This window comes from Girardinichthys multiradiatus, chromosome 15, assembly GCF_021462225.1.
Source record: "Girardinichthys multiradiatus isolate DD_20200921_A chromosome 15, DD_fGirMul_XY1, whole genome shotgun sequence".
Classification (NCBI taxonomy): domain Eukaryota; kingdom Metazoa; phylum Chordata; class Actinopteri; order Cyprinodontiformes; family Goodeidae; genus Girardinichthys; species Girardinichthys multiradiatus.
In genome coordinates this window covers 10352301-10640658 of record NC_061808.1, presented here as the reverse complement: position 1 = coordinate 10640658, position 288358 = coordinate 10352301, and the positions used below count along the sequence as shown (strand labels likewise).

The window sequence follows — 288358 nt, the reverse complement described above, 5'->3', positions numbered from 1 at the left end:
GAAAAAGCCAGAAGGTGCTTTCTCATTTCGCCACACCTCATTATGTTCAGGGAAACAAAGACAGTGATGCATAGGGAGTGTTAGCTTCTGTTCATCACGGGGCTATAAAAGAAATGTACTCAACAAAGGCTGTTGCTTTGACAGCGCTGACATGAGAAGGACACTGCTTTGTGTTTTATCTTCTTTCCTCCGTGGAAAATCCTCTCTGTGAGACAAAATACTGATTATGCAAGTCATTTATCTACCTTGTGATTACATAAAATAATGCATGACTGAAGTGTTTCTAACAGTAATATTCACAGTTATGCGTCTGTTAGTAAATGTTAAAGGACTAATCAGCATTTTTTTTTTGAGCCTCTCATTCTGCCATGTTTCACAAAGATTTCCCTTTAAATTTTTCTGAGTTGCCCCTGAAGCATTCAGCCTTCCATGCAAAATTCAAAATTATTCCGGTTTTTAAAATAATTCCGAAGAAACAATTTCAACAGCTCAACACAGCTAATATTGCAAGGCTATTTTTAATTCAACAGAAATGACAATTTTTTAAGAGCTACTCTCCTAAAATTATTCAGCCCCTGCATGACAAACTTTTTTAGCTCTTAGTAGAACACCCTTGTTATGAACCTCTGCAAACCTGATTCAGTACCAGACACCAGCTTGTGGCAGCGTTCCTGAGGAATCTTAGCTCACTCCTTGTGGCCTGCATTTCATTAATATTCTTGGTTTTGTGTGTTGCAACAGCCTTTTTCAAATGCTATCAGACATTTTCAAAAGAATTTAAGTAAGGTTACTAAAATGGTCATTCTAATCGTCTTCTGAAACCATCCCTCGGTGGATCTTAAGATATGCTTGAGATCATTGTCCTGTATGAATGTCCAAACTTGAGCTTCCTCAAAGACATTTTCTCCTTAGATTTCCTGATACTTGAATCTGTCTGGCCCTCCACACACAACAGATGTCAGGCACCAGAGGAAGCAAAGCACCTCCAATGTAGGCATGGTTTTTGTTTTTAGCATATGCTCCATTCTTCTTCCACCAGACATAGCGCTGATCCATAAGGTGTTTATTCATCGCCTCTCAGGACAGAATCCTATAACTTCTTTGGCTTATTTCCATAGCTGTGAACAGAATGGATCTGACTTTTCTGGTCCGTTTGGGTCAGTTGTTGTGTATGTCTTGGAGTTCAGGCATGAAGTCCTTTAATGTTTAGTATGTGTGGCTGCTGCACATCTGCTTCCTGAGAAATCTGATGGGAGCCATCGATAGATTCCTCTTTCTGCCATGTCTTGGTGGTGAAATCCCTGTTCTGTAACTTCAGTCTTGTAACCTGTGCCTTTAACTGTATCTCTAGGAATATTTTGGGCCTATGCTACTTTTTATGTCATTTAAATCGTTTGTACAAACCAGTGATTTCTTATCTGAACTTTTAAGACAATTATCTTGGCTAATACATATTTCTAGTGTAAAATGAAACAGTCACAGTCAACAGTTCATGTACTTAAGGTGTATCATCTCAGGTTTTGAGGCTGCAGCAATCATTGAAAGAAAGATTTAGTGTTAAATTTGGATAAAATCTTTTTGATATTAGCTTTATTTACCCGTTTCAACAGTTCCTATGTGACTCGTTTATGCAAACACCTGAATAGTTTCAGATTTTCCCAATAAACCTAATTTGCAGCTGGGGTTGAATAGTTTTAAGTCTAACTGTAGATTTTTCTTGTTAATCATAATCAGGCTATGACTGAATCTTATGAGAGCTAAAAATCCTTCCTCTTTTTCTTCCCAACCCACAAAAAAATTGTACTGTGCAGAGCTTGTAGTGTTACTTATTAGTGCTACAGTCATGCACAACAAAAAATAGAATAATTTCTGATATAGTTCACAGAGTTTTTAAAGTTTTGAAACCTCCTTTTCAGTAGACCACAATGTCCGTACTTTCAGTACTTGGAGTAAAACAACTTACACTGTCACAGTATTTAATAACTGTACACATTTTGATTCATTCTTTAAATTAATCTAATTCTGGTCTGTTGCTGAGTGTCAACAATGATGTTTAATAGATGCCCAAATAGTGTATATGCAACTGCACCCAAGATGCTTGTAAACTCTGGAAACAGGAAGGCAGGGTTTGGGAAGAGTTTGAGTGTTATGGATTTTTGGGAGGATAAAGCCATAAAATGCATATTTATATGGCACAGCATGCAGAAAGATGGTCTCTGGTCAGAGTAAGAATTTCGTCACTCACCGCAAATATGAATTCATGATTTTTAATTTACACACACCGGCGACTTTATTAGGACAATTTCTTGCTAGCACAAACATTGTATCAGCCAATCACATGGCAGCAACTTTATGCATTTTAACCAGCTGAAGAAAACTTGACATTAAAACCAAGCAACAGAATGGGCAAGAATAGGGACTTAAGTGACACTGAATCTTGAGCTGGTCTGAGTATTTCATAAACAGATAATCTACTAAGATGTTTCTTCTGCCACCATCATTCAGGTTTACAGGTTGTTGATCTCAGAATAAGATGTTTAGACTGGTTTGAGATGATTAAAGGGCAACAGTAGCTCAAATACAACTTGTTGCAACAAAATATGAGGAATAAAATATTCCACATATTGAACCTTGAAGCTGAGTGATGCCACAGCTGGTGCCAATCTTGTCAGATACGATTATTCAGATGGTAGGGTCAGAATATGCCTGAACAACATAAAAGCATGTGCAGTATGCATCCTGCCTCGGCGCAATGATGTGGGGGATAGTTTCTTGATACACCTTGGGTCCCTTAGTAGTAGCACTAACTACATATTGTTTAAACAGCCCAACCGAGTACTGTTACTGCATTTCCATCCCTTTATGGCACCAGTGTCCTCATTTTTTGATGCATAACTACCAGCAGGAAAGTCACAAAGTTGATGTTTTTTTTAACATGACAATGAGTTCCTTGCTCTCCAATGTGGGTGCATGTTTGTGTGTTTGTGTGTGTTATCATTGATGTTATTGACTGTCAAAAAATAGAAAACACATTTAAAATGTGTTGTAAAATGTGTGTGTTTGAGCATGATTTCATGTAAGCTGATCAAACAAGGAAGCACAGAATATGGTGTGCTTTGGTGCAGAGGATAGGCAGCAGAGCCATTTGCTGGGCATCGCAAGGAGCAGACCTGCAGGAAATAACTACACCACTGCTTTTTCTTTTCAATGTTTTTCACTTGTAAGTAAGTGACTGCTGTGTTTTTGACCTGCTCAATAACAACACCTCTGACCAGACCTGGAGCATTGTTTGTGTTGCCAGCTAACACCCTTGTAGGTAACAAAGCAGGGTTCTGCTACATGAGCTGCTTGTCTTGGATCTGGGGTGCAACTGTGAGCTCTGACTGGAAGCGATAGTGGAACTGGTGGGAACTGTTGCTGCTGCACCTTTTCCTACCACAATTTTTCCTTCCACTCAACTTTCTGTGAATATGCTTGTTTACAGCAATCTGTGAACAACCAGCTTCTTTACCAGTACCTTTTGTATCATACCCTCCGTGTGGAGCGTGTCAGTGACTGTCTTTTGGACATTTGACAAGTCGGCAGTCTTCCTCAAGATTGTGTAGATATTTCATTCTATGTGTAATTAATCTATATATTATATGAATTTCACTTTCTGAAATGAGTGACAGAAAATATTGAATTTTTGGGAGATGTACCTGTATATGTTTGCAAGAGATGTAACAGGTAGAACCGCCTCTCATGTGCTGGTTGATCTCCTGACATATAACGAAAGATACTACTTCACAGAAGCCCTCCAGACAAGAAAAAGGCATTTTTGTTTCATTGTATATATTTTAATATATATGAAATAACAAATACCTTGCATCTTATTTGTTAAACAGAATGTTATTTTTTCATTTAGTACAGGAAACAGTTGTTTACACATTAGAAATCACATTAAGGGATACATCCATGCTCCATGCTTCCATTTCTGCACACTCAGTACTGGGAGGGATTTAGGCATGTTTTTTACAAACTAGCACACAAATGGTTTAATATCAAATTAGAGTCCAAGTAAACTTGCAATGGCATTGCTCAAAGTGATCAAACACTGACTTTTGCAAACCAAAAAAATCTGAAAATAAGTTGGTTTAAACAATAATGAGAAAACTCTTGCAAACTCTTAATTATTAAAAGTCCACATTTTGTGTCAGTTTCAAATGTGATTCCCGTGAAATAATTAGATGCAACATCTTACCTGAGTCAGACTTGAGATAAACCAAATATGTTACTTGTGTAGCAGTTCCATCACATAGAGTAATAACAAATACTATATGGTAAAATATGGTTGTAAAAGAAGTTTTATAGGCATGTCAAATACACCTCAACCTTTCTCTTTATTAGTTCATTTTTAAGTCTAATTTACAGAAACTGATTTTTAACCTGCATATGTAAGGTTATTGTTTGTAATAAATGATCATTTCTGGAATGACTTTAGCCAGGTTTTTACTGAATTCTACACATTATCTGAAATGGACCTTATAAATTGTTTTGCTACATAATTTGTGTACAAATTAACAAAAGTTGAGATGTATTAGTGCAAAACTTATGATGTGAACAGGAGTCTGGGGATTAGTGTTAAATCAAGACATGATGTTAGATCATATTGTCACAGAGCTTGCAGGTCATATTGTGAATGTTCAAGGTGAAAGGAATCAGATATTAGAAAAACATTAGTTTGTATGCAACACTAAGAGTCTCAGCAAAACAAAAATTTACATGCAAGTTTTACAGTATTTCAGTTGTTTATGCAAATGACCTCTAAACGTTTTGTTCAATGCTGGAGCTTTCAAATGATCCCATACATTTTTATCTTGTTGTCTATGAATAACGAAAAAATATGTTTGCCCTTCATTAGCTGTGCATAAATACTGCTTCAGGTTGAGCAGCCTATTGACTTGTAAAAAAGAAAAACGAAATTTTCCAGAGCAGAGAAAAAGGATGGAGGAACCTGGAAGGTGTTCAGCAGTAATACTCATTAAACAAAAGTTAAAACAACAATGGCCCTAAGGGCTTTAATACTTTGTTTCTCGCATTTCTTTTACAGCTCACTGAATCTAAAGACATATTTACAAATGTCATGCATGAAAAAAGTTTCATTTTTAAACTGAGCAAATAATCTAAGAGGTTTTTGGGGTTGAAAGGAATCTGCCAAAGGTTTCTATGTAGGTGTAAAAGGTTTCTATGTTCTTCGTGCAAGTACTGTATTTTAACTATTTTCACACTGTGTAATGTATTTTTTAGTCTTCAATACATTATTAATCCAATATAAACAGCCTTAACTACCTTTTATTTAACACATGTTGGTAGACCTTTGGCCATGTTGGTTAAACTGTGCACAATATATGGCAATGCATGGAGCGACACATTAGAGTTCAATGAAGTAGCTTATATACAAGAATACCATAAATATCTATAACTTAATATTGTATGTACAGAGCAAGAAAACAGCTTTTTGAACAGATTGAACAGATTTGAACTACACTGACCACAATGCAAAAAAAGCCTAAAATCTGGAAAAGAACTTAAGTTTGAACTAGAAAATAACTCCTATCCCCCCTTTCCTGAACGGTTCCCCAACACGATTTCCACCAACGAAGAGAGATTCCAAAGCGTGAGCTCTGGTTCAACTCGGGCACCCCAGAATACTTGGTTCTTCTGTACGAACCGTAACGTCACCTGTGGGTGGGTTGAAGCTGCAGACAATAGAAGCAGCAAGTACGGTGGCGAAGACAGAGAACCTACCGTATAAACATTATTTATGTTTGCAAAAACACACTAAACACACATTGTATAACTACTCATTTCTGTTACACTTGTGGTTGCTGAACATATGCAAATAAAACATTGTACATACCACTGTTCTTGCACGGAGACACCGTCTGCTTTTCTGTATTAACTGTAGGTTATGGATGCTCTCTTTTTGCCTTAAAAGAAACACTGCATGCATTTCAGCAAGCTCCACTGTGTCGCTGCCAAGCTTCTGTGTAATGGCCACTGTTGATGACTCATACTTGGTTCACAAAACTGGTGGAAATGGGCGTTGGTGCTTAACAAAGCACAGAAGTTTGAAGGCACGCGAACAGAACCGGTTCAAGAACGAGAGCTGTTTTGGTGGAAAAACGCTAATAGAGTCCAGATCTCTGCCAAGGCAATAGGGTTATTGTTGCACCATGGTCTGGCAATGATAAAGAATTAAAAGAATCCTGGATTCAGATGGTGTTCCACACTCCCTCCAAAATATGTCCCTTGTCGTAATACACAACTTGTTTGAAAATTTCCTACAAATCCGTTCAGAACTTTTTGAGATATTTACAAACCAACAGCGACAAAAACATAACCTTCTTGTCAGACATGCTGGACAGGTTGCTAGTCAGAGACAGGACAAACCCGGGACTAGTGGACTAGGGGACACTATAATCTGGACCAAAGATTTATCCCATACATCCCCCCACTAACTCTGGCTCCACTGATATTAACTCAAAATAAACAAACTTGAGAGGCTATGGATATTGTGATGTATCTCCTCTCTGTTTCAGCTCAAACGTTTCTCTAATTAACTTTCTTGCTCAGCTTTGATCTGAAGATAAGGCTTTACTTGTGTCAGTTAAGCGTGCCAATAACTCAAAGCAAAAGGCAATTCGGGCATATTCTTATGACTCCTCCTACCAATTACTTTAATAGAAAACCCTCTTAATGTAGTAGCTGAATGCAGCATATACAGTTGTAGGCACTTGTTTGATTTCTATGAGGTCTGCCACCCCCTCAGCTTCCAACTACACTAATGACATGAACTGTGTGTCATAGGTATTTGACGCCCCAGGACACGTCACTTAGAGGAGGAAAACTCTAAGCTTAATTTAGGTGCAAGTGTGTTACTACAGAGGCTGGTTATAAAATCTGACACTTTTTTAGAGGCTGGGAAAAACTGATTGACAAGCAAATTAAAATTTACAACACTGTAAAATTCCTCTGTAGTTTATCAAACACAAAAACAAGCCCTTTTCATATTGTTGTGTACAGGAAACCAAAGTTACCTGAAAAGCAAGACTACCATAACCAATGGTTGTTATGCACTGAAAACCAATTGCAAATTCCATACATAAAAAAGAGATTTCAGTGCTTTAAACCAGCCCATTTACCTGCAAGGCTGAAGAGAAAATAATAATAATAATGCTACAAATTGCATTCTAGCTGTTATTTATAATTATGCATTTTTGAAATCTAAGAGCTGAAAATTGAGCGAGTACTTTAGTGTGAGCGGGTGTTTGCAATTGATATAATGGAACCGGAGGTAAAGCTTCGAAATGAGATCTTTCGACGAAGAGAAAAGGCTTTGTAGAATGACAGTTGTGCTGGCTTTTTTCACATCATAGCAGGAAAACACAAACCCCGGCTGGTCTGATTTACGGCATCATGTGTAAGGATTTAAGAGGCTGAATTTCCCTGACAATATCAGCCACATCAAAGCGTGCCCTGTGACTGGTAGTAAACAGACTCTCACTTGTTCAGCATCAATGGTGGTTTAATAGTAAATGACTTCAGATATATCCTCCAGAGGAATGGGCGCATATTACATACCCAGTCTGGATGTTGTTTCCCTAGGAGTAAAATATGAAAAGATGCTATGTTGAGCTTTAACGTAGAAGTAAAGTTTATCAAGATTTATATTGGAGATATAACAGCAGATGCACCTGCTGGCAACACAAACAGTTTACATTAGGTTGTTCAAGTTTGCAAATGAGACTCCAAATTTGCTATGATTTACATACACAGGCCCAACACAGTATTTTCATAAATGAAAAAAGGAAACAGCATACTAAGAGATGGAGGCATTAGTAAGGAGTTGCAAACAAGCAAACCTGTTGGAAATCTGGAGCCTTTAAGTCACAATTGATTGCCATCTTATAGCTAAAAAAACAAACAAATAATTGTCTAGAGATGGTTAACTATAAACACAGATTGACAACACTTCTTTGTTATGCAAAGGAGTCTAACCTTTCTACCTATTAACTGAAAATAATGCAGTTTAACAGTTATTTTGTCGAGTACTTCTTTTGGCATTTTTAGTGAACTTTAATTGTGAGTCCGTTCTTCCACAACCTCTCTCCTTCTGTTAGCTTTGTTCAATATTTGTCCTAAATCAGCCATCACAACCATGACAACATGTGTTTTTTTTTTCCTCCAGTGTTTACCTGTTGAACGTTTCATAGTTTGTCACATTACAACATCAAACATCAGTGTATCGTATTAGAATGTCCTATATACCGTCAAAGTACTCCAGTGGAAGAAAAGGATACATGGCTCTTCAGAATAAAAATACAAATCTGAAAACTGTGGCATGTTTTTTTATACTCGAACCTTCTGGGGCAACACGTTGCAGAATCTCCTTTTTGTGGCAACAACAGCTCCAAGGATTATAGGGTGTGCCTTTACCAGCTATGCACATCTAGAGACCACAACGTTTGCCCATTCTTCTTTGCAAAATGGTTTATGTTCAGTCAGATTTGTTGGAGTGTGTTTGTGAACAGTATTTTCCAAATCTTACCACAGATTCTCAGTTTGATTTAGGTTTGGACTTTGACTGGGCCATACCAACAAAATGCTTTGATCTAAACCATTCTATTGTAGTCCTGGCTGTATGTTTAGGATTGCTGTCCTGCTGAAAGTTGAAACTCCACCCAAGTCTAATTTCATTTGCAGCCTCTAATTGGGTTTCCTCCAGTATTTCTCTGTATTTAGCTCCATTTGTCTTCCAATCAACCATCAACCACAGCATTAAGCTGCAACCACCATATTTATCAATTGGGAAGGCATGTTCAGAGTTACGTACAGTGTTAGTTTTTGTTTTTGTTAGGCAGTCTACATTCTCTACTCTTTCATAAAGGCTACATTTGTGGAGTGTACAACGGATATTTGTCCTGTCAACAGATTCTCCCACCTGAGCTGTGGATCTCTGAAGCTCCTCCAGAATTACCAGAGGCCACTTGGCTGCTTCTGTGATTAATGCTGTCCTTGTTCAGCCTGTCACTTGGATAAAGGGCCATTTCTTGCTAGCAGTCTTGTTAGCAATTAGGCCAGGTCTATTTTTGGACGATAGATTGAACAGTGCTCTATTTGTAGATCATATAAAATCTAAATGAAACACACTGAAGTTTGTGGTTGTAATTTAAAAAAGTATAAGAAGGTTTAACGATTATGAATATTTCAGCAAGACACTGTAAACCAGATCATTGGGGTAGGAAGTCAATCACTTCTGTTTAAGAATATGTAATTAGAAGGATGTTTTTCCAAGACCAAACTAATAACAATGTAAAGAAACATCCTGAATTGAAAGCTAGAAATTAACAGTTTCTTTGATGGTCAAAACTGATTGTCATCAACTTACAAAACATCAATTGCTCATTCTGTTTCGTTACATGATGGGTTCTGATCAGCACCTCATTTCTTCTCTTCATGCATTGGCTTTTTAATGTCTTTTCTTGGATGTTAAACTTTTCATTTCACATAAAACATCACACTGTGAGCATATTACTGAACTAATTAATACATTTTCTCTGGAGGTGGTCTTCAATAAAGTTATAAACTCCACAGTAATTGGTTTTTATAGTCTGCTATTCACGTAGTGCAACAAGCAACAGTGGAAATGTTTTAACCATGGTTGCACAGGGCTGAGCTGTAATTACTGTTTTCTGGTGACACCTGTCAGCTCCACTGCAAGTGCCTAACAAAAAGTAAATAAATGAAGCTTCATCTGTGCCTCATTACATGAGAGCAATTCATTTTCAGCACTGCTACTCATCCATTAAAGCACAGCATGAGTATAATCAGCTAATAGAATGAAAAACGTAATTATCAAGTTTTCACACTTTCACCACTTAATGTTTCTAAAATCCCTTCAAATGAGGCCACATCTCTCACTGCAGATGAGGAGGTAACATGAATAAACCTTTCAAATACAGCTCAGAAAATTGAGAAGCTGAGGTTTTTGACAATTAATGCTAAATCAAAAACCAAAAATTGCAAGTATTTATATTTTCATCCACTGAAGAAATAATCACCTGCAGTGTTCTGAATATTAAGAATATATTTTAGTTGATCTTCAGATACATTTTAGATACACAAACAGGTTCACATAGAGAAACTGATGCATGAAGTGATCCAAAAAGATAGGGAGGAAAAATTATTGGGAGGTTCAGGAAGGAGGAAGCTACGTGCAACTTATAAAGTTAGTAAAATATATTATTGCTGAAGATTGTCAGTTCAGAAAGACAGACATGTCTTGGTAGGTTTGCAGTTGTATAATACGTTTTCCTTTTATTTCCTTATAGGTACTTGCTTAACGAGTTGGCTGCACGGTGGCAGCAAGAGAGCAACAGGTTTGAGTCCCGGGTTTGTCTTGTCTCTGACTAGCAACCTGTGTACCCAGTTTCCTGCCCAATGAACACTGAAAACTAACATACATCTGAGGCTTTCACAGATTAGCTGGATTTGTGATGTGATTAAAATAAACACAGGTGGGCTCTATTTACTAATTTGAAGAGATCTGAAGGCAATTGGTGGATTTTGTTCAAATTAAACAGGAATTAATCCATGTGCATCCTAACACTAACAGATTTTTATGTCTAAAAAAAAACGAAAGCTGTATATCCTTTTTCATCCTTCTTGCAACCATTCAAATTTATTTTTTTCAATTCAGTTTTATTTATATAGCGCCAATTCACAACACATGTTGTCTCAAGGCACTTCACAACAGTCAGCTACATACATTCCAATTAATCCTAACCATTGAACAGTGCAGTCAGAGTTAGTTATTTATTCAAATGGGATAAAAAGTTTTTCTATCTAAGGAAACCCAGCAGATTGCATCGAGTCAGAGACTTGCAGCATTCCCTCCTCCTGGATGAGCATGTGGAGACAGTGGACAGTCACTGGCGTTGACTTTGCAGCAATCCCTCATACTGGACATGCATGTAGCGAGAGTGGAGAGGAAAAACTCCCTTTTAACAGGAAGAAACCTCCAGCAGAACCAGGCTCAGTGTGAGCGGCCATCTGCCACGACCGACTGGGGGTTTGAGAGAACAGAGCAGAGACACAAAGAGAACAAAGAAGCACTGATCCAGGAGTACTTTCTATGGGAAGGAAAAGTAAATGTTAGTGGATGTAGCTCCTTTAGTCGTTTCACCTAGAAAGAAAGAACAAATAAACTCTGAGCCAGTTTTCAAGGTTAGAGTCTGAAAGAGAGCACATATAATTAGTTACAGTAAAGGTCAATCGCCATATCTAGGAAAGAGAAAGGGTTAAACACTAAAAGACAGGACCATGTGGATCATCTGTAGACTAATGATGACTAATGATTTATCTTCAAAGTTATAGAAACCACACTTTCTCAGCCAAGACAACACCATAACAATAATTATTTAAACTCCATTCAAGGGAGACAAAGGTCCTTAATCATCAGCAAGCTCCTACATTAGACTCATACTTTGTAACATTAGTGTTCACAAACATTTGCTTTTCTGCATGGTTGTCTTCTAGTAGGTATGTGTTTTTTAAAAACACACAAGTACCTCAACATTTACTGGAAAGCTTATATTTTTATTTTCTGATGTTAAAAAAGTTCAGATAAAAGAAAATCTTAACTGTTTGTACATTAGACCACAGTTCGTCCTGACAAATAAGCCCCGTCAACTGTGTCAACCCTCCTCCTCCTACTCTGACTCGGTGAAGAATAGTTTCTACATTATGACAGCTTGTGCATATTTTGCTGTCGAAGACGCTAATAGCACAGCAGGGAGATGCCAGTTTTGTCGTCACTCCTCCACCTTGTCCATCAGTCATATCTTCAGCATTCCTCCCACACTAGCCTCTACCCCATCCCGCCTGTGTTGCTTGAATTAAACGGCATGTTTGACAACAACCCCCGCCCTTTCAAATGTCGGTTGTTTACTTTAAAGAATGAACATGAAAAAAAAAAAACAGTATAATCAACAATTTATAGTCAAAATAATGTAGAAAGATGAACGCTTGTTTTGTAATTCTGGGTTTTATTATATTTTTATCTTTTTTAATATTTGTTTTATAACTGGATGAATTCATGTTGTTCCACAGAGTAAAGCTTTGTATAAAAATAACATTATCCTTTACATTGCTGTTTTCATATAAAAACACATTGTTTAAGAAGTTTTTTAAGATGTACAGCTCTGGTGAGCGATATAAATAAACTCATCACAGACATGTATGTGAATTAGAGGGTGACACGGGAGTGGATTTTCTCTCCTGTCCCATCCCGCTACCACAGAAAAATGTCTTGTCCCATCCCAATCCCAGGCCAGCATAAAGAAAAAAATCCTGTCCCATCCCACCCCTGGTAAATTGACTCCCACTCCCATCCCGCTCCCATTCAGAACGACTCCCACTCCTGTGACTCTCCCATTTTTGTTTTCTTCATTTAGTCTTTTGGCAATTTCTTTCTTTGAAGGACCAGTTAGGTCCCTGTTTTTAGCTGTAGTAAAGGCCAGTTAAAGTAAAAAGAATAATAATGAAGAAATAATAAAATATCAAACAAGGAAACAGACCATGCCTATCTTAGTTGAATAAACAAAATGTACATAGTTGTATTTTACTTATTTATTAAGTGACTGTTTCCTTTGAACAATGACATTACTTTTATGTTTCAAGTTGCTGAAACGAAAGAAAAATGCACCTAGCAAGAGAACTGTACTTGTTGAACAAAAGGCCAAAAAGGCATTACCTTCACAATTTAGAAACTGTACCTCAATGGTTCACAGCCCTGGTCCTCAGGGACTCCTTCCCTGCAAGTTTTAGATGTGTGTCTGCTCCAGAACACCTGATTCAAATTCTGACATGACCTCCTATACAGGCATCAAGAATGGAGGGTCAGACTGGACAAAATAAATACAATAAAATCATCATTAAATAAATAAATGTTGTGAATGTCACATAAGTGAAGTAAATGTAACATGAAAGAAATGTAACATTAAATGTGCCATTAAATTAAAGGTACCATTTATTTATTTAATACATCATTAGAAACAATAAATGTACCATTATATCATTAAATGGACTATTATGCAATTAAATGCAATTCAACTCTCCTGAAGTTCAGTAATATTTGCGACTTTCCTGTCAGATCTATGAGTTTAATAGATAAGTCCTTACTTCTGACTTTACGTTACAAACCCAATTTTACCACGTCCAGTTCTCCACCTGCGTTTGTTCCCTCCATCCTGAACGCTTTTAATAAGGTCTTTGATTCAGTCTCTTTTTAAAGGTGGGTTGATGGTACAACTTTGAATTTTGAAAACCCCACTTATAATGTGATAATTGCTACTTAGGAAGCAAGTCCTTGGCTATATGGTTTTTGTAGGGACTGCATGCTCCGCTCCCGTCTTTCCACCTAGCAAATGTCCACTCCCTGGTGAACAAAATGGACGAGCTTAGCCCACCCTGTGCTTCACTGAAGCTGGCGTCAGTGAACACATCCTGGACAGTGCATTTCTGATGCTGGGCTTCCAGCTGTTTCGAGAGGACTGTAGCGTGACTGTCTCAGGGAAAAAGAGAGGTGGTGGAATCTGCTTTTATATAAATGAAAGTTGGTCTACTGATTACAGTATTACAGAAGACATGTAGCCCTAATCTGGGGTAATCTTTTATCAACTGTAAACCCTTTTATTCACTCAGGGAGTTCTCTTTTGTCTACATCCCACCACAATCATGCACATCAGAAGCTGAAAACAGCTCACTGAGCTGATGACAGATGTGGAGAAAAAACACCCATACTCTCATATTTATTTTGGGAGAGTTTAACAGCTCAAACTACCAAAATACAAACTGCATGCAAGTGTCCCACCAAGATACAACCACACTGGACCACTGCTACACAGTCTTCAATTCTATTCAAAAATACTTTATTCATCCCAAAAGGAAATTAAAAGCTATGTAGCTCGTTTTATACAGGTTTCTTCAAAGAACTGTTGTAGATGCACTGTTGTAGACACACAACTCTTCTGTCTCACAAACTGTGGTCTGTTTGTCAGATAGTCTTTGATCCATGAGATTGTTGAGGCCTCCACCTTCTTCTGGAGTTTCGTCTGGAGTTTCTGACAAAGCAAATCAGGTTGGATTGTATTAAATGCACTGGAGAAATCGAAGAACATGATCCTCATGGTGCTGCTGTCTTTGTCCTTATGACATTGGGTTTGTTGAAGCAGGTGTATGATGGCATCTTCAGTTCCAACTCCACAGCGATAAGCAAACTGAAGGGGGTCCTGATAGTTTATTGTTTGCTTACTCAGGTGGAGGAACAGGAGTCACTCTTAGACCTTCATGATGTGGGATATCTGGGCAACAGGTCTACAGTCTTTGAGGACTGATGGGTGAGTTTGGTATCAGAACAAGGCAGGAGGTCTTCCACAGGAGAGAAGGATGCTGAGCTTGTTTCTGAAGTGAACCTACTGAAGAATATGTTTAGTTCATTGGCTCTGTCCAGACATCCATTGGTCTGATCATCCTTCTGCTTGAAGCCTGTGATCTTTTTCATCCCTTACAGTAAAAAGTAGCATGTGGCACAGTTCTTTGTGCAGCTTTAGGACTCTCTGATCACTGTCTGCTTCATCCCATTCCAGCTTACAGACAGAAACTGAAAACCTCTAAACCTGTGGGTAGGACTGTTAGGAATTGTGCTGATGAGTCAAAGCAGAAGTTACAGACATGATTTGAATGCACAGATTGTGGTGTTTTTGAAGGATATCACAGGCCCCCTGCTGGACCCCCAACAATTCACTTACTGGGCAAATGTCAACAGATTATGCATTCAAGTTGCGACTACACTTCGTCTTGCTCCTTCTCAACCACCCAGGAATGTACACTACATTATTTAATTATAATCATTCCACCCTTAAAAAATACAGCTCAAATGCATACCTAAAAACTTCCAATTTATATGATTTTCTTTCCAATAGTGAGTATAATTAAACTTTTGACTAGAAGTGGATGGTTGTTTTTAATTCCCATTGTTTCTGCTTACATTACTCTTGAAAATACTAAAACTGTTATATTAGAGGTTCATGATCATGACACCAGAGGGTGTTTTATGTGCATATTTTGCTGTCCTATTGTGGTACAAATGTTGCAACCCTACAGGGACTCAACACATATTTCAACTAGTTTGGGGAGACTGAGAATGTTAATTTCTTCTTGCAGTGATCAGTAGTTGTTCTGGTTGAATAGATTTTAATTATTTAACGTTGTAATGTTTACTTGTGACCAATGTCTGTTTTTTCTATTGTTTATCTTACTCTTTTCCCTTAATCTCTTGTGTTTTTTTCTAAATGCGCTTCTACTATGTCAAACCGTTGATCCATGACTTATTTTACGTGCGGCTGAAGATCTGACGTTTTTTCTTTAATCATTCAAGTTCCAAAAACCAATTTGCTCTTGCGCTCTTCTCTTTCTTAGTTATAGTTGCATCTGAAGCATTCGAGTTTCCCCCTTAATTAAAGTGTATTTCGGTCTCATCTTCACTGTCGTTTCGGAGGAGCAGAATAAGATTTTATTTCTCTTTTTAATGTGGAAATGCACATAGTGTAGCTGCAAAACGAATATTAATGACATCTATAAAAGTGGCGCTTTGTGATGCTGAAGTTTAGATTCTGAAATCAATGAATCAATGAATCAAATCTTAATGGCAGCACTACAAAATCAAAGGCTGTTTGAGTGAGCAGTGATTTGTAAGTTTTAAAACATAAAGAGATCATGTCTGTTAATAAGCAGTAGACTAGAAACTTGGAAGATCTCAAAAACTATTTGTGTTTTGAAGTCAGAACATCTGAAAACGACCTACAACAACCAATTGAAATTTAAAAGAACAGGTAATATCTTTAATTTTTTGACGTGTCATATACAGTGACTTGCAACCTTTTCACAATTGGTTATGTCACACCCACACATTTCTGTGCAGTTTGTTGGGATTTTTTGTGACATATCAACACAAACTATTATATAACAGGGCAGTCCTGCTGGGGTCCAACATGCACCGGCAACAGGTCCGACTTAGTGCTGGCAATGTGGACCAAATGCGGACCAAACTCCTGCTCCACCTGTACAGACCGATTCCATACTCTTGGAGCACCCCCCACAGGGCACCACGATGGACACAGTCGAATGCCTTCTCCAAGTCCACAAAACACATGTGGACCGGTTGGGAAAACTTCCATGAACCCTCGGGTACCCTGTAGAGGGTATAGAGCTGGTCCAGTGTTCCAAAAACCACACTGCTCCTCCTGAAGCCGAGGTTCGACTATCAGCCAGACTCTCCTCTCCAATACCCTGGCGTAGGCCTTACCAGGGAGGCTGAGGAGTGTGATCCCCCTGTTGTTGGAACACACTCTCCGGTCACCCTTCTTATGAAGGGGACCACCACCCCAGTCTGCCAGTCCAGGCACTGTCCCCAACCGCCATGCAATATTGAAGAGATTGAAGAGGCGTTTCCACCATGACAGCCCAACATCCAGAGACTTGAGGTACTCAGGGTGGATCTCATCCCCCCCCCCGAAGCCCTACCACCGCTGAGCTTTTTAACCACCTCGGTGACTTCCGCCTGGGTGATGAAAGAGTCTAACCCCGAGTCCCCAACCTCTGTTTCCACCAGGGAATGCGTGATGGGAGGATTGAGAAGATCCTCGAAGTACTCCTTCCACCGCCTGATAATGTCACCAGTCGAGGTCAGCAGTCTCCCAACCCCACTATGAACAGTGTTGGCGAAGGACTGCTTCCCCCTCCTGAGGTGCCGGACGGTTTGCCAGAATCGCTTTGAGGCCAAATGACAGTCCTTCTCCATGGCCTCACCAAACTCCTCCCAGGCCCGGATTTTTGCCTCTGCCACAGCCCGGGCCGTGGCACGCTTGGCCTCACGGTACCCGTCAGCTGCCTCAGGAGTCCCACAAGCCAACCACAGCTGATAGGACTCCTTCTTCAGCTTGACAGCGTCACTTACTGCTGGTGTCCACCACCAGGTTCGGGGATTGCTGCCGCGACAGGCACCATAGACCTTACAGCCGCAGCTACGGGCAGCAGCATCGGCAATAGATGTGGAGAACACCGTCCACTCGGACTCTATGTCTCCAACATCCCACGGAATCTGGTCAAAGCTCTCCCAGAGGTGGGAGTTGAATATGTCCCTGGCCGAGGGCTCTACCAGACGTTCCCTGCAGACCCTCACTATGCACTTGGGCCTGCCAAGTCTGTCCGGCTTTCTCCTCCTCCAGCGGATCCAACTCACCACCAGGTGGTGATCAGTGGACAGCTCAGCCCCTCTCTTCACCCGAGTGTCCAAAACATGCGGCCGAAGGTCTGATGATACGACAACAAAGTTGACCATCGACCTCCTGCCTAGGGTGTCCTGGTGCCAAGTGCACTGATGGACACCCTTACGCTTGAACATGGTGTTCATTATAGATCTGATGTCAACAAGCCAAAACAAAAAAAACAATGTGTAGGTAAGTGATATTACATAAATAAAATTGTCTTCTAGCTTTAAAAACACAATAAAACACAGGCTTAGGTGTATAAAATTTCTTTGGTTTAAAGTTTTTCAAAAACATTTAGATTATTGCTTTGTGATAGACTTCATGTTTAGATCAAATTTATCTGGGAAATGAAAAAAAGAAAATGAGAGCTACCATCAGAGGCATTACAAATATACACTACTATCAAAAGTTTTAAAATGCCTTCCTCATTAAATGGTTTCTTTATGTTAATGACTATTTACACTGTATGTAGATTATCATTGAAAGAATCAAAACAGTGAACACATATGCAATTATGTAGCAAACAAAAATTGTAAAGGAACTTTAATTATGTTTTGTATTTTAGAATCCTTAAAGTAGCCGCCCTTTGCTGTGGTGAAATATTAACTTTTGACCATCTCCTAATGAACCTCTGGGAAGTTCATTCAAGACTTTTTTGGAAAACCATTACAGGTGATCACCACATGAGGCTCATGAAGAATGTCTTTTCATTCCCAGTTTTTTTGCCTTTGGTGAGAATCCACAATATAAATAGTCATGAAAATAAAGAGACCCATTAAGTAAGAAAGTGTATCTAACATTTTTGACCAGTAGCGTACGTTTAAGTGCTAACTGCCTTGAGAAAGAATGTCTACTCCATACTGCATCCCCACTGCATGAGGAGGTCACCACCGTGTTTCACAGTGGTGTGTTCAAGGTTTTTCACATGTAGGATGGAAATTTAAATTTTGGACCCATCTGACCAGAACCCATTCTTCCACATATTTACAATGTCCCTGGCATAGTTTAAGGCAAATGCTGAACTTTGTATGGTTTTCTTTTAACAATAGCTTTCTTCATGCCAGTCTTCTGTAAATGCCACATTTGTAAACTGCAAGACTAAGAGTTGGCCTAGCCAAAGATTCTCCAAACTGAGCTGGAGATCTGTGCACCTCCTGAAGAGTTACAATAGACCTCTACTGTTTCTCTGATTAATGTTCTGCTTGCCTGGCCTATTGGCTCAGATGGAGGGACATTTTTTGGTAAGTTTTCCAGTGGCATGACAAGTGCTCATGAGATGGTCAAAGCTTGAGAACCTGTCTGCAGTATTCCTTGGCCTTCATGTTTATTCACTAATGTTCTCCAACAAACCTTTGAGGCCTTCACATAACTGCTATACTTACACTGAGATTCAATTACACATTTGCAGACATCGTTTATGAATCAGATAAATTCTGAATGCAAATGGTTGCACTTAATTTTATTTCGGGCTATCGGAGTAAAGTGCTTATAAAGTGCTTATAAAAATCTAAACTTTCATGAGCAGTGGAGTTGCTGATGGTGGTCAGAGGGCTCTGTGGCACCGATTGTAATTTACCACTGTCAGTGTGTGAATGTGTGTATGAATGGGCGAATGACTGATTGTAGTGTAAAGCGCTTTGGGGTCTCTGGGGACTTGATAAAGCACAATACAAGTGCAGCTCATTTACACAGTGGAGATAAAATGTTATATTTGTATGTAATATTTATCCTTCATTTGCGAAAGACATTTTTGTAGTTGTGTTAGTATATTTCATACATTATTTTAGTATTTTATGTAGCTATTGTTGTTTATGGATTTATTTGAACAATGGATCATATATTTTTAGCCTCACCATTTTAAATTATCTGTATCTGTACTTGTGTCATATATTGATTTAAATCCCTGAGACCCTTTTCAAGTATTATGATAAACTATTTCAGGAAATTTACTAATGTCAATCTCCCTGCCTAATTGGTTAGTTAATACTTGGTCAGTATTGTCCAGAAAAATCCTTATTTTACAGGATTAAAATATTACAACCAGACCTTGTTGATGAAAATTATCATCAATATTTTGGATATTTGGATATATTGGATAAATTTGGATATATTTTTGGAAGTTATACAAGTTTACACATTACAGCATTTAACAAACATAAATCTCACTTGGATCAAAGATTCTCTCCTGAGAAAATTATGCAAATCATTTATGAATAAAAGAAAAAAAAAAAAAGAAAATAGAAGAGATTAGGTGCGAAATGTCATTAATGTCATGATAAATGTCAGAAGTTATAATCATCAGTTGATGAAATGCAGAGGAGTAATCATAGCAGTAAAAATGTGGCAATGTCTGTCTGTCTGTCTGTCTGTCTGTCTGTCTGTCTGTCTATATGTGAAAGTGTGAAAAAGTGTGTATTATCTCAGTATTTTGACTCTTAGGGGACAAATGTTAGGCAGTATTGTGAATTATTTTCTGTCCTCGGTGCTCACTCTTCAGCTTGGATCAGCTCTTAGGACTAGGTCTGTCTAGCGAGGCCTGCTGTTCATCCTCATGATGTAGCACCATCAACATCTCATTCAAAGAGATTCAGTTTCCATGACTCCCAAGCTCATCCTCGGCTCTGATGGCTGATGTTACCCAGTTTGAACTCACTTTTCCTCCTGTTGTTTGTCTCATGGCGTCCCCAAGGAGCTGTAATGCATGGTTTGCGTGTGGTTCAGTAACACTATCGGATCACGGTGTGCCAGTCTGGAGAATACACCCACCTCAGCTTTGTTGAGCTGAAGAGGAGTCAGACTCCGGCACCCATTGAATGAGATCCCTCCCTCCCTGGGACTGTTTGGCATTATTATTATTATTGACCATCTCTTTTGTTGCTGCGCTGTCTGCTGTGAAGTTGTTCCCTAAAGAAAACGATGATTATGTTCTGTTGCTTTGTCTGTATTTAACCTTGGCTGTGTCATGTGACCAGCCATTTCAATCGTCACTGGTTGTCATGCCAACAGAGCATCTAAGGGAGTCCGTGCTCAACAGAAAGATGGGATGTTTGCACTTCACAGACAGGCAGGTGAGGTCACAATGTAAGCTTTGTAATAAATTACTACAGATGTATTCAGTTTTTTCCAATGTTTCAATATAATTTTAAATCATATCACTTTTCTGAAATCTAAACTGACATTAGATGCCTACTCTTTAGTCCTTATTATCTCATTGAAAGTTAGTCATTTTGTTTTTGTTATTCCATATTGTGGCTGTAAAGAGTACACACACATTTTTTAATGTGAAAAACATATACTTTGAGAAACCATTTAAAAACTTTTTACAAATACAATGTGACATTTTTCCTGTGAAATTCAAGTAAATAACATAAAAATGTATTACAGGAAAAATTATGAAAAATAAAAAGTTGCAGTAACCTGCTTGCAATAATGCGATACTTGTAAACTAATACTTTTTAAAGCACCTTTTGGTTTATTTTCAGCACTCAGTCTTCTCGAGTTTACACCTTCCATAAATTATAGTAAATCTGAAGAACCTGAAATAAAGTTCAGCTATTGCATCTTTTAGCTAAATCCACAGTTTGCAGTGAGGTTACAAAGGATCAAAAGCATCTTTTTGTATAAAAGGTATCAGTGAGGAGGAAAGGAAGAAAAAAATCCACAATATTTCATTTACACTTTGGCACAGCAAGGGGTGTCATCAATGATTGTGGAAATATGGGACAGCGTGGATGTTAGAAAAAATTAAAACAAGACTGAAACTGGTCATGGAGGCTGTCAATATCTCTGAAGAAGCTGTGAGACAGAAGCGTTTTCTTCCAAAGAAATGGAAGTGAAAGAAGAAATGGTCTGATAAAACCAAACATGAACTTTTAGACCATAACTCTGGATGGTGTGTTTGACACAGAAACAACACTGCACATAAATAATTCCAAAACCAGAAAATCTATGGGGTCACCTGTGGACAAGATATGTCCTCATCATCTGATAGATTTGAATACGTTTTGCTAAATATTGTCAGGTCAAGATGTGGGATGCTGATAGAACCATATTAAAGAAGGCTGAAAGCTGAAATGTTGTTTCATCAATGGTTGGTTTTAAAGGTGTAGTTTTCTAACCATGATGTTTTGTAAGAGGATACAAGATAGCAAATAATGCAGGAAAAATATATAATTATTACAAAGCAGAAATAATTTGTACAGTCTAGTAATTAAAAATATATTTTATTTAAATTAAAGTTTTTTTCAATCTCAAAATGTTGCTTTTTTGAAGTTGTGTAGTGAGGCCAAAAGCAAGGGAAAAGTCAAAGTACATTTGTATACATATCAATTTTATTTTACCATCAAATATTGGTTTTGATTTTGGATAAGTAATGGGTATTGTGTCATGGCTTGTGAGTTTACAACCTAGTGATTACACTGAGAGGTGTTAGAATTAAATCTAAATATGATCAGATCGTATCCTAACACAGTTTTGTTGTTGTTTTTTGCTGTGCTACTGGCTAAACATCTCTACTTTGTTCTACTTGTGGTTCATTCCGATGCATCTTAGCAAACAAATTGTAAGTCAAGCTGTGATATCCTTTAAAGAGAATAAAGGCTTTTTACTGCCAACCAGTCAAAACCCTCCATATTATATGACTCCTTTTGTAATTGCATGGGGATGAAGTCTGTTATTTAAAATGGTAATTTAAGCTCCTAGATTCTATGCTTTTATGTATTTTGCAGTTTGTCGGAGCATTGCAATGTTTGACTTTGTCGAGAAGTTGCAAGGATGTCCACTCCTGCAGAGATTGGAAGCTGTCTTCATTTCTACTTGTCAATGTACGTTTTTTTACCATAGGATAATGGACTTCAAATACTTTGCAGTTGGCCATATAATCTTTCCCAGATTGATGCAACAATTGCTTTTTTGAGGTTATTGTTGATGTTTTTTCATCTTGTGTTAATTCCACATCTGTATGTTGTAGACCAGCAATCTGCCAAACATTTGCTTTGGTCACACATATGATGATCAATTAAATAAGTACTTTAATTACCAGGCCCTTGTTGTTACTTTGCTTCCTAAATTCCACTGAAGCAGTGTTGGTGCAATAATTATTCCCTTTTACTGTATGTACCCTGGTTTACTGGTTGATTAATTGATTTTTCCCATGTCCATTGATGAAATAAGTACAATTGATGGTTAACATACACATATGGTTGAGTTAAACAATAAATTTTTTTATTCGCCCTAAAAGAATATCCAGTCTACCCGTGTGTCTTTTTTGGGCTTCAGGTTTCCTCCCAGCTAGTCTTACCCTTGGCCACTCTTCCAGGCAGGTGTCACCCTGCAGCCATCCAGCTGAACACAAAGACTGTGTGGCCATCCATCAGTCTGCCTGTATTTGTCAAACTCTCTGCAGGATCAGAACACAAAAGCACTGTTTTTCACTCTCATTTGGAGGTGACATTTGGTTTTGCTCTGGAAACACCACTCAGGGGTTTCAATTTAAACAGAGTAAAATGGAAATCCAAATTGCTCTGGGCAACTCGGAGCATAACGATCTAGTTAAAGAAAGAATACAAATATAAGATGCAGAAACTGAAACGCCATACTGTGCTGCCAATACTCTACAGTCTCAAAAAAAGATTGTGCAATTGTTAGAAATTATTGATCGATCATGTTGTAATATATCACTCTCACTGTTTGCTTTTTGTCCATTTTTACACAATTTAACAGAAACCGCCCATTATCATGTTTGAGGCAACACTCTCTCACAATTTGAGTAAAAGGTATGGCTGAATAGAATTTTGATCAACATCTTCAAAACCAGCAACTGGCTTATTTCAGTGACTGTGTCATCGTAAAAAAAATCCATATTGGTTAATTTCTTTAAGGCATTTCCTGACTTCCGAAGATCAACACTCATTTGCCTCACTTGAGGTACAGTTGGTAGCACTGTTGCCATGCAACAAGAAGGTCCTCGGTTCGACCCCTGGCCGGGGATCTTTCTGCTTGGAGTTTGCATGTTCTCCCTGTGCATACGTGGGTTCTCCCCAGGTACTCTGGCTTCCTCCCATAGTCCAATAACATGGCTGTTGGGTTAATTTATCTCTCTAAATTGTCCTTAGGTGTGAATGGGTGTGCGCATTGTTGTTTGTCCTGTGTGTTTCCGTGTTGCCCTGCGATGGACTGGGGACCTGTCCAGGGTGTACTCTGCCTCTTGTCCGTAGACTGCTGAAGTCACCAGCTCCCCTGTGACCCAGTATGGAAGCAGCGGGTATCAAAAATGGATGGATGTTGTCAATAACATCTATTTTTGAGGAATTATTAGGAGTGCAAATGTGTTTCATCTGGGGCACAAAAACAAGTTTGATTGTGGTACTGCAGTAAAAGCTTACTTCATTTCAGGTCTTTATACATCTTTATCAGGGTTGCCCAAAAATATGTGGGGCTTTAAATGGAAATTATTTTCAGTTTTCATTTATTCATTTGTTTATTTGATATAATTTTAATTTAAGATTATAGTATAAAGTTAAAATAGAAATTGTCAGCCTGTCTGTGTGACATAAACCATATACAGCAGTCTTGTAATGCTTTATTCTTGTTCAACAGAAAACAATATCCCTCCAAATCCCCAGAAAAAGCTCCCTCTACCTTCTCTGCAGGACCTGCCATCCCACAGGCAACATGTGATTTTGATTTTATCGTCTGCATCTGTGTGATCTGGATGGTTTTCTTCAGGGTTATTTCTTAAAAGGTTCCACTATGTATGTTGTATTAGCACACAACACTTTTCATCCTTGACTCACGCAGGTTTGTGCATTAATAACTAAGAGATCAGGCTTCTGAAAACATCATGGCTTACACTGACTTACACATATTACACGATTTCTTTTCATACAGTGCTTTGCAAAAGTGTTTATAGTGTTTGAATATTATTGAATTTTGACATGTTATTGCCCAGAATGTGAATGCATTTTATTAGAACTTTACAGGAGAGACCAAGGCATGGGAATGCTTTTTTAAACATTGACGTTTGTGGTTGTGAGGTGACAACAATTTTAAGGCCCATGTATGCAAAACACAAAAGTGGTCCAGATTTGACAAAACATAATTAAATATACTTCTTTGAAAGATATGCTGGGCTAAAGAAGCAACTTGAAACCAGACATTTTACATTTTTCTGTGAAGCCAGGTAGTTATTGTTGTCCAGTATCATGCACTTAGAAAGATTTATGAACTACAAATGGATTGACCTTGGTAAAAATGATTAAAAATAACCTATGAAAGTCAAAACATTTATGACCTAATGGTGCTGCAGGTTCCTTTTATTAATTTTCATTAATTTTATTTAGGAATTACTTTAAATCCAAGAGGAGATTAAGTTACCACTCTGTAAATCCCAGGAACTTTCTAAAAAATAAGAATAACTAAAAAGAGGTTGAAAAGGTGTGTTTTCCATGTATTTTCAAGGATCTTCAGTGACAGAGATAACATCATGTACCAACTCCTACTCGAGTCAATTTGAAGAAGTCAGAAGACTGATTATGTTCCATTGGTTCATCTTGTGCAGAGTGTGTTGAGGACTGTTACGTGCAGCAGCTCGTTACGTGCAGCAACCTTCTTTCACTTTCAGCTCCCCATCACAGAGACAGTCTAATTTTAACCAGTTTGTTCACTTTCACTGATGAACTGCTTTTGATGCTGCTGCCACAACACACAGCACACAAAACAGTGTGTCACTGTTAGTTAAGCCAGAAGTAAAATCGTTCTTGTAAACAACCGCAGTGTTGTATTTAAGTCCAGTCGTTAGTAGTGAACTCTGTGGTATATTTTGTCTTGCATCACCTCCATCTTTTTTCCCAGAATAAAAAAACTCTGTCCATCTTTTTCTTGGCCTTTCTAAAATCCACACCAGCTCTTTTGACTTGTTCAGAATAAAGATGAGATGATTGTCCCCACATCATGTCACAGAGGTGGATCACTAGTATTTCTGTGGATGACAGGACATACAGACTGAGGAGGAACAGTAAGGTTCCCCGAGGAGTCTTCCTCTGCATTTGACCACTGGTGGAGACTCACAAGCCTTTAGACTCTCAAACTATGGTCTGTCTGTAAGATAGTCAATTATTTAGCCGGCTCGGGAGGCCTCCTGGAGAATCTTATGGAGATTTTCTTACATAATTGTGCAAAATGCAGCCTGAATTGTCCTAAATGTACCGAAGAAATAAAAAAAAGTGGTCCTCAGAATAATGTCTGTTTTGTCGAGACAAGATTAGCCTCTCTGAAGAAAACAGAAAAGCTAAAAATTTGCAAAGAAGACCCCTGAAGTCTTTAATGTTCCATATTAATTTTAGCGTCACTGTTGTAAATGATTAAATTTAAACTTCCACATACTAGGAAGTCTCCACTTCATGTGGAGTATTAACTCATACAAAACTTCAGGTCAAAGATTAGCCTTAACATCCAAACCTTCACACACTGAAACTATTCCAGTCTGTCAACTGCTAGTGATATTTTACACTGTGCATGAATACATTTTAAAATACTTTATAAATCTAAAGGGAAACATTGTGTTTAAGCACAAACCTTTCCTATATTTTGCTCACGTCAGCTTTTTTGGAACTTACTGTAGGGAAGAAAGTTAGGAATATTTGTTTAATAGCGACTTGAATTAAATATCTGTACAATAAAGCATAGAATACCTACGATTTATATAATTTTACATGTGTTTACAAGATTTATATCTTTTTACATGCATTCATTTTCCAAAGCTTTATCCTTTTAACTATCACATGGGGGCTGGTGGAACAGATTTCAGTATCAACTGTCAAGTTGCAGAATACTGAATAGTCTGTATTCTGCAGTCACACCACCTTGTTCCCTAAAGTCTAGACAGAAACAATAAACAAATCTGTTTGTAATGTTTGTTTTGAGCAAGGACAAGTGCATGTGCAGAGACTGAGTGCATTCCTTTGTCTTTTAAAACCTCTGTCTGCTATTTTGTAAAACCTGCATATAAGGACCTCGCTGTCACACTAACAAGGCCCCTGTGTAACCACATATCAACATGCTTTATGAAAACACATCAAATGAAATTATAGAAGTAGATAAATGAGCTTTATACATTTTATTGTGTTTGTCTCTGTTGCTCTGTTTCCAATACAAACAAAGGACATTGAAGCATGTAATTTATGTGAAAAATTATTTTTGTTTTCTTTAATTAATATATTTATGTTTTGGTTGATTTCGCCTTACGAATTCTACTTGATTCAACCTCTAGTGAAATTACATGATGTAAATGCAGAGCTACTGTAGGTATGCTGGGCTTTCTTTGTATTTCTTATTTTCAGCCAAGTGTGAAGCGTGTTCACCCACATGAGTTGCTCTGACTTATGATTCATAAAATGTGTATGAGGCTGCTTGAAAAAGTCTGTATCTTCAGTCCACACGCAGCAGAGCTCTGTGGTGTTTGTCCAAGTGAGACACCCCGACTTTAATGCATTTTATAAGTTTTGGCAGTGGTATGGAGATAAACAAATGCTGATTTGCCCTTTTTCTTACTTGCAGTACATTTGATCTCACTTCTACAATTTTGCTTTTTTTTCCACTTAGCTTCATGAAAAACTAAATATTAGATGGTACTTTTTTTTGTCATGTGTTGCATATTAGAATAAATGCGGCAAGTTCAGGTCTTGCTTTGTTGGTGCTGTTATTGATTCCAGTTTCTACACGTGGATAAGCTATTTTTTACCAAAGAAAGATTTTGAGACAGTAACAATGCAATGACCCTGTTGTTTTTCTGTGTCTCGTTAAAAATTGTTTAGCATTTTGCCTTCACTGTTATAGTAATATGGTCATTTCCTTTGAATCATATTAACTTAATTCTGCAAAATTAAATCAAACAACGAAATATTCAGGGTATGTGTTTTCAATAACTATATCGTTTGAAATTACGGAGGTTTCAAAGGATGGAAGCATCCATCTATTAATATTTAATCAGAACATGACCTTGTCATTATTTAGAATAGATCCAATTCATCACACATCTTTAATCAACTCCAAAATGCAGTTGACAGTTCTCTGTTGTTGTATAAACAGACAGGTTCCCCATGTTCATGGTAACACTGGAGTAAACTAATCTTTGTCACGTTGCAGCTGCAGCTGGCTTTATCTATTTATGGATGCTTCGCAGACAGCTGCATATTTGTCTTTATAGTTTTCTCAGCATTTTACAAAGATTTATGAGCACGCACGCCACAGGATGAAAAATGAGCTCTGAAGTTAGTTTAAAAAACGCTTACTGGCAAAAATTATCATCATCCTTGTGGCATTTTTTCAGAGCCGTTTCACTCATGCATAGGTGATGTGGTTACTTTAATCACTGATTTATCCTGTAAAGTGAAAGAATAAGCAACTAAAGGTGAGCAGTGATTTCGAGATTAAGAGGGAAACAAGACTTAAATCAACATAGAAACTCAATAAGCATTTTGTTTTTTCACTATTAATGGGCTTTTCATATTGATGAGGTTGATATTATTGAGGAATAAGGGACATTCTGTCTTATTTTCTTTAAACTTCCTGCTTGGAAAATATTCAGTTTGTAATATATTGCAGAAAATACAACGCAGCCGTCACAAATGAATTAAATTCTGGTGGAAAGAAAATTCACCCCTAATCCTACCCTAACCATATTCCAGTAGCAATATTTACAATTTAGAAACAAATTCAACTTTTATGTTAAGTACTTTTGATCAGTAGAGTAAAAATAATCCCATTTTACGAAATAATTGTTTTTACCAGAAGTCCAGCCCCACTCTTAACGGCACCCCTAACTATTCTAATAAAATGACTTTAACTTTATAACATTTGTTTAAATTGATCACAGTGTATAAATTAGTAACTGTTGACTTTATTTTTCCCTGGTCTATTAATATGATATGACACAGAGACACTGCTTATTTAGCCATTTTTCAAAATAGGAAAGACAACAGAAATTGATTGACATTGTTAGTTACCAAATGTTTTTTGTGTTAAAGTTTTATTCTTTTCCATCTCTTTCCAGTGGTGTTCCTCAGGGCTTCTATCCTTGGGCCTCTCCTTTTTTCTCTCCCCCTATTCCACGAGGGTCTATTCATAAAAATATTTTGTCTTTCCACTGCTGTGCAGGTGCCTGCCAGGTTTACCTGCCTCAAACACCAGATAATTCATGCTCCTTCTGCTGTTTTTAAAGTGCCTAGGTGACTTAAAGGCATTGATGCCACATAATTTTTTAGGCAGGCCTAATAGTTTCACACACACCCCTCTTCCCAACCTTTGTTATCTAATCTGTTTCTCAGAAAAGCTTCTTTCAGTTAAAACCAAATAGCAAACGTTCTGCGGAGGCAAGGTGAGAATAATACATGCCTTTATCACAACTCATCCTGACTACTGCAATGCACTTCATGCTGGGGTCAGTCAGGTCACCCTTTCATGTCTCCAGCCTGTTCTAAAGGCTGCTGCTCATCTTCTCACTGGAACACACAGAAATGACCAACCTCACCAGTTCTGTCATCAAACCTTTTTTTGGCTTGTAAATTCCTAAATGGTCTTCCTCTCCCGTATCTGTCTGACTTGCCTTTTCTTCCTTCATGGGCCCTTAGAGCAGCTAACCATCTGCTTTTGGCTGTCCCCAAGCCTAGGTTTGAAACACTGGCTCATGGAGGTTTTGCTCTGCTGCTTTTCTGATTTCCTGTGACAGCTAGCTGTGCTACACTGCTAACACTACCTTGTGTGTAAGCAACAGAAGGGATGGGAGATTCATATTAAGCTGGGTGCTTTTGTATTTTTGCCCTCCTCTATAGCAGTGCTACATCATGTACAGTACATTTACTGCTTAAGTTAAGTTGCTCAATCTACAAGACACTACAAGGGATGACAAGGGTCTAAACCGTTGGCACTTCATATGCTAATGCTAGTATGCTTGAACTTTAGACTCTAAACTACTAAGATGTTGCAATGAAAAAAGAAAAGATAATTATGACAGGAAGTCAATGAAACCTCTCATTTTACATGTTCTTTTCATTATAGTAATAACTGCTTGATTCAGGGAATTTTAATTAAAACACCTAGGGTCAGAGGGGGGTGTTAATTGAAATTGTTTCCTCAGGCTGCCTGTGGTGTACATTTAAAGAATAAGTTGCGGAGGTGTTTCTGTGGCCAAGCAGTATGTGATAGTGGGTAGTAAAGAACTGTCCAATGTTCCCCTTAACTCAGACAACAGTCACCTTTTCATCTGGCAGACAGTCCTCAAGATGTTCAATGATGTGCCATCCTTTCTGCTGGAGACTAAGGGTGGTGGATGCAGACTGAAGAAATTGATTCGCAAGGCCAGTAACAAGGGGGTGGAACTGAACTCTCTGATGGACGTGTCAAAAGAGAGGATGTTGTCCAAGTTAATGACAACTCTGGACAGCACTACACACCCACATGCTGGACAATCACAGTCGTTCAATAATAGACTCACTCCACCATGATGTAAGAGTAAATGGCAAAAAACTATACTAAAAACTATTAGTATTTGTATACTACACTATTCTTTGTATAGTTTCTGTATAAATGTTATAGCTTAGCTTTTTAAAGATGCCACTTCCTATACGCATTTTAAAATTCGGATTGAAAAAAAGGACTGGACATGAAAAACCGCGTCAAATAAAGTAAACATGACATCTCTGCTGTGTGTTTTGTGTTTTATGTAACCCTAAACAAAACACATACAAATGTTGTTTTAAACGGGACTTTGTTATTTAATAAATGTGGAGTAAACTAAAATGGACTTCAAAACTAAAATAATAAAAATAGATCCACAGGTCTGCATCCATTTAACTTGAATTAACATCTGAATCAGAAAAGTTTTCCCAAATCGTTAAAATGCATAGTAAATTAAGTGAATAAAAACTGTTGAAAAAAAATTGGAAAAGTAATAAAAAAATATCAAAAAATTTTAAAGATTTCTTTAAAGATTCATTCATCTTCAATACCGCTTATTCCATAGTGGGACACACGGGGGAGCTGGTGCCTATCTCCAGGTCGAGAGGCAGGGTACACTCTGGACAGGTTGCCAATCCATCGGAGGACTTCTTTAAAGATGTCTTTCAGTGTATGTAATATCAATATGTATCAGTAACTAGGTGTCCAGAAAAGTAAAAATCTAATATTTGAAACATTCGTGTTACAGTGTCTTTGCACATTCACTGACACCCATGCCAAGGGTGTGCAAAAAGCCTGAAAATAACGTCATCTTTTATTACAGCTGAATAATTTCATGCTGAAAATCTTAGAACGTACATAAAAGTACATTAATTGAACTGATGTAATGGCTATTTGTCCTTAGCCTTTAACAAAACAAATCAAATGGCCATTCCGGCACCATCAGAAGTTAAGCTTTTCGCGGGTCAAATAAAATAATCATTGTCTATACTAAAGGATGCGTTTCAGTTGATTTATTCACCATTGTTGGCAAACATACAGACAGCCATGACCATCTGCAGCCTCTCCTCACCCTGGTAGAAAAAAAAAAAAACGTTTGACCCATGGTGCCCTCTCAGAACCATCCCACCTGACCTCATTTCAGTCAGTCAGTCATTTTCTACCGCTTATTCCATAGTGGGTTGCGGGGGAGCTGGTGCCTATCTCCAGCAGTCTATGGGCGAGAGGCAGGGTACACCCTGGACAAGTTGCCAGTCCATCGCAGGGCAACACACATACAACCATGCACACACTCATTCATACACCTAAGGGCAATTTAGAGTTACCAATAAACCTAACAGGCATGTCTTTTGACTGTGGGAGGAAGCCAGAGTACCCAGTGAGAACCCACGCATGCATGGGGAGAACATGCAAACTCCATGCAGAAAGACCCCCGGTCGGGAATCGAACCCAGGACCTTCTTGCTGCAAGGCAACAGTGCTACCAACTGCACCACCGTGCAGCCCATCTGACCATCCCACCTGACCTATTTATGCAAATTCGCACCTGATGGCCCAAAAAAAAAAAAACATAAACCCCATTTAACATTAACCAAAAGATAATAACAATAATAAAAAAACTAAGAATTTTAACGCTAAAGAAAATTAAACAACAAATAGCCCCAAAAACTAGTGTTAAGATTTAATTGTTCTTAAGAAGGTTGATTTGGTGTTTGGTGAGTGATCTCTGTGATGATTTGGACATTGGGGTTGGATCACTGTCCTGCTGAAAGATCCAGTGATGGCCCATTTTCACTTTTCTGGTTAATTGCTTGAGATAATTATTCAAAATGACCAGTTCACCGGAGCATGTCAGATCCTCCACCATACTTAAGAGTGGATATTGGGGGCATTTTCACCAATGCATCCTTTGCTTCATGCCAGAATCATATTTATTGTTTGTTGCAGAAAACTCAGTCTAATCTTTCCAAAGCACACACTTCTAGTTAAGGTCCTAATAGAGTTTATGCACATGTTTATGTTGGTGAGCTTTGCTTGGCATGCTTCCTAAACAATCGATTGGCATGTAGAAAAGAGTCGAAGGGGGATTTTAAAGGGATTCTTCTTTAAAGGGACTGCACTGAATTTTGCCAGTGGTAATTTTGTTAAAAAAAATCATTTGTTAAATGGGATCTTTTTCACCTCACAAAATAACTACTTTCAAATTAAAAGGTGGATTTTTTCCATTATTATTTTTCTGTGGGAGAATATGCTATTGCAATTAAAGCAGAATTTATTTTAAGACTTTTAGTTTACTCACTGAATGACATTTCATAAAAATGTCTATTCAATTCAGTTTCAATTCAGTTTATTTATATAGCGCCAATTCACAACACATGTCGTCTCAAGGCACTTCACAAAGGGTCTGGAATGGTGTAGGGTTGTTGGGGAGGTAAGAATAAACTACTGAGTGTTAGAATGGGCTATGTGTAGGGGTACTAAGTAAAATAATAAACTGATAAGGTTTGTCTATCTAGAACCCACTGGTGGTCATTGTTATTCAAAAAACCACAAGGATTGAGGGTACCCGTCTCTGTCAGACTGATTATAACCATTGGAAAAGAGAAGGGGTCGCACAGGTAGCAGAAATGGAGGGTGTGTTTGCACCTCAACTATAACTGAGCCGGTTTAGGCTCTCCTTAACAAAGTGCATAAAACATTTTTTAACTTAAATTTTAGTTTTGCTTCATTCAAAAACAGGGATTTTTGCCGATAGACATTGCTGTAAGCCAGGGGTATTCAGTTGGCCAAACCATCATTGGTCAGCTGTAAGATTGTTTTAGTGTTGAATAGATATAAAAGCTACAGCTTTATTAAATTCTTGTTACTCAGTAATAAAATGGATTTCAGAGTTCATATTTTGTAGAAATGTTGTATGTAAATACTATAGAGTATTATCTATAAATATGTTTGAATATTGTTTCCTTACTTAAGTTTAGTTTGTTGAAATACAGATCTTTTTTTCCATCCATGCATATTAACATGCTAAAAGGGCATGATGTCCTGAATCTGGGGTGTCTGACATTTCACACTCAGCGGCAATCAGATAGTCAAATTACAGCTGTTCTGGAAATCACACAAGACATCCCTCCACTCTGTGTGGTTTACTCTCCTCAGAGCATTTTTTTTTTTACTCATCCAGGGATTCAACGTGAGTCACTGTGAAGGACAAAATGTTATGAACCACAACTGAAACGCAGATGGCTCCAAGCTTTGCTTCAGCCATCACTCACTGCTAACTCACGGGTTAGCATGCCAAGCAAGTCAGAGAAAACTGTCACAGTACACCAGTGAGTTTGGCAAACCAACCTGCTGCCTAATAGTCTAACTGCCCTATGTGCTGAACGTTACGAAGTCTGCTACTGCTGTCACAATAACAAGCTGATTTAAACCAAACTTTGGGCATTTTTGCGAGAATGTTCTGTTTTTTTTGTGGTTAGGTAAGTTAACACATTTGTCTTTGTTCCAGAGTGGATGTAAAGTGCCTTGCAAATGTATTTACACTCCTTGTTGCATTACAAAGCACAAACTGCAGTGTATTTTGTTGGAATTTTATATAATAGACCAAAACCAGGTGGACTGTAGCTGTGAAGTTAGAGAATAATTATACATGGTTTTCAACATTTTTTACAAATAGAAATCTGAGAAATATGGTGTATATTTGTATATTTCTACCTTTACTGTGATACCCCTAAACAATTTGATTTGGGAGTGTCACAAACACTTTCCAACCAAACTGGCTGAGCTTAAGCTATTTTGCAAAGAAGAATGAGCTAAAAGTTTACTCTCAAAGCTGGTAGAGACATACCTTAAAAAACTTGCAGCTGTAAATCACCACACTTTTCAGATGTTTCATTTTTTTCATTATTTTTCTTCCACTTGACAATCGCTCAAAGAAAATCCCAATTCAAAAAAATGACATTGTTGGATTATGATGTGGGAAAATGTAGAAAGGTTCAAAGTGTATTAATGTTTTTGCAAAGTACTGTACGTTATTTTTCATACACACTGTATTTCTATGCATTCATAAAAGCATTTGCTTGGCGCCATAGATGGGAGCAGTTTTTTTGACTGAATGCAAATGTACTAATCTTGCATTGACCTAAAGGCTGTCACACAAACAGATTTAAAAACTTCCTGATATTAATATTTAGCATAATGTACAGCTAGTCATGCATCCAAACAGTATACAACCAATGCCTTTCTCTGCTAATATAGAGCTAGACATTGTGTCGTATACGTCTCAGAAACCTAAAGAGTAAAGTTTTGCTGGTTCTGCAATATCCAGTAGGACAAAATTTTATAGGGACACTAATTCATAAACGAAATAGACATGATGGCGATCTAGATTTCTTTACTTGCTCTTATAAACATTGCATCAACTGTTAGTCGGTTTTAAAGGCTCAACTTCAATGCCAATAAAGTTAATTGCATGAAACCACTTAATGGCCCATCTGCAGACACTCCCAGAAATGTGGTAAACATAACGCAGAAGTCAACATATGGTACAAGCAGTGAACGATACTGCTGTGAGGCACTGCAGTATCCCAAACTGAGACTCTTCAGAATAAAAATGGCATCTGAGGGTGATGTTCTCCAGGGCTATTTATGGTCAATACATCAAGCTTTCATACTAGGGGAGAAACCTTGAGTTTCTTTCTTCTCACTGCATTAATGTTTCCTTGAACAAGGCCATTTATTGGCCACTTCTGTTGGAGGTGTCAGACTCATTCTGATGAATTCATAGGTTTGAATTGTTGAAAGCAGCTTTATCTGTGTCCAGAGTAAGTTGTGACAGTAGAAAACATGCTCGTTTATAAAAACAAGCAAATGATCTGATTAAAATCGTATCCTTTTAAAGTATATATGTATTAGAAATGAAATAATAAAGGTTTGTTTTCATCTGAGATAGGACTTTTTGTCCATTTCAGCCATGGTTGGCAACCATGGCTGAGGTTTTCGGTTAATTGCACCTGTAATGCTGACTGAATCATGACCTAATTCAATTTCCAAAGAGTCACTTTTGTATTCTGTCAACACTCTCTGGCTGTAAAATGTCAAGTTAATTCACCTGCTGTGTTTTATCTCCTCTAAAAAAGTTACTTAGCTCCTGTGTTCTTTGTCAACATCCTGTGAACTTGGCGAAGTTTGAAAACAACACAACTGAATACATGGAAATTACATCATTGATACTCACCAACTTTGATCTGTTTTTCTTAGGGCCCAGTCTTTCTTGTTCTTATGCATAACAGGATCTGACTCCAAATTGTTGGTCTGCATTGTAATTGAGTATGCTGATAAGTGGCTGTGTGTCCAGTTTCTCCAGAGAAGGGATACTGGTGTGAAAAGTTGACAAAGAATCTATGAATCATCACAGCTCTTCAGAGAGTAGAAATTACTGGCCTCCTAAGATTAGCTGCTTTTTTTTTTTATTATTATTATTATTTTTGTGCAGACACATGCTGTTTTTATTAAATTGTTGTTTTTGAATAAACTGCTCTTTTTTTCTGTATTGAAGGTCTTAGACATTCTTCTTCACCTTTAGTTGTGAAAAGAGATTTCATGAGTCAATGACTTTTCTGTCCCTCCTAAGAGCCTTCTGGATTCCTGTCACTTATAAACTGATGGACTGTGAGGTGCTTTGGTTTCAGTGTGGCAGCTTGAGACACCTCCTGATGTAAAGAGTCAAGACAGTGGTTAAAGTGTTAGATAGGTTAATCCCAGCTCTACTTTATTTGTTTATTTTGGTTGAATGTAGATGGTTTCCTTCGCTCCTTGCTCAATCAGTCTTTCCAGCTTCACACCTGTTTAGTACGATTGAGACATAGGTGTGTAGAACGAAAGCTGACCCTTGATCTGAGGTGGTGGCTCTTCATGATTTGTTAAAACTTGTCAACGTTTATGCAATGTACTGCATCTACAACCATATTTGAGGGTTTATCCAGATTTCCATCCTGACGCGACCAATGTCCAATTAAAATGTCTTTTTTTAATATATTTTCTCTTAGTCCTAATATGAACGTGCTTGGCCTCAGCAAACGCAGCAGCTCTACTCCAAGTACCCCCAAGGTAACGGAGTGCCTTGCCCTATCTCCAAGCCTAATTTCTGCCACCCTACATCAGCTATATGTCCGCCGCTTGTATGCAGCATCTCATTTTTTTGATCATGATCCACCACAACCTGTCAGTCTGACAGTCTCCACCCCTAATCAGTACTGCTGAAATATTTCAGATGGAAAGTGAAACATCTGCGTGGAGCATGAAAGGAAGTCTAGGTGTGCCTTGAAGCTTCTGGAGGAATAACACAACCTGGATATCTATTCTTCTTTCTTCGCCATATAAATTACCACTAAACGTTACTACCTTTGTGTGATTTTATACAAAGACTTCACCTTAAAAATACATTATGATGTTCTTCCTGTGCGCAATTCCTGATGTGTTTTTCCCGAGCTGTAGTGTTGAGAATTTAAATAAATTCCTTTCTATACGTGTTCGTTGTCGTATGGCTTCCTCCTTTGCGCCATGAAGCGATTGACAGCTTCATGGGCTGGGCAGACAAAGCTCTATATATGAAAACACGTGACAGGGCTCGGAGAAGCTACGCCTCATAAGAGTGAAGACACAAAGAAAAAGGTTGGAGAGACGCTGGAGGCAGCAGCAGGACCAATAGCTCCAACCTGTTTCCACAGAAAAGGAGCGCACCCCAAGAGCGACAACTTCGACTTCCACAAAAAACTTTTGCTTCACAACTAATTGAAAACAAATAGGAAAAAACTAAATAATTCTCTGTTTTTACCTAATGTATGCGCGTTGGCTGTTTTTCCTTTAATCTAATATTTTTGGTCGTTTCTGGCTCGGATTTACGCACGGCGATAGAGGTCGATTCTGCACACTTGAAAGAATTATGTAAGGTAAAGAACCTGCGTTTTGATTCATTTAAGTCTGTAAATCAGACTAACAGTGGCGGTTTAAACTCATTTCTTGTTGTATTAGCATTGATATATTAAATGTACATTTTTATAGAAACAGGTATTACCGCACCAGAATTAAAGTATGTCTCGATGAGAGTCTTCAAAAAAATGTTGAAATTACATTGAACTATGGCAATCATCCTGTTGTTCTAATTCATTTAGGCACTTCACTAGATGATACTTACTAGTTTGAGAAACACGTATATAAAAGGATATGTTTCCTTAGGTTGTTTTGGCTCCAAAAGACGTTTTATTGTTGTGTTTATGAGCGCTCCACCGACACAATATATTATCTGGTTTATGCATGATTAAAATCTCAATCAAATTAGCTGGAAATTAGATTTTAATTATTGATAAGTTGTTTGACTTTCTATGCCAAACGTGCATCAAAAGGCTTATAAGATGAAGGTTATTCCTTGTTAATGGAATCTTTCCGCATCAGAGGCAAAGATTGCACTTCTGCATGCACACCAAAGAAAAATATGAGAACAATGTTTTTTTCAGGGCTATTGAGGTTTTCTAAAAACATTTTTCTGTCATCAATCTGTAGGTTGTCCTGTCATCTCAGACTGCAGTATTATCTTCAGACACAGCCATGAAATCTGTGCTTGATGGGGTGGCGGACACCACCTTCCGGACTATTACATCTGGGTTGCAGTATCTGGGCTCCAATGATGCCAACTACAATGACCCCACCAGTGATTTGAACTTAAAGGGCAGCTTGTCCATGCAGAAGCCCCTATCTGCTTTCCGCAGTAACTCCTTCCCAAACAAGGTACCTACAGATGAAGAGCTTATCCTCAAGGGCATCCCCTTCTCCCCCACCAATGCCACAGACTTGTTTGGCAACAGGAGCACATTTAGAGATGAGACAAACAATATACAATGCGGCGAGAACTTTATGGACATGGAGTGTTTCATGATCCTGACTCCCAGCCAGCAGTTGGCTGTGGCTGTGATGTCTCTGACTCTGGGTACCTTCACGGTGCTGGAGAACCTGGTGGTGCTCTGCGTCATTCTGCAGTCCCGCACCCTCCGCTGCCGTCCATCCTACCATTTCATCGGCAGCCTCGCGATAGCTGACCTCCTGGGCAGCGTTATCTTTGTCTACAGCTTTTTGGACTTCCATGTTTTCCACAGGAAGGACAGCCCTAATGTGTTTCTCTTCAAGCTGGGTGGAGTCACTGCGTCGTTCACAGCATCAGTTGGGAGCCTCTTTCTCACTGCTATTGACCGCTACATCTCCATACACCGGCCTCTCGCCTACAGGCGCATTGTAACACGGACCAAGGCTGTCATAGCCTTTAGTATGATGTGGACACTCTCGATCATCATTGCAGTGCTACCTCTGCTTGGCTGGAACTGTAAACGTCTCAACTCAGTCTGCTCAGACATATTCCCCCTGATTGATGAAAACTACCTGATGTTCTGGATCTTCCTGACCAGTGTCTTGGTTATTTTCATCATCTATGCCTATATATACATCCTGTGGAAAGCACACCACCACGCCATGCGCATGATGAGCCGTGCTTCCCAGAAGAGTCTTGTTGTTTACTCAGCAGATGGAACAAAAGTGCAGACCACCCGCCCTGATCAGGCACGCATGGACATCCGTTTAGCCAAGACTCTGGTGCTCATTCTAGTGGTGCTGGTAATCTGCTGGGGCCCGTTGCTTGCCATCATGGTATATGACCTCTTCTGGAAGATGGACGATGACATCAAGACAGTATTTGCGTTCTGCAGCATGCTCTGTCTGCTCAACTCTACTGTCAACCCAATCATCTACGCCTTGAGGAGTAAGGACCTGCGGCGTGCCTTCCTTAGCTCCTGCAACATCTGCCAGAGCAGTGCCCAGCAACTGGACAATAGCCTCGAATCGGACTGCCAAAACAGAAATGCCAACATCTCTGCCAACAGGGCTGCAGAGAGTTGCGTGAAGACCACTGTGAAAATAGCCAAAGTAACAATGTCTGTGTCAACAGAAACGTCTGCAGAAGCTGTCTAATTAGCCAATCAGGGGGCGGGAAGTGTAAATGTCATCCTCCCTAAACAACCCTATTTCACATGAAAAGCAAAAGTTGAGCATTCAGAAAAGTCCTCTCTGGAAAGTTGTTGACTCTCATCCTCGCACAGACGTTTTAGTGGCTCCATAATTTTATGTTGGTGTATGAGTACATAGTGTGCCAAAGTGCCAAATGGCATTGCAAGATCATAGAAGGGATTGCAAATTGGAAAGGACTCGGAAAGACTTTCATAAGCATAGACTTCATGATATCCAGTCAACAAAGGCATATTATATTTTTGTACTGTGAATTCAGGTTTTGAAAAACTCTATCTTCATTTATGGGATAAGGGGCTACTGAAATTTCTAGGTAGAGATGTTTTACAGTGTCATGTAAAACTCGATCTGTGTCTTGAACCATACGTATAACAATTCATTCCGCCTTGATCTCCTGTAGGCTTCATGTTGCATAAAGGCATTTTTGAAACTAATAAAAAAAAATTACTTTAGTTAACTCGGATTGTTTTGTTGCAGAATTGTATAATTTCTGACATCACTCAGTGAATGACCAATGTGTGGAGAGATCTTGTTTAAGAAATGACAGGTCAGGGAGAGTAATTAAACCATAAAAAATCAACTCCGACTAATAAGTGTGAAATAGATCTTTGAAATTTCGTTTTATCAGTTGTAAAGTGATTTCTTTACTAGCTGCCTGCTCTTGCAGGGTAAAATGTCTTTATTCAGTTATGTACCTAACAACTGTACAGTGTTTAATTGCAAATGAAGTGTTCCAATTCAGCTATACAGCCCACTCCACTCAAACGCCAAGCTTTTTTTGTTTAAAGCCTGAAAGATAATAAAGTGGAAAAAAAAAAAAAAACAGTGTGCTGGTCACTACTGTTGGAAACTAAAAGGGTTTACGGACTATAGCTGCTTTTGCCAAATGTTTAATTTTTATTGGATTCTGCCTTGTATGTATGTGTAGTACCTTGTGACTTGGTGATCTGTTTCCAACCCCAAAGCCTTTCGATCATTGCAGTGATTTTTTTCTTATTGGTACTGTTGCAGAAAACTAAAGAAACCAATGCATGGGGTTGGTGAAGTGGTTTTGGCATAACTCTAAATAACATAGAACAATCTGATGTTAATTTTTCCTTCTCAAAACAAAGAAACAAAGGTCAGTAGCTTGTGACTTAAATGGAAGTGTGTGTGTGTGAGAACTGTGTGAAGATCAAAACTGACCTTAAATACAACATAGCAAAGATGTTATTTTTTTTTCTGATAGATGATGTAGAAGTTTTAATCTAGAAATCTCACAGCACAATTGTTCTGTAAAAATGTATCTCGTTGTGAAGTTTTCCAGACAGCTCTTTATCAGTATACTTATGCTGGCTCTTGTAGTTTTAAATATTAAAGATCAAAATGTCAACTTGTTAAGTGGCTTCTGTACACTGGTGGCATAAAGAGGAATTTATGACTTCAAAATCACAGTCGATCAAGTGTTTCTGGTATTGCTGTGTTAAAACCTTTGAATAAAGTCGCAGCTGGTGTCATGTTGCTTGTAGTTGTTTGATTTGGTTATTGACAGATGGATAAATGACTGATGACTGAGGGGGAACATTTTACACTCTATGCGGACAGAAGAACGCCAAAGCCCGAAGCTCTGTGCCGCCCAAAGTCATAAGTAACGTTTTACTGCCCCCTTGTGGATGATATGATATTGCATCTTTGCAATTACATTTTTTACTTCTAAACACCTAAAAAGAAACAGATTTTAGGCATCTTCATTGCACCATCTGCCATTTTCCTTTATTCTATGAGCTCATGGAGCCAGAAAAATTTAAACATCTGTTGAAGCAGATGTCACTCGAAATTTTAAATTGATTTAAATCTAAATAATGTAGGTTTCTCTATTTGACTATGGCAGCAAATATACAACAATTTTTCACAACTTCTAATTTCTTTTGACTTAGGCTATCAACCTTCAGTCTTTACTGAGTCCACATAGCAGCTAGTTTTTAAACAACATGAGATATCATATTGCACTGTAAGGAGCCAGAAAATAGTCAAAATTATTGGCTTTGGCGAAGAAAGCAGCAGGAAAGCACATTGCTGTTTTGTTTTAACTGTTAGGAAATTTTTGACTTTTTTTGCATATGAAGTCTAGAGACCTGCTCTCTTGAGAAATCTATTAAGCTAAAGGTTTCATTAAATTTTGACTATGGTCAATTATTTTTTTTAACCTGAACGTGTAAAAATGTTATTTGCTAAGAAATTTGTGAAACCATATTTCATTCCATTTCTTGAATATGAATATAGTGCACTAATAACATGATTCTGCTATTTTATACGTCGATTATGTACTGTACATAATATATAAAAAAAAAACTTTTAGGCTTTTAGAATTTACATGAATATCCCAATTAGAAAGCTGCTCCCCTTTGTAGGTAACCTTATTATTGTGAAAATCTAGGTATTAGTTGGAAATGTATGGTAGTTAGTTCATATACTAGTCAATTTATCAAAGCATGTTTATGCAACATACAGAGGTGGGTAGAGTAATCAAAAATTGTTCTCAAGTAAGTGTGGCATTACAAAAATAAATTTTTACTCAAAGTAAAAAGTAGTCATCCAAAACTTTACTCAAGTAAGAGCAAAAAAGTATTAGATAAAAAGGCTACTTAAGTACTGAGTACTTGAAAATGTCTTATGATTATTACTTTATTTAACCAGGAAAGACACAATGAGATTTAAAACCTCATTTACAAGGGTGGCCTGGACAAAAACAGCACTATATGACATTAGACAGATTAGATTCTAAAAATTACAAAACATCAGAAGTACTGTTTAATCTGATTTAATTTGTAAAAATTATGTAATCATACAGACCAAAGTACCGAAACCTAAAATTAGGTACTTACTAAATACAACATTTCCAAATAACAGTATCTATCTATCTATCTATCTATCTATCTATCTATCTATCTATCTATCTATCTATCTATCTATCTATCTATCTATCTATCTATCTATCTATCTATCTATCTATCTATCTATCTATCTATCTATCTATCTATCTATCTATCTATCTATCTATCTATCTATCTATCTATCTATCTATCTATCTAGGATATAGGATGTTACTTTAAATTAACCATTGTGAACTTATAGTAGACATTTTAAAGCATTCTTCTTTTGTTCTATTACAGTACTATTTCTTTGTTTCTGTATTTCCTTTTAATGTCTTAACTAAATGCATAGAAATATGTTTTTTTATTTAAGATGTGATTTTTTTCTGTAAAAAAATATGTAAGCTTTCAAAGACTAAAATTAATTTTTTTAATTTTCAAAAATTTCAAGTGAAACTGAAACTTTTCTGTTGATTTGTGGATATTTTAGGAAACAAAACAAATTTTAAAAAAGGACACATTCTTGGCCATTAGGGAAATGTAGTCCTCAAACAACACATAGAACTGAATGAAGGTAAGTTGAAAACTACAAATTCCAGGTCCAGACAAGTTTCTTGCGCATGCTCATTACTAACCAAACAAAGAATAATAAAAGGGAAGCTAGTACAGACCGTTGCAGTCGTTATTGCGTATGACTTATTTTTAAAATCTGGTATCATCCAGCTTTGTGTTTCATTTTTTCCTAGTTATTTTATCGAGATTACTTGGTTATGTAATCTGTTATTTATACTTTTTGGAATTTATCAGTGGAAGACAGCGATAAACACAAAGTGTGTGGCGTCCCCAGCCCTGTATCGCCGCTGCTCTTTTTATAGTTAGCATTAGCAGCAACGGGGCCCAGGCCAGCTACTTCCTGAAGACACAACACTTTAAAGGATTCTCTGTTTGCTCGTTTTAGATATATTTCGGTTCAAATGGCTTGTGGGGCTACTTTGAAACGTACTCTGGACTTTGACCCGTTAATGAGCCAGGCTTCCCCCAAAAGAAGGAGATGTGCCCCGGTCATGTCGCCGGTATCTTCCCCGCAGAAATATTTGCGTATGGAACCATCGCCTTTCGGAGAGGTGTCGTCCAGACTCACCACAGGTAGGAAAACTAGTAATATACAACTTTGCAGTGTTACTTACCTTAAACTTTAGGATGTTCACAGCGTCCCTGCTTGTTTACTGGTTTGTCATCTCCTTGTTAGCTTCCTATGATGTGTACATGGGGTATACCTCTCAAATATGAACCTTTTTATGGTCATTTTGAGTTATTGTAAACGTATATTTATACAATCTATGGCTTCCGATCTCCAATGTGCGTAAAATAGTGTCCTAGAAATACATGTAGTGTCAGTATGAAATTGATGTTGCTTAAGTACTGAACTACCCCAGAACTTTCTATTTGAACTACTCTGTAAAATCACCAGGCAGGATTAGGTCTGAAGCCTGACTCGCATTGTCTCTGTACAAATAAAGCTCTTTGGTTTAAAGATGTCTCTTCATTTATGAACCAAACTGTCTTTGTCCTTTAGAGCAAATTCTACACAACATAAAACAGGAGTACAAACGGCTGCAGAAACGTCGACACCTGGACAACGCCTTCCAGCAGACAGATGGCTGCTGTCCTCTGGATCTGCAGAACATTCAGGCTGGGTCTCCTTTACCAGGCATATACTATTCTAATTCTCTTTTGTAAAATTACACCCAGATTATTATGTTAGTAGTTATTTGTGTTGGGGGCTGATGTGAGAGAGCAGTTGCTGTAAAATTGGGTAAGCTTTTATTTTTAAGCACAAACAACATGATTATGGATTTGACATATTTAGCAAGTATCACGGCTAGAGCTCTGCTTGTTCCCAAGAGAATGTAGATCCTTACCTTGACTCAGATTTTCAAAAGATTGCAAACATTTCCATATTCAGCATCTTCCATGGCCGACTGAAAACTCAAAAGGATTAGCTGAGCAATTTTACTATACTGCATTTAGTCTTCATATTAACTGCTGAAAGTTGCTTTCTCTTGCAGCCTAAATAAACTGCAGACCCGTCATAGTTTCCTTTTTATTACCTCCTTCTCAAACTTCATTTTCAGTCACCTCACTGAACCTTAAAATCGTCACCTTTGAGTCTTTTTCTCTCGGTGACAGCTGAAGTCTTGCTGTTGGGATGATATTGTAGGTCTTTGCTATGGAGCATTCATTGATCGTAAAAAAAAAAAAAAAGATCAGATTTTTTACTTTACCGCTAGCCAGTCGCAGGTCAGGTCCTGTTAAGTTAAAAATCGTCCCATTGAACTTATGAGCTGATATCTCAGTGCTTCTCTATCAGAAAAGGTTTAGAGTGCAAGTTTGGGTGTAAACCTTATTGCTTGTTTGATGCACGTTAGTAGCTGATCATAAGAGCTGTTTTTAAGTTTGATCCTCAAACTATATATTTATGTTAAGGTTCCCTGTTGGTCATTTTTTTCCTGTGTTGATGTTTTCATTTGGCCCATCTAAAGTTAGATGTCTTTGACCATATAGGGCATTTTGAAATTTATGGAACTAATTAGAAATTCCCCATCATCGCCCCTTTGGCAAAGTAACACAGAAAGGAAAATTGAAAACATTTCACTTTCTTTCCATGTAGTTTTGTTGGCCCATTGGCTCCAGTAAAGCTTTAAAAAAAACCAGACAGACTTGATGGCAATATACTCTGGATTTTTTTTTATGTCCAGGTTTTAAAAAAGCTGTCTTGGGGCTTAATAATTAGACTTAGTTTGGATTGGAACAAAAACCAAACTTTCCTGTAAACTGTAAAGCGGTTCTTGCCTTATTTTAGTATTTTAAACACAACCCTGCTCAGTGTTTCAGAGGATGGTAGGGGTAAATAATGTGATTCTTTTTAAGTTGAAAAAGGCACTTTATTTAATGATCAACGTTCACTGTCCTAACAGGTACATCTTCAGGTGCCCTATCTCCCACCAGGAAGGAGCAGCCACTATTTTCCTTCAGACAGGTTGGGATGATCTGCGAGAGACTACTGAAGGAGAGAGAGGACAAAATCCGAGAGGAATATGATGAGATTCTGACAACTAAACTTGCAGGTGGAATATTTGTTTAAATCATTATTCTTGTTACAAACATATATTTACAAACCAGGCAAAGTGGTGAAACTGCTCTGTCTTTCACAGAGCAATATGATGCATTTGTCAAGTTCACACATGACCAACTGATGCGGAGGTTTGGAGAGCAGCCAGCGAGTTGTAAGTATCCATCAGCTCACTAAGTTTTATAGCCCCTTTTACTCTCTTCAGACCGACTCTACTGTAAAGAAGTAAAGTAATGTATAATCTTTAAGTCAGGGAAACATTTTTTTGGTCAAGTATAGCATTGAGCTCTCATTACAAGATTGATAAGAATTTGGTCATTTTAAAGTGCATTTCTTTATAATTCCATTATTTTAAACCTCTCCTCCTCCATCCTGCAGAGTGGGTACTGTTGTTAGTATCTTATCTTAGGCCGGTTTACATGACAACTTTTTTGTGATGAACGTGGCAACGTTTAGTTCCATTTCTACTTTTCGTTTACATGACAACGGCGCATGTTTTCTTAGAAAATTGCACAATTTGAGATCAGATTCGAGAGTGTAATGGTTTGAAAACATCCTTGTCTCTATTGTCGTATAGTCAGGGAAAAATGTAATCTTTCTTAAGGGATAGCACTGGCTCATGCGCAGTATGACTTCAATCAGTAGAAAATAATGCACACACACGCAACAAAACATCTGCAGATGAGTTTAAACCCACAAGATATCAACAGATATCAACCTACTTGTGCTGCTGACTCTTGAATCTAACAACGGTGCTTAAAAAAGTGCTTATTTCCCCCCGTTTTGTAAGCAGGAAGTGTCTGCGCATGTTGTGTTTCAAACAATTATCGCCTACTAATGGCGTGGCGGGGGAATTACACCACCTTCACGTCTTTTGCTGTGTGAACAGATTGTAATTAAAACGTTGTCGTGTAGACGTGTTAACAGAAAAAGGGGGGAAGGGGTTACAGTAAAATATGACGTACCTGACAATATAAGCAGAGAAAATCTGGAGAAAAGAAAATCCCCACCTGGGGGTTCAAAACGCTAAAACATCAACTTATTGTTGTGCGATGCCTTTCGTGTAAGGTGTCTAGGATAAAGATCAATATCAGATCTCTCTCAACTGGCTTTGCGTTTCCCTCAAATGTTTATGTAGCATCTGCATATGGGGCAGAGGCCTTCGTATTAGCTATCGGTTTATAGATGAAGTCGTAATTGTTTGACGCACCAATCAATTGGTCGGTGATCCGAAACAATTTCTTGGTGAACAGCTCTGGCCTGAGAGATGCAGGTGAAAATTTGAAGCTGCTACCTGTACAAATAAACCTGAAGCATGTATTTCTATTTTGTGCTTTGTTTGTGTTTTCCATTAAAACACTCATTGGTTTATATTTCAAAAGTTTAGGTTTTTTTTACATTAAGAAGTATTACTCAGAAATGTTATATTTTATTTTGAATATGTTTCTTACTATGTCTTTAAACAGTGCTATTTTCTGCTCTTTTTGTACTGAAAGGAAAGACAAAATGGATATTTTGGCCACTTACAAATGTCTGGGTGCAAATCTTAAATGGAACTTTGAGAAGTTAACAGGGAAATCTTAAGTTGGTATTTGCTAAGAAAGTTGTACCTCATTGTTCTAAGCGCTGCTGAGATAGTGTTTTTTTTTTATACATAGTGTCCTGGTGGGGTCAGACCATGCAGAGATCTATAATAATATAGTTTTTTTCTTACAGATGTCTCCTGAGTTCTGGATTCTGATTTTGGGATTTTCTCTTTGCTGCCATCTACTCCAGGGACTTGGTGGGGCTTTTCTCCTCGTTGTGCCATATTGCCTCTCTATGGACTTACTGCCTCACGCATCAGTTATTGGCATCAAAATTAGCTGTTGCTCGGATTTCTGAGTTTCCTGTTGCCAACATGTTCTGGAGACTCTACCAGTGGCCTCTTAACTGCCATGTTGTATTTGGCTTTCCTCTGATGCCTTCATAAAAGGCTCTCATCACACACTTGGCCTTTTTGATTTCACCTCTTAATTCTTTTTGTGTTATTTTAAAAGAATGTGAGTTGTGGAGCTTTTCTATGTCTACGTTTTTCTTTAAAAGGGATTGGAGATCGATTAGTAGAAGGAGGGAAGGCAGGACTGGACTTAGTTGACTTTCTTCAACATTGTATAGACTGTTCTGATTATTACTGCTTTTAGACTTGTACATTTGTATACACTGTATTTCATTTGTTTCTTTTGTTTTACATTTTTGGCTTGTCTTTGGTTCACTGTATCCCAATGTTATGACTTTGATTTGCTATAGATTCAAAGGGGCTTTGATTCAAATGATGTAAATTAATAAAATATCGGCACAAACATGTTCTTATTACTTTTTTTGGTCTTTTTCAATAAAAATACAGGGGTTGGACAATGAAACTGAAACACTAGTCATTTTAGTGTGGGAGGTTTCATGGCTAAATTGGACCAGCCTGGTAGCCAGTCTTCATTGATTGCACATTGCACCAGTAAGAGCAGAGTGTGAAGGTTCAATTAGCAGGGTAAGAGCACAGTTTTGCTCAAAATATTGAAATGCACACAACATTATGGGTGACATACCAGAGTTCGAAAGAGGACAAATTGTTGGTGCACGTCTTGCTGGCGCATCTGTGACCAAGACAGCAAGTCTTTGTGATGTATCAAGAGCCACGGTATCCAGGGTAATGTCAACATACCACCAAGAAGGACGAACCACATCCAACAGGATTAACTGTGGACGCAAGAGGAAGCTGTCTGAAAGGGATGTTCGGGTGCTAACACGGATTGTATCCAAAAAACATAAAACCACGGCTGCCCAAATCACGGCAGAATTAAATGTGCACCTCAACTCTCCTGTTTCCACCAGAACTGTCTGTCAGGAGCTCCACAGGGTCAATATACACGGCCTGGCTGCTGTAGCCAAACCTTTGGTCACTCATGCCAACGCCAAACGTTGGTTTCAATGGTGCAAGGAGCGCAAATCTTGGGCTGTGGACAATGTGAAACATGTATTGTTCTCTGATGAGTCCACCTTTACTGTTTTCCCCACATCCGGGAGAGTTACGGTGTGGAGAAGCCCCGAAGAAGCGTACCACCCAGACTGTTGCATGCCCAGAGTGAAGCATGGGGGTGGATCAGTGATGGTTTGGGCTGCCATATCATGGCATTCCCTTGGCCCAATACTTGTGCTAGATGGGCGTGTCACTGCCAAGGACTACCGAACCATTCTTGAGGACCATGTGCATCCAATGGTTCAAACATTGTATCCTGAAGGCGGTTGCGTGTATCAGGATGACAATGCACCAATACACACAGCAAGACTGGTGAAAGATTGGTTTGATGAACATGAAAGTGAAGTTGAACATCTCCCATGGCCTGCACAGTCACCAGATCTAAATATTATTGAGCCACTTTGGGTGTTTTGGAGGAGCGAGTCAGGAAACGTTTTCCTCCACCAGTATCACGTAGTGACCTGGCCACTATCCTGCAAGAAGAATGGCTTAAAATCCCTCTGACCACTGTGCAGGACTTGTATATGACATTCCCAAGACGAATTGACGCTGAATTGGCCGCAAAAGGAGGCCCTACACCATACTAATAAATTATTGTGGTCTAAAACCAGGTGTTTCAGTTTAATTGTCCAATCCCTGGAGCTTTAGTCTGTTGGAAGATTTCTCTTTAATGTTATGTTATTGTTTTAAATATAAACATAAATAAACACAAATATATTTTCCTTAAGATTATTACAAAAATGAACTCCTGTAGTTGCCTACATCTTAGATTTTGTTAATGAAGAATTAAAATTTTATCCACAAGCTAATAAAAGAAAACGAGGGGCCATTAACGGCCTCAACCAGTTTAAGCATGGCAGGAATCAGGTCAGGTGGCCGAGGAAGATGCATATTTAAAAAAATGTTTGTGCAATTTTCACTATCGCTTTGTGCAACACAAAGTATTTCATCAACCATGTCTTGCTTTTCATTTGATGGTAAAATAGGACCAAAATCATCCAGTGATTCACTTAAAAGCACGCAAGGGTGCAATCCTTTATTAAACTTGGCTTAATAAAGCAACAGAGACATGTCCTGCTATTGATGCTGAAAATGCACAAAAAAGATCTGTTAGAATTAACTTTTGTGGTTTAAACATTAGTCATTTACTGATTAATTACTGAACTGATCCTTGATATACACTGGTTAGTTTTTGTGCCTGTACTTTGTAAGTTTTAGCGTAATTTTATGTAATTTCTCGTGGTATTCATTTAGTCTTCTTAGAGCTGAGAAACGGAGCACATGCGTACTCAAGGCCTTCTCTCTACCATCAGTTGGTCTGTTGCAATTACATACACGCCTGCGAACAATACAGTTTTGTAGTACAGGGGTTTTCCCAAATCTTTCCATACCATGCTCCCCTAAACAGCATTAGCTTTCCCATTTTGAAAAACCCACAGAAATATCAACGGACGGCGGCCCCCATTTTGAAAACCACATTCCAGTGAGCTCATGTGTGCAGAGGCTGGACTGCCCACAGTATTAGCTTATGGCCAATTAGATTTCGGTGCGTGCATACGTGCAGGAGGTACGGCGCATGCGTGCCCCAGAAGATAAATATGTATTGTATTCCTAATTATGGGGCTCTTCTGCCTTTTCTGGGTATAGAGTACGGCGCTGTACAGCTTTATATGAGGTAAAAAAATAAATTAGGCTTTGGTTTCTGGTAACTTAAGACTGACTCCATCCAACTCGTTGCCTGGGCTGCAAAAAAAAAAAAACAAACAAAAAAAAAACACAACAACTGGTTAGTAGAAAAAAGTTAGCAAATTTAGTACATTGTATGCTGTTTCTTTTTCTTTTTTTTTTACAGGGCAATCCTGTGATACCCTATTTATGTTTCGGATCTACAATGATTTACAGATTCTTTTTCTGCAGAAATCAGACTATTTTGCTTGTTTGATAAAAAAAAAAGAAAAAGTTTTTGCAATTAAAATAATAACAAAATCAAAATGAAATGGGCTCCCGACGAGTACTTTCAACATGACATTTCTGGCCCCCATGGCAAAAAAGTTTGGACACCACTGCTTTAGACGATCGTGATAGCGGTAGGAGCGGAGCACTAAATCGAGCAAACCCTTTCCAACCACTGAACATGTGTTGCAGTGAAGCCTGTGATTGGACGAGCGGAGCGGAAGCAGTGTTAAACAGGAAGTGTAACATCTCTGCCAATGTGAACAGGTCGTGGAGACATTTAATCATATTTTAATGACTTTCAACGTTAAGGTTTGCTTGCAAGTTGGAACACATGGCTTGCTTTTTTAGAAGAAAAATCGCTGCAGAGGTAATCTTGACACCGAGTCACGTCTAATGCTAATAAGCGTTAAACCTTGTAAGATGGTCAGGTTGCAGCTTTGCTTATCTTTTGTTTCATTGTCCAGCTGGCAAAGACGCTGCAGCAGTCTGAGGATGCCCTTCTACCTGCTCTGACTGCTGTTCCAGTTTTCAAGAAGCAGTTAAGCGTGTTTGCTTTACTCGCATCCAGTCCGCAGATGCCTCCTGGGTTTGTCCTTTCACTGCTCAGTTAAAGTTCCAGGACTTTTGTGCTTTTCAGGCAGAGTGCTGATTTCAAGCTGTCTCTGGGAGCATTAAGAATCAACGGGATTCTGCCTTCCAGTGGGGATATTCAGCTGCAGACAGAAAACCTGGCTGCGCAGGTCAGATTTATAATACAATCAGAATGTGCATATTTTCCAATAACTGATGTAATACCAGGGGAAGTTATTACAAGTAAAAAACTTGATTGTCTTCTGTTTGGAATTGATGTAGTAGACCAACACAAAGTAGATCATAAAGTGTAAAGCAAAATAACTATTTTACCCTTTTACTCTGATACTCCTAGTCATACTGACCACTCAAAGTGCTTTATATTATAGCCGCATTCTCCCAGTTACATTCACAAACGTGCACCTATTCATACACCGATATGCAGATCATTAGGCAACTTGGGGTTAGGTGCACATTGGCATGTGACAGGAGAAAGCTGAAATCGAACCTACAACCCTCCTATTTCAAGACAGCTAACCACTGAGCCACAGTCGCCAGTGAACAAATAAATTGAAGAGGAGCTAACAGCCTACAAAAGTGATCTGATTACTAAATAAAGTCTAAGTTTTGACCATGTCACCAATCACTGTTCAATCCATCATCCATAGCTAGAGTATGGCACAACCTGCTAAGAGTTGTGCTTCTTAAATGTTGGCTCACCTAAGCAGAAAGCTTGGTAGAGTATTCATCAGAGAAGCAGCCAGGAGGTCCATGGTAACTCTGGAGGAGGAATGTGTTGAGAGTGCAACTAATAGTCGTGCACTCCACAAATCTGTGCTTCATGTAAAAGCTGGAAAATTAAGCCATTGTTGGAAAAAACCCATAGGACTTCCTGTTTGCAGTTTGCCAAAGGCTGTGTAAAGAGCAGAGAAAACAGCTGGAATAAGATGCTTTGATCAGAATAGACCATACTGGGAAAAGCAGTATGTGGCTTAAACTACACATTACGATGAGCAAACCATTCCCATAATTAAACATGGTGGTGGCAGCATCATGTTGTGGGAGGGAATTTTAATTGCAGGGACGTTTTATTGGACAATCCTGGAAGAAAACTTGTTAGAGGGTGTGAAAGACTTTAGACTGGGGCAGGTGGCTATCTCTCAGCACCAGAACAACACTAAACATACTGCCAAAGCTACTGTGTATATTCACTGGATAATCTGCGGAAAGACATGAGAACAGGTGTTCACTGAGGTTTTAAATCCAATCTGAGGTTGACCAATTTTACTTTTTATATTTTAAATGCACTGTATATGTTAAGATGAGATGAGTAAAAGAGTTAAAAACGACAGATGTAAATTCTTACCGATGGTCAAAATGCTAATGATCTCTCTGTGATGTGTGTAAACAAATTATATTAGTGACAAAGTTGAATAGTAGTGCACTCAAAGGCCCGATTTCAAGCATATTCATCTGTTTTTCAGCTAAAGCCAGACAGTGTGGTGGAAGACATTTCAGTTGGACCCGGGTTGATTAACTTTAAAGTAAACCGCAGCCTTCTTGCTGAGGTTTGTTTGCACACACCCGACTCCCAGAGAAACCAACAAAAAAAAGACTTGTCTGCTTCGGGTGTGGATGTTACTTTTCAAGCTTTTCTCTTTCAGAAGCTGTTGGAGCCCTTTGGGAAAGGCGAGGGTTTTAATTTTGGGTTAAATAGCGACCTTTTTGATACTTCAAAGAGAGGGACCACATTAGTGGAGTTCAGGTGGGGTTGGATTTATGGGTCTTAAAGGAAGTATTTAAATATATTTAAAAATGGATTTTAAAAGACAAACTTTGTGTTTTTTTTTGTTTTTGTTTTTTTTTAGCTCCCCAAATATTGCTAAAAAGTTTCATGCTGGGCACTTGCGCTCAACAATTATTGGTGAGTTTGAGAAAATAATCAAATTTGCTTACATTTCTGATTTAGGACAATGCTATGGATTTTTACACATTTTCTCAAGTTTCATTCACAAACTTTAATTGTAATTTTGTTTGATAGACCAATACAAGGTAGCACACAGTTGTGAAGTGGATGGAGATATGGCGTGGTTTTCAAAGTGATTCTACATGCAAAAATGTAAAAATGTGGCTATGAATTTTATTTATGGGTGTCATACTCGTACTATATGCAGAGAGCTGAACGTAAATGCACAGCACACATGTTCCTTCACTAGGTTTCGGTTAAAAAATACTGAAAAAGTGTTAAAAACTATGAATAATTAATAGTGGTTTCAAGTAGCTTTAACTGAACCTGATTTTTGCATGAATACCTTCTTCAGGTAACTTTATCGCTAACCTGAAACAATCCCTCGGTAACAATGTTATCCGAATGAACTACCTCGGAGACTGGGGCATGCAGTTTGGTGAGTATGTTGTGCAAAATATGTGTTCTCTGGTGGATTTTCTAATTGCCAAAATCATTTACCTGAATTTAATTTGATTTTCAGGTTTGTTGGGAGCTGGGTTTAACAGTTTTGGATCCATGGGAAAATTAAAGGAAAATCCCTTACAGCACTTGTTTGAGGTCATATTTTTTCTTTTTACTATATTAATTTTAGTTCTGAATGTGTGTACATTTAGATGTTTGTTTTGCAGTTTGAGCTTTGTGGGATAAAAGATGATTAAAAAGGCCTTTTCTTTTCTGGTACAATGGTTTTTAAGGTATCATTTCATGTTTTTGTACTTCAGGTTTATGTTCAAGCAAACAAAGAAGCAGAGCACAGTGAGGATATGAAACATGCAGCTAAAGACTTCTTTAGACAGCTGGAGCAACATGAGAGCCAGGCCATGTCATTATGGCAACAGTTCAGGGAGATCACAGTGAAGGAGTATCAGCACATATACAAGGTAAATTCTCTCTCTGAAACACAAACTCAACATGAAACATGAAAACATGCAGACGTATTTCAGATTTTTCTTTCTTAATCTCAACAGAGGTTAGGAATCCACTTTGATGTGTACAGCGGGGAGTCCTTTTACCAAGTCCAAACCCAGGAGGTGGTCCGGGAACTGCAGAGCCGATGCCTGCTGAAAATCTCTCCGTATGTTAAAGTCTTCACTTGTAACTGTTTCGATTAGTAAACACGTATTGACAAGGAGTGTAAACACTATTGTTAGGATGTCAATCCACCAACAATTGATCTGAGTGAAAAAAAAACGAGTAGTTTTAAATAAGATTTGTGTGAAGGTTCAACAATTGATTTGTGAATTAAAGTTCAGGCATTAAACTTAGTATTTAGTTGTCATTACCTGGAAATGACCATATTTGGATGAGAATGTAGGAGTGACAGTAAGCTTGTTCAAAGATAGTGGAAAATGCACAACTTTTAGCTGTATTTAAATATTTGTCAAAGGAACAACAGATGTTGAGAACCACACTGTTCAGAAGTGTCTCAGCTAAGAATTTAATAAAACTGGCTTGATGTTTTCTGTTTATTTCTTTTAAAATAAGTTTGTTGGATGCACAGAGGTGCTGAGGCCAGCCCCTGGTGGCTACTTATATTATTGCAAGACAATGTTTGCGTGGTTCACTTTTGACAACCAGTCAATATTTTGATTATAATATTTTAAGTTTATTAATTCAACGAAGGTCTTAAGTACAGGCTTAGATTTAAAAAACTGTCATTTTGAAATCCACTCCTCTGCAGAAGATGTTTTTTCATCTTAAACCTTAGGATTAAAAAAAATCTTTTTTAAATTAAGAAGAAAAACATGTCCTGAATATGTTTTTAATTTCATTTAAATAATCAGTGACCAATATTTAGCAATCATATCACATGGTCTTGTTTCTCTAGACTGTGTCCTGTCATGCTTTTATTGTTCTGATGCGTTCAGACAGCTAAAGAACAAGAAGTGATAATATTGCTTTCTGATCATACAGCTCTCCCGTCTTGTCTTTAAAGGATCAATATGGAGTCACAGTGATGCCTTACATGCTTTTGTTAGATGGTGTGATGATTTCTTCCTGAATCTTAATGTGTCAGGGACAAACAATCTTATCATATATTTTTGGCAGAAATGGGATCTATCAGAAGCAAGCACCATTTATGATAAAAGGGTTCGATTTTGGACTTCTGAATATTTGGGTACCTTGATTGACTCATAATTTCATGTAAATCCAGATATGATTGCCAAGCAGAGTTAACCAACTTGATGTTTTCAATCATCCATCAGTTGTCTATATCACCTTATCCATGCAGGACCATGGTGGGGGCTGGTGCCTATCTCCAGCAGTCATTAGGCATCCCTGGACAAGTCAACACTTCATCACAGGGCAACACGGAAACACACAGGGCAAACAGCTGCACATGGATGCTCTCATTCATAAGGGCATTTTAGTGAGACTAATGAACCTAAAACACATATTTCCCTGCCTGTAATCAGCAATGTTTTACAGAAAGGCTTTTAAATGTTTATTTGCTGGTTTAATAGGCTGTCAGCGATTAAACAGTTTAAATGGTATTGTGAACGTTTTTATGGAATACAACAGAGGGGCTTTGGCTTTCTTTAGAAGAGACAGGCGGCCGAAAAAGCAAACCTAATTACCAGCAAGCCTGACATCATGTCAGAGGAATTTATTAAATTCCCTTCAGGCCAGTGCTACACTGTGGCCAAGACGAGACCTAACTGTGATTTCCATGTTCAGCATCCCAATAGCCGAGGGAAAATGTTTCATTGCTTTGGCTATTGGGATGCTGAACATGGAACGTATACCCATCTACTGTAGTGTTGTTTTTGTTTTTTCTTCTTTGATTTGTTCTTTTTTTTATAGAACTTGTCTGTATATATGTGGACAGGAAGGGGACTGGCGTGGTTGATCTCTCCCCGAAGGAAGACATGAGCAACATCTGTACGTTAGTCCGCAGTGATGGGACGACCCTCTACATCACCAGGTCAGTGCGGGCCAGATTTAAAACAAGCACAGAATATTTACAACGGACTGTTTCTACAGGAACAGCGTTTAAATTGTTTAATTGATTGTTTAACATACACATAACTATTGGCAGTATCAGATTGAGGCGTTGAGATTTTCTCTCTCACAGAGACATCGCTGCAGCTATCAGCAGGAAGGAGAAATACTGCTTTGATGAGATGATTTATGTGGTAAGAGCTGAAAGAAATTTGTCTTATTTTCTTCATTTTACCCAAATATTTAAATTTATAGTTTTTATCTTTGTATCAATAACTGCAATCAATCTATGACAAAATCAATAGAAACACAATAAAATTTTACAGTTATTGAACAAATACTTCTTCTCGTACTCGTCGTCTTCCGCTTATCCGGGACCGGGTCGCGGGGGCAGCAGACTCAGCAGAGACGGCCAGACGTCCCTCTCCCCAGACACCTCCTCCAGCTCCTCTAGGTGGAGCCCAAGGCGTTCCCAGGCCAGCCGAGAGACATAGTCCCTCCAGCGTGTCCTGGGCCGTCGCCTGGGCCTCCCCCCGGTGGGACGTGCCTGGAACACCTCCAGAGGAAGGCGTCCAGGAGGCATCCGGTATAGATGCCCGAGCCACTTCAACTGGCTCCTCTCGATGTAGAGGAGCAGCGGCTCTACTCCGAGCCCCTCTCGGATGGCCGAGCTCCTCACCCTATCTCTAAGGGAGTGCCCGGCCACCCTACGGAGGAAGCTCATTTCAGCCGCTTGTATCCGGGATCTCGTTCTTTCGGTCATGACCCAAAGTTCATGGCCATAGGTGAGGGTAGGAACGTAGACCGACCGGTAAATTGAGAGCTTTGCTTTTCGGCTCAGCTCTCTCTTCACCACAACGGACTGGCACAGTGCCCCCATTACTGTGGCAGCCGCACCGATCCGTCTGTCGATCTCCCGCTCCATTTTTCCCTCACTCGTGAACAAGACCCCGAGATACGAAAACTCCTCCACTTGAGGCAGGAACTCCCCTCCAACCTGAAGAGGACAAGCCACCCTTTAAATACCCTTAAAATACTTTAATACTGAACACCACCGGGTTCTGGGACTGCCGCCGCGACAGGCACCGCAGACCTTACAGCCGCAGCTACGGGCAGCAGCATCGACAATAGATGCGGAGAACATGGTCCACTCGGACTCTATGTCTCCAACATCCCCCGGGATCTGGTCGAAGCTCTCCTGGAGGTGGGAGTTGAATACATCCCTGGCCGAGGGCTCCGCCAGGCGTTCCCAGCAGACCCTCACTATGCGCTTGGGCCTGCCAAGTCTGTCCGGCTTTCTCCTCCCCCAGCGGATCCAACTCACCACCAGGTGATGATCAGTGGACAGCTCAGCCCCTCTCTTCACCCGAGTGTCCAAAACATGCGGCCGAAGGTCTGATGATACGACAACAAAGTCGATCATTGACCTCCTGCCTAGGGTGTCCTGGTGCCAAGTGCACTGATGGACACCCTTATGCTTGAAGATGGTGTTCATTATGGACAATCCGTGACTAGCACAGAAGTCCAATAACGAAACACCACTCGGATTCAGATCGGGGAGGCCATTCCTCCCAATCACGCCTCTCCAGGTGTCACTGTCGTTTCTCACGTGGGCGTTGAAGTCCCCCAGCAGAATAATGGAGTCCCCGGGAGGAAGCCCCAGATGTTTTCTGAACAGCCCCGGACTTCTTCATAGAAGACATTTGGAAGTATTAAAAAGATGCAGCCACAAAATGGTATTGGACTTCACATTTTAATTTAAATCAACAAACAATCAGACAATCAGATTTTTTCAATGGTGTTCTATATAATCAGGTCCCGCTCCACCTAACCTGACAATGAATTAAAAGGAGAAGACAAAAAATAGTTATTTGCGCAGTTGCAGCACCACGAAACTCGCAACTACGCGCACAACCAGAGACGGACTCCATTCTGGAAAAGATCAGAACAGCAGTTTACTCCAGGTCGACCTGCCTCGTTCATTACCTGAAAAGTTACACTGAGTGCCACGAACAGGGCTCATTTCAGAGCAACCGCGGAGCCAACCGGAGAGAGGAAGCCTGGTGGGTGTGTGTGTTCAGGAACAGGTGGACGCCGAGCGGTATAACCCGGTAAAACCTGAATGCTGACTCAGAATGGGCTGTTTGTAAGTTACAGCTAATCACTGATTCACCCAACAAGACATGAGGTGGAGGTTCACTCTGATGAGCATCATCAGGGTCATGATGAGGGACTTTCACCTGAGCTACAGGTGAAGTTAAATGATCAGTGACAGAAAACAGCAGCAACCTTCTCTGTGAGCTTCTAGCCGGATTTGCATCATATTGTGAAAATATCTGGTCTTTTACTTCAGTCAATATAAAAGGATTTAATCCTAACATAGCTGAACACATTAAAAGATCCTTCAGATCAACACATTGATCTCATGGCAGCAGCCAGTCCTATAGTCCAGTTCTACTTGTAGACAGAAAAAAGTGTTGCTCAATAAACCAGGAAAATATCTCCTGGTGCCAGTAAGATGTAGTAGAAAGTTCAAAAGTAAGCCTCCCTCTTCTCTTTCATATCTTCTGTGCTGATTCTAAACATACAGCTCTGGGTTTAAAGATGCAGGTTAATTAAGAAATAAATCATAGCAATTAATCACAGGCGGACCTTTAATTAGTTAACTATGATGTTTTTTTTTCTGAATTACACATGTAATATTATGTAAACTAAACTAATTAAACAAGGATACAGTTTTACTGAAGGTGAGACATACATGAAATATGTATACAGTTATTAATAACTGTAATATTAGTACTGATAAGGTCCAGGATGAGGCTCTATGCTATATTTTAAACAACACAACTTAACACCCTTTTCTCTCAAAGTGTTTAATAGTAAGAACTCCACTAATGTCTCACATGCTCAGTGCAAAACAAAAGACTGTTATAAAATATTTCATTTATTATTTTTGGCAAATTTCTCCAGAAATGGAATGAAGGGCTGAAAAGATTCATAAAAGAAGGAACAATTTTAATAAAATGTTTTGAAAGCTCTTGGCATAATAAAATAAATGTGTTTTAGGATTTTACCATTTGACTAAGATTTAGGAAAATCCACTTTATTCCACTTTCCTTTTTTTGAAATGTAAGAAATTAAGACAGTGGAACCTCAGGAGTGGAACACTTTGATGAGAATGTCACGTTTAAAAAGGTAATTTATGTAGATAACAAAAGAAGCACATTTATCTGGCCCAAAGTAAACATCTCTGAGTTTAAGAAAAACTTTTGTCAGCAAAAATTCAGATTAAGTTCTTTTCTAAATACCTCAAAATGTGTCATTATTTGCTTCAGCAAAATGGTTTTTCATCAGGCCTAAACTCTTTTTCAGTTTCATTCAGCTTCTAACAAAAATAAAAAGTACATTTATTGCACCCCTTTTTTGTTTGATTCACAATAATTTACATTCAATCTCAAACCAGCCGAGACAGAGAACTGGTACAATATGTCAGAATCAGAATCAGCTTTATTGCCAAGTTCGTACATACAAACAAGAAATAATGTTTTTGCATTACAGAATATACAATGTATAATGTTTCAATGTACAATATATACATATATAAATAAAAAGGTGCATTTGCAACATCTGTATGCTGTTGTTTTGTACTCTATTGAATGTTCAACAGAGAAACAGCCTGGGGGAAGAAACTGTCTTTGTGGCGGCTGGTTTTAGTGAACAGTGCTCTGTAGCGGCGGCCTGAAGGTAAAACTCTATAAACAGTTTATGTGCAGGGTGTGTGGGGTCTGCAGAGATTTTAGCAGCTCTTTTCCTGACCCTAGACCTGTATAAGTCCTGGATGGAGGGAAGGTCGGCCCTGATTATTCTCTCTGCATTCCTGATTATTCGTTGTAGTCTGGACCTGTCCTGTTTTGTGGATGAGCCAAACCACACTGAGATGGATGAAGACAGGACAGATTGAATGATGGCAGTTGTTGAAGCACCCTCCCAAGGGGTGTTCTGCGTGTTCGTTTATTCACCTAAGCTGAAAGAATTCACAAGACATTATAATAAATCACACGGAGACAGCTGTATGTTATTCAAATACCTGGACCAGGGAAGCTCTCGCATGTGGTAACACAACACACACCGAGACAACTTCGAAGCTTCTCACTGGGGTCCTTGGTTTTATTAAAACACATGAAACTGGGCAACGCCCTGTTTTACAGTTTTTTCACACATATAGTTACATACATACTTTCCGGCTTACCATATTTAGAAAGTCATTATCCTGCTTACTTTTCCTGCACCTGCACTCTGCTTTTCTGATGATATGAGAAGGGAGTACCAAGCCGTTAATCTTGTCCCATCCTTTTCCCACCATTACAGTTCTACAGTCTTTCTCTACTTCACCACACTCAAGGCCAAGTTTGTGCAACAACACTTCTGCAGGCCACAATGTCTTATACTCACACACAGGTTATACATTTGATAACACACTGGTTATGAACATAATAATTAATGCACACACATAATATATCTCCACACAGTGTAGAAGATGACCAGCAGCTCCTGTGGAAGGTTGTACTTCTTGAGTTGCCTCAGGAAGTACAGTCTCTGCTGGGCCTTCTTTCGAACAGTGTCTATGTGTGAAGACCATCTCAGGTCCTCAGAGATGGTGGTTCCTAAGAACCTGAAGTGGTCCACGGCCGATACAGTGTTGTTGAGGATGGTGAGGGGGGTGTATGGGGGTGGTGTTCTCCAAAGGTCCACCACCATTTCCACAGTCTTGAGTGGGTTGATTTCAAGGTAGTTCTGACTGCACCAGTGTACCAGCCGATCCACCTGCTGTCTGTATGCAGACTCATCACCGTCCTGGATCAGTCCAATGACAGTGGTGTCGTCTGCAAACTTAAGGAGTTTCACGGACGAGTCCGATGAGGTGCAGTCATTTGTGTACAGAGAGAAGAGGAGTGGGGATAGAACACACCCCTGGGGGGCACCAGTACTTATTGATCTGGTTCGGGAGAAGATGCTCCCCAGTCTCACCTGCTGCTGTCGGTCCATCAGGAAGCTGTTGATCCACTGACAGGTGGAGGCTGGGACGTTGAGCTGGGTGAGCTTCTGGTGGAGGATGTCTGGTATGATAGTGTTGAAGGCCGAGCTGAAGTCTACAAACAGGATCCTGGTGTACGTCCCTGGATGGTCGAGGTGTTGCAGGATGAAGTGTAGACCTAAGTTAACAGCATCATCTGCCGACCTGTTTGCTCATTAAGCAAATTGCGAGGGGTCCAGCAGGGGGCCTGTGATGTCTTTCAGGCAGTCAGGTTTCTCAGACCAGTCCATACAACTGAAGTGTCACCAGTAGAAAGGTTGTTCTTCAGCTTCTCACTGTAGCTTCTCTTGGCTGCTTTGATCTCCTTTGTTAGTCTGTTCCTGGCCTGCCTGTACCGTGCCCAATCTCCACTGCTGTGAGCTTCTTCCTTATCCTATATTATTTTAACTTTAAATTACCTAGAAATTGTCTTATTGAAATCTAAATATTTTGGATTTGGGCTAAAGCCCCCAGTGTTTTGAGACCCTAAAAACGCCACTGGTGTTGTCTCAAACAAGTAACAGACCGACATGCATTTTTGAAATCAGAGTTTTGTCTGTAATATTTTTCTCCACCTCCTGAGGGCACTCAGCTAGTCTACAAAAATGTATCCACAAATAATTCAAAATTATCAATGTTAACTTTCTGTTGTTTCTATTTAGCGGTTTTAATCTGCTTAAAGTAAGGAAATTAAATGAAATATGCGGTGATCTTCTGTTTTTCTCTGAATAATTACTAGAACGATCCTTAATCTATGTGCTGCCAAGCAGAATGACTAAGAAGCCTATCAGAAAATATAATAAAATAAAAAATGAATGCGTCAGTTTTACTGCCTGTTTTTTTTTTTCTTTTACTTCTTCACAATAAATTTCAGAGATAGAGGGACTGTGTGATCTCACATCTTTAATGTCAGCAGACAACCATCGACATAGATTTCCCTAACATGCAACAATTGAATTGGATTGCATCGATCTCCTCCATGAATCAAGCTTATAGAAACTTTGTTTCCACTTATTTTGCGCTTCATACATCTCAGAAATGTTTCTAATACCTTGATCAATACAACAACCTGGTGTTCTACAAACACAACTGATTATTACATTTTTATAATAATCCCCAGAAGGTGGTCTTAAAACGGCATTTTGATGGGATGTTTGTTGTATTTTAAGGAGTTCTGACAAAAAAAACGGCGTCTTTTTCATGACTTTTTCTCCAGGTGCGTGGTAAAAGTGCAGATTTGTGGCACTTTTGCCTTGCCATACATATTTGCATTTGTTGTAGGATAAACCTGTGCTGTTTCATGACTTGTGCAATCTACAGAAGACTACTACTCAAGCAGTTCAAGGTGAATATTTTGTAGTCAATGGTCCAGAAAGTTATAAAAATGGCAGAAAAAAGTATGGACATCTGAAAATAAAATGTGTGTAGGAACCCAGAGCTTTGTGACCAGTATTTTAAAAAAAGTGTTATTTGTTCACTTTGAGGCTTGCAAAACCTGATTTTCATGTACAGGTCCTTCTCAAAATATTAGCATATTGTGATAAAGTTCAGTATTTTCCATAATGTCATGATAAACATTTAACATTCATATATTTTAGATTCATTGCACACTAACTGAAATATTTCAGGTCTTTTATTGTCTTAATACGGATGATTCTGGCATACAGCTCATGAAAACCCAAAATTCCTATCTCACAAAATTAGCATATCATTAAAAGGGTCTCTAAACGAGCTATGAACCTAATCATCTGAATCAAAGAGTTAACTTTAAACACCTGCAAAAGATTCCTGAGGCCTTTAAAACTCCCAGCCTGGTTCATCACTCAAAACCCCAATCATGGGTAAGACTGCCGACCTGACTGCTGTCCAGAAGGCCACTATTGACACCCTCAAGCAAGAGGGTAAGACACAGAAAGAAATTTCTAAACGAATAGGCTGTTCCCAGAGTGCTGTATCAAGGTACCTCAGTGGGAAGTCTGTGGGAAGGAAAAAGTGTGGCAGAAAACGCTGCACAACGAGAAGAGGTGACCGGACCCTGAGGAAGATTGTGGAGAAGGGCCGATTCCAGACCTTGGGGGACCTGCGGAAGCAGTGGACTGAGTCTGGAGTAGAAACATCCAGAGCCACCGTGCACAGGCGTGTGCAGGAAATGGGCTACAGGTGCCACATTCCCCAGGTCAAGCCACTTTTGAACCAGAAACAGCGGCAGAAGCGCCTGATCTGGGCTACAGAGAAGCAGCACTGGACTGTTGCTCAGTAGTCCAAAGTACTTTTTTTGGATGAAAGCAAATTCTGCATGTCATTCGGAAATCAAGGTGCCAGAGTCTGGAGGAAGACCGGGGAGAAGGAAATGCCAAAATGCCAGAAGTCCAGTGTCAAGTACCCACAGTCAGTGATGGTCTGGGGTGCCGTGTCAGCTGCTGGTGTTGGTCCACTGTGTTTTATCAAGGGCAGGGTCAATACAGCTAGCTATCAGGAGATTTTGGAGCACTTCATGCTTCCATCTGCTGAAAAGCTTTATGGAGATGAAGATTTCATTTTTCAGCACGACCTGGCACCTGCTCACAGTGCCAAAACCACTGGTAAATGGTTTACTGACCATGGTATCACTGTGCTCAATTGGCCTGCCAACTCTCCTGACCTGAACTCCATAGAGAATCTGTGGGATATTGTGAAGAGAACGTTGAGAGACTCAAGACCCAACACTCTGGATGAGCTAAAGGCCGCTATCGAAGCATCCTGGGCCTCCATAAGACCTCAGCAGTGCCACAGGCTGATTGCCTCCATGCCACGCCGCATTGAAGCAGTCATTTCTGCAAAAGGATTCCCAACCAAGTATTGAGTGCATAACTGTACATGATTATTTGAAGGTTGACGTTTTTTGTATTAAAAACACTTTTCTTTTATTGGTCGGATGAAATATGCTAATTTTGTGAGATAGGAATTTTGGGTTTTCATGAGCTGTATGCCAAAATCATCCGTATTAAGACAATAAAAGACCTGAAATATTTCAGTTAGTGTGCAATGAATCTAAAATATATTAATGTTAAATTTTCATCATGACATTATGGAAAATACTGAACTTTATCACAATATGCTAATATTTTGAGAAGGACCTGTATAGTCACAGTTTTGTGCAAAGAGATTAAGCTGCTGATTCAGAATTTCCACATGTAAAATGAACAATAAATTCACCTGGTTGATCTGTTTGTCATTTTCAGACAGACAAAAGTCAGGAGAACCACTTCAACCAGTTGTTCCAGATTCTCCTGACAATGGGACATTCTTGGGGTGAAAGGTAAGCTTGATGCCTAAAGATGTACAGAACATGTTCTGCCTTTGGCAAGGAGGTATAGAACAATGAAAACAAATCATTTAACTCCTGAATCTTCTGACTTTGTAAAATCACATTTGAAATGTGCTTATTTTTAGGCAGTTATCTTAATGTTTTAATAAGATTGGCACAAAACGATGTTTTTGCCTGTAAGAAAATCAGTGAGAAACACTTTATTCCTATAACCCATGACAACTTCTCTGTAGCCTTTATTTCTTTCTTGTTTACCACTTAACAGCTGTTTATAACTCAGTTTTCTGTCTATAAGTCACATTTCCTTCAGCTTACTTAACGTTCGCTCGCTAACCTCAAATTCTTGTTTTTGCCAAGTTGTTTTCCTATATCTTTGGTTACCAATCTTTTTTAGTTTTTAGTTTTATATTGTTTCTCTTCAAAGTGTTTCTCTGTTTGTCTACCTTTCCTCCAAATTTAACACAAATCTGGAAGACAGCTATAAGTATTTATTGAGCAACATGGGAAAACGATCATGACGCACTTTACAACCAGGAAAAAATGAATATAAACACGTGTATGAAGTCTCTCGTCTCGTCGTCTTCCGCTTATCCAGGACCGGGTCGCGGGGGCAGCAGACTCAGCAGAGACGCCCAGACGTCCCTCTCCCCAGACACCTCCTCCAGCTCCTCCAGGGGGAGCCCAAGGCGTTCCCAGGCCAGCCGAGAGACATAGTCCCTCCAGCGTGTCCTGGGCCGTCCCCTGGGCCTCCTCCCGGTGGGACGTGCCTGGAACACCTCTCGAGGAAGGCGTCCAGGAGGCATCCTGTATAGATGCCCGAACCACCTCAACTGGCTCCTCTCGATGTGGAGGAGCAGCGGCTCTACTCCGAGCCCCTCCCGGATGGCCGAGCTCCTCAACCTATGTCTAAGGGAGTGCCCGGCCACCCTACGGAGGAAGCTCATTTCAGCCGCTTGTATCTGGGATCTCGTTCTTTCGGTCATGACCCAAAGTTCATGGCCATAGGTGAGGGTAGGAACGTAGACCGACCAGTAAATTGAGAGCTTTGCTTTTCGGCTCAGCTCTCTTCACCACAATGGACCGGCACAGCGCCCCCATTACTGTGGCAGCCGCACCGATCCGTTTGTCGATCTCCCGCTCCATTCTTCCCACACTCGTGAACAAGACCCCGAGATACTTAAACTCCTCCACTTGAGGCAGGAACTCCCCTCCAACCTGAAGAGGACAAGCCACCCTTTTCCGGTCGAGTACCATGGCCTCGGACTTGGAGGAGCTGATCCTCATCCCAGCCGCTTCACACTCGGCTGCGAACCGCCACAGCGCATGCTGTAGGTCTTGGCTAGAGGGGGCCAGCAGGACCACGTCATCTGCAAAAAGAAGAGACGAAATCCACTGGTCCCCAAACCAGACCCCCTCCGGCCCTTGGCTGCGTCTAGAAATCCTGTCCATAAAAGTTATGAACAGGACCGGTGACAAAGGGCAGCCCTGCTGGAGTCCAACATGCACCGGGAACAGGTCCGACTTAGTGCCGGCAATGCGGACCAAACTCCTGCTCCGCTCATACAGGGACCGGATGGCCCCTAATAAAGGGCCCCCGATTCCTGGAGCACCCCCCACAGGGCATCACGAGGGACACAGTCGAATGCCTTCTCCAGGTCCACAAAACACACGTGAGCCGGTTGGGCAAACTCCCATGAACCCTCGAGCACCCTGTAGAGGGTATAGAGCTGGTCCAGTGTTCCACGGCCGGGACAAAAACCACACTGCTCCTCCTGAAGCTGGGGTTTGAGTATCGGCCGGACTCTCCTCTCCAATACCCTGGCGTAGGCCTTACCAGGGAGGCTGAGGAGTGTGATCCCCCTGTAGTTGGAACGCACCCTCCGGTCCCCCTTCTTATAAAGGGGGACCACCACCCCAGTCTGCCAGTCCAGAGGCACTGTCCCCGACCGCCACGCGATGTTGAAGAGGCGTGTCATGTAGGCGTGTGTATGAAGATTCATTTTTAATTTGTCCCTAATAGATGATACCGCACCCTCTGTGCTTTTGGCAGATCTTCAACAGGCTGTAATTTTTTACAGTCTCTCATATCTCCCATGATCCGATGTTGAGTTACTTTGTAATAGTTTTATAAATGTTAGTAATGTTCCGCTACATAATCACTGTTTGAACTGCAAACTCATTTATATAATTTAACTTGTGCAACTGTTTGTCGAAGGTGATATTAGTTTTATTTTAAGTTCTATGTTATGAAAATGTTACAATCCACTCTTACACAAAATAGTTCATATTCTTCAAATAATGTTTTCCTTTGATTTTGTTTTTATTCATAATGATATTCATTATCCTGTATATCAGAATTCAACAGCTTTGCATTTGTATTTAAATGATTTGTGATTACTGTTGTGTTGTCAGGTGTCGCCTTGTGTCCTTCGGCTTGGTGCAGGGCATGAAGACCAGGATGGGTGAGGTGGTGTTTCTGGAGGATGTGCTAGACGAAGCACAGGCCAGAATGCTCCACAACATGAACCAGTCCAACAGTAAAGCCAGGCACACTTTACATTTTTTAGCGTTTGAGATCATAGGCTGCTATGCAAAACTGCTACATGCATTTTCTTCTTCATGCATATTACACTTATTGATAAAGATTTGTGATCCTTTGCATGTCTTTATATAATCCTACTTGGTCTGTACGCTACTGCAGTACAGGATAATGATGGACTTGCAGAATGGAAACAAGGTCATACCTCTTCAGAACTAACTTATTTGAATTAGTAACACAAATTGCTTTAAACCTGTCCTTTACATGCCCTGAATGCATTGGAAAATGGTTAAATAATGATCAAAATAGAAAATATGAAATAAGTATTCATTTTCTCCACCACAAAGTAAAGTGAAGCAAATAGTCTCTCACAGCTTAAAAGAAATTAAACTCTTAATCTCAGTTTCTACCGATAAATATAATAAACTATTTACTTTCTTCATTGTTTATGAAGCACACATGATAGACTGACTTAGTGAATATTTGTTGGCCACGTTAATGTTGACACTATGTAGAAAACCCTAGGTCCAAACAGCTGTGGTTACTGCCGCAATAAAAAATAAAAATAAAAATGTGAATACTGTCACCAGTTTAATCCTGTTTATGCCCTTTTCAGATGGAAACCATACACAACTAGACTAAGAAACAGATCTAACATAGTATGAGGGAAATACTTTGAGACAGTAGTAACACCCAGGGTCAATCTTTCCACAGCAACTAAGGAATTGGAAGACCCGAAAGACACAGCTGAGAAAGTGGGAATCAGTGCACTAATAGTTCAGGTGAAGCATCACAACACATTTTTAGAAAATTCCACAAGTTGTTTTGTCTGTTGACAGGAAAATAACATTTTTCTGTTTTCTCAGGACTTTAAAGGTCACCTTCTGTCTGGTTATAAATTTGACTGGGATCGGATGCTACAGGCTCAGGGCGACACGGGCGTCTTCCTGCAATATACACACGCCAGACTCTGCAGGTAAGCATGAGCTGTTGCAAAGTTTTTTGATATTTCTAGGACTGTCCTTCACATATTATGGTCTACAGCTAATGAAGAAAAAAATCAGTTTCTCAGAAAATTGTATTATATAAGATCAATGACAAGAAAGTGTCTAGTACAGAAATGTTATGGCCTACACAATCATGGGGAAGACTCCATGATTGTCTGTTGTTCCTACCCTTCACTAGGAGAGTAAGCCACAAAAGATAATTGCTAAAGAAGCAGAGTGTATCAAATCATATCAATAAAACGTTTAATGGAAGGGAAAAAGTGCACTAGTGTCCCAGAATCTGGATGGAGTGTGGAGAGGCACAGAATTGAAGTTGCTTGATGTTTGGTAGAGTTTCCACATTCAGCGATGATTCAGGGACCCACACCATCTGCTGCTGTTGCTCCAATTTTAGATGCTTCCCTAGCCTGACAAGCTTTAAGATGCTGATTTCATTTTCCAGCAGGATTTGGGACCAGCCCACACTGCCAAAAGGACCAATACTTGGTTTTATGACCATGGCATCACTGTGCTTGGTTAAGCAGTGGGGTATCGAGAAGAGACAAAGATTAAATTAAACTCCGCAATAATGCAGATGAGCTCATGGTAACTTATTGAAGCAGCCTGGACTTCCTTAACACCTCAGCAGTGCCACAGGCTGATCAGCTCTATGTCCTGCTGAATTGATGCAGTTATGTATGAAAAAGGAGCCCCATACCAAAGTATTTAGTGCATATAATTTATAGTACATTAGCATACTTTTCAGCAGGGCATTTTTGGTTAAAAATCTTTTTTCTTGAATTGGTCTTATGCAATATTCAAATTTTCTGATAGAGTTTTATCTAGGAGCCACACAAGTTTCGCTTGTAGGCCTTAGGAAAACAGAACAGGATGTACAGAATATTGTTAGCCTCCAAGTCATATTTTGGCAAATATGACTTAGGCAATTATGCTATGAGGCTAAAGATATGTAGGTCACATGCAATCTGATGCTTTGCCAGTTTATTGAGGCGGAATGAAGGTGTGGAGGAAGCTACGTTCAACCCTACCTGCCTATGTGAGCAGACAGGTATCACCATTCTGCAGCACCTCCTACGGTAAGTAAACAACTTTCCTCTGTGTGCTGTCGGACCAAAAGCCTCGATCACAGTCAGCTAGTTAAATATTGTTTCTTTGTAGTTACGATGAAGTGTTGTATAAGTCAAACCAGGACCTGCAACCCAAACACCTTGTCAACTTTTTACTGAAGCTGTGGTAAGGAACAGGATGTTTGTTCTCAGGGGTTAGTTGGGCTGTTTGTATACATACCTAATACTTTTATATAATTCTGTACTTTACAGCCACTTCATTGCTTCAGCACACAGAGAGCTGCCAGTGAAAGGAAGCCCTCCGGAAGTTGCACAGGTTTAAATATAAGCACTTTTATTCTTTTTTTTTTTTTTTTATAACTGTGAATTCACAAGATCCATACTGTATAAAAAAAGACTGTAAAATATAAAATGTGTTTTTGCTCACTACACAGGCAAGGTTACGACTGTTCGGTGGAGCATGCTCGGTTCTGGCCAGCGGCATGAGAATACTGGGTATCACACCAGTTCAAAAGATGTGACCTTTAAAGTGCTTTGCCAGGGGTTGAGGTATCCCTTTTTATATACACTGTGAATACAAGGTCCTATATTTTACAAATAAAATTACCTTCCTTAAAGGAAGTGGAAGTTAAATGACACAAACTCCTTGTCTAAGATTTAATACGTTTTAAAATAACATTCAAAACACAATGCAACAAGTGATACAAAAGACACTTAAGAGGTTCAATAAAAATAATCAAAAATGCACTGTTCTTTTAAGTCTGTCCAATTTGGACTTTAGATATTAACTTTTCACAATTAACAACAGAATAGCCTTTAGTATGTGAAGTTGTTTTATTTATGTGCCTCTTATACAGATGTACTACTTAACTAAAGATGAATTTGTGATTTCCTCAGATTGACAAACTTTACAGTGAGGAAACTACAAAGACCCACCCACCCCTCTGATACTGTTGAATTAAATTCTTAAAGCACAAAGATTTCCTTGAAATCACTTTTACTGTCAATTCAAAGCTTAACCATCTATCCAGTGTGCATGAAGCAGATTTATATTTACTCATCTTTGTCTTGAACCAAACGAAGTGCAGACCCAGTTTAATGTAGGTGTGGAAAATGATTCTTTAATCAACTTATTAAGGTCCTGCAGCTCCACAGAAAACAGACCTGATCCTTATGACAGTCTTTTTGCTGTGAGTTTGTGACTCACACTGTGATTAGTTTCTGTCTAAATTCTGTGTGTGTCTCTTTATCTGGCCGGGTCACTTTGGATGTGTCCTGCTTTGGAAGTCCATACAGGTAAATGGAGACACACACCAGGATTGCTCCAGAAGCAAATGTGAAAGCTGCGAACAAAAAAAAAATATTAGTTACACAAATGTGATACAAATACAAAACTCTGCCCCAAATGCCCCTACATGGTGAGTGGGGTGGAATCTACAGAATGTCTAAATCAAGGACTCTAATAACATGTTTCTGGGAAAGAAACGTACTTATCTGCAGTCCAAACAGTAGGACAGATGCAACTGTTGAGAGAACAATGGCTGCTGCAGCAGAAAAGCCCTTCATGATGTTGTCTGTGTACTTCACCACTATGGATGTGTAAATACCGCCAACACTCGCTAGGACTGCAGAAGCACAAACAATGTCAGACAAATTTAACAGTTTAGAACTAAAACCATCCTTAGCTTTTTACAATACTTACAAACAACAAAGCACACCCATGGTGTATAACCATAGAAGAAGCCTTTCTCCAGGACCTTTTCTCCATCGTTGATGTAGACACCAATCAGGGTGACCAAAATGCCGGAGAGGTACATCTGAATGTTTCTGACCCACAGAGATGTATCTGAGCTTTTCAACACCTTCTCAAAGTACACGCCTCGATTAAAAAAAAGAAACAAAAATAAGTTAACCTGCGAGTAGAAGACTGAAACATCTAAAACAAAATGTATGTTAAAGTTAAAAAGACAGAAGTCTCTTATAAAGAATCTAGCTCTTAACTTTACCTGCAAATCCAGAGCAGAGAACAGCTACAGCAATGGCCATGAAGCCAATTAAAGGATTCTGCTCGATCTGCGGAGAAAATGAAAAATCAGGTTAACACACATTCACCAGAATGGGTAAAACATAACAAACAGCAACCGTACCTGAACTTTGGTGGCTTCTGCGGGCTTCCACTGGACGAGCGTTACGCCGCCACAGAGCATGAAAACAGAGAACCACTGTAGCCGGTTAAGAGAGCGGTTCAGCATGAAGACTGTGCATAAGGCAGTGCATGGGATCTTCAGCTGATAAGTCACCTGTACAGCAAAAAGCAAATAAGAAGCAATCTTGATTCCATCGTAACAAATGATTTTTGCACTTGGTTCAGTAAAAAATCTGTTTATCTGGTCTGAATGCTATCATTACCTCCTGTATCATATATTAAGTTTTACACCAGTGTTTCGGTTGTGTGAGGGAAAATGAATCACAATAATTCTGCTGTTTACAGCCTTTAATGGGAAAGAAGCAGCACAATAATGAACAATTAAGTAGATGTTTACTTTGGAAAGAGTCCCAACAGTCTTGATTCTGATACTCTAAGGTATAGGAGGCAACAGGTTCTTCTGTTTGTATCATTTCTCACAACCAAATCCATGTTCATATTCTAAAGTGTCTTCTCCTTTTAGCAATTTTTCCTAGAACGCAGATAAAAACAATTTGGCCAAATAGCTAAAAAGCAGGAATGATTTCAGTCATTTTTATTTTATGTATGTTTTGAACAAATTCATGAACATCAGAAAAGCAGAATTTACATCCTACCTGATAAACCGCTGCATCAAGGTTACTGAGTGCAATAAAGGCCATGTTGTTCTGAACTGCATACACCAACGAGGGCACACTCAGTTTCAGCAGTTCCTTTGGGCTCTGGAAGATGTGCTCCACTATTGTGTTCTTGAGCCGTACGAGGCTGCTTGTTTCTCTAGAGACATTAAAAGAAAAGGAAAATAATGAGATTAATGACAAAGGAAAGGCATAAGTCAAAGATGATTGTTATTTTGGTTCAGATATGTAGGAACACACATCCGGCAAACACTGCATAACATTCTTTGTACAAAAAGAACAAGAGCCAGTTGGGCAGCCCAGATTTTCTGCTGTCAGAAAAATATTCTAAAAGCTGAAGACTTTTTTTGGCTTCTGTTGACTGCACTGGCCTGCGTTAGTGTAGGCCTGGGAAGTACTGGTTTATATTTTTACCTCCAAAAGAATAACATGTATGAAAATCTACATCAAGTCCCCTTTAAACTGTCTAACATAAAATCCAGTGCAACCAATTGCCTTCAGAAGTCACCTAACGGGTAAATGGTCAGCTACTCTTCGAAGGTCTCCATGGTTACCTTTCCACCCAATCTTAGTGAGAATGAGCTACTGTACTTGGAAAAGAAGAAAGGGCAAAGAGTTCAGCTCTTAGATGTGCAAAGCTGGTAGAGACATACGCCAAAAGACTTGCAACTGTAATTAAAGCGAAAGGTGGTTCTACAAGGTGTTCACCTGGGAGGGGCTAACTTTAAATGCACGCCACACTTTTCGCACCACACATCATTGTCCTTACACCTAAGCACTCCTAAGATGAAAATTATTTGAGAGATATGAAAACTTTTACAGGGCACTGTAAGCACAATTTAAGGCCAATTATGGAGAATTTGGAAGCGTTGACCAATTATTTAAAAAGGTCTAAAAATGTAAGTAATTTTAAGACCCTAAGAAACAGCGCCAGCTATGAATTGAATGAACTGATTAGGGGTCCACCGATTGCAGTTTTCTGGCCGATCACAGATCTTTCCGATTTTGGCCGATACCAATTAATTTTTTTTATAACCAACATTGTCAGGAGTTATAAGGTCACTATACACCTTATACTTACACACACCAAGTTTCAATCTTATTTTATTCAAAAATATTGAACAACACCCGTAAAGCAATACATACTTGTTTTAACTGCACAAGGGGTAGTGCTCTCAAATATAAATGAAACGTTTAGAGCATTGTAGTTCCTTTAGTCTTTCATTTTTCACATTTTAAAAAGAAACAAAACTTGCACAATAGGTTAGACAAGTAGATAAGATCGATTTCATATGTTAGTACCGGCTGTTTACTAATCTCCCAAAATTAAGAAAATCGGGGCTGATAGATCGGTGCACCCCTAATTCTGACGAAGGGAAACATCTAAGGCATCCACAGAAGTCTCCCATAAACACCTGAAAAAGCCCCCTCCCCATATAGACTGCAGTCATACCACCAACTTTTTAAAGTCAAATGGTTATGCATTGATCAATCTTACAGAATGGGATAAATCTGATTAAATTTATTTGATTAAATTTATTCAAAATGTAGTTATTTATAGTTTGTAATATAGGCATTTTAAATACTAATACTTGGTTAAGAAGATGGATGGTGAGGCGCATAACTAGCCAATAGTAAAGCAGCTTCGGTTGCAAATATTTTTCACTTTATTCTAATTGTACTTTAGTTCCAACCACCATCTGGACAGTACAAGACAGAAAATCTATGGGTTTAGGTCCGGGAGGTTTGCAAGCCAATCAGACTCAGTGACACTATGGTCATTAAACCAGGTTTTGGTACTTTTGACAATGTGGGGGAATGTGCTGAAAAATAAAGTCTGAATTTTCAGAAAGCTTGTAAGAAGGAAGTGATCTAAAATTCCTGGTTGACATCTACATTGACCTTAAAATTGACAAAACACAGTAGACCAGCAACCCCAAATGACATGTGTCCGCAAGTCATCATTGATTTTGGAAACTTCACTCTGCAACTGGTTCATGCAGCTTGGATTATGTGACTTTCTCCAGCCTTGAGACCTTATGACACTTTTGCCTTCCACTAAACCTTCCATTAATATTGTTACTCTGAATAGCTAGCTTATTTAACAAATAACTTTTGTGACTTGCTCTCCTAGTGGAGGGTGAGTTCATGACATTCTAATTTATTCAGTCACCTAAAGAACTTTTCTGACACCTTGATTTTCAAATTAAATGCAAAAACTGTATTCATCAAAAAAAAAAAAAAAAAGAGGGCAATGGACCACTGAGTCACAGTCCAGTAATTTTTCCTCACCAGCCCTGGTAAGATGATTCTGTCATTGGTTCCACAACAGCTAAACACAAGGATTGAGACAGCTGTAGCCCATGTTCTGGATATATCTGTGTTTGGTGACTTCTGAACAACAGACTGCAGCTGCAGACCATGCCTTGGGAATTTCCTCTCATTTATTTAATGGGTTTTGTTTACAAATCATTTCAAAGCAAAGGTTATGCCTGTTGCTGGTCCTTTTTTGACCACAACGTTTTCTTCCACTTAACTTTCCATCAATATACTTGGATACAGCACTCTAAACAGCTTTTTTAGGTTTGGTGGAGGGTACGCAATTTTCCCCATGATTGTGTAGGCAATAACATAACATTTCGGTAATATTCTTAATTTTTTTTAAATTGGTCGTATGTCATTCAAATTTTCATAGAGACAAAATGTTGGGTTTTCATTAGCCTTCAGCCATAATCATCTAAATTACCAGAAATAAACCCTGTGTGTAGTGAATCTACATAACATGAGATACATTTTGTATTGAATTACGGAAATAAACTTTCCATGATAATTCAACTTCATTGAGACGCACTTGTAAACACAGTCAACGATAGAAGCAGTGTATCAAATGGGACAAACACCTACTTTGCCAGCATCCCGAGGCTCAGTATTAATTTAATGACCTCAGTGATGCACACCGCTGTGGTGGAGAAGTACAGGTCCCCCGATGAGATAGTCCGTGTGTACCTTAATACCACAGTGTACGTAGCTGCCACTAGCGTCATCACTGCCAGGCAGTACAGTTTGAAGACTGCACTCACGTTTTCTAGGGAGAAAAACGGTCAAAATGTAGTGATTTATAGTATGTAATGTGGGCATTTAAAATATTAATACTCGGTCAAGAAGACAGACGGTGAGGCAAACAATTAACTAGCCGTAAAGCAGCTTCAGTTATGAATATTTTTCACTTTATTGTAATTGTACGGCAGCTAGCATTAGCCTGCCGTGCTGGAGCTGAATAAATAGTGAGGGGAAAAAGGAGAATGACTCACCTACGGCCATTTTCGTTTAGTGTCGTGTCCCTTCGATAAGAAATTAAGTGAGTTACCCTCCTCCTGTTACATGCCATATATACCAGAAGATTTATTCAGAGATTAACAGATGAAAGCTGCCAAACCAGCAGCACAACGAAAACCCCTCCTACCAGTTTTCTCCTACATTTCCCAGAATGCAGCGCGATTGCAAATGTGCGTTTGCATTCTGAACCAGGCTATCCTGACGTACATGTACAGTATTTACTTCCTAGAGGCGTTTGTGTAGAACCACAAGGGGGCGCATACCTTCCCTTCTCTTTTTCTTTTCTGTTTTTTTAGAGAGCTGGATAAATTGTGGTGCGGTGCAAACGCACGAGTTCTCTGTCCTGTATGAGGAGCTTTAATAAAGAGACCGTGTGGAACCTCCTCGGTGTGTTGTGCCGAATTCTGAGAGACAGCAAGCTCAATTTGTGGCAGTGGCAGGCAGAACTGGCTGCCGCAGTCTGCCGGAGGGTGGCAGGGGATTCCGCGAAGCCGTAAAAGCTTGGCACGGCGGTTGCCGCTGTTTTTGTGGAAGCTAATGCTGATAATCGGAAAATGGGTTGTCATTGTTGTTATAGCTTGTTACCTTTAAATAATGATGTCGTTATTATTATTTAATAAACAGCTTTAGACCCATAACATAAGGTGATTGTATTTACTTGACATGGGAAATAAATAGCACTATGTGTATGTATGACGTGCTGAAAAGATGAAGATTTATTGAATCTGAATTGTCACTCACAGAAAATTATAAATAAATGCTTAAAAACACATTGGATGTCCCAGGCCATAAGGCTGCCACGGGGTGCCAAAGGATGCCACGGGGTGCCAGAGGATGCCAGGTGCTGCCACGGGGTGCCAGATGCTCGGGGTGCCAGAGGATGCCACAGGGTGCCAGAGGATACCACAGGGTCCCAGAGGATGCCACGGGGTGCCAGAGGATGCCACAGGGTCCCAGAGGATGCCACAGGGTGCCAGATCCTCGGGGTGCCAGAGGATGCCACGGGGTGCCAGAGGATGCCACGGGGTCCCAGAGGATGCCACGGGGTGCCAGATCCTCGGGGTGCCAGAGGATGCCACAGGGTGCCAGAGGATGCCACGGGGTGCCAGAGGATGCCAGGGGCTGCCAGAGGATGCCACAGGGTGCCAGGAGCAGCCAGATGGTGCCAGAGGGTGCCAGGGGCCACCAGAGGATACCACATGGTGCCAGTGGATGCCAGAATGTGCCAGAGGGTGCCAGGGGCCACCGGAGGATACCACAGTGTGCCAGGGGATGCCATGGGGTGCCAGAGGGTGCCACAGGGTGCCAGGAGCAGCCAGTGGGTGCCAGAGGATGCCACGAGGGTCACTGTTGTACATTTACTTTGGCTATACTCTTTAGTGTCCACAAAGACTAATTAGTCTGCCTCAAACCTAGCTAAATTGTTTAGATTTTGTACATCAATAATTTCTGAGCAGAATCTTTCATAGTCCTCCTTTTTTTCAAAAACAAAAGTTAAAAGTTCAGCTGGAGAGCTGTCATCGTATTCATCCTCCCAGTTCTTTATGGCCTCGAGGGTTTCAGTTTGTTCAGTGTTGTCCATGTCAAGTACTTTTGGAAGTGTTACTCTACCCTCAAATGTTGTTTTTGGCAACAATCAGTCTGGCTGTCAGTCAACATGTTGCTTCCCTGCGAAAAAAATACGGTTTGTTGAGGGTATTGAGTATGTAGATGCTGTTACCTGTTAATATTGTTAGAGTATTGCAAATTAGCCTGAATTTTATACTATCATATTTGCTTTACATAATCAAAGCTCTATCAATCCCATATTATTGGATGAAGTTCGAGGACCGTGTGATTACAAGAGAGTTGCACATTGGGCAATGGCATTGACTCCTGAATGCTTGTCTGCCTTCCTTACAGAAGCAGGCCACCACAAATTTCTCTTAAAAACAGATACAGAATTGTTAAAGCATTGCATACTCTACATGACAACAATAACATCCCATAAGAGACTTAAATAACATTCAATAAAATCATACCTTGATTGTTGTCAGAAAAATAAACTGCTTCTCTCAGGTGCTTTCTTAAAAGGTGACCACTGTTTCCAAGTTTTCAGTTTTTTTCACAGAAGATACACTGAGCAGCAGCACAGGCCAGAAAGGGATCAACATCAGAATAACTACTCACATGTAAATGTGAACTAAATATGTCAATATGACTAAATGAAAATGTAAATACACTAACATTTGGCCTTTAGTTTTTAAAAACTGTAGCTACATTTATGTTCACAGACCAGTTAGTTTTTATCAACTTCTTGGGGCATAAAATCCACACATCAAACCTCCGCTTTTACAGTGAAAGCAACAACATACGCAGTTTTCAGTTAAGCTATCTAACTTATTTGTAGTTGTTATTGGACAATAAATTATTGACATAGCCCTATATATACTGCTCAAAAAAATAAAGGGAACACTTAAACAACACAATATAACTCCAAGTAAATCAAACTTCTGTGAAATCAAACTGTCCACTTAGGAAGCAACACTGATGGACAATCAATTTCACAGCTGTTGTTCCAATGGAATAGACAACAGGGGGAAATATTTGGCGATTAGCAAGACACACTCAATAAAGGAGTGGTTCTGCAGGTGGGGACCACAGACCACTTCTCAGTACCTATGCTTTCTGGCTGATGTTTTGGTCACTTTTGAATGTTGGTGGTGGTTTCACACTCGTGGTAGCATGAGACGGACTCTACAACCCACACAAGTGGCTCAGGTAGTGCAGCTCATCCAGGATGGCACATCAATGCAAGCTGTGGCAAGAAGGTTTGCTGTGTCTGTCAGCGTAGTGTCCAGAGCCTGGAGGTGCTACCAGGAGACAGGCCAGTACACCAGGAGACGTGGAGGAGGCCGTAGGAGGGCAACAACCCAGCAGCAGGACTGCTACCTCCACCTTTGTGCAAGGAGGAACAGGAGGAGCACTGCCAGAGCCCTGCAAAATGACCTCCAGCAGACCACAAATGTGCATGTGTCTGCACAAACGGTTAGAAACCGACTCCATGAGGATGGTATGAGGGGCCGACGTCCACAATTGGGGGTTCTGCTCACAGCCCAACACCATGCAGGACGCTTGGCATTTGCCAGAGAACACTAGGATTGGCAAATTCACCACTGGCGCCCTGTGCTCTTCACAGATGAAAGCAGGTTCACACTGAGCACATGTGACAGATGTGACAGAGTCTGGAGACACCGTGGAGAACAATCTGCTGCCTGCAACATCCTTCAGCATGACCGGTTTGGCAGTGGGTCAGTAATGGTGTGGGGTGGCATTTCTTTGGAGGGCTGCATGTCCCTCCATGTGCTCGCCAGAGGTAGCCTGACTGCCATTGGGTTCCTCCTAATGCAGGACAATGCTAGACCTCATGTGGCTGGAGTGTGTCAGCAGTTCCTGCAAGATGAAGACATTGAAGCTATGGACTGGCCCGCCCGTTCCTCAGACCTGAATCTGATTGAGCACATCTGGGACATCATGTCTCGCTCCATCCACCAACGTCACGTTGCACCACAGACTGTCCAGGAGTTGGCGGATGCTTTAGTCCACGTCTGGGAGGAGATCCCTCAGGAGACCATCTGCCGTCTCATCAGGAGCATGCCCAGGCGTTGTAGGGAGGTCATACAGGCACTTGGAGGCCACACACAATACTGAGCCTCATTTTGACTTGTTTTAAGGACATTACATCAAAGTTGGATCAGCCTGTAGTGTGTTTTTCTACTTTAATTTTGTGCGACTCCAAATCCAGGCCTCCATTGGTTAATACATTTGATTTCCATTGATGATTTTTGTGTGATTTTGTTGTCAGCACATTCAACTTTGTACAGAACAAAGTATTCAATGAGAATATTTCATTCATTCAGATCTATAATGTGTTGAGTGTTCCCTTTATTTTTATATCCTACATTTAAGTGTTGTGGTTTTTCACTTGGATGTAAAACTAAGAAAAAGTTGTCAAATTGGTATTTAAATCAGATGGTTAGCCCTGCAATCTGCTAACCTTGTATCATCAAAGTAACATGGTAACATTTCCAGTATCCTTTATTCTAACTGAATGACCTCTTATGTGTTTAATCTCTGTGCTGTTAACCTGATCTGAAACAGTGCATCCAAGCTTGCACCATAATCATGTCTTATAAAATGAACTTGCTCAGAAAATAAATGTTTATAGTTGTGTGAATGATTTTAATGAGCTTATATTCATGTAATATTGCAATAGCAGGTTTGTATAGTTGTAGTTGGTTAAGTTTTGTATAGAAATCCATTTAATTTTTGTTTTTATTATAGATCAGTCTGCTCATTTTCTCAATTTATTGGCTGTTTCAGTTAAAATTTACAGTAAAAAAAAAAAACGTCAGGACTGATTTGTTGATGTTTCTGAAGTTCAGTTACGTTTGCCATTTGTTCTGACAAACAAAATTACCTTTTATTTATTTATTTGTAACTTCTAGAAAACGTTATTACTCTGCGCAAAATTACATATGGGCCCAAAGTAAAGATATGAACTTCCATATCTTCCCTTGGGAAATGATTCAAGTCGACTTGAAACTTACTTTGGACTTGGCAAAAACAATGACTTGCCCCACCTCTGGCAAGTGTGGAAATACATTTTGTATTAAAAATGTGTTTCTTCATCATCATGGATACCACTGACTGTTAGGTCTTAAATGTGTCAAAAATATCTTGACAAAATGAATTAATTTGTCAGTGTTTTATAGAATTAAATATAAAAATCTTATATGCAAACATGAGACACCGATTCAAATCAAGGTTAAAAGACTGTTTAAATTGTTTTTATTTTTTCTGGAATAAAATAGCATGCCATCAGATACCCTTTGAATAACTGGAATTAAGTTACATTATTGTCAAAAAAGGTTTAATAAATCAATAAAAAATAGGAAATGTAATCACTGAAACTGGATCTTGCCACTAAACATGCACCGAAATGCATTTAATTTAAAAACATTTTGGTTGCTGGAAACTCACAGATGCAAAGCATGTTATTTTTGTTTTACTCAAATGCATTTTATTGCAATAAGTTAAAATAATAAACTAACAACTGTTTCAAACTAACAACTGTTTCTCTAAACAGAATAAATAAACAAAGCATCACACTGAAAAGAGTTAGAAAATGTGTTTCAAAAGAAATTGTTACTCACCCTTTAAACAAGGGTAACTACAGCAAAAAGCATTGATGATCTTAACTGCTTCGATTGTTAAACTTAATGCTCTGTCTCTGTCTGAGCCTCATACTGTAAATTAAGAGAAAAACCTCCTCATCTGATAGCAGCGGCTTACCTCCTACCACACCAGAAGAACTGTGCAGCCTACTGGGCATGCAGTAAAACTGTAGGAAATTTGAAATGGGCAGAAAAGCAACATGGTTCATCCTTAATTCTGAATTTCCCACAAACACCCACCTCAGGATTTTAATCTGGTGCAGCTCTACTGACAAAATGATCACCGTCCATGCAAGGGGGTGTACTACTGCTGGCGGGAAAAGCTGCATGACTTTAAGCACAGCGATAGTGATGGTGAACTCAAGAAGTGTCAGATGGAACGTGCTCGAAGCCTTCGCTCTCCCTCACCAACGCCCTCTCCAGGATTATCCGGCCTTCCTTGTAGCGCTGACTCTCCTCGGTGGCAAACTCGTACATCCAGCCCAGCTTGCTGTTGCAGTTCTTGCAGCTGACGTCTCGCACCATGTGTCTTCCCGTCAGCATGACTCTGTCTTGCACCTCGCTGTGCTGCAGATTCACAACCTGTAGGGCAACATTTATGCTCGTCATTGGACTGTGAATGAGAAACTGCTTTACTCCATTTACCTGTATGGGAATTTCCAAAATACTTTATACAAGCTGTTGTTATTCTCTTGAGTTTCAACCTTTGACCCTGTGGAACATTGACTGTTTCTCTGGACACTAAAACATTGGGTGGGTCTATCTGGTACAGCTCTGGGGTCTCATTTTACTAATTATATGTGCTCTCTTTCAGACTCTAACCTTGAAAACTGGCTCAGAGTTTATCTGTTCTTTCTTTCTAGGTGAAACGACTAAAGGAACACCATCCATTAACATTTACTTTTCCTTCCCATTGAAAGTACTTCTGGATCAGTGCTTCTTTGTTCTTTTTGTGTCTCTGCTCTGTTCTCTCAAACCGTCGTGGCAGATGGCCGCTCACACTGAGCCTGGTTCCGCTGGAGGTTTCTTCCTATTAAAAGGGAGTTTTTCCTCTCCACTGTCGCTACATGCATGCTCAGTATGAGGGATTGCTTCAAAGTCAACGCCAGTGACTGTCCACTGTCTCTACATGCTCATCCAGGAGGAGGGAATTCTACAAGTCACTGACTTGATGCAACCTGCTGGGTTTCCTTAAAACTTTTTATCCAATTTGAATAAATAACTGAATCTGACTGCACTGTTCAATAGTTAGGATTAATTGGAATGTATGTACCTGACTTTTGTGAAGTGCCTTGAGACGACGTGTTGTGAATTGGCGCTATATAAATAAACCGAATTGAATTTATAAAACATTGCGCAGGACCTACACTCACCAGTCACCTTATTAGGTACACCTTGCTAGTACCGGGTTGGACCCCCTTTTGCCTTCAGAACCGCCTTAATCCTTCGTAGCATAGATTCAACAAGGTATTGGAAACATTCCTCAGAGAGTTTGGTCCATATTGACATGATAGCATCACACAGATGCTGCAGATTTGTCGGCTACACATCCATGATGCGAATCTCCCGTTCCACCACATCATAAAGGTGCTCTATTGGATTGAGATCTGGTGACTGTGGAGGAAATTTGAGTACAGTGAATTCATTATCATGTTCAAGAAACCAGTCTGAGATGATTCATGCTTTATGACATGGCGCATTATCCTGCTGGAAGTAACCATCAGAAGATGGGTACACTGTGGTCATAAAGGGATGGACATGGTCAGCAACAATACTCAGGTAGGCTGTGGCGTTGACATGATGCTCAATTGGTACTAAGGGGCCCAAAGTGTGCCAAGAAAATATCCCCTACACCATTACGCCACCACCACCAGCCTGAACCGTTGATATAAGGCAGGATGGATCCATGCTTTGATGTTGATGCCAAATTCTGACCCTACCATCTGAATGTTGCAAGAGAAATCGAGACTCATCAGACCAGGCAACGTTTTTCCAATCTTCTTTTGTCCAATTTTGGTGAGCCTGTGTGAATTGTAGCCTCAGTTTCCTGTTCTTAGCTGACAGGAGTGGCACTCGGTGTGGTCTTCTGCTGTAGCCCATCTACCTCAAGGTTTGACGTGTTTTTCGTTCAGAGATGCTCTTCTGCATGCCTTGGTTGTAAAGAGTGATTATTTGAGTTACTGTTGCCTTTCTATCAGCTCAAACCAGTCTGGCCATTCTCCTCTGACCTCATCGCACCGCATTAACAAGACATTTGCACCCACAGAACTGCCGCTAACTGGATATTTTCTCTTTTTCGGACCATTGTCTGTAAACCCTAGAGATGGTAGTGCGTGAAAATCCCAGTAGATCAGCAGTTTCTGAAATACTCAGCCGCCTGGCACCAACAACCATGCCACGTTCAAAGTCACTTAAATCTCCTTTCTTCCCCATTCTGATGCTTGGTTTGAACTGCAGCAGATCGTCTTGACCATGTCTACATGCCTAAATGCATTGAGTTGCTGCCATGTGATTGGCTGATTAGAAATTTGCATTAACGAGCAGCTGGTGTACCTAATAAAGTGGCCAATGAGTGTATACCAAAATTGACGTACGCCCAAAAGCTGAAAATGGCATATGGCCGGAAAAATACAGACCTATAAAACCATGCGCAAATTCCGCTTTACAAATCAACGTTTGCGTACAAGGTTCCGCCTCATGTTCTGCCCTCTACACGCCCAAATTCAAACATAAATGGTCGATGCAAAGCACCTCATGAATGTCAATGAGTATTTAAATGAGCCAGCTGATCAATGTTATTTCGTGGTTAAAGATGGCAACCACGGAGAAAAGAACAAAGAAAAGCAATTTCAACGAGGCAGAAATCGATGTGTTGGTGAGTGAGGTGGAGAGTCGTGATATGCCAGACCCATGGCTTCAGGCAGGGTGTTAATTAATTATTTATTATGTTAAACACATACCTGTTGGCTAATTTGCGCTGGAATGAACCGTAAATGAACAGGGATGGCCTGGTTCTGATAGGTCAGTCTCTCCAATACTGGACCCAGTTCAGCACATTGTTCTAAGACCAATCCTCTATAGAGTCTAAATTGGCATATTAGCCATTCATCATCATTGGCCAGCAAATGTTTGTCATTCCCTCCTAATTCTCTTCCAGCAGTCCCGATGCAGCCTACGCACGAGTGTCACAACGGTATTTAAATGTTTACAGCAATCAGTGTTATTTCCTCACACTTTGTCACAATTTCTTTTTTAATCTGTGGTACACATCACCCTGGTGATCATAGAGGAGAGGAATGTGATGTGGAGAAAACTTTAATCAAAAGTTGTGTCGACTTTAAGTTGGCTTATAGGGCTTTTAAAAAAAAACAAAACATCCTTATGTATAGTTATGGCTCACCAGCGCAAGCATAAATAACAGCAGTTTTGCATTGTTATGATAAAGTTTATCTATGAATAAAGTTTGATATGGAGTGCAATTGAATGCCTGAGAGGACTCATGATGTAGTGTGGCTTCAATTCCCCACCTCACCATCTGCATCGCCAGTTTCTTCTGTCTCCAAAACAAGCGTACCCATGGGTCAGAGTCTGCCTGTCAAGTTTTTTTTTGTTTTTTTTTTCACACAGCGTCACTCTTCAAACAACATTTGTGTGAAGAGTGACATACGGCAGTTTCAGGCCTCGTTTTGTGTGAACGTCATGTTTATAAATGAGACCCCTGGATTGGTTTGTTTCTCCATATTTCTGATGCAAAAATCATATACCACACGGTCAGAGGAGAGCCGGCTGCTGGGGCAGTGGACGAACATATCGCCGCATTTGTGCAATTAAGCAATATCTTGATTAACTGATCAGATATTTCAGGTTTACACAACTACATTCTCATCTAAAAACATTGTAAAAGTTCAGTTGTTTCACAGAATGCGCAATATATCCAATTTTATTCACAGCTTTTTTCTCTCCTCCGACCTTTGGCACTTTCGTTTAAACAATCTACTTCGACCTGCAATGAATCGTGGGATAGGGTGGGACACGGAGGATACACTGGACCCATCCTTCAAATCTGGGGAAAAGAAGGACGCATTTGTTGGAACCTTGGAGATTGGACAGCATTCGTCTTCTCATCCAGGACGTTATCAGCCTACAAATGCGTCCTTCAATGGATGCAATCCTGAATCTGGACACAGCAATAGTGAATGACATCCGTGAATCAGTAAATTTGTGTTTGATTCATCTCTGGCTTCAAGGACCCGGATGTGTGACACAAAAAACTGAATTTTGGAACTGAAATTGAATTTCAGACCTGAAAGTGAAAGTAATCAAACTGAATTTTCAATACAAGCAAGGCAATTTTCAAACAAAGAAATTCAGTTTTAAACCATTATATTCAGTTTCAGTTTAGTGAAATTCATTTTCAAACCAATGCATTTAATTTCAAATTACACAAATACAGATTCAGTCTGAGCAATTCAAATTCAGTTTCTGAGGGTACTAGTTTCTTCCCATAGTATACAGCCATCAAGACCCTAAGTTTGACTGTTTCAGGTTTCATATCGGTCCCTAAATCAAGGCTAAAAACTAAAGTTGACTGTTTGTAGGACCTACATTCTTGAACTATTTGCCCTTTCATCTACATTCTGTCGACTCACTAGGTTTAAATAAGTAGCTGAAATAGAATTTCTTTAGACTGGCGGGTAGTATGTTTTTGCCTGATTATATTTTCTCTTTTTAATACTTGTGTTCCGATTTGGTATAGGTTATCCTTGTGCCTTTTCTTATTTCCCCATTAGCATCTTGTAATGTATATGTTAAAAGGGCCTATATAAAAAAAAACACCTTCTTGCTTAAAGTAGTTTATCATTAGGTGAATTTTCAAATGTTCTTTGAGGTGAACTGCACATGCAAATTAAACACGCAAGTCAAAGCATACTTGTAATAGTAAATTTCCATTTCCACAGTACATCATGTAAGAACCATTATGTGTATAGGCACCTTATTAAAGAGAAAAGCTCTGCCAGTTGCTCCTGTGAACCGTGTGGAGATGAGTTCAGCACGGTTGGTCAGAATAGTGTCACAGTTGGCACAAGAGAAGAGGCGACTCCCACCGATGTGATCCAGAAAGATGCGGCCCATTTTCTCATCCGGTGGGGCAACAGCCGCTTGTAGCAGAAAAGTAAAACTCAAGTTTAGATGAAGCACAGCTCAAGAAAGAAAAACTTACCCATGTAAATGTTGTGGTTCTGGCAGCATAGCATCTGATTAACACCAGGGATGCTTTTCTAAATAGGATCATTGTGTGTAACATCTCACTATGATTTAGAAACTACAGTGTCTTTTGCTCCCAGTGCCAAAAGAATTGCAGTCTAATTTCTTTTTATGTTAATGAGATGGTTTTCTTTTAGTTTATCTACATTATATGATAATTTACAGAAATATTCACAAACTGGATTTCTGTAAAAAAAAAAAAATAGACAAAAACACAAACAACATAATCCACTCTCTACCTAACCTGACACTTTTTTTCCCTGAATCTACAGGTCCTTCTCAAAATATTAGCATATTGTGATAAAGTTCATTATTTTCCATAATGTCATGATGAAAATTTAACATTCATATATTTTAGATTCATTGCACACTAACTGAAATATTTCAGGTCTTTTATTGTCTTAATATGGATGATTTTGGCATACAGCTCATGAAAACCCAAAATTCCTATCTCACAAAATTAGCATATCATTAAAAGGGTCTCTAAACGAGCTATGAACCTAATCATCTGAATCAACGAGTTAACTCTAAACACCTGCAAAAGATTCCTGAGGCCTTTAAAACTCCCAGCCTGGTTCATCACTCAAAACCCCAATCATGGGTAAGACTGCCGACCTGACTGCTGTCCAGAAGGCCACTATTGACACCCTCAAGCAAGAGGGTAAGACACAGAAAGAAATTTCTGAACGAATAGGCTGTTCCCAGAGTGCTGTATCAAGGCACCTCAGTGGGAAGGAAAAAGTGTGGCAGAAAACGCTGCACAACGAGAAGAGGTGACCGGACCCTCAGGAAGATTGTGGAGAAGGGCCGATTCCAGACCTTGGGGGACCTGCGGAAGCAGTGGACTGAGTCTGGAGTAGAAACATCCAGAGCCACCGTGCACAGGCGTGTGCAGGAAATGGGCTACAGGTGCCGCATTCCCCAGGTCAAGCCACTTTTGAACCAGAAACAGCGGCAGAAGCGCCTGACCTGGGCTACATAGAAGCAGCACTGGACTGTTGCTCAGTGGTCCAAAGTACTTTTTTCGGATGAAAGCAAATTCTGCATGTCATTTGGAAATCAAGGTGCCAGAGTCTGGAGGAAGACTGGGGAGAAGGAAATGCCAAAATGCCAGAAGTCCAGTGTCAAGTACCCACAGTCAGTGATGGTCTGGGGTGCCGTGTCAGCTGCTGGTGTTGGTCCACTGTGTTTTATCAAGGGCAGGGTCAATGCAGCTAGCTATCAGGAGATTTTGGAGCACTTCATGCTTCCATCTGCTGAAAAGCTTTATGGAGATGAAGATTTCATTTTTCAGCACGACCTGGCACCTGCTCACAGTACCAAAACCACTGGTAAATGGTTTACTGACCATGGTATCACTGTGCTCAATTGGCCTGCCAACTCTCCTGACCTGAACCCCATAGAGAATCTGTGGGATATTGTGAAGAGAACGTTGAGAGACTCAAGACCCAACACTCTGGATGAGCTAAAGGCTGCTATCGAAGCATCCTGGGCCTCCATAAGACCTCAGCAGTGCCACAGGCTGATTGCCTCCATGCCACGCCGCATTGAAGCAGTCATTTCTGCAAAAGGATTCCCGACCAAGTATTGAGTGCATAACTGTACATGATTATTTGAAGGTTGACGTTTTTTGTATTAAAAACACTTTTCTTTTATTGGTCGGATGAAATATGCTAATTTTGTGAGATAGGAATTTTGGGTTTTCATGAGCTGTATGCCAAAATCATCCGTATTAAGACAATAAAATACCTGAAATATTTCAGTTAGTGTGCAATGAATCTAAAATATATGAATGTTAAATTTTCATCATGACATTATGGAAAATAATGAACTTTATCACAATATGCTAATATTTTGAGAAGGACCTGTATACTGATCACCTGAAGGCAACCTCAGGCCTGGTTTACTGAGTACTAGCTACATCACTGCAATGTTTCCTTTCGACGTCTACCAATCTGTAGTTAGTTTAACAAATGAAAGACATAATAATAAACACTAACATTAGCTTAGGCTTCATTATTTATCAGAAAACAGTGGAAAACAACGATATTGAACAGTTCACGCTTATATTTAGCGGCTAATGTTTACATCAAAATGCCAAACAGCCAATAAGTAACCTTAAAATATATCTTACCTCGAAACGTACAATGAAGACAATTTAAAAGTACTTTCAGGTCGAAATCTAAGTCACTTTTCGTCTTTATTATCTAGAAAACTATAATTCTTCGTCTCTCCTGCTTTGCTTTGTTTTCGTGAAAACATCCCAGGCAACGTCAAGCAAGTTAGCGATGATGACAGTCATAGTTTCCGCTTAAGACTTTCAAAATAAATGTAAAGAATCTCTATTTTGTGAAAATAATAACTTACTTTACATTTATATTGATGATAACGCTCGATTATGTGTCTGAAAGTTTAATCTGCTGTATTCCCTGTGTTTTTTAAATGGCCCTAGTAAAACCAGCTCTTTTATTAAAAAAAAATCTCGTGTGACGTAAAAGCAACCCAGTCTTCTCATTGGCCACAGAGAATTGCCACATGTTGCAAATTTTGTTGATTTGATTGTATTGTTTTGGTTGAAGGTAAAGTCATTCTGTTAAAGGAGCTAAGCATTTTGTTGTCCCGGGATTTTTGGTCCAGAAATTCTCAATCTAAATAAAATATAAATGCTATAGTTTTAACATTTCTTATAAAAAACAGATACATCAGATACCATATATGTTTTACACAACAAACAACACAAAGTCAGAGGGATGCAGGAAAATGTGCAGCAGCAGGAGCTGAACTGGCTACCAGCCATGTGGAGGAAGTACATCAAAATGTTCTATTTCACAGTCAAGACTTTAGAGATATATTTTATGCTTTTCACAAAGTTTAAGCTCCAATAGAAACAGTTATGTCAAAGGTTTGCTTATTTCTTTATACTAAGGCATAAATTGCACTTTTTATTCTGTTGTACGTCTTAAGTTGCTCATAAAAATATTTGTATTATGAATAAAGGAATCTGCATTGTTTCACATTTTAGACGTTCCTATGAAAACAAAAATGTAGCAGCTTTTTATTGATGTGCCAGTTATTGATCATTCTAAATCACTTTGGCATTAGTCAAGCCAAGCTACACTTTCTACCCAGTTGTAAGTCCAAGACAGTCACACCTATTACGATGTCATACGATAAACCTTGCTCCCAAGCAATAGATTATCATTCGAGAATAACAAAATCAAAATAGGTATATTTACCTAAGAATCATACCAGAAGTTTAAGATGTATGACTAGAAGCACATATAAAGTTTATATTTGTACGCTTTTCTGCTCAATCTCTAGCAGTGAGATGGTGGATGTACATGTACATGCTTTCAATTAGATTTGTGTTCTCATTTGTGAACTTTACTGCTACTTACATTTGCTTTATCTTTAATAGAATAATATGGCTGAGATTGTTTCATGCAATGTTGCCAAATAAACAGCAATCAGTACCACCCATCTGGTAGACTGTCAGTCTGATATTTTCTGTATTGTCAGCCATGTCAGGGATCACTTTTCCCCTTGTGGTTTCTCCCATGTTTTCTCAAAACAGCAGCCTGAGGTACCTCCATTGGAACAAACTGCATATTCACTTTTCCTTTTCCTATGTATAAACTGATATCTCATGCTTTTCTAAAATTGTTGCTTATAAATCCAAATTTATACTTATTTTAGAACCATATCAAATATTTTGTCTTATATCCCCATAAAAGCCTAGCTAGCATAGCTTCAGGGAACCTGCTAACCTCTTTCCCACAGCCTTGACCCGATGCGGGCTGCACGGTGGCACAGATGGTAGCACTGTTGCCTTGCAGCAAGAAGGTCCTGGGTTTAAATCTCTGCCAGGTGTCTTTCTGCATGGAGTCTACATGTTCTCCCTGTGCATGAGTGGGTTCCCTCCAGGTACTCCCACTTCTTTCCATACACTCCATCAAAATAAGCACAGGGTCGCCTTAGGGATGTGTACTTAGTCCTCTGACCTTAACTCTGGTGCCACATGACTGTACAATTCAGTACAGTTTAGAGTTAGTTATGTAGTGTGGATGTTGGAGTTTTAACAAACCTTTATTCTTGCCGGATATTTTCCCTTTTTTTTCATCATATTTTCTGCAGTGGATAGATGCAATGAAAAAGAACACGACAGAACAATATTTTGGCATGTTTACCAAAAGTGTTAATTCTCTTAATTTATATTTCTGTAACTTGTTTCAAACACACTGCAAAATGACATTTTTCCATCTGCACCTTTTCCATTTTCTCCCTCTTTGTTACAAATATAAATGCTTTTTCTCTGCTTAGCACTCCTAAATGAGAAGCACACATCCCATATCGCCAATATTTGTATTTTGAGGTTTTATTAAAATATCCTGAGAGAAAGTGGAGTGGAAAGAGGAAAGTGATTTAATGCTGTATCAACTGTATCAGACACATATATTGTTTCTTGTTAAGTGCAGCTCCAAAACATCCAAGCCATCTTATCTGTGCACAGATTAGAAAGAATCAGATAAACAGAACCGTGCTTCATCAGGTGTTCAGGCTGAGCCAATGGCCTTGACATAAGATAAGGGATCATAAAGGCGGTACAGACTAATATCAGGATCACATATTTTATAACTACAGTCAGTGTTGATAGTTTCACATAGACCATAGATAATGTCTGCATTTATAGGCATCATTATAGGCTGTAAAAAATAAAATCTGGTAAATTCATCTAACAACAAACTAATTTGATCTTACAACATATTGTTCTTCACCCTTTCAACCAAAAGGCAGATAGAAGAGTTACTAGTTTTACAATATTGAAGAGTTGCTGTTATATAAAGGCACAGTTAAATTCTTGGCTGGTAGATGCTGTTTTTAAAAATAAGGATGTTAATGTCCTATGTCCAATAAAGACCTTTTAATACTAGCTAAACTGTGAAACAGTTTTGATCTATTGCGTCTGTCAGCACACTAACTCTAAAAGAACGTACCTAAAACATTAAATGGCTAATTCAAATGACTTTTTTTCTCTTTCAGTACTAGAGTTGCCACATATTCTTTCAGTCTGTTTTGTAAAACAAATGATAAATGTGAATAATGGAATCCAACTGAGTCTCACCTAAAAGGTTGTTATGGACCGACACATCTATGTGTTGCCAAAAATACCCCAAATTAGACATGATGCAACATGTTATTAGAGGGGTTCTTGAGGAGTTAAAAACACTGTTGTAAAAAAAAAAAAAAAACAATAACCCAGACCTGTGCAAAAGCCTTTTTTCTCTGTTTTTTTGTTTTGTTCCAAGGCTTGCTTGTAATCCACTTGTAAATGGACTGAACTTATATAGCACCTTTCCAGTCATACAGACCACTCAAAGCGCTTTACACTAGAGCCACATTCACCCAATCGGACTCACTAACGCTCACACATTCATACAACGATACACAGGCAACTTGAGGTTAAGTGCCTTGCCCAGGGGCACATCGACATATGGCAGGAGGAAGCTGGAATCAAACCCACAACCTTCTGATTGCAAGACGACTACTCTTCCTACTGAGCCACAGTCGCCTTGTGGCATTACAAGTGGCATTACAAGCAACATTACAAGTTTGGCAGATAAAAAACATGTTTAGCTCCAGCAAAGTGATTCCCAAAGAGCTATAGACAGGAAACTTGGCAATAAGTACAAAATAAAGTAAAAGATGATGCAAGCCTCAGACCCTTTAATGTTTTCTTAAAAACATCTTATGTACATTTTAGGTCTCCATTTTCCCATTTTCCTTGTGTTTTAAGCACATAGTGAAAAGGAACTCTTTATTATGGTCCGTCCTTACCTTTATTTATTACATGTAAAGACAGAGACGTTGTAAAAAATGTCCATTTAAGATCAGTAATACATTTGACTGGGTTTGTTTCCTAATGAACGTAAAGGTTTCTCCAACCTTTGGATGTTTAATGTTCTATGTTTTGTTTAATGAATAAGAGTAAAACCACCATGCTGAATATTAATTAAACTTACTAGCTAAATTTGAGAAAAATAAAGTATTGAAAGCTGACATTTATTTAAATGTGTCGGAAAATCTTAAACATTTAAGTTCCTGCTTAAATAATATTTGCAGTAATGTAATGTAACTGCAGATATTGCAGATATTGATTTGCTTGTAAACTGTCATTGCTCAAATCTCTATTGTAATAACAACAAACCAAAAATAGAATATTGATATGCTTCAAAACCTGATTTGTATTCAGTGAAAGTTTCATTAAGATATTCTATTATTTCATTGAAAAAACCTCACAGCTGTGTACTTTGAACAAACAAACAGTCCCCTCCCCTTTATGGAGGCGTATGATGTTAGATGTCTCCAGCAATAAGTGATACTTACAGTGAACGACAAAAGCAGAGCATAGTGCTGCGAATGTAGAAAAGAAGGAGGGAAAACTACGACAAAAATTGGAGAAGATGTTTCAGCAGCTGGTTCTGATCTCCCTGCTGGGTTTCACATGGGCAACAGGTCTCTATTGATTATGCAACTTCATCATCACCTGCAGTTTTTACTGTTTCAAGTTAAAATATGTCATAGTATCTGATTATTGAGTTTACCTGATGATTGAGGTTCACTGTTGCAGGAGGATTTAAAATATAAGATATGTTTGTACAGAGCTGAATCTGATAGTTACCTATACAATTATCAGTGATCTGCTGCAGAAGAAAAGTCCTTACAATTCTTTGAAGAACATTTGTCTCTTTTACGTTTTTTTTGTTTATTTAATTATAATCATTTAATTGGCTGGATAAAGAGAAAATGATGCAGAATTTACATCTTCTACATAAAATTACAATGTCTTATCCTCTCCCAATCAGCTGGACTGCCTTGCACTCAGACATTTCCTTCCCAGCAGCCTCCATTAACAGGTACGTGATTTGAGAGAGACCAGATTTACACTCAATTAATTTTAGTTATTCAAATAAAAAATAAATAAATAAACGTAAGACTTTTTTTAGACGAATGTTGTCAAGCATTTTTCAATGATTACACAACTCTATTACGCTTTTCCTGACTGAGGTAATTAAAAAAATATATGCAAATATCTTAATATTTTCTTCTCAAGCTGACAGAGTCAAACCAGCTGATGTAGCAATGCTTTCTTTTATTGGACTTCATGAACCAAGGTAAGGACAGACCATCTTTTTAAATATTGTAAAGTCTCTATAAAAGATCTGAAATTCACGCTATGGTCTTCCTCAGCAGCACTGAGCTATCCACAGTCTTATCAAAACTCACAGGTATGTTGCTGTTTTTATTGTTCTCCTTTTCATTATTACTTTGAAATTCACCTTGATAGTCACCTAGGATGTCCTTGTTCTTGTTTTTGTTCCTACTCTTTGAAGGGAGCAGAAGTAAAATCCCAGTTTGTTCCTGTTTTGTTTGGTACATTAAACACAAATGAACTCTTCTGAGATTGTTTAGATCTTTTACTGCACCACTTTGTACTATTTTTACTGCCCCAATGTTGACTTTAGCCGAGATAGTATGAAACATCCATCCATTGCCCATACCCGCTTATCCTTGGATGGCCACGTTAGGTGAACTGGTGCCTATCTCCAGCGGTCACTGGGCAGGAGGCAGGGTAAACCCTGGACAGGTCAACATTGTTTGTCCTGTGGATCAAATAACCATGCACACCCATTAGGACACATTAACCTAGCATGCATGTTCTTGGTCTGTGGGAGCCGGAGTGCCCTGCACGCAAAAAGAGCCCAGGCTGGGATTCAAACCCTGGATCTCCTTGCTGGAATGAAACAGTGTGCCACCGTACAGCCCAGATTGTTAAATTGTGCAACAATTACAATACAGCTGTCCTTGCCATAGCAACATTTCAAAAATCAGGTTTATTGTACTCTGCCATTTATAAAATACTGCTTAGGTGGTTCAGTGATTTGGTATTTAATTTCCTTTGACTGAAAACGTGGACAGCCCTTGTAAAATGTATGTTATAGCCCTGTGCTTTCATATTCATGCTGAATTGCAGCTGAAATTCTAAACTGTTGCATGTTAGATTTTTGATGTTTAACTCCTTTGCTAATCCTTCATAAATTCAGGATTTATTTATTCTTCCTCTGCTTTCCTTGAACAGAGCTGATGACTCTGTTCAATCCTGGACTGATGTCTCCCTTCTCAGATGAAAAAGGTTTACACATTCCTCACTTTCTTCAACATGGGTACACATAGTTTTTTCTGTCGCATAAAAACTTTAAGTGCCTCTGACTGCTTCAAGCTATGTCTTTCTTACTTATAGCATGTCGGTTACTTTTTACAGCACACTGATTGACCAAGCAAAGGAAGTGTCCCTTTACTTACAGAGCAATCAGGTAAAATCCCAAGTTTCTTTATGCAATTTAACTTTTATTTTTATTGTTTCTTTTTAGTTCTTATTTTTATATGTTTTCACTACAATGCTCTCCCACCACAACGATGAAAAAAAGGCATTACCTTTGGCAAAGAGGTGAACACAGTTCTTTGGATAAAAACACATATTTTTGGAATTTAGTCCAACAACTGAAAATAGCACTCTAAATACAATGTGTATCCCTTGAACCTCTTCACATTTGTTTGTTACGACTAAAAACTTCAGTGTGTTTTATTGTGATTTTTTATGAAGTGGGAGAAAAATGCAGGAATTTCAGAAATTGTTAAAAGTTTGAGTTAATACTTTCACTACCCTCTCACCTTTCACTATCTACAAGCTTTTCCCATCTAGAGGCTGAAATCTTTGGCAAGTTTTTTTTGCAAAATATTTCAAGCTCCATCGTATTAGTTAGGGAGCATATGTGAAGATTAAATTTTAAATCTTGCTAGACATTCTTAGTAGGGTTTTTGTCTGGACACAAGGAAATGCTTTGATATAAATCATTCATTTGTAGCTCTGGCTATATGTTTAGGGCTTCCTGGAAGGTAAATCCTCCACTCTAGACTTGTGTTTTGCAGGTTCCAACTGGTTTTCTACCAGTATTCTCCTTTAATTTAATTGTATCCACCTACCATCAACTTTGACCAGGTTCTCTGCCCTACAGAATAAATGCATCCACCCCTCAGCATTACACTACAATCCCCATATTTCAGAGTAGGGATTGTACTTTTTGCAAGCAAGCCAGAAAGTTACATTGTGGTCTAATCAGAGCGGAGAACCTTTTTCTACATCTTTGAAGCATCCTCTACATGGCTTGTGGTAAATTGGACTTCTCATGGTTTTCTTCTTCTTTCTTCTTGTCACTCTTCCATAAAGTCCAGATTTGTTGGAGTTCATGACTAATTGTTGTACTGTCAACTTATTGTACCATCTTTGCAATGAATCTCTGCAGCTCCTCCAAAGTTTTCATAGGCCTAGTTGCTGCATCTCTGATTAATGCTCTCCTTGCCCAGTCTGTCAGTATAAGTTAGGGTTAAAAAGTACTCCTTGAAATGTTTAAAGCTGAAAGCAACTGTTTTCTTTTGGGACTATCAGGGTCAAGGGTGCTAAATACAACTGCACACCACATTCCTCTGATTTTCGTCCGGAAGAAACATGAAACCCAGGTTCAGTTGTCTTTTCACTTCACAAAAATGCAATATTTTGTCATAAACTATCTTAGAAAATCCTCAAATAAAACATTGATGTTTGCGGTTGTATTCTAAAATAGTTCAAGGGGTGTGAATACTATTGCAAGAGATTGTAAAGCTCTCCATTTAAAATCCAGTAATATAGTGTTAGGTGCTTCTAATCAAATCTAATATAGTCTAGAGATGCCAATATGTGTTGAAATACTTGAGCACTGTGTCTCAAGAAAAAAGAATCTTTCTGATTTCATACACACACAGCAAAAACTGATAAAGAATCTGATGTGATCTCGTTTTCACCAGCAGGACACTGATGAGAACGGAAACTGGAAGTTGGTGCTTCTCTTTGTTCAGCTGGATCAACTCTGTGCCTGTGAGCAGCAGCAGCAGGTAAACAAAGCAGTTTGGATGATAGAGATAACGAACAAAATAGCAAAAAAGGTAGCTGGGCACTGTCTTCAGTGTTTAATACAAACATTCTACGCTTTAATCGGCAGAAAGAGCATGAATATGGAGAGTTTCCAAATACCTGTCTGGCATTTTTACACCACAGTTGAATCAGATTACATCATGTTATGCATTTGCATTTCTGCTTTGTACATGGCTGACATCTGCACTAAAATAATGTGTCAACAAAGAAAATTTATAAAGACTTGAAATATGGAAGACAGCCCATACAATTTAGTGCCTGATTAACCCAGCAGGTAAACTAGTAACTCAATTAGATATTGATCCTGAAAGATAAATTACACACATGCCTCTGTCAGCTGTTTTGTGCCTAAGCCTCAAAGACCACCTATCAAAATGACTTGTTTATTGATGTTTAAAGAGATTGTGGCTTCAGAGGTTTAAAGGTGCAGAGTCCAGGTTTTTTCTCTTTATCACTTCTGAACTTTCCTTGACACAATCTAATCACATATGCTTGTTGTGAAAAAAAAAATGACTGTGCATTGCACAGTTTCCTGGTAATTGTGTCAGGATAAGCAAATGCTAAAGAGTGGGCCAAAAAATTGTGCATAAGATGATTATTGTCTGTTTTGCAGATCACGTCTCTTTTCAAAAGAGTAGTTGAGGAAGTAGATGATGCTGTGCAACTGCTGCGCTCTCAGGTATATCACAGATTAAATACAAGGTTATTTTTCTTTTGCATTAATTTTAGAGACAGTGTTTATATGTTTAATGTTCTTAACTTTGTTGCAGCTGAAAAGGACGATTGTCAGTGTGGCATTGTGGGATGAAGGCCTCAACACTATCCAAAGACAGTAAGCTGCACTTTCTCTGGTTAAACAAATATTTCATTCAAACATACTTCTGTTTTATATTATATTGGTGAGTTGTTATGAGGCTGAAAAAGGGCTAATATTCACTTCAAAGTGAAATGTGGGAAAAGAAAATATTCTGTTATCAATATTTAACTCACTATTTTTAAAAAGCTGATTTTTGAGTTTGTTTTTGATTGTTTTAATAGAACAGCTGCACAAGGTTTTGTATAGTAAAGGTATATTGCTTACAGGATGTGCCCATGCATACACACAAACAGCGAGGGAGAGCTCAGGCTTCAGAGAGCCATACTGACTCACACACTGCAGGTATGTCTCTAATTCCCACCCAAAAATGCTGTTAACTTGGTAGCAAAATGGATTTGTTGTAGAGTGGGCTAATGCATAAAGCCTGGCAAATGTTTGCTTTAGACTCCTTGGAAATAAAGTGTTAAGGAAATCATTGGATTGTGATGTTTTGTATGCTTATGCAACATAATGAATTAAAGTATTAGTCTTAGTGGACGTGGGGCTAATCACTTAGTGAACACTCAGCTTAGGTTTATGACTCCAGTCTCAAGGAGGAAGTTGACCTTCAGGAGATAACACAGAATAAAATCTGCCAAATGAACTTGTTAAGAGTCACCAAATATCTGTGGTGAGATACCCCCCCCCCCCCTCGTTTAATACAGTTATTTCACAACAAAAGTTTAAAGAAATAAGGAGTGTGAACAGTATCTTATTGTTTTACAAGAAACCTCTCGTGCATGAACAGCATCCTGAGCTGTTCATCCACCGTATAAGTATATAGCATTTATACAAAATATAAAAAAATATTTATGATAACAGAATAAAATACAGTTTATGCAACTTTACAGCATAGTGATATTTATATGTGGCTACTTATTTTCACATTTGTCTTAATTGAAAGCACTCCTAATGCAAAATAATTAAAAACAATTAAACAATACAAATACGCCTTTTATTGTTACTTTAAAAATAGAGGGTTTGACAAATCTCAAACTGTGAGGCCTTTTCCAGGAGTCCTTGAGTGAACTGATGATACAGAAACATTGGTACAGGGACATAGATGACTTCACTGTCACTCTTCAGGCAACCCCTCTTATCAGAGGCCTGTCATCTGTGAGTTTAAGCTACTGATTTTACCATTTTCATTCAGTTATTTAAATATTCTTCTGAAATTTGCAGAGATTTTTGGATGTGTAAAACTCTTTCCTCCTAACAGACTGGAAAGCCTTTTGGAGAGTTCGAAGCCTCGAAGCACACTGATGAACTGTTGCTGCAGATGTGGAGAAACTTGGTAAGAGTTGGAGCTGTCAAAGTGAAATTTAATTGTTCTTCACTGACGTGACCTTTAGTCTGTCACTCTCAGAGGATGTTACATGCATTTTCTTTCTTACAGCTGCAGCCCATGGTCGACAAACATAATTTAGATCATAAGGGAAACAGTCTTACATTGCCATGCCCCACTGAGGTGAGTATAAACGTAGATGGTCCACAGAAATAGTCATGCAAGCATTTACCAGTGACATAAAATGATAATTCTTCCCATTTTCCCTAACCCCCTTGTGGATATTGTTCTTTGTTCATAAGGACCGACCATTCCTGAGGACAGAAGTTAACGCTCCTTCAAATCAACACAGCAATGCAAACTATCTCATTCAGACTGTGAGAATCATTCACAACCAAACTGAATAGTTTTTTAAACAGTGTGCGTCTCATTTTGATTGTTCTTTGTGTGCTTGATAATCAGTATACAGGCACAGAGTTGCCCTGCGAAGATCTTAGTCCTTCAGTCACCATTCCTACTTCAGGTAATTCTATGTGTTATTATATTTTGTTTCAAATAAAAATGTTCAGACATTTATCAGATATTCTGATTAACATGCTAATTAATGTACAGAAGTAACTGATATAGTGTATGACCAATTATAGTGTAATGTGCTTTGGAGTCCTTGGACTTGATAAATGCAAGTCTAAAGAAATGCATATCTGTGGTAGAATTAGGTTTAAAGTAATCTTTTAATTTTGTCAACATGTTTCTTCTGATTAAAAATAATTTTAACCTCTTTGAGGCCCAGCCAGAATCCCGACTTGAATCAAATAGAGAATATGTGGAGGGAGCAACAAGTTGATGGCCTTCCAGCCTCAAAGACTTGGTGCTAATCACTAAAGATGAATTGTCTAAATACCAGTGGAAACATTCAAATATCTGCTCAGCAAATGAAAGGGGGGTTTAACTGCAGTGTATCTGCATTCCCAGATCCAAGTTTTCACTAAAGAGCACACCATTAGCAGCCACCAGAACATCTTCCTGGTTCATTGTTATCCACTTCAGTTTAAGCTGGGAGTTTCTACTTTAAGAAGCTTCTGATTTAGCAAACATCCGTGTGCTTCAACCAGTCATCTTATTGACGGGTGGTGATTAGTTGCTCTACATCACAGATAATTTAAAAAACATTTTTACCAACCAAAATATTTTAACTGAAATGTCCTCGGAGTGCCATTAAAGGAAGCTGTGGTTCTCAATCAGTGGTACCGTTTGGCATTAGTGTGACAAGAGGATATATGGTATGCATGGTCTCGCCAAATGCTTTATCATTGGCATCTCGAATCTTACAATCTAACATTACCTGATATTTTCTTCTTATTTTCTAGTTCATGAACTCCGGCCCGCGGATATCAAAGTTGTGGCGGCTGTGGGGGACTCTTTGACAGTAAGTCATTTTGTTTGTCAGACAGACATTTTGGGCAACTTACCCTTTTTTTATATTCAGTACAATTTACTCAAGTCTTTCTTATTCTTTCTGTCAGGCAGGGAACGGTATTGGATCCAAGCCAAATAACATCCTGGACGTCTTACGTCAGTACAGAGGTTTATCTTGGAGGTTCGTCAAGACTCTCTAATTTTATTACTGTGGCTCGATCTTCATCTTTTATCTGTTATTCTGATACTTTTTGAGATCATGGATGAAGAAAGTTAATGTCACTTGGTGAAAGTAATTTACTATGTTTATTGCTAGTATTGGTGGAGATAAAAACCTCACGACTGTAACCACTTTGCCCAGTAAGTATTTTTGATAACTTCATTACACAGCAATTTCAGAATTTAAAAAATATCACTTATTTGCTTTCAAAAATGTCCTTTGTTTTTACAGACATTTTAAAACATTTTAACCACAACGTGACAGGCTACTCGCTTGGTTCCGGCAATCAGGACAGTCCAAAAGCTTTCCTTAACCAGGCGGTGCCAGGTGCAAAGAGTAGGTAAGTCCCATAGATTTTTATTTTAGCTACAATTGACTTTTTTATTAAATGTTACTTAATTTTGAGTGGAACAACATAACTTTCCTTTAGCAATAAGTTGTGATCATGTTTTGCATTGTTGTTCACAGGGATATACCATCACAAATGCGTACCCTAGTAACTAGGATGAAAAATGACGTTGTAAGTCTGTATTTTTTTTTTTTTTTCTAACCCTAGAATGTCACTAGAGGCTACCAGGACACTTTCAACTCTCTTTATGTTGTTTTCTCCAGAATATTAACTTTGAGTCAGACTGGAAGCTGATCACTGTTTTTATTGGTGGAAATGATATTTGTGCATACTGCGAAAACAGTGTGAGTATCAGATTTATAACTGAGAAGACAAAATTCAGAAGATTTCTTTGATGGGGTATAAAGGAACATGTGTTTTCTTTATTTACAGCTCCTATTCTCTGTGGAAAATTATGTAGGGTTTCTGAAGGAAAGCTTGGACTATATTCATAAAGAGGTGATACTGATTTGGCAAGATGTGTTTCTAATTTACAATGGTTACCTGTCTATTAGAATTAACAAGGCTGATCTCTCTCAGATCCCCCGAACTCTGGTGAACCTTGTAGAGCCTCTTTTTATAACCACACTTAGAGAACTGCACTTTGACACTTCACTGAACTGTCCAACATGGCTTGTAAAGTAAGTCTGTCTTTATATTCCCTACAAATATTGATTGTAGTCCAGATATCTAATTATCATCTTACCACTGAGATTGTTAATTCTTCTTCGGCAGTATATTGTGCCCGTGTGTTGTCTTGCCAGAGCCCAACTCTGAAGCTCTTCAAATTTTGGAGACCATCAACAGAGGATATCAGGTACAATAAGACAAAACAACTAATCAGATAAAAGAAATAAGTTATGATTATTGCCATTGATGGATGTGATTGCTACTTTAACTTTCAGCGTTCGCTGCATGAGCTTATTGAGTCCGGCCGGTATGATACACGCTCAGACTTCACTGTGGTTATCCAGCCTTTCCTCAGAGACATCACTTTGCCCAGACTGCCGGTCAGTAATGAAATCCTGTCTTCTATATGTGAACAATATCCTGTACTTGATCATCAAATAGATATTTAAAGGATGTAATTTGCTTGTGTGGTGCGTTCTCTTCTACTTGATTTTGTTCTAAAGCTGCACAATTAAATGTATTTAAGTATACAGATATAGAATTTGTATGAATTGCTGGAAGAGTTGTACAACATCTTTCACAATTATCGCCGCCGCTGGTAAAGATGTGTACAAAAGCCTTAAAATAAGAGGCTATTATAAAGACGTTATGACCTATTAATGCCACTCTTTGCTGCATTTTAATATAACTATTTCTCTGGCTTTGGCAAGTATTTATTTTTTGCAGCCAGTTCCTGTAATATGAAGATCAACACACATCTGCCTGTTTTTGAATATGTTCTCTTGTCTTTCCCATTTTGTAGTGGAGCTTAGAGGAATGGGCATCTTTTTACATCATATTTATATGTTTTATATATTATATACAATTTACGCGTTTACCAAAGGTGTCAATAATTCTGGAAGGCTCATTAGCTTTGACTCAGTTTTAAACATACATTTTAAACAACGTCAAACTGTATTTGACAAAAATCCTTTCAGCATTTAGGAATCATAATTTAAGAAATAAAATGAAACCAATATATGTTATATTTGACTTGATTTAATACATTTTGCTTAGGATGGCCATCCAGATCGTTCTTTTTTCAGTCCTGACTGCTTCCATCTCAGCCAAAAAGCCCACACAGTGATGGCTCGTTCCCTTTGGAACAACATGGTAAATAAACCGCACATTTTATGCTTTTACATTATTTGACGCATACCACATGTCTTAATGTAGCAGAAAAAATAGATAAGGATAGAATGTATTTCATCATGAATACCCATGAATGATGCTCAACTGTCTTTTTTTCTTACAGCTGGAACCTCTGGGCACCAAAACCTCCAACCAGGACTTTAATTCTGTTTTTGATCTAAAATGTCCAACAAATGTATGGAAGTTAATTTTTTTACATAAATCCCCTGAAAATAGAAAAGCCCATTTGAATTGAACAGAGTTTTTAAAACATAGTTAATGGTCTTGATATTTTTATGAGCTGTTTTCTCTTCCTCTTCAGGACGCACCCTTTTTTCGGACCTATAATAACAGTAATTACAAATATTCTGGACCCTCTCCAACACCTGAACCTGTTAAAGTAAGTTTATAATGTTCATGTGTTAAGTTCTTTGTCGAAAGCAAATGAAAGCATTTATTTTACAACTAAACTAAATTAAATTACTCAAAAAAGTTGCAAATGATCAACTAACAGTGGTGCAATGCAGGGCTTTTTCGTCAGTACTTTGTACTTTAACATTGGTTGATTTTTGTGTGTCTTTTCCCTAAGAACTGGGGAAGTGATTTTTCTTGCAACAACTTTGCTACATCTGACAGTCAACCAACATCAGGTGAGGCAGATTGTCATCAAGATTTGTTTATTCTTTTCTTAATAGTGTAATAGTTTGGGCATGGATTTTCCAAAATAGATTGTTTTTAATGTAGGTGCCCTAAACAACATAATAACAATGATAAAATAAAATATAAAGAATAGAAATCACTGTTACTGTTTTTTATTGAGTAAAAGCCTGAAATTTCAAAAAGGTGTTACTGATTTATCTTGAAGTCGACTTAATCCGCTTTTATCTTCAGTTCACAAGCTGAGACCATCAGATATTCAGGTCGTGGCAGCGCTGGGAGACTCTTTAACGGTAAGTACAAGAACACAGTGATACCTTCAATTCTACAATCAGAAAAAGTAAAACAGAAGGTGTTGTTATTTCAGAGTTTATCATAATGTGAAACATTTAGCATTTTTCTTATCATTGCAGCACTTTTGCACTATGCACTCAGTTTTTAATCAGCAGGCTATCTTACAGTTTTTTTGAACTTGTGTTTAATCTCTGATGTATCCGAGATCTTAATCCTCTTTTACATTTTACTTCATTTTCGGTGTTCTCAACTCAACAGGCAGGAACCGGTGCAAAATCAAATAGCATGGTTGAGCTTAGTAAAGAATTCAAAGGTGTATCATGGAGGTATATTTTCATTTTAATTAACATTTCACAGTCACATTTTTACCAATCATATAAAAATTTTTGCATTATTTCCTGCAGCATTGGAGGGGATGAAACTTTGGAGACCATCACAACCTTACCAAGTGAGTTTGTTGAAAACAGTCTTTTCTAGACAAAAGTTTTTATTGTAGGTCTTTTAGAACATAAAAACTCAAGATTTAAGCACATTTAATTTAATTTACTAGTAGCACAGTCATAAAAAGATTTTTTTGCAATTAGTAGAGCGAAAATAGCTTGTTCGATGAGAAAAAAGCTAATCATTCAAGATTTTCTTGCACATTTTTCACTTTCTTTCATGGAAACAAAATGCCATTGTGTGGCTTCTTCGCAGATATCTTGAAGAAATTCAACCCTGATTTAAAGGGTTTCTCCACAGATGAGGGGCAATTGCACAAAGGCTTCAACTTGGCTGTTGCTGGAGCAAAGACCTCGTATGCATTTGTCTTTTCCTAGTTTCTCCATGAGTAAAGCTGTAAAATCCTGCTAATATCGTCTGACACCACTTTTCTGTCACAGAGAGCTTCCTGCACAAGTCCAAGCACTCATTAAGGCCATGAAAGAAAATAAAGTGAGACTTTGCTCAAACTGTAAAAACTCTGCATACCTGATCTGTTTTTATTCTCATAGTTGGTATGTTTGCAACACAGGACGTGAATTTTAAAAGTGACTGGAAACTTGTGACAATTTTCATTGGAACAACAGATCTTTGTAATTACTGCTTGGATCAAGTAAGTTTTGTCCCAGATTTGCAAGTATGGTGAACAGATAACACTCTGTTAGGGTACTATAACACATTGTTGACCCCATTTTTCACAGACAAATTTGTCACCGAAGAACTATAGCAACAATCTCATGCTTAGTTTGGACATAATTTATGAAGAGGTAAGAGTTAAACACTAAAAATATATGCAATAATGTGTGATGAATTAAGTTGTTATTGTCTGCCTCTTTTCTGCCTTGGGGTCTGTAGGTACCAAGGGTGCTGGTAAATCTGGTGGATATCATGCAGATTGATGTGTTTAAAAATGTTAAAAAGGACTCGCTGGGTTGCTCACTACTGCAGAGGTTAGTTCAAACCTCGATAACTCTTTCTTTGCAAACACTTGCATTTTAAAGTTCATAATAATATATTATCAGATAATTATATATTATAAGATGACAGATATTAGATGGTGACAAAATAAATCAAAAGAAGAGAAACATTGTTAATTCGCTGTAATTTACTGTAACAGTTTATACTTGTAAATAACAAAAGTATATGAAACTTTGTTTTTAGGAATTGGTGTAATCTCCATGAGCTGAAAAAACATGAAAAACACCCAAAACAAATATAATCGCTGATTAATTTATCAGTACAGCATATTTTCTTGAATTTCCATAACTGTTTCAGATCCTCCCACAACATTTTGACCTCACTGTCAGGAATCTAGATTGTATGGCAGCCTGATTTCTGTCAGTCTGCCCCAGGGCAGCTGTGGCTGCAATATTACCTACCACTGTCAGTGGGTGGATGTGTGTATGAATGGGTGGATGTGTCATTGTAGTGTAAAGCTCCTTGAGGTACTTGGACTAGATAGTGCAGGCCATTTACCATCTTTTATAGCTTTTACGGTTTATCTGTCATTTCTAATTCATTCTTTACTCAGTGATGAAAAGGCGCTCTGATCCAAAGGCACCACCATGTTTTACAATTGGGATAAGGCTCTTTTAAATATCACCCTTCTCTACTTTTTTATTATTTTATCATATAACCTTTTGCAAACCAGCAATGATTATTATTATAGGTTATTTTTATTGAACAACTGCTTTCTTAATCATCAGATGTTTTTCAGATCTAATGAGTGTCAGTAACTCTTTTCTTAAGGTCCTCAGAAACGTTTTCAGTTTGTTCCATTATTCACTTCCGTAAGCATTTCTTACAAACCCAATCTTTAACAGGTCACAGTCCTTTGAATGAAACAGACAGACCGTTCACAGTTGTTAACTCAATGGCCCTTACACAGACTGCCAGTTTTATATATAGTTACAGAATTATTTTGTAATCATAGATAACTATTATCTTCAGAGGTGGTTAACCAACTGTCAAATCAAATCCCTTTTTTGACAAAAGAAATATTGCACATTTCTTTATAGGCCCAGCTGTCAGTGTGTTATCAATACAGCAAGTAACTGTCCTGAGATTGAGGAAATCAGACGAATCAATCGCATTTACCAGGTAATGACCAAAAGCTTTATTTTCCAAAAATTACTTTTATTATTTTCAAAAATGATAAACAACTAAACTTTGGTTTCCCAGACTGAGATCGGGTATCTAATTTCTGGAAATCGGTATGATGGAAAAGAGGACTTCGCTGTCGTATTGCAACCGTTTTTCCACTATTCCTTCCTCCCTCAAACTGGAGTAAGTCTGAAACAATGTAATGTAATAAGTAAAATTACAAAGTACCCCAAAAACCAGCTAATGTTGGAAATAACTGATTTTCACCAGGTGGGCGAGATAGACACAAGTTTCTTCTCTGTTGATTGTTTCCACATGAGTGAACGGGCTCATGCAGAGATGGCCATCGCACTGTGGAACAACATGGTAAGCTTTGAGCACTAGTGAACCAAACTCATGCATTCACTTCGGTTTCTTAGGAAAAATACTTGTTTTCCCGTTCCAGCTGGAGCCTGTTGGCAGAAAGCAGGACTACAACAACTTCACACATGACCGCTCCAAGATTCAGTGCCCCTCTGAGGTATTTATACATGCCTCACAGATTTGTGCAGGAATCCCACTGCTAGTGAAGGTCTATTATTTGAGAAATATATATATATATATATATATGGAAAGATATTTTATATTTGTGTTCAACACTTGGTCAACTGTGTTGTTTTAAAGCACTTTATAAATAAGGTGGGGTTGGATATTAAAGCAGCATAAATGTGGTAATATACGGTGCTTACATACCCATACATGCATCCTGTCTTGACATTGTCCTTTTGGTAGTTTGTTTGTATATTGTGTGTTGGCAACAGTTCCAGTTAGATGTCCACACCTCATCAGCATGAATGCCATATTAGATTTTGGATTGTAGTGATGCATTTTGAACAGTACTTTTCCCATAATTTTTAAAAGCAAGAATTAGGTACACAAATTTAAATTTACAGTGGATTTTCTCTGATATACACCAGGCTCAAATAAATACCCACACCCCCATTAATATTTGTTCGATCGCTGGCACATCTAGCTTTTGTAAGTTTAGCTACCTCATTTCTGCAAATCAATGACAGCAAGAGACCCTAAACATGATCCTACTACCACCATGCTTACAACTAGGTAGTTTTTTTAGATTTCATGGAAATGTTAAACTGGTTTCCCTGTGGTCAGTGATACCAGTGTTTCAGCTGTTTCCAGGTTATTACAAGCTTGAGCATGGGTTGTTCCCAGGTTGTTTCTGAACATATCCAACTTCCAAATTTAGATCAGATGGTAGAAATCTGGACACAATTGAGTGTTCTAACAGGACAGTGGTCTTGAACACACATCAGAACTAGTTTAGGAATCTGCTAGAAAACCATTCCCATAATCCTGTTGAAAATCAACAGAGAATGCCTAAGTCTGTACCTGGAAACCAACAAATTTAAATTGACTACATTGTTTCTGATAAGAATGGTCAAATATCCAGGCTGAATTATACCAAAAGCATGTTATTAGCAACAAAAACACTGTGATTAAGTATAACTTGCCATGGGATTTTTATCCAAATGTGTGGCGTTGTGCGTAGATCCCTGGAGCTGTATCTATATGTTGGACTAATAGCCTGAAACCTATCATGCTGATGGAGAGCGTATCTCTGTATATTAAAGGCTATGGTTAATAGCTGGATAAGTATTTTACTGTAATGGGCTTCAGTTACATGTATTAATTATTCCTCAATTTCATAGTTGCAAGATTTACCCATTTATATTGTTTAAATGTTACATAATGAACAACATACAAATACACCTGATATTAAACTCTATATCATCACATAGCTTTGGCATTGCATTGTGGCTCAGATGTATTTTCCATCTAATAAATTTAGATTGTTTATTTCATCATAATTCACCTTTCCCTGCAGGCCTCCCCTTTCATCTTCACTAAATTGAACAGTATACCAGCACACCCTGTGACTACTGCTGATCCAGCAACAGACAGCACCACCATCAGATCCACTATGTTGCCTGTGTGTTCCTCTTCCATTCCCGTGTGGGTGCCAGTGGTTGTGGGAATTGTGAGCTTACTGGCTGGCCTCATTATCTGCTGGCTCATTATGTTCGCCGTTCGACGCACAAAAACCAAGGCAAAGCAAGTCCAAAATAAAGAAACTGGGTTTTGAAGTGGTGACATTGTTTATGGATTTCAAAAAGGCATATTGGTTTCCCATACTGACATTCTTTATGATTCCCTAATTTTAAAACAAGAATACTGAGGTTTCTTTGTTTTGCTTGGTGACTTTCACCACCAGCTGTTTTTCTACAGTCTGTTCCATCAAGTTGTTAAGGTGAAGTTTGGTAATCAACTAATTTTTGTTGCTGCATATTGATCAAATTAAGTTGCATGAGTGTAGATGTTTGGTATATTTCTCCATCTTTAAATTTATTTATTGATAAAATAAAAATTTTAAACTTTGATGAACCTAAAAAGCAGTGTTGGTTTTATTTCTCTGTAGCCTGTAAAGTCTGAGTTGGTCCTCCATAAAAAAAACCTAACAACACCTTTAGATAATATTAATAATAATAACTTTGTATTTGATATCTGTGTGTTGACCCGGGCACAAATAAATGAGCAAAGCAGATCAACAATTGTCAAAAAACCATAAGAATGTACCACAATATATTTTATAAGGGTTTAAATTTACGTGAATAATGTCTTGATTTCAAATTAAAAAGGACAAAAAAAATCTGAAATGTATTTGCGTTCCACACCCACCACAAGCTTGGCAATATTCTTTGTACATATTAAAACACATCTTAACAAGTCAGTAATATGCACAAAAACACCACAAATTAACACTTCTCTAATGGAATAGGAAGTATACCAACAGCAAATACAGTAGTAATCAAGGAAGACTCAAAAGGAAATGTTGCTTTTTTGTTGAAATTACATTTTATTTATATCAAATAGGAACAAAACATCTCAATAATAGTTTAAATTGACTTACTGTTATACAAAAAAACAAAAAAAAAAACAGAATGAAATTTTTTTTCCTACCTACATTAGGTTTGTTTATTCCTCCCAAAACATTATAGTTTTTAGCTGATTTAAATAACACATGTATTCCAAAACGTAATCTAGCAATTGTCAATTTTAAGCGGGTGTTACAAAAAGCTCCCAATAACTTCATGTTGTGTATTCATATTTACAAAGAATGCAACAAATAATAGCAATTATTTGCAAGTTTTAAGGAGTAAAGCTAATGTCAAATAACGATCTTTAAGTTTGTTAATACTTTCAACTTGGATCTTTCTTCCCTAAACGTTGCTCTACGATTTATTTGAAACGCAGCAGTTAGTGATTTCTGTTTTCTGCAACCAAATACATCAAAAACAGAACTTAATACAAAATCATCTTTCTTTTGGATAGTAAGAAAAAAGAAAAACAAAACAAAAACATAAATCAGTGGCGGGGCTTATTTAAGATGTGCTGTCTCTCTCTCCAGCACCTACAAAGAGTTGAGTTAGTAGTCTATGGTTCTAATTGACAGTTTGTTTTCTAAACCATCTAAACCAGAAAATTTACCTCATTGTTGGAAAAGGTGCTGACTTCAATTTCACTAGCTACACCTATATCTGATTAGTCAGACATGTAAAAGTCAAGAAATCACCTGAAATCATGAAGTAGACTGAAAGATCTTAAAAACATCACATCATGCCCTGATCCAAAGAAATTCAAGTGAACCAAGTTAGAGGAATTATCCACAAATGGAGAAAACATGAAACAGTGGTGAATCTTCTCAGAGGTGGTGAACCAACAAAAATTACTCAAGGAGCGCATCAACTACCCATTCAAAGGGCACAAAAGAACCCAGAACAACACCTAAGGCCCTGAAGGCTTGATCTAAGAAAGAAACTGGGCTAAACAGCCTCTGTGGGACCCTTCTAACACTGAAATCACTGATGACCAAAATCAACCCAAACGTCTGTCTCACATTTACCAAAAATCATCATAATGATCCGAGAGACTGCTACAAAAATATTCTGTGGAGAGCCAAGGAAAAAAAAAAAGAACTGAACTTTTTGGAAGGTGTGTGTGTCCCGCTATGTCTGGCATAAAACTGACAAAGCATTTCAGAAAAAAGAACATCATGACAACACTCAAACACGGTGGTGGCAGTGTGATGATCAGGGACTCCTTTGCTTTTTCAGGACCTAGACAAGTTGGTGTAATTGATGGAACCATGAATTCTGCTTTGCAATGGAAAATTCGTGGCAAAACTTTCTTTACAATATAAAAGACTCATTGCCTTGTTATTGCAAACCCGTGACTGAAGTTGTTGCTGCCAAGGGCGACACAACCAGCCATTAGGTTTATGTTCCAGATACTTTTGCAAGTAGGTTTGAACAGATTTTTCCAACAATAAAAAGTAATAAACAGTTTCGTAACAATTTAACAGAGACCAAGAACGTCTCTGCCCCAGAGGCACATCATGACAAACTGCAGGCTTGCAGGCTCTCAATCTGACTTGAGAGCCTGCAGCACAGACTGTGGCACTCTGCTGACGTAGTAATCATGGTTGCGTAGTGTAGCAAGAACCCCTGCAGAGTTCATGTGCTTCACATCTGCGTTATAGCAGTAAGCATTCCCACACATGTCAGTCAATTTTCCTGCATGAGGAAAAAAAAATTATGAAATTGTATTAAAAAAGTATTATGACACTATTCATCCTTAAAAATCAATCTTGTGTAAGATAAACCTTTTTGAATGCTTACGATTATTACCTCCAACAGCATGCAGGATTGCCTCAGGAGCACATGTATCCCATTTCTTGCAGCCTGGACTGGCAAACACATAAGCAGAAGCTTTCCCTTCAATAAGCTGGATTATCTGCAAAAAGAGGAGTCAATTAGCTGGAGCTCTTCAAATAAAAGCCATGTCTATGACCCTTTATTGAATGTGTTCCTATATGTCAGATACAGATGGTGAAATTTCTCATTTCTAAGTAGATCTATTTATCCTAAATCTCCTTTCTATAACTTTATGTCAACAGAAATAAAGTTGTTCTAATATGTGACAAAATAGCTGATGTTCTGGATGTTGATATGCATTTGGGGCACTTTAGCTCCAAGTCCATCTGACCTTGTTTCCAGCACCCCCTACTCTTATGACTTCGTGAGGCTCCATGGCATTCACGCAGTCTGTTACTGTCTTGTTGCTATGGGAACGGGTGGTCGTGACAATTCGCTTATCGGCTGGAACTTCCTGCAGCTGGAACCCAAAGGCGCCCAATCCGAGCATTCCCCACATTGTTCTCCCTAAATCTGCTTCTGCTCCAAGCTGGTGAGAAAACCATGAAAATAACTGATTGATGCATCTTCTAAAGCACAGCTGCAGATAATTCATAGTTTGGTTTGAACCTGGTAGTTGTAGAATGGCTGGTTGATGACGCCGGCAATTGCTCTGCCTCCATATGCAATACCAATAAGCACTGTCACATTGTCCAGGAGCCCTAAGTCAATAAAAAAGTTAGTTAAAGTAAAGAATAAGCTATATTACCACCCTTTCTCTCACTGGGAAATAATTCTGAAGTGACCATCAAAAGTGCACATTCTACACTGCCATACAGAGAGCTGTGCCGTGAGTCTTGTCCAACCCTTTGTGTGGTTTCTGCGCTACAGCTTGGAGATGGAGACACCTTGAGGCTGAAGGCAGCAAAGAGAGGACAAGAGAGAGGAAGATAGCAGAAGAGACCAAGGGTACACAATAAAGGAACACAAACACTATGAAAGTGAGGGTGTAGCAGTAAGGAAAAGAGAACAAAAAACAAACCATCCAACAAACTTGTGCGCAAAGATTAATTATTGACCAGAAGTCAATAAAAACCATGCTGAGTGGTTAAGTTTAGGTGCAATAATTGCAAACTGTGGTTACTATTTGTTTTACCTGTTGGAGTTATCTTATTGCGAGATGTTTCATATTTTTAAGAAAACTGAAGAGCTCAAGTTGAGAAAAAAGATTTTTTGAAGACATGCCTTAAAAAAGACAACTTACCTTCAGTATATTCCTTTGTGCCATCAAGGGGATCTACCCAAACAACTAGCTGAGATTCACACAAACATATTCTGATTTAGCATGCATACACTTTGGGAGGAAGCTTTTAAATGTATCAGTAATAAAAATAAAAAAAAGATTTCATTATTTGTTAGCAGTTACCTCTTCTTCTTTTAGTGCTCTATATTGTTCTGGACAGCTCCTCTGAAGGATGTCCTCTGCCTGGCCATTTTCAATCAGATCCTCCCGGACCTCCTCAATGGGAAGATCCTGTAAACAACAGACAATCAACAGGTACTTTTGTTTTGATTTAATTTGATCAAAACATGTTTTCTAAATGAAGCTGCACACTCAGTTACCTCCTCTCCTATGATAGTGATCTTGGGGAAACGTCTAGACAGTGAAGCACAAATGCTTTTCTGTGCAAGTCGATCCGCGAGCGTCTGCAGATCATTAGCTCCTGTCTGTGCAAAATGTACAATTATATATTCAACAAAATGTTTAAACTAGCAAATTTCTGCTAAAGAAACAAGGTTTTTCTACTGATCTGACTTTACTAATAAATGAAGACAGGTCATACCTTTTCTACAATGCCAAGATCTCCACTGTGAAGCACCTTCCTAACTATGGCCCCAGCCTTTTCAGCCACTGAATAGGCGGACGCCACCAGGCGCATCACAACAGCAGGATTTCCAGACATCTTTCAGTAGTTGATCGCTGACAAATGTTAAGGAAACGGAGATGAGGCAAATTAACAATCATTTTGCTTTGTGTTAGAATATGTCATCGGGACAAACAGAAACTACAACACATCCTCAAAAAGGGCTCGGACCAAACCCCGAATTAATAATAGCTACAATGCTATATTATCTATACAACAAAAGGCACAGACCAACAAAAATAAATTGCAGTTATTTATTTTTGAAGCTTTCACCATACATAGGACCAGCAATTAAAAAACAGTATATGGCTTATCTGGATCATTTAAGCTACATTGTGCTGGAGTGAGAACAACCAATAAAGAAATCCAGTCACTGGATTTACGTTTACCACTCCAGCACAGTGTTAAACTGATGATGCATTTTTCAGACTAAACTGAAATGAACTTATGGCAGATAAAAAAAAAAAACAAAAATAAACACATTGTTCTTTAGATGCCAAGCCCCAACATAGTTTAAAACTGATCAATTAAGCCTATGAATATGTCAAACATGGGCTATTGAAACACCACATAAGTGCTTGTAATTTATGTCTCTGTTGGACATTGATCCTGATCCTGTGAATCATTAATGTCATAATCATTTATCTATAAAACTGCTTGATGTTTGAAGGCAACATCTTGTTCTGACACCATTAAAGCTACTTGTCTCATCATTTTTCATTTTTACACAAATCATGAACTAGTAAAAGGAGAAGAAAGAGACAATGGTAGTTTTTCAGTTTACTTGCTTGCATGCTTTAGGGCAACTTTAGGGCTGCAACTAACAAGTATTTTGCTAATCAATTAATTTGTCGACTACTTTTTCGACTAATAATCGTGTAGCAAAAGGTGCTTAATAGCAGACTTTTTACAGGATTTGTACCAGGTGAAGCTAAAACTACGCCACTTTAGGAGCTCTGGATAGAGCATATTTACAGACAAAGAAGGTTTTTCGTTTTTTGTACAATTTGTGCCTAATTATTGTTCTAATTGGGTCGTTCTTTCAGCAAATGATATGTTTTTGAGTTTGTACACTGCAGTTATTGATTATTTGATTCAATAATTATCAATTATTTCAATAGATTAATCACAATTAATCTGATTAATTGTTTCAGCCCTACTTAAACTTACTGAAGACAGATAAGCAAAATAAATAAATAAATAAATAAAATGTATAATGTCACAAATTTACATAAATGTGAAGACAATGATTTGGTTTATTAGTATACAACATAAATGAGTCTATTGCAGGTTCATTAAATGATCTTGTTTGTATAATCCATTAATGTGCAAATACAACGGTACATGAGCTTGTGCAATACAGCATGACAAGTGGATGCACAGACAAAAATCTGGCTTGGATTGCTCCATCTTAAGGAGTCTTTTTCCATCATTATATGCTACAGTGAGTTTTTGCATATTGTTGTTTTGTAGCACCTTTGTGCCATCTTTACGGGTACAGAGCACACACTGCAGTAACATATCAGCAAACTCACATGTGCATACATTCAGCAGTGTGGTCTGTAATGTCCAAATGATCAGCCAGGTCATCAGATTTCTGATGGCCTAAATATTTAACCACAGCACACAATTTAGAAATAGCACCAAATAGATAAAAGTCAGGAAATGTTGGTTTTCTATCCTCCCTACTTCTTTCTTATAATTAAAATATAAAATTTGCTTCGCATTATAATTATTGTTAAACTCTAAACCATGTTAAGAGCAGACCCTCAATAGCTGCTGAGGAACCAGCAAATTACTAGATCATACATAATGTTAGCTGTTAGGTTAATTGGTCTCTCTAAATTGCCGCTAGGTGTATAAATGAGTGTGCATGGTTGCTTGTGTGTTGCCCTGCCATGGACTCGCACCATCACACCAGCTTCCCCGAGACCCACTATGGAATAAGCGGTAGAAAATGACTGACTGACATAATGTGGTTAATTAGGGTACTGCCTGTTTCACAGACTGTTGATCTATAATTCAATTCAATTCAAAAATACTTTATTAATCCCAAAGGGAAATTAAATGTTGTTGTAGCTCATATTATGAAGGTTTCTTCAAAGAGTTGTAGATGCTGATGGCTGTGGGCAGGAAGGATCTCCTGTAGCGCTCCGTTTTACAGCACATCTGAAGAAGCCTCTGACTGAAGACACTCTGTTGTTGTAGGACAGTCTCATGAAGAGGATGCTCAGGGTTCTCTATAATGTTCTTCATTTTATGAAGAATCCGTCTTTCCACAATGATCTCCAGAGGTTCCAGAGGAGTCCCCAGAACAGAGTCAGCCTTCTTTATCAGCTTGTTGAGCTTTTTTAAGTCCCTGGCTCTGATGCTGCTTCCCCAGCAGATGATGGCAGAAGAGATCACACTTTCCACAACAGACTTATAGAAGATATGCAGCATCTTGCTGCAAACACCAAAGGACCTAAGCTTCCTCAAGAAGTACAGTCTGCTCTGTCCCTTCTTGTAGATGGCTTCACAGTTGCATCTCCACTCCAGTCTGTTGTCTATGATGCTGAGGTTGAATCTATTGAAGAATGTGTTCAGTTATTGGCTCTGTCCAGACCTCCATCGGTCTGATCATACTTCTGCTTGAAGCCCGTGATCTTCTTCATCCCTGACCACACATCTCTGATAATGTTTTGCCGGAGCTTGCTCTCCAGCTTCTTCTTGTACACCTCCTTGTTGTCTCTTATCTTGACTTTAAGTTGCTTCTGTATACTCCTCAATCATTCTCTGTCTCCCTCTCTGAAGGCTCTTTTTTTCTTGTTAAGCAGGTCCTTCAGGTCACTGGTGATCCAGGGTTTGTTATTGGGAAAGCATCTCACGGTTCTGGTGGGAATGATGTTATCCACACAGAAGTTTATATAGTCGGTTACACACTCAGTCATGGCATTGATGTCCTCTCCATGTGGCTGGCACAGTGCATCCCAGTCTGTAGCCTCAAAGCAACCTTGCAGAGCTTCTTCAGCTTCCTGTGACCATTTTCTCACAGTCCTCTTTATTACAGGTTGCCTATTAATAAGGGGCTTATATTTTGAGCAGAGAAAAACAAGATTGTGATCTGATTTGCCTAGAGGAGGTCTTGCTGTAGAGATGTATGAGTCCTTGACATTGGCATAAAACAAATCCAATGTTTTGTTTTCTCTGGTAGAGCAGCTGACAAACTGTTGAAACGTTGGAAGTGTAGCAGAGAGTGAAGCGTGGTTAAAATCACCAGAAACTGCAACAAAAGCATTGGGGTTTTGTGTCTGTAGCTTAGCAACAACTGAGCTGATGGTATCACATGCAGTGTCGGCAACAGCGGAACGTGGAACTGTATACTGTTGCCAAAATAACTCTGGTGAACTCTCAGGGTAAATAATATGGACAAAAACTTAGTGCCAACAGTTCAATATCTGGACTGCAGAGATGACACTTCACAGTAACATGTCCTGGATTATACCATCTGTAATTCATAAGTACTGCCAGTCCACCTCCTTTACATTTGCTGCTCCTCTTTAAATCTCTGTCTGCTCGTATGGTTAAAAAGCCCGGCAGAGAGACGCTGGAGTCGGGGATATGATCCTGCAGCCATGTCTCAGTAAAACACATAATACTGCATTCCCAGTACTCTGGCTGGATCCTTTCTAGGGCTTGGAGTTCATCTAACTTGTTTCCCAACGATCTCACATTGCCCATCATAATCAACGGAAGAGATGGTTTGAACTTCCTCCTTCTCTCTCTTCTCTTAGCTCCTGCATCCACGGCATCTCCTTTTCAACTCATCAGGGATTTGGGGTTGTATTTGAAGTATTATTTGAGCTTTTGAGATATTAATCAGCTGCTCCCGGTTGTAAGAAACAACCCCGTTGCCATGGCAATGCATCAAAACAAATGTCCAAAAGTAGAAAAGTATTAGGAAAAATCCTCCAAGCTCCACAGCATCCGACACCAGAGAGGACAGTCGTCCAAAAAAAATCAACTGTATCCATCACAAGAGGAGGAGTTCCCAAAAAATAATAAATCAGAATCAAACGTAACAGAGCTACTCCAACCTGCTGCCACCTTGAGCAGCGCAATTCTAGAATTCAAATTCAAAACTTTAAGGAGAAGAAAAAACCAAAGGCTTCCTTACTTAACCCAATTACAAATGTTAAAATGGGCTTATACATGCCCCGTTTTATGTACAGTGACCGATGAGTACACCAAAAAGACGAAATCTTGGCATTATCTGACCTATATAATTAATTCTTGATCAAAGGCTTCAGAAGGATACATAATTGTGGAATTATGCAGCATATACAAGTCTAAAATCTACTGTTTCTATAGTGTTTGTGCATGACACCCTGAGCCAAAGCACAGCAGATAGAGCTATGCACAGATAGGGATATGGAGGGACCTGTAAGTTCAGTTCAGTCCAATTCTTAAGATAAGATCCCACTCTTCTTTAAAAAGGAATCACTGCTTTAAAAACTGTTGACCGACATGGAGGTGCAGTTTCTTCACTTAATCCACAACAAGGTTGTTGGTTCATCAAGGTGGACACATTCAAGTACTTTCATTTCTACTCATAATCCAGCTCATTAAAGCCAACATTGCTCTAATAATACAGACGACAAATGTTTCATTTTTCACACTTAAATTAAGAATTGTGGGTTACAGCTTCCACACATTACTTCATAAGACATCTATCATTATTCTCAACTTTGCTTCGAGCCTCTTGTCAATGAACAGCTTCACACACACACACACACTCATATAATAAATGCAAAAATTAAATTTGGTATTCTACATGTTAGTTCAGCTAACTGGTAACCATCTGCAATCTGTAACTGTCAGTGACAGTAGCTAGCTTGCATGCCATTTGCAATAAATTCAAAATATTTAGAATAAGCAAAACAATGTTTATAGAGTATATTCAAACTGGTACAATACTTACTGGTGAAAATAGAGAATAAGCCGTCGCCACAGTTTTAATGTGTCAGACCTTTGATTGGAAACGGACAGTTAACTAAACAACTAATTTAAGTTGGCCAGCAATGAAGCTGCTTAATGATAACTACGTTCTACTACGGGACACACCTTTAACCAAGCGTAACGAAAACGTAAATGTTGGTTAAATATTATATCTACCCATCTTCCAAATCTTACGGTGACACATTTTTTCAGGTGGAATTTCAATGCGGAAGTGAATTAACTATCTTTTTCTTCCTCTTCTTGGGGTGTCAAATGGCACTTGGCAAACAACGTTATGATGCTTTACCGCCACCAACTGGTAAGGAGTGTGGATCAGGACAAATGAAAAATGACCACACGTACAACCGTAATCAGCTACATTTTGAATACTTCAATAATTCAAATTATGTTTTGGTTCGCTAATATCTTTCTCTGCTGCTGATAAAAATTGTAATCGTTTTTCTTTTATTAAAGTTAAAAACAATAGCCCATAAAGATCAAATGCCATAACATTTGATGATTTTCTTACTATTTTCACAACGTGAAGTCAGCAGCAAGTAATTTTAAGGTTATTACTCACTGATCTATTCACAACCACTTCCAATGTAACCCCAGCACAGATCAATAGGATGTGCATAATTGGTGCATTGTCAACATGTAAAGCATGAATTCAAGTCATTTTGGATCCCAATAGCAGCAACAAAGTCCGGAGAAAACCACATTAAGCTGTAAGGAATTTAGCGGATGAGTCAACAAATATCCAAATATTCCCAGTCTTAAATTTCATCATTTTTTCCAACAGGTATTTTACACTAGGGTTTGCCAAACATGGTAGTGCCAAACATGTACTTTTATCTTTTGGTTCTGTAAATCATGAAACAATATTCTTCCATTACAGCAGTGTGGTCACAGTTTTATATTTTGCATCTGCAAAGCACATTTCAATAATGTATAACACATTTCAAATCTGGACTTGTATACAGATTCTTTAAAGCACAACATGTAATCTTTGATATGTTTATTCTGCAGTTTTATGCTACAGTTTAATCACAACAGGTACCGTTAAAACCCTCACCTCACAACAAGGTGTAACGGTGAATAAATCATTGTAAAAAACACAATATTTTAGAATTTAATTTTTGTTGATCTTCAACATCAGAGAATAAATAGTAAAGCCTGGAAACTAACACACTGTTCCATACTTTTCTATATTTTTCAAGATTGAATAGCATCCCTGTCAAAGCTGACCTTCCCTCCATCCAGGACGTGTACAGGTCTGGGGTCAGGAAAAAGGCAGCTAATATCTCCCACACATCCTGAACACAAAATGTTTAGATTTTTACCTTTGGGTTGGAGCTACACCAAATGCTGAACATTGAAAGGAAAGTGGAACTGAAGTCAAATTCCTTGTTTGCGTGCGCAAGCTTGGCAAATAAAGCTTATTCTTATTAAAGCAAACACGACTAAACTAATTTGGGAATCCAAAAGACAATAATCGCCAGTTTATCACTGACATTTAGGAACTTTTTAGCAATTAAGGTAATTAATGTTTGAAAGGTAAGCAGTGATGTAGAGACTAATGGAGAGAAGGTAGATAGTTTTTCTCTACATTTACAACTCCGCTTCCTGTTAAAAATGTTACAGCATAAAAGAGTAGAAAACAGTAAGTATATCAGCTTTAATTTTATGTGCAATACATACGTAAGAAACACAGTTGATAACCATTATTCAAAGAAACAAACAAAGAATTGCAATTATGCCCTTTAAGTTGTGTAAATGACGAGCACTTTATCTGTTGGCCAGAGGTCTGTAGCCCATCTCCCCTTCCAGCTGCTCTGCAGTGAGTGAGCCAAGAAGAGGCTGACAGTCCGGGTTGAACACAGAATAAGCACTCAATTCTCCTGGCTTTTTGGGTTCTGGGCTGCGCAGTCCTTCATACAGCCAGTAGAACAGAGACATAACAAAGAAGGGCAGGCCGAATTCCAGTTCAACAAAGAGACCCAGCAGAACCAGCCACAGCAGTACTTTGAGCAGCATAATGTTGGAGAGGACCAGCTGTCTCGAAGCAAACCATCTTCCCAGAGTACTGTCTAGCAACCAGTCCCTACAATCCTGCAGGACAGATGACAGAAGGTCAGCAGCTCTCAAGGTTATAAAATAAATTTACTGGGGTCCTTGGCTGATTGGAAATGATGTAGAATAGGATTTTCTTTTGCACAATATGTGATTTGCTTGTCAAAAAGAAAAAAAAAAAAAACTTCACATCTTCTAAAAAAAGATTTGCATCCTGATCAACAACAACAAACAGAAATAGAAAATTATCAGCTATTCTTTATACAAGGTAATGAGCTAAATTGGTTGAATAAGTCTCCGATCTGAAGTAAGGTGTCATGGAGCACTAATACACTGATGATGAACAGTTTAAACTAATAATTATGTTTGACATTTAACTGTAGTTAATAATCCACTATATTTGGCTGAGAGATAGATTAAAAAGTTTATTAAATACTAAGATGAGCATTTTTTCAATAGTTTACACATCAGGCACATGCAGTGCTCTGCAATCACAGCCTTGGCATTTTTCTTATTAAATCACATCACAGCCACAAAGTGGTTGCCATATTACCAACACAATGTTGCTTAATTAGAAAAAGTGCGTAATTGTGAAGGGGAAGGAAAAGGATGCATGAGAATCCGTGGTGAGACTTTAAAGTTAATATTTACAGAACCTATCCATCCAATCTGACTGGGGCTATTTTTCCATAGAAGAAAAAGCAACAATTTTAGTCTCTATATGTGTGAAGTTGGTAGAAACATACCCCGTAAAATACAAAATAATGACTCAGGTGGGTTGAATACAAATACACACCACACTATTCCAATTTTTATGTGTAAACGTTTTGAAAACCATGTACTATACTTCTTCAAATGCACTAATTTGCACTTGCATTTTACAACAAAATTCCAATATAAAAAAACCAGAAATCTGTAGTCATAACGTGAAAAAATTTGAAAGAGTTAAAGCAGTCTGAATACTTTTGCAAGGCGGTGTAGTTAAAATAACACTAAGACAATAACAAGCAATTCATGGAAGTTATAAAATATTATTTATGTATTCAAGACATCTACTGGGTTCAGGTTTTTTGATAAGTAGATTCTGAGTATATCTTTGGCGAGGCAGATTATGATATCTCTCTCTCTCTCTGTTTATATATATCTATATATATATAAATATATATATATATATATATCTATATATATATATATATATAAATATAGATATGTATCTATATTTATATATATATATATATATATATATAAATATATATATATCTGTATATATATATATATATACAGGTCCTTCTCAAAATATTAGCATATTGTGATAAAGTTCATTATTTTCCATAATGTCATGATGAAAATTTAACATTCATATATTTTAGATTCATTGCACACTAACTGAAATATTTCGCATTGAAGCAGTCATTTCTGCCAAAGGATTCCCGACCAAGTATTGAGTGCATAACTGTACATGATTATTTGAAGGTTGACGTTTTTTGTATTAAAAACACTTTTCTTTTATTGGTCGGATGAAATATGCTAATTTTGTGAGATAGGAATTTTGGGTTTTCATGAGCTGTATGCCAAAATCATCCGTATTAAGACAATAAAAGACCTGAAATATTTCAGTTAGTGTGCAATGAATCTAAAATATATGAATGTTAAATTTTCTTCATGACATTATGGAAAATAATGAACTTTATCACAATATGCTAATTTTTTGAGAAGGACCTGTATATATATATATAGATATAGATATATATCTATATTTATATAGATATACAGATTTAAAATAATAATGTTAGCATAAGTACGAACTTTGCATTAGCAGAAATCCTTACATTTAGGAATGCGAATCATCTATTAACGTATAATTCGGATTCAGTTACTTATTTAAAAGCCACATTTTGAATAGTTTTCATCTAAATCAAATGTAACTCTATAACTGTCAGTGTTATTGCTAATTGTAAGTGTTTAAACTGCGTGCAGTGATCTCTTACCCTGCTTTGAGAGCTGCTGTTTGCAGTTTGGTTGTTTTCTGGTTCCTCTGGTTGTTGACTGCTGTCAGACTGAACAGGGTCCCCTTTTCTCTGTTGTCTGGGCAGAGAATCAGCAGGTTCGCACTTTTTCATGCCTTTTTCCGCCTGTCGTCGGGCTCTAAACTCTGCAAGCTTCTGCTCCATAGATGCGTAAACTCCAGTTCAACCTGGAAAGGCAGCTCGTACCACACACAAGGAAGAATATCTCCTTGTCTTGTCGGAAAAATAATAATAATAAAAAAAAACAGTATCAAATGTATACGCCTGACTTTCGCGGGAACTTTAGAGGCTTTTGTAGAAATTTCACTAGGTTACAAGCTTATCCAGGCATGTTTACGTGTTACGTTCAAGTCTACCATAAAGAGGGAGGTCCTGTCGCCAACTGTCGTAAAGCGTTGGTTGACGTAAATTTACGACATTTCCTTAGGGTTGTTTGATACTAAGCTTTCAGGTTTGGTGTCTTCATCAGTGGTGAGAACATTAACAATACATGTCATGTTTTTGTTATCCTACCTTGTGAACGAATTTTTTGTCGTTGTTTTCTGTTTCCGTCGCTTAGGACAGAGTTAGAGGAGTTATGTTGATTCACTAAACCACAACTCATGCTCTTCTTTATGAATTGTATTTTTAACGTGTGTTTTGCCGTACCTTTTATACATTAGTCTTGTTTTTTTTACTATAACGGTTAAGGGACGCTACATTTAGCTCCATGTTTGTCGCCAGGTCGGGACAGACCTTAAATACTTGTAATAACCTGGTTGTTGTTGTGTAATTACTGTTTTGTCCCTTTCCACGGCAGATATCATGGCCTCAGCCCCAGCACAACAACCCACCCTGACTGTTGAACAGACCAGAGGTGAGAGGAACATGTTCTTGTTTTACTTTTTCTTAACATAGCTCAAAGGAGTTCAGATAAGCACTCAGCTCTCTCTAGTCATCCATCTTGTTTTTCCTAAGCTTCCTAATGATTGAAAATTCATTAAACTCCAAAGGGAAGTTACATTGTTAAATGTACAAAAATATAGAGTATGATTAGTTAACCAAGCAGAGAACATTATTTTGTTTATTCAAGGGGTTGTATAGTATTGCCTTGATGGTTAGAAACTTGTGCAGGATTTTTGTCACAATTCCAGAGCAACAGCACAGTTCCATGGTTCCTGAGTGACTAGAAATGATTCATGGCTGGACAGTGGTGTAGGCTTTAACAATGTTGCCTAGTTGATGGTACTCGTTGTCTTCCGCTTATCCGGGACCGGGTCGCGGGGTCAGCAGACTCAGCAGAGATGCCCAGACGTCCCTCTCCCCAGACACCTCCTCCAGCTCCTCCGGGTGGAGCCCAAGGCATTCCCTGGCCAGCCGAGAGACATAGTCCCTCCAGTGTGTCCTGGGCCGTCCCCTGGGCCTCCTCCTGGTGGGACGTGCCTGGAACACCTCCCGAGGAAGGCGTCCAGGAGGCATCCTGTATAGATGCCCGAGCCACCTCAACTGGCTCCTCTCGATGTGGAAGAGCAGCGGCTCTACTCCGAGCTCCTCCCGGATGGCCGAGCTCCTCACCCTATCTCTAAGGGAGTGCCCGGCCACCCTACGGAGGAAGCTCATTTCAGCCGCTTGTATCCGAGATCTCGTTCTTTCGGTCATGACCCAAAATTCATGGCCATAGGTGAGGGTAGGAACGTAGACCGACCGGTAAATCAAGAGCTTCGCTTTTCGGCTCAGCTCTCTCTTCACCACAAAGGACCGGCACAGCGCCCCGATTACTGCGGCAGCTGCACCGATCCATTTGTCGATCTCCTGCTCCATTCTTCCCTCACTCGTGAACAAGACCCCGAGATACTTGAACTCCTCCACTTGAGGCAGGAACTCCCCTCCAACCTGAAGAGTTGTTGATGGTATGTGGCTCATTCCAGCCCGGGGCCCTCTATGCATGGAGGCCCCCCTGTGCATGTCCAGGTTCTGTTCTGGTGCTCTGGCTTCCTCCCACAAACATGTCAAAGAGCCACAATCTGTGCCCCACATTTTCCCACTGATTGCTTGAGGTAAGTCTAGCCCCCTGTAAGAAATAGGCAGGTATGAAAAATGGATGGATGGATAGTTCAGATGCTGCTGACCAAATACATGGTGGCAAGTATTTAAACAGTCAGGCTTCCTGCATTTTTCTGTTCCTTCTAATGAATTGGCTGAGACATATCCAGTCCATGGGAATACCTTTGTACCTACAGTTTTCCTTTACATTTTCCCACATTACGGAAAAAGCGGTCAGCTTGATACCATCCATTTGCTCATTTTCCATACCTGCATAAGCCTTTAAGGGCTGCTGGGGTGCTATTGCCATTTCAAGCAGTCAATGGGCAAGAGGCAGGGTAGACCAAGGACTAGATACCCATCTAACAAAGGGCATTATAAGCCCATTTAGATTCTAGTTCTATTATAAACATGCAACTAAACCCAACTTTTTATATCACCTTTTCATTACATCATACTACGAGATAACAGGGCAATGTATGCTTTCAGAACATGCAGCTTGGATCAGAACAAAAGGGGTTTGACATGCATAACGTGTTTGAGCATTTCCCTTATTCTCAGTAATATCTGACTAAGCGTTATGTCTGATCCTCATGCAGGGTTTCCAAATGCATTGGGTGCTTCAGAACAGTTGAGCACAGAGCTGAACATGTTACCCAAATCATTCTTCTGAACAAAATATTCCTTTAGATAGACACCTGAGGATCATAAAGTCGAGCTGGTCTGTGTGCACTTGTGAAAAGGCCTGCTGGTGCAGCCTTTTATTTTGTTTCTTGTCACTAATTCACACTCATTCTACATTTTTCCTTTTCCTTTATCTTATGGTAGCTCTATCAGTACCTTTTGAGATATCTGAAAGGGGCTACAGGAAGACACAGGACCGACAACCATGCATACACACGTGGCTAATTAACCTAACATGCATGCTTTTTTCCATGTGTCTTAGAAGAATCCCCTAGTTCTAACTATTTAGTATCATGTCCATAACTGACACAGTCCACAGCTGTAAATTCATCTGATCTTTTCTGAAGACAACAGAAATCCAAATTGTCCCAGAAGCCTGAGGTTTAAGGTGACTGAATAAACCAGTAAATTTTAAGTCCGTCTGTCAGGTAATTACTGATCCAGGCAGTTGTGAAGGCACTTGTACTTTCAAGATCTTGCAAAACAACCAGATGCTCGTTTTGTTCTGCAGTGGTGTTGAGTGAGGTGATCCAGGCCTTTTCAGTGCCAGAAAATGCTGCGCGAATGGAGGAGGCTCGTGAGAGCGCCTGCAACGACATGGGAAAGATGCTGCAACTTGTGCTACCTGTGGCCACTCAGATTCAACAGGATGTAATCAAAGCGTATGGATTCAACAATGAGGGAGAAGGTAATTTTGATTACTTAAAATGCTCAAAAGTTTATTTGGAACTTTATAAAAACTATGGAAAAATAAGCAGTTTTATTTGTTGTGACAGTATTTCGATTCTTTGAGGTGACATTTTATCCAGATTAAAATAATTTAGATCTACAACTTCAAACTAAAAGCATCTACTACGCAGTTTAAATTATCAGGTGATAACTTGTGAATTTTTCATCAAGGTTGGCAAGAGATTTTATGTAGAAATCTTCCGTTTTTCCAGACATCTGAACAGTTTTATGGTTTTCCAAATTCCATACAAAACAAGTGACTGTTCAGGTGCGTCATGCGGCTCAGTGGTAGAGCAGGCGCATCATATGCTGAGGTTACAGTCCTGACGCAGTTGTCCCGGGTTTGATTCCTGGCCCTGGGCTATTTACTGCATGTCTTCCCCTTCTCCCTCTGCCCTACTTCCTGTCTAGATACTAATGACTAAAGACTACTAGGGCCAAAAACACCTTTCTAAAAAAACTTCTAAAATCACCACAAAAAAAAAATCTATCAAATTAATAAATAACCTTTGTAGAGGATTTGTTTATACTTAATACTGACAATATATTTATAAAAATATATTCAACATCCACCAGTACCCTGGTTTGAATCCTGCAGCCTGCCACTCTGAGTCCCTGAGCAAGACCCTTAGCCCCTGAATGCTCCCCAGGCACTGCACAATGGCAGCCCCCTTCTCCTTAAGGGATGGGTTAAATGCAGAGGATAATTTCTCCATTGTGAGACCAATAAAGTCTAGATTATTATTAGAAATGAAACCTTACACTGATCTGCTCAATCTGAACATAACAAATGCCTCAGAGGGAGAGTTGTTTTGGATGGATGTTGTAACTGAGTCTGCCACCTCCCTTACAGGTGTCCTTAAATTTGCCAGACTGGTGAAGATGTATGAAACCCAGGACCCTGAAATTGCAGCCATGTCTGCAAAACTGAAGTCTCTCCTCCTGCCACCGTTGTCAACACCACCTATAGGAGGCACCATTCCAGCTTCATAGGATTTATTCTTGGCAAGGTCAAATACAAAGGGGTTTTCTTTTCATGCTTTGTATCACTGAATGTTTAACATGTATTTAAGGTCCTGTTTTTGTTGTGAAGTTTTAGTTTTATACCGCTAATGTTTTAAAAAGTATTTGGTTTCATTTAAAGCATTCTTGCAAATCCTTGATTTTTTTGTGCATTGTATTTATTTGTTACATGTAACACTACAACCACTTTATTCCACTGAAACATTTACTTAACGCCATCTTTTTTAAATAATTTTCTATACAGTCAGATGTTTGTTATACTGTAAAATTAAATGTTTTCTCTGTATCAGTGTGTCATTTATACAGAAGATGGGAACAACAGCTATGATATATATACTTTATTAATGCATTAAGTCTTTAAATCATAAATCACATTTTAAAAACAGTTACATGTACACATTTCATCAGACAGTGGCAGGAGTGTTTATGGTAAAAACAAGTTTTCCAACATGTCTGCTCCCACTCTTTGAATAGATGAAGACCGTGATTAGAGAAGAGGTATATAATAAAACAGGTAAGAAACTGACCCAAACTCCAATGTATTCCTCCTAAAATGCTACATAGTCACATCTAACTTAGTAATAAAGTGCTCCTTACAGCAAACTTAAGTGCATGTAGTGCAAAAATCAATCCACCCAGTGATCTGACTGGGACACAGAAGTAGCTGGTGAGCAGGTGATATGCTGCACTTATTTCTATGTCCTAGTTCTTATTCCCCAGATCCAGTGTAGTTGCTGTGCAAGTAGAAAAATAAAAAGTGCTCCACAAGTGAAACGCTGTTGAAGTTGCTTCCACAGGGTGTCAGCAAGTACCTGCTTCTTAATAAATGATATTGTATTTTGACACGAAAGACTGCAACACTGTTGGACACATTTTAAATTCTGATGGATGAGTTCATTGCGTGCAAACCTCCGTCTTCTGCTGCGCACTGATTCGCTAGTTCAACTCCTAACAAAAAGGAAAATGGAAGGGAGCAAGTCACCGAATCCTGACTTCACATCTCGAAGTGACGGAAAATGCTTTCGACATATGCCAGCACTCTCTGCCAGTCTGGCCCGTTTGCCTTCAGCATCTCCACCACTGTCTGTCACAAAGTTAATGGTAAAAATACATAAAAAAGCCACTACTTTCATTTCTTACAACTCAAACGGTTTAATACAATAACCCAAGAACTAAAATATGCACATTTTCTGGACTATTCTTCAACCCTTTCCCCTGTGATGTACAGTTAATCATAATTAGGCTTGGCCATTGATTAGACATTAAATTAGACATTCTTTATATAATTCTTGTTATGTAAAAAGAAAAAGAACCCACCATTCAAAGCAAGACAAAGCTAGATTTTCAAACCTGAAGAAAAGTTATAAACATATCTGCACTGAATATCTGAAGTGTAGTTAAACAAAATGTCTCACCAGTGTGGCTGGGATTCCCACGCTCTCTCCTGTCTTGAATGCAAGGCCAAGGTTTCCCTCCTGCTCAAACAACAGTGTAAATTTTATATAAATTCAGAATAGCTATGGGCTTTCGTTGATAACTGACCAATTTGTCAATCTAATCAAAATTTGAATAAAGACCTCTTACATCTGTAGTTGGAAGAACACAAAACCATTAATTCTTTTAAAAAGCTGATACATTACCATGCACTTCAATGCAACTCCTAAACCAGACTAAAATTGTGGTCCTGTTTGTTTACCAGCAAGATTAGATTAAACATTTTTTATGAAATTTCATCATCATGAGTTTGCAGGTGCAGACCTAAATCACCTTCCTGAAAAACACGATCTGTTTGAGCAATGGCAAAAGACCATTCTCAGCTTACCTTCAGTTTAACACAAAGTCTTATTTTTGTATAAGGTTGCAGTTTTACCTTGTCAGCTGGACTGAGGCTGTCGTACGAGATGTGAGTTGGTAAGTAGGTGTGATAAACGGCACAGAATGCCAACCCATCCTCCCAGCAGGTACTGAAATTGGTGATCTCAATATTCTGTTGCAGACCAACAAACCAGAATGATTTTACTTATCATAGAAAATCATCTTTAAAGATATTTCCCCTTTCAGTTGAACCTACAGTCACTATATAAAGTAATTTACACAAGGCTCTCCGTTCTAACCTTGTAACCTTGGGTACGGCTTTGGCACCACCGCAGCAGAGAGTTTCTTCTGGATCCACCATGACGCCTCAGTAAAGCACTGAAACCATCCTGAGGTCTATTAAAAGACAGTAAAAAAAGTAAAAACTGATTTTCATGCTAGTTTTTATATTTAAATGCAAGCAGCAGTGTTTACTTTTAACGTTGTACATTAGGTCATTTGCCAGGAATATAAAAAGCATCTCAGATTAGAATATCACCAAAAAGGTATTTCAGTAAATTAATTTAAAATGTGAAACTCAGACAATAACTCACAGTCCAAACACATTTATTTTCATTTTGATGGTAATAGTTTACAGATGATCAAAACCCTAAATTCAGTTTTTCAGAATGGCAATTTCTGCATGGGACCACTATAAAATAACGATTTCTAATACAAAAATGTGAACCTACTGTAAATGATGTCCATGTGCTGTACACAATATGCACTCAATGCTCCTTTTGGCATGAATAACTGTACGATCTGGTGTCTCTCATCTTCCTCTTAACAATAGCCCTGCTGGAAAGTTAAATAAGCATCTCCAGAAAGCTTGTCAGCAGAGAGAAGCATGAAGTGCTCTAAAATTCCCTGGTAGATGGCTGCACTGACTTTGGACTTGAGAAAACACAGTGGGCAACACCAGCAGATGTCACAGCTCCACAAATTCTCACTGACTGGAAATGTGACAGTGCCTCAAGCAATGTTGTGCTTCTACACCCTTCCGTTTTTAAACTGAAATGCAAATTTTACTCTCATCTGAAGAGAGGACTTTGCACCCCTGAGCAACAGTAGTTACAGCTATTTTTTCTCTTTAGCCAATGTGCTTCTGACATCTCAGAAGTGGCTCAATAGAACGAATATTTGATGCAAAAAAAATTCCTTCACAATCCTCTCAAGGTACCAATTATCGCCATTATCTATGGACCTTTTTGAAACTACACTTCTCCTTTCAACTCAGTTTTTTACTAAAACTGCACAATATTTTGAATCATCATCAAGATTGCAGTTTCAATATGTGTAATGTCACAAAGGACTGTTGGGATGCAATATTTGGTAGGCTATAGTTTTTTTGGAGTTTTTAGGACATGGTGATAATGGAAAAGAAAGATGAGTAAGGAACGTGTGGGTTGATTGCAGATATTGTTATTGCAATACTGAATATTAATATTGCAACTGTTTATTTTTCCTCATACGGTGTAGCCCTACTTTACATTAATATGCTCGGATGTGGCACTCTTAACAGCAAGGTGTATTAGCAATTATTTATTGGGGCTTACCTTTCATGTGGAGGTTGTCAATGACTGTCTACTGAATAACTGTCAATTCAGCAGTCTTTCTTATAATGGTGCAGGCCATAACATGTCAATGATATATTATTGTATAAAAATATCTGTCTTGTGTAACGTTCTGATTTTTCAGATAAACATTAACAAAAATAAATATTTCACCATTTAATTTTTCTGTTAACTGTATATTCTAATTTGCTTAGTCACACTTATAGAGACATGTACACCTACTGTTCATTAAGCTTTAAGAGGTTTTGTCAGGTATATTAAATGATAGATTACTCCCTCCTTTACAGGAACACTTTGACCCCAATAGAAAAAAATGAACAGCAGCTTACTTCACTGAATCTGAGGTTTGATCCTCCTCTTGTTTTCCTGCGAGACAAAGATGCATCTACAATCAGACAACTGCACAGCAAGTTAAAAAAAATTAAATACAAATACTGATTAGGTAAGTTTATATGACAGCTCAGAAAATAAGTCAGAGCTCAGGGGAAATTTTGCTGTGGAATAAAAACGTCTCTCTGGTTGAAAATTGGGAATTAAGCATGTTTGGTTCTTGGTCTTGCACATTTATTCTAGTATTATTTGTTGGCGATTATTAACGATAATTAGTTTGTATCATAGTGTCCAACAGTTAGATGGAGTTAAAATATCTTGCTGATCCTGGAAGCAAGATGTGATCTGTGCAACTTTACAAAATCCAAAATTATTTTGTGATTTCTGACAGAATCAATCGAAACCTCAAAACAAACAGATGTTAACACAAAGCTCAACCGCTCCCCCAGAAAAATAGTTACACTAACCTCTTATTTCCTTACTCATTATGCATTAACTTCTGTAAGCTTATTCTGACCTGTATAAAAGTTAGACCAGCTATCCTGCCTCTGCAGAGTCCTGTCCATTCTTCTCCCCTTTGTTGGCTCTTCTTTCTGGATGGGTTGTATGAGAGATTCAACTCATTTAACACAAACAAAAAAAGTGTTCAAACATACATCTAATCCAGATAACGACATCCACTCAGAATTGTATACCTTGCACAGGGGCAATGTTGTCCTTATGTTTTTTGAAGTCCCATCTTGACTTGAAGAATCACTTTGAAGTGGAAGACCTGACAAGCTCCTAAAGAACAAACGTTATATTTTATTGGTATGATTTAGTTGCGAAAGGATGACTGTGATGTGAACCATCATGTCGACTCACCAAGACCTTTCAGATAACATCACTATCGTCCTTGGGTCTCTCTGTCCACGTCCCTCTTCTTTCTTTTTCTCCAGAGCAGCCAAACTGCGAATGTATCCCTCAGCCACTCCTTTTCCTGTCAGCTCAACATTTTCTAATAATCCATTTGTCTTCTCATGATCATAATTTCCACCATCTGTTATTTCTGTTTCAGCTTCCTTTTGAAGTTTATTCCCAGCCTCTTCGTTTGCCTGTTTGTTTGTTATTTCATCTTTCAGCCTGCAAACATTCCTCAGAACATCATGCTCAGCTTTCTCCTGCTGCCACTGCACAATGACTTCATTTAGTTTGCAGCGAACGTCTTTGTGCTCGACTCTCAGGCTCTCCAGTGCTCGCTCAGTCTCCTGCTGCCTGCTGAGGGTCTGAGCCAGCTGCTCCTCCAGAGCTCTGTGGTTCTCTTGGAGCAACCCCAGAGCATGATCGGACTCCAGCCGCAGCCTGTCGGCCACGGACACCGCGGTCTGCAGGTCCCATTGGAACTGCTGCCACTCCAACCGCTCTGTCTGGGAACAAAATAAATAATCATCTGAAAAAAAGGCCGAATGGTTTTGAATGTAAATTAAGGATTTTTGCTTTTGACCCGTTTTCTGATGCAACCCTTTATGTATTTGTTCATCATTAAGTAGAATTCAAAGCAAGTATATACTCAGGTGATTTGTATAATATCAATAACAACAATATCAATAATAACATCAATTCAAAGTACACTAAAATGCTAATGTTTTACATGACCAGTATTTTCCCTATACATTCTCTTGAATACCAAACATTTGCTTGTAAACTGCAGAAGAGCTATTTACCTTTCAATGTTGGGCATATTGTAACAAGTAATTTGATCCTTAGCAAGCCTTGAGAATATATTAGGACAACTGAAAATAAACAAGAACATTGTACACCGTTCCATTTTTTAAAAGGGCAAACCTTAGCCAACAGAGAGTGAGTGTAGAGAAAAACTAAACTAACCACCCCTGCATAACTAAAAATTATGAATACAAGCAGAAACCAGGTGCTGCTCAACAACTGTATTAATGTTTTGGTGGGTCGATGTTCTGAAGAATCAAGGTTTTTAACACAATGCAAAATAGATAGGACATCAGCACCAAAACAAAATAAAAAAAGTATTTTGCTGCCTAATCTATTCAATTCAGAATATTTATATAGCGCCAATTAATAACACACGTCATCTCAAGGCACAAAGTCAGTTTAATTGACTCATACAGATTTCAAGTCAAGTACTTTGATTCCAATTCCCCGTAATTTTAAAACAGTGTAGTCAGATTCAGTTTATTATTGAAATTGGTTAAAACGTTTTCTAAGGAAAGGAAACAGCAGATTGCATTGAGTCAGCGACTTGCAGCATTCACTCCTCCTGGATGAGCATGTAGCAACAGTGGACAGTCACTTGCATTGACTTTGCAGCAATCTCTCATACAGCATGTATGTAGTAACATTGGTAAGGAAATCTATCTTTTAACCCTCCAGCAGAACCAGGCTCAGTGTGAGCAGCCATCTGCCATGACCGACAGGGGGTTTGAGAGAACACAGCAGAGACACAATCTGAGAAATATTACTAGGTCATTTCCAAACTAGAGTCCATTATTCAAAACACAAATCAAATACAACCCAGATTTTTCCAAGAAATCAATGTCCCAGGGAGTTCATCCTGAGGCCAGACTTTGATTTGCTCATTAAAACCATCTAAAGAGCTACATTTCATATGCCGGACTCTGAAGCCCTCAGTCAGCATGCTCAAGTTTAAGACAAAATAGACCAAACAAGCAAGTCTTCCTTGCAATGAGAATGCCTCTTTTCTCAAGAGAAAGACAGCAACATAACTTTGTTGAAGTTGAATTTGGGGAAGAGAAAAAAAAAGCACAACTTAAGTGGTTCACCATCTTACAAATCACTTCATAAAGACAGCAAACCAGGACTGCCAGTTCATAGGCTCTGACAAGAATGGAGGTGGAAGGCTCATCGTCTCAGAACAGGAACAAAAGCATCAAAGAAAACCTATCAAGTGTAAGGCAGTCTCTGCAAACTTTGGCCAAAATTGCATCATGCACCAGGACTACAATCAAACAATGTTGTTCCTAAGCTTAAGAACACCTATGGACCTTTTTTGAAAAAAAAAAAAAAAAAAGAAGTCATGCTCTGATATGCAATACTGAAAGAGTGAGGTTTAAATACAAGTGTTTGAATTCTGCACCAGGTGCATATAGCAGGCCCAGCAAAGCTCACCCTAAGTGTCTCCTTTAGCACGTCCAACTCTTCGACCAGATCATCTTTTTCCGTTATCAAGCGTCTCAGCATCTCTGGGAAGGTGAAAGAAACAAGTTGGACAAAAACAGATTCAAGTGTAGCTTTAGTGAACTATACAGGCATGGTCACCCTTGATGAGAAGATTGTTTATTCTTTTAGTACCTGTTAGCATGTTTCGATGATTGGACAAGACTGACCTTACCTTTGTCAGTGGTTCACTTGATTATCACAATGAGTCGTCAAGAAAATACAGAGGATTTCAGACTGACAAAGTAAAAAAAAAAAAGATTATGCCTTCTAATGACTTATTGTCTTTGTTCTGAATAACAGGCTTGTGTACTTTGCAGATTTCTGCAGGTTATGATTCTGCTGGTTCTAAATTTGTTTTTCCCTATTCCAAGAAAAATATTCCTTAGGTGTTTGGCTTAGACATTAAAAAGTTCCTCAAATGTTTGCAATCACCTTCCTTTATCAATTACCTCTATTTACTTCTCAAATATTGGTTTTATTATTCTAAGTCATCTGATCAGAAAACTTGGATGAAATTAGAGGAGTGAATCTTAAAAATGGTGATTGCCGATTTTTTTCTGATGCTCATCAGGGACATGTTTTTATTCTGATCACTCTTCCATAAAAGGTCATAATAGTGCAGGTGTTACCCCTTTGAACAGTTTGCAACGTCTACATGTCTGATTGTTCCATATGTTCCTAACAGGGCACTTTGTTCTCAGACTGCAGGTTTACTGGTGGTTCCTAGAGTCTCTAGAAGTAGAATGGGAGGCAGATCTTTTAGTTATCAGGCTCCTCTCCTGTGGAACCAGCTCCCAGTTTTAGTCCGTGAGGCAGACACCCTGTCTACTTTTAAGGCTAGGCTAAAACTTTCCTTTTTGATAAAGCTTATAGTTAAAGTGGCTTAGTTTATCCTGAGCTATCTCTGTAGTTGTGCTGCTATAGGCTTAGGCTGCTGGAGGACAAAATGACCACTTTTACTCTCACTGCTACATTCTCATACTACATTATTTGCTGTAATTTCAGCTTTTAACTTTAGGTTCTCTCTCTTCTTTTCCTAGAAGCTACACCTGGCCTGACTGTGTCTACCTGTGACACCTTCCTGGAGAGGGACATCGGCCAAGTTTCTGCTGCCAACAACTTAATGCTCACCTTCTACCGATGATACACTTGGCCCTGTCTGTCAATGTTTAACCCTATTTTTCTCCTAGACTTAGCTACTGACTCAGCTTTAACTGTGACTAACTGTATGTTCTCCATTTCATACTCTAAACTTTAAAACTGGCTCAGAGTTCATCTGCTTAGCAGTCTTTCTCTCCTAAATGAAGCCACTAAAAGAGCTACATCTATTAATGTTTCACTTTTCTTTCCAATAGAAAGTAGTGCTGGATTAGTGCTTCTGTTTTCTTTTTTGTCTCTGCTCTGTTCTCCGAAGCCCCCAGTTGGACGTGCCAGATGGCCGCTCACACTGAGCCTGGTTCGGCTGGAGGTTTCTTTCTGGGAGTTTTCTTCTCCACTGTCGCTACATGCATGGTCAGTATGAGGGATTGCTGCAAAGTCAATGCAAGCAAGCGACTGTCCACTGTCACTTAATGCTCATCCAGGAGGAGTGAATGCTGCAAGTCACTGACTCAATGCAATCTGCTGTGTTTCCTTAGAAAAATATTTTAACCAATTTTTGATAGTTAGGATTAATTGGAATGTATGTACCTGACTTGACATCTGTATGATTCGACTGACTTGACTTTGTAAAGTGGCGCTATATAAAACTGAATTGAATGGTTCTTCAATTAAACAGAACATCTGATTTTATACTTTAGGTATTTTTTGTCATTTTAAGAAACCATTCTAATAACTATATTTACAGGTTAATTACAAACTGAAAAAAACATTTTCAGATGTGATTTCTTGCAGCTTTCATCTAGATTGTGAGCATCAGTTGTTTGTTTCCACAAGAAGCACAGAGAAGATCAGTCTATTTATCAATGAGTTTATGCTTAGACCGTTAACTATTAATTATGAAAAGAAACAGGTAAACTAGGCCTACCTACTGCTCCTGTGGTAATGTCAGTGTTGGGGGTTAGGCCCAGTGAGGCTCTGTAGTGCTCCATCAGACTGAGTAAAACCAGGGTCATTTCACCTCCGGCTCTCTCTGCTGCTGCCTGCGGCTCCATCCCACTGTCTCTCTCCTGCCAGCTCTGTTCTGAAGGCGATCCTTGGGGCAAAGGCAGTGGAATCGGTATGTCCGAACTGTTAACGACCTTCTCCCGTCCGGCTGCTGCATCACTCGAGTTAGTATTGAGGGAGTTGACGCTCTCCACACTGATCATTGCCCACTCCGAGGGAGTCGAGAGCTGCCGTTTCCAGTCTGCAGCTGGGGAAGGAGAGGAGGGTGTGGTGCTGACGACCGGTGATGAAGTTTGCACCTTATCAGTTGGTGCTGCAGAGGGCAAGGCCATGGCAATCAGCTCTGCCTCAGAGCGTGAGGTAGGAGGTGTGTGGTAAAAGTCTAGTGGGGAACCTGATGAGAGAGAATTAACAGTAAAACACACTAAGGTTTGAAAAATTTCTCATGAGTTGTCTCCTAAGTGTCTCATAAGCAAAAATGTCCTAAGCTTCTTTAGTTGCCCTGTTTTCTTGATGCAGATGCGAGCAATTTAAACGGTTTACTGTCCTGAACTGAATGATGCAGCAAAATGCGTCTCCTGCCTATATCTTGGCAGGCAAAGGCATATTGTTTCCCTTTTGGGTAAGATACAGGATACAAATATTCTCCCTGATCCTCAAACAGAAACATTCACAGCAACCAATGCGTATTCACATCTATCATTAGAACTGGAGCCAAAAATTTGCAGGACCTTCTCGTTTGCAAAAATAAAACCCCTGCATAACTATTATTGATTGATCATGAAACCTCTGTATATCACTTGACTGCTTAAAATAACATTAAGCTCAAGCTTAATGGGTTTGTAGGATGCACAACTCGTATGGTTTCTAGGGCACAAATTTTGACATTCTGCAGGCATCTGATTTTTCCCTATTTCCCTTCCTTGTGTTGTAAGATTCTGCAGACTCATCTTTTCCCCGGCAGCCGTGTGATATGCTCAGCTGCAGGAGGAGTGCTATTCCCATCCTATAGCTGGAGCAAACTTCCTGCATTGACAGCTGAAAAAGAAAAACAAGCCAAGGAAACCTAAACAGCTGTTAGTCAGGGATCTAACCGAGCGAGCTGCCAATCAAACGTCGTTCAATTCAGACAAGACTTCTAAGGTAGAACGGCACCATTTTGTGCCAGTTAAGCTAAATGATGGCTGGGCTTTTTTGCACTGAACTGAAAAACAAAGAATCTGTGGAAGCAGAGAGCAGCCGTAGCACAGTTTCTGCAATACAGCATTAATTTCCCTGCTGGAATACAGCATACATTTCAGCATTTTTAAATGCCTAGAAATGTGCCTTTATTCAATTACTTATGACAAGAATTTAAATGGATCAAATAAGCACTACTTAAAGCAAAATGCTAAAAGATGCATGCAAAATTTGGGAAAAATATTTATATATTTGCAAAATAATAGTGAAGGGATATCATGGTTTTTAATGTCTGTTTTTCTCTTATTTGCCCTACATCAGTGCACTGTAAATAATCAAAATTTAATTATGCTCTTTACCATGCTTAGTTTCTCTGCTCAGGCATGACCTATGTTAAATGACAAGTCAGAGACAAGTTCACTTAGTGTCGCCAGGACCAGAACCAAACAAAGGGCGGGCGCATTTTGTTTTTATGCTCCTCAGCGCTGGAACCAACAACCTGAAATTTGCAGAAGCTGTTGGCTGAAAACAAATCGGGGTTAAAAGCATTGTTTACTGGAGCTGCAACTATGTTGTGTTTGTTTGTGATGCTTTGTGTTTTTTTTTGTGTAATTATATTGGTTCCTTTTTTCACCATAAAGCACTTTGAACTGTGTCTATGAATGGTGCTGAACAAAAACTTGAATTTCCAGCAAGAATTGATAGTCTTTTAAAGCTTTCAGTTTTTGTATCTATTCTGGATGTATTAATAAAATCAGTGGTAATGCAGCAGAGTAGAAAGCACAGTTGTAGAGTAATGTTTTAAGGCACTTGCTGGGCTGCTAAATTAGGTCATAATAAAAACATCAGAAGACCATTTTTGATCTGTATGCAAATCAGGATTTTTACTTTTGACACAGAAAGACAAAAATGTAAGAGTGAGAAAAACAGTCTATAAATAGTTGATATAAAATGATGCAACTTAGTGTTTTTTTTCCAAACACTACCAGACTGAAATCAATAATGAGCAAATGAAATACTAAATGTATGTTTGTTAGTCAGCCTAATTTCACCAAGAGCCCAGAATTATCTCCCTTCTCGCTGGATTTTGTCAACATTACATGTAAATGACAGCTTTAAAGACGTTGGATTGAATTCCTTTTACTTAGGTTTAAATGCAATCTGAGACAGACATTACAGCAGAACTTCGCATGGCCAAAGAAAACCCTTCCAACACTGAGCAAAGTCATACAGATACATTAAAATAGAGACTGATTATCGACGAGTATGACTGGCACCTATTTGTTTTTGAACAAACTTTCGGTTCGGCAGTAAAAACTGACAACCTTTTTTGTTTTAAATTAAATGTTTCATATTAAATATCATCACTATTTCAGCCTAGGTTTGATCACTCTCCACTCTTTGCAACTCATTACCCCAAATTATACCAATGACAAGTAAAATAGTTTGTTCATAAAAGTCAATGACTTAAACAGCGGTGGTAGGAGTTTGTCTGGTAACTGGTGGGTTGCCGGTTTGAGCCCTCACTCCATTTGTCTCAGTCGTTGTGTCCTTGGGCGAAACACTTCACCCGCCTTGCCTGCTGATGATGCTTAGAGGGCTCGGTGGCGCCAATCGTATGGCAGCCCTGCTTCTGTTAGTCTGCCCTAGGGCAGCTGTGGCTACAATGTAGCCTATCACTGTCAGTTTGTGAATGTGTGTATGAATGAGGTGGATGACTGATTCTATTGTAAAGCAATTTACCATTTAAAAAGGGATTTAAAAACACCTTTTAGTCTAGAGCTACCCCAGAGATCAGAACAAGGCACCTTTCACTTAAAAAAAATAAATAAAATCTATTATTTCCCCCTATATTCATTAAATGCATCAGAACTAAAAACGCCACGTATTTTCAGTCTACAAACACAAACCAATAAAATGTTTTTAATAGACTTTTTGACGATGCACTTGGAATAAAGAAAAAGGGTGAAGCGGCGTCAAAATTGATGTCAGGGGATCAGAACTTAGAAAACCTGAAATCTGTGTTTTCACTACCTCAGTCAGCACTTACAGTAAATACTTCAAAGCCAATATAGCATTTTTCTTCATTTTTTTCACTGCCAATATCTATGCTTGTGCTTAAATTATATATCTATTATTTTTATATGCATTCATTGCATTTTCAGCTATTCATGACTACTTGTTAAATCTTTTAAATTTGTAAAACATGTGTGATAATGTGTTGCATTACTGGTTATCGGAGCTGTACTGTGGGCTGTACAACCACAAATATTGCTTCTGTCATGAAAAAAATTAAGTTAATCAAAACGTTCTGGTACCTGTAGTGCCGTAGGCCTCCTTGCCATTATGGTTACCCATCATTTAGCCAGACTGGGTGTCTGCACAGGGTTTCAAACTCTGTCCTTTACTGTCCCGAGTGTCTTGAGAAGTCTTGTTGCAATCTGGACAGATAAATTAATGTACATTTTAATGAGAATGACTCACAGCAGGACTTCTGAACAGAATATAAAATCTCCAGAATAAAACTAAACGTACTTAAAAGTTTCAAAAGCATTACCAAGGTGAAACATTTTATATTTCCCTACCATTATGAAAGAAGAAAAATTTAACAATATTTGGTATTTAAACCTCAAACAGAAGTTCAAAAAGAACTTTAAATTTGTTAATTGTTACATATTAGGGAGATGAAAATAAATTCACATATTGCATCTGACAGGTTCTTATATAGGTTGTATTGTGCAACACCCAAGTGGTCAAATTCGGTTCAGATGCCTAAATATTTAAAAAAAACAGCCATTCTGTGTATCAGGCAACAACTTCAGCTCTAGATATCACCCTTTGTGTAGAGGCATATTTTCTTGCAGTGCTCACAGCGCACAAAACCCTTTTTTTTTTTTTTTTTTTTTGCCTTGCATTGGTCCCCAAGCTGTACTGGCCTGGGCAGAGAACCATACAAAATCCGCCACAGTTTGGAAAAGACAAAACTCCTTAAAATTGACTCGACTTGTGACACTCTGGGGACTCAACCAGATTTATTTAGTCTAATATGATGGAAGAAGATGCCTAAACTATAGAAGCAGGCTCGTTTTCAATGGCTGAGAGACTCCGTTTTATCACATCGTCATAACTTTACAACCCTAAATTGTTAGAATCAATGTTTCAAAAAGATGAACAGATATATGAATTCTTTTGTCTTTTTTTCTGGTCCTCTTCCGTCCAATGAAAATTGAAACTGGTTGATGGTGATCAAAGTTTAAGGTCAACCTTCTTAAAAAATGAGCAGTCTTGCGAAATAAATCTTAGCTCATCGTTTAGGGCCATTGCAGATGCTGAAACCACCCTTTGCGCACAGCATGAAGCCCTTTCATTTCATTTATTGTACCTGCTCGGCTCAGCCCGGCAGCTGAAAGCACTCCACTTGGTCTCAGGCTGTCCTGCGTGTTTCCTCTGCGACCCTCTCAGCCTTTTCTTCGACGTGTCCTCTGTCCCGTATCCCAAATGTTCCCGGAGGACAGTAAATTCCATCAATAAAAACACACGTAACTTAGAAGGACAGAAACGCTTGTCTTCGTATATGACTTCATCCAACTCCTCTGCTTCGCCTTTAAATCCAATGCGGCAAAAAAACGGGAAGAAACTGGTTGCGCAGCAGCTACTCCTCGCATAACGGGGAGGAATGATGATGATAATATTTAGAGCGATGCTTAAAAAAAACAGAGGATAATTACTAAAACACCAAAATAAAGCAGACTAGTGATTAAAATGCAACGTGGAAAGCAGGTTAGAGAAGCAGTCACACCGGCTGTAGGGAGGCTAATTATCTTCTGTGAAATCCAGGTGTGGTGACCCGCGGGGAACAAGTTGTCACGCAGCCTGCAGGTGAATCTTGTCACATAGCTTTAACCCATAAACACAAACACCCAAAACAAGTAGACTAATTTTTAAGTGACAGACTAGCTTATCCAGCCATGAAAGCTCAGAGACTGACGTTTTAACCAGGGGAGCCGCCCGTAGGACGAGAAACAAACTAAAAATAATACGATTGAATATTTGTTGAAGGAGTGGAGTTTTTTTTTCCCACGGAACCCACGTGACGGCTTTAGTTGTACACGTCCTGAAGACATTTTTTTTTTCAATTATTTTTTATAGCCAGGAAAAAAAAAATTATGTTTGGCGATTGAAACTATCTTATTTACAAAATTGTGTTTTTCTATCTAAGGAAAAGGCTAGGACATCCAATCCCTCGAATAGGTAATGAACTCTGGCTGAAATAACTTTAGTTCACTCGTTGCCATCTATCAGTCTCTGACATTACCCTAAGGAAAGCTTTTCCCACTCCTCACCTTTAGGTGTGAGATGTTTAAGGGGTTCCTTGCATGCAAAACACGTCTCAAGTCAACAACCTCTGAATGAAGACAAAATCTGAGTTTTGACTCGGCCCAAGACTTTCCATCTCTTAGTTCTGAACCTTCGGTGGATTTACTGATATGTTTTGCGTCATTGTCATGTTGCAGGATCCAGTTATGCTTGAGCTTTTATTTGTTTATTTGCTTTTACAGATGGTCTCACATTTTCGTCATGCACCCTCTGATAAATGGTAAAATTCATGATGAATTCTATGATTGTGAGTTGGCCCAATTCTGCTGTAGCAAAGCATCCTCAAACCATGCTTCAGTGTTGATATGCCAAACAATTAACTGTTTGGTTTACGTCAAACATGTCATTTGTTCTGATGTCTAAATACTTCAAATTTAGACTAATCCCGTGTCAGAACTATACCAGAATTTCAGGTGTTCCCTTTAGAAAACTTTAGTGTTGAAGTTTTTAAAAAACATTTTTTTTATAGCATTTTAAAGGTTCCACCTTGGACATCCCATAGAAGTCAAACTTGTGCAGTCTCTTTCTGACTGTACAACCCTGCACTTTCACATCAACCGTAAGATGCTGATGTAGGTCTCATGATGAGGGCCTGACATCCTTTAGTAGGCTATGTGCTCACTGCCTGGTACTATGGAGCTTGACTGGCATTTGCCAGAGAATATTGAAACTGGCATGTTTGGCCCTGGCACCCTGGCATTTTCACACATGAGATTAGGTTCACTCTGAGCTCATGTGACAGACATGAACAGGTCTGAAGAAGCAGTGGTGAACGTTATGCTGCTTGAACCATTGTTCAGCATGATTCGTTTGGTCGTGGGTCAGTGTTGGTCTGGGGAGACATATCCATGGAGGATAGACTTGTACAAGATAAACAATGGCACCTTCATTGCTATTAGGTATTGGGGTGAAATACTTAAGCCCATTGTTAGACCCTTTGCAGAAGGTCCTTGGTTCCTCCTGGTGCATGACAATGCCTGGTCTCATGTGGCAAGAGTATGCAGACACTTCCTAGAGGATTAGGGAATTGATACCACTGACTGGCTTCCATGTTCCCCTCACCTAAATCCATTAGAACATATCTGGGACATCATGTTTAGGTTCATCCAACATGCCCTGGTCAGGATCTGGGAGGAGATACACCAGGACTCCATCCTCATCTCATAAGGAGCATGCACCGACGTTGTCAAGAATGCATACAACCAAGTCGGGGCCATGCAGGCTAATAAATACCATTTTGAGTTGCTGCAATGACAGTTCAGCAAATTGGACTAGCCTGCTGCATCAGTTAGATACATTAATAATGAATTAATTACAATACAACAGGACAACTGCAAAACTTTATTATTAGACTTTTGTTTGATACAAAATTACATATAGTAATAAAAAGAAGATGATAATGAAATCTGGTAGATGGGCGGAAATAACTTTAACTTAATTTTAGCACAGACAAAGGCTGAAAAAAACATTTTGTATGTCTCATACTGTCGTTTGAATGATTGATTATTGTCTTGCTCACGTAAATGAACACCACATGAAGTTCTGAATAGGTTTAGGCTGTAATGTATGCAGGACATTATAAACAAGACGACTTGGAAATCAGAAATGAAAAAAAAACAAAATGATGACTATTAATAGTGAAGAAGGGTTGGAGTGAAACAATATTCAGTTTTTTTCCTATTTCCTTTTAACTTGTTAAATAATAATAATAATAATAATAATAATTATTATTATTATTATTATTGTTGTTATATGCTGTTTTGTTGCATTATTGTGTCTTTATTATTTTACTATGTTACTGTACTAAATAAGATAAAACCTTGTCGCCGAAGTTAAAATTTCTCTAGCACCATGGACAGAGCATTACAAGCACAGTCAGCTTTTGCTCCCTCTTGTGTCCATATGTTTTAATTACAGGAGTCACCAAAATTTGGTTACATAGTAGGTGTAGAGTAAATTTCTTATTACAACGTTAGAAACATCTTTCTAGCTATACATTCTAACGTTATTAGAGTTTAAACAGCATGGGAAAATGTTATGAGCAAGTGGAGTTTAATTGTTGCACTGGTGGAATGCGATTTTAAAATACTCTTTTGGATATCAAGATCCAAAAATGAGAAAAAGACTGAATTACATATAATGTAATATACCTACAATATTTTCTTTGAACTTCAGCTTGGATATAAGGATATGGAAATTGACAATACCTCGAACTAACTACAAGTTGCAAACCAAAAAAGAAACCACACACAAAAAAAAAAAAAATCAGCACATGAACTGAGAATATTTTACCCACCAAACAAGATCAGCTCCTCTCCAAAATAAAATGAGTAGAAGAATAAATGTGAAAATTAGGTGGAATACAAGATGAAGTCATCACAGTAGCACAAAGCCAGAGCCCATCCAGATAAATAATAAGCTAAAACTTCATAGGTAGATAAATGACTGCAAGGTTTTCTGTGAAAAGTCCACTTCTTTAAAACAGTTGGCAAAGTGTATGGATGTTCATACTCTGACGAGTGTGAGTGAGTGAGTGAGTGAGTGAGTGAGTAAATAAACAAATCCTTAAATTCTTTAATCTTTTAAAGTTTTTATGTGTGTGTCAAAAGTGAGACAACATATTTTCAAGAAGAAAAACTAAATCTTAGTGTCTGTGCCACACTAATGAGACCAACAGTCTCAATCTAGCTATCCCTGTAAGTACTGTCTTACTCTACCTCCAGCCTGAGGTAACCCAGGCCTCGCGTTTATTTTGTGTTATTGCTACTAATTAAGAATGACTCAGAATGTGAAGCCCTGAGTAATAATCGGCTGATTTATGCTGCATAAATTCTCTGAATAAAGATATGCAGCTGTTTACAGCTCTCGGCTGCTTTAAACTCTGCACCCACATGCTTCCTCTGTGACCTAAACACCTCCTTGCATTGTCTTCTCACTTTAGGCCCACTCACTTTTATTAGCATAAACATGATCACGAAGCTTCTTAAAATCCAAATTTATTCTTCTACATAACTACAAAACAAGCTTAATGAACAGATCTTGATGAATCTCAGTCCCAGGACATTTTATAGTTAACAGATTGAAATCCAGAGAACTCTTGTTTACAATGGAAACAGTTAAACACTTTCTTTGAGTAAAGAGATAATATATATTTATATAATAATAATTCCTTTTTATGCCACCAAGTTGGCTTTTAAAAGTATTAGTAAATGTGAACATGGTTCATTTGTTCAACAATTTCAGACATCCTAAACAATTATGATAATTTTTACCTCAATGTCCATATTTTATTTAGGAGAAAAAGAAGACAGAATAAAAAGCACGGGTTAAAAAACTTTAACTATGGATTACAGACTCAGCAGCATCTCTTTTGGTAGACATATTCAATTGCATGGTAACACAAATAGTAAATCAGCCAATCAACCGGCTGCAACTCATTACATTAAGGCATGTAGATGTGGTGAAGCTGACTTGGTGAAGTTGAAAGGGCACATCAGAATGAGGAACAAAAGGGAAGGGATTTAGAAGACATTAGCTTGGTAATTTGTGTCAGATGGGGTGGTCAGAATATTTGACAAATGTCTAATCTATGGGATTTTTTCTTGCACACCAATCTCTTGGGTTTAAAGGAAATGGTCAGAAGTGATCAGAAAAAGTAAAAATATCTAATGAGCGGCACCTGTATGGACCAAAATGTCTTATAGATGTCAGAGATTGTTGGAGAACGGCCTGACAGGTTTAAGACGATAGAAACATGTCAAACCATGAAGCAGATGGGCTACAGCAGCAGAATACCCCACCAGGTACCACTCCTGTCAGCTAAAAAGAGGAAACTGAGGCAACAATTTGTCAGGCTCACCAAAATTGGACAAGTGATTAGAAAAACATTGCAGCTTCCAATGCATCACAACTTTAGCTGAAACATTCAGATGCAAACAATCAAAAAACAAGGAAGCGTGGGTGCATAATGCCATGTATCAAGAGTTCAGACTGGTGGGTGTATGTGTTATGGTGTGGCGAATATTTTCTTGGTACACTTTGGGCACCAAGAACCAGTTAAGCATAGAATACGTACAACCTTCACAGTCAGCAGATCCAAATCCAAAAGAGCCTCTTTGGTATAAAGTGAAATAGGAGAAACATATCGACAAATCTGCAAAACTGCATGATGCTATCATGTTGATATGGACTAAAATCTATCAGGAATGTTTCCAACATCACGCTGAATCTGTGGCATTAGGAATTGAGGCAGTTCTAAAGGCACATATAAGTCCATCCCAGTACTTGCAAGGTGTTTCAAAGAAAGTAAGTTCATGAAAAGATGCATCTTAAGCTTTCCTTATGAATACATATACAGGTCCTTCTCAAAATATTAGCATATTGTGATAAAGTTAATTATTTTCCATAATGTAATGATGAAAATTTAACATTCATATATTTTAGATTCATTGCACACTAACTGAAATATTTCAGGTCTTTTATTGTCTTAATACGGATGATTTTGGCATACAGCTCATGAAAACCCAAAATTCCTATCTCACAAAATTAGCATATTTCATCCGACCAATAAAAGAAAAGTGTTTTTAATACAAAAAACGTCAACCTTCAAATAATCATGTACAGTTATGAACTCAATACTTGGTCGAGAATCCTTTTGCAGAAACGACTGCTTCAATGCGGCGTGGCATGGAGGCAATCAGCCTGTGGCACTGCTGAGGTCTTATGGAGGCCCAGGATGCTTCAATAGCGGCCTTTAGCTCATCCAGAGTGTTGGGTCTTGAGTCTCTCAATGTTCTCTTCACAATATCCCACAGATTCTCTATGGGGTTCAGGTCAGGAGAGTTGGCAGGCCAATTGAGCACAGTGATACCATGGTCAGTAAACCATTTACCAGTGGTTTTGGCACTGTGAGAAGGTGCCAGGTCGTGCTGAAAAATGAAATCTTCATCTCCATAAAGCTTTTCAGCAGATGGAAGCATGAAGCGCTCCAAAATCTCCTGATAGCTGGCTGCATTGACCCTGCCCTTGATAAAACACAGTGGACCAACACCAGCAGCTGACACGGCACCCCAGACCATCACTGACTGTGGGTACTTGACACTGGACTTCTGGCATTTTGGCATTTCCTTCTCCCCAGTCTTCCTCCAGACTCTGGCACCTTGATTACCGAATGACATGCAGAATTTGCTTTCATCTGAAAAAAGTACTTTGGACCACTGAGCAACAGTCCAGTGCTGCTTCTCTGTAGCCCAGGTCAGGCGCTTCTGCCGCTGTTTCTGGTTCAAAAGTGGCTTGACCTGGGGAATGCGGCACCTGTAGCCCATTTCCTGCACACGCCTGTGCACGGTGGCTCTGGATGTTTCTACTCCAGACTCAGTCCACTGCTTCCGCAGGTCCCCCAAGGTCTGGAATCGGCCCTTCTCCACAATCTTCCTCAAGGTCCGGTCACCTCTTCTCGTTGTGCAGCGTTTTCTGCCAAACTTTTTCCTTCCCACAGACTTCCCACTGAGGTACCTTGATACAGCACTCTGGGAACAGCCTATTCGTTCAGAAATTTCTTTCTGTGTCTTACCCTCTTGCTTGAGGGTGTCAATAGTGGCCTTCTGGACAGCAGTCAGGTCGGCAGTCTTACCCATGATTGGGGTTTTGAGTGATGAACCAGGCTGGGAGTTTTAAAGGCCTCAGGAATCTTTTGCAGGTGTTTAGAGTTAACTCGTTGATTCAGATGATTAGGTTCATAGCTCATTTAGAGACCCTTTTAATGATATGCTAATTTTGTGAGATAGGAATTTTGGGTTTTCATGAGCTGTATGCCAAAATTATCCGTATTAAAACAATAAAAGACCTGAAATATTTCAGTTAGTGTGCAATGAATCTAAAATATATGAATGTTAAATTTTCATCATGACATTATGGAAAATAATGAACTTTATCACAATATGCTAATTTTTTGAGAAGGACCTGTACAGTCTTGAGCAAAATGTTTGGGCCAGTTATATTTTGCCAAAATGAAAATAACAACTCAGTCTAAAATTAAATCTAACCATAATGGAAGGGGCACTGAAACATCTGTCATTTTAGTGTGGGAAGTTTCAAGGCTAAATTGGACCAGCCTGGTAACCAGTCTTCATTGATTGCACATTGCACCAATAAGAGCAGAGTGTGAAGGTTCAATTAGCAGGGTAAGAGCACAGTTTTGCTCAAAATATTGAAATGCACACAACATTATGGGTGACATACCAGAGTTCAAAAGAGGACAAATTGTCGGTGCACATCTTGCTGGCGCATCTGTGACCAAGACAGCAAGTCTTTGTGATGTATCAAGAGCCACGGTATCCAGGGTAATGTCAGCATACCACCAAGAAGGACGAACCACATCCAACAGGATTAACTGTGGACGCAAGAGGAAGCTGTCTGACAGGGATGTTGGGTGCTAACCCGGATTGTATCCAAAAAACATAAAACCACGGCTGCCCAAATCACGGCAGAATTAAATGTGCACCTCAACTCTCCTGTTTCCACCAGAACTGTCCGTCGGGAGCTCCACAGGGTCAATATACACGGCCGGGCTGCTATAGCCAAACCTTTGGTCACTCTTGCCAATGCCAAACGTTGGTTTTAATGGTGCATGGAGCGCAAATCTTGGCCTGTGGACAATGTGAAACATGTATTGTTCTCTGATGAGTCCACCTTTACTGTTTTCCCCACATCCGGGAGAGTTACGGTGTGGAGAAGCCCCAAAGAAGCGTACCACCCAGACTGTTGCATGCCCAGAGTGAAGCATGGGGGTGGATCAGTGATGGTTTGGGCTGCCATATCATGGCATTCCCTTGGCCCAATACTTGTGCTAGATGGGCGCGTCAATGCCAAGGACTACCGAACCATTCTTGAGGACCATGTGCATCCAATGGTTCAAACATTGTATCCTGATTGTATCAGGATGACAATGCACCAATACACACACCAAGACTGGTGAAAGATTGGTTTGATGAACATGAAAGTGAAGTTGAACATCTCCCATGGCCTGCACAGTCACCAGATCTAAATATTATTGAGCCACTTTGGGGTGTTTTGGAGGAGCGAGTCAGGAAATGTTTTCCTCCACCAGTATCACGTAGTGACCTGGCCACTATCCTGCAAGAAGAATGGCTTAAAATCCCTCTGACCACTGTGCAGGACTTGTATATGTCATTCCCAAGACGAATTGATGCTGTATTGGCCACAAAAGGAGGCCCTACACCATACTAATAAATTGTTGTGGTCTAAAACCAGGTGTTTCAGTTTCATTGTCCAACACTTGTATATAGATCGAGTAGTCTATTTTTGATATCAGTTAAAGTTTACATTTTTTTGAGAAATGTTTTATACCTTGCACTAGCACACATTATTATTCTTTAATTAAGAAGTTTCACTTTAAATCCCGAATATTGTATATTTGCTTTTGTTTTTAAGTCAGTTAGTTACGCTATAAATAAAAATTTGTCACCCCTCTCCAATTATTCCTTTTTTCCCTTGACAACTTTTGGTGTAACAAATCTGTTACGTTAGATCAATACTTGGCCACTATTGGCGCAGACTTTGTAAAAATGGCGTCTGATGAAGGTTGCTCAAGAGACCAGCAGCGGGGCTCTTAGTGACAAAAATAACATCAGTGTTTTGTAAGTCATCTCTCAAAGGCATGAAGTCCGCCGCTGCGTCGAGACTTGCGTCGGACATGGGAGCGCACACCAACCGCCTTCATCCTTATTACCATTATGGGAATCTACGGCCGCACTGCTGCACAGCTATCTAAGAAACATGAATGTCTTTACGCGTTCCAGGGGACATGATCGCCGTTCGTTCGTTTTTCGCCCGTTTACGATCGAAGAAGAAGTGACCTTCTCTGATGCAGAAGATGTCAGCCCTGAAAAAGGTAAGAAAAGGGAGTAGAGGAGTAATAAGATATGCAGTGTGTTTGTTTGTGCACGACCCGAGCCTGTGACACGTCTTGTTTTTCTTCTTAACATCGGGTTAAAATCCATGTGCATCTCCCCTGACGTATAGTAGAGGTTTTTAATTATTGACCATCTGATGCAAAGCAGGCGGGCAGGCTTGAACAGCCGCGGACTGAAAGCGCTCGTCTCAAGAATAAGCCAGAAGTTTTGCAGAACCAGCATGAGTCACTCTGTGACTGATTTTCACTTTGTCATTTATCAATCAATCGCATCCAAACACTGATGATGTATCTGTGAGGTGATGGGTGGTGGGAGCATTGTTAATGTCGGAGAAGGAGGACCCACACATGGTTTCATCGAGTGCCTTGTGTTTATTATTGCCCACATGTTCCCATTGTGCTGTTCCCCACCATTCAGTCAATCTGTGTTTGTATATATGTGTGTGAGGTGACTCAGCTGTATTGTACTATATCTGTCATCCATCTTTTCATCTGTCACAGGTGTTACCATGGCTACTACAGACTCACTGCTGTCTTTTCTTTGAGAAGGACTCAGGTAAGCCGTGGGAAGGGTGACTCATTCACCTTTAATGGGGGCATGCTCACTTTAATAGACATTTTGTCTTTTTACGTCTTGCAACTGGTTTGGCAGTTAGTCTGATTTGCGCGAATGAGACATTGCTGGGTAGGCGGTGGGGTGGGTGGGCATTAAGACCAGAAGGAAAGGGTGTGGGGAGGCTGTAACAGCTTTTCTATTTTTGTATAGAGAGCCAAACTTTCCTGTGATCTTTTAACAGTGCTTTTCATTGATAGTTCTTTGGACTTTTTGAAGGTCTTCCAAGGCCTTTTTTTGGATTTTGACTGCTGTTTTATTTAGTTTCACTAAATACTAAATCACTAGTTTCACAAAAAAAAAAAAAAAAAAGAAAAAGGCCAAAACATCAAACTGCAGATCTGACACAGGACATGAGACACATGAGAGACATCAACCTTTGATTGATTCCATGGTGCCTTCGAACAAGATTTCACCTCATCAAAACTTTTTCACCTTCTTCCACGTTAAAATCAAAGTCCCAAGCTTTGAGCATCTCACGCAGCACAGTTCAACACATTATCTGAAGTTTGAAAGAGTATGTCACAGTTGCAAATCTACCAAGATCATACAAACTAGTCGTACACATCACATATGTGGCCTTTATATAAGAATGGCAAGAAGAAAGATGTTGTTAAAAGAAAGCAACAAAAGTCTCATTCAAAGTTTACAGTAACCCTTCTAGGGGACACCACATACATGTGGAAGGAGGTACTCTGGTCAGATGAGACAAAATGTAACTTTTTGGTTACATCTAACATGCACATAATCCCACATATGATCTTTATGGTCAAACATGGTGGAGGCAGCATTGTGCTGTGGGTATGCTTTCCATCAGCATAGGTAATGTTACTGATGGGAGTTGATGTTGGCTGTAGCTAAATACAATAAATAAATAGGCTGCAAACACCATTTTATTTTTAACATCAAGCCACCTTTAAGGAATACAAAAATCACTAAATATGTAAACATAAATATTTAAATTGATGAATATGCCAATCATTCCTAACCTCTGCATGTAACTTTTGTGTCACTGCTGCATGTCTTCTTTTTTCCAGCACTGCTAAGTTGTTGTAAAACTGTTCAGTACACACATATCCATATACAGGGGTTGGACAATGAAACTGAAACACCTGGTTTTAGACCACAATAATTTATTAGTATGGTGTAGGGCCTCCTTTTGCGGCCAATACAGCGTCAATTCGTCTTGGGAATGTCATATACAAGTCCTGCACAGTGGTCAGAGGGATTTTATGCCATTCTCCTTGCAGGATAGTGGCCAGGTCACTACGTGATACTGGTGGAGGAAAACATTTCCTGACTCGCTCCTCCAAAACACCCCAAAGTGGCTCAATAATATTTCGATCTGGTGACTGTGCAGGCCATGGGAGATGTTCAACTTCACTTTCATGTTCATCAAACCAATCTTTCACCAGTCTTGCTGTGTGTATTGGTGCATTGTCATCCTGATACACAGCACCGCCTTCAGGATACAATGTTTGAACCATCGGATGCACATGGTCCTCAAGAATGGTTCGGTAGTCCTTGGCAGTGACGCACCCATCTAGCACAAGTATTGGGCCAAGGGAATGCCCTGATATGGCAGCCCAAACCATCACTGATCCACCTCCATGCTTCACTCTGGGCATGCAACAGTCTGGGTGGTACGCTTCTTTGAGGGTTCTCCACACCGTAACTCTCCTGGATGTGGGGAAAACAGTAAAGGTGGACTCATCAGAGAACAATACATGTTTCACATTGTTCACAGGCCAAGATTTGCGCTCCATGCACCATTAAAACCAACGTTTGGCATTGGCAAGAGTGACCAAAGGTTTGGCTATAGCAGCCCGGCCGTGTATATTGACCCTGTGGAGCTCCCGATGGACAGTTCTGGTGGAAACAGGAGAGTTGAGGTGCACATTTAATTCTGCCGTGATTTGGGCAGCCGTGGTTTTATGTTTTTTGGACACAATCCGGGTTAGCACCTGAACATCCCTTTCAGACAGCTTCCTCTTGCGTCCACAGTTAATCCTGTTGGATGTGGTTCGTCCTTCTTGGTGGTATGCTGACATTACCCTGGATACCGTGGCTCTTGATACATCACAAAGACTTGCTGTCTTGGCCACAGATGCGCCAGCAAGACGTGCACCAACAATTTGTCCTCTTTTGAACTCTGGTATGTCACCCATAATGTTGTATGCATTTCAAAATTTTGAGCAAAACTGTGCTCTTACCCTGCTAATTGAACCTTCACACTCTGCTCTTACTGGTACAATGTGTAATCAATGAAGACTGGCTACCAGGCTGGTCCAATTTAGCCATGAAACCTCCCACACTAAAATGACAGGTGTTTCAGTTTTATTGTCCAACCCCTGTACATTGCAAATCAACAGCAGATACTTAGAGATGAGAAATTGTTACATTGCACTAAAGCGATCTGCATACCAAGACCCTCACAGTGATTAATATAAGTGAGCAAATGTGAGATGGTGGTGATGCTGTGTGGAGTAACTAAACATGGTAGAAAAATGTAGTTAGTCATTAATTAGTTATACACTGCATGACTCCTCTCAGCAGAGGTCAGAGTAAAAGAAACATCCCTGTAAAAAACAACTACAGGGGTCCACTGACTTTCTCCTGGCATTTGTTTGTGCATTAATGATAATCAAATGCTAGTTCCCAGAGACACAGAGCTCAGACAGTCTCACTGCCCCCTCAATGCTTCTTAAGCCAAAGGCCAAGATAAAATAACCAAATATTAATCTAATTTATTAATTTGCCTTGAAAGTAGGTCTCCTCTACATGACACACAAATGAAAAACACATTAAGGAAAGAAGGCACAGTTATATCTTTCTTAATCTTAATAACATTTCTCTATATTTTCCTTCTAAGGAGCCAGACTCTTTTCATTAGAGATGTGAGGTCTGAGATTTATCTCTAGTTTTTTCAAAGCATTGACCTGCCAATGTTGATTTTAGCTGATTCTCATTTCTCTTTAAGAAAATATAATTAAATAGAGTTCAAATCATTTCTGTCTAACCTTCCAGCTCTGAACGGTAATTAATCATTAATGTATAGAAGTGGGGGCGACTTCACACTGTGTGAGAGAGAAGTTGCTCTAAAACAAGATTTTACCACTTTAAAACAGACCAATTATCATAGAGTTCACATTTTAAACCTTCTTTTTCATCTTATGTTGGGATTAGAACAATTAGTGAGGTTAGCGTTAGTAAAAGAGTCTGTGTTCATTTTCAGAGAATTAAGAATAAGTATGAAACAGCCAAAACTGAAAAGTAAGAAATGTTGCAGGAACGAACTAACCAGCAAAGTCTAGCTCTCTGTTGAGGCAGCCTGAATCCTTGGGTTATATGCCTCTGTTGAAAACACAGTTTCCTTAATTTCCAATTTGTTCTACATATTTTGCGTTCTCTCACTTTAAAGTCATCACCGATATTGAAAATAGCTAAAATGTGAGTCTTTTTTCCACAGCAAGAACTATGAACAATTGTGGGTAATGAATCTAACCGCTAACAGGGTGTTAGCGGTTAGATTCATTGATCTAAAAAAAAGATGAGATTTTATGAAATTCCAACTATTTGATTACTTGTCACCAGATGATTTCGTGGGGCATGAAGTTCTCTTGATTATCAGCTTTTCAGGTTCTCTGAAGACAGTTTAGTTTTCTTTGAGACTTTTTTAATATCTGCCCATTTTCAAAGAATATTCTTTTGTTTACTAAACCACTTAAGTCTGACTTTAAATCATTTAAAAATAAAACAATTCATAAAATCATGAATGAAACCAGTGTTGTGTCATAAATAGATGATTAGTTCTCTTTTTTAAATGAATCTATAAAAAAATAAAAGATGACAGGTCTCTCATGATTGGAGCTTTTACAACTTGGTCACTGAACTTTATTTCAGTCCAAAGGGACCAATTTATTTCTAGCTTGCATGAAATAAATATTATAGCCTACCAAAAACTGGATCCAAACAGTCCTTTGCAATTCCAGTATTGTACATATTGATATTGCGATAATGACCGAAAGATGATATATAAGATACAATTTCTAGACTGAAAAAGACCTTCAGAAAGGCTGAAAAAATATTGGTCAAGACCACTTTGTAAGGTTACACGACTATTCAGTTGCTTGGAAGAAAGGTATAAAGAAATTAGTTGTACAGTAATTGTACAGTACTGTAAAACAGTATAATACAGAATATTGTACCGCAAAGCTTTGTTGTTTCTTGACAATACCACAGTATTTCCATTGAACCGTACTAATCCTTTCCACTCCTGTTTCAAGAGCTAGTGTATTCCATGGTTATCCAGACTTTTTTTTACTGCATGGCAACAAACGTTTGTTCACAAGTTCAGAAGCTTCATTTTGATCAATACCTGGGTAATAATCAAAGAAAGATCAGATTCGACCTTTCTTTTCTGTGATTTAATAATTAATAATGTTGGTATTGCATGCATCTAAATGTCATTGTTAGTTTGTTTGTTGTTTTTTCAATATTAAAATATTCTCCTCACAGTTAAACACACTAGGATGTCAAGTCTAACAGCATTTGTTGGACTTGGACAAATGGTCATGTGTGATAATCACATTGTGAAAATGTCATTTTTTGCATTACAAATGAGCTGACTGAGGAGATTCAGCCCACCTACCCATAGAGAGATTATCTGTGAGTTAATCATGTGTAGTGTCCCACTGTGGCTTTACAGCCTTTGTCAGCAGGAAAACGTTTGCTGAAGGGAGGATAGATAGTGGAACATCTTTGCGTGTTTGATGTTCACAACCTCAAGAATAGTTAAGACATTTATCGGCTTCATCAGCCACATGCAGACGCTGCTCTTGATCACATCTTAGTCATCATTTTCTCAAGGTTGAAGAAGAATGTTAATGACTATGTAAAGCAGCTAGTTTTAAGGAATATAAACCACAAAGTACATGCGTCTGTTTCTGAACCTCATTTTTTTTTAGAGATGAAGCCTAAACTTAAAGATGAAGATATTAGGCATTTGAAATCCGTGTTTGTGAAGGGATTTTAAATTGAACCAGGATAACACCACTAGATGGGACTGTTTCATAACTCACATGAGTTTAACTTACTGGTGATTCTCCAAACCTAACCATTTTCACAAATAATACAGACTGTGAGTTAATGGATTGGGAAAACCTTTTTGGGATTGCTTTTTTTCCTGCTCAAAACTTTCTAAGCCGGGGTACTTGATAGTTTTTAAGGCTTTATGCAAATTAATAAAGACCCCAGACCGAAAAATATGAGGAATTATTAAATTGTTGCACACAATTCAATAGATATAATTATTGCAATTATATTATATAAGTATTGTATCATCAAGACGTCTTTAAAATCCTGAAAATCAACAGTTTGGCCAATTTTGCATCTCCCAGTTTTGACTGAAATCCACAATTCCAATATAAACTGACATACATTCACAAATGGATGAATCTCAACACTTTTGTTAATTTAAACCATTTTTGGACTTGGTGAATTGATAATGCAACACAAAACTTTAATTATATTAAAACGCAAACAATTTTGAACTAATAGAGGATTTTCTCTTAACCACACAGTGTCAAAATGACACATTAAGGCTCAAATATATACATACATACATACATACTCAACAAACATTTGGTTAGTTTTCCCTCAGCAAGTGGCAAACACAATTATTTTTAGCCTACAACAAGTTCCTAGCATTGTGCTGACTGAATATTTGACCTCTCTATCTGGCTGAATTGATAAATTTAATTACAAGTGGTTGGTTTCCTAGTATAGACACAGTTTTTAAGCATAGTGTATAGGTTTTCAATAGTGAAAATGTCAGGGCAGTTCTAGAAGTTTAAGTAAGTTTTATCTATTACAAAACCAGTTTGGACATGTGTTTGGGATCATTGTCCTGTGCACACTGTGTCCAAATCTGCACCATCTTGTGGTTGATTTGAGGTGAAATCGAAGAAATTAAGAGGTGGTTCTCCTTCTTCATTGTTCCATTCAATGTACTAGTACCAATTACAGTAAAATAGATCCACAGTATGATGTTACCACCACTGTGCTTGACAGCTAGTACAAGACGGTAACTTGTGAGCTGACCGTCGCTTATGAGGCAACTGTGGCTCAGTGGGAAGAGTAGACGTTTTGCAATGCGAAACCTGTGGGTTTCAATCCAGCTTCCTCCTGCCACATGTCGATGTGCCTCTGGGCAAGGCACTTAACCTCAAGCTGGTGACAGGTTTGCGTATCGGTGTACAAATGTGTTTGTGTTTATGAGTGCAATTGGGTAAACGTGGCTCTAGTGTAAAGCACTTGTAGTGGTAGGTATGACTGGAAAAGTGCTTTATAAATTCCATCCATTTACCATTTCTCCTATGTTTGAACCCCTCACATTGACCACCCTAATTCTTTTTATCATTGTCAGTGAATAGCTACATTTTTGTATCTTCTGAGTATAAAAAGATCTCCAGAAGATATTTGGCTTGTCCATGAGGGCAGTGGCAAATCTTAATCGAGTTCAAGATGTCCAATTTAGAACCAGCAACTCTTTCATAGTTGACACCATAGCAGTTAGAGCTGAGCATGAACCAGCTTTGATATGGACATTGTCAAACGTGTTCCATCAACTTATAGTTTATATTCAGCTTAAGCTTTGGTGGTTTTGGGATGGTTTTTACCAGCCTAACCCTAAGTTCGGGTGAGATTGTTGAAACTGAGTCACAGTTATACTTTCCAACAGGACAATATTACCAAATAGACATCAAAACTAATCATTGAATGGATATAGAAGATATTCACCCGACCCTATTTAAATTTATGGACTATGCCTAAAATCAAGGTTTGTGCCAGCATAGCAACCAATTTAAATGAACTCGAAAAGTGGTCAACTATCCATCTACAATTATAAAAATCTACAATAAATTCAAAGTTTTGCAACAATTTTTGTTTTTCAAATCAGCAGTTGTTTGTTGTGTGATCATTCCACTGTGGAAAAGGATCATTCACCAGAACAGCAGCCCACAGTGATCAAATAAATTAGAATATCTAATAGGATAAAATTTTCTGAACGAGATCAGAGGTAACTATATCTAATCATTAATTTACTGTCACTTTAGGGTTGTGAAGTAGAGAGAATCACAACTCTCTGAATTCTTATACACACATACCTTCATGTATTGTCTTTGTTAATCTTTTATATCTGTATCATCTGTTGCTCATACATCATTTTCATCTTGAGCAGAGAAGGATTCTTCTCCCACTGAACTTGTGCTGCTCAGAATACAAATGCTGCTTACATTAGGCATAAAATCAATAGGATCCTTTCCCAATCTGTATTAATTCCTCTCTCAGATTGTCTCTCAACCTTTGAAGCTCTGCATTTGCTGCAGAATGAAGAAGAGGCTGTTGAAGGGGAAAGGACGTGAGGGGAATGTGAGGGCATTTGAACTTTTGAGATCAAGTGTTTTGCTTGATGGGTGAATTTTGTGGTTCTAGTTTGGATAAAAGGAAGCCTCAGACCTTTAAATGTCCACTACTCTGATGGGGTTAGAGGTGTTGCACTGAAAAGGGAACCACTGTTTTTTTCTTTGGTCGTGATACATTTTCTCAATGGACTGTGTGCCATTTAAACACCTGGAGGTGGAACACAAAACAATCCTGATCTCCATGATGTAAGCAGAATCCTACAAGAGCATGAAATAAGGACTTTTTTGTGGCCTAAAAATGATGTCATTGCAGAGAGTTGGGTAGGTTTGGAAAGCTTTCATTTCACAATTAAAAACGACACATTTATGAACACATGCACCATTCGAAGAGCATGAAAGCAGCTGAATTATGAGCTGCACATTTTAGTGCTGCTGCACACAGCCTTTCTAAGGACAAGAGTGTGAAGCAAATGCATAAAAGTAGAGAAATGCAGATGTAAGAGGGAAGCATGAGTGTGCATGTTGATTGGGATGAGAGCGTGTGGAGCCGTGGAGCTGCAGAACTCCAGAATCCAGCCAATAGGAAAATCCATGTCCTGGCTTTACGATGATCCGTGGGAGCAACATGCAACTCGCGCCACTGCCTCGCACTGCTGCAGTGGAGGAGTAAATGCGGAGCCCGACACTGCTCCAGGTGATCCACAGCAGCCCAGCAGACTGCTCCCTCCTCAGCCTTCCCTCTCCTCCTCCTCCTCCTCCTCCTCCGTCTTTACCTCCACCTCTTCCTTCTCCACCTCCTCCTCCTCTTCTTCTTCCTATGTCAGGGCTCTATTCCTCTGTGGGCTTTGGAAAAGATAAGAAAGGAACAGAAAAAAAAAGCAGTGAGGAGAAATCCTGCTTTCCGCCACTGTTCTTAAATGAGACACACCTCTGCATGACTATCAGCTACTTCCCTGTCATCGTGTGAAGACGCGCCACATATGTGCTCCAATGTCTCTGGAACATAGACCCGCTGCAAGGTAGGAAGATTCAGACTGATCCAGGGAAATGCTTCATTACTTCTTTTTTTATATTTACTCTTTCTAAAATATGTACATCTGTTTCAACCTTGCATGCATTTGAATTTAACAGGTAGAAGACAAGTTGCCACAGCATATTAGATAACCAGTATTCTTTGCTATCAATGGGAATCAGAGAAAGCTGTCAGAGGCACATACATTTGTCTCCACTTTTAGTGGGAAAAGCAGCTTTCTTTCCCTTAATGCTAGGAGTGATATGCAAGTCTTGTGTGTATATGAATGTAGGCGTATGAAACAGAATCAAGCAAAACGAGAGGTATTCATCCAGGCGATTGAAAAAACAGATGATTCTTTTTTATATTGACAGAGTGGCCAAAAAGCTTGTCATTGATCTTATTACCCCTACAAGATGACATAATGGTTGCCTTCAAAATACTGGACACTTCTTTTGTGGCAGCAGTAGTTATGCAACCGTTTTTATAATTTCAGTTTGGCTCAGTAGAGAGAAAAAGAAAATCATCCGGTCAAATTTTGTTCATGCATGCAGGTTTGGGTTGGGGAACTTAAGATTCAACGTGTGGAGAATAAGGAGAAGAAGGGTGATGGGAGGGTGTAGGACAACTTATTCCATCGCTCTTTGATTTGGAGAAACCTACTGGACAAAAGCTGCAAACCTTTCAATCACCTGACAGGTCTGACTGTACAGACCCTCAACCTGTAAGTGACTCCAGTGAGGGGTTCCTCACCTTCATCCTCCAAACACACACTCCTTATAATGACATAATTAGACCATAATTATGCAGTGCCGCAGTAATATCCTGATCTTGCATTTCTGCTGGACTAAATCAGTTAAAATGCCCACCCCATCAGGTGGCCATGATGTTAAGCAGAGAATGAAGAACTTGCATTTGCAGTCCTACACACTGTCCACAGCTAAAACTCCCACCTACAGCATATGTAGGCACACACACATGATCACACAGCTGTGCAGACTGAATCGGGCTTGCTTTTGCTGTGCAGCAAGGTGTCTGGCTGGTCGTTTGTCATGCAAGGCATTGGGATGCAGGGGAGGATCTCAAAGGAGCAGAGTCGCAGCTCTTCGTATAGCTCCCAGGCGACGTTTTCTGTCTTTGATTCTTCAGCAGATACACTGCCGTTCTGAATGCTTCATTTAGCTGGAATGAGGGAGGAAAGCTCAGTCGGCAACCCTCTGAGGGTACAGCATGCATTACCTTGGGAAAACTGATTTTTTTTTTTACTGATATGACTGACTGATTTCTATGTTCAGATGTGATAGTCAAAGGAATATTTTGACACATGATCTGTCCAAGGTGTCTCCTGGCTCTTGTTCATTGACTTCTGGAGATCGACCTCTCTCATGACCCTGAGTAGGTATAGAAAATAGATGGATAGATGGAAAGGTTGAGGTTATATCAATATTTGATCACATTTAAAATGAGTGACATGTTTTGATGTCGTATGCAGAACAAAATGACTCTTTCCTGATTGTCACATTGAAAATGGAAATCTACTCATGTGTATGAATAGAATTTGTATAAAAAAACAAGCTCTATGCAAACCACATTTTAACTTGGTAAGCAATCTAATACTAAAAGAGTGTTTCTATGAAGATTCCTAGCTTTAAGCATCGCTTATTATGTTCTATCGCTCATAAATATCTCAAGGTGAGCCATGCTGACACAGATTATTTAGACACTACGTAACATAAACAATACAACTTAGATATACCACAATGCAATGTTTCCCAAATATTCTCCACTGCTGTAAGGTGCTACGCGAAAGTTGCAGCAGTTACCCATTATTCATGGGTGCTCTATGCAGATGCTCTGTCTGCATAAACATTTACTCCAATGCCAAATCCTTGAAATGGCTGACAGGGCCTTATCTTTAGATGTATTCAGCATATAGTTATTTAGCCCAAGATGGTATTCAACAAAAATGCTTTGGGGAACACTGTACATTTTATGACTTTCATCTCAAAATACACCCAACAAACAGAACCGGGGTGTATCATAAATGACACTTACTGACATACTTTATACCCATGTGGTATAAAGTGAATGTGGTAAGATAAAAAAAACAGTGTGACAGCAGATTCAGTAAACAAAATCATGGCTCCTCATTTGTTTCTCTTACCTTTGGCATTAAATAGATTTTTTTTTTTTTTTTTGTGGCAGTAGTGGCCTTTATTTTGCTATATAGACATGAAATGGACAGAGAGAGAAGTGGGGAAGACGTGCAGCCCCAGGGCTGGGAATTGAACCACAGATGGCCACGTCAAGGACTCATAGCCTCTGTATATGGTGTGCTTGCTCTACCTCTACATCACACACTGCCCCATTAAATAGATTTCTTTCAAAGTATAAATATTTTCTTCTTTCAAAGAATTTATTCTTTTTATTTACCACTAGATAGATCTCCAGAAACTTGTAAATCTACCTGATGCAAGGTTTTTATCAGATCTCCTGTGTGTATGATGGCAGAAAACTCTGGACCAGGGAGAGACATTTAAATTTAGCTTAGGGGTGTCCGAAGGTTTTTCCAAGAGGGCCTAATTTAATAATTAGATATTGCCCATGAAAGAACAGTCTTCCCTGGTGTTCTTTTCACTCATAAAAGTGACTTAACATGAGCATTTCCACAGTGGGTCTTAAATAACGCTTGATTAAGATGTAATTTGCAGTCTGTATGAAATCAGAAAAAGGACCAAAATTTTACTAACTTGGATTTGGACATTTAGATTAATTGTCTGCAAATCTTTAGGAAACGTTAAAGGAAAATAAACAGAAAAGATATTCATCAAAAAATGGAAAACTGGCTGGACATTTGTCTGGTTATTGCTTGTTCTAACTCTGCATGTGTAGGTTTTCTCTGGGTACCACAGCTTCCTTACACAGTCCAAAAACATGCATTTTAGGTTATCTGGAAACTATAAATTGCCCTTAGAACCACTTTATTGAATCAGACTTTTCACTAAAGGTTCAAATATCAAAAATCCTAAATAGGATGTACACAAACAGCACACATCCTGTACGTTAAATGATTACGTTAACGTATGAGTACGTTAAATCATTTTTGTCGTGGGAAAAGATGGGAATCTTTTCCCACAACAAAAATGAGAACATATTGGATTTCATCTCCACTTTATATTTTTGTCTGGTTTTCATCAGTCGAAAAAAATGTCAGTTGTTTTTTTTGGCATTCATTCTGCATGAGTTTTTTTTTTTCTCGTTTTTGCTTGTAAAGAAAAAGTTTGTTATAAAAGAAATTTCCATTAACAAAATTAACACTGCATGCATGCATGCATGATTGTTTGCCATGTATGGTTCTATTTGACAGACTGGCAACCTGTACAGAGTAAAGCCCACCTCACACCCATAGACCCCTGCTGACAGTCACCGGACAACCCTGCAAGAATTAGGGGCAAGTATAAATGCTTAGGTTTTAATGAAGGGGTCATCATATTCCTTTAAAATCTTCTTTTGAGAGCCATTAATAGCTAACATGGACATTGAATTCTCTGCATGCAGTGGATTTCTACAATGACCTTAATATTACATTTATCCACACATAAATGTATACACACATTTCCTTTAATGTTTACTTCATTAGGCTAGAAACATAAGTTCCCCAAAACTCAATTTTATTTTATGTTTTATTTTTTAATAACTTCCAACTACCACGACTTCACTATATCAAAGTATTTACAAACTAATAAGCCATGTATTATTCCTGCGGTTGTTATAATAACACAACTTATTAAAATACAGTATATGACATTTAATTACTATTTATTTAGTTCATTTTGATACCTAGACTTGAAGAAAAACATATAAAAAACAAAAGTAGTAGTTTTAAAGTGCTAATTAGTTTTTCTAACTGCTCAGGAAGTGTCTACAGTTGACTGATTGAAAGACTTGATGCCCGTAACTTCTGTGACTTTTGCTACTGGAAATTTCCAAACAGCAATGTATTTCTTGTAATTGAGGGATAACTGTATCAGTTTTCTTTCAGCTCGCTTACAGGCAGTGCACAGTTTGTCCATAGTTGTGTGAGGGAGTTTCCTTCTTTACGTGAGTCTCCACACATCCAGAAATATCTTGGGTTACTTTCTCTGCCATCTAATTAAATGGATTTTAAACTATAGGAAAGATATGGTGGAAGGTTTTTGCAGTTTTGAAACCATAGCTGTTTCAGCTCTAATATGCTTTTATACCAGTAATCAACCCATGAATAGTTTCTTTTAAGTTACCCCCCTGGTGGAAGTTCCTTTGCACTCTTCAGATCATGCCTATGTAATCAATTCCTGCATAAACAGTCTCCAATACCAGACAGCTAAACTATCCTGTAACTTGTTCACAGTAAATTACTTATTTGCCTTCCCCTTCTGCTGTATTGCGTTTTATTTAAACATTTTCTTTGTCCACTTCACTGTACTTCATTAAAAGGGTGGTTTTGGAAAGTGGAAATTACAAACTGTAATTCATAACATTCATAACATGACCGGTGTTTGTCACTTAGCTCAAATATTAGAGTTTGACTCAGGGGTTTAGAATAACCCATAGTTTGTTATTTTAGAAAATAAATGTATCATTTGGATTGTCCCCAAAAGTGTGCACATGTAATTGTTGCTGTTTTTATCTTTTTTTCATGAATTAGCAAAGAGGTGTTTATGAAATGACTAATCTGTCTCTGTTTCCCGTTTGTCTACTTACAGTGTACGATTTGTTTTAGGATTAGGCCACGCTTCATCCGACTGTTAATTGAATCTTTGTTTTTCTGCTGAAGTTTGGAGGTCAGAAAGAAAGGATTAACTTTCTGTTATCTAACAGTGCTGAGCAGTACAATTCATGAAAATACAGAGTAATTCTGCTAAAATACTGGTGGCCACAAAATCATTTTAAACTTGGCTGTTATGTTGTCTTACTCCTTTGTGCGCATCTGTACTGCCTGATATAGACATACCTTTAAAGTAAAACTAGTATGCCTACCTCTTCTTTGTATTCTGTTGAGCAAAGTTTTATATTTTCCATGTGGTTACGGTTTCCTCTTTGCAATTGATCCATGATGACTATACCTGAATACAGTCTGTTGTATATACAGATGGTATTAATTCCAATCTGCAAATATAAATCAGTTAGATTTAGCATGGTTAGTACATTTTTCTTTATTTTCTTTTCATCTTCCTTTACATGATTGCATTAAGAAAGACTAATTAGTTGAAATTTCCTGAAGCTGCAAGATGAGACAGGATTTGATGACAGATATGTCAAGTAACGACACCTCCCTGGGATTCCATAATTAACTTTCCTTCATGAAGGATTGTGTTTTTTTTTGTGTTTTTTTTTTGTGTGCGCTTATTTTACAAATTCAAATGCCAGAGTGGAACAGTTTCACATAATTTATCACATTCTTGTCTTGTCACTTGTCTTCCATTCTTCCATAATGGCCGTGGCACCTATTAATTATTTTTACTCCATCTCAATTTATCAACTTGAAGCTTGCATCACATCAGATTACAAAGCTATTTGATACACTCAGAGCATCTCAGTTTAGCAACTCATAATTATAGGAGTCCGAACAGAAAATACCTTGGGGCAAGGCAGTGCTTCTCTTTTTTTTTAGAACAAGCACCACCTCAGTAAAACATTGCGGAGGTAACCACTAGCAATTGTTCATGGTTCATTGTGGTCCACTTTAGTTAATACTGGGATTACTTGAAATGGTCTCACTTCTCTTTTGGGAAGTTCAAAATGAAGCTTTAACAATTCACATTTTTGGCTGTTGGTGTTGATTAGCTCATCATCACAGTGAATTGGTCCATATTTATCTTGCAAATAAACAAAACTGAATTTATTCTTTGTCCAACTTAATGATGAGAAAAATAGATCTAAAAAATATTATTAATATTCTGTTGTGGAAAATCAATGCAGTTATACCAATAAAAAACACAGCTGCTAAAACCTGCATTTGTTCTTTTATCTATATTTTAAAAAAAAACTGGTTGGTTCTTCATTTTTTTTTTGCCAAAGATATTAAGAGCCATTGTGGAAGGTCTAAAGAGACACTTGCAGCTCCGGAGCCACAGGTTGCAGATCCCTGCCCTGAAACATTCCCTGTGGCAGGGTGTATTATCTTCCTGAAAGAGCCCACAGTCATCGGAGAATAGAGATTTCATAAAAAGATGTAGATTTTCTGCATTAATGCTTTGGTATGTGGTACATATCAGAGTAACATCCACACAGATAGCAGGACCCGATGTTTTGCATCAGAATATTACCCACAGCATCACACTGCCTCTCCTGGCTTGCCTCCTTCCCATTGGGCATCCACCAAGGCCCATACACCATCAATGTGATGTAAAAGAAAACAGAATACATCAGACCATTCCATCTTCATCAGCAATTTTAGCCACGGTAAAATTTCCTTGTCTCTTCGATTGAACCATAGGGACCAACTTTTGCTGTGTGCTTATGTCAGCTAGCCTTTGCTGGCTGTGGCTCAGTTGCCTTTTTACAAATTTTCCTGCCTTGGACCACTTTTGATCACAGCGGGGCACAAACAAATCCAAAAAGTAGCAGTTTCGGAGATTCTCTGACGAAGTCATAGAGCCATCGTAATTAGGCCCTTGCGAAACCCTCTCCAATTTTTACATCTGTCAACTCTGAGGACAAAATGTTCACTTTCTGCCTAATATATCCTACCGACTAACAAGCACCATGGTAAAGATAATCAGTCTTTTCTCCTAAACATCAAATCCTTAACAGAACCATCCTAACAGAACCATTTTTATTTGGTTTCAAATCTTTACTTCTCTATTGTTTTAAATGCTTATTCACTGTGGTGTTTTTATATTAATTTGCAGCTGCCGATACTTTTGTCCCTCTGTAGTGATCATTCAATTAATTTCAGCTCTTTCATCACTATTTCTGGGGTGTCACATTTTATGTCCTGTGGGCAAACAGGAAGAACCCGGATGGAAATAACCAGAATTCCAGCTCCCTGTTTTATCCCTCAAAGTACAGTACCATTTTTGGTAGCAAGTGAAGCTGTGTGGGGGTGTATGAGTGAGTACAAGAGCGAATATAGAGAGCATTTAGAGGAGTGAGCTGGATAGGGGCATCAGAGAGAAACATTTATAATGCGAGAGAGATTTATTTTATAGTGCTGGGAACATGAGGAAAATTGTCCTCCCTTGGCCAGTTTTCATAGTAGCAACAATGTTATTATCTTTTACAAAATAAAGAATATTGACCATAATGTGGGGGGACTCTGAAATCCATCCTAGCCTGAATGGTTTACACCACCATGAATGTAACAAATGAAACCCTTTGCAGCTTTGTGGCTGAAACTAGAATTTTATTGGATCTGTTATTTGAGAATGTCAACTATCTTAATGTCAATAAATATCAGCTCAAACCTTACTCCATAAAAGCCTCCTGAGCTCTACAATGCATCTTATTGTGCAAGACCAAGCATGAGTGCCACTTTTACCTCCCCTCAAGCTTTTCACTGAGCAAGGATGTTGAAACATTGTTGAAAGAACATTTTATGCAGTTTATTTGAACAAAATCCCCTGCTTTTCTGTTTTCTTATCTTTGTGGATCTGATCCAAAATGTATTCCTTTCAAGTCAGATATTGTTTGTGCAGAAATTACACAATGTTAAATTTAACATTGATAAGATAACAAACGTACAAACTGAACAGCAGGAGAAGAGAAATCAGTGTTGAAGTCCAATATGTTATCTCCCTTCGAGCTACAGGAAATCCCTCTTCCAGGTGTGTTTGTGTGCATATTTTGAGGTTGAAAAAGGTGTTGCAATTAATAATAGAATCAGCTGCTTTGTATGTGTTGTGATTTGGCTTCCCAAATGAGGACTGGATTCATCCTCTGGTCTCTGAGAGTACACTGAGCAGGATATGCTGCTCTCCAGCTTGTTTCCATGGAGATACTGAGGAGGTGTAGCTGCCCCCCTCCTTTCTTTTCTGCTGTACATTCTTCCAAACACTGCTTCTTCGTAAAATGGATCTGGGTCAGAGTGTGCCTATGTGTGTAAAGGAGGATTAACAGTGTGTTAACGGGTGTACCGATACTTTGGGAGTCATTGACTGTTGTTGGTGTACAATTGTTGCAGTATTAAGTGATTGTACTGTGAATATACAGTATAGTAGTGTGTGTCAGTGTCTGTTGTACAGCCTCCTTGTGTTCTTTCTACTGGTGGCTAATTGTGAAGCTCTTCTGTACCAAATGTGCATGAGTGGAGTGACTTATAGAGACTAAATTAACAAACGAGTGTGTGTGTTTGTGTGTGAGCAGGAGATATATTCAGTGAGTCCAGTAAGTGAGAGAATGACAGAGCTTAGCAAAACAGACGAAAATGTAGGTGAAAAGAATAGATGATCTAGTTACTCTGGAAATTAATGATCAATTCTAAACTTGACATGATTTAAACAGATCTTACACTTTCTCTCAGTTACAGTGCCCTTTAACAAGTATCCATACCCATTAAACTTTTTCACAGCTTATCACATTACAACCAAACGCATTTCAGTGTATTTAAATGGGATTTCATGTGACAGACCAACACAAAGTAGTTCATAATAAGGAAGAAAAAGAGGAAGAAAATGGATAGATGGTTTTTAATACTTTTTACAGGTGAAAATATGAATATTATTATTAATGATTACCTTCAATCTAGCAGCCTGAGTTATGCCTAAATTTACCTTATTTCACTCATTTACATGCAACTATTGCATGAACAGTTTTCTAGTTAATATTCTCTTCTTGAATTAGAATCTGCATGACAGAAAAAAAAAATACTTTTGATGTAATTGGTAATTAATTCATGTGATAAGGGAATTACACTCTTTTCATCCTATCTGACTAAGTTTAAGCTATTTTGTCTGAACGACTATGCAAAAACGTTTGTCTGTAGATGTGAAAAAGCTGTAAAGTTATGAATGCAGCAAAAGGTGGTTCCACAAAGGATTTTTAAAGTGTAATCTTAAGAAAATACACTGAAGTTTTGTGGCTTTAACAGGACAAAATGCGAAAACCTCAAGTGGTTTTTAATATTTTTGCAAGATTGAACACGTGCGTCATTTTTTGTTACAGTAAAGTAACCAACTGAGGGCTGTAAAATAAGAAACAAAATCCAGCAATTCTTGCTTAGAAGGTGACAAAGGTGACAAGTGATTTTAGCCTGACAAAGGGGCCCACGCAGGGACAGAGTGTGTCCAAATAGCTCTGAAAAGGATCTTTCTGCTGTGACAGAGTGTTTCAGTGGAGACCTGAACAAAAAATACTTTCTGTAGCCAGGTCAGGGCAATCCTTCCGCCAGTTTTATGTGTTAATGCCTGCTTCTGTTAGAGGATTATGTTTATTTTAAAACTACCTACAAACCATACTTTGCAGCCAATTTTAACTCTGCGAATCCATACATTTTCAGCTTTTGAGCTCATTCAACCTATTGCTTGCTGATGTTTGATGTATGTAGTGTCAAAAATGTCCCTGTGTGTTGGTCATTTCTAAACTGACTAGTACAAAGGCATTCTTTTAGTTTCCCCTTTTCATGTTTGTTGACCTTATTTATTATCATTAATCAAGACCGTACAGTTTGTATTCAAGATTAGGGAACTTCCATCCATCCATCCATCCATCCATCCATCCATCCATCCATCCATCCATCCATCCATCCATCCATCCATCCATCCATCCATCCATCCATCCATCCATCCATCCATCCATCCAACCAGCCAGCCAGCCAGCCAGCTTGTAGAAAAATTCACAGGCAAGTATTGTATTTAGCATTTAAAAATTGAGTAAAGATGGACTGAGAACTCTAGAAATTTGAGACAGAAAAGTATGTATGTTGACATGAAACATGTAGGAAGCCTGTAATTTGTTACACTGTGCACAGAGAAAGATTGAGTATAAACAAAAGCATTCAAATATAGCATATCACATGTGGTGGAGCAAAAATATATAATTTTTGCATAAAAACTGCATTCTTGGACAGGTTCTTTAAAGTGTGAAAACATATAATCCTGTTTTTGGATTCATAATTCAAGCCTTCAATTAATTTCAGTAAATTAGCCGATACTTCCCTTGACACCAAGTGGTAGTTTAGTTTCTTCTTTTGCTAATATGTTGCTGTATCTAAAATTTCTTTGTACATTAGTGAACAAAGAAATCAAGAAATGTAGCAGATTTTGTAAAACATCAAGTCCTGTTATATCTATGAAACATATGTATGGGTATCCATTTTATAAAGTGCGTATACTGCGTGTAGGGTGTAAATCTTTAGCGCGTAACTTCGTAAGGACTACATTTCTAGCTCTGAGATGCCTTTTTCTTTCTTTTTCCGTACTTATATTCAGCCTGACCATCTGAATGTCAGGATCTGCCATTTTGGTTATTGTATTTGTTTACTTTTGTAGGTTCAGGTTTAGTTTAGTTTCTTCCATGTCTCTGTGTTTCCCGCATTTGTAACTATAGCAACCTTTATTCCCTCAGTTCCCTTCACCTGGCCATCGCACCTGTAAGCAATCATCTGATTACCTGCCTTTCCTTCCTATTCTCTCATTATTCATTTCCCCTGTATAAAAGCTCACCGGTTATCTTTGTTCCCTGTCGCTGCGTCCTGTGATGTTTCCTGTAAGTCCTGTACCATTTAGTTATTTTGACCTGTAACTCCTGGCTCATAAGATCAGCACTCTCAACTGCGTATTAAGCCGTCCGATTAAATGAAGGATCCAACCCTTACCATGTGGCTCCCGAGCATCTCTCTGCATTCTGCTCCGACTCCAACACTTATCCGGACAGAATGCGGCGACCAACAGGACCAGGCAAGAGATGTGGAGCAAATTACTCTCTGGGAGTACTTTAGACGTGCGACAGAAAGGAGCACGCCGCCAGTAACTTCCCAGTCTACCGCTCCAGCTCAGCCACGACAGACCGCTTCTTCCGATCTTTCTCATGCTCTCGGTGGAAGACACATGCGTTTTCTCTCCCTCCCTCCCTGCTGATCCCTGCTTCTGCTTTTTGTCTGTATTTTTCTCAGAGTCTTGCTTTGCATATCCTCCAGACTTTTAAATTATGGATTTGGTCAGCTGGACTCTCAACGTAATTGATAAAAAAAAATTCTTTTCTACGGGAAGACAGGGTAAAGGAGACCCTCTTGTCCAGATGGGACGTTCTTCTCTGGATACACAATGGATTCTTGGCAGCAGTGGAAGATTGTGTGCCTGACTACGATGTCGGTCGAGGACATGGAAAATGTGTACATATTTGGACTTTTGATAACAGGGTTTCTGCTTTTTGGAGTTGGTGGTTACCTGGCTTATTGAGTGATTTGCGAAACGTGGGAGGCTGTTCAAAGCATTCCAAAGCTGCTTGCGATGTTGGATGGAGTATGTAGAGCGATCAACACTCAGACTGGAATATTAAGAGAGCAGAATCACAAGCTGGACACAATTCTTGAACAGAATCGCAGCCTGGCAGCGGTTGGACTCAGAGGTTAAAGGATATAATCATGGAGAAGTTGTACACTCTGCGGAAAGTACCAGAAATTTGGCTGTTTGGATTCGCAATTGAGACATACCAGTAAAACTCTTAAGGTAGTTGGAAATTCACAACTGCCTGAACCACAACATTTATTGTTTTTCTAAATCTGGCTCCCCAATTTGGCCTTGGCAACTTCTGCTAACTGGCTATCGACAAAATATCTCCTGGATGTTTTTTAAACACGACGCTCTTCCCCAGCACTCCCCTACCAGCTGTGTGCTGATAGGACTATGTGGCCGTTTGATAAAACTTCCACCTCTCTTCTCAAGGACAATGGCGCTTCTATCAGTGTTGACAGTCTAATTCTTGCAAACACACTCAGACTTATATATATATTCACACCCTCAAGATTGCACCGTACCCTTGCTAAATCTTTACTTTTGTGTGTGTTGCTTACCCCTGCTGAGATTTTTTGTACTATTTCAGACTCTATTCTGCTAAGAATAGAGTCTGAAATATGATTTTTTTTCCCTCCTATCTTACTTTACCTAAATGTGTGATTTCATTACTTTTCATAGACTTTCAGATTTCTCAGAAGGATTACCAGCAAAAGCCAATTATTCTTTGTATTTCATTACTTTTTCATTGATTTTTAGTTTTATCAGAAGGATTACCAGCGAAAACCAAATATTATTTGTAATTTGTACTTTAGCTGCTCTTACTCCAATGACCCAACTTTCTTAATTAGACTACAATGGACTGTTATTACTTAGTTCAACTTCAGTACCAGTAAATGCAATATATCATTAGCACCTGAAAATGTGGATTAAAGCTGTTATGTACCAGTGACTCAGCTTCACTAGTTAGAATTCAGTGGAATAATGAGACTATTAGATTTCTCAGAAGGATTCATAGTTTTTTAGATTTCTTAGAAGGATTGTAGTATCATTTGATTTGTTTTTGTGTGTCTGTATCTGTGTTTATTTTCTTTGTGATTGTACTGTAATTGTATGTACAGCGCTTTGAGTGTCTCGTTACTGAAAAGCGCTATATAAATAAACTTATCTTACCTTACCTTACCTTCTTCCCTGCCGGATCCAGTCTCTGCTGTTGCTGCACGCCGTTGCTGTGAGCCTACTCCGCCCACTGCAGAGGCAGAGCCACCTAAGCCGACCAGTTTGCCTTCGGATTCCGAGTTTCCTGCTGGCTTCTCTTCTCGTCCAGGACGCCGTTGCCGTCGGAGATTCGCTCCTCTTCGGTACCTGACCTCGCCGCCCGGTGACTTCAGGCGAGAGACGGTGGCGTGGTCCGGTTCTCCAGGGCAGCTAGAGGCTGCTGCGCATGTTGTCCGTCCTCCAGGCAAGCCCCCTACTCCTGCATGGGGGCTGTCCGGTTTGGCTGCAGCTCAAGCTGCTTACGTGGACTCTTGCTGCCTGGACGCTGCAATATATCTGGCCAAAAACCCCCAGGACTGTGAATTGGTGCTCCAGGCACTCCAAGAGGAGTTTCCTGATGTGGGGTTTCTTGACGCTCCAGCTTCAGTCTCCGCTGGAGGTCCACAAACCCCATCAAGACTAGCTCCAGCAGCTTCTCCCGGCTCACCTGCTGCTTCTCCTGGCTCCAGTGGTCCCCGTACCACTTCCCAGGACTCCAGCGGTCCCCGTACCGCTTCCCAGGACTCCAGCAGTCCCTGTACCGCTTCACAGGACTCCAGCGGTCCCTGTACCACTTCTCAGCCCACTGTCAAGCCTCCAGAGCCTCAGTCTGCTGTCAAACCTCCGGAGCCTCAGTCCGCTGTCAAGCCTCCAGAGCCTCAGCTTGACACCAAGAGTGACTTTAGACCCGACTTCCAGCCTGACTTCCAGCCTGACTTCCAGCCTGACTTCCAGCCTGGTCCCAAGCCTTCTAGGTTCCAGCTTGGTTCCAAGCCTCCTATAACATCCCGAGGGTCGTCTACTCGGCTCGGCCGGCCTCCAAGACGCCAGCCTCCCAAAAAGCATCTTCGTTGGTCCTCCGGGTCTAGGCGCCGGCCTCCCAGATGCCGGCCTGCCGAAAATCATCTTCGGGGGTCCTCCTGGTCTAGGCACTAGAGGCTGACATTTTTTCGGGAGTCCCTCGGGTCACGGTATTCCCACGGGAATCCCGCGGGACGGGAGACAGCATCAGTAAAGATCACGTGATTGGGACGGTACAGGATAAAAAATGATTGGGAGCAGACGGGAGCGGGAGCTAAGCAATAGGAGGGAAAATAAACTACGATCAATTGTCCTTGGAAATGTAAAACTGAGACTTTGTTATAAACTTTAAGAAAAAAAAAACTTGGATCGACGCCGCCATTGTGTAGTTTTTTTCCAAGAAGCCTATACTATAATGCGAGTCAAACGAACTACACGACCCACAAACCAACAGTGCTTCTGCTCGATGTTTTCCACCTACGTTCAGGATGGAGGGAGCAAACGCAGGTGGAGAACTGGACGTGGTAAAATTGGGTTTGCAACGTAAAGTCAGAAGTAAGGACTTATCTATTAAACTCATAGAGCTGACAGGAAAGTCGCAAATATTACCGAACTTCAGGAGAGTTCAGTGTAGCGGTGTTAACACGCAGTCTGCTGCTTGTAAAACATGTTTAGTCGTAATCAAGTTCACCAGTGATTAATGGACACTTGTAAAGCAGATTCTGGATTAAATCAGCCCTGCATCTCTTCATTCGTCAAACCAAAAGTACCATCATGTGTCAAGTCTCATCTGACCAACAAAATTGCTGCATGTGCACTAAAGATTTAAGAGCCTTTGCCACAGTAGAGGGGAAAGGTACGGAGCCCGGGAGGGGACATGGGGGAATTTATTTTTTTTGCGTCCCCACGCAATACTTTTACGTTCGGCATTTTGGAACAGCAGCACAGATGACAAACTGCTCATAAAAAAAACAGCACTGATATGTCATTGATATGGTTTATTTGACATATGCAAGTTAATACGCAGTAAACAATGCGATGAAATGCTTAGGATAAGAAGAACCGTTCAAATCACGATAAAAACAAAAACACTAATGGCGTGCAAATAAAAGTACACATCATGCAACAGTAATAAGCAAACAAAGTGTCACAGATGTGGTTTCGTGCAGTATTATGGTCCAGAGTTCAGTAGTTTGTTTGACAGCTTGTGGATAAAAACTGTCTTTTAGTCTGATTTGAAGATAATTTTATTTAAGGCCAATTTCAAAATAAAACTCAATAAATCTCAAAACGGGTGTAGTGTTTGTTCCATTTTTGCAGTTATCTGGTTTGGAAACTATCCCATAAAGTATTGCGAGATAACGCAAAGACTATTGCGTGAGAAAGCAAAAAATATTGCGTGGGAAAGCAAAAGAAAAAAATTCCCCCATGTCCCCTCGCGGGCTCCGTAGAAAGGCTTCATCAAGGGAAGATATTAAATAAATATGTTGTGAAATAGAAATGTCAGGATCTGCCATTTTGGTTTACTTTTGTAGGTTCAGGTTTAGTTTAGTTTCTTCCATGTCTCTGTGTTTCCTGCATTTGTTACTATAGCAACCTCTATTCCCTCAGTTCCCTTCACCTGGCCATAGCACCTGTAAGCAATCATCTGATTACCTGCCTTTCCTTCCTATTCTCTCACTATTCATTTCCCCTGTATAAAAGCTCACCAGTTATCTTTGTTCCCTGTCGCCGTGTCCTGTGATGTTTCCTGTAAGACCTGTACCATTTAGTTATTTTGACCTGTAACTCCTGGCTCGTTAGATCAGCTCTGTCAACTGCATATTAAGCCGTCCGATTAAATGAAGGATCCAAACCTTACCATGTGGCTCCCGAGCATCTCTCTGCATTCTGCTCCGACTCCAACACTTATCACGACACTGAGGATGAAAACAGTGCTCTATACACAGTTGGTAGGGGGCTCCCAAGTGTCAAAGAAATATTAGATACATTATTCAGAAAACAGGTCCTACTCACCTACCATCTCTGCTCCTCTGAGCATTCGGTATGCCGAGGTGATGTAATAGATTGTTGTCACAGTAACTGTGGCGTTCCCGACTGCTTGCAGATTGTTAGTACCTTTGTACATATCTCAGTACGTATGTTAGTAACATATGTTTGCATTTTCCTTTTTTCTGTTTTTACAAATAAGGAAAAAACGAAGTCACTTCATTAACCATCTTGTTTCAGTTTGATTGCCTTTATGTTTGAATTTATTTTTCTACTGCCAGTATACAATGAACATCATTCTACAGCTAATAGGAAATACTGAAAAGATTGGCAGCAGTCATCTCCGCCTCAGCCGCTTGGGAGCATTTATAGGATCAGTGCAAGTCAGCGCAGGAGAAATGCTGTGTATGTGTTATGTGTATGGCACTGATCTCGAAGTAGAACATTCTTTGGACAGCAGTGTGGATTTTGAAGTGGATGAAGATGAGGATCCTCTTCTTTGGGACCCAGTTCACTAGTAAGTTATAGTGTTACTTTTTATTTCCAGATACTTTACATTACATGTCAGCTGTTTCAACAATGCTTTACCGTTTTTTAACATTTGTAATTCCTGTTGTGTTGAGCGTCTGCATTTGTATTTGGGATTGATTCAACCAGTTACATTAACCCCCCTTAAAACAAAAGGACCACAAGGCTAGTTTGTGGAACTGGTTGAAAGCCAATACCACTTAACTGTTACACCATTACATTATTGCTTTTATGTGTTATTTTATTATTTGCTGTGTACAGCAGGAATTAAATTATCGTGTAATCAGAAAATAGTAATGAAACAACATCCCCTTCCTTTTTAGAACAAAAGGAGTGCAAGGCCTGTGGTCACCAAGTTTGTTAATATAATTTTAACTGCTAATTGTTTTTGCACATTTGTTTATGTTGTTTTTATTAATGGTTGTTTTTGCACATTTATTTATATAGGTGTTATTGATAATTGTTTTTGCACATTTGTTTACATTGTTTTTCGCTGCTAATTCTTTTTTTTCAATAAAATTCCTCCAGTTGGAGATAAAAGGATACAATTTAGTTTGATTTCTTTTCATTATAATGATTTTATGCTGTACGCAATTGTACGTTTTGATGACATACAGGGTAAATGTCATGACTAAAGGCTATGTCATATGCAGAAGCTGTCCTACAATGGAAATCAGCACTTTTATTTAGCCAGATTGCCTTTTATGAGATGAAAAACACATTTTTGGCACATTTGGCTAAGTTGTGCCAAAATCCCAGTTCCATCTGGCACATTGCCCACTAAAACGTTTGTGGAACAAATATGCTTAAACTGATTCAGTCTAAATTTGCTGCAGTTATAGTCAAAATGTTGATTAATATAACCTTGGGGTTCTACTATGATTTGCAAAGAATTTTCATGGTGTTTTGCAATGTTCATTTAGAAAAAACATTTGGCGAGCCTCAAAATATTCGATTTTTTCTTTGTTTAATCACAAATAAATGAGACATAGTAACAGTTACAAAAGTGGTTCCACTTGAGAAATATTATTTTAGTTCTTACCTTTACACAGTGTTGTGACTATGAATCTGAGAATATTATTTAATATTTAATATTAATATTTTGATATTTTATCAAATAATATTTCGGTCTGTTAAGGGTTGTCCTGTGAATACCAACCTAGTGAGGCTAGTATTACCCCAGCCTCACTAGATTATTGATTATTGAGATTATTGAACAGCACAACTCTGCACACGTGGAATGAATTCACACAATTTCTTAAAATACAAGAATTTATTAACAAAAATAAGTCAACACAAAGTCAAGCATATTTCAATCAAGAAACTCTTTACTATGCTAAAGCAATCCAACTAAACTACCAAGCAGAATTAAAGAATAACGAAGACTCATGGGCTATGTACAATATAAACAAGATGATTAAAGATGATTGAAAATCATGACCAAAAGAGTGATGCAACATTACCTTGTAATGTTTATGTTTGAGAACCAAGGATTATCTTGAAGAATCTGGAAGCGAAGTTAAATTAGTCTTGGAACCAACTTAGGCAATAAGCAGCATACCATTAGACAACCATTCACAATGCAAGATCAGATAAAATATTATTTTTATAAAATAATGTTCTAAAGAATGATCTGCTGAATAAAACCAACCTTCTGGATGACTAATTCTCAATGGTGTCTCATTAGCTGCTTTTATTTATTAAAATAATATTTAAAGAAATATTATTAAGGGAATGGTCAAATATTTAAGGAGGTATTTTGGAAAAGAACCTAATCTTTCTGGAGAAATGAGCCTAAGTATGCAAGCACGTGTTCTTAGCTGTTAGCAGTTAAAGCTAACAAATTTCCCTTTAATTTCCCTTTTTTATGAATGAATACCGGGTACACAAACAGTAATTCATCCGTACTTAACTCAGTGCATATGATTGATGATAAGAGTTTATGTCTGTTTGCCAGCAAAGAGACATTAGCGCGCTGCCTCTCCGGCCAGCCTTGCGCGGAGTCCGGGTGGAAGAGAAAAACTTGTGGGAGAAGTGAGGGTTTTATACGGGCCGTGGCATCATGGGAAGTCCGCTGTTACCCCCCTTCCCCTTCTGAAGTTGTGCTGGAAGTTGGTTAAATGCAATTTATTTTGAAAGTTCCAGAAAAGTCTGTACTGGAGTTTTCACGTTGTAACCATGGCTGTGGTCCCAACAACAGATACCAAATGTCTGCATGTAGACCTTAAAACTGTGTAGCTATACTTGATTTATTTAAATTATGTAATCTCAGGCGGAAATTGCTCTAAAACCCCTTCAGGGCTTAACAGGTTAAAAATGTATGAAGAAATATTGATTGAGACAACAAAGATTAAAGAAAGCATGAGCTTGTGAAAACAGTCTGAAGTTTACCTGCAGTCATCATCATGACAGACTTAAATATGTACATGCATCCCCACAAATATATGCAAAAACTCTACATTACCATGTTGCAGACCACTCTTATTATAAGAAATGTTACATTTCTATTAAACTGGTTGGTTTCCTGGCTACCCTGCAATAAATACCTCAGATAGGCACAGGAGAGACCGAAAAAAGTTTAGATTGTGGCTTTGATAGGGTCATTCAAGATGTTTAATCTTAACCTGTGTTATCCCTTCCAAAACCAGCTTGAATGTGGTATTTATGTTGGACAGCCCTGATTTTAGGTAAAATGGTGGATTTTGAAAGTAGTCGTCCTTCATTTGATTCCCTTTGTACAGTGCACAAGTTCCACTGACAACTAAAAATACCCTTAGCATAATGGTACCACCACCATGCTTGACAGTTGGTACAGTGTTTTATGCAAATTTCAATCAAGGATCAGAACCTTACACAGAGGTGATAAAAGATTACATTTAGGTGAAGAAAAGACATGATGTGGTAAACAGATTGAGACCAGGTGTAGGGAAAAATAGAAAGGACCAGTTTAAAAAAAAAACAGGTTCACAATATTAAAAATTAATAACATTTTATACTTTTCTACAACATATACCTTATAACAAACATTTTAAGTTGCATAGAACTTTTGTATATGCTACTGTGACAAATAACGTCAAGAAAAAATCTAAAGCTACACCTCAAAGGGGGGAAAAACGTAATAGCAGTTGTTTATTTTGCTACAAGTTTCTCAACATATTAATTGCTGCTAATTTACAGGGTAGGATTTAACAAAACCTGTTTTTCAGCTCAGAAAAAATGAGTATTGAAGATTTTGGTCACATGCGTCATGAGATGCCGAGGTGAGGAGACTGACAACAATGTCCAGCCACCTGCTGCTAGTGACAGTTTAATTCAAAACTAATTATGTAAAATACTGGAGCTTGTCTAAGGTTCTTGATATCAACCCATTTATGGAGTGAAACTGTTGTCATATGCCTTTTGAAGGTCTGGATTAGACTGAAGTCTAAATTCCAACTGTATTTTTATGGAATATGGTAGAGCTTCTCTAAAACATGGCACTTGTTTATTTTTATTCTAAGGATTTAATTTAGATAAGATTCTGGCATGTAACAGAGAAGGTATAGCTTTAATAACAAATTTTTGTCTGTCTGGATAATTTTCACTTTGAGCACTTCAGAGACCAGGTATATGTTTTGCAACACATTGTGGGATGAGAATAAGAGAAGAAAAGCAAATATATCTCTGCTTTAAACCAGTTTTCTACAGCCTGTCAAAAACACCCAATCTGTTCTCCCAAAAATCATAAATCAATATGCTATGTGTGTTTTGATGAAGTGTACCAAAATCCCTAAACCTTCTTTAAAGTGTTATAGTAAGTCAGGCGGTTTCACTTAATTCTTTTTCAAAAAACAAACACACAACCACAAACCACCCCTTTATAAATATTTTTTTCATTTACATTATACAAGCAATACAGATAGATCAAAAGACTGTGAGCTTTCACAACATGCAGCTGTGATTGGGGTGCCAAATCAGGCATAGCACCTGAGAAGTATCCATCAGATATGTGTTTTGGATTTCTCCCCCTTTTTCTTGGCTCTGTGTCAAGGTCCTCATGCAAGCTTTGCATGTATTTTTGCATTTAAAGCTTTTAGTGATTAAATACAAATAAAGTTGTTGTGCTCCATCCTCACACCGTTATTTGTATCAGATTCTGCTGATAATCGTTTCTCAGATGAGATGGTGTTTTTACTCTTGTTATGTTTTGTGGCAAGATTCTGAGACTTGCAAGAAACCCTCAGGAAACAAATGATCAAAGTTTAACAAATGTATTGTATTACAAAGTAGATGGTGATGCTTGGGTCCAGGGAGCATGTTGTTAAGCATAACGCCAGGAAACAGACAAGGAGATCAAAAACACTGAGAATAATCACAGAGGGCTAGAGGAATCTGCTTTGCATTGTACTCGTACTCATCGTCTTCCACTTTATCCGGGAGCGGGTCGCGGAGGCAGCAGACTCAGCAGAGACGCCCAGATGTCCGTCTCCCCAGACACCTCCTCCAGCTCCTCCGGGGGGAGCCCAAGGAGTTCCCAGGCCAGCCGAGAGACATAGTCCCTCCAGCGTTTCCTGGGCCGTCCCCTGGGCCTCCTCCCGGTGGGACGTGCCTGGAACACCTCCAGAGGAAGGCATCCAGGAGGCATCCGATATAGATGCCCGAGCCACCTCAACTGGCTCCTCTCGATGTGGATGAGCAGCGGCTCTACTCCGAGCCCCTCCTGGATGGCCGAGCTCCTCACCCTATCTCTAAGGGTTCTTTTGGTCATGACCCAAAGTTCATGGCCATAGGTGAGGGTAGGAACATAGACCGACCGGTAAATCGAGAGCTTCGCTTTTCGGCTCAGCTCTCTCTTCACCACAACGAACCAGCACAGTGCCCCCATTACAACGGCAGCTGCACCGATCACCCGCTCCATTCTTCCCTCACTCGTGAACAAGACCCCGAGATACTTGAACTCCTTCACTTGAGGCAGGAACTCCTCTCCAACCTGAAGAGGACAAGCCACCCTTTTCCGGTCGAGAACCATGGCCTCGGACTTGGAGGAGCTGATCTTCATCCCAGCCACTTCACACTCGGCTGTGAACCGCCCCGGTGGCCATCAGGACCACATCATCCACAAAAAGAAGAGACGAAATCCACTGGTCCCCAAACCATACCCCCTCCGGCCCTTGGCTGCGTCTAGAATTCCTGTCCATAAAGTTATGAACACGACTGCTGACAAAGGGCAGCCCTGCCGGAGAACAACATGTACCGGGAACAGGTCCGACTTAGTGCCGGCAATGCGGACCAAACTCCTGCTCCGCTTGTACAGAGACCGGATGGCCCCTAATAAAGGGCCCCTGATTCCATACTCCTGGAGCACCCCCACAGGGCACCACGAGGGACACAGTCGAATGCTTTCTCCATGTCCACAAAACACATGTGGACCGGTTGGGCAAACTCCCATGAACCCTCGAATACCCCATAGAGGGTATAGAGCTGGTCCAGTGTTCCACGGCCGGGATGAAAACCACACTGCTCCTCCTGAAGCCGAGATTTGACTATCGGCCGGACTCTCCTCTCCAATACCCTGGCGTAGGCCTTACCAGGGAGGTTGAGGAGTGTGATTCCCCTGTAGTTGGAACACACTCTCCGGTCACCCTTCTTATGAAGGGGGACCACCACCCCAGTCTGCCAGTCCAGGCACTGTCCCCAACCGCCATGCAATGTTGAAGAGGCGTGTCAACCATGACAGCCCTACAACATCCAGAGACTTGAGGTACTCAGAGTGGATCTCATCCCCCCCCCGAAGCCCTGCCACCGCTGAGCTTTTTAACCACCTTGGTGACTTCAGCCTGGGTGATGAAAGAGTCTAACCCCGAGTCCCCAGCCTCTGTTTCCACCAGGGAATGCGTGATGGCAGGATTAAGGAGATCCTCGAAGTACTCCTTCCACCGCCCGATAATGTCCCCAGTAGAGATCAGCAGCCTCCCACCCCCATTGTAAACAGTGTTGGCGAAGCACTGCTTCCCCATCCTGAGGCACCGGATGGTTTGCCAGAATTGCTTCGAGGCCAACCGGTAGTCCTTCTCCATGGCCTCACCAAACTCCTCCCAGGAACCGGGTTTTTGCCTCTGCCACGGCCCGGACCGCGGCACGCTTGGCCTCACGGTACCCGTCAGCCGCCTCAGGAGACCCACAAGCCAACCACAGCCGATAGGACTCCTTCTTCAGTTTGACAGCGTCCCTTCCTGCCGGTGTCCACCACCAGGTTCAGGGATTGCTGCCGCGACATGCACCGCAGCTACAGGCAGCAGCATCAACAATAGATGCGGAGAACATGGTCCACTTGGACTCTTTGTCTCCAACATTCCCCGGAATCTGGTCAAAGCTCTCAAAGCTCCTTGGCCGAGGGCTCTGCCAGACGTTCCCTGCAGACCCTCACTATGCACTTGGGCAGGCCAAGTCTGTCCGGCTTTCTCCTCTTCCAGCGGATCCAACTCACCACCAGGTGGTGATCAGTGGAGAGCTCAGCCCCTCTCTTCACCCGAGTGTCCAAAACTGCTGCCGAAGGTTTGACGATACAACAACAAAGTCGATCATCGACCTCCTGCCTAGGGTGTCCTGGTGCCAAGTGCACTGATGGACACCCTTATTCTTGAACATGGTGTTCATTATGGACAATCCGTGACTAGCACAGAAGGGTGGTCCAATAACGAAACACCACTCGGATTCAGATCGGGGAGGCCATTCCTCCCGATCAAGCCTCTCCAGGTGTCACTGTCGTTCCCACGTGGGCGTTGAAGTCCTCTAGCAAAATAATGGAGTCCCCAGGAGGGGCTCTATCCAGCATCCCCGACAGGGATGCCAAGAAGGCCGGGTAGGCCGAAACGACAGTCAGAGACCTGTCCCCAACCTGAAGGCGCAGGTATACGACCCTCTCATCCGCTGGGGTAAACCCCAATACGAGACTGCTGAGCTTGGGGGCAGCTTTGCATTGTATCACTACAAAATATGATCCTGTCTTACCTCTACAACTCAAAGTTATGTGTTTGTGACCATCTCTCGAGATGGAGTGACATAATATAGGTGTGTCAATTTCAACTACCATTCTATGTCAGGACACAGCATCAAAAGCACCTGCCGATTAAGCACTGAAAGGATGGTTGTCTACCAGTATGAATACAAAAAATTAAAATTGTTTCAATGTCCAGTGTTTTATACATTCAACCTTTTCAAATTGCTTACCACTACCTGGATGTCTAAAATGAAACCGCATAGACACATAAAAAACAGTTACTGTTCACCTTGCTGGTCGCAGGTTGGACCTCTAAGTGGTTTACACATTTTACATTGACCCCTTTTTGCTTTCAGAACTCAGTTCTTGATGGCAAAGACTCAGCATGGTGTCAGAAACATTCCTCATAAACTTTGGTTCGTATTGACATGATAGGATATATTAGTTGCCACAGGTTTGTCCGCTTCACATCCATGATGCTAATATCCTATTCAAAAGCATCGCAAAAGTGCTCCATTGGATTGAGATCTGGTATCTGCAGAGGCCATCAGAATACAGTTAGCTCAAAGTCATCTTCAAGAAGCCAGTTTCAGATGTTCTGAGATTTGTGACATGATGCATTATCCTGCTTGGAGTATCCATCAGAAGATGGATACCATAAAAGAGAGGACATGGTCAGGAAAAGTAGACTGTGGTGTTTAAACAGTGTTAAGTTGGTACTAAATAGGCCCTAGTTATTCAAGGCATAATGGATCCACGCTTTCATGGTGATAGTAAATACCTTTAAGGTGACTGGAGTGGTATCCGATGTGGTCTTTTGCTGCTGTAAACCAACTGCTTCAATGTTCAGCATGTTCTGTGCATACAGATGGTAATCTGTATAATTTGGCTGTATTGAGCTATTGTTGCTTTGTTTTCTTTAATCTCCAACCAGTCTGCTCCTTGTAAGATGATCTCTGAGATCAACAGGTATCATCCACTAAACTGCTGCTCTCTGGACCTTTTACCACTCACCCTCTGGACAATTATTTTTGGATTGTTCTCTGTAAACTTGAGACACATTTGTGCCTGAAAATCCCAGTCGATCAGCAGTTACTAAAATACTTAAACCAGGCAGTCAGACACCAATAATCATGCCCTGTTTAAAGACACTTAAATCCCCTTTTTTATCTTTATTCTGATGTTCATCTTGATCGTCAGTGAGCTGTCTTCAGCATGCCTAGATCCCTAAATACATTGCTGCCATGTGATTGATCATGTGATTAGCCATGCACTCACAGCATGCAGACATTAATTTACATTTTCTACTAACTTTTAAGTATTTTTCTATTTTTAAATAATTTTTGTATTTATTAATTCTCTTTAAATTTTGCTATAATCATTGTTGTCTTCCTATAGAAATATTAGGACTGTAGAACCGCATAGTCAAACTTTAAGGGACTGTTAAAACGTCATGAACGACTCAGCATTTGCATTAAGCACTGCTTTACGGTAATTAAAGTTGCAGTCTGATAATGAACATCTCTTTTTAAACTGCAGGGTGTCGGTTCTGATATCATTATGGTCTTGCCCTTTTTTGTACAACTTTTCCAGGCCTATTTCTGTGGTATCTTTTGTTTGTAAAGAAGAACTGAAAATTTATAAGAAGGATATTATAATAAAGTCTGGATCATCTCTCATCTATCAGATGAAGTGCTTCACAACCAAGCCACTAACCTTCAGTTTATATTATTTCCTTGCAAAAAGAATATTCAGACTAATGTGTTAATGACATGAAGGATACACATTTGATGCAAGTTCATTGAAATTTGTCTTTTTTTCTGGAACCATTCAGCCTGGTATTCTTGCAGAATTGCTTCTTAACAAGCAACGCTACCACCCCATGCAATCTGGAACCAGAGTGAATAGCGTACAACTAAGTCTGCTGGATAGACATAATAGGAAATATTGCAATGTGAAGTACACCCAGTTTGGGCTTGTGTTATCTCCCTCTGCAGTATCTTTATTAAAATATTCGGTCACTGGAGTGCGCTCTTGGTGTCTTTAGAAGAGACAGCTTCTGTTGAATGTCAGACATTGACAAATCACACTTGAGTGTGACAGTCACACTGCTTCTTGTGTGCACAAATAATAGGCTCTGAAAGGTTCCTCAGGGTATCACGTGTTTAAAACTGAATGTAAACTGAGATGTGCATGATAATCTCTTAAATTGCAGTGTTTACATCTGTTGAATCACAGTAATTTGCGGCAGCTATGAGGACTTACAGTCATCATCTTTAACACCATGACAAGAGTCATGCCTGCTTTGCAGTGTACTAATTCACACTAAATTAGTAATGTTTATGTTTTTCATAAAAAGAGTTACTGAGTAGGAATTAAAGTAAAACCCGTGTGCATCTTAATTTTGTTGTTTTTGTTGTTTGGCTGTTGGAGCTCAGAATAAGCATTGGTTTTTAAGAGTTGGTTACTTGGTGGTAATTCGCTATAGTAATGGGCTGCAAACACTACCAAAAGTTGGGGTGGCACATCAAGTTGTTTTCCAGCCATCATGGGGCTTTTTAAAGGCTTTCAGAAAAAAATAAAAAAATAAACATGAAGTGTTTCCGCATTCATTTCTGCTGTTGTAATTTTATTTAGCAAGGATTACAAAGTGTGAACTAGTACCGTGGCTCTACCATGTCATTTAAATATTGTAATAATCATTTAATTTTTGTGAATGGATTTGGCAGTTTTGTCTTTCTCTTTTGCTTGAAATCCTAATCCTGACTGGAACTAGGTCTGTTGTTAGGTTTACAGGTTATGTGATCTATCTATAGTTGTGTGACTATTCAAGAAATGATTTGTATTCATACTGTGTTTGTAACTTTTTTGTAATTTTTATTTCAAACAGGTCTCTCTTTTAAATGAGATCCTGGATCTGAATGAGACAACCTATATAAATGAAGGTTAAATAAAATAAAAAAAGTTGTAAAGTTTAGTTGTTTTCTGCAAAGTTTGATGTAATATTTTGAACTAAATCAGTACATGAATTTTCTTTTTTAAAATTGAATTTAACTGTGCTTTTTGGTACATCTATGGTTATGTTTTTCCACAACCTATTTGACTACCTTTGCTTTCACTTATATGTGTTGAAATCTGTACATTTATTCAGACTTAGAACAAGTAACTAAATTCTGAAAATGCTAAAGGTGATGGTATGTGACTCACTTCAGTGTGTGACTCCAGAAATAGATTTGACAAAGTTTTGGCAAAATGTTTGTGGGCAAAATGTCACTTGGAAAATGACTTGGCATGGTTTATAGAATAGCTTTGTTATTTGTGTTTTTTTATTAAATAAAATGCTAAGGAAGGCTTTCAGGCAAAGAAGGATCACAGTTATAAGTGAAGCACTCCTGAGTTATTACTGCTGTTGAGATATATCAATGTGATCTTTTGCAATATGTTAAGTGCAACCTTCAAAACTAAGTAAATACAAAACTCACGTAATTAAAAAGCAGAAAAACAACCCGAGAGACAGACGGACGGACGGACAGGTAGGTAGGTAGGTAGAATGAATGTCTGAGGAAGACATGTTGTTTATAGACTGACTCTTGTTTTTGGATCCTGATTAAGCAGTGACTAAGTAGAGCTAATCATTTGCTGACATGACTAACAGCATTAGTTATTAGCTTGTTTGATGCATTACATTTGTTATTCATTCAACGCTTGGTGCAAGCAAGCAAGAAGGAGGAGAGAAAATGGATTTCTGATTCGTTCTGTTTTTTTTTTTACTATTTTGTACAATCTACAGACACTTGAACATGACATAACATTTTCTCCTTTTGCACTAAAATAGCCCACCTGTCTTTGATAAATATAGGTCTAAAAATGTATAGTATCAAGTTTCAAAAACTTTAAAATATATTTTTATTGACTTATGCAATAATAATAAGAAGTAGTTAGCATTTTTAAAACCAAACCGTTCCAGCTATATACATTTCTTAAAACAATTGCAGTTAGTAGTTCTGTAGTGTACCTTAATAATACAGTACAGTAATTATTTAGTCATTGTAGAATGCTGACAAATTATTTTTATTTTTAATGAGTGTTATTTTAAATAGTTTGATGTTATAACAACTGCAGAACTGCGACCGTTAAAGCTTTGTTTTAAGGTCCAATGTAATTTAAGATAAGGCTAAATCTTTATTGTCTTTGTACCAACATACAGTGTGTAGTAGTACAATGAAATTATTCAAAATTCAAGGCAAAGGGAAGTTTATGAAGCAAGAGAAATATATTCTGCTGTCAAGAAAAACAGATACAGTAAGTCTGGAATGTCATTGGTTGAGTGGGACAGCTAAGACAAAATCAATAATGTAAAGCATGTAATTCAATTCAGTTCAATTCAATTCAGTTTTATTTATATAGTGCCAATTCACAACACAGACACATTTATTCAAATTGGATAAAACGTTTTTCTGTCTGAGGAAACCCAGCAGATTGCATCCAGTCAGTGACTTGCAGCATTCACTCCTCCCGGATGAACATGTAGAGACAGTGGACAGTCACTGGCGTTGACTTTGCAGCAATCCCTCATACTAAGCATGCATGTAGCGACAGTGGAGAGGAAAAACTCCTTTTTAACAGGAAGAAACCTCCAGCAGAACCAGGCTCAGTGTGAGCCGCCATCTGCCACGACCGACTGGGGGTTTGAGAGAACAGAGCAGAGACACAAAAAGAACACAGAAGCACTGATCCAGGAGTACTTTCTATGGGAAGGAAAAGTAAATGTTAATGGATGTAGCTCCTTTAGTTGTTTCACCTAGAAAGAAAGAACAGATAAACTCTGAGCCAGTTTTCAAGGTTAGAGTCTGAAAGAGAGCACATAGAGTTAGTCACAGTAAAAGCTCAGTCAATCGCCATGTCTAGGAGAGAGAAAGAGTTAAACACTAAAAGACAGGGCTATGTGGATCATCGGTAGAGGGTGAGCATTAAGTTGTTGCCAGCAGAAGCTCGGACAATTCCCCTCTCCAGAAAGGTGTCACAGGTAGACACAGAGCCAGGCCAGGTGTAGCTTCTAGGAAGAGAACAGAGAGAACAAAGTTAAAAGCTGAAATAACAGCAAATAATGCAAAATTGGAGAGTAGTGCGAGAATGTAGCAAAGAGGGTGAAAGTGGTCATTATGTCCTCCAGCAGCCTAAGCCTATAGCAGCATAACTACACAGATAGTTTCAGTTCAGATTATTTAGTTAAACGGCGCTTATTTACAACAATGTCGTCTCAAGGAACCCAACAAAGGGTCCCACTGATGGTCATTGTTATACTAAAAACCACAAAGATTGGGATACCTCCCTCTGTCAGACTGATTATAATATGTAATATATGTTGAATTTTGCTTTAAAGGCTACTGAAATTTCAAACATGTGCATGCTATTAATTTCATTAACTTTAATTAGACTTTGGACTGGGACTCTGCATTTACAAATTCCTATTCCTAAAAGACTCATTTCAGTATAGGGGAAACTAAATGCTGATTGGGACATTTGAGTGGCATGGGACACAATAATTTATCCAAAAAAACAGTGGCATTCCTTGTAGAATAAGTGGCCTGTGAAATTAATTGTTTACATTAATGGTGTGCAAAGTGAGAAAATGATGAATAAAAGCAAGCTAAGAAGAGTGTCTCCTTCCTCAGTCTACGCTTTTGGATGAACCAGCAGCTTTTTCTCTATGCTGTTGTCATTGCAAGAGCTTTTGTTGCATTAGAAAGAGCACACTGAGCATGTTCTGAATGCTACATGACAGAAAATGGTTTGTCTTACTATTTGCTTTGCATTCTTCTCTCATTCCACACTGCTACTTATGTAGGCTAAACATGATCAGAGGATATTTCTGCAAATTTATCATTGAATTTCCTGCATTAAAAATGCTAAATGTGTAGGAACCAGTGAATAATATGTATGATAATTGCAACCACATGCTGAAATTCAAGTGGCAGATTGTAGCTAAATGAATCATATTTTCAGATGGATCTATGTAAAATATGTTTATAAATAAATAAACTTCAGTATTAAAAACGCATGTGTCAGTTCCTGACACCTGCATCACACAGTAATTACTTTAAAAGCACAAAATAGCATTAAACTGATAAGCATTGAGTTACTTTTTGTTTTTTAACCAATTATCGTGATAGCCTGAACCTGACATTAATACCCTAGGATCAAATTGGAATGTAAGTAATTAAATTTTACTCTGTTTCCATAATTTGATTGAACTGATTATATTTTCCTGTATATAAATTGGATCATTTGTTTTGTAACATGTCCTGAGAAAACATTTCTTTTGAATTGTTGCTATATAAATAAACTATTGAAATCACTTAGTTTTTTTTTTAAAACTGGAATCATGAATAGTGACAAGCTTGGTGTAGGAACACTTAGAGCCTTCTGAAATTTTGTTTCCATATAGGAACAGCAATTAAGGTCTAACACCTTCATTTAACCACCTACAGAAAATCAGGGAAGTACCATAGTAATAAAAGGATGTGCAAGCAAAAGGAGGAGACGAGCTATCAGGGTGTTCCTAATAAGTGGCCAGTGAATTTAATTTGGAGGTAATTTCAGGAAGAGTGTGTCAAATCATTCACAGGAAGACTTGAAACAACAGGCAGTACCAAGAAGGGATGTACTGATCTGATCCCAAGTATTGGCTTGGGATCCCAATTAATGAATAATCAGTTTCAGAATCTCTAACTACAACTTTCTGTTGTCACACTGCTGTCCATGCTTTTATGACTACTGTCCACAATGCTTTTAACATGAAAAACCTGAATGAACATACTGACCAGTGTTGCTAATAGGACTGCTTGATAAAAACATGCAATTGCAGTATAATTGTTAAATATTTTAATAGCAAAATCAACTGAAATTAAGTCACATTTTCCTCAGTCTTCTTTTTTCCCATTGTCACCTTGTTCTCTTCACGTTTGCTGCTTCAGCATCTTGGTCAGTAAAACCTCTATCAACTGTAGGCTTCAGGGGTGGAGAAAGTCCATAATACTGGCCACCTATGTTGTTGGGATGCAGAGCATGACTGGAAGGGCCTTGAAATATAGTAGCTTATCAAACTTTGAATCTAAGCAGTCCTTTGCAGTTGTGATTTTGCACATATTGATATTGTGTTGATTATTGCAGTTCGATTTTAATTTACACACTTTAAAGCTATTTAAAAATAGAAAACATAAGCAGTTCAATCGCCAAATACAAACTTGGCAGTTTTGGTATTCCCTGAGATAGTTGAGAAACAAAGACATGGCCAAATACAGCAAGTTCTTCACCCTTTCCTGTGGTGGAAAACATCAGTTTTCATTGCCATTTAGGGCTACTGGAGGCTGGGAACATCTTACCTTACCCTACCTATACTACACAGTCAACATAGGACTATTCAAGGAGGATGAACAGGTTCTCCGTCATCTTTGTTATCTGATTTGAGTGCTATTGGCCATCACATTAGATAGCATTCCCATTACAAAAATGTAAAGTGTAGATGTATTCCTGATGTTACTGCCTTTATGCACATCCCACTTGATAGATATCTCATTGATCAAATGTGGGCTGGATTCCATTCTGCAGAGCACATAAAAAAGCAAAGAGATGCTACAGAGGTGGCAAATCTACAAAAGGTGTGTCCATATCATTTTATGTGATAGTACACCAAAAACTAAAAAAGCACTGCATGATAGATGGATTCCAAGCATAGGCTGTTTCCTGTTGATTCTCCAGTTGGCTCTGCTAAAAGGCAACTAAAAATGCTACTAAAAAGAAGATAGTTGGTCATTTCAAGGACTTCCAACTTCTGTTGAGATACTGCTGTGTCAAACATTGCGGAAATTTGAAATGAGTAAGTAAAGATTTGATCTGCACAAATACAAACAAGTACAAAATGTAACCAAGTAAGAAGTACCAAGCAAGGTACATTCACATTATGTACATTTACATCCTCTCACTGTAGGGGTATTGTCAGATTAGGTCAGATTATCAATAATTGCTTTAGCTGACAAATGAGAGAAGGATCCTCCATATCTCTTCTGTGATACTTCCACACGTTTAAAAAATCGATAGGAAAATGTTAATTCATTTAATAAAAGCCGTAGAATCAAAGTACTCCAGAAAAATTACCTCCCCCTTCCTAATTGATGCAGTGCCACATATATCCATAAGAGGTCACAAACCATCTACATCAGACAGAGTTCATTTCTTCAAGTCACTACAAAAATCATCATTAGTATTTTGCCATTGTGCGAAACCCCCAGACGATGAAGTGGACAGCACACTGGGTTGGACACATCACTATATTATAACAATCCACCAGTGTGTGCCTTGTTCTCTATCCTTCCCTCTCTACATGTGATTTACTCTTTGCTCTTACTCACTGGTTGCTAAACTCAGCTAAATGCTGCTCTGAGATTATTACATGGGAGGCCTCTCTGGCAGATGATGTAATAATCGAGTTGGTTTGCTGTTGCTTAGATACACAGAGACAGCAGGGAAAACATTCAGGCATGATCTGCACTCTCCATCACCAGTGATCAGAGGACCACTGCTGTCCATCTGTACAAAAATGTTTTATGATAGCAATTTCTGGAAGCAATATGTACAAAAAATAGCATGTTTAGATTAAATATATACACCCAATTTAAACATGTGCTGTCTTAGAACACAGCAGAAAACAATGAGTTAGAAAATGAGAAGTTCAACCTTTCAATGGCTTAAATTCCCACGGACAGAAAGGAATCTAGTAGCTTGCTGAGATACAGGTCAGTATGTTATGTTGCTTATGTTGTGTAATAAGGAGGGATGAGGTGAGTATTCACTTGTTTCTGCCAAAGTGTTGCCTTAAATGCAGTCCTGATTTCCATTTTCCACTGGTTGTTATAGCAATAAGATCTTTTCACATTCAGACTTTTTGTGGCTTCATACCGCATGAAGATAATATGCAAGAAACACTATTGTAAATTGCAAATCTATGTGCAATTCAGTCTTACTGCACTGGACTATACATTCAACACGACTAAGCTTGAGTGGAGGAATTGTATTGTTGTACTAAATCTCTTTCTGTTGCACAGTGTGACTGCATTTAAAATACACTGGAACATTGTGTTGCTCACTTTTACAACACAACACTTTTCCCTCATATGATTAACAGTATTTGTGTGCCAGCCAATTAACCTGCAAAGGACATGCTACCTCTACTAGATTATTCCAAACGTGTTTAAACAGTATGCTAACTCTAAAAACAGTGATGAATGATCCTCCCCTGGTTGTCTAGTGCTGACAGCATGACGCCCACTGTAAATATCCAAATAACTGAAATACTGTTTTTTAATGTGGGAAGAAGTTTATTGAATTTCTCTTTCTTTTACTAGCATACACAACTGACTGACAGCTCAACATAATATAACATTTTATTTAATTTATAAAGCACTTTAAAACTTCATCCAAGGCTGACCAAAGTGCCATACCTTAACATATAAGAGATCTATAAAATTAGAAGCATGAAACACACAGAGTAGCAACAGAGGCAGGGAGAGCACTACACGGTCACGGGTATCTAATGAGAATCAGATGGGATTAAACAGCACTTTTTTTTACTGAGGTTTATCTTTAAACCAGAAAAGATTCTACACATTTGCTTTAGAGACTTAACTGCATTTTGTAGCCAATTTCCAATCTTGACTTTTTAGTAAGCCTTAATCTGCCCATGCTACTTTTAGCCAATTACAATTACTCAAGAACAAAAGATGATATAAGGAAAGCATAGAAAATATATTTTTGTAGCTTTCCAGCTGTGAGTGGTCCTTAACTTTTTGAATTACATGCAAAAGTCTTTTCCCACCATATATAAGAGAGCAGTCACTAAAACAGGGTTTTACTAATATTTTTAAACAAAAACAGAATGATCACAGAGTTGACATTTTAAACTGGCTTCTGTGTCTTATACAGTGCTGAGAGAAATATTTTATAGCACTTGCAAAAAACTGGCAAAGAGTCTTTTACATTGCTGTATAGAAAGTTTGGCCTTATCTTTGATTTGTTTTTAACCACAGTGGAGAATTTTCTATCATCAGCCTATTAAAGGTCACATCTCTCCATTACATTATGATTTGAGGCCAGAGTTTAGCTAGGATAGTTCAAAATATTATTTTTATTATATCAAGCCATATATTGGACTTGTAATGCTGCATGAAACAAACGTGCTATAACATTCTTCTTTAGACTTTTCTGGTAGAGAACCGAATTCATGGTTCCATCAATTACGGCCAGTCGTCCAGGTCCTAAACCAGAGAAGCAGCACCAGAACATTACGCAACCACCACAATGTTTTATACTGTGGGTATGAAGATCATTTTTTGGGGGGGGGTATAGCAGGGCTTTTGACCTTGGAACTCTTCCATGGATGCAATTTTTGCCCAGTCTCTTTCTTATTTGTTCAATCAAACACTGACTTTATCAGGGGCGAGCAAGGTCAGCAGTGCTTTAGATGTTTACTGTGGCAATGTCGCTCTTTTGTCATCTCCTGGATGAGTCATTGATGAACTCACTGTTCTCCTTTTGCGGATAATGGCTCTGCATTTCCAAGGCCTTACAATTTTCATTATAACCCTTTCCAGACTGATGAGTTTGTGTCTCATCTGTTCTTGTCTTTTGTTTTAGATTGGGGCATCATGTGTTGCTTTGTCAAATCTTTAAACCTACTTCATGTTGTCAGGTTCTATTTAGGTTATTCTTGCATTATTCAAGTCTGCGTGTGGCTAGTGAAACTGAACTCAGCTTCCCAAATAATATAGTTTAGTTAATCACAGTTAATTTATGATTTAACAAGAGGGCAAATATATTTACAAATTGGTCCATGCTCTTTTGTATTTTTTTCATCTGTGAACTTTTTAAAAAATCTACTCGGGTTATCTGTGTATGAGATTGTTTAACATCTGAAGCATTTATGTGTGACAAAAATACAAATAGAAATTACAGTTTCTTTGACATAACTTTATACATTGCTGTGATTCCTCTGATTTTAAACACCTTACTAATACAGAAAATTGCTACATCCTCTTTACTCAGTAAAAGCATCCACATGGAAGAGTGTTGTTGTCAGTCAACCTGGCAGCTTTGAGAGTGTTGTGTTCACTGATTAGAAAAGCAGCAGGTTTTTGAGTTTACAGCTGTCCAATCACCCATCAGGGCCAATAACTCTGAAAATTGTCAGATTTTTGTCGCCATACGGTTTCTTGATGTATCTGTAGTTTGTAATCATTGTATCACCATACTGTGGCTCCACAGCACACCACTAAATACATTTGATTATTCTCATACAAAAATGGCAAAAAGCAGAATCCCACAAGTATTTTTCAACAGTAATTTCAACCTCCACCTGCTACTCTGGTGTTAGTGATTAGCGAGAGACTGCCTATAACCTTGTTGGTTGGGGTGGGAGGAAAGGTGGGGGAGGGAGGGAGGTGCACCGGTGCCTGTCTGAATGGTATTCCTTCTGAAAGCTGTCCATTAGCTGTGCGAGAAACTGATGATTCAGTGATGCCTTGTCTGCACAGCATCTGTCGTACATTTGGCCGCTAGATTGGCCATCATCGTACATTTTTGTTACTAAAAAAGGCGGTGGAAATGGTGGCAGTCTAATTAGGGAGTTTTTATCCGAGAGGGCAGGAGATGGAGATGATTCGGCTGAATGGCAAAAAAGGCATAGTTGATGGCACAGTTGTGCAGGCCTCTACTAGTCATTTCAAACTCAGACATTTTTACTGTTAAAGCAGAAACGTCAGAACTGTCTGGTAATGTCAAATAAATGGGACCTTTACTCGCTTTTTACACTAATATCACAACCTGTTATATTTCCCATTTTTTCTTTTTTCTTACAAACCAGAGTTTAAAGACCTTCATCACAAACTGACATCTTGCATTTAAGGAAGACAACAGGCAGACCTGCCACCAAAGATAACAGACGTGTAGTGTGAGGGACTCCTCTCACTATTATTTAAATGATGCTTTCACTAATACAACCATGAAAATGACACATACTATTGCTCTAATTGAGAGATTCTCATCACATTAAATCTGCAGACATTCAGCTGATCACATTCTGCTGTGATGCACTGGAGGTGCAATTAAGTGTTTAAAGAATATTCAAAGGCAGGCAGTTCAGAGGGACATCAGCTGATCTAACTACATTCATTAGACTGGAGGGAAGTGCAGCAGCACTGGCAGAACATTAGTACTCTGCAAAAAATATAAAAAACACATAAAAAAAACCTTCCCTCTCTGATTCTGCTCCATTTCCGTCAGCCACAGCATCCGGTTATTAACACAAAGAATAAGGTCACGATTACACATATGGTTAAGTAAGCTAATTACGGGACAACAATGACAAATCATTGAAAAGGTACAACATTACAGTATAATGTATTACTGTAAGTGCTTTGACATTTGATTTTGCTTTAATTATAAGGAGACCTTCGTGCCAGATAATGCTGTAGTTGTTGTTTAGTGATTATTTAGACTGGTAGGAATACAAATCACCAGAATAGACAGGAGAGTTGAGAGTAAAGGGCATTTTTCTTTGTTTCTTTTAAATATTAGCAATTGTCTTGAGGTAGATGAAGGCCACCACTCACTCACTGTGCCATTTGCAGTTAGATTTGTCTTATAAGCAAAGCACTGCATGTAAATGACATTTCAGAAAGTATACAAAAACAAACCGATACACTGCTTCCAAAAAACAAGACTTGTAATAATTTTAAGTGGTCTTGATTGCTAGTTCCATGTCTCTCTTAAGGTTCTTTTTAAAACATATTTGGCGCTTTTAAAATCATTTTCTGTTCAGTCATTGTGTTATGACAGCATATTGTGACGTGTGTTATTAAAATATGGGGGAAGTGGACAAATATTGGACAAAATAAGTTTCAGCCCTAAAAAATAACAGGAGAGGAACTGATAGTCATAGCTTTAAGAATAATACAAATTCTAGCAGACAACTACTGTTTGTCAAGTTTAAGCGTCTAACCCAATGTACCAATCAGACATTTGTGGACAATTTCTGATTTCCTGGTTTTATAAAGCACTGACCTTTTAATGTCAGTTTTAGCAAATTCCACATTGTCTTAAATAACTATGATAAACAGTTTTTAAATGTTTTTGAGGCCTTCTTGTTGTAAGTGGTCATTCATTAATTCCATGAGGAACAAAGGCAACATCATGCTGCGTGTGTGAAATAGCATAGACTGCAAAACAGGGTTTTACTAATATTTAGACATATTTAATTTAGACAGTTTTTAGCATCACCCTAAGTTTTCCTGCATGAATGCAGAGCCTTTCCTGTAACTGAAATTTCCAAAACTCTCCCGACATTTCCAAATCCAGCCTCCTCCAAGACAGACACAAGAAGAAAGCTCAAAGGATACAACTCAATGACTTTGCCGTAATATGTTCAGTCTTTCTGTTATCTCCTCTAGTCAGCTGTAGTCCTGTCTGCATACATGTTGTAACACTTCACAAAAAATCCTTTTAAATTACTTTTTAACACTGTGTGCTTCTTCTGCCTTTGCTTTTAAAAATGTCATGGGTTTTGAAAATAAAAAACGTCCAGTCTTTGAGTCATCACCCAGTAAGAACTTCAACTCAGTAGAGTGCTGTTATCAGTGTGACCTGGAAGCTCGTTGTATGGTGTGCGTCACTGATTGGAAACAAGACTGGATGACTGAGTTTCTGACCAGCATACATCAAGATAAAGAAAGTGCTTATTCCGGACACCAGCTTATCTGTTGGTGCATCTCTTCTGCTGATTCTTTGGAAATCACATTATTGGTGCAAAAATGCTTTTTCTGTGAATGAAACAGTGCAATATTTTGTGTGATTTAGATTCTACAGATACCTCTACCTTTAAAAAATAGTATTACATATTGTTTCTTTGTTAGAAGCTGCTAGTAATAAAGTATCTAAAGTGTCAAATTTGACATTGATTATTTGTTAAGATGTTTGATCTGTGAAGACACAATAATGGATGCCACACTTTCACAAAAAACCTTCCAAGAAAAAATGGTTGATTGCACTAAACATTTGTAAAAAAAAAAAAAACTTTAAAAAACCTTTAGAAAATTCAGAAAAATGTTGCTCAGAGCCATGTTAAAAGATTTTAAGGAATTGTGGCTCCATGGAAGCAAAATATGAATAACAAGCAGAGTTGTGCAATGTATGGATTCACAATTATCACTACAACATTGCAATTTCAAAGGACTTTTTAATCCAATTTTACTGGAATGCAATATTTTGTACTGTAGACTTCCACTGTTCTTTATAACTATGCTTGATCTAGATTTTAGTGACAGAAATGCTAAAACTCAGGCATATTGGTGGGCAAATTGTGATGTTGGAAAAGAAAGCAAAGTTTGGGTAAATCACAATCTCTATCATTGTTGCAATATTCAACAATATCGTAATGACATGTTTTCCTATTATTGTGCAGTAACAAATTGTCCTTTACGATTGTATGTTTAGTCTGTTTTATGTAGCTGAGTGTGTCGTTTTTTCACTGTCTGATCGAAAAGCTTTATTTTATACAAAAAGAAAGAAAACCTTTTTTGGAGACCATTTATTCAGCAGTCACAGACTTGGCATAGCAGTATTTATATTTCATGCCCACACAAATTGTGCCAGCACCTGTACTGTTCTCCTTCTGTCAGTGTGCTGGTCAATAGACCACAAACACACAGAGAAACAAAAAGCACCTTGAAAACAAGACACAACAGATCTACGGTGTTCTAATGGTCCTAAGTCTACTCTTGGTGTCCAACGCTTCCACAGAGTCTATTTTTTGCTTCTCTGGGGATGAGAAGGGCTTCTCAGCTGTCAGCCGAGGTCAGCAGCATGTGTGGTTTTTTTTAATCTCCACTGCAGCTCTGGCAGGTTTTTACTTTCAGAATCCTCAACATTAAGTCTTTAGTGTAACTAGAAAAACAAATAATATGCTAGCACTCCTATTTTCCCCTGCAGAGGTAATGCGTTAAATCCCAAGTTTATAATCCGGCCAAGATGCTGTTTGTTAAAGAAAAAAGGTGAGACTCTTGAGCTAAATCAAATAAAAGGAAGCAAGCAACAATCTTTCATGGCCCAAATTTCTGATGCTTTCTTGAGTCAATATGGGTGTGACGTATGGCAAGGTGTGTTTAAGTATATGTCTGTGCCATCATTTCTGGCACATTTAGCATGTTTTTATGGCTCATTAGTGTGCCAGACGGCTCAATGAGCACCACAGCATCATGTGGCTTAATTATCAGAAGGAACAGCATAATCTGTTGGGATAACTGATTTGAACACATGCTCCTCTTACTGGATATATTTGGTATTTACAGGCTGTAAAATGTACCATTTTTGTATTGCTCTATTGTGCATAGATTGGTACTCATCTTTTTATCTGTTGGAATGCATGAGTTATTGGGCTTTATTTTATTCTGAGGGTACATGCAGTGTTGAGTTTACTTTGCAAATGGCCTCATTCTGATTTTGTTTGGTGTTACCTGGCAACTAGTTTGCATTTTGTGAAGGATATTCTAATACTCATAATAAAACAGACATTTTGTTTTTGAAAAGCTGCAGTGATAGCTAAGTTTTTTTAACTTCTAATGTGGGTGTTTGAGTAATGAATACAAGCATAGAACGCTGTTTTTGTGCCAACATTTCTGCTACAACTACTCCAGGAAAAATTGTTTTATCCACTGGGAGAACAAGTATCAAGAGTTCACACACAGTGTACTCATGTATTAATCACACAAGAAACTCATTTTGTTTAAAATCATTAGATCATAGTGGTTTGGGGGTAGAATGAGAATAGTGTATATTCTTACAATTTAATGTCTATCTGCAATGTATTTTGACGTATTTCCTTAAAGTGCCAGTAAAAGGTTATTCAATTCAGTTTATTTATATTATTATTTATTTATATTATTTATATTATTTATTTATTGTCTCAAGGCACTTCACAACAGTCAGGTACATACATTCCAATTAATCCTAACCATTGAACAGTGCAGTCGGAGTTAGTTATTTATTCAAATTCAATAAAAAGTTTTTCTATCTAAGGAAACCCAGCAGATTGCATCCAGTCAGTGACTTGCAGCAATCACTCCTCCCGGATGAGCATGTAGAGACAGTGGACAGCCACTGGCGTTGACTTTGCAGCAATCCCTCATACTGAGCATGCATGTAGCGACAGTGGAGAGGAAAAACTCCCTTTTAACAGGAAGAAACCTCCAGCAGAACCAGGCTCAGTGTGAGTGGCCATCTGCCACGACCGACTGGGGGTTAGAGAGAACAGAGACACAAAAAGAACACAGAAGCACTGATCCAGGAGTACTTTCTATGGGAAGGAAAAGTAAATGTTAATGGATGTAGCTCCTTTAGTCGTTTAATCTAGAAAGAAAGAACAGATAAACTCTGAGCCAGTTTTCAAGGTTAGAGTCTAAAGAGAGCACATAGTTTGTTACAGTATTCAGTTACAACAAGACTAGCTCACACCAATTTCCATTTTCTAAAGGCTCATAAGTGTTAGCCTACTTTTTCATGGTAGTTTCTAGGTTACCTTGGTTTCAAAGCCATGATTTAGCAAATATTCTGCTCAGTTCATAATACAGTTTATTTACATAATAGCACTTCACAACAAAAGACCTCTCAACACCTTACAAAAAAAGCTAATGGGTTCAATCTATATTTCAACACAAACCAATTACTACTCAGAAGAGGTCGAGAGTAGATTCAAATCTAATTCCAAAAAGCTAAATAAAGTGCATCATTTAAAAGCATTCTTTATGTTACAATTTGTACATCCACAGGAAAAAATGTATTCATACTCAACCATCCATTTGTTTCTCAAACCAGATAATACATTTTTAAAGGAACCTTTTTGATAAAACGGCTTTCTTTGGTGGCAGGTCATCATAAAGTAGAAAGTTCACTACCATAACCTCTGGTAACCTCTGCCAGGACAATACTGACATCTATGTATTACTTTATTAAATAGGTCAATAACAATTCTCCAGAGGTTTCTCCTGCATGTCTTTACCCACAATAATTAGCTGCATCAGAGACTTGTTTTGTTCCTCGGTGTCTGGTCCAAATAAATGACAGTTTATACATTAGTGTTTTCCCTTTCCCCCAAGTCCACCACAGGTGTAGCAAGTAAAGTGAGACTTTCTGCTAATTATATTCACTAACACTATGTTATATACAACCTATTTACAGCTCACTATTGATATGTATTCTGGTGGCACAGCTATTGGGAGAATGGGGTATGTTTGCAGACCCATTTGCATCAAACTAATCGCATTCATAAGATATTCAAGACATTATGGTAATATAAAATGTATCATCAGGTCAAACTACAAAAAAAAGATACATCTTTGCACTGAATGTTTCATAAAAAACAAATTTTAACCTGAACATTTAAATTAATATACTTTTGACTGAACAACATGATTAATAGTAACCTTCAAGATAGAAAACCCAACAACATTAGCCTACATAATTAGCTTTTTGATCTGGTTCATGACCACATACCTGAAGATGCAGTTATCCCTTAATGTTCTTTAAAGTAAAGTAAAAAAATTTATTATCTGTCATATGGCTGCCATATTGATCACTTTATTATTTGTCATAAAAATAAAAATAAAAATTTGCAGGAAGTAACCATGACTGCCAAATGGCATGATAGTAGATACAGAACAGCAGTTGATCTGCTTGTGACGGTAATTATCTCCACATCCTGCTTTTACTTTCATTAGCAGGATATGCTCATAGCATGCTAACTCTGAGGCAGCGAAACCAGAGCAAATTAATAAGACTCCAGATCTGCCCCACCTTTCTTTGTGAAAAGAAAGAAAAACTGTTCGGCTTACTTTAGAAAAGGACAAAATAAATAATATTTTAAAACTTAAAAGATAAGACCCGAAGGACTCTAATTTTGAGTGTTTTAGCTGCATTTCATTCTGTGGAGAATTTTGAATCCTTATCTAAAATACACTGAATACCCTATAGCAATTAGTAATATACTGTAATCATTAAATAAATGTTAGGAAGAGTGCTTTGAAACCCTTGACAAAGTACGAGATTCAAAATTTACAAGTTAATCCAGACATACAGGTTTCTAATTTAGAACCCTCCACCACGTTAAGGTGGCGGTTCAAGGAGGGGCAAAAGTTATGGTTTCGAAATAAAATTTTCTTTCATGTGGTTCTCCCAGTTTAAAGTCCTTCAAATGAGAGATTAGAGATAGTGACAAGATGACTGAAGTTTTCTCTGGCTGTATTGAGCACAGCATACCTACGAGCTGCCCTTCCCCGATCTGTTGCTACACACTGCCTGTCAGATGTCTGAAGAAAAGGTTTCTAAGCTCTGTTTTGAAATTATTTCTAGTCACAGGAAACATTGACAGTGAAATTGTAGAAACTAAAGGAGCAACGTCTATCACTTCAGTTAATACAGTGCTGTTTTAAAACTACAGTTGGCAAGCTTTGGGCTGGTTGGCAAGTTAATTTAAATGTAAAAAATCAGGTTGTGCTATGCATTTTGTCTGAAATTTTGATACCTTGGTATTTCTACTTTATTTATTTTTTACTTTATATTTAAAGTTATTGGAATGTGAGAATCCTATACTGTCTCATACCTAATGATGTATTTTCTCAGTCTCTTTGTGGTGCCAAACCAACATTATGAGAGATCCAAGCAAGTCAGAGGACTTACAGGTAGCAAATAAGACCATGTTCCCTAATTTCACATTCACAAATGTAGTTCTGGGCCATATTAAAAAGAAGCCTGCGAACACTTAAATGGCCTAGAAATAAATCTATAAATGGAAGAATAGTCAACACTTTTTTGTTTGGTATAATTTAGATGAGACTTCAGTCAATACTCCTGATTTTGTTGAATATTACAGCCAGTTGATGGAATCTAAAAAAACTCTCAAGTCCCTTCCGGTGTTTTGACTTCTGCTTCTGCTACCTCTGCTTCTCTATTTAGATCTACCTCCTTTGCTAAAACTGAAACGTTAAAGGATAAACTTTACCAAACTGAAGGAAAATAATATTTTCTTGTCGCCTCTGAGTTATTGCTTGTTTCTGTAAATTGAACTTAAAGCTTTTGTTCTCTCACTTCTTTCTTTACTTTTTCTTATTCGTTGTCACAGTATCTTTTGGTTTTGGGTGAGGATTATTTGTAACGTACATTTGCCTTTGGGGACATGTAATTTCTCCTGATCCTTAATCCCTGGAGTTCTTTATCACAAAGAAGCTGTAGAGAGTCTTCTCATCTTTAAAGCAGTTGTTTGTGTGAAAGTGACCATTAAGGAACAAATGGTGAAGGCAGGAGACATCACTTTGTGTTACTGTCACTGGAAGTATGTTAATGCACTTATAAGGCTGAAAATTAGGCCTACTCAATTAACATTTCTATTTCCTCATTATTTATGTACATGGTGTCCTTGAGAAACAGATCATTTCCTTGGTTGCAGCTAAAACCATTTTGAGATGCCCAAAGCAAACTGGAAATAAATCCCCAGATATGAAGGATGTGTTTTTACTTTCACAGTCAGATACCCAAAGTTTTAAAAAATGCATAAGGCTGCAGGTTGTTTGTTTACTCTTCAAATTAAATACACTTTAACCTCTTGCCATGAAGCTTGTTAATTATTAAACAGAACATGAAATTTCATCTGGCTTAGTTTAGCCTGAATAAGTTTAACATCAGGGCATTCAAAACTATTTTCAGCAATAATGAAATAAGTAAATGTCATTGACACCTGAGAAACAAGTTAAAGCTGTATGAATTGTTTGAGTCAAAACTTCTCGTTTTAGTAGACAGTTTGAATAGAATGTGGGACTGCTGCAGAACAGTTCAAAGATCCGAATAAACAAAAGTGAGTCTTGGGGCAAGGATTGTGAGCCAATATTTGTACTTTAAATACTATAATAATAACTGCAATACACTGTTTAGATATACAAAAAATTATATATTTTAATTAGAGTATTACGTCTCTGTCACTTGAATTTTCTAATAATAAAATTTTTTAATGTTACAATATTGATATTTTGATAACTTTTGTCCAAAAGTGTCCAATTTTTAAGGTATAGATTATTTTTGCAGCCCTAGTGGCGTTTAGTTTTCTCAGTGTTTTCTGAGAGTAGATAGACAGGAAACGGGGGTGCAGAGAGAGGCAAATGTCGCCAGGGCTCGAACCCGGGACGCGGCAGTCAAAGCATATGGGTTGCACACTTAAACTCTCACACCACCAGCACCATGCCCAAGGTAGAGATTTTTATATGTTTCCAAAAAAGGGCTTTGAAGAGTTAAATTGTTTTCAACATATATTGGTTATTAGCATGGTTAGCATGATTGGTATTATATAAGTCTTTATTTGTTTATTGTAGAGAGTGTAGATCCTTGTTGACCTTTTAAACATTTACAGTACTTGGTTTAGTCTTCCTGTTACCTTGTTCTTTTTCGCTCTAGATAGAGACAGAGTGTTAAACATAAGCGCATTTCAATACAGTCATGCACAAGCTGCACACATGTCTGAAAATGTAGTAAAAAATATGGTTTCCATTTGAATAGCTTTTTACAGGCTTACTTTAACTTTACTTTGGACACCTTACTAATACTGAAAATAGTAAAATTTTGTCTTTTTCATTCAGTAACAACTTTGACAACAAAGAGCGCCACTGATATTGTATTCTGGTGGCACTTATTATGGTGCAATAACTGACCAGAAAAAAGATTGGATTTTTGGGTCTCTGAGCTGCTGCTCAATGATCATGGTGGAATGAGCTGAATGTTATCTGATTCCTGTCACCAGCCAATATCTCAGCGCATCTTTAAAAACCACACGTAAATTTAATTTAAAACATGCAGTCTTTTTTCTCAATAATTGGGATCTGGATGTGTCAGATTTATTAATGAGTTCAATCTTGCATTTGTAGAACATACTGAGATGGAAGTTAAATTTTTCTGAACATAGCTCAACCATATCTTTCAACATGGGATAAATCTCGAATGTTATGAATTGATGTGATAGTTGTGATCTTGGAATAATTTAGAAAATATTTGCATTCAAGTGGTCTCATAAAACACATAAATAAGAATCAATGAAAAAAAATTGTCCAAACTTTTGTAATTTAAAGCATTTTCTTGTTTTGACAGTGCTCTACGAAGTCATTTGAAGGACACTTTTATTAACCTCACTTCATATTCAGTTTTGCAATAACAATTATTAAGGCTATCTCTGTGATAAATGTATAAAAGACAAATGTCTGAATGACAGAATACTATTGCTTCAAGAGACTGATGAAACCATCAATCTTACTTCACCATCCCTGAAAAGGGCTTTAAAAGAACACCACTTATACCCTCCAGCACAAAGCTGTCAGAACACCGTAGGGGAAAACATTGCTTGGGAAAGAGGACAAGGATTTTAATCGGAATTGATTTGTATTCAGGATGCATATTTAAAATGCAGAATATCTGTTGTGCTGCTGTGTTTGTTTAGAGGTTTGTACGTTTTGCATCATGTGCCCTGATTAATGACAATGATGCACTTTTTGCATATATTTACATATTAAAAACTTCCTCCTCTACAACTTAATATAGGATAGTTGTCATGAGTTGATATAATCATTATGTAGTATGACCCAGAGTATATTGAATGTTCAAAGAAATAGTTGCTAATTTATGCAAAATGAGATGAATGGAGGTGCGTAAATTCTTTTAATTTAAAACGGTTTTCAGTTGCCATCTGCGTCTCTATATGAGAGGAATACATCAAGAAACATGGCTCTGAGGACAGACAAAATGTCTGTAGACTGTGCTTTCAATGACTGGCTCTTGTTGACTCCATAAAGTGAAAATGACTTCCAATGGGTTCACCAGTATCTCAGCTTAACACAATTAGAGCTTATGTGGCACCTTTTTATCACCTATAAAGCAACATGAGGAGACATTTTTGACACCCAGGCCCACCAACAGATTGTTTTCTCACTCTCTTGCATCACAACCACAAGATGTGAAGACAGACAAAATTAAAAAGAAACATTACACTTGGGGGGGGGGATCACATTTTGGTTTTTACCATGTGTGTACGTTTTTGGTTTCTTAGCTTTATAGACCCAATCCTGAGTGATGTCATCTGCCTCTACTGTAGCCTTTGGTGTCTCAATGTTCTGCCCTTCCACATATCAATGTACCCCACGTTGTTCCAACTTAACCCCAAATGGCCTACTGATCTTAGTTTTGGTGTATGAATTTGTGTAAATGAGTGCAACTTTGTGAATGTGGCTCTAGTGTAAAAGTACTTTGGGTGGTTAATATAGATAAAGAAGCACAAAACAATCGAGACCAATAACCCGGTTTTTCCCTGGTTGCCAAAACACCTGGAATATTGTATTCACTCAAAGTGCAACATTTGTTTGAGCTGTTGATGTAAGAATCAAAATGTTAAAATATCTTTGTGCACATGGGCACAGACTTAGATTTCTTACTAAGTTGGATGTTTTTTCTCTACTCATTTTCTATGAAAGAATTGCTAAAACTGTCTTTTTGTATGCTAGTTGATCATTGATTTCCAGAACTTAGGGAGGCTTTTCATCGCAATCGCTTGTGTTCCAGCTCTGCAAAGTTAAATATGGATCCAGCAACATATAACTTAAAATAGGTCATTTGTTACGATATCTTTTAAATGCTCCATGCTACTTTTTTGCATTTGCATACATTATAATTAATAGAATTCACCCTTATCATGGCTCATTAATTACAAAATAGGGTATAATTTATTAGCAATGAAGTTGCTGAAAATACTGTCTTGTTAAGGAGCAAGTGGACGACTTATGTTGCTTTAAACTTTAGATAGACATCTCTTTATAGACTGGAATTTCACTTCTTGTTTCTAGATTTTGTCATATTGATTTATTTCATAGAACTATTGACATACTGATTATTAGGGAATATTTTAGACACCTTTTAATTATTTAGCTGGGTACAACTATAGGGTTTCAAAGATTTTGGTTTGAGACTCAATCAATGAAATGCCTATATTTTATTATGTTTACTGACTTTACTTTCAGAAGAATCAACATTGCCAATCATGTCAATCAATAAACTCTCCTTTAGGAGGCTGACAGTAGCCTATATCTTTTAAAATGTTGCATCTGGATTGATAAATAGGTCTTCCTTCTGGCTCCTGGGCCTAATTTTTAACGCCACTGTGTGAAAAATAATTTATTGATTTTTATCTGAATAATTTAACAGACTAATTAAATTCAAGAACAACAAAATAGAGCAGTACAAATCAAAGCTGCTTGGCACAGTTTGCACCAAGAGCCTTGCAGCTGTTTTTATTTAAATGGTACTGACACTACAGTGTTGTGTCTGGGATTCTGGTTCTTATTAAACCATGACTGAATTAAAATTTGATAATTTGGGGGTTTCCCTCAAGACATAATTTTTATGTATGAAAATTTTGGATTTTCACACAAACTTTGAACTTTTGGGATTTGGCTCTACATTATCTTAAATCTAGCCAACATTTTTTGCAGGGCATAAAATGCATAATTATTTTTAGATTCTTTTTTAGATTAATTTTACGTTTGTAACACTGTTTAAACAAATTCAAAGCTTTTTATGTCTGCAGCTACACTGTGTGTGTCTGTGTATGCATGTATCTGTGTGTGTGTATGATGTTATGTCCATTTGAGGTTAACAGCACAGCATGTCTAATGAACCAGAAGACCTAAACGTCATGGGCTCCCTTCAGCCAACTCTCTGACTGTCTTAACTCCCACCAGAGTGACAGATGGACCGACGTGGCGAAACAACATAGCACTATGTCAACTAACAGAACAGTGCAGGGAGAACATAAGATGAGCATACTGTATAACTGGTAGGAGAGATGCAGAGCAGAGGATTATTACAACGGTGCAGTTCTGATTTACATTGTGCTTACTATTCTTCTCTTTGAAAAAGGTTATTGTAATTGTAAAGTAACACATTTTTACTAAACTAAACAGGAATTAGAATATAATATGATGGAGGTAATTTTAGACCTTTAAAGCATTTTGGAGCATTTTGTAACTGGTTGTATAAAAATTGAAAGACAATTGGAATAATCCTTAGATGCTTTAAAGCTTAGCTATACATTTTGTTCAGAATAAGCACAGGTTTGGGAACTACCTTGATGTGTTATGTTTTACTTTCTGCTGGTAATTTCCTCTCTTTTAAGCTGAACCTTAAAATCAGACTCAGCTGCTAGGTGATTTTAAATTATTAAACAACAGGGAATACTTTGAAGATAATGTTTCTTTTTTTTTCTTTTTCAGCCAAGAGTTTTAATGAAGCTTTTGTTGGACTCCTTTTTAATGAGAAAAGCTGTTCTCTTGCAATTACTTTCAAGGCAACTTTATAGACCATGGGTTTTCTGATGTGGAAAGTGTGTGGAACTGATTATATCTACAGTGGTCATCGGTTTGTAAAATGTGCAGTTTGAGTCACATAATATTAATACAAGCTTCACAAATACACGTTCTTCCAATTACACACATTGCCGGGGATGGTTTTTGACATAGGTCATACAGGCAGTTGCCCTGGTAGGCATTAGAAAGGGGGTGGAGATAAAACTATACAACTTTTCTGCCAGTTGTGCCCTTAACAAGTTTTCCATTGCTTTACACATCGGCTGTCAAAAAAGAGTGGGTGTTGCCGTGTGTTGAGTAGGCTGCTTGCTGCTGAGAGAATAGGACTACGTTAATTGCTGTATGTTTAAGTGCACTGCATGTTATCCCACCTTATCTGATGATTTCCTGCATTTGGATTGGGTAGGGGGGTTGCACAAGAAAGGATTTACCTAGGGTGGCATTCATGCAAGAACTGTCAATATATTGTCATTTTAACCCCGATGGCCGGCAAGTTATTGGATTGTTTATCTGAGGTGGAGTTTAACAGGGTAAAATCATCACAGAGCTCTTGAAAATTATTAACTGCTTATTTTTGCTATGTACATTTTTCACATTCGATCAATTTGGCATTAAAATGCTTTCGGAATCATGTTAATGTCAAAAAAATAATACAGATATTTTTAGGGCTAGGGTTGGTCACCAAATGCTGTTCGACATTGCTTAGGGATGAGTCATACTGACTTAAAACTCTTCCATGGTTTTATATGCTGTTTATTGATGAAGAGAAAATTGACAAAGTTGAAAAAAAAACCCGCAGTCTTTTTGATTCCAAATCCACCAATTGTACAATTGCACTAAAAATAAAACTTCCCATTGTCAGATAAGCAACTTAACGATACCAATTACACCAATTTGCTGTTTTACTGCTAAACACCTTCCTCATGGTTTTTCACATTTCAATCATTCTGGAGGCCTGCTATTACTAGGCTGATTACAGAGGTCTGCTGGGAACAGGGTTAAAACAGGAAAAACACACATGCTGGGTTTGGCTCTTAACAATGACACCTTATGTGTGTAAGCACATGCTGACCTGTCGCTGAGGTGCCTCAGTTTGCCATGTGTGAATTACAGAAAGGGAACAGATTTGGGCTCACAGGGTTTTTTTTCCCACCGATTTAGCAAAAATGTATATGTTACCTATTCTTGGTGCTATCTTTCTTAAATTCAATATCCTTGGCATATTGTAATTTCTTATGCTTGATCATTTAAAAACAGTAAAGTGCAAGGAAGCTGATTATTTGTTGTTTTTAATGTGCCAAACAAGTTACTTGTCTTGAAAGGCAATCCTGGCAGACTTTCTACAATATGCAAGATCCAAACAAAGTCAACTTTATGCTCTGGCTTAATCATTGAACTGTGTATGTTTTAGATGCAAGCAGAACTTGTGCTACCTGCTTAAACAATGTTGCAGGACCTCAAAAAATCAGATTTGTGCTTCGTGGAGTGAAGGGCACTGTTAATGAGCTCATACCATGGGTATTAGGGGGCTTTATGTGCATGTGATTATTGAGCTAAGCATCACATTAATTTTGTGAATTTTTAATGCTTTTCTGGAAAATTTAGTTATGAATAATTACAGTCAGAGGACACTATAGTGCATTTATTTTTTTCCCAACATAAATTTTGAAGATTTGAAGATCACTGCCAAAACATTTGTTCTACCCCAGTATTTTTATTAATTTACATGTTTGACACCTTATAATGTCCCCCTCAAAGTTTAAATTTAAGAATTCAATAATCATAATAATTTAGCCTACAACTTTAATCTGTTGAGAATAAGTGCTATCCATAATATGAAAAGTATTTGAATTTTCTGTATTTAAGACTAGCATTGTTGCCTTGCAGCAAGAAGGTTCTGGGTTCGACTCTCGGCCGGGGGTCGGGTCCCTCTGGTACTTAGGTGTGTGAATGAGTGTGTGCATGGTTGTTTGTCGTTGCCCTGTGATGGACTGGCAACCTGTCCAGGGTGCACCCCGCCCCCGCCCATAGACTGCTGGAGATAGGCACCAGCTTCCCCTTGACCCACTATGGAAGAAGCGGTAGAAAATGACTGACTGACACATTAATCAGCACATGAGACATGACAATGACCCGAAAAAACAAACAGTGACGGATTTACAATGGAATAGTTTTAATGTAAGGTCATCCTGTGGTACAAGGGTGAGAAAAACTGATATACACATAGGTACTAATTCTGTTTAACCACTATTTTATTGTTTTTAAAAGGTGTTAAACTGTGACCACTCCTTAAAAACATTTAGTGGTCACAGTCCCTGACATGTAATGGTAATTTATTCCAACAGTTTGTGCCTCTAACAGATACAACCATCTAACAATATTTTGTCATTCGCCTTAGTACATAACAGTCTCCACAGTGTTTTTTATGGCACTTGTGACCTTCATTCAAATAGGCAGGAAATGGGCCGAGACAGAAAAGGGGAAGATGCACAACAGAGTTCCTAAGTTTGGGAATCAAACCCTGGACAACCATACTGATGATCAACCTCCCCAGCACACAGGGGACACTGTATTATTGTCTTTTTTTGTGAATAAAATCATTTGATGGTAGATGGGCAAGCTCAGTTAGAACTTTAAAAACAAATATCCAAGAAAATTTGATGGCTTTTAAAGTTTAACAACAATAGTGAGTTGTACTCACTAAAAATGTTTGCAATAATGGACATGAAAAGACTTCCTGGCAAAAACTTTGTCCTTTTAAGGAGAGATGCTATGAGTTTTAATGTACTTCTTATTTGTGATCAGGTTGTAACAGAGTGTGGTATGTGTGAAAATATCCAACTGTAGAGTGGAGGGACGAATATGTCTTATATGACTGAAATTTGAAAGTTGAAGTTAATTATTTTCAAACAGTAGATGGTACATGACGTGTCAAAATCACCTGTTGTTTCCTGAGGCGGTGTCAGCCTGTCAATATAACGACAGACTGGCAACGCCCCCTGCTGCTGGTTCATCGCTGGAGGATGTCATTCCAGGTAAAGGAAAGCTGGTATGCCCCCTCGTCCTGGTTCATAGCTGTGTGGGCTTGCTTTCTATTCTCCACTGCCTCCACGATCCAACGGTGATATTTGTTGTTTTCCATGCGGATGACCTTGGCCCACATAATGTGGTTTTCGCATTTGCAGTGGTCATCTATTGCTAATCATAAGATTTCCTATTCAAGTTTTCTAATGGAGGCAGTGGAGAGTAGAAAGCAAGCCCACACAACTATGAACCAGGACGAGGGGGCCTACCAGCTTTCCTTTACCTGGAATGACATCCTCCAGCAATGAGACAACAGCAGTGGGCAGTGTCAGCCTGTCATTATATTGACAGGCTGACACTGAACAACAGGTGATTTTGACACGTCACGTACCATCTAGTGACACCTCTGACGAAGACAGAAGTTTAATGCTGAAACATGTCAGGTATGTCCCTCGGGACCAAAAAATTGCGTGTCTCATAAAAAAAGAAGACTAGCTGTTTTCTTTGTTTTGGTGTGTACATATGTAATTACACTGTCACCAGAATATAATTGTATTTTAACATTGGCCAAATATTTGATACAAGTGTTAAAATAGAGGCAGAATAGGATTGCTCCAAGTATAGAGCCTTGTGGAACTCCTTCTAGAAGTATGTCAAGTGTGCATTTCTCATCTGTATATGTTGTCTGATTGGTAAATAACATTTCATCCTGCCCAGTTCTAAATCTAAACAATTTGGGAGGGTTAAAACAATCTATATGTCACACTACACACCATGTTTTTGTGATTCATTCAATAATCTTGTTAATCTACAATCATAGTCTTTACTTTTGATGCTTTTAGGTGGATGATAATACTAGTAATTTTCTTGTGCTTTTTCCAGTCTAATTTGCCTTCTACTTTGCGTTACTCTGACTTTGAATGTAATTCAAACAAATGTACAGATATTCCTCATGATCACTTTAAACTTTAATTTTATTTCTTCTGTACATTTAATAATAAACATTCTCCTCTTGTGATTCTCTGTGGAGACAAAAGAAAGCTTGTTTTTTCTATGTTAAGAGATACGTGGTTACGACAGCATCCAAGCCTTTATCCTACCATTCAAGTCAGTGGTGTGCCTGTTACTTTTCAGTAGCACTTACTGTATATCTGTATAAAGAACTTACACCCTTTTTGTGTATAAGCACCCTGAGAATTAGTCACTGGTAAAGTCAGAATTTTCGCAGTGGCTGCATGACATCCTTATGCAACTTTGCACTGAGTGGAAAGTAACTGTTCCTTACTGTAGCTTTTATGTGCTCTCTGTCTCGTTTTAGGTTTGCTTTCCTCTCTGCTGCAGTAAGACTCAGAACAGACGGAACAGAACATGACAGAACAGCCTAATTAAAAGAGTGGTGCACTTCTATATTCCCACATGTGGAAACTCTCTCCACAACCATGTCAGCACACGTTGGCACCAAGACAGATACAAAAAACATTTTTTCGAGTTGCACGACCCGTCTTTTACTCAATAGGATGGTGTTTTTCATTACAACTTAGTAGGCTTGCAATAGAGTTTGTACCAAAATTGCCATTTAATCATAGACTTTTTTTGGTACTTCACCCCCTGTTTATGCTGAATTGCAATATGAAATAATGAGCTACATGGCTGAATACATTTACTTGCTAAAGATGATTTAGGTATAAATCAAAGCGAACTAAATGTTACATGCTAAAGATGTACACCAATTGGACAGAGTCCTACCCATATATGGAGTGGGGTTTGAATAAAAAAAAAACATGTCATTGCTTTAATTGTAGGATTAAGTTATTGTTTTTGTATTTTGACTTTATAAACTGATATAAATATGTAGAAACTGTATGTACACACTGGTATGACATTTGCTCTAAGGTTATTTGCTCTTTTATTGCCTTTTTGGTAGATATTTGCCCTTGCGATTAGAGCTCATTAGAATAATTATTGATGATCCTTTATATAATGCAGGCTGAAAAAATTAATTAGCTAGTGTTATTAATTAACCAGCAGGCTTACTGACACTGAATTTAAAAAGATCTGGTAATTTATTAAGATTTTCTTTTTTTTTTTTTGCAGTACATTAAGACATTTCGTAAATATTTTCGTAAATAGTTATGGTGAAAAAATGCATTCACCCTTCTGGATCACTGTGCCAGAATAGGATAGTTTTTGTATCACTTAAAGTAGTAATTTTCCTCTTATTTCAAGTGTATTTAGTAGCTTTACAGTTTGCCTTGCTTTGATAACAGTTTATCTGGTAATAATATTGTAATACACAAACAAATGTGGGCAGTGGGCATGTGATACGTGTGGACAGCTTTAGGCTTTAAGTATGACTGTTCTAATTTTGAATTAAACTCCATCTGGAGCAACTATATCTGAGGTACCCATTATAGATAAAAATAAAGAGGGAGTGATGTCACAAAATTTGCTGTCAGTCAAATAAACTGTGGCTTTAAGTATGTTTCCCTAAAATCACTAATAATGTCACTCTGCTTACGTATTAACACAGTTCAGTTTGCCTAGTATGTTTATGGAATTACTTACCATACAAGATAAGATACCAAGCGATGATGTGGGAATAAAGAGAATCAGCTAAATAAAGAAGAATTAAGTGATCTTTCAGTTCCCTTAATCTTTTTTTTTTTTTTTTAAATGAGCCAGAAGCACTTTCTAATTGTAACTATGCTGTTAATTGGCCATGTTTTTTGCTCGATAAATGTCCAATTAGGAAATCCTCTGCTTGAGGGCTGTCATCACAGTTGAGACTGCACTGCCAAGGCACCATGCCGGTGGCGCCCGTGCTTTGGCACCCGTCCCCTCCTCCCTGACATATACAACACCAACTCAATTTTAATACACTATAGACAATTATGGCTTTAAGGTTAGGGTGGGGGAGACTCTGCTGTCAGCAAGCAGTGGGGTTTCGCACAGTCACAACTCATACACATCTGCATTCACTGAAACATTTCACATTACCACAGACCCACATGCAAACACTGTGGGGTGGAGCAGCTGGGCTCATGGGGGGCACGGCTTGGTCCTTTATTCCTCCTATCCTGCCACCTGTGCTAGGTCAGCAGGGAGTGGTGGTGTGGGTGTAGCCTGGGGGTCTCTGACGGTGCCAAGGAGAGACTGGTGGGAGGCTGCCTCCCCTTGGTGGGGTGTGGGTGCTCGGGTCACGTCCCGGTGTGGTGGGCTCACGTCTCGTGGCCTATTCCTATCGGGAATGGGTTGGGCCGGCTGTGGGCTGCAGGGGCTACACAGGGCTTAGGTGGGTATCCCTTCCTTTTGACCTCCCAGGGTCTAACTCACCAGGTGGGAATAGTAATGTGCCCTCGCTACCTTGACTACTGCTCAGTGTGTTGGGGATCTGGAGGTTCTCCCCTGCTTGGTGCCGGGGGTTGGCGGGGGCCCTGGGACACCAGGGGACTGTGTACCAGGTTTGACCTGTGTGGCGCTCCTGTGCTTCACTGACAACCTACCTCTGTGTGGGGCATATGCCTGCCCTAGGTTCATGCCATTTGTATGTCTGCCTGTGGCTGCTGCAACCTTTTAGAGCCGGCTCCACCTGTCTTTTGTCGCTCTTGGATGCGGTGTGTTTGTGGCTTTCTACTGTTCTCGTCACTCTAACAACTTTGCAGCTCCAGGTGACAGACTCATTCACATACACCCACTCAACACTAACAAACCTATTTCTACACAAACAACCACCAACCCACACACGCATACAAACACACCATACACTAACACAAATAAGCTAAATTGTTAAAGCACATACAAACATATGTTACTGTTACATCAATGTGGCCTCCCTACTTTGATGATGGATCCAGTCTTGATTTCATAAAGTTTTTCACACAATAAGGATTACATCTCGAAATATCCTTTTTGTAAAGCAAAAACTGCCCTGGGACATATAGGCAACCAACTTCCTAAAATGACAAAACATATAAAAAAAGTAAGAAATCTTTCCACATTTTTAAAATGGCTGAGGACAGCAGCTGTGACTATCTGTGTAGTGAAGTCTATGATGGCAGCTTATACTGCTTCTCCAAGGTTTCCAACACCTCGTGAAACTATCATATTAGTTGCATTATATTTCTGCAAGTAATACTTTACTAACCATGTACTTACCAAGTTCTGTGTTTTCTGGCAAGTTCATAAAAATGAATTTTATGTCCAAAACATTTATATTTTATATCAGGTAAACTAAATTAATTTTTTATATCAGGTAAACCTGATGTTGTTGAATCTGGACAATTATTAATTATTCACTAAAGCTTTGAGTATCTTTATCTTATAAGTTGTGGCTTCAAAGCTTCATCCACCTCCACGCTGATGCATCTCCCAATCTAAAAGTCACAAGACAGAAGTAAGTATTACTTGTAAATTGCAAATTAAGATATTTGTCTGAATTTACTCTGTATTTAACAGTTTTCCTTCACGAATTAATCTAATTTTCAGAGCAACATGTCGAGGTAGAACTTTTGACTTAAACATTCCTGATGTCTTAATATTCAATCTCATGTAGGTTGTACAATCTGGGTATGTTTACATACCATAGGAGGCATTACCATGGAGATTTGTTTGCATCTTCTGCAAGACCTGAATGAGAGCAAGCATTGTGCCAACCTTAAGTCTCCTACAACATTTTTTCCTCATATTGTATCATTAGCAGTGTTATACTTCACCTAATACAACAGGTGAGTGTTTGATGTAAAGGAACAGAATCAATGTGAAACGGATTAGTTTTTTCTTACCACACATTGCTACATTCTGTTGTACTTTATCAAGTTTATAGTGGAAAGTGAAGGAAAAAAGTTTTCCATGGCATCTGGTCCGCTCAATTTATTATTATTTTTATGTGTACTGATCTTATATGCATGCACGTATTTACCTATTGTACTTATACATTGCAATCATACAATCGATCTGCAGGTCTGTACTAAGGCACACAGATAAGCCTTGATGGAAAGCTCTGTGTTAGACCTTGTCTCTCGTGTGTGGGAGGCTTCACAGCCAGCAACACAGTTAGCAGTGATTGATTATGGGCTCCTTATAAGGGGTTTTCTTCCATGGAAGGGCACTGAGAAAACACAGAAAGACTATGACTGTGTCCAGGGTGTGTGCTATCACTCCATCAGCTCAGTCTGCTTTCTGAGGAGAGAACAGCAGCAGTAGGAGGGGAGTGGGTGGATATCAAAAGGTGAAAGTCAGACTCTGCTGCAGAGCTTTAACCAATGCAGTATCATTTTGTCTCAGTTGCAGGATCTAACACACTTTACACTTATGTAATACTCATAGTTTCTGCTGTTTGTATGTGTGCAAATGTATGGTTTTGAAATGTACTTTGTTGTCCCTTGCTTTCCTGTAACATTAATTGATACTATTAACCTCTGTTAACATCATTTACTCATTCATCTTCTCAGTGTTTAGGGCATCACTATATCTTTCATACGGATGTCAGGCTGTTACATAGTTTTCAGTCATATTTTCTTAACATGTAGCTAATAATTTAGCTTTTTGTAAGGGGAGAAAATACTAAAAGGCAACATTGAGCATTAACAGGTGACAGGCTTAGCAATAGCTGGGTTTCATTGCCACATTGAAAAGCTAAGAGGGACAAATCCCAGGCTACTCAAAATATATTGTTTAAGTTTAAATTTAAGCATAGTCTGACCAAGAGATTCTTGTAAAAGTATGCCAAAAGTTACACTGCATCCATCGTTTGCTCATACTGACTCTCACAGACATTAAACTGCTTTGTTGATGTAAACAGGGTTTGTTTAATTGATAGATAGTAATACTGCCTAATCATTGTACCTTTATAGTTCAACCATCTGTTGCTCAGATATTTCTTGTGCTTGTGGCATTAACTATCTGTGTATTAGTGTAAAGGATGGAGGCCTCACTTATTCCAAGTTATGCAAGCATCTTGGGGAAAAAGCGCTGGTCAGGTGCTGACTGCAGCAAAGCTTTAGCTTAATAGCCTAACGCTTTCCCAGAGAGCGGAGGAAATGGAGAGGCTTTCCCCACAACATTTTTCTTCCACACAATGACTCTAATTTCTCTCAAGTCAATGTCTCTAAATTTTATAATCGCAGAAAAATTATACACTGCATCAGGTGCTGACTGGAGCACATTATTTAAATATCCTGTTACTCATTGAGCACAATAGCTGTTGTAAAGCTGTAGGAACAGGAAAGTGCTCATTAATGTTTGGTGAACATTTAGTACAAGATGTTATGCAGACTAGAGTATTCATGAGAATGTTTTCTGACAGTAGTGTTCTCTTCAAGAATTTTTAAAATGAACAATGGCTTCTTCAAGCATTATTCTTTATATAAATCAGCTATAGAAAATTAAGTGTCAACTGCTTAAATCCCCTTAAGCAGCCAGATTAACTCTCACTTTGTGAAATAGTCTCTGTAGTAGTAGTCTCTGCTGTAAGAAATAAGGATCTGCTTTTCTCAAAAGCCCCCATGATAAAAGGGGGGGCATCCCACCTACCCATTCACTTTTTGTACCCCATTTACAGAGTTAAAATTGAAAATAGTTCAGAAAAGAAACAGGAACACATTAAATGTCCTATACTTATACATTTGGTGTGTCATCAACTGTACAGTTGTGTAGCTTAACTGATGAAAACAGTATGTCCTGAGTTTGTGGGTACCTCATGTCATAGTTAAATTTTTTTAACTGCCATATACATATAATCTTATATCACATATATGAACATTGCTGAATATTCCAAATATAAACCTACATATAGACATATATGAAATACATGAGATAGTTTCAATATATAAATTGGGGTCATAAATTAGCATACTTATATATATCCATATATTTAGCCACAAATACTTTAATATTTAGAAAATTATTTTAAGTGCATATATCACATTTTTGCATGGGGGGACAGCATCAAAAGCTGGCTTACAATCGCACTGGTTTGATGTAATTGTTAGAGACATGACATCTGTTCAAATAAACTAGTGAAACTATCTCTCAGGCAGATCAGCTGGAGGCTAAATGTGCAACAAAGATATATCATTGTATTGCTGGGAGAGTGGGAGTTATTGACCAAGACAGAGTTGAGCAAAGCTTCCTCTTCCTTGCCTCTGCCCAGAGGCGATCCAGAGTCAGCCATGTGACACAGCTCATTTTTTCTAAACAGGTTTACCATTCTGCTGGCTTTTCCTATCTTGACATCACCTCCCTCATTGGCTGAGACTGGAGCATTGGTCACTGTGTGTTAGTGCATGTTGCAGAAGGTTATAATGCATTTAATGATGGCACTGAGCACCTAGGGGACCAATTCAGTGTGTCTTACACTAAAAGCTAGTTGTTATAAGATGTGAACATTTGACTGCTCCATCTACATATTGTCACAACAGATTTGTGGCAAGCAGGCACTACTGTACCACCAACTCTCAGTATGAAGAGGAGGGTTCAGCTTTAAATTAATATTAATTAAAACAAGAACTATGATTTTGCATTTTTACTCTGTAGATCTCAAACAATATCCTACAGACATTGAACCCAACAGGAAATTTGAAAAAATATTGATATTAATGATTTTGAGAAATGCTACTGTTGTATTTTCAGACAATGAATACGGTTGTAGTAAGCTGATAGCTGTTTATATGCCTTTAATTAAAGTTTTGATTCAGAATTTTTCAGTATTTAGGATAAGCTCTGACATTATTCGGCTAAGGTTCATGATAGTTGCTGTAATAGTACAAATGGAGTGAATTCTCAGTCATTAATACACAGATAATGCATAATTAAGGTAGTTTTGGCACTAGTGTGATGTATTGCGTGCACTCAAGCAGCACCAGTGATTAAAACAGATTGCATAATATTAACAATAGTTTTAGGTCTACCACTTCTAAATGATTGACAGATTAATTAAAAGTATTTATTGTGTTCTTAATAGTTTTTCTTCATTCATATTTCTCTCCCCCCTTAGGAATATAGTGAATAGACTTTGCTCAATTTGAATTACTTGATATTAAAAACCTAATATAGGCTGAAAGATTAGTCTCTAAACAGCTAATTATGGAGAAGTCAACCCACCTTGAGATAATTTCTGTAATCAGACTCCTGTGGTGATAGCAGAAAGAAAGGCTGACATTTTTTTTCCGAGGGTGCAAACAAATGTCGTGTGGCTTTTGAATCCCTGAATCAGATGTTGTAACATTCATGATAGCATTCAGTATTATGGTATTACTGACTTTTCTTGGTTCTAAAGTATGTTTTATCCAAATTCAGTGTTACATTGAAACAAATTATTATTCATGAGTAATATTTCAACACTTTAGTAAAGGTTTGTATTAAATGTTTTCTTTTATTATTATTTTTTTTTGTTTCCTTGCAGTTTGAACTGTTGATGAATGTCAGATTAGATAACTAAGTTATCATTTTGAAAAAAATATTTTTTAATGTATATGGATATTTATATGTATTGTTATCGGCTGAAATACAAAGAGCATTCATATGAAAATGCATGTCATGCCAGGTGTTATAACTGAACCAACTTGGTGTCTTGTATGAGTAGATATGGTGATCACCCAATAGCTGTTTTTGTTATTTTCAAATCAAGACTCAGGCCTTTCTTTATTGAGTCTACATCTTCTCCCTGTAGCAGAATGGGTTTTACTCCTGTCTGTTTGTTTCCAAAGATTTGGAGGGGATAATGCTTTTGTTGAAGTAATTTTGTATGGATTTAAATGGATTTATGGTTTAACTGCTAAAAGTCATGGCTTTGTTTTCATGCCAGGGAACCTCCTTACTCCAGCCTCCTCTTGTACTCTGGAGTTAACCTTAAAAGTGCAGTTAACTTTACAACTATTCTAGTTACATATTATACAATTTTATATGTTTTAAACTATAACTGCTACAAAACTATTTTCAACTTAAATGTTGGGACACAATGGACTGCTTCTGAAGATTCTGAGAAGACAAGACTAGAGATAGATAGCAAAATGATCCCACAAAAGTCATTATATCAATGCATTGTTGCAGAAAGACTTTTACTGTTTTCAAGTTCACAAAAAACAAAAAAATATCAATGAAACATAAGATCAGTTGCATGGTGTGGCAAATTACACAGTGGTGGCAAATATGAATGAGTATCTATGCTCCAAGGCTTTCCTCTAATTTAAAGGACACACAGTTTTCTCTCAGTAAAAGATACTTAAGTCACAATACAATACATTTCAGTTTTGCAGTTAGTTTATTTCAAGTCTTGATACTTTTGCTAACAATTACATTTTGTGCGAAGACCTAAAGATTCAATACACTGATACTTTCCTAAACCTGTTCACACAGACTCCATTCAGCAAATCGAGCCATGATTTCAAGAATAATGAATCTGTACCACACTCCATGCCATTTATGTCTTCCACACCCTTTCTGATACTGAGATCTACCAAACCCCACACAGCCTTGAAAATCCAGCCACAATTCCTTTTTTAGAGATGGTTGCCATGGCAACTGTGCTTTTTTATTTTTGGCTCCTTTGAAACAGTGTGAAAGATTTAGAGATCCCAAATGTTATGTAAGATGAAGTGCTCTGCTTCAGACTGGGGTTTCCTGCTGCAGCAAACTTAATTAATTATGGCACACACTTCAGGTGCTCCAGAGTGTACCTAAGAGCCTTGATCACAACTTTTCATTTTATGAATCAAACTACAATTTCTTTGCAGGAAGCTGTAGGCACACATACTATAGTTAAAACAAGTATGTTGGACACATCCTATTGAATAGTTTTGTCACCTAGAGAGGCCTCATATCTTAATGGTTCAGTGGTGAAAATATAAAGACCTAGATGTTTGTGCTGAAGGTTAGAAACAATAACACTAACAGCAGAAATAAATCTTTAAAACATTAGATTAAAAGAAATAAACCAATCCTAATGAAATTAGACACAGGTGGGTGTAGTATTTGTTAAAATAATAGAACCTAAATTTCAACTTAAATTTTCACAATCTTGTTCAAAACCCAAACTTTCCTATCAGTATGCCAAAAGGCAAAGAGTTATATTTTATGCTAATCATGATGCAAGAAAAAACAAACTAATTAACAAAAACCCACTGCATTACAAAGTCTGAGAAGTGCCTGCAATAGCACACCAAATCATATTGAAATGATATGAAGATGAGGTTGAGCAATGAGGAAAGTGGGGAGTAGAAAGATTTTTCTCATGGTGAATGAGGTGACTTGCAAAACACTGCATGTAAAGTGAACATGTCCATTGTTGACTGGCTGCAAATCAAACACCCAGAAAATGCTTGAAAATGTTAGTTGGCTGCTAAAGTCAAAATTCAATGAATTATCAACATAATTCTTCCTGAAAATAGTCCAGTGAGCTGCCATTTGTTTCTACTATTTTTTTTTTTACATTTGCATTAATTATATCATATCCTGTCTTTTCATTACCTAAATGTTTCATGTATCGCAGACCTTTTAGGGGACTTAACTATAGTCAGCTGTAAATATTAAGTGGTGACTTGGTATAGTATGAATCATGGATCTGTAATTGGTAAATCATAGTAGGTTTCAGGCTACAGCACCCTTCACAGTTATTGGCATCTCTGGTAAATATGCGTAAAAAGTCTGCAATCCATCTTTTATATTGCAGTAGCATAATCTCACATTGGTAAACATTTGAGAAATTCAAGCTTTTACTTCTGTAATTATTTTCTGGGGTGGCAGTAGGTGTGGTGGTAGTAGTAAATGTAACTGAAACATCTTTAATGTATATTGCACTTTTATTAAATTGATTAAAATGCTATATATATGTATATATTATTAGAATGTTATTATATATGTATGTATATATATATATATATATATATACACATATATATATATATATATATATATATATATATATATATATATATATATATATATATATATACACTACTGGTCAACGCCTTTCTCATTTTACAGTTTTCTTTATGTTTAGGACTATTTACATTGTACGTAGATTCTCAATGAAGGCATCAAATCAATGAATGAACACATATGCAATTATGTAGCAAACCAAAAATTATGAAATAACTTTAAATATGTTAAATGTTATAATCCTTAAAGTAGCCGCCTTTCGCTCTAATGACAGAAATATTAACCTCTGGTCGTCTCTCAATAAACATCTGGGAAGTTCTTGGAAAACCATTTTATTTCACACTTTTTGTTTACTACATAATTCCTTGTGTGTTCATTCACAGGTTTTTTTTTTGTCTCTGGTGAGAATCTACATTTTAATTTGTCATGAAAATAAAGAGACCCATTAAGTGACAAAAGCGTTCTGAAACTTTTGACCGGTGGTGTATATAATATCAGTAGTGTGGGATCAAAGTGTTCGGCTACATTATAACTGGGAACATTACTTTTTGGTGATGTGACAGTTTCATTTATTTAATTATGTATCTTTTCTTACTCAACGATTAATTGGTCACCTGAGAAAGAAATTTCAGTGCTCCATGTGTTCCCCCACCTGGTTGGACAATTATTAGCAATATTCATCAGACAGCAAGTAAGACTGTTTCAAGCATCCCCAAGTAAGAGATGCATTTGCACGGTATTGGGGGAGAAACTGATTTAAGCATGTTTCATGTTTTTCCTATTTGTGGATAATAGCTCTCGCTATGTTTTTTTTTGAAGTTCCAGAAGTTTTACCCATAATGCTTTCCAGACCAATGGATGTTAAATTAGTTTGTTTCTCATCTGTTCTTTAGATAAGGGCATGATATGTTACGTTTGGAGGTCCATAATGCCTACTTCATGTTATTCCACAGGTTCTATTTCAGTGATGTTTAGATTATTCATGTTTGGCAGATCGGGGTTTTATGAATATGTAAAAAATTTCTTAAAATTAATTATTTTAAAAAACAGCTTATTCATGAAACTACACAAACCTTTCTGCATTTAATCTTCTACAAAAATGGTTTAAGTTGGAAAAGATAGCTTCTACCTTTAAATACTAACCTTACATTTGTTACTTGTTTATTACAACAATGTTTCTGATGGTTTGAAATTTAGACTCCCATATTCTTCTACTCTTAACCATCAATGTGTCTGCACTGAAAGACTCTAGTCAGATACTGACTTGCTTTGGGTCATTTAGGCTTAATTGAGACACTGGAGTTTCTATTGCTTCAAATTTTATTTTATTGTGAAAAGATAAATAAATCGACCGAATCAGTAGATAATAATTAATTAAAGCATTCTATATAAGACATGAGATAAGCAAGGAATATTAACTACGGTGTAATTGTCTTGTAAACAGAAAACAAAGGACCAGTTTCTTTGTGTCTGAGTCAAACAAGGAACAATTTAATAATCTCTGATCTATGTTTTACTAGCAATGTTATTATGCTTTTTTGTTGCCTGAAATCTATTTCAATCTCTTTAACTTACCAATATCCTTTTATAATTACATTCTCAATAAATGCATTATTGCTGTCTTGTTCTTATCCTGTTGGCCTACATAAAATACTCCATGTGGATGTTTCAAATGGAAAATAATACATCCAACTATTACTGAAACCACTACATTTTGTCAAGGCACAAAATAGTAAATGTGTTCATAAAATGTATTTTCTTTGAGTTTCAGAGTTAATGCATATTTGCATTGTAGAGTTGACAGAAAAGTTCTCATTGAACCCAACTATGACTAAACACCAATGTTTGCTTCATTAGCAGTTTACATTTTGATACTGATTATTTAGGATTATAATTTTTTATTGGAACTCAATATACTCCCAAGTGTTGATAACGTGTAGATTACTAAAGATTATCTAAAATGTACATTACCTGGATAAAAGAAACTAATTGTATATGTATGAGACTTACTGTCAGATGGGTGTAAAGAATCACAGTAATAATACAATGTTGTTTGTTTTAAATGGAAAAGCAATTTTACAGCAATTCTTATTCACAAAATTTAATGTTTTTGTCTCCCTCCTTTCTCTTCTTTGCAACAGACCAGAGGTTTACATCTTGGTCCCCACCTCGGAAGATAAATGAAGGCAGACATCTCCCTCCTGCCAGGAACATGAAGGGCTTATCAGGCAGTCGTTCCCAGCATCATATTCCTTTACCTCATGGTTTGGACTACGATCCCCATGTTCATGATTTCCATGGCCACCATGGCTCTGACTCCCGCCACCCTTCATACCTGCTCAGCCCTACAGAGAGCTGCCCCGTGGACTTCCACCACCGGTACTCACCCCGAAGCTCCATCCACTCAGACTGCATGATGATGTCTCCTGTCATGATGCCCCCACCTGCAGCATCTGAACACATCTCCAGCAGCACCTTCCCCAGAATGCACTACAGCTCTCAGTATTATGACTCAGCTACACGGGAAGACTGCGCTGCCATCACGGCTTCTGCCACCTCACCGGCTGTTGCTGCTGCAGCAGCCGCAGCCGCTGCCTCTTCCCACCACGCCGGCACTAAAAGCAATCGCCTTCCAGCTAATCTGTTAGACCAGTTTGAGAAACAACTGCCCCTGCACCGCGACGGCTTCCACACGCTACAGTATCAGCGCACCTCCACAACCACTGAGCAACGCAGCGAGAGTCCTGGCCGCATCAGACACCTCGTTCATTCTGTTCAGAAACTCTTCACCAAGTCCCACTCCTTAGAGGGGTCATCCAAGATGAATGGCACAAAAGCAGATGTTGTAGGAGGTGGAGGAGGAGCAGGGTCTTACTACCATCATGGTCACCACTCCACCAAACATGGCAGCAAGAGAAGCAAAAGTAAAGAACGTAAGCACCGTTCTGGAGGTTGGTGGAGCTCCGATGACAACTTGGACAGTGACAGCACCTACCGCACACCTAGTGTGATGTCGAGACACTACGGGGAAAATGTCAGCCACTGCTACCCAGAATCCATGCACAGTCACCACTTTGGACAAATGTCGCTCAAGGGCTCCAAGAGTAACAATGATGTCAAGTGCTCAGCCTGTGAAAGCATGGCCACGGCACCTGAGGGCAAATTCATGAAGAGGAGCTCTTGGTCGACACTAACAGTCAGCCAAGCCAAGGAGGCCTATAGGAAGTCATCGCTTAATTTAGAGAAACCCATGATGCACACAGACCTTAAAACATCATCACGAGCATGTCACTACCTTCAGGTAAGAGGGCCTTTACTTACCATAATTGATTTTCATAGTAGATATAGTGGCGCTTTAGTGGATGGAAGTGTCGTGATCTTTGTGTCTAAAACTTCATCAATAATAAAACGTTTATGTTTCCATAATTATCGTCATCGTTGCTTCCGCTTCACCTCGGACCGGGTTGTGGGGGCAGCAGATTCAGTAGAGACACCCAGACTTCCCCCTCCCCAGACACCTCCTCCAGCTCCTCTGGGGGGAGCCCAAGGCATTCCCAGGCCAGCCGAGAGACATAGTCCCTCCAGCGTGTCCTGGAGCTTGTCCTGGGCCTCCTCCCGGTGGGATGTGCCTGGAGCACCTCCCGAGGGAGGCGTCCAGGAGGCATCCAGTATAGATGCCCGAGCCACCTCAACTGGCTACTCTCGATGTGGAGGAGCAGCGGCTCTACTCCGAGCCCCTCCCAGATGGCCGAGCTCCTCACCCTATCTCTAAGGGAGTGCCCGGCCACCATACAGAGGAAGTTCATTTCGGCCACTTGTATCCGGGATCTTGTTTTTTTGGTCATGACCCAAAGTTCATGGCCATAGGTGAGGGTAGGAATGTAGACCGACTTGTAAATCGAGAGCTTCGCTTTTCGGTTCAGCTCTCTCTTCATCACAGCACAGTGTCCCCATTACTGCGGCAACCGCAGCGATCTGTCTGTCAATCTCCCGTTCCAATCCCTCACTCGTAAACAAGACCCCAAGATACTTGAACTCCTCCACTTGAGGCAGGAACTCCCCTCCGACCTGAAGAAGACAAGCCACCCTTTTTTTTTGTTTCCATAAATATTTAGAAGAAATCAGGATTTGTGGACCTAAAACCAGTCAGAGTCAGTCACAATTAGGCTTTTGATGATAAAGAATCGTAGTGTAATTCTTTATTAAATTAATCACTCGTATATACAGTAAAATAACACATTATATTTTATCAGTAAATGATTTGTATTAGTTTTGTGATTGCATAGAGCTTAGCTGACTCACCATTGATGTTCAGGATGCTGCAGTCTCTCCTACCTGATTTTTGTAATGGTGAGAAATATTTTGTCCGCACCAAATATTCAGCAAGACAGCGTTATTATCCTGCTCCAACACTGATTTACTACATTTAGGAAAGATACTATCGTGTTTTAAAAGTGCAGTGCCTCAGACTTGCATAGATATGATATCTGACTAGATGTCTGACTAAACACAAACAGCTGCACTTTTTAGCAAACTCCCATCTGGTTCCTGCAGAGGATGATTTCAATAGAGCACTTTACTGAAATGCCAGCCTACTATTAGCATGTTTATTTAGTGTTTTGATATGACTCAATAATTTTTAGGGACATTTTTTTTTTCAATGTGATTCTAGTTAATCATTTGTGGAAAAAACATACAGAAAAAGTTGTTCTCAATGTTTAATTAACTTAGGATATTGTTTGGCCATTGTAAAATTAAGCATCACAATTGTCAAATGCCACGTATATCACATATGTTTGCAACTGACACAGAAGAGACACCGCTTGAACTCAGGTTTTACTGCAACAAACGAATAATGACATTATGTCACGCTACGCTGTGGTATCTTCACGAATAATCATTCACTTACCTTGGCATGCTGGATAGATGAAGCTGAATGTGACACTGACAGCATGACCTGCTTTCTGATTAACATGGCTAATAATTATCTGACCATTTAATGGCTTTTACAAACTTTTGAAATGTTATTTTCAGGCAGTCGGTTAGGTCATTAGTATGAAAAACACACATGACATCATGGAAAAGTAACCTACTTTCTACTCATGCAGCAGAACACTGTCAATTCCACACCCTTGATCTTAAATCAAATGTACCATTTATATCAAAAGCTTATCAAAAGCAATACATATACTTTAAAAACATGAAAGGACTTAAAGTTCCACACAATCTCTTTCCCTTCCTCATGCTCAGACCCATGTAATACGTGTTTTTGAAAATGCCAGCATACTTGGTAACAGTGTGAGAGCTTTTTACGGAATAATGTGCAAGGCCTAAAATTCAGTTTTACAGATCAGAAAAGTACTGAAACGAATGTAACATTTTACATAGTTTTGCTTTTTCACTTACTGACTGAATGCACATTCAGAGTCTATTTTGAGGTTGAAGTAGACCTGTTGTTCTTAAACTGGGTCTAAAATGCCAATCAACACACTAAACTGTCTTATTTAATATTGTTTTTGGATAAAAAAGTCCACAACTTATGGTTTAGAAATAGGGCTGGTTTAAGTTAATGTTGATGTAATAAAGGAAGTGTTATGATATGGTTTAGTGAAAGAGTGAGGTAAAGCAGCATACTTTAATAATAAAATAAGCAGAACTTTCAAAATGGTCTTGCACATGGAGAATAAAACATGGAGCATGAGCAGATAGTCTACACTGACATGGAAAAGAGTCAAAACAGAAGTCAAACACAAGAATCCAGCAGTGAACAATGAGAACCAGTAAGTATATATTCTAACACAGGGGAGGAAAATGACAAATAAACCAGAAGTGTGATAAATAAAGGGAAATGGGGAGCAGCTGAGGCAGAGAGAAGGCAGAGTAGTGGAAGGAGGATGACTAATTAACCAGAGCAGAGTGCAAACACAAAGAAACACAGGATAGTATTTAACACATATCTAACAGGGAATAACTCAAAATGTATAAATTATACTAAACCACAAAAAGGGACTAATATGTAAAACACCTAACAAAACAAAGGATAGAGAGAAAAAAGGAAAGCAAGTCCTTAAGAACAAAATAAACAGAAAATAAATTGTCAAAATGCATACATAAAAGAAATGAAAACCAAAAAACACCTCAGGATTGTAACAACAGTGATCCTTTATCACACTCTGAAAATCAATTCCAGCATTGTGTTATTTGCAAAACCTACAAATAATAAGACTTAACTTCTATTTAAACAGGTTTAAAGTTAATACTATATAATATAGAAGAAATTTATATGGGAATGTATTCCACTTTGTTATAAAAAATGTGTATCAACCCTGGAGACAGCAAAAATCTAAATTTCTAGTGCTGCAAGATGTATTGATGTATTGATGAACTGAGTAGGAACCTTGCAGGAAGGCACACAGATGCAAACTAACATATTTTTTTTATTTTCTGAGAGTATTTAAATAGCCCAGAATATATTCCTTTGTGTGCGGTCACTTTAAGAAGCTGTTGTCTTTTAAGATGTAGAGTTCAATTGAGTAATTAAATGTCACAGATCAAGCTTTCAACATAAGCACTGAGCTGAACTGTAGGGTAGAAGGTTTTATGTAAGAATAAAAACATTATCCTGATATGCTAATCCAAAGGTTGTTGACCTGAAATATAATAGAAATAACATTGCAAATAACATTACTTCCCACAGCACACCAAATCTCGTTTCTATTTTTTACATACAATATCTAAGCATTTTGCAATGTATTTACCTATTTGTTTTATTAATTTTTACTGTTCCATCTTTCATTTGTTTAATTAATAATACCACAGTTAAATGTGTGGTGTATGGTTCTGAACTTTGACTTTAAATTGATATGATTTTAGAACCTGGTAAAGATTTTGCATTTTGAGGTGGAGCAGTGCAGCATATATGAGCTTAGCGGATGTCCATCACCAAGTCAAATGACCATCTATAAGAAATCATGTAAACAAATGATGGTCAAACAGCAATACGTATGCTACCTGTAGCTATTAGCTAAACATGCCAGATTAGCCAGATCTATTTGGAGGAGCCTGCAAAGCTGTAGACTTCATTGCCTCACAATGACGTAATCGGCCAACAAATGCGTCCTTCAGAGAATGCAACCTCTCAATTTGGACACAGCAATAGTGAATGGCACCGACTACGCCAAAACAAATTCCTTGTATGTCCAAAAACGTACTTGGCAATAAAGCTTTTCTGATTCTGATTCTGATTCTGAATCGGTGAATCTGTGTTTGATTAATCTGTGGCTTCAAGGACCCGGATGTTTGACACAAAAACCTGAATTTTAGAACTGAAATTGAATTTTAGAACTGAAAGTAAAAGTAGTGAAACTGAATTTTCAGTTCAACAAAATACATTTTCAGAGCAAATGAATTCAGTTTCAAACCATTAAATTCAGTTTCAATTAAGTGAAATTCATTTTCAAACCAATGCATTTCATTTCAAATTACACAAATACAAATTCAGTCTGAGAAATTCAAATTCAGTTTCTGATGGCACGAGTTTCTTCCCATACAAAGGTATGTTAGACAATTAAAATTAATATATATACGTTTCACCCAGACTGTATGTCAAGTGTTGAAATTATACCTTTTTAGGAATTGTATTGTTCATGCAGAATAATATTTTATATATCATATTTTTATCTTTGGAAATTCACTTATCTCACAATGGGACTGGATCGGACTAACTGTTCTACTGGTAAGAAAGTGCTTTGTGAACTAATTTAGGAAGCAAAATTTGTTTCTCTGTCTGTGTAAATGTTTTTAATAAAAAAAAAAAGTTAGATGATTTATATAGGCAGTTAAAGTACCTAAGCAAGTAATAAATCTAGCTAAAACCTAAAAAAAGAAGGTTAGGTTAGAACTGGACTGAAAATTAGCAAAAACAACCAATGTCCAAAGAAACGCTTTAAATAGATCTAAAAAACAATAGAGGACATTGATTGAAGTAGCGAAAATAAAGAAAATAAAACTAATTGATTTAAATGCTGCAGGACCCTTCTTGTGGATAATCTGTTACACCAAGTTAGGTTTCCATGTTTGGATGGCCTAGAAAATATTTCCCAGTGCATTGATTTAGACCCTTTGAGATTCACAGTTACACATGGAAATGGAAACTGCTATTTTTTTCTGTGCTATGGAGTCCTTTAATGGTGAAGCATGCTTTGGCAGGTTTCTGTGTTGGGCAAGTGAAAAGGCTGCAGGTGGCACATGGCACAATCTGTTCTGAGCATGTTCACAAAGACAAGCCTATTTGTTGGAGAACTGAAAGGGAGGCTTTGTACGGTGGTGGTGGCCAGTGATCAGTTTACTTATCAGATTTAATTGTTTCTGTTTTCTGTATTTGTTTATGAGCATTTTTATGAATGTTTACTTGTAGTAAAGAAAATGTCTGAAGGTTGGTAGTATGCATTTTCATCGTTCAGTACAATTCAGTTGATTCAAATATATTTTCATTATACAAGTACACTGAAACACTTTTTTGGCAGTCCTCCATATCAGTGCACATTAAAAATGTTTTAGGGAAAATAGCATAAAATACAGCAATCTAGTAACGTAACTGAGTTAAAAAAAAGATATGTAAGAAAACAAAAACAGACTAGTCTAAATCACTGACACTGATCACAGGACATCATCAGAACAATAAAAACATCTCTTAAAATTGCATTGTTCATAGCTCCAAATGAGAATGTTCATTCAGCACCACAAGATCTCTTGGGAATGTGCTGTTCTTCAGTCTGTTTCTCATGTACCGCCTACCTTATGGTAACAGCTGGAACAGCTGATGTGCAGGATGGAATGAATCCTTCAGGCTGCTGCAGGCATTCCTGTAGCAGCGGGACCTGTACAGTTCCTGAAGGGAGGGTTGCACAGCCGGTGATCCACTGTGCAGTGTTGATGATCCTCTGCAGTGCTGTCTTTTCATGGGCAGTGCAGATGGCAAACCACTCTGGGATACAGTAGGTCATTACATTTTCCACACATCTGTAAAAGGATGCCAGCAGATCCAGGCTAGGTTGTTTTGTTTCAGGAATCTCAGGAAGTGGATCCGTTGCTGTTCCTTCTTTATCAGTATGATGGTGTTTGTTTTCTAGTTGAGGTCTTCATTCAGGTGCAGACTAATAAATGTAAAGTCTCAGACCCTCTTCTCACAGTTTTCATTGATACATATGGATTGAGTGTCAGATCTGTTTCTCCTGAAGTCCACTATTACTTCCATCGTGTGTTGAGGACAAGGTTATTTCTTTGCACCATGACAACAGTTTTTCCACCTCGTCCCTGAACGCAGATCTGTCTACCCCTGTCATGAGCCCGAGCACTTGTTGTGTCGTCTGCGAACATCACAATGAAGTTGCTTGGATGGGAGAGGGTGCAGTCGTGAGTGAACAGAGTGTACAATAAGGGATTGAGTACACATCCCTGTGGGAAGCCGGTGTTTAGGCTGAGTGATGGAGAGAGGTGAGGCCCCACTTTGTGGTTGATCGCTCAGAAGATCTTTAATCCATAGGCAGGTAGAATGTGGGAGACTGAGATCACCTAATTTTTTTATCAGGATGTTTGGGATGATAGAATTGAACGCCAAACTGAAGTTGACAAAGAGAAGTCTGTCATAACTGCTCTGCTGGTCCAGATTGCTCAGGTTTGCATGGAGGGTTGTGGCTATGGCATCCTCTGTTGAACAATTTTGCCTGTATGCATACTGGTGTGGATCAAAGGTGGGTGTCAGGTTCTGGGCAATATGACACCTGAGCAGTTTCCCATAACCCTTCATAATGACTGGTGTAAGAGCCACAGGCCTGAAGTCAGTTAAACAATCAGCAGAGGTCTTCCACAGGGACCGGGATGATGACTGACTTCAGGCAGCAGAGGCCTCCTAATTGCTTCATTTTCGGTTCATTTATATTGATATAGACAGACCAGTTCACAGACTAGCACATAAAGTTGTATACAAAGTCTCACACTGTTACAGACTCATTTGAGATTTTTTTTCCCAGCAGCCTGCATTTACTCATAATAGATTTAGGATTTTGCACCTTCCTGTTTATTTCATTAGTGGGAGTGAATGTGTCCACATGTACAGTTCCTTCTCAAAATATTAGCATATTGTGATAAAGTTCATTATTTTCCATAATGTCATGATGAAAATTTAACATTCATATATTTTAGATTCATTGCACACTAACTGAAATATTTCAGGTCTTTTATTGTCTTAATACGGATGATTTTGGCATACAGCTCATGAAAACCCAAAATTCCTATCTCACAAAATTAGCATATCATTAAAAGGGTCTCTAAACGAGCTATGAACCTAATCATCTGAATCAATGAGTTAACTCTAAACACCTGCAAAAGATTCCTGAGGCCTTTAAAACTCCCAGCCTGGTTCATCACTCAAAACCCCAATCATGGGTAAGACTGCCGACCTGATTGTTGTCCAGAAGGCCACTATTGACACCCTCAAGCAAGAGGGTAAGACACAGAAAGAAATTTCTGAACGAATAGGCTGTTCCCAGAGTGCTGTATCAAGGCACCTCAGTGGGAAGTCTGTGGGAAGGAAAAAGTGTGGCAGAAAACGCTGCACAACGAGAAGAGGTGACCGGGCCCTGAGGAAGATTGTGGAGAAGGGCCGATTCCAGACTTTGGGGGACCTGCGGAAGCAGTGGACTGAGTCTGGAGTAGAAACATCCAGAGCCACCGTGCACAGGCGTGTGCAGGAAATGGGCTACAGGTGCCGCATTCCCCAGGTCAAGCCACTTTTGAACCAGAAACAGTGGCAGAAGCGCCTGACCTGGGCTACAGAGAAGCATCACTGGACTGTTGCTCAGTGGTCCAAAGTACTTTTTTCGGATGAAAGCAAATTCTGCATGTCATTCGGAAATCAAGGTGCCAGAGTCTGGAGGAAGACTGGGGAGAAGGAAATGCCAAAATGCCAGAAGTCCAGTGTCAAGTACCCACAGTCAGTGATGGTCTGGGGTGCCGTGTCAGCTGCTGATGTTGGTCCACTGTGTTTTATCAAGGGCAGGGTCAATACAGCTAGCTATCAGGAGATTTTGGAGCACTTCATGCTTCCATCTGCTGAAAAGCTTTATGGAGATGAAGATTTCATTTTTCAGCACGACCTGGCACCTGCTCACAGTGCCAAAACCACTGGTAAATGGTTTACTGACCATGGTATCACTGTGCTCAATTGGCCTGCCAACTCTCCTGACCTGAACCCCATAGAGAATCTGTGGGATATTGTGAAGAAAACGTTGAGAGACTCAAGACCCAACACTCTGGATGAGCTAAAGGCCGCTATCGAAGCATCCTGGGCCTCCATAAGACCTCAGCAGTGCCACAGGCTGATTGCCTCCATGCCATGCCGCATTGAAGCAGTCATTTCTGCAAAAGGATTCCAGACCAAGTATTGAGTGCATAACTGTACATGATTATTTGAAGGTTGATGTTTTTTGTATTAAAAACACTTTTCTTTTATTGGTCGGATGAAATATGCAAATTTTGTGAGATAGGAATTTTGGGTTTTCATGAGCTGTATGCCAAAATCATCCGTATTAAGACAATAAAAGACCTGAAATATTTCAGTTAGTGTGCAATGAATCTAAAATATATGAATGTTAAATTTTCATCATGACATTATGGAAAATAATGAACTTTATCACAATATGCTAATATTTTGAGAAGGACCTGTACATTGTGGATTACTCTACACCTCCCACCTCCCCCATTTTCCCAATGCAATGAAAACAGACAAGCATATGGAGAGCCGTTTCATTCAAAATTAAATAAATAAATAAATACTGCTATTGATAAATTATTAAAAACCCCCATGAAATAAAACAAAATAATTATGTTAAAATATATTTTTATCTTGTTTTATTTAATTTACTTAAAGATTTATTTAATTTACTTAAAAGATTTATTTATTTATTTCATAATGTAGTTTTATTTTGTGACACTTTTATTTTGTATAGCTACTTTACGTATTTCAGTGACTTTTAGTTTTTAACCCCGTTTTTCATTTTAAGCTCTTCTTATTTAATGTTCTTATATTCAAATGAGGGGGCGGAGTTTTATCTGTGGGGCGGTGCTGGGACAGCAGGGCCGAGCTCAATTTGTGGCTGTGGCTGGCAGAAGCATGCCGCTGCCTGCCAGAAGACAGCATGCCGGAGGGTGCCAGGGGATTCTGCGAGGATGCCAGAAGGTGCCAGACCGGCTGTAAAAGCCTGCCACGGCGGTCGCCGCCATTTTTGTGGAAGCTGTTTGTGCGCTAAGTCTTCGTCATCCTTTCAGCATGTCATTCATACATACACATAGTGCTATTTATTTCCCATCTCAAGTAAATACAGCTACCTTATGTTATGGGTCTAACACTGTTTACTAAATAAAAAACAATAAAGACATCATCATTTAAAAGTAACAGGCTATAACAATAATGACATCCCGTTTGTCGATAATCAGCATTGGTTTCCACAAAAACAGCAGCAACTGCCGTGGCAGGCTTTTACGGCCAGTCTGACTCCCTCCGGCATGCTGCAGCACTGGTGGCAGCAGCTCCGGCATGCTGTTTTCTGCCTGCCAGCTTTACAAAATAAAAGTGTCACAAAATAAAACTGCATTATGACATAAATACATAAATCTTTAAGTAAATTAAATAAATCTTTAAGTAAATTTAATAAATCGTGAAATGGATTAAATAAAATAAGATGAACATTTCTTTTAACATTTTGTTTTATTTCATGGGGACATTTATTTATTTCATGGAATATTTATAAATAATAATAATTTATTTATTTAATTTTGAATGAAACGGCTCTCCATACAAGCACTTGTCAAATACCTTTTTTGTGTATAATAACTGTTTAAAACACTCCCTCGCTGAGAAAAACATCAAGCACCCTCCATGATTCTTTTGGCCACCCTTGGAGGGGCATTCACCCCAGGTTGAGAACAACTGTAGCAAACAATCACTGAAGCTTGCAAGAACGATGCTGAGTAGTGCACACGAGAGGAAAAACTCTGCAGGGGAAATTTGAAATTTCATCTTGGAAAAAAAATCTGAAACAAATTGATGAATTGGCTGCTGTGGAGAATAACTTAGAAGATTTATTTACAGATTTATTTTGGTGGTTATGTAAAAAAATTACAAAATGCTATTTCAATCTGTACTAGGGAAAAAAATGAAACAATTTACATCTACCGGTTTACTGTTTAACAGGCCTTGTAACAGCATGGTCCACATATATGGTGCGTTATGCAACAATAGGTTGGTTTAGCTATAAACAGCTATAAACTAGCCATCCTGGTGATGGATTGAATGGAGGTTTGAACTATAAATGGTGTCGATAAATGTGTGTGGACTCACGAGATGGCAGATGGATGTATGACGCGGTGCTGTCACATCCAGAATTAGCAGCTGCAGTGCTATTTAGCAACCCCTCTAAGTCCCAATAAGTGCTCATAAATGTGTTTATGAGCACTGGATGTGCTACTGACAGTACGAGCTATGTAGTAAACACTATAGAACTAAGTTTTCTAAACTTGCTGCACGTTAAAGATTTTTAATTGTAAAAAAATGAAAACAATTTATGTTTTTCTTTTATATCACTGTCAGGATGTGAGATTTTGGACTTTGTTTGTGGTTTGGTGTTTTTTTTTTACTAGATGCTCTTGTTTGAAGTTTTGTATTCTTGTTCATCACTTTGTGTTCTGACAATTCTGGTTTCCTTTTGCCTCCCTGTCTGTTCTCCTCTCATCATTAGTTTTCTTCTTTTAGTTGTTAATTACTCAGTTTCTGTTCCCTTTACATGCATTGTCCCTCTTAGCTCTGTTTCTTCTGTTTATCTTTATTCTCCAATTCCTCCTTTAACAGGTTAGCTTTAGTTACTGTTTACTTTTATTCTAGTCATCTTTTCTCCTGTTCTGCTTGGGTCTGTGTTTCTCCTTATTGGTTCATCTGTTTCACCTGCTCCCTCTGCCTCCCAGCCTCCTTGTGTCACCTGTTCCCTGTTCCTCTGATTACCTGCCCTATTGTTTCTTGTCCACCTTTGTCTGTATTTAAGTTTGCCTTCGTCCTTTGTTCCACGCGGTGTCGTTATGTCTTTTCAATGTCTTCATGAGATGTCTTTTGGATTTTGTCCTTGAACTGGAGAATCTTGTCACCCTGCACCTCGCCTGCATGTAAGTGGACTCGCTTTAAATTAAAGGAGTTTTCGACCACCTCTCTGCTTTTCTCCGTGCTTGTCTGCCTTTTGGTCCACCACAAAAATAGAACTATGACAATCACAGTTATTCAGTACTTTATTTTGGCCAGTCAGTCAGTCATTTTCTACCGCTTATCCCATAGTGGGTCACGGGGAAGCTGGTGCCTATATCCAGCAGTCTATGGGCAAGAGGTAGGGTACATCCTGGACAGGTCGCCAGTCCATCACAGGGCAACACACAAACAACCATACACACACTCTTTCATACACCTAAGGGCAATTTAGAGTGACCAATTAACCTAACAGGCATGTCTTTGGACATGCCTGGAGGAAGCCGGAGTACCTGGAGAAAACCCACGCATGCACAGGGAGAATGTGCAAACTCCATGCAGAAAGACCCCTGGCTGGGAATTGAACCCAGGACCTTCTTGCTGCAAGGCAACAGTGCTACCAACTGCCCCATCGTGCAGCCCCTACTTTATTTTGGTCTTTTACTTAAAATCCATTGAAATACACAGAAATGTTGATTGTAATGTGAACATGTTTAAAAGTTTAAGAGGTTTGAATGGTTCTGTCAGGCAATGCTGTTCATAAAACAATTCTTTGGTCAGGTTTTAACAGAATTTAAACAGTATCTGGAAGAATATTTTTCCTCCTTGGCATCTAATTAGTTTAGTAAAATGTATCAAGGGAACTGAGTAAATTCACAAAATGAATCCCCCCATTCCAAACTAGGTTTATCATTTATTTGAAAATGAAGTTTTCCTAGAAAGTAGCTGACTAGCTCACGCTGGTGTAACCAAAGCATTTTTTGGATGTATTAGATTTTTTTACCCAAAGGTTATTATAACACAAACTCCCTTTGGTGTTATATTAAGTAATGAGGCTATAAAGCAGCTTGTCTGTCTAGCAGCCTCAGAGGTACAGCTGAGCAGATCTATTCAGGTATATCATCATGTGAGCTCAAACAGTAGTGCTAATGAGCTGGTGCACAGCCTCAATAACTGATTACTGGCTTGTTAACTACAGTCCCAAATGATCAATGAAATTAATTAAGATGAAAATGTAAAATTTTGCGCTGCTGTTATTCATTTATTTGGCACATCATGGATGGATGTTCTTCTGCTCATGTGGGAAAATCTAACCATGTCTAGTGATTTAAGTGGTGTTCATCCTCAAATATCTCAAGATTTCTAGTATTTTATATTTCAGCCCTAGGTAATTGTTCTGCCATAAAATTTTATAAATTGGAGGTAAAATTCTGACAGGACATTGAGAGAGAATCTTGAAAGCCAGAGTCAAAAAGAGCAATCAGCTAAGGTGCTTTCTCTGACAATAGTTCAGCAGTAGTAAGTGGATGAAGTGAGTAACAGGCAGAGCAGAGGAAAGTCTGCACTGTGAGCTGTTCCTTCCAGAACCAAAAAGTCATGCATCAGTGAAACTGATACAACTGTGTTCCCTCCTAATAGTTTGTACTACATTTCCGTTCAGTACCTTTAAAAAAATCCCCGTTTTAATTAATCACACATCAACCTGAATAAAATCAGAGAAGATCCTGTGAAAACAGTACGTACAATCAAAAATGTTACAGCTTTTTTTTTTTTAAATCAACAAACAACAGGTCAAAAAAAATTACATCAACCTTGCTCTTTTTCAGTGATTTTTATTGTTGTTTTCTATTGATTTGAGCTGCCAAAACATGAAACGAACTCATAAACATGTAAACTAACATGACCATAATTAAAAGGTTTTCTTAGATTGGCCTAGCAAAGAGTGGGTATTGAGACGTTTTTTGGGGTGTTGGAGCTGAAGGTAGCAGAAAGAAATGGACTCGCTAGCTTGGCACTTGGCTCTGATTGTTAAATAAAGGTCTAATTTAAAAGTGTTGCTTTTGCTATTAGGTTGGTTTTTTATGAAATAATGCTTCCTCCTTTGAGCATACATGCCAGCGTTACTCATACCTTGCCTTCGAAAAATGTTCATACCCCTTGATCTTTTTCACATTTTGTCATTTTACAACCACAAACCTCAGTGTATTGTATTGGGATTTTATAAGATAAACCAACACAATGTAGTATATAATTATGCCCTTGTCAATTATACCCCTAAATGAAATCCATTGTTATCAATTGCCTTCAGGTGGCACATCATTTGTACAATGAGTACACCTGTGTGTAATTGGATCTCAATATGAGTATTTTTGAGTATATGAGCTTTTTGGTGAAGACCTTAGATGTTTGTTAGGGAACGTGAATGAAACAATAATCAGAATTGTACAAACCAAGGACAACAGACAGGTCAGGGATAAAACTGTAGACAAGTGTAAAGCATTGTTAGGTTATACAACAACGTCTAAAGCCTTTAACATCTCACAGAGTACTGTTTGTGCACTGAAGAAATTCACATTGTATGAAAGAGTGGCAAAATTAAAGTTTTAAAGGACTTCTTATGGCTTTCTCATTGAGAGAAAACCATAAGAAATCTTGTTTGCCACAAGTCACATACTTGGCATAGCAAGTGGAAGAAGGTGGTCTGGTCAGATGAGACCAACATGGTTTGGGGTCCGCAGTACAGCATGATACCAACTTGTATGAACATACAGGTAGAACAACAACGAAACAGTTCAGAATCAAATCATATTAACGTGTTAGAAGGACCTACTCCACTATTAAAAATAAGGCAACACTCAAAAATGGGTGTTCACAGGTATTTTATTTGATCTGTCTAAGTCTCTAAATGCGCAAAGTAGGTAGAGAACTACCCCAAATGACTTTCAGCTGTTATTGCAGTGAAAGGTGGTTCAACAAAGTATTGAGTCACACATTTGAAACACTTTTATTTGTAAAAGTAAAATATTAAAAACAATGTATAATTTTCTTTTTGCTTAAAACTATTTTCTGCTTTGTATAGGTGTATAACAAGTCATTTGTATTAAATAAATTAACATTTGTGGTTTTAACCTGAATAACATGTGGAAAAGCTCAAGGAATACTTTTGCAAGGCAAGGTGGTTAAGATTTAGAAAGCTGAACAAAAAGAAATAATAGAATCAAAATGGTCTGAAAATGAGCCCAAACAAAGCTGTAAACGATCTCAGAAATGCTCAAGACCATTTAAAAAAAAGAAATATAGTCCTTTAAACACATTACAAATAAATGAGAGCTGACACAAACATACTGGAACGATATTATTATAAAAAATATGTTGAGCTCATTTTGTGTCATCTAATGGTAGGATGAGAGTCTATACTGTTTTTTCCAGTATTGGTAATTTTGCCCTACCTTTTACTTATTTTCATGACAGTGCACTGGAAGTTGCATAGTGAGTCCAATGGGGAATACTGTGCAGCATTTACTTTGCAAGAATAAAATACACAAATATATTCAACAACAGAGATTATTAGCACATTAGATATCAAAAAGAAATAATCTAGTGAAAAAGACTAAGATGAATGATAAAATATACATAACAAAATCCAGGGTACTGTTAGTTATTGAAAGCAAACATTTTTGATTAAGGAGTATAATTCTTTATAACTGCATTGAAAAAAACTCCATCCTCATGCCTAAAACACCTAATAATCTCATTTGAGTATAAATCCATTCTAATACACCACTTACTTTTATTCTAAAACTTGAAATTGGTTTGAATTTTGACAAATAAGGGTTGCCACAACAATACAAGGAAAAACAGGACAAATCCACAAACATAGAGAAAAATTTCCTGAGCATGTGCTGCATGCACAGACAGAGGAGGTTTGTGTGCAAAGTATAATTTAAACAAGCAAAACAAGACTATATTGACTGTGATGGAAACTCTCTTTTTATAGTGACTGCAATCATGGCAATAAATGTAGCTTCTTTAAAATAACATTTAAATGAAACCTTGCAAGTTATAAGGCAGGTCTATACTTTGGCAGGTTCAAAAAGCATTCCGATTGTTAGAACAGATAAAAATATCTTCACATACTAAGTATATATATTTCTAAATCTAACATTTTTACCAAATCCAACTGAAAGAGAGTGAGTCTATAAATGTAATTGCAGTATCATTCCTATACACCAGTATCTTGACTAGATGTTTTTTTTTTTGAGTTAGAAATGTCGATGATTCATCATGCTGTCTGGCTCCCATACATTTTCTGAATCAAACAAAATGAGGTACTTTCTCAGTTTTCTGAAACTAATTGAAATTAATCAATCACAACAGACTGGGATTTTTTTTTTGGTTTGCCTTTCTCACATTCATCTCACATGACACATGTAAAAAAGTGCATGCATACAGCCCTTGAAAACTCCAAAATACATAAGTTGTTCTGTAAGAATAAATTAAGATTGTAATCTATACACCACCAACCACAAAATGAATTAAGATCATGTAAATGAGTATGGGCGAACAAAGGCTGTTGCACTGGATGGTAGGCCTTTTAGTTTATTAATATAATCTGCTTTTAAAAGCACTGCTGAATGAGGGACAGTGTGTGTGTGTGTGTGTGTGCATGTGCATGTGCATGTGCATGTGCAGTGTTTTGACAGGGCTTACTCTTCCAGCAGGCATCAAGAACAGGGCATTTTTGCATTTTATAGGTTTGCCGGTCAAACCTAGCAATGCAGCTAGTTAAAGCTTTACAATTTGTTTTATTTAGCATAATGTTAGGAAACTGAATTGTCAGCATATTTAGATGAGGTCTCATCCAAAAACATATACTTACCTGAGATTTATTGTAATGATTTGTGTTTGTTTCATTAGGTGCAGTAATTGTTAGTTTGGCTTCCAATTTTATTCCAATTTACTATCATGGCAGGAGCTTTTACTGTTAACAAGTTGCTAAGAAAATCTAACTTTTGCCAATATGTGGAAAAGGAACACATACATTTTTTACTGTATATTCAAAACAAGTATGGTACTGATAACAGTTATTTTTAACATTTTACCTTTAAATATTATTATTACAAACCAGTGGTGTACTTGACTGCCAAAAAAATTTATAAATCCCATCAATGTATCAAAAAAGTTAATAAAACATGTAAGTATGAATATTACAAACATATTTATTTGCACATCCTATCAACATGTGCAGCAAATAAAAATTATGAACTCTACAAAGCTCTTTAGCATAAAATATTTTATTCTCAACATTATAATATTTGGAATGAAAAAAATATAGCAGTGGAAATATATAACAGAGAGTGCACTTCTAAATAGCAGGAATCCTGATATCACCAATTGCTGAGTTCATAGTGTGTATAAGAAGACGCCAACAGTTGGCACCTTCTTATGCACCTAGTATCGCTTCCTCATTTGTTCTGCAGTGCAATACTACAAGTCTCTGCTGTGCATTGTTGATCACACAGATTTTCACTGAGTTATAACCCTGATTTATCTCCTCTGCAAAATTACAAGAATAATGCAACATAAAAGTCATATTGTAAAAGTTTGAAAGTTGAATAAATGTTTAAAAGCGACACACTTAGAGAGCTAAAACGTTGTACCAAAGATAGGCAAAGTACTGATACAGCATGATTTATTATCTTACAACAGCAGCGGAGAAAGATAACCGTAGTGGAAAAAGAAAGTGTTTCCAATGTTGGAAAAGGAAAAAAATAAGACAAAAAAAGGGGGAAAAAATTCTATTAACATGCCTACGTTCATTTAAATGTTGTAGCTGTTTGGCTATTCCCCAGTGCTGTGATTATGTAAATCTCTCCAAGGTAATTAATTAAAACATATTGAAATTTTCGGCATAAAAAAAAAGTCTTTGTAATATTTTAAGTTTCCCCTTTTGTCATTGCTTTATTTAGTTGGAAAAGAAGACTAACATATTGTATTTCATTACTGCTAAATTAGAAAAAATATACCGCAGTCTTTGTTATATTGGTCGTGTACTGTATATACAGTACAGGTGGTGGTTCCTGTGAACTTCCATAATAATAATGATGATCAGGAACATATTGCTTGAGAGTGCATGTTTTATTGTCTTAATTCACTTTCAGCTTCAGAACTCTGAAATATCTCAGTCCTTTGTTTGGAGCTTTCTTAGTTTGCCAATAATCCCTCAGATTTGCAGGAAACACAAGGATTTCTTATTCTAACCAGCCCTATTCAATAAAAGAAATCCACCCAATTTGTTCCCTCCTGATTGGTAATCATAGTAGAATTACTGTAACACATCATGAAAAAGTCAAGACTCTTTCCTCTAACATTACTCTGTCAGCAATGTTGTTCACCCTTAAAAAGTAGTTGTTAGTTAGTCTCCAAAACACTTTGAACCATGTCCGAACAGGAACTAGTACCTATTCATTCATGATATCTTGCATTAAAATATATAGATTATATCACTGATCAATTAGCATATCAATTATATTAATGTATAGCAGGTGCAACTGGGCATTTGCCCACTTATTGTTGTGTTTCACTTGTTCTCTTTGCTTAAATAAGCTGCTGTTTTCATGGCTGAGATAATCAAAAAAGTTGCCCTCATATACATATTTGCCTGCATCAGTCTTTAGAAACCAAAATTACTATATCACTTTGAGAAGTAGCCCATGTTTGTAATTATAGCCATTTTTAAAACAATACCAGACTTTTAGGGAGATAATTTGCATATATTTATGGTTGTAGAACTGTCAAAACAATCTGCGATGTGTATATGCCTCTTTTTCCAGGACAGCATCATCTTTCAGCATCTGTCAGTTATTCAGTATTGCTGTGTTTTGGACTGTGAAAAAAACTGTTTAAAAGGCAGAACAAAAACCATGCCAAATTCCATCTACGCTGAAAAGATGGTAATAGAAACAAGGTGAGAGGCGTCCATTATCAACATTAGGTTCCTACAAAGACATCTTGTTTGGGAAATATACTGCAGTTAAACTCCTGCCTTCAAGGGCGATGCTGCGCCAAAGGTTTGTCCTCCTGAAATGGTAGATTACATCCTTTGTTCATTAGAGTCCACTTTACTAGGAAGATCTGTGGTCAGTTGAAGTTTATTATGTAAAAAAAAACAGCATTGTTAGGCTCAACGTTCTCCAAAACGTTATTGAGATTAAAAGTCAGGAACACATTTGTGCACACTGCTGTTTGCTAATTGTAATCAGAAGGAAGCCTGAGGCTGGTGCATTAACCTGCCCTGAACTAAAACAGCTCTTAAATGTTTCATTGATGGGATGCTTCCAGAGGTTAGGACATGTCCATGCATGATTTAAGAGACAATGTATGAAAGAGTAATGATTAAAATCCATGACCACAGACATTATCCAGTATTTACAGTATGAATAGAAGTTTCAGTCTTGCACTTTCGTTTACTTGCTGGTCTGAGTTCAGTTTTCTGTTTGGTTTGTACTGTTGTAAACTGTGTGGATGTTTAGTGTATACCCTATTACATATTGAAATAATAAGATTTAAGGTTAAATAGGGTAATTGGTGAGTAAAATCACAAAAGATACAACCTCTGCTAAAGAAAGTGGAAGAATAGAGTTAAGATCCTTACTATCATTTAAAATGCAAAGAAAAATACCTTTAAATACAGGACTTGCACCAGAAGGTGAGGTGTTTTAATTTGATGCTCTTGTATTTTGACCAAAGAAATCTAAGACATAGAGGGGTTGGACAATGAAACTGAAACACCTGGTTTTAGACCCCAATAATTTATTAGTATGGTGTAGGGCCTCCTTTTGCGGCCAATACAGCATCAATTCGTCTTGGGAATGACATATACAAGTCCTGCACAGTGGTCAGAGGGATTTTAAGCCATTCTTCTTGCAGGATAGTGGCCAGGTCACTACGTGATACTGGTGGAGGAAAACGTTTCCTGACTCGCTCCTCCAGAACAACCCAATCAATAATATTTAGATCTGGTGACTGTGCAGGCCATGGGAGATGTTCAACTTCACTTTCATGTTCATCAAACCAATCTTTCACCAGTCTTGCTGTGTGTATTGGTGCATTGTCATCCTGATACACGGCACCGCCTTCAGGATACAATGCTTGAACCATCGGATGCACATGGTCCTCAAGAATGGTTCGGTAGTCCTTGGCAGTGACGCGCCCATCTAGCACAAGTATTGGGCCAAGGGAATGCAATGATATGGCAGCCCAAACCATCACTGATCCACCCCCATGCTTCACTCTGGGCATGCAACAGTCTGGGTGGTACGCTTCTTTGGGGCTTCTCCACATCGTAACTCTCCCGGATGTGGGGAAAACAGTAAAGGTGGACTCATCAGAGAACAATACATGTTTCACATTGTCCACAGCCCAAGATTTGCGCTCCTTGCACCATTGAAACAGACGTTTGGCATTGGCATGAGTGACCAAAGGTTTGGCTATAGCAGCCCGGCCGTGTATATTGACCCTGTGGAGCTCCTGATGGACAGTTCTGGTGGAAACAGGAGAGTTGAGGTGCACATTTAATTCTGCCGTGATTTGGGCAGCTATGGTTTTATGTTTTTTGGATACAATCCGGGTTAGCACCCGAACATCCCTTTCAGACAGCTTCCTCTTGTGTCCACAGTTAATTCTGTTGGATGTGGTTCGTCCTTCTTGGTGGTATGCTGACATTACCCTGGATACCGTGGCTCTTGATACATCACAAAGACTTGCTGTCTTGGTCACAGATGCAGCAGCAAGACGTGCACCAACAATTTGTCCTCTTTTGAACTCTGGCATGTCACCCATAATGTTGTGTGCATTTCAATATTTTGAGCAAAACTGTGCTCTTACCCTGCTAATTGAACCTTCACACTCTGCTCTTACCGGTGCAATGTGCAATCAATGAAGACTGGCTACCAGGCTGGTCCAATTTAGCCATGAAACCTCCCACACTAAAATGACAGGTGTTTCGGTTTCATTGTCCAACCCCTGTATCTATGATGTAGGATAGCGGGTCAGTTTGTTAACAAAATGCATGACATGCCTGTTTCAATGTTTTTAAGAATGATTCAGAATATTTATTGATTTTGGCAAAAGGGGAACTTGGAGAGGCTTTCTCTATCTTACTCTAATGAAAGAAAGAGGTTAAACATTTATATTGTTTAATTTAGAAGGCTAGGCTCAGAGGTCAATAAAATGTAGTTATTAAGCCTAATTGTTTCTGTGGAAACACAAACAAGCCTCATAAACCTCTTGCACTCATTTGGCTAATTGGGCCCCTTTGTACATGCAAATGATATTTTTTGCACACAAGCTAGAATAAGCCTTCCATTTTTGCCTTAAGTTAAAACGAGCTTATTCGATCATTATCTGGCATGTCTCCGCAAACACTGGATGAAGTACGTAAACAATATTTAGAGCATTAGAGTGTCTTGCTGTGAATTTGAATGTGGTTTTAAGACATATTTTGTCCTGCAGGTGCCCCAAGATGAGTGGAGTGGATACCCCGATGACAAAGATGAGGAGATTCCGTGTCGCCGCATGAGAAGCAGTAGCTATGTCAAAGCTATGGGAGAGCTGGAGGATGAAAGTGGAGACTCCGACACAAGTCCTAAGACTTCTCCACAGGTGGCCATTCGTCCTGATGCTCTTGTCCTTAAATCAGCCATGCAGAGACCCCATTTAGACTCCCAAAGGTAGGCTGCCCGCCAAGCTCAGCAGATTTTTGTCAGACTTATGTGTATTTTTAAGTTTTCTGTTTAATGACAGATTTGGAGAGAGATATCTTGCTTTAAAAGTAAAAATAAACAAATTATGCAGATTATTGCTGCCTGTTGCTGAACTTGAAAATAATTTAATTCAGTTCATTTCAGTTTTATTTATATAGCGCCAATTCACAACATATGTCGTCTCAAGTGACTTTACAAAGTCAATTCAGTCGAATCATACAGATTTCAAATCGGGTACATACATTCCAATTAATCCTAACTATCAAACAGTGCAGTTGGATTCAGTTTATTATTCAAATTGGTTTTAAACGTTTTCTATCTGAGAAAACCCAGCAGATTACATCAAGTTAGTGACTTGCAGCATTCACTCCTCCTGAATGAGCATGTAGAGACAGGATGTGTCCAGTTGATAAGCACACAGTGATTGGATGAATGTTGTTCCTTTTGATAATATAAATGGACCAGATGGGAAAAAATGAAACTAATCCACATAGATAATGTAGTGTAGCTTAAGTTAACCATAACTTTGGCCAGAAGAGGCTGAAGGTTGTCTGTTAGTATGTCTAACGTTGGGCAAGGGTCATTTTTGGGTCAGAGCTAACACTGTTCAATGCTAATATGGCAAAACCCTATAGCAAAAATAACAACTGAATATAGCAATACTAAAACAATATTATAAACAATAAGGAAATAATGAAAATGCATACACAAAATGAAACACAAAAGCCAAACTCCCACGGATCGTAAAAGGGGCAAAGCAATGTGATGAAATGATGTAAAGTAAGGCAAAGTTCTGTTCATGTTCTTGGAGTTTGTAAATGAAGAATACAAGTTATTCATACTCCTAATTACAAACACAAACCTAGATATCATTTATTGAGATCTTTTGTGACACACCAACAAAATAGGAAATATTTGTGAAGTAGAAGGGAAACAATGCTAGATTTTCATTTATTTGTTAAAATTAAAATCTGAAAAGTGTGCATTATATTCAGCCCTCATAAGGCAATAGAAACACATTTTACTGGGACTATAGGGCATATCTCTATGACTTTGCACATCCAGAGCAAAACCTTTTTTGCCCAATCTTTGCAGAATTGTTCAAGCTTGGGGCAATGCCTGACGTAGTGATAGAGCGGGTGCCCTATATTCAGAGACTGTGCTTGATGCAGCCATCCATGCTTTCAATCCCAACCACGTCCTTTGATGTATGCTTCCTATCTTTTCTCCCTGCCCATTTCCTGTCTGAAAACTATGAATAAAGGCAAATAGTGCCACATAAAAATATTCAAAAAAATAGCTCAAGCTCAGTCAGATTGGATGGTGTAGCTTTTAGCAAATGTACAGAAAATGACCCTGAAAATATTTATTCCTACACAAATGTAAACATAATCAAACTAGGTTTTTAAACCCCAAACAGTTATCTAATGTAGATATGGCAAACACGTTTGTGTGTGCTCCAGAGGACTGAGTCAGTGAAGTGTGATAGAGTGAAAAGGAGATGATTGACCAAGCCAGAGATGGACACAATGATGCAACTCTGACCAGCCAAGACACAACAACCAACAACAGTGCCCAATCAAGTCTAGAAACAAGTTTTGTAGGCCTTTCTAGAGGACTTAGAATTCATAACATGCAAAATAAGAATGCCATTGTATTACTTCAAAGTCTGAGACCCACGTTACTTCTAAAAGGGAAACACAAGCTGAGAGCTTTACCTTAAAGCAAATGGTCCCTCCAACAATTCAGGGTCTTCCCTGGGGTCCACTACCAGTGGGACATGCCCAGAAAAACTCCAAGGGGAGGCACCAGCAGGAATTCTGATCAGATGCCTGAAATACCTCAACTTACTTCTTTCGTTATGGAGAAGCAGTGGCTCCACTTCGAGCTCGTCCCAGATGAGGGAGTTCCTAACCTTATCTCTAAGGCTGAGTATACGGAAGAAGCTCATTTTGGCTGCTTGTATCTAGAAACATATTTCTAGTGATTGAATTTGAAAAATTTGAAGAGCACAATATATGAGATTAATCAATAATTTAATTCAATCTAATGCAGGGTTGCCCAGCTCTAGTCTGGGAGAGCTTCTCTCGTGCAACGTTTGAATGAATCCCTGCTCGAACATACCTGAATCAAATGGCTGAATTCCCTCATCAGCATGCCATCCAGCTCTACAGAGGCCTGGTAGTGAGCCATTATTTAATTCAGGTGTGTTGGAGAAGGGATGCATCTAAAAGTTGCAGAATAGTAGGTCTCCAGGACTGGGGTAGGACAGCCCTGATCTAATATTACTTGAATATTTTTTCCACAGCTAAGATCAGCTTAGAACAGTTTAGATAAGAATAGTGAAGTGTTTACATCTGTGTGACAATATGTATGTTCGAAGTAAGTTTAAGGAATATCTATAAACAGCAGCTTTTAAGTATTGAAACACGTTTTTACTTTGATTTAGGCATTGGTATTGCTTAATTATTCTGCTTTGATCTAAACCAGGGGTCTCCAATTCCAGTCCTCGAGAGCTACTGTTCAGCAACTTTTAAATGCATCCCTGCTCCAACACTCCTGAATCAAATGGCTGATTTCAGCATGTCACTCTGCAGAGGCTTGGTAACAATCCATTAATTTGATTCAAGTGTGTTGGAGAAGAGACACATCTAAAAGTTTCAGAATAGTATCTCCTGACCACCACCCCTGATCTAAACAATTCCATTGTAGCTCTGACTCTGAGGCTGATCGTGTGCTAGAAAGTGAACCTTTAGTTTCCACAATACTGTGTAATCACTAATGTTTTCTGAAAAAATTGTGAGGCATTCACAGAACAGCTGAGATAAAAATATTACATACTTGGACTGTTAACTAGTTAGGTGACTTTTTAAGGCAATCAGATGCAGTGAATTGCAGGGCTACAAAGGCCTGAATACATGTGCATGCCACACCTTTTATATTTACATTTGTAATTAAAACAAATAGGAAACTATGAACTTTCTTTGCGTGTTGATTTATTATAAGAAATCCCAATAAAAGACATTGACGTTTGTGATTATAAAATGACAAAATGGGGAAAAATGCTATTACTTCACCAGTCAGTATTTATTACATTTAAATTGTATTCTTTTGTATTTGTTCAATCTTTAGTGAGCAGTTTCAAAGTTTTTAAATTTGACATAAAATGATTAAAACAGGAGCATACATCAAGTATTTTATCTTTCATATTTTCAAATTATATTATTTAAAGCACAGAGAATGCAGTCCTTTAAACAAAACCGAGTGTATCTTTAATCCTGAGCCAACAAATATGACTTTTTTACTTTTAGAATAACAATTATAATTAAAGTAGAATTTTTTGAAATGGGTTCTAGGATGTTGTCATTCACAGTCAGTTTCTTACATGCCAGAGATTGTGGTCCAGATGATCTCAATTTGGTTAATGAGGGAGAAGTTTACAGATGCATTTGGGCTAGGCACAGTGTGGTCATTTACTAAGTGGGTTTTTATCGTCTTAAATAGCTTCAAGAGTCCAAAATGTTATCGTAGTTATTTTACAAAACGTAATACTGCTGTCAAATTTGCAGTATGGTATTATTTACAGAACAAACTTACACCATCTAAAATTGGTTTTAAATGTTGAAGAATTCACTTACCTAATTTTCACTTGAACTTGTTTTTATAATGTTAACTGTCTCTGTGAATGTTTGTTTTAGGCCACTGTGGCTTTTAGATAGAAACAAATTCTGTGAACCCAGGGAGGCGTCATGCACCACTCAGTTCTCTGTGCCTCTGAGTGCTCAGTGCCCTTTTACTCACCATATTCTCTTTGAGGTTCTGATCGCTTCTGCCTTTGTATGCAAACAAAGAAGACTCTGTGGTTTTTCTGCACTGCTCAAGAATGTAATAATCTGTCATTTTTCTAAATTCACACTCATTTGTGTATATATCATTTCTAATTAGACACTTACAGCTGAAATTGATGTTAAAAATTGTTAACATTTAAAAACTTTGTTTTTTAATTGAAAATTGTTTAGTTGGGCATTCTGTCTAGACATACCTTGCCCATGAACACTCCCCTGCAGATTGAAAAACTGCAGTTCTAATGTTTAATTGGTTTAATTTAAACCAAGGAACTTTGTGTCTCCCCAACCCAACTCGTTCCTGTCGTTGTTCAGCCAGGGTTACCACTTGCAAACCAGAGATTTGCGCCCTCACCCAAGTGTCACGCTGGATCCTGCCACCTCCTTTCATCCACCTCCTTTTCGCTCTCGCAACCAGAGCTACATGCGTGCCGTCAGCACCCTCAGTCAAGCTAGCTGTGTCAGCCAGGTGAGTCTCAACCATCTATCCCAAGGATGCTATATTTTACATGTAGTTTTGCAAGTATTGCACCAATATAAAAGTTTGTAAATGTGCAGTTCATTATATTGTTACTATTGTTACTGTTATATTGTAGACACACTTCTCTTCTCAGTTCTTGCACTGAAACACTGTCAGCTTTACTCTGTACTTTCTCTCCTTTCGTCTGCATTGCTCCCACTTGACACTAAAGCTAAGCAGACGAAGAAAAGGCATAAAAGACTTGACACAAAGAAAGAAAGATGTCAGGAAAACAATAATTTCACAGAATGTGGCATCCTCAGTTGATAGCCATTGTTTTAAATCACACTTCTATTGAAACATGACGTTTAAAGTAACTGTATCATTTGTCAACTGTTTTAGCACAGCCTAAAATCTAAATATATGACCAATGAGCACATGGCAACTTGTACACACAGTTTTTGATTTAAGTCATAAATCTGTGTAGTAATTAAATGATTTACAATTTAAATTCTTAACTTGCTTATTGGTACCCTGGTAAAGATTTGAAAAGGTCGTTCAGTAAAAAGAAACAAATAAGTTCATTCATCCCATGACCCGAAGATCATTGGACTTTAGTGGTGAATGTTTGGACATTCAGAGATGTTCAGTGCTACCAATTGTCTACTGTTCAGAGCTGGGTTTGGAAACTGCAAGAAATTCCTTCTCTGATGTTATTCATTCAGGCCTTCCACTGTCTGCCTTTTCTTTACCCCTATGTTCTGGCTATCTTCTCCCTCTCTGGTGGTGAGTTCCTGTTCACTATTTCTCATCAGGTCAACATGATTAGTGACGCAGAGGTTGCAAATGGTTTGTTCCCCTGATGGTTATGGAGGTATGGAATTCTGTAGTGCTTCCTGAATAATGTTTTCCGGGAAGATGTTTAATGTAGGGGAGAAGAGATACCTAGGTGGATACCAGTGTTTTTGATGGGTTAGCCAATATGCTTTTTTATTAGAACTGTACTGGTTGAGTCAATATTGAGTGCTTGGATGAATTATATGAGTCTATTGTCAAAATTGTAGTTTTGCTGAACCTGCCATAAGCGTTAAGTAAAATGAGGTAAAAACAATTTTTGAAGTCAATAAAGTTATGGTATAGGTCCAGCTGGTGCTGCAGGTCTGTCTTAAACAAGCTTTGACCAGCTAGTCACCAGCTACCACTCAGGTTAAAAATCAGCCAATTTAGTCACCATCTGATTTCAAGGTGCATCTGTAATCTTACTATACATCCACAACCCCTGCTAGAGTTAGTGACAAAGAATTGACGCTGGAATGTGTTATTATATGTTGTAGTCGATCTCATGCCTTATAAAAGCTTCTGTTTCTTTTTCTGATTTGTCTCTTGTCACCTGCAGTGTCTTCATTTGATCTGACTTTCATTCAGTTTAAGGTCGAGTTTTACAGTGGCGTTTCCTTTTGCTAACACTCCTTCATATTTGCTGTGCAAAGGGGAAGAATCAAAGTGAGAAAGAGAAAGGAAGAGGAAAAATTAAGGACTGCTATTCCTGTTTTTGTCTCTCAGGTGAGTGAGACTGAGATCAATGGCCAGTTTGAGTCAGTTTGCGAGTCCGTTTTTAGTGAAGTAGAATCCCAGGCAATGGAGGCCTTGGACCTGCCTGGTTCGTTCCGCACTCGAAGCCACAGTTACCTCCGTGCAATTCAGGCTGGTTATTCCCAAGATGACGACTGCTTGCCTTCAATGACATCCTCCACTGTCACTTCAACTCTCAGATCCACAACAGGTAAACCAGCCCCTCCCCCCCAAAATAAAAGAGGGCTTAGTCTACATATCGTCATACTTTGTATACATGCGCACAAACCTGACATACCTACATATGTACAGTGGGGAACCCTTAAGATCCAGAGATGCCAGGCTGGATTCTTTTCATTTTCTTTGGAATATATGGTGTTTGCTTGTCTGTTTTTGCCACTGCTTACTCCCAGTAGTTTAGATGGATTTGCTTCTCTGTTACTTTGCATGAACTGTGCATTGGCCAAGTTTTCACATCTGTACTTTCTAAAAGTACAAGATTAGGAGACTTAAGATTTATTTAGTAAGATGCTAACAAACCAACATGGTGTGCAATATCACAACACAGCACAACCACATTGCAAGGCATGCAAAACAGGAGTAGCCTTTCCACTCAGCATGTTAAACTGTTTCATTAATTGTGTGGCAAAGCGTGTCAGTTACTTATGGAGGGGTGGAGATCTGATGTTTCTCAGGGGTAGGGGAGTGGTAAGCCTTTCACATGTCCTATCTTGGCTCTGTTAGGTGCACAATTGGTAAATGCTTTTCTAATTAACCACATAACTAAAACATAGACACTAATTTAAGGTAAGTCACGAAGAGCTAATAAATGGAAGACATGTACACACACATGCTGGTTGCACAAAGGAACTGATTGTGATTCCAAAAGTTTAGTTAACATAAACCCTAATATTTTTTCTCTAAACTGTTGCATTGTGCTGCATAAAACTGTAAACAGCAATGTCAGGTAAAATAATTAACAGGGTTTGTGTTGATGCTGTTGATTGGGTTTATTTTTTATTCTGATTAAAAAGTTACAATCTAACTTTTGACCCAAACCTTTCATAAATTTCAGAGTAATTTTTAACAATATTTATTTTAGTCTTCATTGACTCTTGCATTCATTAGAATGACAACATGCTGCTCATTTAATACAATTTGAATTGGTTTTAAGATTTATGTAACACAATGCAATACAGTATGAACACTCAAGCACTTCAGCACCTATGTGCAAGCAGAATATTTGCAGTACCTCCCTGAGTAAATGTATTTGATGTTTGCCTGCAAGAGTAAAGCTATGAACCCTATTGAAACATTTCTTTTTCTACTTACATGATTTGTTTTTCAATATTATAACCAAGGTTTTGTACATTTGTATGTCAATTTATTTCTGGAGAAATTTGCACTTTTACCTCTTTGTTGGTGTTGTTTTCTTATTGAATCTGGAGCCTGATTTGTTTTTGTTTTTTTTAATCCTTCCAACCTTAATTGGGCTTCCATCTGCAATTTCTTCATGACTGAACGACTGTGGATAAAGGTCTCCAATCCCACCGTCTTATTTGCTGAACTCTATTGACTATTGATTGGCTATGTTCATTTAAAAAATCATTTGGTTTAAAGTTATATTTTGGAGATTAGAATGATTATGTTTAAGGTTATGCAAACACAAAAATAGTTCCTTGGTGATTAGCTGGATACAAACTTGTTCATTGGTGTTCTCTTTAAACTGTTCTTGAAGAACAGTTGTCTTGAAATTAAATGCAATCACCAAACAAGGCTTTTTTTTAAATGATCAGGTCATGCTTTTTTATAGTAGCATTCAGGACTAGTTTGAACCCAGAGGTTAGTGGGCCCTTGAATGGGAAAAGGAATCCGATCATGCTCCATAGGGCAGACGAGCTACAAACCCCTCTCCATTTGACCATCCAGATGTTGAAGGATAACCAGGGGAAAAGAACAACTGGAGGCATCAGTGATGATTGTTTCAGGTATTTTAATGTTGACATGCATACATATCTATGTATATGTGTGTTTTTGCACTGCCTTCTCAGTAGAAATTATAAAACCATAAAGTTTAAGTTACCCTTAGTAGCAAACACAGTTCCAAACAACTCATAAAACCTCAGACATTGTAACTCATTTCTTCTTTAATACTGGTACCACTGAATATAGAATTTTAAAGTGATGAATGTGATGCTGGCTTTTGTGAGTTGTTGATCATGTCTCTATTTTAAGTGTTTCTAGACCATATTGTAAGTGTAACCACATTAGAAATGTAATTTAAAAAGCCTTTCAGAATGTTTTCATGTCGCAACCATAAAATAGTAGTGAATGTCATCACCTTGCCACTGTCTCCAATCATTTGTCAGGGCAGCATCTGGCTGCTGTACATGTGTAGATTTAATTTTTCTCTTGCCATGAAAATTACAGGCCATCTGTGGCAAAGTCTAAACTTTGGAACTGAGTTTGTCAGCTGTCTTTGACTGTGGGATTGCAGCCTCGTTCTGATGGGGCCTTGGAGGCAGAGAGTTTACCTCTCCCTTTGCTGGGTTTTATACAACTCTGCACGGTCTGCACTTTGGACCTGATATGTTCAATAGGGTTCATATTTGCTTCTTAACCCTGTGGGTTGTGATTCCTCTACTCCCTTTTCATCTTTTCTTTTGCACAAAATGGCACAAATTCAGAGTGCTGGGAAGTATTTGGCATGCACGGAGAAAAGGGTCCTCAAAGAAAGAATTTCTGGTTTGATAACGGTTGATGTATTTCAGTTTTTGTTGTGCTGTGCAGTGAAAAGATGGAAAGAAGCCTTGAGATGACTGAGAAGGCAGTGTAAAAACATTGTGAAAACCTATAGTATGTGAGTTTATTGGACATGAATTTGTCTTTTGCAAAGAAAAGTGACAAAAGACAATTTTTAGAATTTTTTTGCTCTTGTAGTGTGTATATTTACCAAGTCGACATTTTATGACAGTATAGGATTTTTACAGATTTTAAATAAAGAAACAGCAAAACAGTTTACATTCCACCTGCATTACACCACTATTTAGGTTTCGCACAACTCTAATGCAACATAAATGATTTGGTGGGTGTTCATCTTTTTATAAGCACTTTAAATTGTAAATTAAATGGAAAAGATTGTCACTCTATAATATCCTTGTCACTCACATACTGTATGTTTTCCATAGATATGTGACCATCCTCTAGTTTTGAATCCTGATCCAATCACATTCCAGTTGTTCTTTTCACTGTGAATGTCCTTATATTTGCATACTCACATTTTTCTTGCAGAGGGATATGATCTTGTGGATGCCATATCCTTGCTAAATGACGACATGATAGAGGATGATGACGGTGCTAGCTCCTCTGCCTATGCAGAGCTGGAGCGGCTAGAGAGAGAGACTGCCGCTGCTCGAAGCCAACATAGCACTAGTTCCACTGTAACGGCCATCTCCGTCCCACCAGCAACCCCACCTTCATATAGGGTCCCTGCTGCCTCACCCATTGCTACCACTGAGCCACCGGTTCCCCAGGCCCTCCAGGCCTTTAAGGAGTCCGCTAACATGGTTGCTGCCTTCAACCTACAATGGAAAGATGAAATATCTGCAATGCGATACGAACTTGCAGAGCTGCGTAGAGATGTCTGTGGAGAGCTAAAAACTTTCAACAGCAACTTCTTCAACTTCACTCAGTGCTACAATATGTGGACTTTATGCCGGGAGCCCTGCAGCGACAGCACCACACAAACAGACGACAGAGTGTCCATAGGAATTCAAGCAGGCTCAAGCTGGTCGGTTAGACATCATACGGAGGACAAGTCAGTCATGTGCCAACCGGAGCCAGCCCCCTTCAGCATTATGGACTTTATGGGCCCACCTCGAATTGAAATTATCGAAGGAACTCCTGAAAGCACACCAGAGGGGTCAGGCAGTCCTGCAAGCCCACTACCAATAGAGGACTTCCCATGGGAGATTAACAAGAGGCAAAAGGATCATAAGCAGCCAGACACAAGTGGCCACACAGGTGGTCACAGAAGTGCCAGTCTAGAACTGTGGAGCAGAAAGTACACCAGTGGGCCCTTGTCATATCTATCTATGTCATTCTAATCATCTACATTTTCTGCATACTGTAAAAGGAATTATAAAGATCTGGGTAACAAGCCAGATATATGTCAAGAAAAGCTGGGTAAAGCTGTTGTTAAATGTCCCTTTACTCTATGCAGACTCAGAGTCTGTCATCTCTTGAACTTCTTACAATACATTTTAAGTAATTTTTTAACAAGTGTCTTGCTAAGCCATGGAATAAAAGAAGGTGATTTTGTTTTACACCAGAGTCAGGGAAAATCCGAATGCGAGAGAGAATGTGGCTGATATTTCAGATCCTCAAGTGCCAAAAGGTGCATCATTAGCTATCCTCTGTCTTAAATACCTTATTTACTGAGAGAAAATTAATGTTTGTATAGTTGGAAATGTAATCCCATTTTCTGGTCCTACCTGTTTCTTTAAATCTTTGAGGAATGAAACTTAAAATCAAGGACTCAAAAGGGTTCAAAATCCTCCTAAAAATGCCAGGTTTGGGTGATGTAAAACGAATACTATGAAAAGTCAATGTAGAACGTTTTTACAAATATAAAGTAGCAAATTTTCTGTACATTCCAACTGAACAACAAATTTGTTAAGGCAACAATGTGAAAGAAAAAATGTTGCAACAACCCAGCTGTATAAATGTGCACAAACCTAAAACTAATGCTTTTTCTAAACTAACACTAATTTAATTGCTGCATTTAATCTTCTTTCAGAGATTCTTTGATCAAATTTGCCTACCCTACAACGCAAAAGTCTTATCTGAAGCAAAGCATTTCCTCAGGATAAGCTGTCACCAATGATTCATTGTAGGTATGGTGGGGGTTGTTTTCTTTGTAATGCACAGAATTTGTTTTATGTCTCTAGCGGTCTACAGCAGTCTCCGGTCCTTGCAGGGCAACACAGAGATACACAGGACAAACAACCATGCACACACTCATTCACACCGAAGTTTAGGCCAATTTAGAGACCCACAGTCCAAAACAGGCATGGAAACTCCATGCAGAAAGACCAATCTGGGAGTCAAACCCAGGACCTTCTTGCTGCAAAGCAACTTTGCTACCAACTGCGCCACTATGTAGCCCTGTGTCAAACATACCTAATTAAAATTGTGGCCAAAAATTCCAAATTAGGTTTTCTCAGACATATTCAAACACATTCTCCTGCAAGGTTTCTGAAGATTTTAACCAAGACTTGGTGTTTTCTTTGGAAGAAAATGCTTCTTGCTTTTAACCAGGAACTTGTTTTGACATGTAGAATACAACCAGTGCTTGGCAGAAATTCCTTAGCTCCTTGTATGTTCCTGTCAGGCTCTTGTTAGCCATGCTGACTTTTCTCTATCTTGTCTTAATGACATATTTGTACAAGAAAGTCTGTTTGATCCCATCTTTAACTATGGCTTTTGCTAAAGGGGAAACATGAGTGAATGTCAGAAAAATCATACTTGGTCATCTATTTCGTACTTGACTTTAAAACTGAATGAAGAGGTGCCAAAACAAAGTATTAATTTAGGATTGTAGATATTTACACAACCAAGTTATTGCATCATTTTATTTTATTTTTTTCATTTTTGCGCTAACAGATTGCATTTTAGTTTAATTCTGTATTCAACAAAAGATGGAAAAGTTAACATTAATAACATTAATTTTGACTATTTTTTACATCACAAAAATCTTGCATCGTCAGTTGGTTGTGTGTACTTCCTATTCACACTGTAAATGGTTGGTAATTCCTTTAAAATAAATAGATAAAACATGTTTTAGTTCAAATTGATACATTTAGAATCTCCAGTTGAAGTGTGCCCTTGAAACCTCATATATCAGGTTATGCAGGCCTAGATAGCCATGCTACTTCACCCTCAACATCCATTGTGAAAAGCAATTGGGTGACTCCTACCATTGGTGTGAACGTGTAAAAAAAAATGCAAGGGCAGGAGAAGTAAAAAGAGAAATGGGATTCATTCTAATTTATAAAACATTATAAAGCCAGGTGTTTTTGGACCACAGAAACCTTTCTCAAAGGTTTTAGGAGAAATTTCCCCTCATTTTATAAAAGTTCCATTTGGGATTTTATTAGCTTCTATACTAGTAAGAAAACCCATGAAATTCTGTGCAAAATGCATATGAAACACAATATTTACTGGAAGAAAAAATGTTATGGAGTATATTTACATATTTTCAGCATTTTGGATTGTCATTAACATAACTCAACATTACTATCTGGAGTGTATAGTTTCAACATAAGTCCATTAGAGTATTGTATTTCCAAAACTGTCAGTAAACCCTCAGATCTGATGGTCCAAAAACACCTACTACACCAGAAGGCAAATTTAGTGGCATGTTTCTGCACATGAATCTAAATAGCTCATGTTCATTCCAGTTTCTCATTGTGTAGAAACATTTTAAGCACCTACATATACTGAAATAATACTGTGAATACGTTTATAACTTTATAAAACCTAGTTTTGTAATGAATGCATTAAATATTAATATATTATTCAAGAATATATTGATATACTACTGACATTTTAATTATTTCAGTTAAAGCATTCCTTTGCCATTGCCTTCATCCATTTGTAGCAAGTTCCAGCAGAAATGGGCATTCCTGAACATAAATTTACCACAACAATTAATCAAATAAACCACATAGCTACATTATTTCACTTAAAAATTAGAAAATTGCATATTTCAATGACAGGAATATGACATTCTATCAGATTTGTAAATATTTCCACAACACTGTGTTGATTTCTTCATCTCAAGGCTCTAGGAAATTTCAACCAGAATTGTTTACAATGATTCAATTTGAGGGACCACAAAACCCAACTTCGTCAGGAAGGTGTAACAGTAGCGGGGATTCATGGTGATCATGAGGGACGAAAACATTAGGTTCATTCCAGCACAAAGTACATTTATGTTGTATCTCTATAAATGTACAGTATATAAATGTATCATTTTGTATATAGACAAACTTATATTCAAAACCTGTACTGTTGGCAGTTACAAAAAAATACTGTGTTCTGACAGAACTGGGAGGCATTGTAGAGGTAAATGTGGTTCTTGACAAAACAAAAGTTTTTACTTCTTACTCTTCCCCAGCTATTTATTTTATCATAAACAACTTAATGAAGAACTGTTTTCTTTTTGCACATCATGATGAAATGTGTAATCCAATTTTGTATATGGTATTGACTGGAGGGCCTCACATGTTTGATATAGTGTCTTACCATTTAGAATGTCTTTTTATTTTACATGAAACTATCAAACAAACACTGAATTTCATCAGTTGTTCTTTAAATGTTATTTTAGTTTGTAAGGTCATTTTATCATAATCAGTAATTGTAGAAGTATTCCAAATGTCTTGACTCGGGCAGTTCATAATCTCTCAATTGTAATAATTTAACATTATCCCTACAAGTAGACAATCAGAGCCTACAAAGGCCTCTACCTCTTAGGAAATGTACCCAGAGGTGCAGTATAGTACTGCTGAATGTTTTAACACCGCCTCACTAGTGATGGCTAAGGTGGGCTGCTGTCTTAATGGATAGGGGGTCTTAATTATCGTTTTGTCTCATAACTGCCACAGCCATTTCACTTCTTATACCATTTTTCCAACTTGGTGTACCAAAGCTCAAACAGAAATGCATAGATCTGAGTCCAACAGGCCCACACTTGACAGCACTTAAATCTGAACAAGCCCTGCAGCATTAAGAAGCCTTTCTTTCTCTTTCTTTAATAACATAAAGGCATAATCTCCCAGTTCAAAAAAAGAAAATTATTCCCCCTTTGCACTACCCGAATACAGCATTTATCTAAGATGTGGTATTTTAATTAGTTCACATATGTAAAATACTGTACTACATGTAAAATTGGCATTAAAATTAAGGTGATACAAGAAAATGCAGGAAAGTCCCATTGGGCTCTTGCTGTTGCTCCGTCTAATGCTGGGAAATTCATGTTCATCTGAAAAAAAATTCTTCAGTTTCTAAAGTTGCAATTTAAATGAAATACACAACTGATGTAATGCACACCTAAAAAGGAATTATGTTATGTGTTATGATGTGGAATTATTATAAGGGAGAAGTATTGCTCACATTTACTGAAATTTATTAAATGTTTAGTTAAAAAGCTTTTGCTAACCCTGGAAGCTTCAAGATGTCTTGAAAGTAGTTGCTTATATTGTGTAGCTGTAATTGTGGCCCATTTCTTCACACAAACATATCCAAATCTTCAATTCTTTCCATACAATTTTAATTGGATTCATGTGCCCTGACTGGGTAAGCCATTCCAGGAGCTTTATTTTCTTTCTCTGAAACCAACAAAAGGGTTCATTCACGATGTATGTTACTTCAAAATCATCCTGGATGCATCGTTTATAAAGAAGGTTTTAGTATATTTCTCCATCCATTTCTCCTTCAATTATATGAAGTCTATCAGTGTCATATGCTGAAAAATAGTCCCACAGCTTCACAGTGGGTATGGTGTTTTTCAGGTGATGCGCAACGCCATTTCTCTACAAACATTACATGTGCAAAGACATCAGTTGTTCTCTTATCTGACCAGACCATACTCTCCCAGTATTTAATTGGCTTGTCCAAATGTTCTGCAGCAAATATTATAGTTTCAACATGCTTTTTCTTCAGTAGTCAAGTCTTGTGTGGTCTGTATGCATAGAGGTCATTGCAGTTAAGGACATGGTTCTTGGCTCTTGGATAACTATTATAATAATTTTTTGACTCTTCCGTCAAACATTTTGAAAGAAACATCTGCATATGGCTGGTTCTTTCCATTTCCAGCATATTGATCAAACAGGGCCCACTGGAATGCTTAGACATTTAGAAATCCACGTGTAAACAATGTACATTTTGCAACAATAATGGTGCACATGTCTTGAAAGAGCTCTTTGCTTTTATCCATCATGAAATGCTTTTTTAAAGACTGGTAAATGAGAAACCTTTTATTTATTTGCACTGATAGAGGTGGGACCACTTTCTTAATACTGACAGATTCCACAAATTGTTATAGTTTGAATGTCTTTTAGGACCTTATTTCCTTCATGTGTGCAATGCTTATTCCCTAAATGATTCCATTTAACCACACATAATTAATGGATCTTTTCGCTTTGATACCTTTGTATGTGTGGATTACTGTTTTCAGTTATTATCAACATCTGGTATTAAGTTCAACTCAACAACAATATTAACTATTTTAACTAAGAAAAACATTGATGTGTTCAATACCTATTTTCCTTGCTGTGCAGCGTTTCAGTTCTCACTTGGGTTATACTTTTTTTGACAACTCCTTCACCATGAAGTTTGAATAGCTGGGTACAATTCACAATATGGAGGGAAAATCCAAAGTTTGTCAAACACAGCTACTTGCAATACAGAGAATGAATTTCTAAAGTTTTTCACTCATTTCTTATACAAAAAAAAAACAACATTTATTGTCATTACACAGCAGCCAAAGGCTGGAATTTTGCAAATAAATCAGAAGAGAAGGCTTACGACTGTGAAAAATCTTATCCTTTATTAATCCAATAAATATAAAATTAATAATTAAAATTATGTTGAGTTATATAAAGAGGTTTATACAAGATTTTCCAATTCATTTGTTTTCTTATTGTTTTAGGTACGGAAACAAATTTAAAGGTGCTGTAGACTGGCAAGTCATGATGTCTTCAATTTACATTTATTCATTCTATGCAAGTCTTTTGTTCCTTGATGTATGCCATCAAAGTATGCCGGTAGTAATATTAAGAAATAACACAAGGCCTGACTGCCTGAAATAGAATGGAGTTAGGGAAAGTCCTGATGATGTTAATAAAAAAATAAATAAAAAAAAGAAGAATATATATATATATATATATATATATATATATATATATATATATATATATATATATATATACACATATATATATATATATATATGTATATATATATATATATGTATATATATATATATATATATATATATATATATATATATATATATTGATTTAGATGTACAAATTTAACTGACAAAATATGTGATTTCTCTAACCGTTTCCATCATAGCTTACATATATGATAAAATCTAAGAGTTTGTTGGTGGGATTACTGCCATATAGTAGCATTTGCATGAGATGTGACATCCATGCTGAAAATAATCATCTCTACTGTATCAAGTTTACAAACTTCAGCATATTTTTCAAAGAAAGACCAGTTTGCATATAATTGGACACGAAGTTCTAATGATTAACATTTTTTTTCACTTTACAAAAAAGTGCAACCTGGTAATCTTTAGATTCAAGGTAACATGCCCCAGTAGATTTATTCCAGTGTGTCATTATTACTTTATTACATAGCCCAAAGATGTTATCCTTTCATTGAAGAAAGTGGAAATGTAGCAAAATACAGAAACAGATCTAAATATTATTTTAAAATGATATTAAAATAGCTATATACGCAGAATTATGTATTTACACAACTCTGAAGAAAAAAAATACATAATAGGATGCTCACCATTATTTTTAAACTTGCAACTTTATTTTGTGCAATGAAATATTTACAGTGAGTATTTGTCAGAGTTTCAGGACTGCCTACAATACCTAATATGTTACGGCATTGTCTCATCCCATTAGCTTTTGTTTCCATTTAGTTGTAAACCAGAGATTTAATGCAACAACTGTGCCAACTCTGTGAAGTCCAGTTACTAGGAAAAAGGTTTCTGGGTGGATTATGACCTTGTAAAACTGCTTGAATATAAACTTTTTTTTTCCCAATTTGTGTTTTTCTCTCTTATTTAACAGAAGTGTATTTGATAAAATATGCTTTTCTATTCATACTGCAATTTACAAGGAAACTTGTCAAGTTTATGACACATTTTCTTTTTGTAAAACATGTTTAGCCTGCATTTTGTTAGCCTAAGACCATTTTGTTAAGCTAAGGATTTTTTTATTTTCCTTTAACGTCCATTGCTTATTGTGGTGTTTCTTGTTATTTTTTCATTTACTTTATGTGTTTTCATAAAATGATTGAAAACAATGAATTAAAATGTTTATCATGCTTATTTTTATGGTAGTCAAAATGGGGGTCATAGCTTTACAATGCATTCAAGGAGAAAAATGACTTGTAGCATGTGTCCAACATCTACACGCTTTAACACACTACAGCTACACTACATAGACGAGGCAGTGTGTATTTTACTTCAGTATGCCTTTCTTTTCAGCTGAGCTGCCATCTTTTTTGTTTTTGTTGGTTTATTTGTTTTTTCTTTTTGTTTCCCCCTGTTTTAGGCGCCCGTAGTTTAGCTGGGGGGCGTAGGGAGTACGGTAGGTCTGGTAGGGAACTGCTTTTTTAAAATCTTCTGTTCTCCATGTTGTTACTTCAGCTTTTCACACATTTTGTCTTTCTCATGAACATTTTCACTTTGTAAAAATAAGATGCATCATAAGTTGAAGCTGTCACCACATATATTGATACATTTAAATGTTTTCATCTGTTTCCACATTGAATCCAGTGGAATTTTAAAGATTCTGTATGATAAGCAGAAAGAACAAAATTAGCAAAGCAGCAGTGTATAGTTTTTATTCTCATGTTCTCATATTCTCAATGGCAATTATTGCAGTTACTTAAAGGAAGTAAAAACAAACAATAATACATAGGATTCCATTTCAAATCTATTTTTAGTGGAACATGCCTTAAAGACATGCATGACACCTAGTATAGTAGTCATATATTTATTTATTTAGTTTGTTTTTAATTATGATTTAATATTGTTTTAATTTTACTGTTTTGTTCAATTCATCAATATAAGTGATTTACTTTCTTGCTTTAGTCATTGTAAATATTTGCTTTGGGTAAACAGAGGGAAACAATATCAGCAAGTGGTAGGTTATCTTAACTTCCGGTTTTGTTTGATAGGGTAGATTATAATCAACATGACCAACAACAATGTTCCACAAACCACAACAAATCAATGGCTGTCATAAATCATGTCTTTAGTTATTAATGCCATTATTCTCAACGTTTTAGTCAATTCTAACTTGGATCCGAAGTACAATATATGTATATATAGATATAGATATACACTCGTACTCGTCCGGGACCAGGTCGCAGGCAGCAGACTCTGTCAAGTCAAGTCAAGTCAAGTTTATATCGCGATTTTCAGCAACAATGCACTCAAGGCACTGTACATAAGGAAAAACATTACAATGATACAGAAAATCAAACAGAGGTAATTAAAAAAAATAAAGAGAATAGAATGATGGATAAGAAAACGAAAGGAAAATTGGACTGAAAACGGCAACCCAGACCATTACTGACTGTGGGTACTTGACACTGGACTTCTGGCATTTTGGCATTTCCTTCTCCCCAGTCTTCCTCCAGACTCTGGCACCTTGATTTCTGAATGACATGCAGAATTTGCTTTCATCCGAAAAAAGTACTTTGGACCACTGAGCAACAGTCCAGTGCTGCTTCTCTGTAGCCCAGGTTAGGCGCTTCTGCCGCTGTTTCTGGTTCAAAAGTGGCTTGACCTGGGGAATGCGGCACCTGTAGCCCATTTCCTGCACACGCCTGTGCACGGTGGCTCTGGATGTTTCTACTCCAGACTCAGTCCACTGCTTCCGCAGGTCCCCCAAGGTCTGGAATCGGCCCTTCTCCACAATCTTCCTCAGGGTCCGGTCACCTCTTCTCGTTGTGCAGCGTTTTCTGCCACACTTTTTCCTTCCCACAGACTTCCCACTGAGGTGCCTTGATACAGCACTCTGGGAACAGCCTATTCGTTCAGAAATTTCTTTCTGTGTCTTACCCTCTTGCTTGAGGGTGTCAATAGTGGCCTTCTGGACAGCAGTCAGGTCGGCAGTCTTACCCATGATTGGGGTTTTGAGTGATGAACCAGGCTGGGAGTTTTAAAGGCCTCAGGAATCTTTTGCAGGTGTTTAGAGTTAACTCGTTGATTCAGATGATTAGGTTCATAGCTCGTTTAGAGACCCTTTTAATGATATGCTAATTTTGTGAGATAGGAATTTTGGGTTTTCATGAGCTGTATGCCAAAATCATCCGTATTAAGACAATAAAAGACCTGAAATATTTCAGTTATGGAAAATAATGAACTTTATCACAATATGCTAATATTTTGAGAAGGACCTGTATATATAGAAGGAAAGGAATCTATTATTTTGTGAATGTCCCTGAATGCAACAGCTGGGAATATGTTGTGCAGCCGCTGTGTTATGATTCCGCAGCCCCAGGGCCAGAAGCTTGAAGCCGAAAAAAAAAAATCTGCAAGTTCGAAAAAAAAGACTTGAATCTGAAAAATAGTTTTGAACTTTTTTTGCCAGTTTCACATCTGTTTTTTTTTTCAGTTGCAAAACGTTCTTTCCAGTTTTAAAATTTTTTTGGGGGAGGTTCAAAATTATTTTTCATGTTCAAATGTTTTTCTTTTGAACAAACTTTTATTTGTCAGGTTAAATTATTTTTCTTTTGAACAACTTTTATTTTTCAGGTCCAAATTTGTTTCGTTTGAGCAAACTTTTATTTTTCAGGTTCAAATTTTTTTCGTTTGAACAAACTTTATGGCCCCAATTTAGCTCCACTTTCTTAGTTTTAGTGAGGACGCGGGCAGCAGCGTTCTGGATCAACTGCAGCTGTCTGACTTTTTAGGCAGACCCGTGAAGACACCATTGCAGTAATCAATTCTACTAAAGATGAACGCATGAATTAGTTTTTCAAGGTCCTGCTGAGACACTAGTCCTTTAATCCTGGAGATGTTCTTTAGGTGATAGAAGGCTGACCTTGTTACTGTCTTTATGTGCCTCTGAAGGTTCAGGTCTGAGTCCATCACTACACCCAGGTTTTGAGCCTGACTGGTGGTTTCTAGCTGTATTATCTGAAGCTGTTTGCTAACTTTTAAACACTCTTCCTTTGGTCCAAAGATTATTATTTCAGTTTTGTTTTGATTCAGCTGAAGAAAATTTTAGCACATCCAAGCATTGATTTCTTCTAAGCATTTACCCAGCGCTTGAATGGGTTCATAGTCACCTGGTGACATCGTAACGTATAGCTGTGTGTTGTCTGCATAGTTATGATAACTTACGTTGTTGTTTGTTAAAATCTGAGCTAGGGTGAGCATGTAGATATTGAATAGGAGGGGCCCTAAGATGGATCCTTGGGGAACACCACATGTGATTTTTGTGCTCTCTGATGTAAAGTTACCTACTGACACAAAAAAGTCCCTGTCCTTCAAGTAGGATTTAAATCAATTGAGTGCTGTACCAGAAAGGCCGACCCAGTTTTCCAGGCGCTCTAATAAAATGGAGTGATCAACAGTGTCGAATGCTGCACTAAGGTCCAATAATACCAGCACTGTGGTTCTTCCACAGTCTGCATTTATACGGATGTCATTGAACACCTTGACAAGAGCAGTCTCTGTACTGTGGTGAGCACGGAAGCCTGACTGGAAGATATCGAAGCGGTTGGTCGTTGTTAGGAAGTTGTTTAACTGGTGAAACACGGCTTTTACAATAATCTTGCTGATGAAGGGTAGGTTTGATGTAGGCCTGTAGATCTGTAGTAGCAGCTTGTCCAAGTTGCTATTTTTCAATAGAGGTTTGATAATTGTTGTTTTCAGGGCCTGGGGAAAAACACCTGACAAAGGGACGTTTTTATTATTTGTTTCAAATCAGATGTTATTACGTAGAGACACCCAGACTTCCCTCTCCCCAGACACCTCCTCCAGTTCCTCCGGGGTTAGCCCAAGGCATTCCCATGCCAGCTGAGAGACATAGTCCCTCCAGCGTATCCTTGACCATCCCCTGGGCCTCCTACCGGTGGGACGTGCCTGGAACACCTACTGAGGGAGGCGTCCAGGAGGCATCCGGGATAGATGTCCGAGCCACCTCAACTGGCTCCTCTCGATGTGGAGGAGCACCAACTCTACTCCAAGTTTTTCAGCTCAGGTCTCTCTTCACCACAACGGACTGGCACAGCGTCCCCGTTACTACAGCAGCCGCACCGATCCGTCTGTCAATCCTCCGCTCCATTCTCCCCTCACTCGTGAACAAGACCCCACTCCCCCTTGAACTCCCCACTTAAGGCGAAAGACGAAACTGTGCAACTTTGCTGTATACAGTCATCCGTCCTCCTATGTGAAATCTTGCTCCCAGCTGGATTGAAATAGAAAACAGTTTCCTTTTAAATAGCCTCATACATCTTTTGTCTTTCCTCAACCTCATTTTTAAAAACCTCGGTGATACTGAAAATAACTAACTATAAACCAACATGTCAAGAAATGGGCAAAGATACAAAACATGTCAAGAAATGGGCAAAGATACAAAAAAAAAACCTCACCACACAAATGCTGCCCAGTAAAATTAATTTCTTACTGACCTAAAATTTGTTTTGTTACCTAAAAACATTTTACAGCATTGCACCAAATCTTATCTTTCCGCCTCTTTTTCTTTTGCCACCTTTAATGACAATTTTTGTCACTAACCCAAATTATAGTTTAAAATAGGATATGTTTGGTAGAAGTCTCTTTCAAACGATACAGTTACTATTTTGAATCTGCAATTTACCATGCAAAGACTGTGTTTTTGTAGTAGTTATCAGGCCATTGATTTGTCTTGGTTTGTTGTGAGAATCTTACATAAAGGTTGACTCACCTTGCATCCATGGGGGCATCACCACTGTATGTATATATGTATGTGGCTACAAATATTATGCTTGTTTATTTAGTAATAAGGGCCTTCTCAAAACAATTTATTAAGAAATTGTAAGTCCAGTAGCAAGATTTGGAATCATCAACCAATAAAAACCCTGAGGTCCTATTTGTCTTAATCATTCATTTATTCATGCATTCATCCATTCTCTCATTTATCACTCCATCAACATTCACAGGGATTGCATTGGGTATACATTTCAAAAAGGGATGAAATTTTCTCAAACAATACTGGCGTCCATTTTTTGCTTGGAAATTAATCTGTAATTGGCAAAATGCACAATTACAGATTGTAATTGCACATTCTCACAAAACGTATCTTTGAATTTACAATTTCTTGCAAAAGAAAATAACAGTTGAACTGACATATTTTTCCATCTTACAAACTTTAACATATTTTATTGGGATTTCATGTGATTGACCATAGCAAAGTGGTGCACATAATTTATAAATAAACCTTTGCCTCAGATGTTCTATAGTAAACACAAGCAGAGAACATCCAAACGTCCCAGAGAAAGGTCTTTTAGATCAACACAGTGAAGAGTTTTATCTATCTGTGAAATGCAATTTGAGAATAGAAAATGAAAATAGACAAAAAAAATGTGTTTCAAATAAAAAAGTTTGCAGCACATAAATGGGTTTAGTTGGTACGCTGACATGTCAGGAATTCAGATCTGTGGCATGTTGAAATCTTTTGCTTTGGAGTGAAAACAAAAATACTAAGCAGGGCTCCAAAGAGTTTTGCATCTAAAAAAAAAAGAATGTGTTTAAAAAGTCATTCAACGTTTTATTATTTATTTGTTTAAATGCATACAAAACAAGACGGTGTTTGAAGGCACAATGCCACATCTGAACATTTTTGCTGATATGTTCCCATTTTACAAGCAAAATAATTCTTGATACTTTACTTTTATTTTGAAGGTCCTTAAAAACAGTCAACCTCTACTATTATCTACTATTTATTATAATCCTTATATTGCAATCATTTGAAAATTAATGGCTTTAACTTACAGGATTTTTTACAGAACTATGCACATTATTGCGTATACATAGATGTCATTCACTCTTTTACATTTTCAGCCCCCATGCTCATGTAAGAAACTCATCTCTCACTGCACATCATTAATCCACATTACACCCTTCCTTGAGAAGCCTGGACAGCACCTCTTTGCCAATCTGAGTCCACAACCTTTGCAAGAACGGCCTGACACTCAAATGGAGGGAGTTGGACGAAGTGGAGAAACAATCTGAGGATTTCGTCAATTTCGTTTTGAAATATTAAGTCATGAAATCAAATGAGCAGGTTTGAGAAGTCTTGCTGCAAATGAAGGAGAGTAAAGGTCTGTCACATTCTCTGTGACAAAATTAGCATGAGGTTTCCATGTCGATGCAAATGTGCCTTTTATTAGATTTTTTTCATGTTTACCTAAATAATTAATTGGAAATCTCAACTAAAACAAGACTCAAATTTCTGAGTGTTCAAAGTTTGACTCGAGCTAGTTGAATTAGGTAAAGTACGATGAGTAATACAAAGTGTACATATGTACATTACAAGTAAAATTTGTGAATGCATTCAGTGCAAAATCTGGACAAATGTGAGAATGAATCTTTAAAAATCTCCAAACGCTTTATTGCAGCATGCATAGGTTTTTAAGTGCTTTTGAAAAGTGAAATTGGAGAACCGAGACAGACTCTCTTACTTTCCAGTTCAAATTTGTGTTTTGTGTCTGGGTCTCTCACCACATTCTGTCTGACTTTCTTGTTGTTCTTTGTCGTCTTAATCTCATTTAGTTAATTCTGTAAATATGCCACATGGAACTTACTCCAATTTACCTCTTCAAGCGTTTGTATGTGGCCTTTCTTCTACCACACTTCAGTGGCTTTTTCAGGACTGGACTCTAATGATAATCATTGTTTCTTCTTTGAAGTCTTTTTCTGTGCATTACTTTTGCAGTACAGTCAAAAATATTACTAAAGGATTGTGCCTCTCAATAAGAGACATCATGTAATGATTAAAATAATTTCTGAATGGCTCAATGATTACCTTGGTAAATGGTAACTCTAGCTTCACATTCATGTTGGTAATTTCTCCTCTTTGTCTTGTATGTATGTGTAATATAGCTATAAGTAGCAAAATGAATGTTCTCATGTTGTATGTTTCATTGCAAAGTATAATCTCTCTGTAAGTCTTGATGCTTATTTTCAGTGTTAAAGCAATGCAAATGAGTCACATTCCTAACAACTATTACTATTACAAAACTGTTAGCCAAAAGTATTAAAGCCTATTGGGTATTGGTGTACTAGTATACAGCAATGTCATTTATCTAAATGGGTGAAACAAGCTTCCCCAAAAGGAAATTATCCAAAGTTGCGACAGACAAACACCCAACCCTTTTAAGGCACCTCATAAGGAGTGTTGCTCATGAACATTGCTCATAAAGGTTACAATGTATTTCAGTGCTTTTAAAGAATCTGCATTTGGAGAAGGAAACACAGATATTGCTGAATAACTGTTTAAAAATGTACACAGTTTATATACTGAGGGACCGCTTACACAACATACGCTCATAGTGGAGTAAGCAATTCTCAGCTACTTTTAATGGCTTGGATGTCCAGAAAGCAACTAGTTTCATTTGTGTTAAAAACTAAAATTTGGATCAGAGAGGGTGTTTAAAACTACACTTAAAAAGAAGAAGGATGTCTCTTACCAATCATTTCTATGGTTAACATTTATTGAAAGAATAAACAAGGAAAATAGTGAACTAAAAAATAAAGAGAAAAACAAAAGAGCGATATACATACATTACTATGTGCAAAACACAATTGTACTTCTAAGCTTGGGGCTATTTATCGAGAAATAGTTAATCTAAAGATTACAAATTATGATGATTTAAGGCTTATAAGTTATCAAGAGTCTATTAAACTCTCGGATGTCAAGAGCAAAATGATTTTGATGGTCTAATTTGATGGTCTATTGGAGTTATAGTACGTGATCATAATTTTGAGGGGAGAAATTGTGTGAGAAAACATTCACGTTTCAATGCTTCAAACCACTAGACAACTCCCCCAGGATTTCACAAACTCTGCTAACAATCACGTCAGAATCTCCTTGGAACAAAAAACAGGAAAGGGCCTTTGATTGCAACAAATACTGCACATGCTGCAGTTTGTGTTGCCCATGGGATATATACTACAGATATGTATTCATTTTAGACCTTCTGTTTCGCTAGGAGACATGTATTCACAGAAGACCTCACTGCTTCTAATGGGGAATGAGGTCACAGTGAAATAGGACCGTGTGGGTGGTCTCTTTTGTTTGTTTGAAGATTCATCTCTAAACATTTTGACCCAGGTTGCTAAGGCAGAGATGGTGTGCTCAAAACAACTGCTGAAGGCTTAAAAACACCTCCAAAGGATGAAAAACTTAAACTCCTCTTGCAGAGCTTCACTCAAACTAAATATATTTGCATATCTTAAGATGCAAAACAGGACCGGCCATGCCCTTTTGACTTGGTCAGAGACGAGAGGGGAGGGGCGCCGTCAAATAGTGGATATTAGACAATGTAAGAGGGATGTCATGTCATGCAGCCAATGAGCTATAGTGAGTACAAAGTTAAAATTAGAAAGAGCTCCTTCTCTCTAAAGCCAGAGAGCTTCACAAATGTAAAACTTTAACAGCAAACTTTTCACTTTAACTAAAATAGTCTACTACCACTGGTGATTTTCAGCAATTTTCAGCAAAACATTGCATTTGAATATTTCCCTGATTATGCAGCCCTATAAACATTCATCAACTATTATAACAAAGATGAAACAAGATAGTTACCCATAAAAACTGATTGTTGTATCTCCTGTAAGAGAGTCTAGTGGAACTCCAGATGGCTTTTATATAAACCTAACGAAACAACAACATCTTGGAATTTCAGAAAAAAGATAACTATTTTGAGAGTCTGGCTTATAATTTTAAGAAAGATGCGATGAGAACATCAAAGAATAACCTGTGTTAACTCGAGAACAAATGACAGTCATAAGTGTAATTTTTTTTTAGTTCAGAACTACTTTTAGTTTCAATAGAAAGTCATAGCTGTGACTGAAAAGCTTCCCATAAAAAGGACGGTGTCATCAGCATATGAATAATGTATTTTGGTAGCAGGTCCTTCCCACCCTTGCTCATTTATAAACTAAAGTACATCCACTTTGTGTTTAATAGGTAATGGGCTATATTTTGGTTTTGGCTATTTAAAGTTAGATTTAAGTCATTTTTGACCCTAGTAAAAACCAGATTAGATTGAAATAGGGTATACTTTCTTTTCTATAATGAAAGTATGTGTAACACGCAGTCATAATTGCAAAATAGTTAAAACTAATTTCTTCCAAAAACATGCATATCTAATAAGAGTTTGGATTAAAAAAAGCTCTGTGTTTCCTTTTCTCCTTAGTAGTTAGTTGAATGAATGAATTGTACAAGGAAAGTTAGGAAGTGGCCTTTGTAGATTTACTATTTACCTACAGTATGCATTTGAATGAATCCATTTAAGTGTATACTTTTACCTGAATGTTTTCTTTCTAACGGTTGTTACTTCCTCCTTACAGGGATTCAGTTTCGTCTCCCTACTTCGTGCAGTGTGGACCGTGCTCAACCACCTCCAGGTAGCAGTGTTACATCTCCTCTGTTTCTCAGTAGTAGCAAAGACAACTACAACAGGTCTAAATCGAAGGCAATTGAACTTTCGCTCAATTTTTCTGAAAACATTTCGACACCTATTTGGGAGTCTTTGACGAGTTCCCAGGGAGGGAAGGGCGGGTCGTTGATCGTTGACTTGGAATGCTCTTAGGAGAATGAGCTTCCATGTTCTTAGAAAACGGCAGCTCCCAACTCAAGGTTGCTTAACTGTGAGCTTCCAGAAATGAAAAAGACTCTTAGATAGGGGTCAAATTGTTTTCAGAAAAACTAAGCAAAAGTCTGGTTGCCATCAATTTAAGCCTATCGTAGTTGCCATGACTCGAATGGCTGAGGATATGCATAGGCAGAAGTAAATAAACGTCTGTAGGCCCTTTGTTTTGTAGTCACTAAACAAATTGCTCGTTATGTAATTTGCTAATCATTATAGGCCCAAGTATTCTTTTTAAAAGAACAAATGAGGAGATATATTTCTATATTTCTGAGCCGATAAAGTTGTATCTATGCTATCTGTTTAATAAAACCTTTACACAGTGCTGTTTTGTCAGGAAAGGCTCTTGGTAGCTGAACCAAGTGCAGACAGGTAGAAAGAGGCAGCGCGGTGAGTTTAAAATGTTTAATATTTAAAGAAAAACCTACAAGGTGAGGCATGACGGCAGGAATGGACCTGTCATGGCAATAAAACAAACGGTATTCTCCAGCAAGGAGTACAGAAGAGTATATAAAGAGCATGGCACAGGTGAAAACAGTGAGGCTGATTGGCATGAAGCAGGTGGACCGAATGAAGCCGATTAAGGTGGCAGTGAGTATAAAAAAAAACACGATATGAACTGAACAGAGAAACAAAGACAATGAAACCAAAGAATTAATCCTACTGAAGTAAACAAAATTAAAATGCACCATAAAAAAACAATCAAGAAACTAAACCTAAAGGAATGATGCCTGAACAATTAACCTAAACCCTTTCACAGCTGTAGCACTAGACAACATTTGTTTGGAAAACCCAGAACAAATGTCTCTACAAGGACTTAACAGATTGTTAAAAGCTGTTACAGAGACAGCTTTGGTATGATGTTTTCATTATAACTTAAACAATTTATTTGATAGATTTGATCTGAGTGCATGTATTTGAAAGCTGTTGCTGTGATCCTACAACATGGGTCAAAGGAGTGTTAAGTGCAAGTGTAACCGACTCCTATTAGGCTGTAAAAAAAATTTAAGGATTAACAGTTTTATGAACTAGCGAAGGAATGCAATATAATAAGAAATATTAGTAATCTTCACTTAGATTCATCTTTATATTCCATTCTTTGTCTTATTTTTTTAATAAGATGAGCAATGGAATTCACAGGGTCTGTTCCACAGTAATAACACCTTTTGAAACACATAGCCTGGTTAGAAACTGCCAATATATGAATTTTGGATTTATCAAGGTATTCAATGGGCAAAAAAGGGCACACATAAAATTGTCAGTTAGTTCCAAATTAAACAGATATTCATTTCGTTGTTGGTTACGCTGAGGTCTATTTGACTGAGTGGATGGAGCCAAAACTGGAAACCTGATCTGCAGCCCATTTGGATCCTAAACATGATCTAACCTACAGGTCCTTCTCAAAATATTAGCATATTGTGATAAAGTTCATTATTTTTCATAATGTAATGATGAAAATTTAACATTCATATATTTTAGATTCATTGCACACTAACTGAAATATTTCAGGTCTTTTATTGTCTTAATACGGATGATTTTGGCATACAGCTCATGAAAACCCAAAATTCCTATCTCACAAAATTAGCATATTTCATCCGACCAATAAAAGAAAAGTATTTTTAATACAAAAAACGTCAACCTTCAAATAATCATGTACAGTTATGCACTCAATACTTGGTCGGGAATCCTTTTGCAGAAATGACTGCTTCAATGCGGCGTGGCATGGAGGCAATCAGCCTGTGGCACTGCTGAGGTCTTATGGAGGCCCAGGATGCTTCGATAGCAGCCTTTAGCTCATCCAGAGTGTTGGGTCTTGAGTCTCTCAACGTTCTCTTCACAATATCCCACAGATTCTCTATGGGGTTCAGGTCAGGAGAGTTGGCAGGCCAATTGAGCACAGTGATACCATGGTCAGTAAACCATTTACCAGTGGTTTTCGTACTGTGAGCAGGTGCCAGGTCATGCTGAAAAATGAAATCTTCATCTCCATAAAGCTTTTCAGCAGATGGAAGCATGAAGTGCTCCAAAATCTCCTGATAGCTAGCTGCATTGACCCTGCCCTTGATAAAACACAGTGGACCAACACCAGCAGCTGACACGGCACCCCAGACCATCACTGACTGTGGGTACTTGACAATGGACTTCTGGCATTTTGGCATTTCCTTCTCCCCAGTCTTCCTCCAGTCTCTGGCACCTTGATTTCTGAATGACATGCAGAATTTGCTTTCATCCGAAAAAAGTACTTTGGACCACTGAGCAACAGTCCAGTGCTGCTTCTCTGTAGCCCAGGTCAGGCGCTTCTGCCGCTGTTTCTGGTTCAAAAGTGGCTTGACCTGGGGAATGCGGCACCTGTAGCCCATTTCCTGCACACGCCTGTGCACGGTGGCTCTGGATGTTTCTACTCCAGACTCAGTCCACTGCTTCCGCAGGTCCCCCAAGGTCCGGAATCGGCCCTTCTCCACAATCTTCCTCAGGGTCCGGTCACCTCTTCTCGTTGTGCAGCGTTTTCTGCCACACTTTTTCCTTCCCACAGACTTCCCACTGAGGTGCCTTGATACAGCACTCTGGGAACAGCCTATTCGTTCAGAAATTTCTTTCTGTGTCTTACCCTCTTGCTAGAGGGTGTCAATAGTGGCCTTCTGGACAGCAGTCAGGTTAGCAGTCTTACCCATGATTGGGGTTTTGAGTGATGAACCAGGCTGGGAGTTTTAAAGGCCTCAGGAATCTTTTGCAGGTGTTTAGAGTTAACTCGTTGATTCAGATGATTAGGTTCATAGCTCGTTTAGAGACCCTTTTAATGATATGCTAATTTTGTGAGATAGGAATTTTGGGTTTTCATGAGCTGTATGCCAAAATCATCCGTATTAAGACAATAAAAGACCTGAAATATTTCAGTTAGTGTGCAATGAATCTAAAATATATGAATGTTAAATTTTCATCATGACATTATGGAAAATAATGAACTTTATCACAATATGCTAATATTTTGAGAAGGACCTGTAGATGGTATGCACATTACCCTTTGTATCACAAATGGGAATTGTGCATAGGCTCAAAATGTGCAATATGGTTTGGTTTTACAATAGGAGAAAATAAGAAAATTTATGTTGTGGCCAACCTGAACCCACCATGTACCTGCATCAAACCCACATGGACAAAGACTGGGCCATGTGTAATACTTATAAAGCTGCCATGTAGGACCTCTTCTTCAGCCTACATATCCCATAGAAATGTTGTCAAAGGAGAGGATTTCCCACTCAAAGTGAAAAAAGAATTGTAAAATCCAAAAACTCAATCAACGCCAGACCTGTTTGTGGGATAATATTGTTCGTATAGAAGATTAACCTGTCATGACGATAGTCATTGTAAATGAATAGAGATCCAATAGATCCAATGAATAGTCTCACGATCCAAAACAGCATCCTGTAAAACATTTAGAGGCAGTGTGATGACATGAGCCAACATGACATTTAATAAAATCATGTCACAAGTGTTGCAACAGATTATATGAATTGAATAGTGTTGAATTTTATTGTAGAAATAGACCAAAAATCAAAATAAATTCAAAATAAAGACGTAGAACGAGCTAAATCTCTATCACCTGATTTAAACACCAACTAGTGTCATACTTGGTTCTTGCAAAGGAAGATAAAATGTCTATTTCTGGGTGATTATCAGAGACGTTAAAGACTTCTGTCATTATCTGTAAAGTTCTCCTTTTTTGCTTTTGCAACTTGAGTCCAATTGAGTCATTAAATAGGGAACAATGTTCAAAATTTCATTTAGCAATTTATTGAAACACAAATGTAAGCATTTTAAAAGCTAGAAAACACCTAACGCATGCATGGCAGTAAAGCTCAAGCAACAGAACATTTAAATGCTGCACATAAACTAATAAAAAAACGCCAAGACCATCATTTCCTGCAAATCCCTCTCACCTTGACATGGTTTCATAAAACAATAATGTCTCCCCTGAAATTATAAATTGAGCTACCATTACCAGGTAATTTAGGGTTAGGGAAAGTAACAAAACTGTCTAAATTCTTAAATCAATTCTGTTAATTTGTAAGCTGAACAGCAACACAACTGACTAAATTTCAGTTACGTTTTAGGTCTTGTCCTGCCTTCCCTCTGTATGTGGATGTATTTACTCATCTACTTTGTGCAGCCATGCAAAGCCACACAATCCAGTTCAAACAACGGCAGCATCAACCGACTAAATGAAGGACAATGAACTTTCTTGATCTATGTATTTAACTAGTGTATTAACTAAAACTGTAAATCTTGCTATAGATACTATTCAGGTTGAGTAACAGTTTTTAAGAGATTGTGCTCTGTGCAGAGAAAAAGCTAGCCAAGGCAGAGAGAGCCAAGACTATTTGGGATGCTGAAAATGAAGAATCAGTCATCTCACACAAAAGGTCACAGATCATCTGACTATAAACCACTGGTGCCAATCCAGACCTCTTTGATAGTACCAACATTAGATTATATTCCTTTCTCCAGCTGCTTTAGACAGAATCCAGATTCAACCCTCCAGTTTTTGCTAGTAAATCGCTTTGAACTGCTTTGGCTCCTGTGTTTATCAAAACCCACCACCATTTCAAATGTATTTTGCAGTGAGATTTTTGTGCTTGAAGAAGCTTGAGGTCACATTTGGAGATCATTTAGATCCACTGAATCAAAAGCTGTTAAGAGTATGAGTGGTGGTAGGTCAATAGGAAGCATCTGGCAAGCATTAGGTTGTGACTTCAATTCTAGCTTCCACCACAACATGTATATGTGCCCACGGGCAAGGCATTAACCCCCAAGTTACCTAAACTCTGTGTATCTGTGAGTGATAGTGGGAGTGTTGTGCAGCTGAGTACATAATGCTCTGGTAAAAGGTATTTGACTGGTCAGTATAACAAAAACATATTATATTAGTTCAGTTAAAAAGAAAAATGGAAATTAATCAGGCAAAACATTATGGCCACCTGCCTTCTAGTGATTTGCTTTCAAAACAGGGCTGCACTGCACAGAGCTGGGTTGAGGGACATGCAGAGCGCTGTGCATTGTCCAGTTTACCTTTCTGCATCAAAGTAAAAAAGAAACATTAACTTGGCTGAAGCTGTCTGTAATGACATCATGGCGCCTCAAATCAGAGGCAACTTTGTACATGTCCAAGATAGAGGAAAAGCTAACATTGTCTCAGTGTCTGGAGTTTCTGGTATACAGTTTCCAAAAGAGGGTGTACATGGAGTACGGTCCTGAGGTAAATGTCACGTGTCAAAGTAACTATCCACTTGGATGGCGGCAATTTAAGCTAAAGTAGCTTGTCTGTTGTATCGGATGAGAAAGGACAAACATTGATCCTCACATGCATCACTGATCCTGTTGCCAGTTGAACAGTTGTCCTTCTTTGGACCACTTTTGATAGAAACTGACCACTGAGAATTGAGAACACTGCACAAGAGCTGCAGGTTGGAGATGCTCTGACTGTTATCTAACTATCAGACTTTGACCCTTGTCAAACTGTCCTAAATTCTGTCCCTTGACAATTTTTTCTACTTATACCAGTTTTAAGCACAAAATGTCCACCTTCTGCATAATATATTCCTCTCACTAAGGATAACCATGTAGAAAAATAATCATTGTTATTCACTTCACCTGTCAGTGATATCTGATTAGTGTGGTTATCACATCCTTTGTCCCAAAACCAGAATGTATACTGGTCTGTCTATGTATGACTCTCACCTATGGTAATGAGACTCCTGAATACATGCAGATAAAATGAGCTTTCTCCTGTAGACATTTGCCATTCGGAGAAGGGGGAGGGGTTGAACTACAGCTACTGCTCTTCAGCATCAAAAGGAGGCAGCTGGGGTGGTTCAGGCATTTTATCAGAATACATACTGGACACTCCCCCTTGGAGGCTTTGTGGGCATTTCTAGAGATGCCGGGGCACATTCAGAGCCCGCTGGAGGGACCGAGTATTCCTTTTTTGACCGGAAATGCTTTGGAATCAATCAAGCTAAACAGAAGAGTTTCACAAAGCAGAGGGATGTCTTTGTTTTGCTCCTTAGTCAATTTTGCACACGAATAGATGGATTTTATTACATATATTGTGAAGAGTAAAGATATGCCCTCTGTGAGCCATATAGCAATCTAAAAACCTGTTACCATATATTTGAAATGTTTAACTTAGTCAAAAACGTTTATAAAGATTGAGCGAAGATTTATTTACACTACTATGTCTACGGAAGGACATCTAGTGTTCAGTCATTGTACCTCCAATTCCTATTTGTACCCATTTTGTGTACGAAAATAACTAAAGGCCTATGATGTTATAGAAACAGTCCAAACAAATGACTAAATTAAACTAATTTACATGAACAACATTAGGTATGTCATGTCCATTAATGTTGGTACAGACAACAAATGTGATTTAAAATGTCAATTTATTTAGGCAGCTATAAAGTGTATGAATAAACTGCTAAAGATCTGACTGGTACCTGCTTAACTGGCAGGCTAATAAAACCATTATCATTAAGCTTTTGAGGGACTTCTTTCACACTGATTACTTTGTGATTGCTCAACTATTGTCCACATTGCCAGTTTTTACACGTTGTGAGTCCTTTAACCTTTTTTCTAAGTACCGCAACAGGCCAAATTATCAGGTTTTAAACAGTTTGATCCCTGCCTCACTGCCAGTGAATGGCTTCTATGTGGTGCTTACTTATGGGGAGAGTACAGGCTTGACAACAAGGGAATATAACATTCCCTTGTTGTTTAATAGGCTTGTACACACAACTCTGACAGAGACAGGGAGGTAATGCTTTTTACAGTCAGGTTAACCAATCTTAACTATGTTAGTTAACTAAGTAGAGCAGAAATTCAAGTCATCATTATCATTTGGACCACCAGGGTAAACAACAATATCATTCCTTAGATACAAAAACCTTTTATCCGATTTGAATAAGTAACTGAATCTGACTGCACTGTTCAGTGGTTAGGATTAATTGGAATGTATGTACCTGACTTTTGTGAAGTGCCTTGAGACGACATGTGTTGTGAATTGGCGCTATATAAATAAACTGGATTGAACTTGATTTATTCTATACAAAATAGTATTAGGGTAGAGTCTGTGTAAGGTAACACACATTTAATGTTGGGGTTTGTCACATGTATCATTTTTTTTGTGTATGCGTGCTCTTGTTTTCATATTTTGTATCAGTATCTCTTAACTTAGCTGTTTTGTCTTCTCCCTCACAACACACCAGGTTTTTGTTAGCTAATTGCCACACCTGTCTTTCATTACTGATAAACCCCCTAAGTCTGAAGTCAGTCTGAGTTTGCCTTCCTTATCCTCTTCCATTTCTCAAAGCAAATTTTCGCCTTATATAGTTTTCATTTTATATTTGCTTCCAGAACATCTTCTATGACCTTTTTTGTTTTGATCCTTGTCTCAAACTTAAGACCATTCCATCTCACTCTCATCTGTGCATGACATTTTACAGCTCTAGACAGGCATTATAAGGATATTCTCTACAAGAGCCTAACTAATAAAGGGCTGGATTCAGATTTTCCAGCTTTATAATATAATGACAAAACGGATTTTAAACCATACAATTATATAAACATTCCCATCAGGTTAGGTTATGAATGCTTGGTTTTCCTGTTTTAGAGTTCTGTGGTGGCACTAAGCATTTTGTAATGTTTTTTTTTTTTTAATTTAGAACGTAATTCAGTCAGCTCCAGTGTGTAATAATAGAAAGTGAGGACTTACTGTACTCACTGAGTCATTGTGCTCATTATATTCTGGTACCCACCCGCTGTGTCTCACAGAACTCCAGCCCCTTCACGCTGGAAAGAAGTCAAATCTAGGATCAGATTTAGTTTATAAGAATTTCTTTAATCTGAGGTGTCCTTGGTGTGTGCACAGAATGTGTGTTCAATGATAGCTGTGCTCATACAGCAGGCATTTGAGCAGGAAAAGAACACTACAGCATGTAGGGAACATGTTCACGTATGCTGGTTATTAACATCCTTTATGTAAACATATGGATGAGTGTTTCTAAATGAAAGATATTACAAGGGGATTAGTGGGGAAATAGATCAAACACCATAGGGAATATATTTCTTAAAAGGGCTGCTATAGATCTGTGTTGAGATCTATGATTAACGATTTTGTTTAATTGTGTTTCACTTTAACATAGTTTATTTGTAGGAAGCATCAACTGCAAATAAAGTTAGCAATACATATTAAAATAAACACGAGAAGCCAATTCAATTCTTGAATTTTGGGCTTCATTTTGGATCTCAAGCTGCAAAGAAATCTGTTGCTATATATTGAGAAATATTCATTGATTAATAGTCACTGAAAGGCAAATGGATTTACCTAGCTTTTTTAAGAATAGTGTAGTGGAAATACTTTACAATAAAACCATCTATTGTTTTCTCAGTACCTAGTTAAAAACAGACTGCTTTCACTGCAGACAGCTAGCATGTAATTAACAGGAAAGTAGAGCCTTAATTGTACTTCGGTAAATAACTTAGCTTCACTTGAAGAAAATGTTGTTGTACAGCATGTTGATCGTTTGTGAGAAGATTAGCAATGTCTAGTTCAGTCTTGCTATTGAAAACAGTTTTCCAGAATTATGTCATGTACTACTTTTTGCAGTCATTTTTACTATTGTTTAAAAACTGAAGTGATGGGTAAAGTCTTGACTACCATATTTCTTAATGTTTAGCTCACAAGGGGCCTTGCCTTCTTGTAATATTTTGAAAATGGACCTGATCGTCATTTCTTTAGGGTTACTATAGATTTCCAGCTGCTTTTCCCTCCAACAATAACTGCCACATTTTAAAGTAATATATTTTGTTTGGTTTGGAAACATTCCAGTATAAAAAGGCTCCTAAACTCAAGGGGACAAACAACACTGTCTTCACATATAATGAAGTAAAAGCTCAGTTTAAGATTTTAGGTTTAGGCAATTTGTTACCCAGTTTTTTTAAATAACAAATTCGTAACAGTTTAAAATCATCAAATACTATTTTACACACTTAAAATCGATAATCTGCAGGAAGATGCTAGTGATGGATCTAGGACACACGATAAGATGACACAATAATAGGTTCACTACAATGAGACAGAAAAGACTTTAAAAAAAATTTCTGGAAAACTAAGGTTCTTCTTTTTTTAACATGTAAATAACGGTATTACAAATCAGAAATTTTTCATAGAACCTGTAATCAAAACAGTAATTCATTCCAGTTTTGTAACTCAGGCCAACCTATGAGGTCCAATCTGGACTGCAATTAAAATTTATTTTGCACACAAAAAAAACCAAATCTTTTCCATAATGCTTCATTTTTTCCCCAATGGAAAGCTGCTTTTTTTTCACCTTACTGACATTCATATCGCTTTAGCTGCTAAATGGTCTGGTTTCTCATCATGCAACTAGGTCCCTCTATCACACTTTGTGTGATGTTGGTAAACTGCAACATTTGCCTTTGTCAGCTTTTGCCACATTTTTCATTATCACTTTTTTTTACCTTCTACCCCTTGTTTTGCCTCGCCCCCTTTCTCTCATCCTGCTTTCGCGATCCAGCGGTATCATACCCTCCCAGTTACAAGAAGACCCCACCTCCTGTGCCCCCGCGCACCGCCACCAAGCCTCTTATTTCTGTGACAGCCCAGAGCAGCACAGAGTCCACCCAGGATGCCTACCAGGAAGGCAGGCATTTACAAGGCGGCCTGTGGACCACGGATAGCCTTGGCCGTCCCATCTACAGCTCCATGGACAGCCTGAACAGCACCAAGGCAGTCACCATGGCCATGGAGGCAGGCAAGAGGCATGCTTTGGTGGGAAGTCACACCTCTGTCCAGACATGTGACAAGGCTGTACTAGTATCAAAGGCTGAAGAGTACCTCAAAACCCCACGTTCCTCTATTGGTATACAGGTAACAAGACAACTGACAGCCTCGATCCCAGTTTCTTACAAAATATACCAAAGTTGTCTGTGATTTCTGATTGTCTTACATTGTTAGAAAGGCTGACTCAAATGGATTTTTAACATACAGTGCTTTCCCATTTTACCATGTTACAGCCACAAACTTATTGAGGTTTTGTATGATAAACTCAAATAAAATACCACATAATAGTAAAGTAGAAGGACAATGATTCATGATTTTCAAAATGTTTTTACAAATAAATACCTGTGAACTGTGGGAGTCATTTTGTATTCAGTCTCCTTTACTCTGAAAACCCAAAATAAAATTTAGCGCAGCCTGTTTGCCTCCAGAAGACTACCTCTGTGTAATTTAATCTCATAATAATAACAGCCATTAGTATACAGTAAACTACAAATCAGCCCACTGTGAAACGTGGTGGTTTCAACATAATGATCTTTTCTTGAGCTGGGACAATTTCTCTAGATGTGCAAAGCTGGTAGAAAAATGCCTCAAAATACTTACAGCTACAATTGCATTAAAGGCAATTCTGCAAACCATTGACCCAGGAAGGGTGAATACAAATTCACACCACAACTATCTATTATTTTCACTGACAACACAATTGTTCTCTACTCTGTGTTGGTGGTTTGCATCAAATCCCAATAAAATATATTAAAGTGTGTGGTTTCAACATGATAAAATTTGGGAAAGTTCAAAGTGCATGAATTTGTTTGCAAGACACTGTATGAACAAGGTCTATTTCAATGTTAAAAAGTATAGACTTTAAAGGAATACATTTGAAACAGATATTATATCAAAAAAATAAATTGCAACAGTTTGATCTGTCTTTTTTTAGCTGTTTCAAGATATAAACCTACAGAAAGCATATTTAAAAGCCCTAGTCACAAGAAGTGTGCATTTGCATTGAAATTGATGGTGGTTTATATGTTGCTATTTTTATTTCCCAGGTGGAAGCTGTGACAGACTCTGAGGCTGAAGTTAAAGGGCTTCCTCAGTTTCACTCTATAGGGATCCAGGTGGAGGATAGGAAACGGTATGCAATGCAGGTGAAAGTGTCATAAGACATTTATTTTTTTGTCTCAAGTTGGTATATTTCATTTCTTTCTCTTTGCTGTTAGGCATGGTAGGTTCAAGCGTTCCAACAGTGTGACCACTGCAGTGCAAGCAGATTTGGAACTGGAAGGCTTTCCCTCCATGGAGGACAAAGGCCTGCAGTTCGGCGGCGCCTTCGGCCGGCACTCTGAGCCTAGCACACCAACTCAGTACGGAGCCATCAGAACTGTGCGCACGCAGGGCCTTTTTAGTTACAGGGAGGACTACCGGCCTTCCAGTGGGCCCCCCAGCCCGCAGCCTGAACCTTGGTTGGTGGAACCCAGCCTGGAGAGCACCGACTCGGGCCGAGTGCCCCCACTCCGAAGGGATGGCAGTTGGTTCATGCAGCTCCTTCACAACGAAACAAAGAGACTTGAAGAATGGTGCAAAGAGATGGAAAGAGAGGCAGAGGAGCATGACCTGTCAGAGGAGAGTAAGTGTCCTGAGAGGAGCATTGGCTTCTGCTCTATGACGTCAATACTTTGGAACATGCGGTGTGTTAGTGGAGCCACAATAAATATTTTTAGTATTAACAGTGACGCTGACCACAGAGTTGTGAAAAGCACTTTATGAGCCGATATGCTTATCGTGAATGACTGAAAGGCGATTGCTCAACATTCTGGCTTTTGCCAAGCTGTCAGTTATAAATCCAGACTTTGTGTGTGTTTTCCAGTCCTAGGAAAAATCCGGAGTGCAGTTGGAAGTGCTCAGCTACTAATGTCTCAAAAGTTTCAGCAGTTTTACTGGCTGTGCCAACAAAATCTGGTGAGTAATTTTCAGGCAAAAACATTTTATCCTCATGACATTCATTTGGTACACAGGAAAAGCACAGTTTGTTCATGCTTCTTAATACCAATATTTGCATGTAGAGTGGTTTCCCTTTCTCTTAACTTTGGGCAGGTAGTTGGCCTGACACCGCACTTGTGCACCTTCCAAAAATAGACCACAAAGATCAATGGTGGAGCAGTCACTCTGTTGCTATTGGCCCACAGCTGACAAAAGGGGAATTCCAATAGGAAGCAGCACCTGTGTTGAGGCAATCCATTAATGCACAGAGGCAGCAGGTTGAATGGGAATTCAGAGTCTTAATAATGGAGTGCATCACCCTCTCACTGTTTAGCCCTCATGTCACATCTTCTCATGCCTTATACCTTTTCTGATGCTAACTGTCCCCCGAGTCAGCAGTTATCAGAATATGGTTGTTTAATGTTTCTGGAGAAAAAGAAGAGACAGACAGTGAAAGAGAGAGTAACAAACTTATCTTAATTAGACCCTTCAAAGACAAGACAAAAAGAAAAAAAAATGAAATGCTGCTCATTGTGATTGAAGTCTGCTCTCTTACTGACTTGTGTTGTTTTTGTGTTTTTTTTCTAGATGTGTTTCTTTTTTTTGAATAACCCTACTGTTTGCCTCGCCTCATAGATAATAGGATGATAAATTAAGTCTAACATCGGTAGTGACAAGCCTTAGATTGCCCTGAGCTTTTAGAAATGTCTCAAAAAGAAGCAGATGAAGAACTGCACTTTGTGTTTATAAAAAGCTCTGAATGTTGTTAACTTTGAATTGATGAATCTCTTCTTGGTTTTTGTGTTTTGCTGTTTGAGGAAATGATCACATGGTTCTATCTGGCTGTCTTCCTTTGTGTGGTGTTACTTCAGATGCGTGTGTTGCAACACAGTATTTTGAGACTAGTCAGAAGATTCAACAGTAAAATTCACAGGTCATACAAATTTTGACCGGATTAATAGTGAATATCTGGCACATTTTGTCTATGTGTTAAAGTAGTGTTTACTAATTTAGTCTCCTGCTCTACTGTGCTGGTGAGATGCTTGCATTCTTTTTTCAGGGTGGAATAATTATTCAACATTTTTGAAAGCTAAAATTAGGTGCACAACTGGAAATGTGTTATGAATCTAATCCACACTGAGTCAAAATTAATCTTACTGGGTCAAATATAGGCATCCACCTTCAATAATATTTGGATAAATGTCCTTTGAAGATACTCCAGAAGAATTGCATAGCGTTTGTAGCCATCAACAAGGTCTTGACTTAATTCTGCATGGGCATTTGACCACTCTTCTTATCAGAATTAGAAGAAATACCTGGTTGGTTTCCAGGTGCTGACCTGGTTTTTAAACCTGGTTGAGGTTAGGGCTTTGAGGAATGCCATTAATGAAGATTATTGGCCTGCTTTGTCCATCCCAAAAGTAGTTTCGATGGGAGTTTGGAGGTCATTGTCCAATTAGAACATCCATGTGTGTCCAAGTTTCAACTATGTAACTGTCACCCTCAGAGAAAAGACAACTGGTGAGAATGATTAGGAAAAACCCATGAGCCATCAAGACTGAAGCCAATCTTAAAGCAGAAGATCCTGAAATACCAGTGTCACTATCCTCTCATTAGGCAACTTTAACATCATCATGGTCTTAGAGTGTGCTTCTGAGAAAGTAATGCCTTGAAAATTTAAGAACAATTGTAGTACATTTGCCTTTCCCTATTTATGTTTAAAATACACTCTCAAGCCCTGGTATATAGGGATCCAAAACGAATGCTGGTAATATACTGCCACACAGTGGTCATAAATGGGATATCAAACTGTAAATACATGACAGGGAGCAGAAACAATATGTACAAAAGTACTGTGATTAAAACTTTCACATTGTCAGTTTTATGAGATATCCCCCTTCCTTTGTGGTACAGGAAACACTTATTTTATTTGCATTTTTACTAGCATATGTTTTCCAGGACCCCAGTGCGATGCCTCGACCCACATCTCAGGACCTGGCTGGATTCTGGGACCTTTTGCAGCTTACCATTGATGACGTCACTGCCAAGTTTGATGAGCTGGAGCAGATCAAGAGCAACCAGTGGCAGCTGGTGGAGAGTCCCGAGAAGAAGGTATCATTTCCCTCCACACGGTCATAATAATTGGTCTTAATGGACTCCAGATGAACGTGCTCAGCTTAGAAGGAAACTGCATTAACAGCATCAGTGTTCATTTTTAGGCATGGCCCTGGCAGGAGGTTAGAGTATTAACAAGATGGAACCATCTGTTTTAGTTTAGATAGCCAAAAGCAACATTTGGTTTTCTTGTTAAAGTCACTAGCAGCATCCATGGGGTAAATTCATCTCCTCTTTACTTTGGAAAATCAGATTTTAAAATGGAAGTCTACAAGTCAACAGAAGTTGTTTTTTTTAGCTATTTTTTGTAAAATATTCATCAAATCTAATTTGAAAAAACAGTTAAAGATCATTACATTTTGCATTTAAACATTAAATACTTAGTTACTGATTAAAGTCCATACAGTGGTGTGAAATGAGACTTGCCCTCTTACACATTTCTGTTGTTTTTGCTTTTTTGTAATAAGAACATATTTCAGATGCATCAAACACATTTTGATATGAAACAGAGATAACCTGGGTAAAAACAAAAAGCCGTTTTCAAATCATGATTTCATTTATTGAGGGAAAAGCGCAATCCAAACAACCTAGCCCTTTAACAACTGCCATCGTGAAATCTGGCAGTGACTCTTACATTGCTGTGGAGGAATTTTGCCCCACTCTTCTGTTGGAGGGCTTTTACAAATGAATGGTCTGTTTAAGGACATGCCCCAGCATCTAAATTAGATTTAAAGTCTCACTATGCCACTCCAAAACCTTAATTATTTTTTTGGAGCCATTCAAAGATGGAGTCACCATTGTACTTAAGATCATTGTCCTGCTACATAATCCAAGTGTGCTTGAGTTTAAGTAATGGTAGGACATCCTCCTTTCAGGAATTTCTGTTAGAGAGCAGAATTCACGGCTCAATGATCTATGGGCTCTTAGATCTATGGTTCTATTATGTTCTGCTTAAAACTGAATATGTAGCTTAAATTAGACAATACAGTATGTTTAAGGGAAAATATTTTACTTGCTGTACTATAAATTAAAGCTATATCCATCTGAATTTAATTGGCATTCCTTATTGTAAGGTTATAACTGTAAAATTGATTATGACATTGATTGATTTGTCTCGGGACAAGCTGGAGTTAACAATAAAATTGTATTCTTATCGGATTGTAAATACAAACTTTTGTGATCATAAAAAAAAGATGTGAAACAATGGGGTTATTTAAGCATTCAGTTATACCACTTCTCACACAATGTAATTTAAAGCACATTTATAAAAAATTTGCTTGCAGATGAGAGACCTACAGTTGCAAGACATCTATTTAATTAGTAACTGCAACTTTAGAAGTAACAAGATCGTTTAGGGCACTTGGGTAATTATCTTTATGTGATATGTTTTGCTATAAGCATGCTATTGCCTCCAGCAGTTTGCAGGCACATAACTTCAGTAGAGGTGAACCCTCACCATGACACCGATGTGCCATGCTTAGCCTTGTTGAATCAAGGCAGGCACTGTTTATACCAACACCGCCTTGCAGTCAGAGAAACTCAGCCTGCTCACAATCCTTATGAAAATATTGTGTTTATGTAATAATGTTCAACAACAATGAATTGATATACAGTAATAGTTTAAGTTCATCCTGGCAGCATATGTTTTTAAAGTTGCACACACAATATATTGTGACATTAAGTCCCCCATACGAAGAAAAATGAGGTGTGAATTTTTTTTAAGTCACTTTTTCACCATATTTAACTAAATATACATACAGTTAAGCCCAAAATTAATTATACCCCTGGCAGATTTAGGTTTAAAAAAGTATTTTAATGTTACCAACACATTTCTTCTGACTGGAATTAATATTCTTGTTTTGAAGTGGCCAAAACAATAACACCAGAGTCCTGATTCGAATCCAATTGAGAATCTGTGGAGGTAACTAAAGATTAGGGTGATGGCTAGGAGGCCCTCCAACCTGAAAGACTTGGAAATCATTCCAAAACATAAGTTGGCCGAAATATCAACGACTAGTTGCGAAAAGTTGGTCAGCAATTATAAGCAATTTCCTCCTGCCACACATCAGTGTGCCCCTAGACAAGACACTTAACCTCAAGTTGCCTACCAATCTGTGTATCAGTTAAGTGAATGTGTGCGCATTAGTGAGTGCCATTGGGTGAATGTGGTTCTAGTGTACAGCACTTTAAGTGGTTCGTATGACTGGAAAAGTAATATCAGGAAAAGCTGTCTTGGCTGGTTTATACTTTAATACAATTTCCAGGAGTCTGAAGGTGTCATGTTCATTTCTTTAAGCAATTATACACAAGTTTTAACATCATGGGAATGTTCAGGAAGAAGACAGGTTCTGGGTCCAAAAATGACAGAGATAGCATTGTGAGGTAAACAATGCAATTAACCCCAGAGCAAAAGTAAAAGACAGATTACAGTTTACAAAGGCATTCAGGGACAATTACCTTCATTTTTGGAGACATGTTCTGTGGTCTGATCATACTAAAAAATAAATAGTTGGCTGTAATGACCATTGGTATGTCTTCCAAATAGACAATGACCCTAATTATACTGCCAAATAATTACAAAGTGGCTTAAGGACAAAGTCAGTGTTGGGGTTGGTCATCACAAATGTCTGATCTCAGTCTCATGAACAGCTGTGTGTACGCAAGGTGGCCTACACAGCTGGCTAGGTTGCACTAGTTCTGTCAGGAGGAATCGGCCCAAATCCTACAAACTATTGTGAGAAGCTTGTGGAAGGATACCCAAAATGTTGACCCAAGTCATATAGTTTTAAGGATAATTCCACCAAATAGTTAGGAAATGTATGTAACCTGCTGAATTTAAAGAAAGCCAAAAAATGTCACAAACAGAAACAGTTTTGGTAATTCTCACTGACTTAAAATGTATAGTCTGATTTAATGTCAGACAGTGAGAAAAAGAATCAAATGTTTGTTTTTATGTAGTTTCGTCTTTTGTCTAGTTTTAGCTGTATATGTGATTGATTAAATGTGTGAAAAAGTCAGTGAAAAATTAATGTCCCATTTTTCATGCTGTGACAGGCTAAATGCGACGGAATATTGCTGTTTTTACAGATAGTGCCCATAGCAGTCATGCTCGACTTCTATTTTTGTCATTTGATGTATGCTAATAGAGCAAGAGAGCCCCGTGTAAAATGTTAATTAGGAACAATTTAATCAATCGATTTAATCAATTCTTTATGTGTTCCAAGGAGCAAAAGTGGCCTCCACCTCTGGCAAAGAGGCCAGCCAGGGGGCGTGGCAGCGTGATGCGGGAGCGCTCTCTTGACCTCCAAGACCGCCAGCGACAGGAAGCCCGCCGACGCCTCATGGCTGCCAAACGAGCTGCTTCTTTCAGACAGGACTCAGCCACGGAGAGGGCGGACAGCATTGAGATCTACATCCCAGAAGCCCAAACACGGCTTTGAGGTCCACACAACCATCCTTAGCTCCTGTCGTCCCTCTTCATCAGATACCAGCATGTCGCGGCACAACATCTGCCCTCCAATTCCCTATTCAATCTTTTCGTGTGTTGGCCTTTTTCTAAGCTCTCCCTGTTAAAGCTACACTGGGCAAATCTTTTAACAGAAAACTTTACCCTTTTATCAGCATAAATTAAATTAGTAAAGAATCATGACATGTGGCCATAGGAGTCTGGTTTTTGACCACATTTTAAAAACCCCAACAGTCTGTAAAACACAAACGATTAGAGACTTAACAATTTTTTCAATGTTTCACTTGGTATCCTTCAGCTAAAAGTCACCCAACAGCTGCCAAAATTTTAGATAAATTGTTTGGTATTGCCTCTGCAAAATATACATTTGCCTAGTGTATCTTAAAGACCACAGGAAACATTTACTAATGGCTGAGAATTAGCTAACATAGAGTAAAAAAACTGTGTCAAGGGACAAAAAAACACTTTGCACATTCAATGAAACGAAATGCAACATTTTCCTTACCAGCAACAATGGTCTGTGGCCAAAGCACCCTGTATGTATCTTCCATCTCTGAAAGTTATTGGACTATTTCTTTGCAGGATACTGATTTAGTTTTTTTCTCTTCACTTAAAAAGTTAAAACATAAAGCAGAGTTTGACTTTTTAAAATAGTGTTCCATTTGCCATGGTTGATGTTGCAAGTGCCACACATCTTTTCCTTTTATTGTTCTTTAACCAGGGGTGCTGCAGCCGTTAATCATTGTTGCTGGATAAGAATTAAAAATGAGACAAAAAATTCCCAGGCTAATATTTTCACATAAAGGCATGTCCATTCCTACAGTACCATTCATTCTTAGGACATTTTTTAAAATATGTGTAAATTGCTAGCTCTTGTCCACATTTCCACTGCAGAACAAATATGAATTATCAATGAAAAGTTTTACACAGCCTGAAAAAGGTTATTTCAAACAATGCATTTTGCACATTATAATATTCATGTTTGTATTTCCAAGGGAAATGTAGTTTATGATGATCATGTGATATTGTTGCAGTTGAATTGCAAGAACAGAGATGAAAAATTTACAACAGAATTTCCTATATAAATGTATTTAGGTTGTAGAAATTGCACCTTGTTTCTTTTTTTAAGGGCACTAATGCCACTCTTAAGTAAACACTTATGATTCTAACACTTTTAATTTTACTTACAGTATATATATTTTATGACCAATTTCATAGTTTATGCCATACATTTAGTATTTATAGTTACCAACAGGCATTGGTTGATTTGACAGAGCATCTGTCTTGTTATTAAACAGTATTTCTTAGCTGAGTCTTTCCATTTCACTGCATCTGACCTTCCGTTCTTGTTTTGATCTGCTTGTGTAGTTCTAGGGAAAACAGGTGCAAATGACACTTTAACAATATTCAGTTACTATAATAAATGGTGCTGCTTTTTACTCTAAAACTGTTGTCCCTCACCCAGTCCTACATGCACACACACACAAATAAGAGTACTTTATAAACTAAGATTTCTTAACATGGTGCCCACTGTCTCCCCGATGGCAGAGTGTGACTTCAGACACAATCATTTTTGCAAAGTTCTTGCTTTCAGTGAATTAAATGAGGAGACAGTTTTATAGTTCAGATTGTTGCAAAGAACAGAGAAAGCAAAGGGGATGTTATTGGGGTTATTATTATTATTATTGAACAGGAGGGGAAACAGGTTTGACATTCCAACAACCTTTAAACAAAACTTAATACATCATGGTTCATGTTCTTATTTTTCCTCACACTTCCAGTGCATTTCCAGTCATCTCCATTTGTCAATCTAACCCTGAGTAATAAAAAACAAATGCTGATATTGCCGCTAGGATTATGTTGCATCATAGTTTTTCTTGTTTTAATCTAAACATGTTAAACAGAGGAGAGCAGTCTGTGTTCTCTGTATGAGGCGGTGAAAAGTTGAGAGATTATGACACATTTTGCTTGTTTTTTTCTACCGGCAATGAGGCTCACCTCGTGTTGGACTATTTTACTCCAGGATGAGTGTGCTGAATCTGAAAACCTTACCCTATGGCCTTACCAAAACAGTAATGAATGTAGAGATGCCATTGATGCAAAAAATTGAATAAAATAATGTCCCAGGGGATTAGCGGTTGCTAAACTATCAAATAAATATAACTGGATGACAGGGTGATTAAATTTTTTCATGTAAGTTTTTTTTTACATTTAGTTTTACAGTGTGAAGTAGGGCAAAAATATTACGTTTTTTTTAATGAGTTCAGCTTTGTTAAATCATAAACTGAGCAGTTGAGAAGTGAGCCTTACAAACAAACACAATATAAATATTCATATTTTTAGCACATGTAAAGATTAGACTAGTTAAAACTAGCATTCGGTTCCGAAAAAGTGCTAAAAAAATATTCACTGCTCAAAAAAATAAAGGGAGCACTCAAATAACACATCCTAGATCTGAATGAATGAAATATTCTCATTGAATACTTTGTTCTGTACAAAGTTGAATGTGCTGACAACAAAATCACACAAAAGTCATCAATGGAAATCAAATTTATTAACCAATGGAAAAACACACTACAGGCTGATCCAACTTTGATGTAATGTCCTTAAAACAAGTCAAAATGAGGCTCAGTATTGTGTGTGGCCTCCACGTGTCTGTATGACCTCCCTACAACGCCTGGGCATGCTCCTGATGAGACGGCGGATGGTCTTCTGAGGGATCTCCTCCCAGACCTGGACTAAAGCATTCGCCAGCTTCTGGACAGTCTGTGGTTCAACGTGACGTTGGTGGATGGAGCGAGACATGATGTCCCAGATGTGCTCAATCGGATTCAGGTCTGA

The 288358-nt window shown here is 38.3% G+C and overlaps 12 protein-coding genes and 1 long non-coding RNA gene across 26 annotated transcripts; 8 read left to right on the top strand and 5 right to left on the bottom strand.

Annotated features, from left to right (window-relative positions):
• Positions 1-20292: 20292 nt before the first annotated feature.
• On the top strand, positions 20293-25803 carry LOC124882467. Of its 2 annotated transcripts, none has more exons than XR_007041911.1 (4): positions 20293-20440; positions 22100-22195; positions 23970-24124; positions 24831-25803. It is a non-coding gene; the product is annotated as an uncharacterized LOC124882467 (long non-coding RNA). The 2 variants fall into 2 exon arrangements; XR_007041910.1 differs by having other exon boundaries at positions 23970-24170.
• Positions 25804-36345: 10542 nt separating this feature from the next.
• Positions 36346-40393, top strand: cnr1 (cannabinoid receptor 1). 2 transcript variants are annotated; one of them, XM_047387080.1, is made up of 2 exons: positions 36346-36769; positions 37385-40393. In XM_047387080.1, the coding sequence occupies exon 2, from the start codon at positions 37430-37432 to the stop codon at positions 38837-38839; it is 1410 nt and encodes a 469-aa protein (XP_047243036.1). In that variant the 5' UTR covers positions 36346-36769; positions 37385-37429; the 3' UTR covers positions 38840-40393. The 2 variants fall into 2 exon arrangements, with proteins under 2 accessions (XP_047243036.1, XP_047243035.1); XM_047387079.1 differs by having other exon boundaries at positions 36348-36774.
• A 1976-nt stretch (positions 40394-42369) lies between these two features.
• akirin2 (akirin 2) lies at positions 42370-47222 on the top strand. The gene is made up of 5 exons (XM_047387017.1): positions 42370-42891; positions 43322-43456; positions 44724-44873; positions 44961-45032; positions 46595-47222. The coding sequence occupies exons 1-5, from the start codon at positions 42720-42722 to the stop codon at positions 46603-46605; spliced, it is 540 nt and encodes a 179-aa protein (XP_047242973.1). The 5' UTR covers positions 42370-42719; the 3' UTR covers positions 46606-47222.
• Positions 47223-50053: 2831 nt separating this feature from the next.
• Positions 50054-69004, top strand: rars2 (arginyl-tRNA synthetase 2, mitochondrial). 3 transcript variants are annotated; one of them, XM_047388587.1, is made up of 20 exons: positions 50054-50214; positions 50312-50385; positions 50485-50587; positions 51902-51985; positions 52085-52182; positions 52286-52341; positions 52739-52822; positions 52907-52983; positions 53148-53306; positions 53394-53500; positions 55256-55351; positions 55502-55562; positions 63664-63740; positions 66162-66286; positions 67003-67070; positions 67155-67264; positions 68276-68371; positions 68454-68528; positions 68615-68678; positions 68797-69004. In XM_047388587.1, the coding sequence occupies exons 1-20, from the start codon at positions 50179-50181 to the stop codon at positions 68881-68883; spliced, it is 1737 nt and encodes a 578-aa protein (XP_047244543.1). In that variant the 5' UTR covers positions 50054-50178; the 3' UTR covers positions 68884-69004. The 3 variants fall into 3 exon arrangements, with proteins under 3 accessions (XP_047244543.1, XP_047244542.1, XP_047244544.1); XM_047388586.1 differs by having other exon boundaries at positions 52082-52182; XM_047388588.1 differs by lacking the exon at positions 50054-50214 and having other exon boundaries at positions 50364-50385; positions 50489-50587; positions 52082-52182.
• A 1-nt stretch (position 69005) lies between these two features.
• slc35a1 (solute carrier family 35 member A1) lies at positions 69006-74707 on the bottom strand. The gene is made up of 8 exons (XM_047388590.1): positions 74497-74707; positions 74090-74270; positions 71165-71324; positions 70510-70662; positions 70369-70435; positions 70065-70241; positions 69853-69987; positions 69006-69705 (listed from the first exon to the last, which is right to left on the bottom strand). The coding sequence occupies exons 1-8, from the start codon at positions 74504-74506 to the stop codon at positions 69566-69568; spliced, it is 1023 nt and encodes a 340-aa protein (XP_047244546.1). The 5' UTR covers positions 74507-74707; the 3' UTR covers positions 69006-69565.
• Positions 74708-79334: 4627 nt separating this feature from the next.
• LOC124881620 (protein yippee-like 5) lies at positions 79335-87456 on the bottom strand. Of its 2 annotated transcripts, none has more exons than XM_047387261.1 (3): positions 87137-87456; positions 84730-84896; positions 79335-80319 (listed from the first exon to the last, which is right to left on the bottom strand). In XM_047387261.1, exons 2-3 carry the CDS (start codon positions 84868-84870, stop codon positions 80098-80100), a joined length of 363 nt encoding a protein of 120 aa, XP_047243217.1. In that variant the 5' UTR covers positions 84871-84896; positions 87137-87456; the 3' UTR covers positions 79335-80097. The 2 variants fall into 2 exon arrangements, with proteins under 2 accessions (XP_047243217.1, XP_047243219.1); XM_047387263.1 differs by having other exon boundaries at positions 87370-87452.
• Positions 87457-91381: 3925 nt separating this feature from the next.
• On the top strand, positions 91382-106978 carry LOC124881653 (phospholipase B1, membrane-associated-like). Of its 3 annotated transcripts, none has more exons than XM_047387331.1 (42): positions 91382-91515; positions 91866-91916; positions 92114-92174; positions 92254-92288; positions 93140-93224; positions 93323-93374; positions 94903-94989; positions 95643-95708; positions 95800-95861; positions 96113-96188; positions 96900-97001; positions 97105-97179; positions 97282-97353; positions 97473-97547; positions 97633-97693; positions 98538-98596; positions 98694-98767; positions 98903-98946; positions 99038-99146; positions 99275-99326; positions 99419-99499; positions 99588-99653; positions 99735-99835; positions 99930-100011; positions 100100-100204; positions 100881-100976; positions 101119-101190; positions 101317-101394; positions 101584-101644; positions 101886-101944; positions 102204-102271; positions 102350-102393; positions 102642-102741; positions 102827-102878; positions 102958-103038; positions 103127-103192; positions 103281-103375; positions 104444-104525; positions 104607-104711; positions 104799-104894; positions 104974-105048; positions 106414-106978. In XM_047387331.1, the coding sequence occupies exons 1-42, from the start codon at positions 91464-91466 to the stop codon at positions 106669-106671; spliced, it is 3273 nt and encodes a 1090-aa protein (XP_047243287.1). In that variant the 5' UTR covers positions 91382-91463; the 3' UTR covers positions 106672-106978. The 3 variants fall into 3 exon arrangements, with proteins under 3 accessions (XP_047243287.1, XP_047243288.1, XP_047243284.1); XM_047387332.1 differs by having other exon boundaries at positions 92251-92288; positions 94906-94989; XM_047387328.1 differs by having other exon boundaries at positions 92251-92288.
• Positions 106979-107418: 440 nt separating this feature from the next.
• Positions 107419-116453, bottom strand: bpnt1 (bisphosphate nucleotidase 1). Of its 5 annotated transcripts, none has more exons than XM_047387583.1 (11): positions 116308-116434; positions 116165-116212; positions 111124-111260; positions 110903-111007; positions 110706-110813; positions 110544-110592; positions 110117-110194; positions 109910-110001; positions 109632-109829; positions 109265-109379; positions 107419-109159 (listed from the first exon to the last, which is right to left on the bottom strand). In XM_047387583.1, exons 3-11 carry the CDS (start codon positions 111241-111243, stop codon positions 109008-109010), a joined length of 1017 nt encoding a protein of 338 aa, XP_047243539.1. In that variant the 5' UTR covers positions 111244-111260; positions 116165-116212; positions 116308-116434; the 3' UTR covers positions 107419-109007. The 5 variants fall into 5 exon arrangements, with proteins under 5 accessions (XP_047243539.1, XP_047243541.1, XP_047243542.1 ...); XM_047387585.1 differs by having other exon boundaries at positions 116359-116432; XM_047387586.1 differs by having other exon boundaries at positions 109274-109379; positions 116165-116452.
• A 731-nt stretch (positions 116454-117184) lies between these two features.
• Positions 117185-120625, bottom strand: saysd1 (SAYSVFN motif domain containing 1). Its single transcript, XM_047387589.1, has 2 exons — positions 120243-120625; positions 117185-118293 (listed from the first exon to the last, which is right to left on the bottom strand). Exons 1-2 carry the CDS (start codon positions 120423-120425, stop codon positions 117970-117972), a joined length of 507 nt encoding a protein of 168 aa, XP_047243545.1. The 5' UTR covers positions 120426-120625; the 3' UTR covers positions 117185-117969.
• A 20-nt stretch (positions 120626-120645) lies between these two features.
• Positions 120646-124879, top strand: grcc10 (gene rich cluster, C10 gene). Its single transcript, XM_047387590.1, has 4 exons — positions 120646-120752; positions 121081-121137; positions 123499-123675; positions 124570-124879. The coding sequence occupies exons 2-4, from the start codon at positions 121086-121088 to the stop codon at positions 124707-124709; spliced, it is 369 nt and encodes a 122-aa protein (XP_047243546.1). The 5' UTR covers positions 120646-120752; positions 121081-121085; the 3' UTR covers positions 124710-124879.
• A 183-nt stretch (positions 124880-125062) lies between these two features.
• Positions 125063-138982, bottom strand: LOC124881791 (cytospin-A-like). 2 transcript variants are annotated; one of them, XM_047387582.1, is made up of 12 exons: positions 138357-138982; positions 137293-137415; positions 133809-134189; positions 131639-131712; positions 129362-129903; positions 129193-129280; positions 129015-129090; positions 128497-128533; positions 126854-126950; positions 126610-126726; positions 126155-126214; positions 125063-125823 (listed from the first exon to the last, which is right to left on the bottom strand). In XM_047387582.1, exons 2-12 carry the CDS (start codon positions 137333-137335, stop codon positions 125734-125736), a joined length of 1605 nt encoding a protein of 534 aa, XP_047243538.1. In that variant the 5' UTR covers positions 137336-137415; positions 138357-138982; the 3' UTR covers positions 125063-125733. The 2 variants fall into 2 exon arrangements, with proteins under 2 accessions (XP_047243538.1, XP_047243537.1); XM_047387581.1 differs by having other exon boundaries at positions 133716-134189; positions 138357-138980.
• Positions 138983-146955: 7973 nt separating this feature from the next.
• On the top strand, positions 146956-170078 carry LOC124882291 (leucine-rich repeat extensin-like protein 5). Its single transcript, XM_047388594.1, has 3 exons — positions 146956-147263; positions 147786-147840; positions 168973-170078. The coding sequence occupies exons 1-3, from the start codon at positions 147237-147239 to the stop codon at positions 169959-169961; spliced, it is 1071 nt and encodes a 356-aa protein (XP_047244550.1). The 5' UTR covers positions 146956-147236; the 3' UTR covers positions 169962-170078.
• LOC124882290 (disks large-associated protein 2) lies at positions 155913-288016 on the top strand. Of its 2 annotated transcripts, XM_047388593.1 has the most exons (11): positions 155913-156343; positions 219854-221013; positions 241294-241511; positions 245705-245858; positions 247413-247632; positions 277694-278046; positions 279006-279091; positions 279177-279583; positions 279824-279915; positions 281896-282048; positions 285276-288016. In XM_047388593.1, exons 2-11 carry the CDS (start codon positions 219925-219927, stop codon positions 285489-285491), a joined length of 2988 nt encoding a protein of 995 aa, XP_047244549.1. In that variant the 5' UTR covers positions 155913-156343; positions 219854-219924; the 3' UTR covers positions 285492-288016. The 2 variants fall into 2 exon arrangements, with proteins under 2 accessions (XP_047244549.1, XP_047244548.1); XM_047388592.1 differs by lacking the exons at positions 277694-278046; positions 279006-279091; positions 279177-279583; ... (1 more) ...; positions 281896-282048; positions 285276-288016 and adding an exon at positions 250713-251770.
• The last annotated feature ends 342 nt before the right edge of the window (positions 288017-288358 follow it).

What these genes read in the sequence shown, in the direction of transcription:
- cnr1 (XM_047387079.1), top strand. Translation starts at nt 36,667, where the DNA reads ATGCGCGTTGGCTGTTTTTCCTTTAATCTAATATTTTTGGTCGTTTCT. An exon ending in ACTTGAAAGAATTATGTAAG is followed by an intron (nt 36,775 to 37,384) that starts GTAAAGAACCTG and finishes ATCAATCTGTAG; the next exon opens with GTTGTCCTGTCATCTCAGAC.
- akirin2 (XM_047387017.1), top strand. Translation starts at nt 42,720, where the DNA reads ATGGCTTGTGGGGCTACTTTGAAACGTACTCTGGACTTTGACCCGTTA. An exon ending in GTCGTCCAGACTCACCACAG is followed by an intron (nt 42,892 to 43,321) that starts GTAGGAAAACTA and finishes TTTGTCCTTTAG; the next exon opens with AGCAAATTCTACACAACATA. An exon ending in GGCTGGGTCTCCTTTACCAG is followed by an intron (nt 43,457 to 44,723) that starts GCATATACTATT and finishes CTGTCCTAACAG; the next exon opens with GTACATCTTCAGGTGCCCTA.
- rars2 (XM_047388586.1), top strand. Translation starts at nt 50,179, where the DNA reads ATGGCTTGCTTTTTTAGAAGAAAAATCGCTGCAGAG. An exon ending in AACTTTTTACTGAAGCTGTG is followed by an intron (nt 68,529 to 68,614) that starts GTAAGGAACAGG and finishes TGTACTTTACAG; the next exon opens with CCACTTCATTGCTTCAGCAC. An exon ending in GCCCTCCGGAAGTTGCACAG is followed by an intron (nt 68,679 to 68,796) that starts GTTTAAATATAA and finishes CTCACTACACAG; the next exon opens with GCAAGGTTACGACTGTTCGG.
- slc35a1 (XM_047388590.1), bottom strand. An exon ending in TTGATGCAGCGGTTTATCAG is followed by an intron (nt 70,663 to 71,164) that starts GTAGGATGTAAA and finishes TTTGCTGTACAG; the next exon opens with GTGACTTATCAGCTGAAGAT. An exon ending in CAGAAGCCACCAAAGTTCAG is followed by an intron (nt 70,436 to 70,509) that starts GTACGGTTGCTG and finishes TTTTCTCCGCAG; the next exon opens with ATCGAGCAGAATCCTTTAAT.
- LOC124881620 (XM_047387261.1), bottom strand. Translation starts at nt 84,870, where the DNA reads ATGGGCCGCATCTTTCTGGATCACATCGGTGGGAGTCGCCTCTTCTCT. An exon ending in GAGCTTTTCTCTTTAATAAG is followed by an intron (nt 80,320 to 84,729) that starts GTGCCTATACAC and finishes GTTGCCCTACAG; the next exon opens with GTTGTGAATCTGCAGCACAG.
- LOC124881653 (XM_047387328.1), top strand. Translation starts at nt 91,464, where the DNA reads ATGTTTCAGCAGCTGGTTCTGATCTCCCTGCTGGGTTTCACATGGGCA. An exon ending in TGGACTATATTCATAAAGAG is followed by an intron (nt 99,654 to 99,734) that starts GTGATACTGATT and finishes GATCTCTCTCAG; the next exon opens with ATCCCCCGAACTCTGGTGAA. An exon ending in TCACTTTGCCCAGACTGCCG is followed by an intron (nt 100,205 to 100,880) that starts GTCAGTAATGAA and finishes CATTTTGCTTAG; the next exon opens with GATGGCCATCCAGATCGTTC.
- bpnt1 (XM_047387583.1), bottom strand. Translation starts at nt 111,243, where the DNA reads ATGTCTGGAAATCCTGCTGTTGTGATGCGCCTGGTGGCGTCCGCCTAT. An exon ending in AGCCATTCTACAACTACCAG is followed by an intron (nt 109,830 to 109,909) that starts GTTCAAACCAAA and finishes TTTTCTCACCAG; the next exon opens with CTTGGAGCAGAAGCAGATTT. An exon ending in TGCTGTTGGAGGTAATAATC is followed by an intron (nt 109,160 to 109,264) that starts GTAAGCATTCAA and finishes TTCCTCATGCAG; the next exon opens with GAAAATTGACTGACATGTGT.
- saysd1 (XM_047387589.1), bottom strand. Translation starts at nt 120,425, where the DNA reads ATGGAGCAGAAGCTTGCAGAGTTTAGAGCCCGACGACAGGCGGAAAAA. An exon ending in ACAGCAGCTCTCAAAGCAGG is followed by an intron (nt 118,294 to 120,242) that starts GTAAGAGATCAC and finishes TCTGTCCTGCAG; the next exon opens with GATTGTAGGGACTGGTTGCT.
- grcc10 (XM_047387590.1), top strand. Translation starts at nt 121,086, where the DNA reads ATGGCCTCAGCCCCAGCACAACAACCCACCCTGACTGTTGAACAGACC. An exon ending in GACTGTTGAACAGACCAGAG is followed by an intron (nt 121,138 to 123,498) that starts GTGAGAGGAACA and finishes TTTGTTCTGCAG; the next exon opens with TGGTGTTGAGTGAGGTGATC. An exon ending in ATTCAACAATGAGGGAGAAG is followed by an intron (nt 123,676 to 124,569) that starts GTAATTTTGATT and finishes CCTCCCTTACAG; the next exon opens with GTGTCCTTAAATTTGCCAGA.
- LOC124881791 (XM_047387581.1), bottom strand. Translation starts at nt 137,335, where the DNA reads ATGATGGGTAACCATAATGGCAAGGAGGCCTACGGCACTACAG. An exon ending in ATGTTATCTGAAAGGTCTTG is followed by an intron (nt 129,281 to 129,361) that starts GTGAGTCGACAT and finishes TTTGTTCTTTAG; the next exon opens with GAGCTTGTCAGGTCTTCCAC. An exon ending in CTGGTCTAACTTTTATACAG is followed by an intron (nt 128,534 to 129,014) that starts GTCAGAATAAGC and finishes TTTGTCTCGCAG; the next exon opens with GAAAACAAGAGGAGGATCAA.
- LOC124882291 (XM_047388594.1), top strand. Translation starts at nt 147,237, where the DNA reads ATGCAGAAGATGTCAGCCCTGAAAAAG. An exon ending in AGATGTCAGCCCTGAAAAAG is followed by an intron (nt 147,264 to 147,785) that starts GTAAGAAAAGGG and finishes CATCTGTCACAG; the next exon opens with GTGTTACCATGGCTACTACA. An exon ending in TTTCTTTGAGAAGGACTCAG is followed by an intron (nt 147,841 to 168,972) that starts GTAAGCCGTGGG and finishes TGCCGGATCCAG; the next exon opens with TCTCTGCTGTTGCTGCACGC.
- LOC124882290 (XM_047388593.1), top strand. Translation starts at nt 219,925, where the DNA reads ATGAAGGGCTTATCAGGCAGTCGTTCCCAGCATCATATTCCTTTACCT. An exon ending in AACTCTCAGATCCACAACAG is followed by an intron (nt 247,633 to 277,693) that starts GTAAACCAGCCC and finishes TTCGCGATCCAG; the next exon opens with CGGTATCATACCCTCCCAGT. An exon ending in TGGAGAGTCCCGAGAAGAAG is followed by an intron (nt 282,049 to 285,275) that starts GTATCATTTCCC and finishes ATGTGTTCCAAG; the next exon opens with GAGCAAAAGTGGCCTCCACC.